This window comes from Chelonoidis abingdonii, chromosome 20, assembly GCF_003597395.2.
Source record: "Chelonoidis abingdonii isolate Lonesome George chromosome 20, CheloAbing_2.0, whole genome shotgun sequence".
Lineage (NCBI taxonomy): Eukaryota > Metazoa > Chordata > Testudines > Testudinidae > Chelonoidis > Chelonoidis abingdonii.
The window spans coordinates 5,115,889-5,326,667 of record NC_133788.1 but is presented as its reverse complement, the minus strand read 5'-3'; the positions used below and the strand labels follow the sequence as shown (position 1 = coordinate 5,326,667).

Genomic DNA, 210,779 nt, shown 5'->3' with positions numbered 1-210,779 from the left:
CTGCTAGAACAGGGCCTCACCCTCCCTGACTGAACTAACCTCGTTATCTCTAGCTTGCTTGCTAGCATATATACACCTGCCCCTGGAAATTTCCACTACCTGCATCTGACGAAGTGGGTATTCACCCACAAAAGCTCATGCTCCAAAACGTCTGTTAGTCTATAACATGTCACAGGATTCTCTGCTGCTTTTACAGATCCAGACTAACACGGCTACCCCTCTGATACTTGAGATCCTGTGTAGTTTTCTCTGTACAACATGTATGCTCAGTGGGAGAAATTCATCTCTAGGTCCTGCACCAGGCCTTACTGAATTTCACCCAGAGTGAGAGGAACTTTTGCCCTACATGGTTCCTTCCACTGAGATACATCAGGAAAGCAAAGATCTAAGTCAAATGCTTAGAAGTGATCAGGGCACAGGGCATGAACAAGGCATTTGAACTTATTTCTCCAAGGAAGTTTGGAAGAAGAGACCCTGGAGGGAGTCTAGCTGGGCAAGAATGGGCAAGGTAAAGGTAACAGAGGTGGTAGCACATGGGAAAACCATTGCCCAGTTAGTCTCATCACACAAGAATTCTGAGATTTTTTTAAAAATGTTCCCGTCCTGGAGCAGGATGAAAAGTCAAAGTCTTGAAAATTTTCTTCTCACCTTTCCTTAGTCTGAAGTCATTTTGCCTCAAAATACTGAAGCTTTCTTTTGCAAAAAAAATCCAACTTTTTTGAATAAGAATTTTGCAGTGAAAGATTTAAACTAACCCTGGTTCATGAACAGTTTTAAAAAAATCAGTATTTTTTGGAAAACAATTCCCTGACCAGCTCTAGTGGCCCCGCAGTGGGAGCCTGGGGTGGAAGCATGAAGGGGAATCTCCAAGCAAGGCTCTGCCTTTGGAATTCAGGGTGGGATTTTGACATTCCTCCCCATAACGCTGAGGGTGTAGATACATTTTGGTAGGACCTAGTGCCCCCAAGTCCCACGCACTGAACAGCATTCCCTGTCTGCAGGTGTTTACAGTCTAAATAAGCAAGACTCAAAGGGACAAACTGAGACAGAGCGAGGGTCTGACTTACCAAAGGCTACACAGCAGGATAGTGGTAGTGGCAGGAACGGAACTCACATCTCTTAACACCTAGTCCAGTCCTTGCTGCGCTAAACCCTGCTGTTTCCCTTGGTCCAAAATGGGTCAGGCTCCTCGCTCATATACATCAGTCTGTGACACGGTGCTAGGTGGATATAATGCATGTCATGAGGTTGTAACTAACCCTTGCATGGCAATGTCCTGAAACAATTCTGTTCTGGATGGGTAACTTATCCCCTGCCTTGTCCCCCTCCCCATGGCACTCAGGGTGAACCCTTTCCCTTACACTGGGGAGCAGACAGTCACCCCCTGAAGTCAATGGGACTAGATGGGTGAATAAGGGCTCCCCAGGGCCAGTGTGGGGTTGACAGCCTGGGCCTGAGACCAGTACATACTCAACTCTCTGCAACCACTTATGTTGGGTAAGGACTGGCTACTCACCAGGGCAGGAGGAAGGGAGCCAGGCGCTGGGGCAGGAGCTGGGTTCTCTGATGCACACAGCCCCCCAAGCTGGAGCATGAAATGAATTCCACGAAAAAGGCAGCACCAGTTCTGGAAGACGAGCACCCCCTCTTAGCCTGCCATGCTGGGGGCTGCAGCGCTTGGGGCCCAGGTCCTGGCATGGGCCATTCTGAGGATGACCAGATGCTACCACTCCCAGTCGTGTGACTTGAGGTCATGTAACTGTGACTCCTGTGAGCTCCGCTGAGCTGAGCCAGGAGTGAGGCCATGCAGAGACTCCTCTGCCATGCTGGAGCATGCTGCTGTTCTTCAGGGGCAACTTGCCATGGAGTCGCCATGCCCAGGTGTCGCTGGAGTTGGCTCATCCCACCGGGAGCAGCTCAGAATGAACAGGGTTCTGCAAATCACCCCGTGGGATCGGCTGCACAGCTGGGGTGCTAACGGATCTTTGAACTGCACTCAAACAGATGCGCCATCCATAACTCTTCAACGGGGCCTGCCTTGCATCCGGGTGTTCTCCTGGCGGCTGCGTTCCCAGAGATTTGCTGATGGCATCAGCACCTCGCAGCTGGCTGCTTTGTTAGCAAACAGCAGAGGCGAACTTTGTTCAGTGGAGGCTCGTTGGGCGTTGTGTAGCTCTGGGAAGTGGGGAATGCCCCCTGGCACCTTCCACGGGCCAATACAGCAGCCAGGGATTCCACGTGGAAGCAGCAGCTCCTCTTCCGTGCCAATGTACAGTAAGAGCTGGTAGGTTTCTCTGGATTGCATCAATCCCACAGATCTAGTGTCCCCCAACACCCACTTTTCTCCCCCACCTCATCGTACCTGCTTAACTGCCCCCACCCTCCCCAATAATTTATACAGTTGTGCTCAAAAAATAAATGAAATGAAATAAAGCACAAGGATCTGTGACAGGCTTGAGCAACAAATAGCAACAATCCACCCCACCCCCCCTTCCTTGTGTCCAGGAGCTTTTTGTTCATAAAAGGCCCCTCTCCTCTCCCCCCCCACCCCGCTTCAGGAGGGTCAGGTCCAAGGTCTCTGTTAAGTATTTTGTTCCCTTGCTCCATGCCCCCTCCCCCACCCTGGCATTTGTTTGTAGAAATGAAAAGACCCCTCCCCCCCCCCAAATTCATGACGCTTTAGAGTCCAGCCTGCCCCTGGTGATGAGTAACAGCAGGGTTGTATTTGCCCAGGCACCGGCGCTGGCTCGGGGTAACGTCAGCCTGGTCCCCTCCTCCACTGTCCGGCCCCCACCTTAATCCAGCACAACAACGGGGGCTGGGCGCTGTCTGCGTCCTGCGCGGTCTCCTTGAGGGCCAGGTGTTAGCAGCTGCCACTGTTAGCCCTGGCCACCCCGCTCAGATGTTTCCGCTCCTGGGCTGCAGGGTCTCAGCTGGCGGCTCCTTCTCCCTCCTCGAGGAGAAGGTGAGGATGTGCTGGAAGGGGCCAGCCGGCTGGTGTGGGAGGGGTGGGCACGGAGTTGGGTGCCGGGTGGGGGAGAGAAGGGGGCATGCCTGCTGCTGGCTCAGAACCCGGCGCTCTCCGAGCTGCTGTGGCTGTTGTAGCTGGGGCTGGGGCTTGGGGTGCGCGAGCGGCTCTGGGGGCTGCGAGTCCGGCTCCGGCTGGTACTGTAGCTGTCGTAGCTCCGGCTGTAGCTCCGGCTGTAGGAGTAGCTGCTCAGGGAGCTGGAAGAGGAAGGGCTGGGTCTGTAGTAGGGGATTGGGCGCTTGCGGGCACTGCAAAGGAAAGGGAAACTGAGTCAGAGCCAGGCAAGACAGCGAGTTGGATTTGGTTCTGGGCTTTGGCTTGAGCACAGAGGGAGAAGCTTGCGGTGGGGGGTGTGCTCTAGTTTAGAGCCAGCTGTGCCCAGGGTTAACCCCACAAACAAGGGGCAAGTTTAGATTTTGATCTGGATCCGAATGGCCGGGCTCAGTCGGCCGGCTCCAAGGCCAGCTCTGGACCAGAACCAGGGCCAGACCTCTGCTCAATGTAGCAGTTTCATGGCGTTTCTCCAGAGCAGCAGGACGGGTGGGCAGTCGGTGCTGCCACTAGGGGACAAGAGGCCCTGGGGGCCATGGCTCACACCTGCGCATTGCAGAGGCATGAGCTGCCTGCTGTGTTAATGTTCTCTGGGGCATCGCCTCCCCAAACCCCACTGCCCGTCCGCCGGCTGCCCCCACAGTGCCCAAGCCGTGACCCTGGGCTGTTAGTCCTGGATTAGGTGGCTATGACAGAGCAGGAAAAAAGTTAATTGTAGCATGTGGTTTATTTCCCCAACACCAAAAAGAGTTAAAGCTGCTGAAAAACAGAAGTTAGGGATTAGTGGGAGGGCTAGGGCAGGCCAGGCCTGGGAGCCTGGTGGGGAGGGCTGAACTTCTGCTAATTTGGGGGGTGGGGGCGTGCAGAACAACCCTGCCCTTGGGTTCTCCCTAGCCCAAAGGGGAAGGTCAGCTGGTAAAGTCTCTCCCAGCTCGGGGGAGAGGGCCAGGGCCAGCACCCCCAAGGCACCATGAGGAGGGAAGAAACAAAGCAGCAGCTAAGAATTGAGGGAAAGGAGAAGTGAGGCAGGAGTGCGGGCTGTGGAGGATTGGATCTCTTGCCCCCACAGCTCCCTAGTACCTTTTGTGGGCCCCATGGTCCCCAAGCCTCCCCCATGGAATCTGTGACCTGCTACCCTTCCCCCATGGAGCCTAAGGCCTCCAAACCCTCCCCCCTGGGCCCCTTGACCGCCAGACACTGCTAGGATGCTGTCTCCTCGACTTCCATTTCCTTCCCCATAGGCCTCCAGGTGCTTTTGCTGGGGGGTCCCCCAAACCTGCTCCAAAGGCCCTGACCCCACCCCACTTCCTCATCCCCATGAGCCTTAAGCCCTTCCTCAGCTGGCCGCCCCACAGCACAGTCCCCATTCAGCACCTCTTCCTCAGCTCAGCCCCATTCACAAACACGCCCTTCCCCCCGCCAGACTCAGAGGGCAACTCCAGCGGGAGGGGCTCAGGGCATTAGCCCCCCACGCCCCCAGCTGCAAGGCTGTGTGCAGCCAGCGAAGGCAAGGAGCCAGGATGCTGGCCCCGGCAGCCCTTCAGTCGGAAGTCACAGTCCATTCACCCCGGACCCCGGCATTCGCAGGCTCAGGCCAGTGGGGCTGAGGCTACCAGCAGGCAGTGAACAAGTGAGGAAGGCGTGAATGTCACCAATCCACCCCAGCAGCTCCTGGCTGCACCCCGGGAACACCGCCCGCCACGGTGAGTGGTGTTAGTGGGAGCGACAGCGCGAGACAGACGGCACAGACGCGGCTTAGCGCTGAAGGCCTCACACTGTGAATTCAGGGAGACACGGGGAGGGGGGTCCTGGGCACCATGGTAGCCAGGCCCGCGGCGACGCTTTCCGAGAGGAACCTTGAGATGGGCTGGAAAAGGAGAGATTGGCATAAATAATGGAGGGGGAGGAACAGGTCAGACAAACATCCAAGGCACAGATGCAAAAAAGGATGTGCCAGGCGCCTGCTGAATCGTCCTGCAGGCTGGGGAGGGCTTGGTGCTCCTTTGCAAGCAAAAGGCCCTGAGGTGGCATCCCGTGTTTCTAGCTTAGGTATGTACATGGCTGCCCCATTCCTGCAGTATGTGGGCACCTCGCCAGCTTTGCAGCACTGCTGTGAGGCAGGGCCTGGCTTTTATTCCTCATTTTTACAGAAGGGAAACTGAGGCACAGATGGACAACATGACTTGCCCCAGGTCCCACAGCAAACCTCAGGCAGAGCGGGAACTGAGCACAAGGCTCCCACATCCTAGGCTCACATGCTAACCCTTGGACCATCCTGCCACTACCTATTTGGGCCAAATGCCCCATTTCTGCCTCTATCCACCTTCCAGCCTAGCCACCCTCAAACAATCAGGACTCAGGTTCCCCCCAAAAATGAGTTTTTTTTAAGCCAATCACCCGAATGTGACTACAGTAAACGTCAGGGGCTGTTTAGCTGCTGTCTGGGTTTTATGCCTTTCGGGGGTGGAGGGTGTCATGGTTTCAGGTTTTTTTCCCCCAGCGCAAGGCCTAGGAGCTCCCTTTTCTTAAAAAATAAAAATAAAAATAAAAAAATAAAAAAAAAAAGCTGAGATTCTCTGTAATCACAGAACTCCAGCAGCTGGGGCTTTAAGAGAACCACCAAGCACTGCGAGACTGATAATAAAATCATGTGGCTTGGCAAGGCTGCACCAGGGCTGGACTGCACTAACACCAGGGGGACCCCACCCAGGTCCTTGTGTGACAAGCCTTTCCAGCCTGTGGGAGGCAGGGAAGGGACACAGCAGGGCCTCTGTCTAGGGTGTTTTGGAGGACCAGGACTGAGCACCAAAATAGGACTATGGGCCCAATTCTGCCCTGTGACAATGCCCATGGCCTCCCTGGGGGATGCAGGAAGTGCAAGCCAGCAGCAAACTTGCCTCATTACTATAAACACGCGTCTAGGTGACTCGTGGGGTGGTATGTTGCAACAAAACCCCCTAAGCCTCCCTCTGACTCTGGAAATGCAGGTCTTGGTGAGGCCGGAAGCTGAGCTGCAGTGGTTTGAAACTGGCCTGGGTCCTACATCGGGGACTCTCTGCCTATCCCATCCAATGGACGTCACTGCAACTGAGAGACGGTGCCTGATGGCCGGGTCCCTGCCTTGCCCTCTGGAGCTGGTGCCATGGTACCATGGCATTGCTCTCTCATTCATGGAAAGGAAAGCTGCCATTGGCATCACCCCACCCATACACCCTCCAGTGGCTGAGGCCAGTACAGCCCAGAGCGCCAGTGCAGACGGGATCACAGGACCCTTGAGCATCCTACAATCCCAGGGAACTGAAAATACAGCACTTTTTTCTGGGGCGTTACATCCATTCTTGTCAATTGGGTCTCACACACTGAGAACTCAACCCACCTGACAAACCTGCAGTAAGTCCCCTTCATGGAGGGAAAAACCATTAGAGCTGAAAGGCAGCTTCAAGAGACAATGGCATAATTACACTTGGGGACAGGCAGACCCCCAGGTGAGCTCTATACAGTACCGGGTCACTAAGCCATGGCAGTAACACGGATTAGACACACACTCATCACAGGCGCAGCAAAGCAAGTTACTGCTCCATTACCAATGGTGTCACCTCGCAGCATGGCTTCTCTTTTGCAGTAACTATTTCCTTGCTTCATCAGCCTGACCCTGCAAACCCCCACCTGCGTAATTTCGAGCAGCCCCGCAACATTACCTGGGTGCGTCGCTCTTGGCACGGCTGGGGCCTGGGTACCCATGATGGCCTGTGCTGCTCTAAAGATATGGGTCCAAGCGTTCTGCTGGTGCAAACGGGTGAAAACTCCTTCAACTTCAGTGATGTTTTGCCTATTTACCTCAGCAGGGAATCTGGCCCATAATAAGGCAGGACTGCACTATTCGAACGTAGCAAAGCCGGGTCAGTAACATCAGCATGTGTTTCGGTGGCTTCATGTACAGAAATCCCCAGAAAGTTTTAGCTGAGGGGTTCTCAAACTTTTGTACAGGTGACTCCTTTCACACTGAGTGTGACACCCCCCCCCCAATACATTACAGACACTTGTTTATATATTTAACACCATTATAAATGCTGGAGGCAAAGCAGGGTTTGGGGTGGAGGCTGACAGCTCGCGACCCCAGCCCCAGGTAATAACCTCTTGACCCCCTGAGGGGTCCCGACCCCCAGTTTGAGAACCCCTGCTCCATCTCATTGCACTGGTACTAATTTTCCTCTCCTCTCTGCCTCTTAAGCCTTGAATCTAATTGTCATGGGCAAGTTAGTGCTACAATTCTCACCACATGGCCTAAGGCCTGTTTTCCATAAATCCAGCTGTTCAAATATTAAGGCCCAGTATCTCACAACTGACAATAGCTAGAAACAAACAGGTCAGAAAAGCCAAATCTCAGTTTGCGGTTTAAGCTTCTAGCTCTGAACAAGGTTCTAGACTTTCAAACTGGGTCCGGTCTCAGACTAAATATTGCCCACGCTGGAATTTAGGGCTGGGATCCATTTAATTTCAAAGAGAGGGAGATTCTGCATTTACAGCTCGAGAGAGAAACAGATCTGGGGCAGGATTTTTTGCTTTACAATATAAATAAAATGTTAAGAGAAAATCTGTATTTATTTACTTATTTTGAAGAAGCGTAGAAGCTTGTAATGTTGGTATCTATCTGTTCCCATACACACTCATCTATTAATCACGGGGCCCACGGTTTGCCACAGAGGCCTTGTCTAGACTAGGATTGGGACAGTGCTAGCTAACACATGTTAACAGCCTAGTGTAGACAAGGCAGCGTACCTTTAACACCTGGGACATTGATTGAATTAACTCCCTCTTTGCTGACCAGCTGCAGCAACCTGGGCTCTGTTTTTTGCAGAGGAGCAAAGGGCGTTTTTGGGACGGACACTGGGGGTTTGAGGCTATCAGTGAATGAGTAAAACCCCTGAGCTGAGCCAGAGCCGGACCCTCCCGGGTTGAGCCCTTGTACCAAGAGAGCTACCTTGTAATTCTTCTGGGCTCCATGAAGCTGGGAGAGTCACGCCTCCTCTTCCTGATAGGGGAATAGCTTCTGGAGCGGCGCCTGGCCCGGGCAGGATCCGTGTCACTGTGCCGTGTTCGAGGCTCGTTGTCTCTCTCTCTGGAGCCAAACCACACGTTAGCTGGGTCTGCGTGTACCGTGGTGTGTGTGCATGGCTGCTACAGGCCTATCCGTATGCCCTGTGTGAACCGTATGCCCTGTGTGAACTGTGAGACCCTAGGTGGGTCACGTGTGGGAATGGAGCCCAGGACCTGTGGAGTTAAAACCACAAGCCTCTACTGGTTGAGCTGAAGGAACAGTGGTACTTTGGAGGCAGTAGCAGACTCATACACCCCTTGCCTTGTCTAGCTACTAGGGTGAGATGAAAAACCACACCATGTTAGCACAGGTTACAGCCGTGACCACACATAGCTTCCCTGGGTAATACAGAAGTTGGTGCTGGAACAGGGTCTATTCGGTCCTATCTAGTGCATCTCACAGGGGCCAGTGCAGGACTCTGCTTTGCTTTAACTGTCCCATGAGATGGGGCTTCCATGGCTTGTCCATCTACCCCTAGACATGTGGGAAGGCTGGCTGCAATGGGGCTAGCCCTGGGCACCACATCGAAGCCTCAGCTAGTGCAGACTGCGGCAGCATCTCTATGGAGCTGGTCACTCCCAGGCTAGCCTGGTTGCCCGCAGATCTCCGGATGCAATTCATCACCCCTTCCTGACCCATTAAGCCCTGTGTGGTTTGGGTGGTGACCCTCTTAGAGATGCTGGTATCTCTCTCCCTGTCACAGAACCACAGACTATCAGGTTGGAAGGGACCTCGGAGGTCATCTAGTCCAATCCCCTGCTCAAAGCAGGACCAATCCCCAGACAGATTTTTGCCCCAGATCCCTAAATGGCCCCCTCAAGGACTGAGCTCACAACTGTGGGTTTAGCAGGCCAACGCTCAAACCACTGAGCTATCCCTCCTTACCCCAGCCACTGAGCTCATCCAGGAGGCTGGAGCTGATTACCTCTTGACGAGCATGTACAGCAAAGGGAAAAGATGTTCCCAGTGAAGGATGTGGTTTCCTTCACCTTGGTCTGACAGAGATTGTTGCCCTTCTGAGACATTTATTTACTCAGGCCTCTCTTGATTGGATGGGTTGGTGTGTAAGGCCTGTCTCCCCATGGGTACAGATCTGTCCCCGTGTGTGCTGCTGTCCCTGTGCATGCATGAACACTGTGCATATCTGTGCCCCAGCATCTGCTGGCATCCTGACCTATGCCTTTGCCAGTGTGTCTCTGTGCCCAGGCATCGCCCCCCCCCCACACCCCGTGATCCTGTCTGTGGGGGTCCTGTGCTGCTAGGGACTTACCTGCTTGCGTTTTTTTTCTGCGATGGAGACTGGCTCCGGCTCCGTGCTGCTCTTTTCTCCCGGGATCGCGACCGGGATTTGGAAGGGGAGCTGCTGGAGCTCCAGGAGCTGCTACGGGACAGGCTCTTCCTTCTCTCGGAGTTGTGCCTGGAGTGCTTGACTGGGGACTGGGAGCAGCTGTTTGGCCTGCCCCGGTGGTGTCTGTCCTTCACCCTGAAAGACCATTGGATCAGACAGCCAGTCACTGTCTCAGTCTCACCCCCTGTCACCCGCTGGCGTCCATCATGTTTCCAAGGAGACAGGAACACCCCACCCCACTTCCAGCTAAATCTCTTAAGAACAATGCGGGGTGGGCATCCAGGAGCAACAACAGTTAGGGCTTGATTTTCAGAAGTGCTGGGCACCCATAATGCCACATGACGTCAATGGGCCCCTTAGGTGCTCTGAAAATCAGGCCATGAACATTCAGTGACCCCACACAACTGTGTCAATTAGGGTGCCCATCAATGACTAATGTAGGGCTAATCATAATTCTACTCTTCAGTAGAATGGCTACTTCTGCTGCCAAGGCACTCCGTATTCTGTACATAATTAACCTGTGGAACTCACTGCCACAAGATAATACTTAGGACAAATTTAGTAGGATGCCAAAAAGTCTGAGACAGTCATATGACTAATAGGGATCTCAACAGTTCCACTAGATGCGACAAATATTTGGGAAAGGGATACAAATCCTCATGCTTCAGGGCATACACCAACCACTTACTTTCACGGGTCAGGAAGAAACTTCCCCAAGGAGCAGATTATTCCACTATTGTCCACTAAGGGGTTTCTAGCACCTTCTTCTGAAGCATCTGGCATGGGCCACTGTGAGGACACAGGACTGATACAGCCTAGTGATACCTGTCTTCCTAGTATTGGGAAACAGAGGCTACAGTGATTTTGGGTTGCCGTGTATAGTGTCTGATCCCGATTCTCAGGGGATTGCCATGCGCTCCACAAGAAGACCAGAAGAGAATCAACTGAAAGCAGCTTTTTACCTCTGGGCGCGTTTCCCTGCAAACCTGGAATGTGCACACCTGAAATCTGCATCTCTAGGCCCTTTTCATTTCCAATCTATCGACAGGGCAGATGAGGGTCCCGCTCACTGGGCCAGTGAATCCTGTGCCATGAAAGCTGCTATCCAGCGTACATTTCCCCTTCCTTAATGCTCCCACCCAGCTGGAGACATCCGTGGTGCGAATGCCCTTTGGAGCTGGGTAGCCTGCGCTCATGTCTCCCCTTTAGCAGCTCCTCTGCCTAGCGAGTGGATCCCTGCAAGCCAGTCCCTCCAGCGTGAGGATCATTTCCAGCACTCTCCCCTGTGCTGCTCCCATCCAGTCAGTCAAACTTTGCCCCATGATCACACACTGCTATCAGAAGGGGCCCTGTTAGCTCCAAGGCTTCTGCTTAATGGGTCTATCTACCCATCCCATGGCATCTCCGCCTCTCGCACACTTTAATGTCTTTACCCAGCTCCTGCATGGCTGGGCAGGGCTACGAGCCCCATTGGACAGGCAGGGAACTGTGGCCCGGAGAGGCAATGAGATACCCAGGGGAGTGCAAGGAGTTTATGGCGGGGCAGGGACTTGAACCCAGCTTTCCGGGGTGAAACACCAGTCAACCTCACTGGTGGAGGATCAAGCCCTGCAGGCAGTGACCGGGCTCTGAGCTCTCCGGGGCCCCTCCCTTCATGGCCCCAACTCTTACTTTTTCAAGTGCACCCCGTGGTTCTTCTCCGCCCCCCGCGCCACCGGGTACAGGTGTGAGCAGGCCGACCCCTCCGAATCACTGCTGTAGTCGGTGTGGCTGAGCGAGTGGGGCGACTCCTTCTGGGCCGAGGCCTGGCCTTTGCTCCTCCCCTTGTGTTTGTGCAGCGATGCGGACCGGGAGTGGCGGCGGTACTTGTCCCCTCCAGAGCATCGACCTCCTTTCTCTGGTGACACCGACCGGGGGCTTCTGGGGCCACGTCTGCCACCCTTGGAACGGGGGGAAGGCGGCTCGATCTTGACGTGCCCCCTGGGAGAAGGGGACGCGGAATCCAGCCTCTGATGGGAAGAAAGAAATGGGTGGGGAGGAAAGAAGAGAGGAAAGAAGAGGAGAGAGGTCTTTAAAGGAAAACCCCAAGGCAGAAATGCAATTCACAACGTCAACGCACATTGCATAAGGCAGGCTACACAGAACTCTACTCTGAATCTGCCCTCCTGCTCAGCCTTTCGACCTCAACAATGCAGCTCATGCAAATCTCCGCATGCAAAACACAAAAGAAATCCAGAAATCAAAAACTGGGAGAAGGGAGGGGGACTTCAAAGGAAAAACCATCTGAAACGGAGTTTAAAAAAACCCAAAAATAAACTGTGTAAACACCCAACAAACTAAAACAATAAAATAAGAGCGAGGTTGGAGGGGGGAAATAAACTGGACGCAATGAGGAAAAACCAAACCGAACCGGGATGTTGAAGGAAGTGGGCCTGAGGGGCAGGGATGGAGTGGAGGGTCTTATAGATGGTGTTTGGGTTGAAACAAACCAAGGGGTGAGGCAGACAGCACAGAAAGATGGCGAGGGGTGGGGCCGGGAGTTCATGGGGGTGGGGGGGGGATGGCGGGGCAGGGAAAACAAAGCATAAAAAACAAAAAGAAGGAAGGAAGAGAAACATTAAAGAAAAAAAGAAAAGAAAACTCCACATCATTACTGAAATAAACGAATGGTTCTGAATTCTTCCTGGGAAACTGCTTTTATCTGTGACTGCAGAGCCCTGCTGAGTTCCCATCAGCGCTCTACCTGGACTCCTGCTTTCTGCTGCCTTTTTTTTTCCTTTTTGTTAAATTCTGATTTTTTTTTTTTTAAGTCCCTCTTGGTTAACATCCACTTACCAAAAAAGTGGCATTTCCTCCTTTAGTAGGTAAGGTATGAAGAGAAGGGAAAAGCGGGGCAATATAAGTGCATCATTAGATTCACAAAAATGCAAGAGAGAACGAGAGAGAGAGAGAAGAGAAGAGAAATAAAACGAAACAACTCACTTCTCCTAGGCCTTGGAAACATCAACCATGTGAGAAACCAACTCTAGCTGGATTTGCATTTCATCAGCCCTGCTTTGTTTGGGTAAGCAAGTTCAGCGTAGGAGCACCTCTTTTTGGTTGGCTGGATGGCTTTGACTTAAAAAAAAATCGAGTTCAAAGCCTTTAGTGTCTGCATATTTCAGCTAGCACTCTGCTACGTAGGCCTCCAGTAGCACCGTGTCGGCCTGCCAGATCAGCAAAGGCCTGGAAGGAATTCGCAAGGACACGGGCAATGAAATCCCATGGTGTGGATGGGAGCGGGGTAGTAGGGAAGTGGTACCAGCAAGGTTTTTTTTTTCCAGTGGTAATATTCCAGAATCTAACCAGTGGCCCAAAAGAGGCCTATGAGAAAGCAGCACAATTGTACATTGACTCTTCACTACGATATGGTATGAGCCTGCATGTTGGCTTGAATCCCATCTTGCATGGAATTACTATGGCTTGATATGAAATAGACACACACGGATTTGCACGTGAAGAACTAACTTCTGGGGCCTCGCAGTGCATCAGCGAAGTGAAGAGGGGGAAACAGGGCGCTTTCTCCCCTGATTTTAAAGGAGTGCAAGCAGGAGAAAGTGCTGCTGACGCTGCCTGGAACCGTGGGTGTGGCAGTTTCATGCCATTCCGACTGGGTGAAGACAACCCCTGGTGACTGACCTGCGCTGCCCAGTGGTGGCTGACAGCTCAGCTAACCTATGACTACAACAGAGAGCGTGATCAGCCTAGTGCACCCCGCTAAATAAAGTGAATCAACAAATGGTGCCTGTTGTTGTGCTGCCAGGCTGTTCATGGCCACCCTGCCCGAGGGGTTCGCTTGCCTAGATAGCTCAAGTGATACTGTATAAACATTAGTCAAGTCATACCCCTTTGGGGGAGCTCAGCATTATTGGCCCCGTTCCACAGATGGGAAAACTGAGGCACAGAGCGGTTATGCTCACTCCCCCAGACCACACTTGAGTGGCTGGCTCTTGGGTTTCTATTTTACCCTGTGCCCATTTGTACAACCTATAGAAGCGTCCAATATGCTGACAATGGAAACCTAGCAATGGTTCCTTCTAATCATTGTCAGTGCACACCGTCCCGGGAATCACACAGATATACACTATTTTACATCACATAAATTTCGTATGTTTCACTAGCATGTGTCTTGACCCCACCCCAAGTACAAGTTATAGAACCAAGGGGTGATACTGCTTCAAGGGGAACGAGCAAACCGTGGGCCGTTAAAGTCAAGAGAAAGGTTCCCACGGACTTCAGTGGGTTTTGGCTCAGGCTGTATGAGGCTGAGTATCTCCAGAACGCCTGCAAGCCATTACAGCCTGGTTCCGATGAGCAGCCAGACGCCATTGAAAACTGGGGCACAAAAAGGGGTCCTAAGTCTACCCGTAACTCTGCCCCACTCTCATGCCTTTCACCTTTACTGGGTTTTCACCTCCCTGTTGCAATAGTGCTCTCTACCGAGTCACACCTGCTAACACAATTGTTTTAATCACACGTTCTCACCAGTGCTGCTTGCCACACGTCCTTACACTTCAGGCTGCTGTTTATCCTTCGCTTCGCTGGAGGCAGGGCTAGAGGGCAGATGAGAATAACAGCTCCATTCCCCTGGCTGGATTCAGACCTGCACTTACCCAAGCTGCCCGTGCGACTTAATTCTGATCTGGAGCACCGCCTGGGACCCCCCACAGCACTGCCCATGCACCTCACGTTGGACTTGGATTAGCTCCCTGCTATTCCAGCCCTGGGACTCCACACAGTCTACCAATGGCCACAGTATCTTGCACTATGGCAATCCTACTCTGGGCTAAGCAAAGATTGCCAGCTGCAGCGAACTGATTTGAGGCAGTTGCTGGCTAGGGATTAAACCGAGAGTGAAAAGTTCATTGCCAGGTGGGGCAGGACCCAGCCCTAGCTCCCCCATGGGGAAGACTGCGGCATCCCCCAACCAACGCTAACGGTGCTTTTCGGCCGCTTCAAACAGAAACTGGGTTGGCCTGAGCGGTACCCGGTAGGCTGCCAGCTCTGGAGACTGACGTACTCTCTTTACCCACAGATCAGACAAAGCCGCACAAGTGTCTCCCACCCCAACTCGGGGCTGCCGCACTGCTAGGGAGACATTGTATCCTACAGGGGGAGGGTTGGTCTGTGCTGGACCGGCCAGCGTGGGGGGCTTAGTGACAGGAGTTTACTGACATGGATTCCAGTGCAGGTGGCACTGACCTGAGACCACTGGAATTCACAGCGGGAAAATGCTCTCTGCCTGTTGGAAACCCGGGGGCCTCAATCTAACTTTAGGCTCCTAAATCCAAGTGGCCTCCTATTCAGAGCTGCCCACAGTCCCTGGGGGCGATGCCCAGTCAGTGAGCTTGGTGGGTGCACAGCACCTTGGAAAACCGGCCTCTAGCTGCCCAGATTCAGGAAATGGTTCCTATGATATGCCAAGGGGGGTCAAGGTGCCCAACCAACGGGCTTGATGCCCAACTCCTGTTGGATTCCAATGAGATTTGGGCAACTGCCTAACTCCCTGGGGTTCCTCTGAAAGACCTAGCCTGGATACTTAAGGTTAGGCTCCTACATTCATAGTTAGGCACATGAATGCTCTGATTTTGAAGACTGCTTGAGCAGCGGCCAGTGCGTTCAATGGGTAGAGGACTGGTCCATACGTGATGAGGTCTCAGTGTGAACGGAGTCCAATGGCTTGCAATGGGGACCTCAGTTTTGCCTCTGAACCCTCCCTCTCCTGGTCTCTCTGGCGGTATCAGGGGCACAGACCTGAGCTTTGAGTTCTGCATCCAGACAGGCCTTTTCTCTCAGTGTCCTTTGCAGCCTTCTGGCCCAGCTCAGATGACACTAGGGATAGGGTGGGATACATCAGCTTGGCTGGCTTTCCCTGGACGACTGACTGGTAGCAATGCACTGAACACTCTAGGGGAAGGAACACCAGGCCGTCAGACGTTTCAAACCCAGAACATCTGCAAACTGGGCCCAATCACCCAGCGACACGCCCTTGACTCACAGCATGAGCATTTCCACTCTCATATCCTGGCCCAAGGACACCCACTTCCCTCCCGGCTCAGATTCTCCTGCCCAGGGGCTTTGTAATAGCCCCACCCCCATGATTTATCCTCCCTCAGTCTCACAGCCCAGGGATGCTTTGTTCCTGCATTCCCACCTTGTGTTTACATCTGAGGATTCCCCCTGTGCTCCACATCACGGGGTCCCTGACCTTCTCTCACATCCTGGGGGGGTCCCTGTACGAGGAGTTTCCCTGGCATCTCAGCACCTTCAGACAAAATGAACAGTATTAACAGCCACAGCAAATCAAAGCTGCAAGCAACGGCCCTGAACTAAGCAACTGACAATGGCACACAAGTGGCTAGCGTCAAGACCTGTAACAATCCCCTCGGCTGCACTGGGGAAGCACACGGCCATTATCATTGCTGTATTGCTTGGCCGGTTCAGCAACCCTGTCGCACACAGATGGAAAAGGCCTGCAATTCTTACAGGCCCGAGCCCCATTTCACACATATTCAGCCTGGAACTAAGGCCTATGTTTTTGGCAGTGACGGTAATTAACCGATGGAACAATTTTCCAAGGGCCCTGGTGGATTCTCCATCGCTGACCATTTTTAAATCCAGACGGGAATGTTTTCTAACAGCTCTGCTCTAGGAATTATTTTGGGGCAGGTGTTAAATCCAGGCTATGTGAACACAATGGTCTTTCTGGCCTTAGCAGCTATGAATCTATACCCCAATCACAACCACCACCAACTCCCACCCGACGGGAGAGGCGCTTAGCTACTGGTGAACATAGCACGTTCAAAGTGAAGAGCTCTGCTCTAGTTACCTAGTTCAGACCAGGAGATCAGTTTTTACGGTTAGGCTCTTGAGTTAGATCACCAGCTTCCACATCTGGGTGGCTAAATCGGCAGATAGGCCAGGATTTCCAAAGGTGTTTAGGAGTCGCTCTGCTCAGCATCCCTGGGCCTAAGTGATTTGGGAGCCTGAGGCCCAGGTTTTTAAGGGATTTGGGTGCCTAATTCTCTCCTAAGCCAGTTAGGTGTTTCACTGCTGAGAGGTGTTTCACTGCCTAAACGCCTAGCAAAAGCTGGAGCCTTTGAAGATCTGGGCCACAGCTCTGTGCTATAGATTTAGCTCTGATCTGAGGACCCGAAGGCTCTATCCTCTCCCCATTTAAGTCAATGACAAAGCTCTTGTTGATTTCAATGAGCTTTGGATCAGACCCCAACTGCCCAGCGGGGTGACTTGATTAAGATGCCCGTGTACCATAACAGGACTGTGCCTCGGTGGGTTGGAATCGGGGCAATTTCTGCATGTGCTGCCTGGCTTTCAGGGACTTACGCAGGGAGGGTTTAGACAGGCCATAGGCAGCAGCAGGGGAGATTGCTAGAATGTACAGCAGCTGCATTGCTTGAGATTTCCAGCTGAATTTTGTCTGGGACATCACGGCTCAGTGTCACGGGTACGCTGATGGTGTCCCCAGCGTCTGGGATGAGAGACGTGACCCAGGCAGGACCAAAAAGCTGCATTTTAACAGGGATGCGCTTAAAGTTCCTTGCAAGCAAATGGGTAATTGGAAGGGATGGGAAGTGGAATCTGGGGAAAGTTCATGAGCGTTGGCGAGACTCTGGGGAAGATATGCAGGTTGGCACTGAAAGTCACCCTAGCTTTAAAATGTACCTGGATGTGGCAGGGCTCCTTTAATAAGGTGCCATGGGGACTAACTCCTCCAGGCTGGGCGGACAGGATCCACTGATTCAGGCTACCATGTACATACATCAAAATTACATCCAGTGCCCAGGAACTGGGCGGGAAGACACCGCCCACGTCATTTCCCTTCCTAGCAGGCTCTCCCATGGTTCTGCAGTGGTGAGACTGAGCGGCTCTCTCAGCCTCTGGCCAGTCACACTCTTGTAACGCTGAAAATGACCACGCGCTAATTTCAGTTCTTTTAACCCTTTACCGACACAGGGAGAGAGAGAAACAGTAGATCTGCTTGTTGCAGTAAAGTTGCCCTCCAGACCTACCCATCTCTATCTAGATCTGTTTCTTCGCTTTCTCTACTAGCACCAGAAGTGAACCATCCTAAAATACTTTGTCAGGAATAAAAGCAAAATTGACCAACATTGTAACATTCAACCAGAGAAACTCAAGGGCAACAGTGAGCAGGCTCCATTTGTGAGGGTGGTTATTATTTTAAATCAACAATGCCTTAGCGGGCTGGGAGGGGCTGGAATACTCCTCCCCAGGCTTGGAACCCAGGCTGGCAGATGCCTATTCCCAGTAGGAGTGGTTTCTAGCAGGCGGTGGGCTACTTACAGTGGTAAGCACGGTGGGTGAAAGTCACCCTTGTGCATCCACGCACCCCAAGGCCTGCACGTGCATTATGCCCCCTTAAGCTCTAATTTTAAGGCCCGGTGCTGGTCCTGTGATTTTCACCCTTGCGCTAAGTTAGCACGGCCAAGCTTTTCCAAAACGAGCCCCTCACCTGGCTCATTCCCACAGCAGCGAACCGGAGTTCTGGGAGGCTGGTCACTTCTGACAGTCAGCCAGGTACCGCAGTACCAGTTTGGGAACCTACCGGTGTGTCTCCACACCACCCCTGCATTTGCATGATCAGGCCCATAATTTACAACATGCTCTCAGGTCTCAGTTCAGCAAAGCACCTATGCACATGTATTAAAGTCAGTGGGACATAAGCAGGTGCTTAAAGTTACGCGCGTGTTTAAGGTTTTTCCATATAGGGACGATTTGCTGAATCAAGACCAAGTCCAACCAAAATTGCTTCTCATCAGCCTGAACCAGACACCACAAGTGGAACAAGAGGCTGATTAGAAGACAGGAAAAAATACAGAGATGTTCTGTCTCCCCCTTAATGACCTAATGGACTAAACTTCCAATAACCCAAGAAATAAGCAGGCTGGAATAATCATCAGAATTTTTTTTTTGTTTGGTCTCTATTTGTCATTAAGTTTGTCTGTCTTTTTACCCAGCCCCTAAAAAAATCACAGAGGAAATCAAATGGACTAGACAGAATTATACCATTTATGGAAACAAACACAAAGTTGGAGGGCTAAATCACACAGAAATGCATTCTAACAATGGAACAAGAAACGGGGCGGGGAAGAAAGGAAAGAAAAAGAAAAAAAATTACACGGACAGAAAAAAAGTGAAAGAAGAGCATGACTTTGTAGCCAACTGGGAAAAATAATACAAGTTAAAAAATTATACAGAGCCACCAAAAAGAGACAAAATGAAGAGAGAAAAAGAGCGAGAGAGAGAGAGAGAGAGAATAACATGAAATCAAGCTACGGTGCTTTTCAACAGGCTCATCTGCAGAAGTGAACGTGCAGAGGCGGACAAAATACCTACCTTCTGCTTTGTCAGTGACAGGAATGCGATAATAAAAAAAGAAAACAATAAACTCCGCATTTGGAGTGCAGAATGGGAAAAAGACAATGACTCTTTAGTAATGTGATTTCGACCCCTTTGTGAGCACGTTAGCTTTGTTCTGAACTGCGTTGGCTTGGTGGCATTGGGCTGGTTTTTACTGATTTTGTTCAGCGGGCAAGCGAGGCAGCTGTACTGGGGGTTCGTTTGGTGGGTTAACCAGCCCTCTAAGTAGCAGCACTTCTGTTCTGTTTTAAAGTCTCTAGGTACCATCACAAAGTCCCAAAGAGCATGCAAGGAAAGCAATGGATGAAGGCAGAACATGTTGAGGTTTACTGGGTTGTCTGGGCATTGGGGTAGGCTAGGAGTGACCCATAGGAAAAAAAAAAAAAAAAAGAGAAAGAGAGAGAGAGAGATACGGGGGCAGGGGGGAGAGGGGAAGGGAAGGGAAGGCACAACAGGAGTGAAAGGATGGGATGAAAATGTGAATGGTCCATTTAAAAGGGAAGTCAACTCCACCTGTTTGCCCACGACAGGCCAATACTCCTCCCAGGCTAATTTTAGGGGTGGGGTTTGGTGAATACCGATCAGGAAACGCACTCAGTCAATACAACCTCCCTATTTCCAAGCTCCCTGACTGTTCTCTGGGGGCTGAAGGACAAACAATGCTGCCTGGTAGATGATGTAGTAGCAGCCTGTGTCAAGCCCCACCCCACCAAAGCACGCTGTGTGGCCAACTCTTATGATGTTACCTCTTATGCTCTTGGGTGGGTGGGGTTAAAGCTTCCAGTCCCGGAGTTGTAAATCCGCAAGACACTCAGCTGTCAGGTTCTAGTCTAGCTTGAAACCATCTTGAAGCCATTTCCAGCATACACAGGGTTTACAGTTTGGTTTGATGGCTCTCAGCACCCCCACTGTACAAATTGTTCCAGCACCAGGGTAGGGACTGTCTTTTTGTTCTGAGTTTGTACAGCCCCTAGCACACTCGGGCTCTGGTCCATGACTGGTGTTCCAAGGTGCTAGCACAATACAAATAAATAAATACATAGCTAGACTAATAATTAGCTCTCGTAACTGACTCCTGTGCCTTGAGAGCAGAACGAAAAGGCCATATAGGGGGTTTTTTGGGAGCGGGTTAGATTTTGAATTTGGAAATGAGCCCAGCGACTTTTCTTATCTACACAGTTATCTTCCCTTTTAAATGCTCAGTTCAAAATATAGAGATGGAAATACAACGTTTAATGGGTGTCAATATTAAGAGAACACAGCTGCTTTTTTTTTTTCCCCTTCTCCACATTAACACGCAGCAAAGCAAAAAAATTCTAAGACGACACAATGACAACAGGAAAAGAAACAGAGAAATAGAGAGTTTGCATTTCTGTACGTCACGAAGGGAAAATAAATCAATGATTTTTTAAAAAAAGGAAAACTAAACAAGGAAAAAGCACGTTCAGTAGCCCTCCCCCCCCCGCAGCCCTGCTTCTGCTGAGCAAGAAATGGAATTGTATATTACCGTTGTCAAATGGGAGGCTAAAGGAAAACACAGATGAGATTAAAAAGAAAACGAACCAAAAAAAGAGAGAGAGAGAGAGAGAGAGAGAGAGAGAGAAAGAAAGAAAGTTGTCGGAGAAAAGCCCCGCCAGGCTTGTTAACAAAAGGAACTCGTGTTTATTCAGCCGTGACTCTGATAGAATGGGGCAGCCACGAAGGGACACAGAGATGGTGTGCTCTTTTTGGTAATCTCCGCATCGTTATCCAAATGACATGCTCAGTGGCTTGCTAAATCCACATGGGACCTTTGATCGGGGGGGGGGGGGGTGTTGGGATTTCAGGAAAGGGTTCACAAAGACCGAGGACAATCGATAAATCACCATGGGTTTGTGAAGGGGGGTGGGGGTGCTTGTGGGATGGGAAGTAGAATCATCATAAAAATAAACCATATTAACCCCCCACCCCCGCCACAATATAGAGGAAATCAAAGAGCAGCTACAGGGATTGGACTAAGTCTCTGGGTTGGGCAATATAATTGGTGGAAATTAGTCTCAAAGGCAGTGAGGATTGGGGAGGAGGGAAGGAAAGGAAGGGGAATATGAAAATGTAAAATTTGATTGCTGAAATATACAGAGCCATAGGATTGCATTTGCTTAAGGCCACGATACACCATTCCCCCCTCCGCCACCCCCATGCAAGAAGATCTCCAAAGCCTCTCATGAAGATGATATCACATCCTGATCATTACAGAATGAACAGGAAATCAACCTCAGCTCTTTGCACTCTGTCCCAAAGCCCAGCCAAGTCCAGGCAGAGACACCCGCTAACTTCGATAGACTTTTGATCAGGCACGTTCTTGATATAGGAGGCAAAACAGGAGGTCTCTGGTGCAAAGCTTGAAAGCACAGTTCAGAGTTCAAAGGCAGAACACTTCTCCCTGGTGCAGGGTGGCTCCCTGGGAGAAGCCCTCTTGGCCAGAAATCCCTGGGGAAACCTGTCCTAAAGCAAAGAGCGGAGTGGGAATGCGGATTTCTATCCCAGGGGGAATTCTGACACCTCAGCAGTTGTTTGTGTCCTAAATTGGGATAAAAAGCTGAAAAATATTGACATTTTCCCTGGACTGAAATGTTCTGAAAAGTGCCAATCTGGAGATGGCGAATGCTTCTGTTTTGGCAGTTTTGATGGAAATGAAACCTTCTGATGTTCCCAAACTGAGATGTTTCTTTTCCGTTTGTTGAAATGACCTAGAATGTTTCGTTGCGAGTCAGTTCAACATTAAACAGTATTTCCGTAGTGTGCCGCCTTGCCCCATGGGAGCTGGAGTTTGGCTGTGACATGCCCATTCTTCTCTATGGGCCAGGTTCAATGGCTGGACTACATTTCCCATGATGCAGCACAACATTCACTAAGAGGAGAAACTATGTTACACCAGTGTGCCTGACCCACAGGAGAGAATGGGCTCTTCAGATACCCTGAACTACAAGTCCCATGAGGCAACGCTGTAGTTTAATGCTGAGCGGATTTAAAATGAAACATTTTGGATCCGTTCAACAAACCAGAATCTTTGGGCGAACTAAACCAAAATGAAATATTTTGTTTCCGTTTTCCTAATGGAAAAATGGAAATTTTCTTTCAGAAAATTTTGATTTTGCGCAAACTACATTTTCCCTCAAAAATCCTTCAAGTGAAAAATTTCCAAGCAGCTCCCTCCATTAGAGCCTTCTGCTGAGAGTGGAGGGGCATTTTTGTGTAAGGCACTGAGGGTGTTCCTCACTCATAGGCAATACTGCCAACTAAAATACTCAAAACCCAAGAGTCAGATCTACCTAAAATCATGAGATTAGCTTAAAAAGTCATGAGCGATTTTTATTTTTTTAAAAAAAAGTGGTGCTCTTTCTGAAGGAAGGTAGTGTTTCCTAGTGCATAGGGCATGAGAGTCCAGTTCAACTCCTGACTCTTCTGCCTGGTGACCATGGCCAAGTCACTTCCCTTACCTGTCCCTCAGTTTCCCCCTCTGTAAAATGGGAATAATGACCCTGATCACCCTTGTGAAGTGCTTTGAGATCTAAAGATGAAAAGTGCTATACAACAGCTAGGGATTTATTATTATTTTGATTTGTTTCTTATCTGAGCCTTTAGGTTTCACATTTTCAAGCATTTTTCCACAACCGGGGGGGGCTAGAAAAAAACCAAAGGCTATGCTCACAATCACATGACTCCAGGAGGTGGGGTTTTAAGAAAAACTCCAGATAGCATGAGACCTGCAGTAAAATTGTGAGAGCTGGCAATTCAGGACAGGCGCATGGAGGGCAGAGCTGGTGGAAGAGCAAAATCCCTCTTCATGGGCAAATACTTTCCAGCTCTGGCTGCTGAAATTTACATCAGCTCATTCATTGCTCGAGTATCCAGATGGCTGCTGTGGGATTCCCAGAATCCTCACAAACAAGCATTTGTCCAAACCTTTGTATCAAGAAGTGCTTTGCTCACTAACTGGCTATTGGTCTGGTTCCTATTTAAAGTCAGGAATCAAACACCATGCCTCGACTCAGGCAGACAAGGACGCTAGAGCAGAGCATGTGCTCGAGGCAGCTGGCTGGTGAACATGCTGTGGGATGGACACTGTCCAGACAGCCTATTTGCTAAGTGCTAATGAAGGATGCACCGGATAGAAACCAGGCAGTGCGAGACCTTCACTGACCAACAAAGGGGGTAGGGGACCAGGCTTGCAAAGGGATCCGTGTGGAGAAATTCCTGCTACCTGAATGGTGCAAGGTCTTGCACTCGCCTCTCCCTTTGCAGAGCTGCCAGGCTTTGTGCAACCTCCTCTGTGACGTGACCCAGTCACTGATTTCCCTCTTGGGACACCCCAGTAGTGAGATGGGTGAGGAGAGGCTGCAGCCCGGCCCTGCATCCCACAGCTGCAGGGTGGATGGGCACAGCCCTGGTCAGCCTGGAGAAGCCAATAGGTGGAAGGAGTTGGGGCTGACTATGGGGGAGGGACACTTCTTTGAGAAGCAGAGAGGCAGGCGAGGTGGGGAGAGGCAGGAGTATTGGGGGGCTGTAGGGGCAGGGGCAGGCTCTCCATTCTGTGCTTCTTACCCCCCCGCCATCCCATTATCTCAGCCTGAGCCCTTCTACTCCTACAGACCCAGCCTGTTCCCTATGTCGCTCTTCTGCCCCGTCCCCACCTCCTGCTCCCCACCCCTCTGCATTCAAGTCAAGTTGCTTCCCCTTTCTCCTCTATGCAGGCTGGGCACAGATGAAACACCGCTGATACCACAGCAGCCCCTGCTGGCCAGGTGTAGCAATTGCTGGGAAAGTCTGGCAAAACCCCCCTGTTGGTTCTCTCATCTGTCTCCTGCCAAGAGGTATCATTTGTTCTGGGCACTGGGAGACCGTCCCCCACCTAGTGCCCAGCCCGGGGGAGCCACGCCTTGATGGCCGATGCCCTCAGCACACAGGAGGAAGCTGCCCCTGGGCTCAGTGAGTGGGGGGAAGGGATGTAACCAGGCAGCCTTTGGCAGGCCCAGTGTGTGCCAGCAAGCGCTAGGGACACATTGCTGGGTGCCTGGTGCAGTGCAGGCATCTCCTGGCTGCGTGCAAGCCACACACTGGCCTGGCTGCGTGCAAGCCACACACTGGCCTGGCTGCGCTAAGGATGTTCTTGTATCATAGTTAAGTTCTGTGTTGGCCTGACTGAGTCAAGACGACCCATTTCCGTGTGAACTGGCCTCTGTGGCTCCTGACCCAGGGCAGCTCAAAGGGCCCCAAGGACTGACCCCCAGAGAACAGGTGATAATGAAGAAGGATCAGTGATAACTATCCTCAACTCCTACACTGCTTTTCATCCCAAGATCTCAAAGCACTTTGCAAACATTAAAGGCTGGATTCTGACTTCAGAGAGATGATGGAAATCTGGAATGACTTCACTAACATCAGGGGACTTCCTCTGGCTTTAAAGCAGGGGGAGTGAAATCTGAGTCTGGCCCTAGATAATGAAGCCTCCAGGCAAGTGTCAGTCATCACCCCCATTTTACAGATGGGGAAACTGAGGCACAGAAAGGTTAAGTATCTTGCCCAAGGCCACTCAGCAAATCAGTAGCAGAGACAGTCAGAACCCAGGAGTTATCACTTCACTAAGCCCACTTTCTAAGACTCCCACCATTTACCCTTCCTTCCAGCAACTCTGGGAGTCTCCATCAAGCATTCCACCCTGTCCCCAGCTCTGGCAGGGATACATCCGGCTCAATCAAGTTCAAGTGCTGTGTACTGCAAGCTGGTCACTGCCAAAATGCCAGAGGGACTCTGCTGAGCCTGCCCCTGGGGTCTACCACTATGGTGAAATGGGGACCAGTCTACCAACTGGGGAGCAGATGTACTGGAGGGTGGCAAAGGAAGGATGGCCTAATAGTTAGGGCAGTAGCTAGGTTCAATTCCCTGCACTGCCACAGGTTCTCTCCATGACCTTGCTCAAGTCACTTAGTCTCAGTTCCCCATCTGTGAAATGAGGATCACAGCAATGCTTCATCATAACTGGCACTATTTATCCCGACCTCACAGGGGACAAATGCCAGAGCTGGCTGGAAATTTTCAACAGAACAGGTCTGTCAGAATCTGCAGTTTTGCTGAAATCCAAGTGTTTTGCAGGAACATCTGGATTTCTGTCAAAAATGTCATTAAAATGTCTAAACAAATAGTTTGGACTTTTCCATTTCCTTTTGAGAAGGTACAAAATGTTTCATTTTGACTCTCATTTTATTTTGTTTAGACATGTATATTATATTAATTTACTATTGCATATACTTAACATTAATTGGAATATATAACATTTTATGTCATTATATCATTAACTAGCTAAAGTTTCCACATTACCAGAACAGAACATTTAAAGGTTTCCAACTTGAAATTTTTCAGATTTTCCTTCCTGTGAGAAATTGACTTTTTGCTCCAATTTGGATCAGAAAAATGTGAAAATCTGGAATCTCCTCTGGGAAGGAAATTCTGTTTTCCAACCCGCTCTGAGAGATGCATTCAAAGTTTGTGAGGTGCCCAGACGCTCTGGAAACAGGAGCCAAAGAAGGGCCTGGGATAAAGAGGCAAACCCTAGTGTGTCTGGTTCTCCTGGAAGCACATTAGGAACGGGCCACTGGCCCGTACAAAGGCACAGTCCAGCATTCTGCACCTATAGCGTCAAGTACCGTAGCGACTTAGGCCATCAACATCATACACTGGCATGGGGCCTCAATAAGAAGTCTGCTCAGGAGGAGTTTTGGGCTCCATCCTGCATGGTGCTGAGCGCTCTGTCTCCGATCCGTCAGAACATGAGCACAGTCCCATGGGAGTCATGGCAGGTTTGAGGTCTGTGGGCAACTTTCGTCGTGAAACCCCCAAACCACATGAAACTCATCTGGTTTGGGGACAGCCCTGAACCCCAGCCAAGGTTCCCCACCTGAAGCCAGGTCCAGTTCTGAGCAAGCAAGGCCTGGCTTAGGCTCCTGGGAGAATCACCATCTCACATGGTATCAGCAGGATACCAGGAGAAGCTCTACCAGGTTTCCCCCCCTTGACTTTTTCAGGCTCCCAGGGGTTGAGCTCTACACGGAGAGAAACCAAGGCTTCCTACCAAGCAACCAGGGCTCTCGGGAAAGGCCCAAAGCTTTGTACGAGGAAGGTGGCTGGAGCCAAAGTGGGCACAAAGCCTCCAGACGCAAGGGGAATAGCCAACATCTCTCCAGCCCCTGCTCATGCAGAAGGACTGAGGTTAGCTAGCCAGACCTACAGGCCATGGTGACACTAAGCTGCAGGCCTTGCTCGCTCCATTGACTTCCATGGAGTAAGGGTGGCAGGGTGTGGCCGTGGGGACAGATCTGAGAGTGGAGTTAGAGAGGAAGGCGGTGGAGGAGGATCCCGGTGGATGTGAGTCGAAGGCTCCCATCACAGTGAGCTCCCTGACTCTACTGACGCTGGGCTCCTTCCTCAGAGGGCTTCCGTCATTCTGGCTAAGCCAGATGCATCGTGGGGAGGGTGGTGACCAACTTTCATCAGAGATGCTGCTACCCTTTGGTTATTGAATCGGGTCCACTGGAAAGCACCATGCAGGGCGGAAGATGGCACTGAATGCTCCTCGCCCCTCCTCGGTGCCCTTGGGAAGAGTCAGTGAGGAGGGGGCAGCTGGAAAAGCCCCCCTATCTGCTCTCCTCGGGGGTGTTTATTGGGAAATCTTGACGTGAACCATGAAATAAACCTCAAAAGCGCTTCCTGCTCCCACCCACACCACACGCCCCTCCGACCACACATGTCCAGTCCCCCAGCAGTGCATCGGGCTGCCCAGGCCTGGGCCCTAGGCACATGTCAATGGTGATGGAGGGGGTCAGTGTATGGCACGGCCTGTCTGGCAGACACAGGCGCCAAGAGCTGGGCTCGCACAGGTGAGTTTGCCAGTTCTGGCTATGCAAGCGCTGAGCGAAGTGAGTGAAGGAAGAGGGTAGATGATGGGGTGGGGAGGAAGAAGGCAGGGCAGGGCAGGGCAGGGAGGGGTGGGGGCGAACAGTGGTAACAGAAGAGCATACGTACATCCTGCTGTTTTTCGCCCGGGGTGCCGTGGCTGTGCCGGCCATTCTGGGTGCTGCCCTTGTGCCCGTTCTGGTGCGGCGTGGCCGAGCGGCTGTGCCAAGTGCGAGAGGAAGACGGGCTACGGCTGGAACGCAGGCTGCTGGGCTTGTGTCCATCCTCTCTGTGCTTGGGGGTTAGTCTGCAGGAAACAGCAGAGGGCAGATGACTGGAGTGGGCTCCTAGGAGAGGCAAGGGGGGTGGGGGCAGCTATGGACTGGGGGAGAGGCAGGTTGGCATAGCATCTCCCTGACCAGCATTATACACAAACACACTGTCACTGGTGGGGCTGCTCCCACAGTGCTCCTTGCTGACCATGCATGGTGCTGCAGGTGTCTCCTGCCTCAGTCTCCCCCTCCAACATGGGCCTTCACACACAGGCTGGAGGTGGTGTCCTCACTGAGCCCTCTGGCCAAGTGACTCACTCAACCTTAACCCTTCCCAGGGTAACAAGAGGTTCTTCCACCCGCTGGGCCTCTCTGCAGCCCACCCTGCAGGCTCAGCTCCAGCCCTCTGGGCTCCCTTCCAGTCCCTCTGCTCTGGGACAGAGCCCTGACTCCCAGCTGCTTCTCTGGAGCCCTTCCAGACCCTGCTTCAGGACCTACCACAGCAGCCCACATGCTCCCTGTAGTTCCTACTCAAACTGAGCCCTCTGCCCTTTTAAAGTCCAGGTGTTTACCAGGCTGTCACATGACCCCATTAGTCCCACCCCCTCCAGCTGAGAGGCAGCTAATTATGGCCCAGGCAGGGCTGATTGAACAGAGCTAGCTGATCCAAAGCCACCTGGCCCTTAAAGGGGCAGGCCACCCTGTTATGCACACACAGATACCTCTACACAGACTGCTCCAAAAGCGTGAGTCACATGAGATTGGTGTAAAAATCAGATTTGTTTTTAAAAAAAACCCAAATATTGGGGGCTCTTTATTTCTTGTCTGGTTTTGGAGCCTTCAGGGGTCACATTTCTAAGCTTTTCTCCAGACCTGCCAGGGCTGGAAATGCCCCCTGACTCCAGGTGCTGGCGCTTTCGAAAAGTCCCAAGGACCGCCAGGCTGGTGGTGCTGCGTGCTGCTGGGAGATCAGAACCAGCCCCCACTCTTCTCGCCCCATAACACAAGGGGAAGGGAGAGGCAGGTCTAAATGGGGGAGTCTGCATTTAAATCGAAGCTCACGCACACCTCTGACAGCCTCCCCTGCACTCTGCTCACCCATCCCTTCCCAGCCCATGACCCCATAGCCACCTTAAGTCTGCCTGCAACAGGTGGAGTCTTCCCCCACCTCCCACCTGCCTGAGGTCCAGGACAGGCCAGCGTTCCTTGGGGGGACAAAGCTTACCTGCCGGGCGATTTGGAGTGGCTGTAATCGGATGAGAGCGAAGCGCTGTGAGAGCTGCAGCTGCTGTGCCTGTGGCATCTGCGGGCTGGGGAGTTGCTGGGGGATCTGCAAGAGAGAGAGAAAAGGGAGAGGAGGCGGGTGAAGGACCTGGCCCCACCTGGAACCTCACCTGGGCTTGCATCTAAAACCTCACCTCTTTCGCTCTTTGGTTTTCTCTTTCCTTTTGTTCTTGGGGCTCCGGGACCTACGAAACAGCAGAGAACTGAAAACACAGAGGCAGTGCGCGGCCCAGCCCCTTGAGAGACATGTGGATGGGGAGGGGTTGTCTTCCAAGCTGCCATCCAACCGGCCAGCCCCATGTGCGGCGCTCAGCGTGGGTGCGCATGGGGGCTTCCACCAGGCGAGGGAGCAACACAACGGAAAAGGGGCTCTCAGGACCTCTCTCATGCCCATCCCCATCACAGCACGTGGGCTGAGACTGACAAGGCTGCACATGCTCCACGCTGGGGCAAATTCTCTGCTGGTGTCAGTGGGAGCGGCTCCAATGGCGTTTCACCCATTTACGTCAGCAGGGAATTGGTCCCATCACCCCTACAAAGATCCCGGCCAGACTCACTCACTTGGCAAGCTGAGACCTCACTGAACTGTTGGGTGCATGTTTACCTTGGCCCATCCCTGGCGATCTCCAGCCTTGGGTGATTTGCATTGGTTTCCAATCCCCCCACCCCCCACTTTGAATTTTGAGTTCAGATGCCCTCCCCCCGCCCTCACTCCAAATTCAAAGCAAATCTCCTTCAGCACAGTGGGAGTTTGGCACCGGTTTCGATGCTAAACCAGTGAGCAGCCCAGGTTTGCCAAACACTGGGCCCCATGTTCTGAGAGCTTCCCGTGACCCTTGGCTCCGTGTCACGGGGATTCTCCATCACCCGCAGTCTTTACATCAAGGCAGGGTGTCTTTCTCAAAGAGATGCTCCTGCTCGAGCAGGAGGCATGGGGCTGGATGCAGAATCAAGGGGGAGCTGCCCTGGGCTGTACAATGCAGATCACGAGTATCCTGGCTGGCCTTCGTATCGATGACTCTAAGTCTGCCACATACCCTAAAGCCGGAGGCCGTTCTCATGGGCCTGACACAAGGCCAGGCCATGGGTGCGACAAGGCAAGGTGCCTAACCTCCCCCCGACCAGGATGTCTCCATTGGAGCTGGAGGTGTCGTTTGCAGCTCAGAAGGAACCCGCACCAGCTCTGATTGAAACAGCAGGCTAAAAATAGCAGTGCGGGCAGCAGGAGGAACTATCCGCCCCGAGCACGGCCCTAGCATCTCGGACCAGATCGTGCCCCGGGGTTAGCCCCTGGCTCCATCGCACTCACACGACTGTTACCAGGTGGGTCACCTTGGACTGGAAATCACACTCCAGCACCAGCCTAGCCCTGCCCCAGGCCTGGACCCATTGAATCCCAATGGAACGGCCAATAGGGGGCCTGGCTTTTCCGCCCCCACTTAAGCCTTGTTTCAAAACACAAGGCAGAGGGCAAAGCCTTGTCCTCCTTGCGGGAGCAGAGAGATGTGTTTGGAGTTAGACCGGCAACCTGAAATAAGGCACAGATTCTCATGCTGCTGGGGGGCAGGGGGAGGGATCTTGGATCAGGAGAGTTGCAGGGGGAAGAATCCTGGATCTGGATCCCCCCGGCTGTGTAAGCTGGAAAGCTCGTCTCTCTCCCCAACAGAAGCTGGACCAATCAAAAATACCCCCTCCCTGACCTTGTCTCTCTAATTAGCATAGGGGTCAGGGAGGCACATCAGAAGCAGGACAGTGGATTTCTTTGCCTTCCTCTGAAGCATTGAGCTGGCTATCTGAAGGGCTAGACAAGCGGCCTGGTGGCTCCCAGGGCCTGTTCTAGTAGAGAGAGTCTGTTACCTCTGCACACTGAGGAGCAGATGTAGCCCATTCGCAGCAGCCCAGCCTTGCCGAATGCACAGGAGGCTGGGATCTGTTGGGAGCTGCCAGGCCGGAAGGCAGCCTCCCTGGGGCCCAGCCAGTACGCATCGTACCAACCTGGAAGCATCTTACCGGTGGCCTCTGATGGAGCAGGGGAGGTCGGTGCTGGCGGTGAAGTGAAGATGGGGCGTTACCATCAAGCAGCTCCACCCCAAGCCCCCTTTGCTCCTGGCTCTCAAGGGAAATTCTGCTGGCGGGATGTGCCTCTGGGGTGCAAATGCACCTGGCCCTGCTCCCGCACCCACTTGGTGTGGACACAGTCAAACAGCCCAGGGGCACACGACCCTGTCCGACCCAGGCCACCCCTGAACAGTCACTGGAAGGGAGCGAATTTCCCTTGAGGCAGGGGTTGGCAGAAGCCAGGAGGGAGGAGAGGGTGCCATGGGGGCACCAGCGAGTGGGGTGGGCCAAGCTAGGGGGTCAGGCTCTTGCACCGTTCGCTCTCACCTGCGTCTTCTCTTCTTCCGGGATCCAGACTCAGACCTGAGGGATGACAGGAACGAGAGAAACAAAGCAGAGGGGTTGAGATGCGCTCTGAGGGGGTCAGCCACGCACCTGTGACACCCTGAGGGAGGGGAAACTGGTAGCCGGGGTGCTCTGGGTAGAGGAACAATGCCTTTATATTTCAGTGGTGCATCTATGTACCCCCCTACAAACCCTCTATCCACTGTCCCCACATGCCTGCCTATCCAACCCTCCAGCCCCAGATATGCCCACCTAGTTATCTACCACAGACAAATGTATTTCCATGTTTTTCAGCGAGCTCTGCAAACCACCTGCAGCTGAATCTGGGTGGGAGGCAGCAGCGGTTTAAACAGCCCATGACACAGCAGCTTGGAACAGAGGAGGCAGAAGAATCCTGTGTCCATTTGAAATGGGGCTGGGGGTGAGAGTTAGTTCAGAATAGAATGACCTGCCCCAGGACTGAGGCAGGACCCCAGGGCGAACACCCCGACTCATGCAAAACATGGGCTCTCCACTAACCACAACTGGCCAGTACCTTGATTTTACATGTGGGCCCAAAGAAGCCACCTTCACCAGTGCAGCGCCCCCAGCACCATGCCAGGCCGTCGGCTCCAGGCTGATTCAGAGTCACCAGCTGTGACTTTCCTGGAGGGTTATATTCCAGGCCTCAGCCAGCCCTGCCCCGGTTACTTTATGAGAGCAGATAGGGTTGCAGCTCAAATCTGTCTACTTGCTACCGTAACTCACGAGTGTAACGTCCCCCAGTAACACCAGCGAACGGCTGCCCATGGCCGAACACTCAAGAATAGCCACGTACTATAGTAATACCAAGTACGGCTGCATATCACAGTAACACCTGCATGCTAAAAGGCGCAAGCCAGCTCCTCTAACAGTGTCTGGCCATCTTCTCTGGTTCTGGTCCAGCTGGGACGAATGAGGTGCTGGCAGGATCTCACCTCCCTGGGGCGTGTTAGCCCAAAAAGCAGGGGGTGGGGGGATCAAAGATTTATTAGTGATCTTTGATTCAAACTTTGGAATCCTTTAACCCAGTAAGATGGCAGTGTGCAAAGGAATCAGTCAGCTGCCTGGCAGGCCGCAGAAGGATTGGCTGAGCCACCCCTGATGTCACCCAGGTTGTGCTTTCCCTCTCGGGATGCTAGTTGCAGAGGGTCACAGGAACCAGAAGGGCGAGTGTGAAATCTAAAGGAAAGCAACCCTGCCCTGTGCGGTCTCTGGGGTGGAGGTGACCCTGAATGACTGATCTGAGGAGGGCAGGGGGCTCTTCAGCTGGACCCTACCAATGCCACTCCTTGGCTGGCCCTTGGGATTAGCACCTGGTGTGCTCTGTCCACCAGGGCTGAGCCCAGGGAGCACCACTCCCTGGTGAAACGAGGTCCAGTGTGAAGCCCAGGTTCAAGGGGAGACACAGGCTCAGCGAGGTTGGGATTTCACTGGTAGAATAGGAGGGACTTGGTGTCACCTGCTCCCTGGCCGTGCAGCCAGCCACTCCTTCTGCCATGGTGGCACCTGGCAGGGAGAGGCCAGACAGTGTGAGTGGAGAGCTAGGGAGACAGTATCCAGCGTGACACAGTCTGGCCAGGCCATGGAGAGATGTTGACGGGCCCGTTATGGCCATGGCTGACAGAGGGGGCTCTTTTAGCTCAGGCAGGAGAGGCTCCTGCTTCAGGATCCAGAGGTCCCAGGGTGGATCCCCACTGCCGAGGACCCGCCGCATTGGTTACAGCCCAGTCCTGCCTCTCCTTCAGGGCACGGGATGCCACCTGCCTCCTGCCAAGAGGCCATTTGCACCTGGACGGCCCCTCGCCCTTCCAAACTCCCCCAGCCCAGGGCCTGCTGCAGGCATGGGTGCTGCCTGGAGCCTCTGCCTGCTGCATCAGATTCCCCAGCGATGTCCTAATTGCTTTGCACGGGTCATTTATAACATCCTGCTGCCCTCCTAGCCTGGGGGCTGGGGAGCGCTGAGTTCAGGTTTAAGGGCCTTAGCCCAGGCGGCTGCTTTGTAAGCAGAATTGGCTGCCTGCCCTGCATTATTTACGACCCCGGAGATCCGCAGTGCAATACCCGCAGCTGCTGGAAGCTGCAGGGCCAGAGCCTGTTTTGAGTCAATCCAATTACACCCAGGGGAGCTTTGGCCTGTCCCCCCAAGCCACGGACGGATTAACCCTTCCTGCTGCGTGGCCCAGCCCAGCCCAGGAGGGAGCGAGCCGGGGAAGGAGGGTGGAGAAGGATGGAGCCAGGAGGGGAAGGATCACGGCTCCCCCGGCCCAGTACCTGTCTCGTCTGTGTTTCTTCCCATTCTTCTTTTTCTTCTCCTTCCGGAAGGGAGAGGAGCTGTCGCAGCTGGAAAGCAAACACGGGAGCCTTTGAGTGGTGGGTGGGGTGGAACTTTCCTGCCCCGGGACGGGGCCTCCTCAGAGCCACAGAGTTCGCTAGGACCAGTGTCTGAGAACATGGCCCCCTCCTGCCGGATACCCGGCATGGGCCCGAACCCTGCCGAACAGCCAGCGTCGCGTCCCCGTGAGCTGGCACACACCCAGCCCGATGCAGGGAGGTTTCAGAGTGAAGGGCTGAGATTAGGGTGACCAGATGTCCTGATTTTATAGGGACAGTCCCGATTTTTGGGCCTTTTTCTTATATAGGCTCCTATTACCCCCTACTCCCTGTCCCAATTTTTCACATTTGCTGTCTGGTCACCCTAGCTGAGATCTCTCCAAGCGGCCAAAGGGATTTGGACACTGAATTATAATAGGGTATTTAATTATAACCGAGCAACACCAAATTATAACAGGGTGTTCAAATCCACTAGGTGGCTCGGAAAATCTCAGCTAGCAAAAATAGTCAAGAGCATTAAAGAGGGTCTGAAAAATGGGGGAAGGATTTTCCTGGGGGGTCTTTTGATTGAAATTTTGTTTAAAAATGTGATTGAAATGTTTTTTTTAAAGGTTTGGCCACCTCTAAAAACACTTCGGTTGCATCTCAGCGCCACCTTGTGGTCCCTGCAGGATCTAACAGGAAACAGGTCACAAAGCCCATGGGCCAAAGATTCCTAATTACTATTATGATTTATGCTAATCATAGGTGCTGGACAAACACAGACTGAACTGAGAGCCCCTGCCCCAAAGAGCTTCCACGCTATAGAACCTCAATACATCCAGCTGGAATCAGATTCACCAAAGCCCTCCGCGCTGGCGCCTCCACTGAAGTCACCGGGAAATCACCCTTCTGCAAATCCTGGCTCCAGAGTTAGCTTGTGGGCGCCAGCTGGTGCCAGTCAGTGTTGCCCTGCAGGTTTCCCCGCAGCCAGCCCCAGCAGAGGATCTGACTCTGAACCCACCATGTTGTTGAGATGACGACTGAATGATAGCACTTCACTGACCCCTGAGGGTATCGCAGCACTGCAGTCACGGGCTGCAAGCGCAGCACATATAGACACTCCTGAACTGGCTTTGATCGCGTGGCCACTCCGCTATGTAGCGGGGGTCCTGGGCGGGCAGGGCTGGCTGCAGATTCACTGCTATTGTTCCTCGGGCAGCTAGATCAAAGCTAGCTCGGGTCTGTCTCCATGTGCTGCAGTCCCACCTGGTGGAGACATGCCCGTAGATACCCACCTAGCTGGTTCAGGGAGGCAGCAACTGATGCGCAGGGCATTGGCTCGGCGTGACGTATCGCCTGTTACGGAGCCAAATGGGCCACAGCCTGGCTTCGGCGGGGGCTCGACACGGACACGGCCCGAGCGGAAGCCGGGGAGGGAGCCGAGCGTTTGGCCCATGGCCTGCAGCTCTGGGAATATCGACTTACCTAGAGTGAGGGAAGAGTCCTGGGCTGGAAAGAATGGCCAGCCTGCTGCCTCCTCCCATCCCTTACATTTCAGGGGCGCCCGCGAGGAGTAGGAGGGGGAGCAGGCTCCCACGTCACTCACCTGCGCTCTGATCCGGGTTTCCTCTTTTTGCTGACATTGGGGGAGGAAACAGATAAATCACATGTTAGTGGCAGCAGCGTCTTTCCAGTGGGCAGCGGGCCAGAGCCCAGCACCCATTCAGTAGCTGGGCCCCTAATGGGGACCAAGCTGTTCCACGTAGCCCTTTCTGTAGGGCTTGGGGCCTGAATCCTGCTCAGTTACCACCCCCCTGATGCCAAGCATCAGTCTTCCCACACTGGGCCGGGCCTGCTCCCAGCATATGCCCTGAAGTTCGTTTGGCTGGGTCATGGCACGTCTCCTAATGACATAATTCCATGTGATGATTATCTCATGCACGCACAGTAATTACCTCGCTAGGACGTGGCAGTGCAGAGAGGGGAAACATTACGGGGCTGGTTGCATTCCAGGACAAAACAAGAAGACATTTAGAAACACACAAACTCCCATCAGAGGAGCCAGGGATCCCAGGGGCAGTGAGAGACAGGCAAGGAGGGGATGGCAGTGGCCACAGCGACAAAGGGTCTTTGAATGTGCTTGGCAATCGGGGCAAAGGGAATTACCCCTCCGCTGTTATCTCCTGTTCTCAGTTTGCATTTGAGCCAGGGTGGCCATATTTACCAAAGTAAAACCGGGTCCCTGCACGGGGCTGGTCTGAGCTGCCTGTCTGACATCACCGCTTGCCTGAGGACATACACAACCCCCTCCCCACTCCGTCTCCCACAGGGCTGTCCCGAGCCACCTGGCATTGCTGTTTGCCCAAGCCCCATGGCACCCAGGACTGGGGCTGACCACCCGTGCCCCACACCGCCCTGGGCTGACTGCCAGAGCCCCGCCACCCAGTGCCTCATGTCGACACTGGCCTCCCAAAACATTCCTCCACGCCCATTCAGCTGGCACTCTTGGCAACTGATCAGAGCAACCTGCAGCTGGCAAGGGCAAAAGGGACAAATGCCCAGTTTTACAGGACGTCCGGGACAGGGCTTAAAAAGGGGACTGTCCCCGCCAAAATGGAATGTATGTTGGTCACCCTCATTTGAGCCTTATTGTAAGGTGCATGTGTGAATGTCCTTCCCTCTGGCGGGTGTGTGCGCGCGCATGCCTGGAGCTGTGCATGTTTCTAGCTGCTATCTTTATCTGTGTGTGTGTGTGTGTGTCTCCATAACAGTGTCTTTCCTTCTCTGCATGTCTCTGGATCTGTGTGTATGTCGGTGTTGTATCTCAGTGTGTGTCTGTGCATAGCGGTCTCAGTGATGTGTGTGTCTGTATCTCTGAGTGTTTTGTGTGCGTGTGTGTGTGTGTGTGCAGGTCTCTGCCACAGCACCTCGCTATCAAAAATCCTGCCTCTCTCTCTGCCTCAGTGAGTGTCTCTGGATCCACAGCAGCTTGTTCACTGCCTGGGATTACAGGCAGCCTCCCCTGGCCCTGTCTGACCCCAGTAATCCAGCACCGGGCACTTGGCCAAGCCTGGCAGGACAAGGAAACACTCTGCCGCCCCGTGGCCACGGGGACCCATGGCCCGCCCCTGAGCTGAACCACACTCCCATCTAACAGGGTCACACACTGACTCCGGGTGGGGGCGGGCGGAATTTAAGGGCAATGTAGCTGGGGGTCCTGTTAATATGCCTGGGAGCTGGGTGACTAATTCCCATTGACCCCAAAGCTCGGTACTGACTTCTGACAGGCTAGGATTATCCTAACTCTGCACATTCAGGGAGTCACCTTGCCTCTTAAAGTGGTGAAGCCATATCCATTTCTGGGCCCTTCCCCCTCAAGTTAAAGCTTGCCAAGTGAGGAAAATGAATGGGTCAGACTCCCTCCGAATCGCCCTGTCACTGGAGGGGTAGGGGAGACTCAAGGGTGGTGTTGGGGTGCAGGGAGTCCCAGGGAACGGGGAGGGGGGAGCCGAACAAACAGAGAGGGTGGGTGGAGAGGAACAACGATAAGGTAGGAGTTGGGGGTTGGCTGGGGCACAGGAAGGGAGCGGGTCCCACAGGGTGGGGGCGAGGGGGGTACACACTCCTGTGAGGAGAGAGTGAATGGCCCTGTGACCAACTCCTCTTTCCTCATTAAGCGTGGCTCTTCCCAGCCTGCCAGGAAGGCAGTCGGTCCCTGATTAATCATCAGCCAGGCCAGGCTCATTAAAGGTGCTGGCTCAGCTCTGCAGACAGAGTCATTAGCGGTGCCAAGACAGGGGGAGGTGGCTGTGCCGGGCAATGAATGTGAGGAACTGCGGGGAGAGGGTATGGGGCAGCACATCCCCCGCTCAGAGACCCCCACCCCCGTGCCGAGGTGCCCCCAGGTAACAGGGCGAGGGACGTGGCATGGCCTGATCAGGACCTTCTAGACACAAGCCTGGGCTCTCTGTTTGGGATTCCAGCAATGGTGGAGTGCTCTCCTATCTGGGCTCAGCATGTGTCCCAGCAGGGCCGGGCCCAAGCAGGGCACTGGGGCTGAGCGAGACAGGTCTGCACACCCCAGCTGGGCGGGGGGGGGGAGGGAGGGGGCGCCCATGGAATGGGCCATGACATCTCTGCACAAGCTATGGGGACAGATGCTTTCTCCTCCCTGACTGCCCCACGCAGGGCTGTGGCAGTGCACCAGGTGGGCTCGACCAGCAGATCCCCCATGCAGGGGTCTGAGCCCCAATCTAACGCTGCTTGAGCCGCCTGGATAGCTGCATGGGGCAAAACAAGAGGGGATGGCACCCGGCGCGGCTAGAGTTTGGAGACACCCCCTCTGCCACACTTCCCCTTCGGTCTAATACGCTCACCCTTTGGGGGCCAGATCCATGGCTACAGCTGTGCAAAAGGGGACCCACACCTACTGAGGAACCCCCCAGCACCTTGGCTTTCCAAACCTGGGCAGCTCAGGGGTGTGACATGGTGGCCAGAGGGAGGCAGGACCGTAGCAGACAGATTCAGCAAGCATAAGCTAGAGCAGCCCGATGGTCCCTCTACTTTGTGCAAGGAGTCAATTTAGCCCTAGGATTGTGGCGGGGGGGATCCATCCCAGAGACTCTAGGGGGACAGACAATATTGCCTCCATCTGCCCTGGGAATACTGGAATTTCTATGAGGGGCTGGGAGCCTGCCAGACATCAGTGTCGTCACCAATTCATATGGGGCTTGTGGTCAGCACACCAGCTTGGGACAGACAGCAAGTGAGTGAGCTTTTTGCACCAACAGCTTCCTGTCTGGGTGGAAAACACTCCAAAGAAACTTGCAATGAAGCCCTAAAACCACCCCGAGTCCATGGACCCAGCCTTGGTCATGTGTCATTTCCAGGGGAGGCGGCACGGATAAATGCTGGGCTGGGGCTCTGGACTCCTGGGTTTTACAGGCACGGACTCACTGTGGTGGGGCTACACTGCAGTGGGAGGTCTGAGCACTGCCCGGGTAGGTTTCCCTGAGCTTGCTTTGTTCTAGCAGTGAAGCCAGAGCAGTAACCCTGGGTAGTTATTCGAGTGGCGGCATTAACTTCACTGCTATTGTTACTGGAGCTGGCTGGATCAATGCTTGCTTGGGTAGGTCACCAGGTGGGGCAGGCACCTCCTACTGCAGAGTAGACACACCCTAACTGACCTTAGACAAGGCATTCCCCCTACCCCCACTTTTGTGCCTCAGTTTCCCCATCTGTAAAGCAGGGATAAGAGAGCTCATTAAATGCCAACCCCAGGGGGTGCATCTCTCCAAGTCGCCCCTCCCCACAGTCTGACTGGTCCGCGTCCTGCTGAGGCTGCAGCATGAGCCGCTCAATGCGCCAGCCAGGGCTGAACTATGGCAGGTCATTGTGGGCCCCTGGCGGGATGGGCCTGAGCCTGCTGCTTGGGCACGAGATGAGGGAAGAGTCAGGGCAGGGAGCTGAGGGGAACGGCAGGAGGCCGAAGAAGGGGCAGGCTGCTGCATCGATGGGGGAAGAGAAGGTGTTCTGGCAGGTGCTGGGGAATATCGGGTCCCAGCGAACAAGCCAAGGTCACACTGCAGGGATAATGCCAGCATGCCAGGGCTGCCCTGCCCCCTGGGAGTCCCAGTGACTCAGAGACCCAGTCCAGGGCACGAGGGATGAGGTCAAAGAAGGGAACCTCAGGCTGGGGCGAGGGGGAGCATTGCGGTAGGCGCTGCAGCCGTATAGGGAAGGCGCAGGAGTCCCTGGCTGTGGCACTGCAGGGGCAGCTGTCAACTGTGGGGAGAGCCCTGTCCCCCTTTGGCCCAGCTCCACAGTGCTAGCTGCCCCACCCTAGCCAGGGGATGGGAGGGGAGGGGAAGGGAAGGAAGTGAGGGGTCCCCAGGGAACCAGCTGGCGAGGAGTTGAGGGGGTCAGGCAGGTATCCCCCTCCCAGTGGCAGGGCGCAGAGGAGCAGGGCGGGGCAGGCAGGTGACTCACCGGCTCCGGCGATGACCCGATTTCTTTTTCTTTTTCTTCTTGGGTGGCGGTGAGGCGGAGCTGCTCATCCTCCTCTTCAGCCTGCAAGGGAGGGGAGAGGCTCAGGGCAGGGAGCAGTAACTGCGAGGCCCCCCCTTTGCAGAGTGGTGGGGGGTGCCTCACCCCCAGTGTATGCGTGTGTGTCTGGGGGGAAGAAGTGTGTATATCTGGCCCTGTCTTTGTTAGGGATAAAGGTGTTTTCAAACCTGTTTTAGGTGACACAGTAACTAGCACATGTTAAAACCCTAGTGTAGACGCAGCTGTTTATATCTCAGCATGTGTGGGAGGATGTCAGCCCTATGGGGCAGCCTAGAATTTATCATAACAGCTAACACCTGTTAAAACTATGGCCTACTGCTGCTCCCCGCTAGGATAACAACCTACTGCCGCTACCCACTAGCAGAGTGTGCCTGTAGCTCAAACAACAGAGGTTAGCACTGTGACGCTGAAGATCTCAGGCCTGAGGCAATGTGGCAGGGGGAGGTGTTTACAGAATCTCAGCATGAGCCTCCAGGTGATCATTGCTTAGGAGAGGAGTAACGGGTGTGCGTACAATGCACCGCACCGTGCTTCCCCCTGGCCGGTATTGGACGCTCATGTTAGCAGACAAGGCCGCAGAAGGAGAGACACCAGGCTTGGTTTCTGAACTCATCTGCAGCCATGACCCAGCGGTGCTGCCTGGGAACGTCCTGCTCCCACTGGTGGATGGAGTAGCTTGTCCGTGTGATGCACTTGCACAGGGCCTGAGCCAAAGCTCTTTGAAACCACTGGGAAGACTCTCGCCACTACCGTGCGCTTTGGATCTGGTCTGGAGTGTTCGGATCAGGCCCCTCAAGTGACTCTGCTGCTGAAGGGGGCCAACTGGGTTCCTTGGGGGCAGGCAGCTTGTTCCTTTGGACCCAGGTTTCTGCGCCTACTGACACCGCTGACGTGTCTATATGTGTCCTTAGAGGGGGCTGCGCGGCGACCCGTTGTGGTGGATGTGTGCATCGGCATGGCAGCACCTGCCCTGGCAGAAAGATTCTGCAGGAAGCCAGAGGTCTGGCTTTGGCACTGGGCTGGCAACATTGAAATGACCATTTATTTTTCATCTCAAAGCTCGGGCTTTCCCGCCCCCCGGCACCTAACCAACAGCAGGAGGGAGCCCACAGAGAGCAGCAGTATGGGAAGCCATAAAAGGACTGGGAGGACTGACTGCCAAGGAAGATTAAAAGCGCGAAAGCTGCGTGGGTTGATTATGCGGGCACACGACTGTCAACAAACATGTGATGGCTGGAAACAGCTGGGAGGGAGCGAAATCTGCTCAGGGTGTGAGCGGGGCTGTGTGCATTGCTAGAGGCGATGGGATCACAGGAAGGAAAGAAAGATTAAGGCTAAACAGTAGAGAAAGCATCCCAGCCTGGGAGGTGTTAAGCTACACTGGAGGGTCCCGAGGGAAGGAGTAGGAGCTCTGTTGCTTGGCCACAAGAAACTAGATGGTCCCCCGTGGGGGTCGGGGTAAGCGAGCCCATGTGCCTCCTTTGGAAAGCTCTTACTGCACACACAAAATGTACGTGCAAATGACTGCATGCCTGATTGGCACGTGCAAGTCCCGTGCTTCACGGCACAGGCTGGGCACTATTCGGCACGCACAGTCACCAGCTGGGCGTGGGCCATTGCTGCAACTGGGCACACATGTCAGGCCCCCATTTGCCTGCACGTGGCCACACAGTCCCAGTCCGACTCTGTTTTCAAACCGGGCCTCCTGTGTCTTTCCCATGTTGAACATCTATCGAATCCATGGCCGAGAGCAGCTCACTGGCCCTGAATCCCAGTTCAGGTGGGACTGGAGGAGTGCTTGGTTCTCAGATGTACCTTGGCTGCCGGCAAACACTTGAAGGCCGCGTGTGTTGGAACATGAATCTGTTCTCCTAAGAGCCCTGGAGCAGAGCTGGTGCCAGTAATGTAAGCATGGACCTGGTACTCCCAAATGGCCCCCTGCCAGCCCCCCAGCCATTCACCTGTGTTCTCTGTGGCTGCAGTGGTCTCGGTAGCAGTCAGCTGGGCAGTCACCCGGCAGCAGGCAGCCCTCTCCGTACGCTGGGTACTCCACAGCGTACTCCTCCATGTGGTGGTTTTCGATCACTCTGCCCAAGGGAGAAGACGCAGTTTGATCAAGCTTTTCACTGACTATAGACCAGGCTGTGCCAATGCCGCCATCGCCCCAGGCCTGTGCCTAGCCTGTCCTGGGTCGGCATCTCTCCAAAGGCCTGGTTTGAGGTGCCTTCTCCTCCAGCCATACGAGTGCCCTAACCACTTGGCCATCTGTCCTGTGGCCCCGTGGGGCTCTAACCCAAAGCAGTTCAGTGGCAACCAGGCCACCGGAGAAATGCATCAGCAGTACATACGCCCCGTGGGTAACCTTCCTTGAGCCCAGGTGCAGGCTCCGTTTCATTAAGACGCGACTGCTAATTAGCCTGGAATTATCTAGTGGCCCCTACATTCCTCTGGCAGCAGCAGCAAACCAAGCCCCAGAGATGGCAGGAGTTCATGCGAGCGAGAGAGAACGACATGGGACTGATAATCCTTCGGGAGACAGAGGGCTGGAGGGCCGGGCCCCTTTTTGGAAAGCAATGACTGGCAGCAGTTCCCCCGACCACTCGTTCCAGCCTGAGATGGGATCTGAGCCCGACCTGGCCCAGGGGAGAGCAGATACCTCCTTTTCTATTGCAGGGGCTTCCGCTCGATCTGATCGGGGCAACACAGCACCCAGAACAGGGGGGTCCTGGGCCTAGATGCTACCATAATACACCTAACAAACAACATGCAGCCCCCAGTTCAGTGGGGTCCTGGTCCATGATGGGGGCGCCTAGGCGCTCCCAGCAGACATAACTAACCATACGATGCCCCAAGAGGCCGTAGACCAGCCAGCCTCACCTGGATGAGCTTCACAAATCTGGCCCTTGTGGCCTTTGGTATAATGGAAGGAACTGTGGTGGATCTAAATCAAAGAGGGAAACTTGATCGAGCACGAGGCCAAGGGACCAGTGAGACCTACCTCAGCCCCACGAGGACTCAGTGGGGGGTCTGGCCTCTGTCTCTGATTTTCGGGGTGATGCTCCGGGGCCCATGTGACTTTCCCACCCGGATGTTCTCCCACGGAGAACCCCACTCCACTCTCTAAAGAAGCAAAATTCTGCCTCTGCCTCCTTCCGTCCAAAAAGTCCAGCAGGCGGCAGGAGCCCTGAGTGAGAACTCGGCCTACTAAAGTCAATGGGCATCTGGTAGCCCCGGGATTCCACCCATCGTGAGGAAACTGAGGCCCGGGGAGCTGAAGGGAGTCACACAGAGAGGCAGAGGAATTCAGGAGTCCTGATGCCCCGCCCCTGGACTGCACTCAGCAACAGGGAACCGATTCAAGGGGCTGGACTCTGGAGTACGCTGTGCCCAGGAAGTGGGGGGTTCACGAGGGTAGCACAGAAGGCGCCGGGATGAAGAACTCTGCCACCCCAGCAGACCATAGGTTACTCCCCAGGGGCTGAATGTGCAGCATATCTCCACGCTGGGATCTACCTAGAGGGCAACCACCAGCCGCAGTGCACCCAAATGCACCGCCTCCAGTGCCTTAAAGTGGGAATCCCCTAGCAGAAGGCAGCGCCCTGCCTCCAGGCCCCCTGCAGTGTCCCTGGCTTTGCCTGCTGAGATCACGCAGCATCTCCACAAGACTGTCCTGCCCTCATGCACTGGGGCTCCTTCTTCCCTCAGCACTGCCTGGCTAGAGCCCCATGCTCTGATGTGGCTCATGTCAGTGGGGGGGCATCTCTGCTCCCAGGGAGAAGCAGCAGCAGGCGGTGTAAGGTGGGCAAAAGTCCCTCTAAGAAAATGCTACAGAACACCCCCACCACCACCCCACCACCACTGTGTCCCGCCATGCTCTGCAAGGGGCGCTGCCTATGTCCCAACCTCAGCAGGCCTGAGGATCTGCACTCACAAATAGGGTGACCAGATGGCAAGGGTGAAAAATCGGCAGATATACAAGACAAAGCCCCAAATATTGGGACTGTCCCTATAAAATTGGGACTTCTGGTCACCCTACTCACTGAGGCACTCGCAGGGACAGCCTCGCCGGGAGTTCAAACCTTGCTTCTTCCCTCTGATCTCAGCTCTTCCTCCTCCCCGGGCATCATGGTATTCACTGTTTCCCTGTTTGTTACCTGGGTCCCCCTGCACACAAACAGCTCCATAGGGGCAGCTCTGCCAGAGACACACAGGGGCCAATGAGGGGGCCTGTCAATTTGCAGCTTAGCGAGTGGCTGAGAGAAGCGAAGGGGGTGCTCCAGGCCAGTGAGAGAGGCTGGAAAAAGTACAGAATTGGAAAAAGTACAGAGAAGGGCAACAAAAAGGATTAAGAGGATGGAACAGCTCCCATACAAGGAGAGATTAAAAACACTGGGACTGTTCAGTTCAGAAAAGAGTCGGCTAAGGGGAGAAATTATTGAGGTCTATAAAATCATGACTGGTGTGGAGAAAGTGACTAGGGAAGTGTTGTTTATCCCTTCGCATAACACAAGAACTAGGGGTCGTGTGATGAAATGAACAGGCAGCAGGTTTAAAACAAATGTCAGGAAGTACCTCTTCACAGCCCACACAGTCAACCTGTGGAACTCACTGCCAGGGGATGTTGGGAAGGCCAAAAGTCTAACTGGGTTCAAAGAAGAATTAGATAAGTTCCTAGAGGGTAAGTCTGTCAGTGGCTATTAGCCAAGATGGTCGGGGATGCAATAGCCTGAGGAAGTTGAGGGCGTTGTCTGAGCTCACTATAGTGGTTGCAATATAAAGGTTCGATGGTGTCACACCCCATTGGCTGGGGTCAATGGAATGGAGATGAGGTTGTGCAGGGCCCAGTAGATATCTGGAGCTGCTGGAGATGTTAGCCTGGATTTTCGCAGTTCCGTGGGGCTTGTGTGGTCCCTCCGTAGATCAGAGAAAGATTATCCAGGATTAGCAGGGGGTGAAGAAGTCAATGAAGATCACTGGGAGAGGGTTATACCAGGTTATCACTGAAGGAGCTCAGCCGGTGTTCTGTTGAAAGCCGGGATGGATTATCCGAGGGGAAAGAAGGCTGAACAGCAATCTGGGGACTCAGCAGGATTATCTGGTCATTGGCAGGAGCTGCCCAAGATGACGTAGGATTTTGAGCTGCTCACCTGTGTCACCAGAGGGACATTTGGAGCTACTGAGGGTCACCTTCAGTCCACCTGGGGTCGGAGGCCACGTAGAAGTTAATTGCCAGGGGATCAGATCTCACCACTGGTGAGTGCCGAGGCTTCACAGCGGCCACACAGGGTTACCTGGGAATGGGAAGGGTCACTTGGAGTGGTAGGACAAGGTTATCTGAAGGTCACTTATGACCACTTGAAGGTGAGACGGTTTCAGTGTCAACTGAGACTAGTCTGTGTGGGACACCCAGGCCAGTCAAGATGTGGCAGGGTCTGGCTTGCCTGTTGCACAGAAGCTGGGAGATGGTTAACGAGAGGAACGGCATGAGGGCAACCCTTGGTGTCTCTCCTCCCACCAAAGGGTTTATCTGCTTAATACCAATGGGTGCAATCATGTTCCCATGGAAACCAAGAGGCTTTGCCATGGGCTACAATGAAGGGCAACAGAGTAGTACTCACTGGGAGAAAGGGTGTCGCAAGCTAGCCCCTGGGAGGGAGGGAGGATGTGGGGGGCAGGGTGTGGCCAAGACACTAGCCAAGCATAGAGGATCTCAGAGTCTGATCCCCAGCTCTCCTACTGCCTCCCTGGCCCCAGCTCTCTAAAATGAATTCAGCCCCCTGCAGCTCTGACTGACACACCTAAGCAAGTGGCTGGTTTTTCAAAAGTGGTCGGCTGCCAATGAGAACAGTGGAAGGTGCAGAGTGCTCCTGAACATCTGGCCCGCAGTGCCACATCTGTAAAATGGGGTTACTAGCACTGCCTTTCCCCCACCAGGTGTGTTTAGACTGTTGCTCTCCGGGGCAGGGATGCTCTCGCCTAACACATCCGGGCACTGCCTAGCTCCAGGGTCCAGAGATGAGCTCATGTAACGCTGCTGCTCAGCACTAACCTAAACTGCTGATCCTGCAACATGATCTGCAGCGGCGCAGGCCAGTGCTGGTGCTGGGCCCCCTGGGCTGCCCTGGGGCTCTGCCTGGCTAGATCAGACTGCAGGATCAGGGCCCAAAGCGCCTGCAGATCATGGCGGCCTAAAAACGGTGAGCTGAGCTGGGCTAAAAATCAGGCCCTGGATCTAAACTCTCCAGTTCTCCAGCATTTCCCTGTGCACACAGCTCCCACATTCCCCACTGGAAGGGGGCGGCAAATAAGGACTGGCCAGAACCAGCTCCTAGAGAAATGAAGGCGGGGATGAGATGGGCTAGGGTGAGACCCTCTAGCTGGGGAGTTTGAAACTGGAACCAGTGGGCAGTGACTCCACATTGTTCCCCTTGGATGGCTCATTGGGGGCCTATAGGACTCAAGTCGAGCTGGTCAGAGCCTAGCGGCCGAGCATCCATCCCATTTGCCCCTTGTCCAAGAGGCCGAGGGCTGAGAGGCCTCAGAGACAGAATTCTCCACCTAATCCGTAAGGTTGGTCTTTCTGGGTGAGCAGGGTTGGCAGGGCAGCTTGGGGGAGCTGCCTGGGCTGTACCACGGCCATGGCCATCAAGCTGACCCAGGCTTCCTGCACTGAATCGGCTCGTAAATCATGTTCAATAATACAGCAGGCACAGGCAGACAGCTCTGCTCAGAGCCTGCGCCCAGTGCTGCGGCGGGATTTGCAGGGCACGTGCTGCACGCAGATCCTCCCCTCCCTTCACTAGTTGCACCCTGCTGCAATTCCATTGACTCCTGACCAGCACCAGGGGACGGACCAGGCCCGAAGCCTTGACGTTACTCCAGTGCTTGGAAGATGGCTCCTTAGCTGCTCATTAAGCATCAGATAACTAGTGTCACACTCCTTCCAACTGGAAACTGCATTTAACAGAGCTGACAGGACCCAGCTCAGGCTTCCCCTGGGACTCCGACAGCAAAGTATTTTTGTGATGTGATTTACATTAAGGCCAATAAATGCTCTTCGAAACTGGTCTCACTTTGCACCTCCTTCCCCTCTGCAGCCATTGAGCAGGGGATGACAAGCGGCAGCATCTCTCCATGCACATGAATCTCTGCCACTTGGGGAGTTTCACCCAATTAAAAGCCAAGTGAACAATCGGTTGTTTTATGAGAGTGAAAACCAGGGTGTTGTGGACTCAAAGTACAAGCCAGATCGCTTCCTTTCTACTGCAAATTAGCCTTCCTCCCAGGAGGCTGCCCAGCTGCCAGCCAGAGAGACAGGGACGGTGACTGGTATTAGAAAGGCTTTTCTCAGGTTAGCTGCCTTCATTTTTCCAATGGTGTGTTTCTTGGTGATTGGGTTGTGTGACATTTCAAGATACTTTTGCCTGGAAGTGCATGCAGGCCAGGCAATGCCTTTGGAGTAAATAAATATGATTCTTGCTGGATTTTGACCACTTGGCCAGGTGATAACGTTCAGCAACATGAATAGCTCCCAGGCTAGGCTGTGCCGGCTGGAGTCCCTTACTAAAATCACCCCATCCGAAGACTTTCTCCCTTTATCTTTGCTTAAAGAGTCAGGACCAGCTTTTGCTGCCAGGCTGATTTTTTTTCTCTTCTCCTGAAATCTGTGTAAGATTTTTTTCAGTAACAGCAAGGAGCCCCATAGGAGATTACCAGGCTGGGAGGGGAGCTGTTTGGTTGGGCTAGAGGAGATTAGAAAAGAAATGCTGGAGTACTAACTCAGAGGCAGTAGGAAAAGTGAGCAGAAGACCTGGGTTCTATTCCTGGCTCTGCACTGGCCTACTGAGTGACTTTGGATAACCCACTTTAATCTCTGTGTGCCTCAGTTTCTCCATCTGTAAAATGGGGAGATCGCTGCTGATGCTGACAGGCGTTCTTGGCACTCAGTGGCTGCAGAGAGCTCTGTGCTATTGGTATATAGCACATACACAAAAACGACATTAGAAGAACCTGAAGGTTGCAAAGCCGAGCACGCAGTAATGAGGAAATGCCAACATTCCAGTTGTCTGGGCAACCTGAATGAGATCCCCTTGTGCACACGCAGCATGAGCCAGCCTTTAATTACATGAGCACACACTCTTTTTGCCCCAGGACCCCTGCCTCATTCAGTGAATGGGCTGCACTGCGGCCCCTCATAGTTTGTTGTCTTCTCATTACTCACTATGTGGCCCCAGGCGTTCGCTACTGCCCGCTATTCAAACCCTGCAGCTGAAGACGAAACTGTTTTCTTCATGGGATTTCTATTGTGTCCGAGTGCGTCACAGCCATTAATATAGCCTCACCACTCCCCTGCGGGATGAGGGAGTGGTATGATTTCAATTTCACACCTGGGAAACTGAAGCACACAGAGGTTCAGGTTCAAAGTCTCCATTCCTTTTAGGTGCCCACTCTGAGACAGCATTATCCAGGGAAGGACCTGCTCTAGGCTGGGGCACGCTCAGTGTGGATGGAATGTTTGAGAATTAGCCTGGGCTCTAGCAAAACTCCCCTGATTATGCGCAAGCAGCAGTTTTTCAGAGGCTTATAGTTTGGCCTAATTTGGGGAGATTTTCACAGGGACAACAAAAGGCACAGCCCCGAGACAAAGGCTTTCCCCTGCCAAATTTCAAATCCCTGCTCCAAAGCCTGGTGGGCGCTAGAGCTTCTGACAAAGGTCACAAGGATTTTTTACCATGGGCAAAACAAGGTATGTTTCCCTAACCTTGTACTCGGAAATGGCTGAACCAAGATTGGGCTCAATGCTTGTAAAGTGCTTTGGAAAGGAAATGTGCCCCTGAAGTACTAAGGATTGTTAGCAAGGCAGAGTAGAAGAACCCTCATCTCAGCTCAGCAATTCCCCTCTATCCCCAGGGGTTATGCAGACACCTCTGCAGGGGAAGACTACTATACTGAACTACTAATATTAGATGAACACCATTTCTTGGGGAAGAGTCAACATGATTTTTGTAAAGGGAAACCATGCCTCACCAATCTACTAGAATTCTTTGAGGGGGGTTAACAAGCATGTGGACAAGGGAGATCCAGTGGACACAGCATACTTAGAGTTTCAGAAAGCCTTTGTCAAAGTGCCTCACCAAAGGTTCCTAAGCAAAGTAAGCTGTCATAGGATAAAATGGAAGGTCATCTCATGGATCAGTAACTGGTTAAAAGATGGGAAACAAAGGGTAAGAATAAAAGATCAGTTTTCAGAATGGAGAGAGGTAAATAGTGGTGTCTCACAGCGTCTGTACCAGTTCCAGTCCTATTCAACATATTCATAAATGATCTGGAAAAAGAAGTAAACAGTGAGGTGGCAAAATTTTCAGATGATACAAAACTACTCAAGAGAGCTAAATCCAAAGCAGACTGTGAAAAATTACAAAGGGATCTCGGTGACTGGACAACAAAACATCAGATGAAATTCAGTGTTGATAAAATGCAAAGGTATGCACATTGGAAAACATAATCCCAACTATACATATAAAATGATGGGGTCTAAATTAACTATTACCCCTCAAGAGAAAGATCTGGGAGTCATTGTGGATAGTTCTCTGAAAACATCCACTCAATGTGCAGTGTCAGTTAAAAAAGCGAACAGAATGTTGGGAATCATTAAGGGATAGATAATAACGACAGAAAATATCATATTCCCTATATATAAATCCACAGTATGCCCACACCTTGAATATTGCATGCAGGGATGGTCGCTCCATACATTAAAAAAAAAAAAGATGTATCGGAATCGGAATTGAAAAAAGGGCAACAAAAATGATTAAGGATATGGATCAGCTTCCACAGGAGGAGAGATTAATAAAACTGGGACTTTTCAGCTTGGAAAAGAAATGACTAAGGGGGAATATGATAGAGGTCTATAAAATCATGACAGGTGTGGAGAAAGTGAATAAGGAAGTGTTATTTACTCCTTCTCATTGCATAAGAACTAGTGGTCATCAAATGAAATTAACAGGCAGCAGGTTTAAACAAACAAAAGAAAGTATTTCTTCACACAACCCAGTGTCAACCTGTGGAACTTCTTGCCAGAGGATGTTGTGAAGGCCAAGACCATAACAGCGTTCAAAAAAAGAACTAGATAAGTTCATGGAGGACAGGTCCATCAATGGCTATTAGCCAGGCTGGGCAGGGATGGTGTCCCTAGCCTCTGTTTGCCAGAAGCTGGGAATGGGCCACAGGGGATGCATCACCTGTTCTGTTCATTCCAACTGATGCCCCTGGCATTGGCCACTATTGGAAGACAGGATACTGGGCTAGATGGACCTTTGGTCTGACCCAGTGTGACTATTATTAGGTTCTTCTTCTTAGCTTGTAAGAATCTTGGAGCAGAGATTCTCCTTTTGTGATGTGTCTGTACCACATGGAGCACAATGGGTCTAGGACCAGGGCCCCTAGGCACTGCCGACGTACAAATCAACAAGAACATTAATAATATCAACCTCACTTACGCCCGGGACCATCTCTGTTCTGTAGTTGTACAGCACCTAGCGCAATGCGGTCCTAGGCCAAGAGTGGGACTCTTTGGCACTGGGGTTTCTTCTATGCGAGTCCACCGCTCCCTCCACCCAGCCTAACCTGAGAGTGACATCTACACTTGAATTCCTTCCCAAGCACATTTTCTAATCCTAAACTAAGTTTCCAGACTCTTGCTACCTTGACAGCAGCTGGAGCGTGATACACAGGATTGTTTTTTTATTACTTAGACGCTAGCCTGCACCTACCCCTGCTCCTGCTCCTGCTTTACGGCCTAAAATGAAGATCCATGTCTGTGCGGGTGAGCTCAGAGAAAGCAGTGCGGTACCTGGCAGGATTTATAGAATGCCATCGAAGTGTCAGACAGCTCCGTTTCCTGTCCAATGTGCCACATGAGTCTCGCAGCCCTTCTCCCCCGTGGGACTCCCCATGACATTGCCAAGTCTGCAAATAGTTCGACTGCAAACCCCGCCGCCTACACACACTGCAGAGGTGTCTGGAGGAGCCCAAAACCTCAGCAGGTGTAACCTGGCATCAACCACAGAGCAATGCCCATTCAAGCCTGCTGGCCCCATCCAGACCCCAGTTCTGCAAATCTGCAGGTGTGCCTGCAAAGCACGACTGCTGCCAAGGTTCCGGTGAGCAAGGGGTTAATCTTAGCTCACACTGGCTGCTTAGAGGGTGGAGATGGAGGCCCAGGGACCACAGGGCTGGGATGATCTCCAGGCCAGTAAGTGTTTTTCTAGTCACTTTCTGCTCCTGGGGTCTTATTTTGCTTCCTCCCTTGGGGAAGAGATCGTGCTGACTGCAGCTGGATTTGCTGTTGAGTCCTTCCACCAGCCCCTAGAGTGAGCAACCAAGCAAGGGAGCAGATCTCAGCAAGGCTTTGTGATGCTCTCCGACACCGAAACCCGGGTATCCTTTGAGCCGTACCCAGCTGTGCTTTTCGGCTGGCGTGTGGTTACGGAAGTTTCTGCCCCCTCATCCCCCTGTGCTGCAGTTCTTTCTCACTGCCCTGATTTCCTGAGCCTAATGAAGCATTAATATTCAGTGAACCTACAGGATCTATTCCTGTCCCGGCATGACCTGCTTTCCAGGCTGATAGATGATGTGTGGCTTGCCAACGGCGCTCGCTGTGCCATTAAGCATTTCACAGATAAATCACCATCAAGCTGGGGCAGAACCAAGTGCTGACAGGGATATTCCTGGAGCTGCGCCAGGGGAGCAGGGAGAGGAGAGGGGGGAAACAAAATCAGAAACTAAGAATCAGGGTCTTTGCAGCACAAGCTGTGCCTCTCACCTGAATGATTTGAGAGTAGAAACCCCTTCATCCCATTCCAGAGAGACACACAAGTACAAAGGATGGGAGTTCTCCGAGGCCAGAGTTTGACTTCAGAGGAATCGCTCCCGACGTGGAGCAGTGTAACTGACATCAGTGTGTTCACATGCCTCAGTGCAGCCAGGGGAGTTACTTTGGATTTACACAAGATGTGAAGTGAAAAATGAGTGGGGGCAACTCTGGATTTATACTGAGCTAACCTTAATTACAGCAAATTCAGCGCAGTCTCTAGCAAAATGGGGCCGAGGCAGGCAGTGTAATCGATTGGCACAACAGTGACTGATATCAGGCTCTGCTGAAGTCCATGGAGTTACTCCAGATTTACCCAGATCTGACCCACTACACTGGCAATTAATTTCAAGGGCTGACAGACAGCTGCACCTCATGGATTCCTCAATGCAGAAAAGAGAGTGACTGACAGGAGAAGAGCAGAGGAGAGGTTTTCTGGAATGGCAAGAAGTGGCCAGAAGCCTGGAACGGCCTAAGCTGGGAAACCCCGGGACTCTTCACAGAGCTGAGACTCAAGGGACTTGGGTTTTCTTCCTGGCTGTGCCACTGGCTGACCTGGGGCAAGTCATTTCCCTCCCTGTGCCTCAGTTTCCCCATCTGTAAAATAGGAGTGATGGCACTGATGCCTTCTGCTGATGAACAGTGCAATATAAAAGCTAGGTGTTCTCCACAGGCATAAGGGCACAGAAGGCCCCGCTTTATATATTTCTTACCTCTGCTGCGGTGAAGGGAGATCACCACCGCCCATCCTCGCTGTGCATCATTGTTTATCTGAGTAACCCGCAGAGGTATCGCATGCAGTGAGACTTCCCAGGAGAGTTGAGAGACTTTGTTCCTGACACCCTTTCTCCCCAGTATCATAAGCATAATTCCTAATTCTGAACCTTAGAGTCCAAAACATGGGTGCCTGCATGAAACCTCCAAGCTTAATTACCAGCTTGGATCTGATAGCGCTGCCACCAGCCAAAAATTTCCAGTGTTTGGCTCACTCTGGTCTCCCCAAAACCTTCCCTGGGGGACCCCAAGACCAGATGTCCGAGTCTTACCAAAAGGGAAATAACCCCCCTCCCTGGTCTTCCTCTTACACTTCCTCGCCAGCTATCCCCTCCGTCGCGCGTTATCCTGAAGATTAACTGTACCTTAAACTCCTTGAATTACAAAACAGAGAGGCAATTACCTTCCCCCTCCTTCTTTCCCCTCCCAGTTACGCTGTAGGAGTCTTTTCCCTGAGAGAGACCGTAATCCTGGCACAGAGATTCAGCCTCACTTAGAAAAAAATCCACCGGTTTTTAAAAGAAAGCTTTATATAAACAAGAAAAAAACGACATAAAAATGTTCTCTGATATCAAAGTTGACCAATATACCAACAGGTCATTTCGTAAAAGAAAATGAATAACCGCCTTATCAAAAGAAATACAATTTAACATCCAGCAACTTACCAGTGTAAAACAGCAAAAAACAAATAAAAGCTATGTTTTTCTACCTTCGTACTCACATAACTTGGAAACGGAAGATAGAGAGCTTGGGAAGATCGGAAGATCCTCTCACACCAAGAGACAGACGGGAGAAACAGTACAAAGGGACACACACACAAAACTCCTCCTGAGCTAAAATCGTTGTTGTCCTGATTGGTCCTCTGATCAGGTGTTTGGTTCCCTTTGTTAACCCTTTACAGGTAAAAGAAACATTAACCCTTAGCTATCTGTTTATGACACCCAGTGAGTGAGCAACTGGCCACTGAAAACCTGCTGTCAATTACTCAATACCATTCCAGATGTTGGGATGTTCTAAACCCATCACCCATATCTGTGTGTGCTTCAATCTAATAAAGTGCAGTGTTGAACATCCTGACTTGCATGAATCTTATCAACCGGAATTGCTGTGTTCCCATTGACATTGCCTGGAGTGAAATCATCCAGTTGCCCCTGCTGGTGGTTCTGAAAACACCAGGTGGTAATCTCAGACCCATTCATTTCCTTCATTATCAGCCTGTGCAATGTGATGGGTGCACGAATTCAGCTCCCCATCATATTTACTGGGTGGGGAGAGAAGGGAAAGAGAACTGCCCTGCGTCAGTGGATCCTGATCCACTCCCAAGACGGGGGGAAATTGGTGTGACAAGAGATCAGGAAGTGAGGCCAGGGGTGAGGTGAGAATTCAACCCTTCTCCATGAACCCCTCCACCCGGGCCCGGCAGAGTAACCCTTCCATACTCACATCTGGCGCCCGTGCTGGTCCTCCCTGGTGAGCACTCCCTCCTTCTCCATCAGCATTTGCCGGAAGGTCCCCACTTTCTGCCGGATCTCCTCTTCCAAATACCTGGGGCGGAGAGAGAGAGCTGGAGAGTCAGGGATGCCGTTGCCCTGAGCTGGCATTCCACTGACGACGTCCCCCCACCCCCTGTGCGCTTCCTCCCCTCCCTCTCCTCTCCGGGCCTTCAGCTCACCGATCCCTGTGTCTGAAGCTCACTCCCTGTGCCGGGGCATCGCCCAGCCCCCCTGGCTGGCGGGCTCAGCCGAGTGGCCAAGGACAGATTGGCCCCTGGGAACCCAACACCCTCCCTATCCCCAGAGGTTAAGGGGCGAGAGCAGGGAGGGGAAAGCACTCACATTGTTACAACACCTGTGGGGCAGCACATGACTGCTGCCAGCATGGGCCAGGAGAGAGCCACCGTTGGGTATTAACTCTGCCAGCTCTCCTTACCCCTTGGGGGCAGGACCTGGCTCTCCTGGGGTGGGAGTGCCTGGCTCTCCTGGGGGGGTGGGTGGGAAGTGCCCGGCTTCCACCCAGACTGGGCTAAGGGACCAGCTCCATACCCCTCCCCACACCCTGCACACTGCAGGCTCCTGGTAAGGGCCAGGCAGGACGCGCCCTCTCTCCGCTGTCCCCCACTCCCAGTGACTTCACGGAGGGCGTGTGGCCTAAATAAGGACCTCAGGGCTTGGGTCTGTGTTAAAGCAAAGGGGCCAGACCCTGAGCACAGATTCCCGACTCAGGGGAGTTCTGGGGTGGGCACAGAGCGTGACAGGGCACAGCCGGAGCAGGCTTGCTCTGGGCACCCTGGGCTGGAGGCGGGGGGGAGAACCCCTGCCGGCTGGGCAGTAACCTGCTCCGTGGCACAAAACTGATGGGAACTGTCAGAATGAAGGAGGAGAGGATGGACAGTTTCCTCCCCAAGGGCTCTGCCTGCTTGGAGAGAAGCAGAGAACAACAGACCCATCTCCTCCCTCCCCTGCACGCACGTGGCAAGCTAAGCGATATCGACCAGCTGGCAAAGGCAGCAGGAAGCTTGCCGGAGACCACAGCCCATGAGCAGCGGCTGGAGAAATGGCCTGTGCCAGCAGAGAGGCCTTAACTCAGGATTAACAACATGTGCGAGCTAGAAGACGAGGGAGAATCACTCCCTAAATGTCGGAGCCGGCAGCCTGGGGTGGCCTTGGCATCGTAGCGAAGGAAAACAAGACCAGGCTTTAATCGCCCAAGCCAAGTGACCGGAATAAACCAGCCCGATCCCTGGGGAGTTTTCACTCCCATCACCCTCATCCCTTTGTCCCTGGTAACCCCTGAGGCCCATATCTTCCTGGAGAGGCCCTGGCATGCCAATGCCAAGCTGTGCTAGGGCTGGCACCTTGCGCTGTTCCTGCCTGGCCTCCGAGTGCCACTGGCTGCCCCAGGCGGCTTTTGCCTCAGCCCCTGGAGGCAGGAGGCAGCCCACTTCTGCCTCCAGAGCACCACGTTGTGGCAGCACAAGGAGAGTGCAGGCCCTAGGAAAGGAAGCTCAACCCAGTAGTTAAGGTGTTTGCCTGGGACTTGTGAGACTCTGCCACAGACTGCCCGTGTGACCTTGGGTAAGTCACTTGGTCTCTCTGAGCCTCAGTTCCCCCTCTGAACAACTGCCCTGCCTCTGAGGGGTGTTATGAAGATAAATATGCTAGCGCCTGCGGTGTTCAGAAACCAGCGTGAGGGGACCATGCGAGCACCATGGATAGAAGGGCCCCAGGCCCCCAATTTGCAACTCACACGGGGAGGGCTATCCCTGCAATATCTGGGTACGGAGCTAGCCCCTGTGAGGGGCGTGCGGCTGCCGAAAGCAATGCTCATCCTTCCTCGTGGACAATGGGGCTTTGAACTGCGGAAACGGGAGGCATTAGGCCTACTAATGGACGAGTCAGATCTCAGCTGTCAGTGCTGTATGGGGGGGTTAAAAACACCACTATACATGTGCGTCCAAAACATCCTGTGTGACAGGGCACCTAGGAGCCATGGGTACAGACAGCTCATCCTGCCGTGCTGGGCCCCCTTGCTGGGGGTGACTGCTGGACACCCCACATGGGAGGAGCAGGCGGTGACATCCCTAGCTTGATGCGAATTGCTAGGGATGCAGACAGCCAAGTGCCTCTGCACCAGAGAGCGAGGCCCGACTCGCTGCCAGATGGTGGGGAGGATGTGTCTCCAGGGAAGAGCCCCTCCCTTGGGCAGAGGCAGCACAAACAGAGCTCGCTATGTCTGGCCTAAAGCCAATGGTGCAGAGAGCAAACTCTTGCCTGGGCCATCTGCCACTGACCTCATACTAAGCTGGCTCGGCTCCATCCACCTCCCAGCTTCACCGTCCCTCCCCCCAGTGGGCTTTACTGCCCAAAACAGACTAGGATTTGGTTTATTATTCACAATGACCAGCATCTATTTGGCACCCATCACCGTGGCATCCAGGCACCCACAGTGCTTCAGTGGAGATGATCCAGATCCCAGCTGGAGACACTAAATGCCCAGACGTGGTAGCTGCACTGAAGAGCTTTGCATCAGGAGCTAAGTAGCCAAGGACGGTGATGTTCATTATTCCCACAGTACAGATGGGAGACGAAGGCAAGGGGAAATTGTGTGACTTGGCCAAGGTCACCGACACTGCTGAGACCGGAACCCACAAGCTCCAAGTCTGGCCTGTGGATGGATTCACCCTGGAGCAGGGCCCTGGGCAAGGAGGTTCTTCATGGTTTGCTCCGTGAGGCAATCCCCTACTGCTTCCAGAAAGTGCCCAGGGACCTCTTGCCTGGAGACCTGCCCAAGACAGGCTGAGAGGTCCTCGGTGACAAATCCCATCCCAAGGATGGTTAATAATTGGATGGAAGGCAGGCAATCCCTTCAGCAAAGCCTCCGGCATCCCATGGTTCATCACCCTCTCCCCTCATGTCTCCGAGCCTCTGTGGCTACTCAGGGGCAACCTTGAAGCCATCTCAGACGTGCCACCCAGTTTGTTGATTTTACAGCCACCTCCTCAATTATTCTCCCCACAAGTGGCAAATGGAAACATGATTTCTCCGTCCCAGGCAGGGACGAGCTTAACGCAAGTCTGTGACTCGGACACAACCAATCGGTCCTGGAGCTGGCACCATCGGGCCACATCACAGGTAGGGAAGCCACAGCCGGAGAGCTGGGCAGGAACCAGATTGACTGTCTTGCAGGAAATTCTGTGACTTGGAAAATGCTTCTGTTCCACATGGAATGAATACGATTCTCCACTCCCCCAAACCCCCAAAATGTCCCCATGAAACGAAATTGTGAACAAAATTTTCGGTTGAATTGTTTCATTTTGATCAAACGGAAACATTCTGTGCTGATTTTGGCTTTTCAAAAGCACATGAACACGAGATTAGAGAAATTTGAAAACAAAGTTGTTTCAAATGCAAAAAACGTCAACGTTTCAACCCATTGAAAACTCCCCCACTCCCCTCATTTCCCTCCACCTGCCAGAAACAAAGTTTCATTAAAATAACACATTTCGGAGAAACAAATCGGCGTATTCCAGGGAGGTCATTTGCCATCTGGTAATTTCTTCCCAGCTGTACTTAACATCCCAGGGTCTGTGTGAGAGCCCTGGTCCCCCACAGTGAAATGCCACTGACTGGCACTGAGGTCATGTGACTTTCCTGCCAGACAGGTGGCATTAGAAGAGTGGAGGACTTTGAGCTGTTTGTGGGCCACCAGCTGGCATGAGCCACAGGTCACGCGCTCCATTCTGGAGCGGGGAACAGCGCCTTCTACCCCCTTTTACAGAACTTTCTCTGCCAGAGGGACTGAAAGGCACCAAACCAACAGCTCTGGGAGCTGGAGCTTTTGCTGCCCATGGAACAAGGCCAGCAGCTGTGAAAGTCTCCCATATACCCCCACGAATGTGCCATATGCCTGAACAGGAGTGACTGATTATGGGACGTTGGTGTCATTGACCTTCCTAATGACGCCACCAAGGGATCAAATCAGTGGCAGACGTGGGGGTGGTTTCAGGGACGTGGTTGTTAAGTGAGAGTTAAACAGTTTAAGGGGCTTAATTCATTCCTCCACACTGGGGTGGATTTCAGCCATTGCATATGAACTCAGATGGAGCAAGGAATCTGGAGCACTTAAGTAGGGGTGCTTGAGGAAGTTATCGCCCAAAGCAAGCAGGGGCTGGAGCGAGATTAGGCAGTGGCCCACTTGTCTGGAATAAGCCGGGAGAGGAAATCCCTCATTGGCTCATTCAGCTACTGAGTTCTGTCACCAATGTTCCTTTTGCCCTGTCGGGCTGTCCGCAGTATCATTCGATTTCACCCACATAGTCTTCATTTTCCTGGGACTGTCTTCTCAGGGTCAAATCCTGAGCTCTGAAGAGCACTTGCCACGAGTTCTGGCAGATCAACGTCCATCCCAGGATTCGGCCCTAAATGTGGAAGTTCTGTTAATTAGGAAATCAATTATTCTGATTAATCTAACTTCAAAAGCAGCACGGATGTGAAAAGCCAACGTGCTGAACCTGGACATCAGTCAGCACGGCTTTGAAGAGGAGGGTGGAGGTTCAGAGACATGGAAGATGTGCCTGCTACAGAGAGAGAGCCACGGACGTCTTAGCACAGAGCAGATGAGTGGCAATTTCTGAATCCAGCCGGATCCAATGGCTCATTTGAGGCCTAATGGTCTAAGCTCAGGACTGGAAAATCGGATGACTGGGCGTAGGTGCCGACTCCGTGGGTGCTCTGGGGCTGTAGCACCCATGGGGAAAAATTAGTGATACGTAAGGGAGCCTCTAGGAGAAGGAAGGAAGGTGGGTTTTTTGATCAGAATGAAAGCGAGGGAGCAGAGGGGCGCAGAGACATGGTGCAGGTCTCCTCAGAATGGGGGAGTGGGATGCTCCAGGATCTCTGAGGCCTCCAAAATTGCAGGTCTGGCCCTCAGCTGGTGCAGCTCTGCGTTGCCTGCACTGAAGTGAGCAGCGTTGTTCCACTGAAGTCAATGCAGCTACACTCATTTAGACCTGCTGAGGATTGGGCCCCGCATTGGTTAGCTCCAGTGGTTGGCTCCTGAAAACCAGGACAGCTGTTGCCTGCAATCCCCCTGTCCCACGTGGCCTTGCTGGCTCACCATTCTAGCTAATGTCACTGCTCGCAGCTACCCTTCCACACAGAGCAGGGAGACTCCAGAGAAGAGAGCTCTGCCGACCCCATCCAGTGTGAGGGATCCTGTTACCTGGCTGGGCCATGCAATGAGTTGGTGTCGTCTCTGTTACCATCTCTTGTCCTATAGTCCTTCTGGGCACCAAGACACAACAAGCGCTGGCTGGGTCAAGACATTGCTCTGATACAGCTACTGCGGAGATGGGCCAGCAGGGGGGCTGGCCCCTCCATGTAGAAAAGAGGAGCCGGTGGACCAGTCTGTGCTTCCCAAGGCAAGGTCCCCGCTGCAGGCTCTGGATCTCACCCCCAACCTCTTGGTCTAAGAGAGAGGTCTACGCTGCTGATCAGAGCACAAAGCCGGGAGCCTTCTGCATCCTAGTCTGGGCTCAGCCATAGGCTCCCTTGGACTGGCTTGCTCCGTGCCTCAGTTTCCCCATCTGCCAGTAGGGTTCCTGCCAGGGGTTGGGAGGATTAATTAGTGACAATGCTGCACAGCGCTATACAAATCCCCAGTGTCGTTATTAGCTCAGTGACCTGCATTCCTGTTGCTCATGGATCCACCATCATGGATCCACCACAAGCCCAGAAATCTCACCTTACTGCATCAGAGCCTTCATTAACTTAATCCTGGGTCCTGGCAATGGCTTCACCTGGGAGCTGCACCCAGTTGGCACAGGTGCGAATGACAAGCAGCGGAGAAGCAGGCCCACAGCTGGCCGAAGCTGCGGAGAGGGGAGTGCAAGGTCCTGTGGCAGCAGATGGTCTATGGAGAAGCGAGGAGGCTACGATGGCAAGGCACCACAACGCACGTGTTCCTGGTAGGTCTGAGTTCTGTGTGTACACATGGTGGGTCGGATACACCGCTGGCATAGCCCCATTGACTGCGCTTGCTTCCATGGAGCTTCCTCGGTTTGCACCAGCGCAGCTGAGCTGCACGCACGAGTGCCCCAGAGCGGCCAGGCTGCAGTTCATGGGAAATCCCAATAGGCAGGCCTCATCGGCACGAAGGAGTATCTCCCTAATCTTGGTGTGCGGCGCCAGCAAAGCAGGGTGGAGGCCGGGGAACACAGCAGACAAGGCCTTAGAAACCTTGGCAAAGAAGGGTTTGAATGGAACCGTAGCTAGGACGTCCCACACAGAGGCAGTAGGGACTAGAACTCCAACAGCCCAGGCTAGGGTTTGCCCCGCCATTAAAGCCCACCCTGAGCAATGTCGGTGAGTCAATCAGGGCTGGGACTCCCACAGGAGCAGGAATCACAGGGACCACGGGTGGGTGTGAATCGGTGGTGTGACCGATCAAGAGCAACAGGTGAGGACGTTGGCCCGTGGATGTCGATCAGTGGTTCGGCACAGGGCTGGGACTAAAAGCGGTGGCTCGGGGTGTAAGCCATGCAGGGGAGCCGAGGGTAGGTCAGGCAGGGCTGCGAGTGGGCCAGGTACCAGTTGTCAAGGCGGTGACTCGACGGGGGTGCAGTGAGTGATTGGGACAGGCCACTTCCACTCCCCGTCCAGCCATTGCTTGCGCTGCGTCTCTCTGCTCTGAAACACCAACGGGCTCTGGAAACTGCCTCTCTCCCTGTTCCCAGAGCCTGCACAACCAGCCCGACTGCACAAGCACAAGCAAGCTGGGTACAGAGCATTCAGTGGTGGAAGTTGATAAGGGTTGATGAATCGGGAGTGTCAGCTGATCAACAATACAGTCTGGGTGTACATTAGCCACGAGTGAAGTGAAGCGAGTGGGAACTGATGCTGTGAGCCACACGGGGGTGTAACCAGGAGTGCAAGCTGCTCAGGGGTGTAACTGGGGCAGAAGGGGGCCAGGTGTCATTTGCACAGGGGGTGTGATGCAGTGCAAAATCCCACCATCACCACCACCATTAGACCTGGTGGAAGTATCAGCCCTACCCTGAATCTTTAGCCACGGCAGGCTCCCTAGGCTGAGCATCAGGACACACGTCCCTCTCTAGCTGCCAGGGCGTCTGGGCTGGGCTGCAGCTGGCTGCCTATCCGAACCCCGATCCCTTATCATTGGCCCAGGACACGTCGGGTTGGCATGATCCCACCTGCCATTTCCACCTGCTGTCCTTCCACTGATGGCGCTGGATCTGCTTTGAAACATCGGGCTCCGGAAGCTGCCTCTACCTATTCCCAGAGCCTGCATAAATGTTCTCAATAAGCCGATTGCACATGCTGTGAATGCCGCTGCGCCGCACAGGCCATCCTGCATCTCAGAACCACTGTTGGACTTCAAAGAGCCGCTATCATCCCGGGGCGCCTGTGCCCAAGGGGGACCCAGAGGGGGGATGAGGCAGGAAAGCAAACAGCACAAAACGAAGGCTCATGCTGAAATTGGAGACAGCAAGGATAATGCAGACTGCAAACATGCTGCTCGACAAACATCCTCCCGGCTTCATGGGGACCGAAGAGGTGCCCAGCGGCTGTGTATGGGGGATCAGGGAGGTGTATGGGAGGGTGCGCTGGCTTGTGGGGCGATGGTGAGTCTGTGTGCAGGATACTGTGTTTGTGCGTATGGTGGGGGCGGGTAGGCTGGAGTGGTAGGTGTGGGTGGGTGCTGGGGATACAGCCTTGTCATCATCCCAAGGACAGCATTCTCTAAGCACAGCCATCTCCTCTTCCAAATCTAGGGGAACTCCGCACTGTGTCGGGTAGCTGCGGGGGCAGGTTCTCACTTGACCCGTGGGCCAGGCCTCAGCCCATGCAAGCTGCAGTGCCGTGGGCTGGGTCCTGGCAGAACCGCCTGCAACCCTTCCCCTTCCCAGATTTTCTGTGGCTATTTAATCTCCTGAAACTGTCTTTGAAAGTGTGAAATTCACAGAGCAACTCGGGAAAGAGGGCAAGGAATTAATATGAACGAGTTCATTTGCACCGAAATGGCCTCATTAGCATGCAAGCTGGTGACAGTTCCTGAAACCTGCTCATCATGTGGACCCCCCACCCCCAGTCCTAAAGACAGAGCCTCTCTATCTCTGCTGGGGAGAACCCCAGCCTCGCAGTGGACAAGTTTTAACAACCACCGGGGCCAGCCCTAGGCTTTGCCGAGGTATATACGAAGTCCCCTGGGTCTCCTGCAGAGGTTCCAACCCCCCTAGCCGGCAGCGCAGTGACATGAAGTGTGGGGATTTCATGGCCGGAAGCTGGGGGTCGTTAGTGGGTTTGCCACTACTGGGGGCAGGGAGCAGAGCAGGTGCCAGCGTGTCAGGGCCTGGCATAAAGGGGGTGGGGGTCAAGTGGGCCTGTCAGGAAGCTGCATCCCTGGACCAGTCTATTGTCCAACCAATCAATCCATTTAATGCGCTATCCTAGATCTCTCTCATCCCCATACACACTCAGCATCCATCCATCTATCCTTCCGTCCATCCATCCCCATACACACCCAGCATCCTTCCATCCCCATACACACCCAGCATCCATCCAGCTATCCTTCCGTCCATCCATCCCCATACACACCCAGCATCCATCCATCTATCCTTCCGTCCATCCATCCCCATACACACCCAGCATCCTTCCATCCCCATACACACCCAGCATCCATCCAGCTATCCTTCCGTCCATCCATCCCCATACACACCCAGCATCCATCCATCTATCCTTCTGTCCATCCATCCCCATACACACCCAGCATCCATCCATCCTTCCATCTCCATACACACCCAGCATCCATCCATCCCCATACACACCCAGCATCCATCCATCCTTCCATCCCCATACACACCCAGCATCCACCCATCCTTCCATCCCCATACACACCCAGCATCCACCCATCCTTCCATCCCCATATACACTCAGCATCCATCAATCTCCATACACACCCAGCATCCATCCATTCTTCCATCCCCATACACAACCATCTATGCATCTATCCTTCCATCCATCCATCCCCATACACACCCAGCATCCATCCATCCTTCCTTCCATCCATCCATCCCCCTACACACCCAGCATCCATCCGTCCATCCCCATACACACCCAGCATCCATCTATCCCCATACACACCCACCATCTACCTGTCCTTCCATCCATCCATCCCCATACACACCCACCATCCATCCATCCCCATACACACCCAGCATCCAGCCATCTATCCTTCCATCCCCATACACACCCAGCATCCAGCCATCTATCCTTCCATCCGTCCATCCCCATACACACCAACCATCCATCCATCCATCCTTCCATCCATCCCCATACACACAAACCACCCATCAATCCCCATACACATCCACCATCTATCCATCCATCCCCATAGATAGATGGTGGTTATGTATCTCTCCATCCCCATACACACCCAGGATCCATCCATCTATCCTTCCATCCATGCATCCCCAAACACACCCACCATCTATCTATCCCCATACACAGCCACCATCTACGTATCCATCCACACATACACCAAGCATCCATCCATCTATCCATCCATCCCAATACACACCCATTAACTATCTATCCATCCATGCCCATATACCCCCCTCTATCTCGCTTTCCATCACCATGGCATCTGGGCCCTTGATTTAAGGTTACTGATAGAAACCCCATGGAACTCAGTAGCTCAGCTTAGTTCTGACCCTAAGCTGGTTGATTTTGCAGGCCTTTTTCTTGGGGTTACTGTCTTCAATCCCAGCCATCCAGGGACGACTCAGGGGCCACAAGCAGAAAGTGACCCAAAGGTCTGCAACGCCTGAGCTCCCCACAACCCCCAACCAATGCCCCCCCAGCTCGGCGTGTGACACAACCCTAAGCAGATTACTCCTCCTGGAGAACCAGTTCCTGTTTGCAGGGCCTGATGTGCAGGGGTGCTGAGTGCCACATGATGCCAGCAGGCGTCAGGGGGAACGGTGGGTGCCCAGCACCTCTGAGAACCAGCCTGCACCAGAGTCAGTCCCAGCTACAGCTCGGGCCAGCTGCATGGGTAAGACTCACAGAGAAAGCAAAGGGGGGAGGTGGTTTGATTCAGAGCTGGAGCAAAGCTTTGGAGTCCAATGCAGGCGCCACGGTCCCCAGCACCCTCCTTCCCCCGTGCACCCAGCAACCTCCGCTCGAAGGTTCCAGATTCCTCACATAAAAACCGTCCCCGTCCCCCCAGGAGGCCACACTATGATTCAGCTGCTCTCTTCATTAGGCCAAGCGCTTCACGCTTCTTCTGCCTGTCGCCCCTAGATTAAAGAGCCCTTTTGTAGCCAGAATTTTCTCCCCCCAAAGTCAAGTCACCTCTGGAGCTCCCTTTTCACAAACCCAGCAGATCGAGCTCTTTAAGTCACTAGCTGTGAGGCCTTTCCTCCAGCCCCCTGAGCTATCTGTGGGGCTCTCCTCTGCACTCTCCCCAGTTTTTCAATGTCCTTAGAAAAATGTGGCACCCACGAGGGCTGGATCAGTTGCCCCATCTCACCTGTGCTGCATACAGAGGTAACGTCCCCTCCCGGCTCACTACTCCCCTCTATGCACTGCTGGGTGGCAGGCTGGCAGCCTGAGGCTGTGGGCCAGGAAAGCTGCAGTCGGTTATCGAGCCCCTAGGGAGATTCAGTGGAAATGAGGCTCAGAGAGGCCTGGGCATGATGAGAAATTGCCAGGATGAGAGTTGCCAGGTGTCCAGTTTTTTTACCAGAATGCCCAGGCAAAAAGGGACCCTGGTGGCTCCAGTCAGCACCACTGACCAGGCCATTAAAAGTCTGGCTGGTGGGGCAGACAGGCTTCCTACCTGGCTCCGCGCGGCTCCCCAGAAGCGACGAAATGTCCTTAGGCTCCTATGGGCTCCTAAGTGGAGGCGCGGCCAGGTGGGCTCCACGTGCTGCCCCCACCCCAAGCACCAGCTCTGCATCTCCCATTGGCCAGGAACCGCAGCCAATGAGAGCTGCAGGGGTGGTGCCTGTGGGTGGAGGCAGTGTGCACTGTGCAGAGCCATATGGCTGTCTCTCTGCCTAGGAGCCAAGGGACATGTTGCTGCTTGCGGGGAGCCCCCTGAGGTAAGCGCCGCCCCACTTCCGCTCCCCCTGAACCCCTAATTTCCAGCCCCACTCTGACCCCCTTGGCTCCACCCCCAGCCCGGAGCCTCATCCCCGGCACCACCCCAGAACCTGCACCCGCAGCTGGAGCCCGCACCCCAGCCCTCCCCCATCCTAGTGAAAATGAGTGAATGAGTGAGGGTGGGGGAAAGCAAGTCACGGGGGGGGATGAAGTGGGGGCAGGGCTTTGGAGAAGGGGTGGGCAGGGGGCAGAGCAAGGGTGTTTGGTTTTGTGCAATTAGAACGTTGGCAACCCTAGTCAGGACTAGGGGGATTTAGCTCGTTAAGGAGAAGAGCTAGAAAGGTCTTGACGCAGGCAGGGAAAATGATTGAGGGCCTCATGCAAGTTGATCAGTACCTCCTCTCTGCATTGCTCTGGAACAGGGGTTCTCAAACTTTTGTACTGCTGACCCCTTTCACAATCAAGTAGGGGCATTGGCAACACCTTCATTTTCCTCTGCAGCATTGGGCACAAGCAGGGCCTGGATTACAAATCAGCTAGACCAACAAGCTGATCCATTGTGTAAACCCCTACCCGGGCCATCACACCCTAATTCCTTCCCCAACACAAGTAAGGCAAACTTCGTCCCGGGTCTAACCCCCACTGAGGTCAATGAAATTAGCCCAGGAGGACTCTGGCCCATGCTAGCTCAAGGGTGGGACAGGAGTGCTGGCCTTTTGTGGACATAATCTGGAGTCATCTCTGTAGGTTGTGCATGGTGCTAGGAAAGGCCGTAGCACAACAAGGAGGAAGAACGACACAATGGTTAGGTCACAGACCTGCGTTCAAATCCCTGCAGACTCCCCATGTGACCTTGGTCAAGTCACTTAACCTCAGTTCCCCATCTCTAAAGTGGAGATAAAGCCCTGCTCTGCCTCACAGGTTAGGGATTTTACAGACTGTGAGGCACTCAGATATTGCTGTACGGGGGCCATGTAAGTACCTGGATAGATCCCTGTTCAGTGCATGGTTGTTTGCTGACTGGTGTCAGAAATAATACGGAGGCAGCAAATGTGGCAACTCCCGAGTTGCTCAGGGTTTTGAAGCAGGCAATGGAGAAGCAGGAACAAACACGTTGTTGGGGGTGGGCTGTCCCCAGAGACACAGTTAATTCAGATCTTCCAGGCTTTGGCTTTTATTGACGGGATGCTGAAGAGTGGGATTGTAGAAGCTGGGTCTCCAGCCCTTTCGATAGAGCCTTCTGGGACTCAGCAGAACCGAGCTCAGGTCCTTCTTCTCTCTCTGACTTCTGGCTCGTTCTTTGCCTCAATCATCCAACTGGAAAGCAGAGGCAATGATCCTTCTTTCCTCTAACCTTCTTGTGTATTTCAGTTCTAAGCCCTGCGGGTCAGGGCCCGTATCTCACTCACAATGGGGCCACGCTCCGAGGCTGGGGGCGTCTAGGGTCCTCATGCAGGACACATAATGAATGATATTCCCTCAATCTGTGGCTAGGTCTTGAGTGAACAGGTCACAACTGCATCCTACACAGCTAAGGATGCCGGCTTCTAAAAGCAAATTGCATCTGGTTGGTGACAGATCTTCTGTGACTAAATTGCTTGGTAACATAAAAAGCGGAGCGGGGACTCAGATGCTCAGTTGCCCCCTTGAATGGGGTTTCCACCTCCTGTTAGTTCCATCTCTGGGCTGCCACTCTTCTATATACTTACAGACTGGCCTGTTGACCATTTAATGGACAGTGACTGAGCTTTTCCTGGAGTATTTTGTGCCTCTCTCAAGTGGATCTTTTCCACTGGGGCTGAAAGTTTCTTGTTTCCCTTTCCAAATTATTAAGCGTGTTAAATGCGAAACGTCGACCAGAGGGAAGGCAGCACGGTTAAAAACAAAGCCAGGAAATGCAGAAAAGAGATGCAGAGGGGAATGTGCAGTGTTTACACACACTTCGATACTATAGGCCAGATTTTCCAAAGGACTCTGGGCCAGATCAAAGGTATTTAGGCACCTAACTTCCACTGATTTGAGGGGTCCGAGCCTCTGGGCCTTGGGTGCATCTGGGTGCTGAGTCCTTTGGAAAATCTGACCTTATGTGTCCCACGGGGACTTGTGGGGTGCTGAGCAGTGTTTAAAATCAGGCCCTTATTTTGGTACCTAAATGGGAGTTATGCTCTGCTACAAATCTGTCCGTGTGGGTGCTGAGATATGTTCATCTCGTCCTGGTTCAGATTGAGGAAAGAATACTATGACAGATGGGTATGCATGAAACACCAGAGAGAGGCAGAGAGAGGTTATGTTTCGTATTCCTTTTTGTGGGTGTGCACGCTAACGTTTTCTGTTCATTCATTATTATTCTAGTCGAGCCCAGTAACAACAATGCCTAGCTCTTACATAGCAGTTTCACCAGTAACTCTCAAACCACTGGGGAAACTGAGGCATGAAGGGTCAGAAGCGATTTGTCTAAGGTGACCCAGCAGAGCTGAGGCTAGAATCCAGGTTGCCTGAGTCCCACTCCAGGGCTCTATCCCACTAAACCACACAGCCTCTAGGAACCCAACACAAGGATCAGGGCCTTCGTAGGTACTGCACAGCAAAGAAACAAACCAACAAAAAAATACACTCCCTGCCTTGGAGATCTTTTGCAGTGCTGAATCTGCTTCATAAAATATACTTCACTCTCATAGAGAAATCTCCACCCATGGATTTCAAAGCACTGAACAGAACAAAGACAGCCTCATTATCCTCATTTTGCAGCTGGGGAAACCAAGACGCAGCTTGGTTAAGTGTCTGGCCTGACAAAATGCAAAAGCCCAGAAAACACCCCTGACTGGGCGCCGATCTAAACAAGAAAACGGATACAGCCAAGCGTTTCTCTAGGGGACAGTCTTGCCCTGGCAGGGAGATGGACTGACTGAACAAGTCCCGCTTCTAAGGTCTGTGATGCTATGCTATATACCAGTAGGACACACCTTGTTAGATCTGAGAGGATATAAAGAGCTGAAAGCTCTTTGCATTTCATCGCAGGAGACAATCTCCCACTTGTCTGTAGCCCCCAAAGTCTGGAGTCCAGGGGAATGTCTTCAATCCACCTCTCAGGACGCTGAGGTTACAGGTAGAGACCTGTGCTGGCAGCTGTATCGCTATGGTCCAAAATCAGCCCCCAGTGGTCAGTGAAGATAATCCCGTCTGTATCTCCGCTTCCCTCCTCCATCCTTTGAAGGTGACCTCTGCAAATCTTCTGACCGGTTTCTCCCAGCTGTAGCTACATGCACTGAACAGCAACATGGCTGGGCATTTCAGCACATTGTCAGCTAAACAGGACCTGCCAAATAACACACCAATGGGCACCCTTGCAAATCCCGCACAGTCAATTGGGCCCCGTGAAGTGATTTGGGCAAGAAGAGGCACACAGGCAGGAGAACCACAGACTTCCCAGCTGTAACCTGAAGCTTCTCGAAATGCAGTTGCTGGCAAAGGCAGAAGTACAGAGCGTGAAACACCTTTCAGAGTCAGAACACGCTTGTCAGTTTCGATTCAGGAAGCCCCTTGCCCAAAGAGAAATGGCAATTGGCTAGTGCTTAGGTGCCAGTCACGCTGCCCTCCCTTTGCCGTTCAAAGCTAAAATTCAGATCATCAAAAAAGCAATTTAGAAAAACTCCAAAGCAAATTTCTCAGCCAGTCTCTGTCGCTCACAAAACCACGAACGCTGGAAGCTATAGGGCTGGTTCTGCTTTTTGCAATACTGCTTGCTTGGTGCTGAGACAATCTATTGATTCAAAGAACAGGCCCCAGGGTCTATTGCAGGGTTTTATTTCGCCGTTCATCCCCATGCCATCCGGGTGCCTGTGTTCCAATAAGGATAAACATACACAGGTCAACTTTTCATTCAAGATCTAACAGGGTCCCTGTAGCGAGTGCCAGTTATGGGAGAGCCACAGAGTACACCTACAGTGCAATCCGCAGCATGACTGGGGTGTGTGGAGATACCCCAAGCTAGCTTTAATCGGGCTAGCTCCAACAGCAGCAGCGAAGCTGTGGCATGAGTGCCGCTGTGAATTCACTGCTCCTGTTAGTGGTGCTAGCTAGACCAAAACTAGTTTGGGTTTGTCTACACATGCTCCATTCACACCTCTGACTGCACTGGAGACAAACCCCCAGACTGATTTAGGGGTAGTTGGTCAGGGTTTTAGGTTGACAGCCTGGTATCCACCCCTAGGTCATCAAAGGTTTTGAACCCATGATATTTACTGGGGAACAAGTGATCCAGGAATAGTTTCGTTTTTTATAAAGGTTGTTAAAAGCTCTCAAACAAACATAAAAATATCTAGAAAACATCTCTCCAGAGCTGAGCTGTTATTAACACTGCTACATTCAAAGGATCAAAGCAAAATCAAACAAATTAGTCTCAGTATTGGATTGCAGCTGAATCATCCAATTAGTACTAAAAATAATCAATCCTTATATAAATTCTAACGAGTCTACGGAGGCAGCTCTCCATGCAGTTCTAGATCCCAAAGCTCAACATCAACCGCCAAATACAACTCCCCCAAAAATAAGGACTGAGAAACCCCTTGGCACAACTTGTTACTCATAGGCCACTTTCCATCAGTAGATTTCAAAGTGCATTACAAAAGGAGATCAATGTCATTATCCCTGTTTTACAGGTGGGGAAACTGAGGCACAGAACTGTGATGTGACTTGCCGAAGGTCACCCAAAGGGCTAGTGGCAGAGCCAGAAATAGAAGCCAGGTCTTCTGAATGGCAGACCACACCCCCTCCTGCAACAAAGCCAGCTGATTAAACGCTCACTGATCAGCGACATGCAAATAAAATCAAATTTATGTCATCAGCGTGACCATCTCCACTTTCTTCTCCACTAATCGAGCCAGAGACATATGTTCTTAGGCTTCCTGGAAGAAAGGTGATTACTGTGATATTTCTATGCTGGACTTGGACTACAGGGCCAAGAGCTTATCTTTCGAAATCTACATCTCGATGGAGATATGCTACTTGAAAGATCATCAAGATGAACCTACTTAAAATAAAAGAAACTGGGACACACATGCCAGGCTAGGTCCAGATGGGCTGTCCCCAAGCCATGCCACAGTGGAAGTGCATTGGATCTCCTGGGCCAGGCTCTGAGCCACGGGGAGAGGCAAGTAACAAGAATCTCTCTAGAGAGACAAGCTGGGATGTAATTCTGACCATGGTGGGTGGATCACTAGGTCCAGGCAGAAGCTGTCACAGTAGAGAAGAGAGGGGACCTAGCTGGAATGAACATCCAGGGAAGTTTCTACTGGGCAGCTGGACACAGACAGACCCTGTGGTTCTCTCTGGCTCTGCTGGCCACAGCCAGTGCTGCCTAGTGACACCACGCTGCATCTTCCCGAGGCTGCTGCTTAGTCACTCCATGCAAGAAATGAGCAAAGAGGGGAAGGGAACAAAACATCTAGGGGGGAAAGAGCAGGGAAGAGGTTTGGACGTGGGTTCGGGTTTTAGACGGAGCTTGAGTTCTGACGTGACCACAGCAAGAATCGCGCCTTGCTGCTGCAGGGACGTTTTGGCTGAAGAGGGCAGAAATTTCACATGATCTACTGACCTGGCAAGATTCCTGCCATCTCCCGCTGCAAAGGCACCCCTCCTTCAGATCTGACCTAGACCCACAAGTATGGGAACCCAGATCCCAGACACCAACCCTGCCCTATTCTCCAACACTCAGGGGACTGGGGAGAGTCGGTTTGAGGTTCCTTTTTGGCCCCATCAGTACAATAGCCGCAATGTATGTACCACACACAGACAGCCCCCTACTTCCAGCCAAGCAGCTGCATCTGGCGCAAGGACCAGAGTTGGTCGTATAGCCAGAGAGACACATTTTTAACTGAACCACTTGAAAAAACTACCAATCCATGAAGTTACATTTCAGAGGGAAAAAAACATCTTTTAAAACGAGGTAGCAGCAGCATTTGAACCATGCACTTGCCATGTGAAAAAAAGCAAGTGTCTCTACCCCTTGAGCTAAAGGTCCATTAGCTTGTAGCAGTAGTAGGCTCTTATAGTTTTACGCTGACCAACCACTAGAGCGCAACAAAGCCCCACCCTGTGCTAGTGGCGGTTACGTGAATTCACACCCCTTTTGTTAACCTAAACGGAATTGGTTCCAAGGCCCCAAAGGCTACTGGGTTCTCCCCAGCCCCAGAACCAGCCTGGGTTCAAGGGATTGCGATGATGAACAAACATGGCTTGATGCATGACAGGAAGGAGCTCAGATGACTAGCATGGTAGAAGTTTCCCTCTCACCTCTGCTGCTATTTCTTGTTACAGCCCTAATGCTGCAGAGGCAGACAACACAAGCCAGGCCAGGGCTGGGGGTGACAAGGGCAGGTGAGCCCAGAGCGGCGAATCACACCCAACGTTTGCCTTGGCTGCTGAGTGTGAAATCCAATCTCGCCCTGTGCTCCGAGCATGTCACGTGCCTGCCACCACCCCCCCCCTGGAGGCCAGGGAATAATTGAAAAACTCAATAATTTATCAGCTACTTTCACCAAGAGCGGCGGTAAACAAAGCAAGCAAAGAAATACCCTCTCCCGTCTCCACCGTAAACCAAGCCATGGAGCATTCAGCTGCCGCTCCGCCGCTTTATTTTCTCTGCAGCCTCTTTCCCAAGCCCTGCGAACTACAGGAGGAGGTCAGGGTTTCAAAGCAGTGTTTGGCTGTGGAGCAGTGCAGGGCCCCCCAGTTATATATCGAAGGCCGGGCACATATCAGGCCCGGCCCAGCATCAGCCACTGTGGTGATGCACTGAGCAGGAGCAGAGCTGACAGGGGCTCTGGGGGACGTCCTCCTGGAGAGATTCAGGGCTTGGGGAGTTGGACACAGTTAGATCACTTAGATTCGAATCTATGCTTAGCTCCCTTCTACGAGATCTCACGTTAAACACCACTGCAGGATCTAACCAAGAATGTGGCCAGATCAGGTTTCAAACAGGGTTTCTAGTGCAAATCCCTACTTAGGTGGTGAAACCAGGCTAGAAACGAGTTTAGCCAGCAGATCGGAATCGCTGCTGTGGTGATTGGAGAGCAGAATGTTGTCCCCTGCTGAAGGCTCAAGGACTTCTCTTGGCAGAGATACACTTTGCAATATAAACCCACACAACGCACCACCCCATTGTGTACCCAGCTCCGGTACTGATGTGCTTGTCCCTTAATATCCACATGCCACAATCTTTGCTGCATTTAGCCTCACAGCACCCAGGAGAAGCAAGGCGAGGCTATTACCCACATGGTACAGACAGGGAAACAGAGCCACAGAGAGACGACATGACTTACCCAGTCTGTGTCTGAGAAGAGAGTTGCACTCAGGTCTAGGTTCTTGCAAGCAAACAACCAAACCACAGAACTATCCTTCCACACATGGAGGATCGGTCCACCAGTGGCTATTAGCCAGGCTGGACAGGGATGCTGTCCCTGGCCTCTGTTTGCCAGAAGCTGGGAATGGGCGACGGGATGGATCACTTGATGATCACCTGTTCTGTTCATTCCCTCTGGGGCACCTGGCATTGGCCACTCTCGGCAGACAGGAGACTGGGCTAGATGGACCCTTGGTCTGACCCAGTCTGGCTGTTCTTATGTTCTGGTCAATGACTCACTCACAGCACAGGTAACCCTCAATCCTTCTTCACTTCAAACCTGTGTCACTCCTGCAGCACTGACTTGCTAACCTGAACCTTGTCAAAGGCACTGTGAGCACTGGGTGTCAACATGGATCAAAGCCCAGTTTTCTGAAGAGATTAGGGCCAAATATCCATGTGCTCAGTGCCCACTCACTCCCACATGCACCTTCTCTTGAAAATTTGGATCCTACGCGCATGAGGTGTTTGGCCTTTGCTCTCGGCAAGACTTTCTGAGAAAGGCGCCTCCTCCTCTCCGCCCAAGAAAAGCGAGAAGAAAATTTTAGCAAACAGAGAAAACATGCATTTCTATACCCCCGACTCTCAAAAATACCTTCAGGCATCCCAGAGGGCCTTTGCACGGACACTGAGGACTCCCATCCATATGGAGAATTTAACCCGGACAGGGAACAATTGGGGCTGAAATATGTATAATTAGACAGTGGAACTCATTGTCACTGGATGCGGCTCAGGCCAAGAACATAGGAAGAATCAAAGAGGGATGGGATATGTATATGGATAACAAGAATATCTGGAGTTATAACGGTTAATGTTAATACATTTTTGGAAGGGATCTTAACCTTCCTGCATCAGGCCTTAAACCAATGCCTAATTAGGATGAGACTTTCATGAGGGGCAGATATCTGCTCTGGTAGGGTTTCCTGCACCTCTCTCTGAGGCATCTGGTGATAGGTGCTGTCTAAGAGAAGATCCTGGACAAGCGGATCATGGGTGTGATCCAGTCTGGAGTTTCCTGTGTCCCTAATTGAAATATGATCACCAAGCTCCTTTCCCAATGCAAACCATATGCTCCAGCTTGCCCAGAGCCCTAACCCTAACTCAGTCTGCTGGGCATTTCCTCTGGATTCATTCCTGTGGCTGAACATTGCCAGGATTCTCCAGGCCCATCTATGCCCTGATCAAAGATACACCCTGCGCCACCGTGCTCCCAGCCAGTGAACCTGGCATGGGGCCGGGCTTGCTACAAAGCTCTCTGGACCAGCCTTTGGCGATGGAAAGATGGAGACAGCCTCTCTCCATGTGTGAATGCCCCAGACTGGCAGCACCAGACAGCTCTGGGTGTTGTCAGTGCAGATGACATTGTGCCTCCCTACCCAGCTGGAGAAATGCCTACGGTGGGAAGCTGTCAGAAAAGGCTGGGAGAAAATGACAGAGATGGAAAAGAAGGATCATGTGTGGAAGAGGCAGATTGTTCCCCTGAGATCAGACAGAGAGAAGGTATTCAGAACCAGGAGGCAGCCACTTAGCCACTTTGTAGCTTTTGAGCAGGACAGAAAAACACAAACACGTTACATTTTGGGCTAACGGTGCATCTCACTGCCCCTCTGCTTATCTGCCTGTCTCTGATCGTACCCTACAGTGCACCCACCTGCCTGGGCTCAGTAACATCTGGCCCCAAAAAACTTTGGGACAGATCCCCTGAGGGCGCAGAGCAGCCTGGCAGTCTGGACGGAGGAAGAAAGAACGGAGAAGAGACCCACGCGCTAGTCATCTCGGTGGCAGCATTCTGGGTGAGATGGGTCTGATTCCTATGTTCCCGAGAGAACATGATGTGCTCTGAGAGGTGCACGAGCAGATCTGGCAGCGCTGGGGTGGACCGTGGATCTGCCAGGACCTCTGGTTTGGTAGCAGCAGCTTAGCCTTGGTGCTTTCCCAGTCTTACACCCCATACAGGAGAGAACCCACCGCAGGAACCACCCTGCACTCCAGCCTCTCCTTTGCTTCCTCTGACTGATCACTGGAGTGTCAGCATGGTCTGCACAAACGGGCACGAGGCTGGGAGATACTGAGTGCGACTCCTGGCTCTCTGTGCTCTTGGGCTGTCACTTTGGCCCAGGTCCTGGGGCTCCTAACTTCCACTGAAATCCACAGGCGTTAGGTATCTAAGCCCTTTGAGGAGCTGTCAGGTAACACAGAGCTGGAGTGAGGCAATGACCAATGTTTCCAACCAGAGGAGCCACAGCTTAGTCTCCAAAATCCATATTTAGCCACAGATTTCAGAAGTGCCTCTGGGAGGTAGGCACACAAGCCCCACTCAGGTCAAAAGGACCTTTACTCCTAACTCACCTCGGCACTTTTGTAAAACCCACCTACATTCAGCCACAGGGGCCTTCCTTGAAGCCCCTGTTTTTGATCCTTTGGGGCCAACGTCTGTCGAGCACTGGGGATGTATAAAGCACTAGACAGCTGCCTCCTGCCCTCAGGCTGTAACATGAGCAGCTCTGGCCTAGACTGCAGCTTGGCGAGTGGTGAAGAAATCCAGCATGGTCTAGTGGATTGAATATGGGGCTGGAGCCAGGGATTCCCAGGCACTGCCCTGCTGTGGGTGAGGACGGTCAATGGCCTACTCCGGGGTGTGATGTACTGGGTTGCAGGTGGCCTGGCTCTGATGGCCTCTTAGGAGAGCAGTGTGCCTAGACCAGAGTGTATGGCGTGGGCTTTGCTAGAGGAGAAATGGTCCCCCTTGCCACACTCAGGAAAGCCTCCTCCTCCAGAAGGACATCACTCACCCTTGTTCCTCCATCATCTCCTGCAGCTCCATGCACTTCAGCTCCACCCGTCGCTTCCGCTCGTGATCCAGGATCTCCCGGTGAGCCTTTTTCACCAGGCTGGGTTCCACCAGCCGTACCTCCTCCTCCGGCTTGTGCCAGGTGCCGGAGGCACCGGGCTGGGGAAAACCATTGGCCGCCTCCTGAGGGGAAGGCATCTTGGCCCCGTTATTATATAGGGCCATCCCAGCGTGCGCCCTCCGACTCCACAGCCCCTGTAAGGGATAGAAACAAATTCATGGTAAGTCATTTCCAGCTTCCCTATCCCCAACCAGGAGGGAGAAAAAAAAAATACAGCTGAGCACTAAGCCACTCTGCTAAATTAATACTGACAGCTTAATGGGGGACGAGCTGTTCTAATCTGCTTCTCAGCACATCGGGGACGCAGGCCGGCAGCCAGGCAGGGCAGTTGCTGTTAAATCAGAGAGAGAAGGAGATTCTAATCCAGGAGGGGTCCTGGAGCCATGGGGATATAAATGAAAGGGCAGTGCACAGTGGGCACAGATCCCATGTCACCCAGCAATAAAAGCATCACGTGAAAGACCCTCCTTCAACACGGGATCCCATCCCTGGACCAACTGCAGCAAGGTCCAGCTTGGTTGGCTTTAGAAAGTGGGACCCTACTCAGCAAAGAGACTGTAGAAATAGCATCTGGGTTCGTCGTGTCAACAGGATTTCCAGCTCAAACCTGATCAGTTTACTAGCAAATGCCTGGGATCTGAAAGTCAAGCTGGGTTTTCTTTCTTGCGCATCACCACCAGTAATAAAGGTTCTGCTGGCCAAACCATGCCGTTGGTGACATCTGTGCAACCCCACTGTCAACCTATTTGCGCTGGATCACAACTCTGCAGCCGCCACCCCCACATCTAAAACCAGCATTCCCTAGAACTTAGCAAACAATTCTGCTGCTGATACACCAGGAGGGCCAACAGGAATGAAATGTAGCCACAATCCATTTGGGTTTCTAAAGCCAGCAGATCCAAGTGACACACACAAGGAAGCAGGGCTGTAGAACTAGGAGGTGTCATTTAATAGAGCCCCTTGTTAGAGGAGAGCTGCATTTCAAATAGCACCACAAGACCATAGTCACCTACCCCTGGGAAATCTAAGGAGACCTGGCCCAGCTGGGATTCAAATCTGTATTCACAGTAAGGCGACCCACGTGCTTCTCGTTGTAGCCAGACTTACAATGCAGCTCTTCTGTCTCCCTGTAGAGGCTGGACCATGCATAGAGCTGTGTGAATCTGTTACTGCCTAAGAGCTACAGAGCTGGTTATTAAGATCACACAGTAACGGCTCACGCTTTTAAAGCCAGACGTCTCAGGTTCAGTGCTCACAGACAGCCAGAGCAGGAGGTTGCTTACACACCAGTCAGTCATCCCCTCTGGTAGTGGTAGCATTCGACCTGCTTCAGAACCTCTTTCCCTCATCTTAATTTGATCCTGGAGTTTGGCCACTGGCTTCAAGGGAAGCCAGATTCAGCCATCTTCGAGAGCTTTTATACAATTCTACCTCCCTCACCCAAGACATGCAACTTGAGAAGAGATCTCTCTGCCCTGCTGCACTGAGCCATTTCTTTTGATTCCCTGGCTGTAGCAAAGCAAGTGGGTCATCTTTTTGAACTGGATTATTTCATTAAACACAAGCTCAAGCCAGGCATTTTGCACAAGTCTAGGAGGTTCTATGATGGCCACATTGAAGCCTCACCGCAGGAAAATCCCAGCTGAGCTCCTCAGCTAATGATAAAGGTTTGAGAGAGCTGGGCGTGCTGGGAGGAAAGCCACAGCTACCTGCTACCTGAGACAATGATTAGGTACCGATTGCGAATTACCAGGCACAGTGCAGCCTCCCATATCCCTAGAGCCTGTAGATGAAATCTGGCTACTGCGTGTCTCTTAGAAAGTAGGTTATGAAATTAAGCACAAAACTTAATTATTCATATCAGGTGCCCATTGCAAAAAGCCTTGGGGGTTCAGTTTGCTTGGCTTAGAATAAAGGCAGGAACATCCCCCCAGTACAGGGAGCAAGTACCCCGTAGCCCCCTGCAGCCTCCCCATCTTTAGAGGACAGAGACCAGGAAATCTGCTGAGCAATCTCAGTGCGTGAGTTCCAGAGCTGGGACAAAGAGGCTCCCCTATGGCCTAGAGTGCGGCAGTCTGGTTTGCCCGTCTGCCTTGTTGCAGCAATGCATTGTGGGACAACCGAGGGCGCTGGCCTGGAACACCTTAGTGTCATGAGACGAATGTCTGGCCCAGTCAGGCAGACGCATCAACGGCTCTTGCTGCTGAGTCCTGAGCACCCGGGAGCAGAGACGAGCCCAGAACAAGCCCAGACTTGTGGCTCACCGCTGAGGGGGTGGCTACAGCTAGTGCCAGTCTGCCAGGGAGGGGCTCTGCCAGGCCACCGCCCCTTTGCCTCATCCGAGGGGGAGTTTCAGCAGCGCCCTGCACCTGTCTAACCCTGCCCCCGCGGACGTCAAGGATAAACCCCCGCAGCACTGAAACCCCCACTGACTTCAATGGCCATGGACTTCTCTCCCCCCAAGGCGAATGGCTCTTCTCCTCCAGAGCCCAACCTCGGCAAGACCTTAGGGGCACACGGCTCTGGCCAGGAGCCCCTGCTCCGCTCCAGTCATTTCCTTCCACCCGCGAGACTGGAGGGAGTGACTTCTCCAGGCTGCCTTGGCCAGCCGCTGCATCCCCGATTTCCTACGGGACAGCACTGCAGGTAACCTGCATCCAGGTGCCCACCCTGGCAGGCTACTTGGGAACGAATGGGACTCCCGGTTCGGGTGCCCTGGGCCAGACTGGGACTGCCCCGCTGCGAGAGCGGGATCAATGATCAACAGAAAGGGCCCAAACCATTCAGCTACCATGCCCTGAGTGCGCTGGGAGCCTGCCTAGGGAGGTCAGGAGGGCTCTGCATCTCAGAGAGGCCACAGCTGGGCAGATCAGGCCCACCTCCCCGAGCCTCTGTGCAGAGGGACTGGCCCAGTGCCCCCTCTGCAGGTGCAGGAGATGCCAGTGCTAACCCCATTTCCAGCTCCCTTGCCCACCCAAAGGACACTCTACTTGGCATGGAAATCGTACCCACAGGCACAATTTAGCCCCATACATGTGCCAGTTAAGAAGAGCTTATGCTAATGGGGATTGATCCCTCTCTCTGTCTCTTCCCCCACAGAGCTCTGAACTCGTCCAGTCATCTCTTTTCATCTGGGTAACAAACTGAGCAGCTTGTCTTTACAGGAGTCATTAAAGTATCGGTCTGGGACGCCGGAGAACTGGGCGCTATTCCCAGCAATGCCACAGAAGCCATTCATGACCCTGGGCAAGTCAGTGCCCTGCTCTGTGCCTCAGTTTCCCCCTTTGTAACAGTGGGGGTCAGTGGCTGGGCGCAGGACTGGTATAGGGGGCTGGTGTGTTTCACAGTGGGGGGAGGTATCCCCTGGGGTTGGTTCTCCCCTTTCAAGGCCCCTGTGCACTGCCCAGGTGTTGTAAACGCCTGGCAGAATGGAGACAGGGGCTGTAATTCACCCAGGAGTGGGTTCTGGGCCATGACCACAGAGTTTGCCCTGAGGAAGGTCCGAGTCAGGCCTCCAGACCCCGGCACGCTGTTCCCAGGCAGCATGGCTCCAGGCCGCGCATGGGGCACAGGGACAAATGGCAGTTACGGGGCTCGTTAACTGCTCCAACTTTTATTTGCAAAGGGTCAACATCCAGAGCTATTTTAATTCACTGATCCAATGTACTGCCAGTTGCCAGGCAACACAGCCCTCTGTTGCCACTGTGCGGAAGCTTGTAAGGACTTTTGTTGGCAGAGGAAGGGGAGGGGGAAGGAAAACAGCTCCGAAAATGCCATCCTCAATGCCCACTGCATCCCCTGCCCACTCCAAAGCGGAACGGGGGGGGCGGGGAACTCCAGGGCCTTGTGCCAGAGATGCTGGCTGCCACGGGCACTATACCATGAGGGGGGAAGGGCAAGGTGTGGTGGGAAGCCCACCTCCAAAGGCTCTTATTGCCCTTGGACAGTGCATGGCTGTGGGAAAGCACAGCATGTAGCCAAGCTGGACACCACCATAATCTAACCAGACAAAGGTCTGGAGGGGAAGTGGAGGCACAGAATTGAAAAGTGACTTGACCAAGGTCATGCAACACATAAGCGGCAGACTCAGAACTAGAGCACAGCTCTCCTGGCTGCCAGCCCTGTGCCCTACCCACTAGCTCATGCTGCCTTGCTGCCTAGGGGCACTGAAGAGGCCTAGAGCTCCACCTCCTAAGGGGAATCAGTGGGGTGCATACCACCTTTTGGGGGAATTTCCTCAATGGCTCCCAGCATGCATAGGGGCCACTGCCCCCGCCGCAGTGGACAAAGCGCCTCTGATCTCAGCTCTGCTGAGGTGCCCCTGTACCATGGCTGTAGCCCTACACATGGAGGCATGAACAGGAGTGGGACAGATCCACAGTTGGTGTAAATCAGCTTAACCACACCACTTAGCACTGGGGGCATATGGAAGGCCACCTTTCCTCTTGTGGTCGGAGCCAAGAAAATCTTACCCTAGTACGTATCCACTTTGTTGTGCGGATGGAGGAAAGCGGAATCCAGCCAAGCTTGTTCTAACTCCGTTGGACAGAACGAAAAGTTTCCTGCTCCTGCATCTCTCTGATGAGTGATTCTTGTCTCAAGAAAAGCTTTTATCTATTTATTTGGTCATCAAATATTAACTTGTGTCTGGGGTGCTCCTAGAGCCTGGAAAATTAAACTGGAGAGGGGAAGCCCCAGAGGAATAGCTGAAAATTCAGAGGTTCCCCTGCAAGACTAGGTAAGAATTAACAGCTGGATTTTCTCCACAGCTCAGCATGTTGGCTGCATGGCTCTGAAAAAAAATCTGCCAATTGAGTCTACAGCAGAGATGGGAATTGAGTCTACAGCTGTGTGACAAAGTGGGAATGTTCTTAATGTTTTCTCTGAATACTGTGAGTGCCTCAGTTTTCCCTATGCATTTCTCAAGTATGGAGGGGCTGGGATAAGGGTGTGTGATTGTTGCAGAGCCTGAGAGGGCCAGTGTGATGCTGTCTGAACAGAGAATGGCCAACACCCTGTCTCCTGGCAACTGATGGCCTGGGCCCCTCCCCTGCAAAAGTGCCAACTGAAGGTGCTGGAGAACAAAGAGATCAGGCGGCCTCCTGGCCCAGGAAAGAGACAAAGGCGAGGGGAAGGGTTGGAGAGTTTCAGTTTGCAGCTGGCTGGGGAAACGACGGAGCCCCAGGGCTGGGGTCTAAGCTCGCTGCCCCCCAAGATGGACCTGACTGAGGGGTCCTGTTTCCTGTACCTACAAGCTCGGTTCTGGACTGTGTTCCTGTCATCTAATAAACCTTCTGTTTTACTGGCTGACTGAGAGTCCTGGTGAATCGCAGGAAGTAGGGGATGCAGGGCCCTGACTCCCCGTCACTCTGTGACAAGCTGCGTGATGGATTAGCTGACCTCCTGAGGTCCTTTCCAGCCCTGTGATTCTACAAGCCACAAGCCCTCTGTTCAGCTCCAAACACTGCGTCTAGCTCATCCCTTCCCTCTCTCTTCACACACACTAATACCCTCCACAGACCCACATTCACTGGCACACCGGTAGGCAACAGCACTTGGCTGGAGGACACAGGCGCCTCTGAAACAGCTGGCTGCCTGTGCATTGACTCATGGCTCACGCTTTGATTCCAGAAAAATGCAGAAAATGACTGTAAATGAACAGACCGGCTGAACACCAGGGCTCAGTTCACATCCTGCTCTCGCCTCTTGCACACAACCATGGCACTTCCGCTCCCTTCCAGGCCCAGTCCTGAGGACATCTCCCCTGGGCCGGGCTGGGAAAAGGGGCAGGAGGCACTCTTGTCCGGGGAAGCAGTGGTAGTCCAGGCCAAGCTGCTCTGATGAAGATGAATTGCCAGTGAAATGGCCCAGCTGTAATGCAGCACCCAATCTGCTTCCAAAATTTTGCCTACCGCTGGAGAAAGCTGTTACGCTAATGAGCTAATCACTCATGGGGGAGCAGCACATCCAACCATGTCAGTTTCAGGAAGTCCTAGAGGAAGCTCATCTGGGCGATAGCAGCCTCTTGCTGGGGCTTGGAGCCAGTCACCTTCTCAGAGCAATTCACTGCAGTTACAAAACGTTTTCACAGGGCTATGGTCGAGGGAGGGGAAGTATCCCCTGCCATCACCCTTAAATCTCAGGGGCTCAGGTGCAATCTGATAGTCCCCAGTCATTTTCTGTCCAAGCAGAAAAACGTATTGGTGTGGCCTGCAGGATAAATGCCCCCAAACAACAGAAATATGACCAGGCTTCATGATCATTCATTCATTAAGCCTCACAATCCACTTTTGAGACATTATCCTCATTTTACAGGTGGGGAAACTGAGGCACAGAAAGGTTAAGTGACTCACCCAAGGTCACAGAGCGAGGCAGTGGCCAAGAGCCACTAGAATGAAGAAGGCTTAACTCTAACCACTAGACATGCTCCATGAAACTTTTGATCTTGAATGGCGCCTGCTCAGAGGTCATTTACCAGGCAACCCTTGGGCTGGTAATGCTCCGATTTACAGACATTTCTGAGGCAGTATTGGGCCCAAGCAAAGCCAGGAGTTCTGTGGGGCATCCCCAAACTCCATGCTGCTACAGTGAATGGGCTTAGTACATATGAGCAGGTTTACCGGGGTCTATAACTGCCTGCTATTGAGTGACAGCTCCAGGAGCTGCCTGGTTTGATCCCCAGGGCCCTCCAGGGTGTTCTCATACACACAGCCACAGCTTCTGGCACACTTTCTGTGGGGCGCGGGGAAGAAACAGCTCCCACCACCAAGCCTTGTACAGCAGGCAGCACCACCAGTAGAGGCCCTGATCCTCCACCACGGCAGTTGGAGGCCATGCAACCCTAGTGAACTTTGCAGGTCATTGGCTGGCCCCATCTCCCATCCCAGTGCTAGCACCAAAAGAGGAATTGTCTTACTTTCTGGCACTGGGGCCCTGATCTTCTTGGCCCTAAATTCCTTAAAGTTTACGGGCTCAGGGATTAAAAGGCCAAGAGATCCCACTGCATCTGATCCTCCAGACCCTCTGGGAATCGCACGGTGCAGCTGGATCATTTGCCCTCAGATTGCAATGCCAAGCGCCTCACAGCCCATTCCTTCTCTGTCAGCTGATCTTAAACCCACAGAGCACCTTCCTTGTATGCTCTGACGTCAACATATCGGCCACGGAAGCACCATGGCGCCGCCCTTTAGTGCTCGGTCCCGTGGGGCCATGCCTGCCAGCTGCTTTGATTTAGACCCTCCCCCAGGTGGAGCTAAAGACCCAGCCGGGGGCGTCCCTCCCTCGGATCCATCCAGTGCTCACTTGGTGCCTCGACAGGGCACTAGGCATCTGTGCTGAGGGAGGGGCTGTCTCTTTGGGGAGTGATCCTGACCTCTTGAAGTCACTGAAGCTCCCATGGCAAGTGAACTGCCAGTGTGTGTGTGGGGGGAGGGCTTGCTAAAAGCCCGGTGGGGTCAGTGTTAGGTGCCCCAAGCAAGGCCCCCATCCCAGATATTCCTCCTCTTCCCAGTGAATCCTCTGAGTCGACCCTCCCGCATCTAGTTAGCGCTGCTCAGGATGGGATGGACGAGAATGGAATGCCTTCTCCCGCACTCCTGTCCCATCAGTCCCAGGACCCCCATCGCACATTTCTGTGTCTCCCAAACAGCAGCTTGGTCAAATCCCAGCCCTGGCAGTTTCTTTCCACTTGTCAACATTCGCCCTGTGGTTTCCATTAAATACACAGCCCTTCATTCCCCTGTCCTACACTGTTGGCTGGGGTTGCCATGTGCTGTTCAACAGCGGCCATGCCCCACCCCAGAAGTGGCCACAGCTCTGCAGTACAGTTGGCTGTTGCTCTTGTATGTACTGCAGCAACACCTAGCTGGGATCAGGGGTGCATGGTGCTGCACGGTGTATACACATGGGCCTCATGCTGCACAGCTTACACTCTGTATGTGCAAGGGAGAGAAACAGGAGCCTTGAGCAGTAACTTGGCCACTTCACACCACGGGGACAGGAAATCACAGTTCCTGAATCCCAGCCCGCTGCACCACAGCCGGCTCAGTCCCCCTGCTAGTTTGTCAAGCGCTTCGAGAGGCGAGGCACTATTCACCGAGCCCAGTATGGACTATTAACGGCTGGACCATGCCAGCGGGTGGAAGAGCCTTTGAATAGCCGATGCTGTGGCAGAGGTAAAAAAGGCAGCGATTCTACGCTGGTCATGCAGCCGGCTATGAGCTAATCCATGAACAATCTTTGAATTGCCGTTTGCCGCTCAGCACTTCTAACCCATAGGGCAATGGTTCCCCAGCCAAAACGGTCACCCAGGGTCTCCCTGCAGCCCCACCCTCCTCCCCAGCATCTGTTTTCCATGGGAAAGGAAGAGCCCATAAGAGAAGAACGACACTTCTCGTTTATCATCCTCTCTCTCCTCCCGCACTTTTCTCTCTTGCTCTTTTGCCTTCACGTGTCCCTGTCTCCTTCCTCCATGATCAAATTTCATTCTCTTTTTCTTTGCTCCAAAAGAGCAAACTTTTTCTGTTGTTACACTGCAGAGCCCTCAGCTGGAATGAGACACCTGGGTCTCAACAAACATTCCCAGAGGCTGGGGAGAAGAGACATAAATACTCTTGGATCCAGGATGCCCCAATTCAATCAGGAAGATGAGAGGCTTGGCCTGGACATCTATGCAGGTTGTGACATTCTGCATCAACCACCACATTAGGCTCAGATCGGACTTTTCCTGGTTTGAAAGTCAGGCCCTTGTCTTCTGGGGAGCAACAGCACACTTGTCTTTCCTACCCACAACTCCAGCAGGAGCCAGGAAGCAGAGCCAAGGGCCTTGCCTTGTCTGTACAACGGGGAGACAGCCTGATCTGTACATGCAGATCTAGGCAGCGCTCTCCAGTGATTAGATCCAGGAGTCCTGTGGCCCGATTTTCAAAAGAGCAGCACGTCCAGCATGTCCTACTGGTGGGTGCTCATGCAGGTGCATAAATAGGGATTTAGGGCTGTGAACTTTGGGCATCTAGTTTCCAGATCCCAGCCCTGAATTCTAGTCTTGGCTCTGCCAGGAGTGATCTTGAGCAAGTCACTGCCCTGCTCTGTGCCCTCAGTTTCCCCATAAAAATTGGGCTAATAATACTTAGCCACCTTTTGTAAAATGCTTTGGGATTCTTGGCTGAAAAGCCCTAGCTGAGTGATTCGTGCTCATTGGATATATTCTTCTTCTTAATAATCAAATCAAATCTGTGAACCAGGAGTCTTTGCTTTGCCTTTGATGTTCAGTGATTCTTTCTGTTGCCAAAGAAGTCTCCAAAAATGGAGAGGTCTGACATCACAAATAATCACCGTGATTCTCAGAGGTCAGGTGCCCCACGATTTCTGCTAATCAAGGCCCCTTTAAGGCAGCACAAACTGCGCAGTGAAAAATGGAGGTACCTCGCCTCTCTTACAAATCTTGGCTGAAACCCTTTGTGCTTCCTTGAGATGGGCACGAGCCCCGTTTGCATAATCCTCCTGGGTCAGCCGTGCAATCCTTAGCGTAGGCCCAGCTTCCTCAAAGGGTAGGTCTACACTGGGTCTGAGCTCAGGTGGCTAGTCTGAGCCTCTGGCCATGCAGAAAGGGCCAGGTTACTAGTGCACTAGTCTGATCCCTTATAGCTCCTGTCTGTCTACCCAGGATGCTCCCAGCTGCAGTGTAGACATCCCCATGGATGTTCCCTTATAATCATTTAGCATAGGCACCTCTCTCCCTCTCTTTCCCCTGCCCATCTATCTATCCATCCATCCATTCCCATATCATCTAATCTACATAACCCAGTGGTTCTCAACAAGGGGTACGTGTACCCCTGTGGGTACACAGAGGTCTTCCAGGGGGTACATCAACTCATTTCGATATTTGCCTAGTTTTACAAAAGCTACACAAAAAGCACTAGTGAAAATCAATACACACTAAAATGTCATTCAGACAATGACTTGTTTATACTGCTCTATACACTATACACTGAAATGTACGTATATTTATATTCCAATTGATTTATTTTATAATTACATGGTAAAAAGGAGAGTCAGCAATTTGTCAGTAATAATGCACTGGGATACTTCTGTACTTTTATGTCCGATTTTGTCAGCAAGTCATTTGAAACTGAGCTAGAACTTGGGGCTATGAAAGACTTAGGAAAGGGGTACAGTACTCTGGAATGGTTGAGACCCACTGATCTAACTTCTGATGTCACCCTCCTCACAGTCAGGTCTAGAGACATGAGGCTGTAAGGTTCTGGGGAATTTTAAAGGAGAACACCAAATATTGGCGACTTCTCACAAGTGCAAAAGTAGCTTCATTGTGGGCTTGTGTCTTGACAGCATCATCCGAAATGCCTCATTCTCTGCTAGAACTTTCCTCCCCTCGCAGCTAGGCTGGGAAGAGCAGAGCTGGCAGTATTTCTGTGTGGTGGGAGCTGTCCGCAGGATTGGGGTGCTGAAAGTATCAGTGAGAGACCTTGGGATAGCTACTTCCATGGAGGAGACAGGCTCCCCAATCTGCTGTGTAAGGCTGCGGCCTTCTGCGGCCTTCCTTCCTGGGAATTACACATGGGTTCTCCTGGGACTGAAAGTCACTGCAGTTCAAATCGTTCTGGGACACACAGTAAAGCTGTGTCAAACAGCCTTGCACAGTGGTTAGAGAAGAGGATTGGGAGTCGGGACATGTGGTGTGACCAGCATCTGTGCTGAAGCTCAGATACACTTAAAATCAGCTCTGGCTGGAGTATGATCTGTTTGCAAGACCATCGATAGGCCACTCAGGGTCTGTGCCCATCCTGTTCAGGGAAGCTGGATAGGAAATTTGGGGTCTCTCTCTGGGTAGCTGAGATCTTGCTGAGTCTTCCCATCACCAAGGCCCCCAGCCATGGTCCCATGGGACACATCGCAAGGCTCAGTCCAGCATGGCCAATACTCCCCCTCCTGGTCTCACTACCTCAGAGCTGTCTTGTGGGGCACAGCGAGATCCAGCAATGGGAAGATCAAATCTCAAACTTTTTCTGTTGTTACACTGCAGAGCCTGGGAACCCACACAAAGCTGTTCTGACAAAAGCCATTCATAAGGCGACTCGGAACAGCACTTGGAAGGGTTCACTCAGGACTCCTGGGTTCTATCTCCTGTACTTACAGGGTCCCCTTTGCCATGGAATCTGAGCACCTCACAATCTGTGATGCATCTGTCCTCACAACACCCCTGGGAGGCAGGGCAAGGGTGTTATCCCCATTGGACAGATGGGCACCAAGGCACAGAGACTAAGTGACTTACCCAAGGCCACGCAGCAACTAAGGAAGTGAACCCAAGTCTTCGGCCAACGCCCTAACAACTGGACTCATTCTTCTTCTGTAGGGCCCACCTCTGCTACTGACTCATTGTGTGACTCAGAGCAAGCCACTTAGCCCCTGATTCTGCCAACACTTAATCACAGGCTCCACCTGAGCACTGCCATTGAAATCAATGGGACTTATTCACACGAGAAAAGTTAAGCTCATGCCTAGGCGTTTGAAGGCCTCTTTGTGTGACAGTTTCTCCACCTGTAAAACAGGGGGAATAATATGGAGCCCTTTCAGTTTGTCAAACTGACCCAAAGTGTTTCATTTTAAGTCAGTTCAACGTGAAACTATTTCCCTATGGTGCTGCGTTGCCTCCTGGGAATTGTAGTTCATGTGCCCTGAAGCCCCCATTCTCCGCTACGGGACTGGTTGTCTGGCTGGACTACATCTCCCAGGAAGCAATAGGGTCTCCCCTCTGACTGAACTGCGTGGTACATCATGGGAGATGAAACTCTTCAGTGGAGAGAGCATCTTTTTATTATAGTTTTTTTTATAACGTCCAACACAATGGGGCCATGATCCCTGCTCTGCAATACAGAAATAAAGAATAAAGATGTACTTCAAGGAAGACAAGTGAAAAAATGATAATACAACTGGCCAGTTACACACTACTAAACGTTGGGGTCATATCTAAAGCCTCGGTCAAATACTAGTTTTTATTTCCTTATTCCATCACGGTGCACCTAAGCAGTCATCTTAACTCTATTGCTCATGCACTGGGGTACGCGATCATGCTAGTGCCAGTCAAGCACTGTCTCTCTCTCTCTGTACATATATATATTTAAAGAGCTAGAGAAAAGAGAGGAGGAAAAAGCGGGCACTTGAAAAAATAATTCATTCCCTAACGGGAGCTCCTCAGCTCTGTTTCCCAGCACAGTCTCTGGGGAAAGCCCCCTGAATCCATCTACACTTCAAACATCCAGTCTATGATTTGGACACGCTAAAGGTAGGTGCAGTTGGATATGAGCTCCTCCTAGAAAATTAGGGGCTGGCAGTCAGAGAATGGGCTAGTAGAGAAGTAATTTCCCTTAGATTGGCAGTAATCACATTTGACCTCCGATTTCAGGATACAGTTATCTCCATATAGGAAATAACCATCATCAGAATACCCGGCTCTTTCAGCTCTATGTCGGCTCCCATGACCATTTCATCAGTAGATCGCAAAGGCAGTCAGGATCATTATCCCCCCATAGAGTCTGATCTACGAACCATTATTATTATAATAGGACTCAGAGGCCGCAGTCAGGATTAGATAAATATACTGACATATGAAGACAAGGGTGTTCTCTTCATGTGTCGGTATATTTATGCCTGCATCTGTCATTTTCACTCCATGCACCTGAAGTGGGTTTTTTACCCACGAAAGCTTATGCCCAAAGAAATCTGTTAGTCCAGTGTCACCTTAAAAACGTCTCATTGTTTTTGGGGATACAGACTAACACGGCTACCCTCTGATACTCGACAAAAATCCATGAAATTTTGCTTCCGCAGAACTTTGTGATAGCGAAATTCTTCTTACAGTGTGTTGCTGAGCAAGCAGCCTGACCAGCAGCACATTAAACCCCAGCGATGAACATAGGATAGATAGATAGATAGATAATGTGAACAGTCTGATTGAAGTCAATGGGTTTTGTCACTGATGATGCAAAGCTTTGTAGAGATGTCAGCTGCTTCTAGGCGTTTTTCTAGGTGGATTCCCCCTCCTCCCCAACCCATACAGATGCCTCCCTGGGAGCCTCTGTCTGATCTCATTGATACTAGCGTAAAACAGAAGTAAACCCACTGAAGCCAATGCAGCTTCACCGGTGGCGTAAAACCAGGATCAGCGAGATCAGCACCCGGCCCCTTTGTGTATTAGTGGGAGCATCTTGTCCCGTTTGCTTCCTTGAATTCAAGGGGATAGTGAAGCCTGAGGTTCGTACATGGAGGAATGGGGGGGGAAGTGCTGAGGCAGGGGCGTTTCCTGGGGTGAGCTGCTGGGAAGTGAGGGGGAACCAGTGTGGTTGTGAGGGAGAACAGGATTTGGGAGAGAGAGGAGGAGCATTAATAGAGACGGAAGGCGAGAAAGTGAGAAAAGAGAAAAAGAGAAAATGAAAGAGGAAAAGAGGCTAGAGGGAGCATGAATGAGCGAAAATAGAAAAGTGAAGGTGAAAGAAAGAGTGACCAAGAGACAAAGAACCCACCCCCACCCCAAACACACATTCCTGAATAAAGTCCACTTTCCGAGGCAATATTTCTATGTACTTAGATTCAGAGACGAGAGGGACGCCCTGTCGCAAAGTGAATACAAATCAGCTGCTCGCAGCCGTGTCCTGCTGCGCGTGTTGCTAATTCCCTGCAGCCACCTGCTTTCCTGCTGTACCAAAGGGATCAGAATGAAACACGGAAAGAGTCTCCACCGGCTCACATTTACCTCCCAGCGACTCTGAAACTTATCAACCTGCCCAAATCACTCTAACTGGGAAACCATCGCTTGGATCCCAACCACCAGGTGTCCTACCTGTCCTCAGACATTTGAATCTGTTGAGGTGACATGGGAATATATCTCCCATGCACAGCAGCAGTGCAGCCATCTGCATTTTGTCATGTTTTACCCAGTGGCCATTGGTATGATCAGCCCTCCTGAAAGGCTGTACAATGTTATTTGTACAAGTATCAGCCCTTGGTGTTACCTTCCAGGACTGATAAACCAACAGGAGAACACAGGGGTTGTAAGGCCAGAAGGGATCATTAGCTCACCCAGTCTGACCTCCCGCATGCCACAGAGCATCAGCTAGTTAGGCCCGTATGGAGCCCAAAATCTGCATCAATGCAACTGGGGCTCCGCCAGGCTCAGTGCGGTTCATGAGGATGGCTCAGGTTCAGACCCAGGGTCGGACCAGTTCTCCCTTTTCATATCCCTTTGGGGCCCAGGCTGGCTCAGAGCTGGACCAGTTTCAGTCTTGGAACAGGGCATGAGGCTGAAATTGGGGCTAGCTCAGTTGGGGAGAGGGCTGGCGACTGGGTGCATCTCATCCGGCTCTGCATCGGGCCTAACAATACTGCCGCCCGCCTTGAGCCCAGATCCCTTTGTTTTTCCACCATCATTTTGCTCCGCTGCTCAGAGACACTTGCTATTTTTCTGAAACAAACACTTCCCCCATGCTCAGGATTTGGCCCATTAAGCTCAGATCATGAGTGAGTGACAGCCACAAATTGTGACTGGTTTAGAGATCCCCCCGACCAGGTTCAGTGCCAGGAGCTAAAGGAGCCCTTGAGAACCACACCCTTAGGCAACATCCAGGACTTTTCTTTTGCAAGGGGTAGGGGGAGACAAACCTGTTACCAGAGCACCCTAGAATTTGCACGGCTGGTGAAACTGGCGAGGGAGACTGATTTATCCTTGCCTCACGTTTATGATGCAGCCAAATGACTTTCGTCCTGCCTCACAAATCTGGTGAATTCTCTCTCTCTCAGACACACACACACACAATTTTTGCCCTGAAGTTTTTGAGTCTGTTCAGTGCATGGAACGGCACGAAACTCAGCAAGGAGGGAATCCACCTGGCCTGGAACTGAAAGAAAACATCACCTGGATCCCTACAGAACCCAGTTTTTGGCTTTGCCCAGCTCAGTAACTGGCCTCCAAACAATGCTGGGAAAAGGGGACAGCTTGGGAAATCTAAGAAATCGAAGGCTTGAACTTTAAACTCCCATCCAGAAGCCCTCATTGAATCAGTGGGAGCAGGATCTGACCTGAAAAGGGAGGGGTGGGGGTGGGCAGTTAGTAGGAGTAGTTCAGAGGCAGGGTAAATCAGAGGAAGCATAAATGGATAATCGCAATCCCTCTGCTCTCCTCAGCGTGGGGCCTGCCTCCTAGCAGTGCCAGCTACCCCAAAGGGAGCAGGCAGGGTGATTGCACGGTCCATCAGACGGCCTAGGGGGGCACAACACCTCCCAGTGCTCTCCCCGGGGTGGTGCAGCTCTGCACAATTTCCAGCACAATTGTGCCCCTAATCCGTCAAGCGGCGCAATAGCTGCAACCTTCCAACAATCCCAATACCCTGACAGCGCTCTTCGTTCACAGAGAAGCTTAGCTCTGGAGCAGCCAGCCAACCCCACTACAGAGCTTTCCTCCTGCACCGCAGAAAGTAGGGCTGTCTCTACCACAGCCCAGCAAGGCCCTGGCGCAGAGACACTGGGAGAGGCCCCATCTTGATAACAGACAACGGGCTGCTCCTCGGCACTCACTTGTGTCCCGATAAGTCTGCCTTCCCAGCCTTGTCTGATTACTTAATTGCAAGGGTTTGTTCTTATTGCACTGTTATCAGCTGGCAGCCTCTGCAGCCGCAGAGACCAGGGAGGGCAGGGCAGGCAGCTGTATTTATTGCCTGTTCGCTATCTGAACGAGCTCCGCTCTCAAAATGAAATGGGAAATGCCCTGAAGATCTGTTACGCCACAAGCCCGCCCACAGGATTTCATACTAACTCATTACAACTCCTCCTTCATTACACACGCTGCATACCACACACACACACACCCTGCCCCACTGCATTTGCTGGGTTTGTTTATGCCGGGCGCAGAGGGGGCTGGATCTAGGCAGCAGTGCTGGCCAAAATTCAGAATTTCCACGTGGGAGAAGGCCAGAAGCGTCCATCAGATCATCTGGTCTGACCTCCTATATATCACATGCCACTACGCCCAGCCCGGTTAGGCCTACATTTCAACCCCATAGCCTATAGTTAGGCTTGGAAGGATTTGATGGTTATCAGTAAATGTCAGTTTCACCCTACACACAAACCCAGGACAAAACATTTCCACCCATAATCATTGCAATTTACAAAGTAAAGAGAAATGGCTTGAGAATGTATCCCGCTTTGATTTAAGGTATTTACTTTGTATATTTTGACAGGTGGATGTTAACAATTTACATTTTAATAGTCATAAAGTGTCAGCTTTCGGAATGTTAATATCTACTGCCATTAACACGCCTCTCCGCCCCCAGTGTCTGATCCCCCATAAGTTCCCTGCAACTGGGAAACTTTGAAGTGATACAAATAAAAAGAAGTGCTTAAAATAAACATTGATATTATCCATCTAAATGAAAAGGTAAATAAAAATCAAATTATTTCAAGTCTCCATACAGTGAACTAATGTATTAGACAAGAGCCCTCCAGAGACTAAACTGTTGTGTGCCACAGGCAGAGAATAGAGGGATGTTTTGACTTTTAAGTACATTATAAAGATCCAGACAGATGCCCAGTGGAGTTTCAAAAGCCCCGTGGCACCTAACTCCCATTAAAATCTTTGGAAAATAGGGTGTAGGCTCCTAAGTCACTTAGGAGTTTTTGAAAATCTTACAATAAGTGACTTGTGTAAAGGAATCTCTGGCCAAGCTCCTAACTGAATCCATATTCCTCACCTTATTGTTCAAAACACTTCAGCGGTTTCCTGTGAAATTTGAGCTTCATGTGTACTCATGCAATTGTCAAATCGGAATTTTCCGTTGCAAAGTTTCTGACCAGGAATGGGGTGGGGTGTTCGTGCATTCTGTGCAGTGGACGGGGATTCGGGAGATATGGATTCAGTTTGGGACTTGGCCAAAGATTCCTCTGTGACCCTGGGCAAATCATTTGGGCGCTCTTGAAAATTTGACCCCAAGTGACTTAGGAGTGTAAGTCCCATTTCCAAAAGATTTCAAGGGGAATTAGGTACCTCAGGGGTTTGAATGCCCCATTAAGAGTCTATCTGCATCTTTAGGCACCTAAATACCTTTAAAAATCTGCCCCCCAGGAGGCTAAATCCCATTGACTTTCAGTGCAACTTCGGCTCATTTTTGAAAATGGCACTTAGGCTCCTCAGTCATTTCAAGACATTTGAAAACGTTCTTACTTATTTTTCCATTACTAAAATGGGGTTAGTAGCACTTCCTTTCTCCTGCCCTGCACCCACCTTGTCTTTTCAGACTGCAGGATTGTTTACGTACAGCACCTAACGCCGTGGGCCCCCAGTCTCAGCTGAGGCCTCTGCTTACTGCTGGAATACAAACAACAACAAGCCAGGGACTAGGATTCAAGAGACATGGAATGTGGTCCTGGCCATGCCCTGACTCACTGTGGCACCTTGGCCTGGTCACTTCTCCTCTCTTAGCCTCTGTTATCTCATCAGTAAAATGGGAACAACTCAGATTCTGAAGCCAGACAGGCCCACTGTGATCATCTAGTCTGGCCTCCTGCAAAACACAGGCCTTTGGACTTCCCTGAATTAATTCCCATGTCAAGCCTAAGGCTACGTACCCACTTGGTAACATGCTTTGAAGTCTGATTATGAAATATTGATGCTATTCCATAGTACCATGTTCTACTTTGCATAGCGCCCCTGCCCAAAGAAATTTAGAATATTATGTTATTATTTACCACAAACAGTGAGAGAACAAGACATGGAGATTCAGAGCAGTAAAATAATTCAGATGATATTTCCATAATATTTTTCATACTAGTTGGCTAGATTGGGACATATGGGGATAATCAGATAGATGGAAGTGGAAACATAGGGATAGCTTGCTAGCTCAAGTCACACGGAGATAGATAGATAGATAGATGCAATTCACTTTCGGAAGTGCTCCCTGATATGAATAAAGGGGCTGTAATCTGAACGGTATAAAACTACCCTATGCCTTCCCTTCCAGTAATGGCTGAGTATGGAGGCTGCATTATCAGAAGGTAGTTTGGGAGAGCCGTGAGCTGAAAGCACTCTGGTGGAGTACTTTGGTAGGTGAGATGAGAACCACTTCAAGAACTGAAGGAATTTCTAATGTGGCCTGGGGGAGGGGACTGGGGCCTATCTGTCAAAGACAGGTTGGGGATTTTTCCAGAGTGGGTTTGAGGAAACGATGGAGAAAACTGCAAGGTTCTGGACAAAGGACATTGTGTGGGCACCAGAGCTGATGGGGCATTTTGGTGTATTTCATCCAGACGTTGACGTTTGTGATCCAGGAGAAGTTCTGCTGAACGGGTGTCCCAGAGCAGTTATGGGGCTAGCACTGTCCGTTGTAAGAGCATAGATACTCAAGCATTGGACTGGCCATGTCAGACAAGATTATGCATATATCTGGTTACGGGGCAGCATTTATCCACTCAGCTGGCAGCCAGAGCCAGCTAGGAAGCCCCTTCCTGCAGGATCAATGTGATAATCATTAGTTGGCAAATCTGTGCCGTTGTTTATTTTAATGCTAGCAGGGTAGCTCTGCGCAAGGGCTCATGTGCATGAACACAGCACTGCTTTGATTGCCCCAGATGCCACAGTGGACAACTCTGGATAACGGAGGTGTTGGATAACTGAGCGAAGGTTCAATGCAATTCACAGGCGTGGGCAGACGTGACCCTGTTTCAGATAAGAGGGAATCGGAGTTAAATTAGGCTCAGATAATTGACGCCGTGCGGGGCTGGTTTAGGTTTATATATAAAGGATCAAGGAGACATCTGTTTTTCTGTGAAACTCTGTTCATTTTGTTACCACATCTTCCCATTCACCTCTTCCCCATTTGTCTGATCATATATTTCATCCTGCATGCAGGGGGTGGGATTAGATGACCTCCTGAGGTCCCTTCCAGCCCAACATTTCTGACTCCTTGCCGGCAAGCTTTCCTGGGCAAGCTTCTGTGCTATTTGTCCGTGCAGCACCCAGCACAGTGGGGCCCCATCCTTGACTGGGGATCACAGGTGTAACCGCCGTCATCACTGCCTGAAATTCTCCAGCTGCTGTTCTGCAGCGGGTAAGAACAGATGATCAGAACAGTCCCTTCCAGACTTGAAATCTCTGGCTCTAGGGAGCAGAGGGGAATCCTGCAGTGTTTGATGGGATGAGGGGCAGCATCAGTTAGAATAGCCAGCGGTTGCTCTGAGTTGCAGTCATCCCCCAAGAGCTGCCTCTGGGAGTCTGGCTATGCCCCTCTCACACTAGCTTGCCCCATGTGCCAAGGTTTACAAATGGCAGCTGGCAACATAGGGGCGCTTCCGGTTAGCATATGCAGTGCCTCCACCCAGGGGGATTCTGCCTGGGGCTTTAGCAGTGGAGGGGAGAATTTCTCCCTAGAGCGGGTCAGGAATTTTCAGACTAAACATTTTTTCGCTGGGGGATGCCGATTGGTTGAAACTGTTCATGGAAAAGGATCAGTTGTGACAAACAGACTCCTAGACTTTAAGGTCAGAAGGGACCATCATGATGATCTAGTCTGACCCTCCTGCACATCACAGAGCACAGATCCCCCCCACCCACCCACCCACTCCTATGATAGACCCAGAACCTCTGGCTGGGTTACTGAATCCTCAAAGCATGGTTTAAACGCTTCAAGTTACAGAGAACTCAGCATTTACACTAGTGCAGCACAGGGTCATGACACATTGGGGGGACGGGTGTCCCGGTGAGGAATGAAGTGTTGACAGGTTATCATCATTCCTCACTTTATAGTACCAATTCAATATCCCTAAACAAGTGCAGCTTCCTGCAGCGCTAGGTTTAAATCAGCAAAGTGACCCAAGCCCCATGCTGCAGAAGGCGGCGAAAAAACTCCAGGGTCTCTGCCAATCTGACCTGGGGGAAAATTCCTTCCCGACCTTAAATACAGTGATCAGTTAGACCCTGAGCACGTGGGCGAGAATTCCCTGCAGTGCTAGGTGCTGTACGTATACATTGAAACACACCCTGCCGCAAAGAATTTATACTCTAAATTAACACAGGGAAGATTACCCCTTTTTACAGATGGGAACTGCGAGACTAAGCGACATGCCTGAGGACACACAAGGAGTTCATGAGCTGCAGTGACCCTACATCTCCAGAGGCCCAGTCTCGCACTTTGACCACAAGCCTAGCTTTCTCCATTCCTGCTACAGGCTGAGTTCTGATCAGTGTTTTACAAAGGACAGGGTGGACAGACCTCTCCAGAGACCTGGGGTGAAATCCGGGCCCCACTGATGTCAGGGGCTAAATTTCACTTGACTTCAGTGCAGCCGAAGAACCACCCTAGTAAGATACAACAATATACCCACCCTACGACCGCCCAGGCCCAGGCTCACCTCTCAGAGGGCACAGTCCATCGGCCGCTGCACGGCTCCAGTCCTAGCCAGCTCAGTTCGGGACCTTCTTGCCCACAGCAAACTTTTCCTATGGAAGCCTGACCAGTCCAGCACTGCTGGCTTCAATGCCTGGGAGAAAGGCGGAGAGGAGAACCCTGTTAATCCCAAAGCAGCTGGAATTCTCTTTTTCCCCCACCCATCGCCCTCCGACTGTCTACCCGTTTTCCATGTCAGCGGCCAGCCTTTTGCCAGTGCAGCCGCCTGCCAATGATTAGAAGGTAGAAGTGAGGCCCGTGTGGCTCTCAGGGATCGCTCCGTGCTGAAGGCTCTTGCCAGAGACCTGTTTTATTCTGCGTCCACTTACAACCAGTTGTGCTTAACAACCACAGCCTCAAGGCATCTTGTCCAGTCTCTCTGGCTGGGAAGCTCAGCCCTTAAAGATCCAGTCCCCCATAACACAGCCTGGAAGCCAACATCCCATTGCAGCTTCTGGAAGGAAAGGCCATGAGATAGTAATATACAGCATCATCCCATTGCTGCCCAGTTACAGGCAATCCTCATCTCCCAGACTGGGGGTCAGACCTTCCCCTCCCCTTCCACCCAGCCCCAGCGGAGAAGAACTTTCTTAGTTGTCAGTTTGACAGTGGGTTAAACATGTTTTGAATCCCAAGCAGCAGCATTAATCACAGCAGGTGATTTCCACCCCAGTTATAACAATGTTGGATGCCTTGTTCATTAGTCCAGCCTTGTCTTCCTGCCAGGTGTCTGTGTTGCAAACAGGGCCTTCCTGAACCAAGATCGGCTGTTTTTCTCCAAATCTACCAACTTTTTTTTTTTTTAATTTATCATCTGAAAATCACACGGATTAATTTTTAGTGTGGGAGGCCAAAGTTCTACCACACAGGGTGTCCGTGTGTCACAGGAAATGGATCCATTGAGAAGTCCGAACAAGCCTCAAGGTCTGCAGGGGCAGCCGTTAAACCACAGGTTCTATTTGCACCTCTGGTCTGTTTATTTTGGGCTAGCTTGGGACCAATTTGGTCACATTGCTGAATACTCACGTAAGCAGTCCCCCTAGAAACACGGGACTGCTGCGCAGCCCAGCACTGCCAACCCCAACTATCCGATAAATCATGAGCCAAGCCCCCCAAAATCATGAAACTGACTTAAAAATCATGAGAATTAAAAAAAAAAAAAAACCCTGACAAATAGGGGGTTTCTTTAGACATTCCTGCATGCCACATCCCATTACACCCTCATTCACAACCATACAAAGTGGGGGCCAAATTCTGCCATCTGATCCAGTAGAGTTTTATATCCACATTGTTCTCACATGGCTCTAGTGTCAACAACCACCTAAAATGGAGAGTTCTGGTTTTGTCCCTGATTCACAGGGTGACTTTGGATATGTGGCTAAACCTGCCTGTGCCTCAGTTTCCTCCTCTGTAAAATGGAGATAACATGTCCTGACCTGATTCACAGGGCTTAGTGGGCAGTTTGGTGGCCTGCAAAGTGCCTAGAGATCTTGCTATGGCAGGTGTTAGTAAGCCAGGCTAGCGTCGGCTTAAGGGAAGGTGCCCGCTTCTTTTCATATTGACATTCCTGTCAGAGAAAAGCCAGTAACAAAAACCCAGTCCGTTGGGGAGCTGCTCAAGGGTTAGCTGGTGAATCCGTTACTCCCACTGGTATGGAGGGTTTTTATCAAGAGACTGGCAATCTTTGCGGCTTTTCTTAAAGCCCTAGGCCCTGGAGTCAGGGGATTACATAAGAATCTTGGGTGTCAGTAATAAAAAGTTTTTTAGCCCTCATGGTTGAAGGGAAAAGCTTGAAACCGTGACCACTTTCAGGTCATGGTTTTTATGTGTCTAAAGCAGGGGTTCTCAAACTGGGGTTTGGGACCCCTCAGGGGGACATGAGGTTATTACATGGGGGGTCGCAAGCTGTCAGCCTCCACCCCAAACCCCACTTTGACTCCTCACCACTAGTCCATCTCTCAAGGAGCTCTGCAAGCATCCCTCTCTCTCCCTCCCCTTTGCAAGTCCTTGCACAGAAAGTCCAAGGGCAACAGAGCCAGCAAAGCTCACAGATGCAGACTGCAGACCTGGCCTAGACCCAATAACTGGGGCACTTGCCTGTGCTTTGGATGGTGTCTCTAATTTCATCCGTCTTGGCTAATCTAGCCCAAGGGAAATGCAGAGCCAAACGACTGTGCTCCTCCCAGCTCAGCAATGCAGCTGGGGCTGGTTTAGCACCAGTCAGATCATGTAACGCAGTGACAGGGCGACTTGCCCAGGCTGTATGCTCCTATGGGACCGGGGTGGCTTTCAACCTTCCAGCGACACCAGACATCCAGACACAGCAGCTGTCGTTGGAGCAACTGGCAGATGTAAGCAAAAGAGATGGTCTAAACGCCTTGGGAACTTGATGGGAGAAGAGATGGCCGGGGCCGGGGACAGGGCCTGCCACTGCTCAGCTCCCAGAGCTGTCCCGGACAGGTGCCACCTTACACACTGCAGCTTGAGCTGGGGGGTGGGGGGGCTGGTGGATCCCTGCCTCGTAGCAGGGAGGATGGAGATTGCTCAGAGCTGTGCTGCTGGGTCATTCCTGCAGTTCAATGGGGTTTTAACCAGGGCCTCACTTTCTCTGATCAACCAGACACCAGGCTTCTAGCTGGGCAGGCCAGGATCCAAATACGGCCCTAGGTGGCCGGAGGGAACAGAAGATTGGTGGCTTGTGCTTCGTTCCCTCTTTGTGTAGAGCATGAGAGCTGGCAGCCTCTGCTCGCATGGAGCTGTGCTAGTGGGGGGATGCAGTGGAGGGTCGAGGGGTGTTGGCAGAACTAGGTGTATGTGCAGAGGCCAGGAAAGAGCTAGCAGGGGCTGTGGGTTGAGCTGGGATTGAGGTGTCATGGCAGAGCACAAGTCTGAAAGAGCAGGGGATGGGGGAGCTGGCAGCCAGGAATGGGTTGATGAGCAGACACTGCACTGGACCAGTTTCCAGCCTGCATTATTTATTACCTCCTCACTCGCATTAGCATGTAGAGTTTTAAGCCCCAGATCCTTCCTATCACTGCCCAGTTTTTAAAATAAAGGCACCACATCTCTGTATGTAAGAGGCCAGTCGTGCATTAAATCACTGGGAAATCGCACCTCCTTACCCAGTCTCCTTAAAAACCCACACCAGGGGGAGCATGGAAAACCAGTTCCAGGAAGTTAAGAGCCTGAATCCCGTTAGCAAATCAGTGTGGCAGCTAATTCCAAACACAGACCTGCCCTCCTTTCAACAGAAAGCCTGCCACAGCTTAGGAGAGCAGCCAAGTGAGCCGAATCGTGCTGATTAACATTTAGCGCAGCCACTCCTAAAGCCAGTTCAGATGTTCATCAACATCTGGCTCGCATGGCGCCTGTACAACGCAACTGTCACTCGGCTGGAAGGCAAGGGAGACGTCGGGAAATGATGTGACATTGCCACAGACACTTATACCTTTAAAACAGGGTTTGATTTGATGCTTGCCAGGGTTTGCCTAGGTCTCTGAGGGTATGTCTACACTGCAATTAAACACCCATGATTGGCCCATATCAGCTGACTTGAGCTCATGGGGTTATGGGGCTCTAATATTGCTGTGTAGACCCTCAGGCTAAGGTTGGAACCTGAGCCTGGGATCTGATGTAGGGTGCCACAGCCTGGACTCCAGCCTGAGCCTGAATGTCTACATTGCAATTAAACAGTCCCATAGCCTGAGTCAGCTGACACGGGCCAGCCTCAGGTTACCGGCAGTGTAAGCACAGGATTGGTAGAAGGTGAGTTAGCAGACTCTGAGTTTGTTAACATAAGGCTTGAACGTCTACGCTCAGTTAGGAATTGTTGAACCCTGGGTCCCACTCTGGGGCTCCAGCGTCTACACTTGCATTATGCGGGCCCAAGTCCAGCCACCCGTCTCCCAGACATCTCAGCACTCTCCCAAAAGGTGGTCACTTTAGCTCTTTGTTCGTGGAGCAGTTTGGGAAAACTTGACTGTCCACCAAAGTTGACTGTGTGGAGGACAAAGGAAGTCAGCCTGTGGGATACTTTGGGAGGACGCCAATAGCCAAGTCCAGGGCGGCTATGTCTACAGCGCAGAGCAATAGAGCTTGAACCCTGAGTCCCAGCTTAATTCAGGTTCATACACTCCACCCCCTGTGGGGTCCTGGGACCCTGGATCTGAGTCCTGGGTTAGTGCAATTTGTGTGTAGATGTAAGGGGGTTAGGCTTGAGCTGGGGTTTGAACCCTAGGCTTATGCTGCAGTGTGGACATACCATAAGGGCTATAACCCTCAGACAGGCCAGATCCTCAGTGGCATAAGTAAATCCACATAGCTCCTATGACTTCAATGGAGATGATTATTTCAGTGGAGCTATGTTGATTCACAGTGCCAGAGGCTCCGGCCCTTTGCGCTCTCTCTTGCTGTCCAGGCGCTAGAGTGACCGGCAGGAGAATGGCTATTCTTAACCAAAGGGAGGTTTTTCCTACCAGCATTGAACCCGGGTGCATTACACTGGTTGGCCCTGAGCAGACACAGCTCATGTTTCCCGCCCCCAGCAGCGAACAAGGCCACCGCATCTCAACCCTGATGTGCAGCCACCTCCCACTGCAGGGGTGACTGGCCTGTGTTATGCAGGAAGACAGCCTAAGTTATCATAATGCTTCCTCCTGGCCTTCACATCTATCAATCTACAAACTGCCCAGTGGGAACGGGACTGAAATAATCAGCTCACACCCCCTGGGCCATCCAATAACCAGGCTGGTAGGTGGGGGCCAAATCCCCCCCAGTGTAAGTTTGGTGACATCCAGGGATCACCCCAGGGATGGACTTGTCTCTTGATGTCAAGCAGCAGCATCGAGAGCCAATGGGGTTCAGTGGATAAACCACTCAACGTGGAGAGCTGGGGTCTGGTCCTGCCTCTGCCACTGAACTGCCGGGCAACCTTGGGGTGAGTCACATCTACAGCTGGTTGAAAATTTCCAGTGAAGCAGCTTTGGGGCAGGGCATGCCCATTCCATGGGAACCCAGTGACACTGTCAACATTTCTGTGGGAAATAATCTAAATGCTGTGGGTTGACTTATAACAAAGGTGGAAATGATAAAATCATAAGAAAATATTTTTGGACTGTTTCATTCCACAAAATATTTCAAGATTTTGACTTTCCTTTCTAATTCAGGATGAAAACAAATTTTGAAATCGCCCTTTTCCTGCAGGACAGAAATTCCAGTTTCTACCATTTCTAGTCACTGCCACTCGGTTTTCTCTCCTAGGGGCGGCTCTATGTATTTTGCCGCCCCAAGCATGGTGGTCAGGTGGCTTTCAGCGACACGCCTGCTAGAGGTCCACCGGTCATGCGGATTTGGCGGCATGCCTGCGAGAGGTCCACCAGTCTCGCGCCTTCAGCGTACCCACCGCCGAATTACCACCGAAGCCGCGGGACAGGCCTACCTCCCGCAGACGTGCCACTGAAGGCAGCCTGACTGCTGCCCTCACGGCAACCGGCGGGCGGTCCCCTTGGCTTGCCGCCCCAGGCACGCGCTTGGTGCGCTGGTGCCTGGCGTCGCCCCTGTTCTCTCCCACCGTTCATTTGCATAGACTGTATGCTCTTCGGGACAAGGGCTGTCTCTTACTGTGTGTTTATTCAGTACCTCACACAGTGGGGGCTCTAATTTCACTTGAGTCTTCCAGAGACTACTGCAATGTCATTTAACAATGGTTTCTTCTGCCGCCAGAGCCCTGCATTTGGGCTGTGGGAGCGGCAGCATCACCGACGCTCATTCTGTGCCGGTATTTCTGTGTTCCTTTCTTCTCTCGTTTGAAAGGCTCTGTTGGATTTTTATAGGCAGTTTAGGACAATAGGGGAAAACGTACCCAGACATGAGTTATAATATTAATAGGTAATAACAGCAACCATTGCACTGAAGGTTTAGGTGCAGACATGAAAACAATGGAACATAAAACCACCATGAATGCAATGCTGCTATAAATAGCCAGGGAGCAGCTACACAGAAAACTGAATGGTCATAACCCCCGCAGCGACAATCAGGGCAGAATGCAGCCATAAACGGCGCTGGCTCAGACTGAGCCCCCTATCCCTAGGGGAATGGCTTACAGAGCGGGCATTGAATCACCAGGCAGCATGCAATACATTTGGCCATGGGTTCAGCTCCCCCAAAATACAGGGCTATGGCTGGTCTCTAAAGATCAAGGGGGATTTTGGGATCAAACATTTTTTATTCAGTTCATCAGAACTGAAACTTTTCACAGCCATGTATCAATTTGCTCTAGGAATTATTTTGGGGGCAGTTCTCTGGTCTGTGCTCTGTAGGGGATCAGACGAGATGATCCCAATGGCCCCTTTTGGCCTTGCAATCTACGAATCTAGGAAACTGTTGCCAGGAAGGTCTGTCAGGACCAGGAATTTATGATCAAAGCCAGAGGACAAGCCCCCTCCCAGAGCTAATCAGTTGGGGCACTCAGCTTGGATGTGAGAGACCTACGTTCAAGCCCCTGCTTCCCCTGAGCTGGAGCAGCATAACTTGAAGCTGGGCCCACAGGTCATGTGGGAGAGCCCCAGCCAAGCAGCAACTGGCTACCACTGGATGGGACTGCCTCCTGCTGGAGCTGTTCCAATAATTAAATATTCTCTGAGCCAGAGCAAGAGCATGGTGGTTGGGGCACTCACCAGGGACATGGGAGAACCAGCTCTGAATCAGGCCTGCCAAGGGAGTTCTGGGCACACTCTCTCTCTCTCATTTTTTGGTGAAAAATGTTGCCGAGTCTTGGTTTTCGCCCTGATGTGGCAAAGAACCAAATGCCAAAACCACCCCATTTTTCACAAATCACCATTCTTGTTTCCTAGAGAGCTGGGAGATACCCAGGCCCAGGATGGGAGAGGTAACATCTCTTCAGGATCAGTTAGGCTTTTTCCAACCCAGAGGAGAGCAGAGAAGTATTACTCAGCTGATCCCCACCACTGCAGTCACTCAAGCAATGCCAGTTCTTACAGCCATGGTCTGGGGGAGAAAGCACATGACCGGGGCTCAGGAGATCTAAGGCACCATAGGATCCGAAAACCTCACAATCTTTAATGTATTTATCTTCACAGCCCTGCTGGGAGGCAGAGCAGGGCTGTTATCTCCATTGTACAGATGGAGGAAAATGAGGCAGGCAGCCATTAAGTGACTTGCCCAAAGGTCACACGGGCAGTCTGTGGCAAAGCCAGGAATTGGAATGCAGCTCTCCAAAGAGCACCTTGACCACCACACCATGCTTCACAGCTCTGCAGTGGGTCATTTTAATGACCATGAGCAAACCACTTACTCTCTCCAGGCCATAGGTCCCCCTTCCTTGTCTTGTGCATTTAGACAATGTCTCTTACGACATGCACATACCACACCCAATACAACTGTTACTGGAAAATAAATCACAAGAGCTGGCTGGCAAGACCATCACAGCATGGCACTTATGATACCAGTTACTGCAAAGATGCCCTTGCCCCATTACAGAGCCTGCAACATGATCCAGGCCGTCAGCAGTTATCACTCATCACGGGAACACAATAAAATTACCAGATGCTTTCAGTGCATCAAGCCTCAACCTCAGGCAGCGCTAGCTGGGTTGACATTGGAATGTTTTCCAGGCCCCGAGGTGTCTGTTAGTTTAGCTCCCGGAAGAGCAGCCATCAATGCATTGGACTTCGCCCCACTACAAGGGAATTGGTATGGAGCTAAAACTTCAGATGTGCGAACGCTCCCTGCAGCCACGGGCAGCAGCGGGAAAGAGTCATCGTTAGAGAGCTGCGTGGGGGAGGGGCCCAGATCCAGATGGGGGTATAAAGGAAATGAACAACCCAAGATAATACTGCCACGTCTCCACCGACACACATCCTGTCTAGTCCATTAGGCTTAAATACCCAGTGAATTCCACATTTAATGGATTGACATTTTGCAGAGTCATTTTAGTTTAATGCAGCATATAGCTTACAACAGACCTTCACTCAGCTCTTGAAAAACACTTTGTACACTCCCGGACGCTTCCTACCCCACCTGTCCTACAAGGAGGAAGCGTCCTTCTCTTTAAGGAACAGAAGCTTAATGTCATGCAATGGAAATCCTTTGCAAGACAGATGCCAGGCTCTGCCACAGCCACCTTGTGTGATCTTGGCCAAGTCACTTAATTGCTCTGTGCCTCAGTTTCCCCATCTGTACTATAAAGACAATACTGCCTTTCTCTCACCTTGTCTCTTTTGTATGTTTAGACCCCAGTTCAGTAAAGGAGGTGCTTAAATACTTTACTGAATCAGGGCTGTAGTTGCTAAGCTCTTTGGGGGCAGGGACTGTCTTTCACTATGGGTCTGGACAGTGCTTAGTGCAATGGGGCCCTGGTTTTCACCCAGGGATGCTAGGCACTACTGCAATACAAAGGAATAAATAATTACTAATTATCATTATGTCTCCAGGATTGTTTATAGATAACGGCACTAAGATACAGGGGGAGCATGGTATAAACTAGCTGCACAGAGTAGCTACTGTCTCGCTATAGTCTAGGTAGGCTATCTAAAGCAGAGAGGGAGAAAAGCGATTCCGTACAGTGCAGCCACGCAGAGGGAGGGGCTAGCTATCATCTCATCACAAGCTGGCCTCTCTGGGCGTACCCTCCATTCCCCAGTACTTGGCCAACAGGATAGGTTCAGATCTTGCACTTTCTGTCCATTCACCCTGTTACGCAGATCCCAGGTGGACTGCATGCATTGGAGGTCTCTTGCTCAGTGGGCTGGGCTTCCTCCATCTATTGGACCTTTCCTTCACAGGGCACAGCCCGTTTTCCCTGCGAATCCCCACAGAGGACAATGCACATGCTTGGCAGAGGGGGTTCCAGACTCATCCTTTCCCCTCCCCATCCATGGATCACCAAGAGGAATGTGATGCTTTTTGTTTGGTGATCAGACAGACAAACAGCACCTGTCACCTTCAATCTCCTCAGTTCCGGCTGCAGCCCAGCATTGCCAGCATCCACCCTTCTCTAGACGCAGCCTCAGCTGAAATCCCAATTCGGGCTCAATTCATCTCCTGCAACTGGTGTTTCCAAGTCCCTTCCCCCATCTGAGCTAGTATCCTGCAGCCAGCGGGCTCCACAGCATAGCTCCAAAGGGGAGGACGACAAATCTGTCTCCATCTGCTATCGGCTTTCCTGGTTTCCTCTCTCTGGAGTCAGTTATAAATGGTGTTCATATATCTCCATGGTGTAGCTCCATCCAGCCCTTCAGATACCACCCACCTTTTCTCCCTGTTTGCTCACGCATTCCATGGTTCCCAGCGACATCGACTCTGCACTCCAGTGGCCAAGGTTTCCAAAAATGACTAGTGATTTTGAGGACCCAACCTGAGATGCTTTGAAAGGGTCTTAATTTCAGAAGGCGCTTGAGCATTCACTCTCTGAAACTCGGGCCGCTTTAGGGCACCTCGGATGGAGCACCCTTGAAATCACTAGTCACTGAGGCCCATGAGTGTTAGGTGCCTAAATCTCTCTGAGCATCCAGGCCCAAAATTCTTGGCCAATCAGCCTTGGGGTGTGTGAGTATATCTGTTAATTAATTAATGTCCTTATTTAAGGTCTTTATAGATTCAGTGGGGCCCTGTGCCTCTGATAAAATCACTTGCCCTTTTCAGTATCACCTAGATGCTTTCCTGTCCTCTCTCTCCTCGGATGACTGTAGGGCTAATTCTCTCGAAATCATCTGGGGACACTAGGGATGACGGATGTCACATTAATATACACGGTGTTGTGTTTTATGAAGCTGTCAGAATATTGCTATCCAGTCCCTGGTTACATTGCACAATCATCTCATAATGTGCAGAAAGAAAGGCAAGTGTGTCCTTTAATTGAGCCCTTCAGCTCCTCTGTTGTTCAGTCTATAAGTCTATGAGACAAGATCTTCTCTGGTAAGCAGCAGGACACAAGCTTCTCCTTCACTGCCATGGATTGGATGGCATCCCAGTGCCAAAATCAGGCTGTCCTGACAGGGCAGGCTACCGACAAGGGGACCTGATCAAAATGCGTCTGCCAGCCCCTGCAGCTGCCTCCGGCACACAGGCCTTGTTACAATGGGGCACCCAAAAGCAGTCCGGTCTGCCCAGTGCTGAGAGCACCAGGCTCGTACTTTGCTTATAAATCCTCCTGGATTTCTTTTGGCTGGGAAGAGAAGAACATCTCAAATGTAGCAGTTCGGGTGATGCTCATCCTTAACAGGCCTGATTCAATTCATGACGGTGGCAGGCAACATTCCACGGAGCTGTGTTAATTCCCCCTTTCGAAAGGTCATGGTAAGAGGCTGCTTCAAGCAGATCAGCTACAAATCCTTCCCATCCAGCCCTCTCCCCGCCAGTATCGAGCCTCCTGGCCTTGCTGGTCTTCCGTGTCTCGGAGATGGAAACCTGGCCAATGGCCTTGGGGCACTTGAGTGGTCACTGCCCAGGGTAGTGCTTCAACTGCCCCTCTCAAACGCCATGGGCATGCACGGCTGGTGAGTTCCCGCGAGGAGGGGGTGGCTAGCAGGCTGCTTTGTCAATCGGCCTTGGCTTATTCTCTCTAGTCCCAAAGCTCTCGCAGGGCCCAATCCTGCACCCTCAGCCCTCACTGAAATTGTCCTTGCAGGCTCAGCCCATGGGAGTCAATGCAAGCGCCTCTTGGTTTCAGTGGGATCCAGATTGAGCCCTAACAGCATGACTCTATTTAGGGGCTGTCTACACTAGTCCATGGAGGCCAGGGACAGTGAGGGGCATCTGTGTTCTAGCAGGTTTTTGTTTGCAGCCTGGACAGGACAAATCCGTGAAACAGATGCATCGGGTCAAGTATCAGGGGTAGCTGTGTTAGTCTGTATCCACAAAGACAACAAGGAGTCCGGTGGCACCTTGAATTATTTGGGCATAAGCTTCGGACAGTAAAAAACCCACTTCTTCAGATGCATGGAGGAAAGTTACAGATGCAGGCATTGTATAATCACACATGAAGAGAAGGGAGTTACCTTACAAGTGGAGAACCAGTGTTGACAGGGTCACTTCGATCAGGGAGGATGGATCCACTCCCAATAATAGATGAGGCGGTGTCAGTTCCAGGAGAGGCAAAGTTGATTTTGTAAGGAGCCAGCCAGGGAATCCTGCTGGGCCGAGATCATGGCAGTTCTACGACCATGTGGCCACCCTCCCAGGCAAACCAGGGTTGAAATGTGGACAGCCCACTTGCGCCGTCGGACATCTACGGTCCTACAGACAGCACTCCTGTGTTCCAGGTGCCTGCTCCTGCACGATTTACATCAATAGGGTCCCGGCCAGAGCAGGTGCAAGTCAGTGCAGTTGCTTTACCTACACTGGAGCTAATTCACACCAGCTGAAGGCCTGGCCCAGTATAGTTTCCTGAGCACTTATAAGGATGGGAGATATCACTTTTGCTGGGCGGGATGAGGGAAGATGCTGGGTTAACCCTTTGCTGGCAGGCAGACACGCTAGGTTATCTAACGAGATGCCACATCTCTGTCTCCTGTGATCCAGAGTCATCACAGCCTGTTGGACTCTTTCGCCTGCACTCAGAAGATCCCCAGCAATGAGAGGCTGCTGGAAAAAACCACACCACTGCTGTCCGATGGCCCCTCCTCTGCCCAGTGGGGCTCACTTTGCTGTGGTTTAGTGGCTTTGATCCCATGCTCTGACAGGTGCTGGAATACAGCCGGGATGGCTGGGTCTTTCATCTCACAAGTTCAAACATTTTTAAAAGGCATTCGCTGAGCAAGTTCCACCGCAACCCAAATACAACCATCCCCATTTTACAGAGAGGGGAAACTGAGGCACAGAGCAGGGATGTGACTGGCCCATAGGCACACACCAAGTGTGTGGCAGAGCGGGGACTAGAGTGTAGGAATCCTGATTGCTAGACCCAGCCTCTAACCACTAAACCATGAGCTGTTTTAAAGCCCTTTGAGAGCCTGCCCTGAAAGCAGCTAGCGCTGGATAGAGTCTCACTATAACCTTCTTCCCTTGTACTTCACACTTTCCCTTGCCAGGGCAGCTAGTCACCAGAGATCCTGGTGTTTGAAAGGAGGGGATCCTCCTCGATTATTAAAGCAGCTGAGATTAGAGTCCCAGAATGCTGGACAGCTCCAGAGCTAGCAGCCTGGGGCTGTAATAGACTCACATCCTTGGTGGATCAGGGCCCAGTGGGTTACAGGTACAGCTGAGGCAAGATGGACAAAGCACGGCAAGGAGAAACAGAGGGGAGGCAACCTGCCCAAGGTCAGTGTCAGAGCGGCAGTTACAACACAGGCTTTCCAGCCCCCAGACCAGTGCCCCAACCCCTAGGCTGCAGCCCCAACTCATGCGTCATCTGCTGCTTGCAGGGAAGCCCCAGGGCCAAATCCAGGCCTGGTGCAAGCAGGCCCCACTTCGCTGACATCAACGGACCTGCACCAGCTTACAGCAGGGCAATCACTAATCACTGGAATTATGGTTAAGCGCACGGGGACTCCGCCTTCCCCCCGGCTTGTGAGTGGCTTGTCAGGGCCCGACAGCCGCAAAAGGGACACAGAAGGGTAGTGAAATGTCCTCTCTTCCCAGCGCCCCTCAGCTGTGAAAGCCCCACTTGAAACTCCCCAAGTGGATCAGCTGAGCGCTGACATTTGGAAGGACGTGTGTTTGCCCAAGAGACGAGAAGAGCCGCAGCTCGGGCGAATGCATAATCAGGCAGGTTTTCCTCCCACGCGAGCAGGTATAGCCCAGCAGAACAGCTCCTAGCCCCTTGTGCCGTTACATAATGAGGAGTCAGACATGTGCCATCTGCAGCCAAAATCGATATGAAATTACATGAGCTCAAGACACCCAGACATCAACGTCCCTATCTCCAGACACTGACAGGGACCGGGGTACCTTGGGCTGGGAACTCGCTGCTTCTTACAAACATATCCCGGTCAGAAAGGCAGAGTCTGGGGGGAGATGGCCGGAAAAGTGAGACGCCTCAAGCCCCAAGGAACTGCAGCTGGAATTTCTGTGCAGGAGAGGGAATTCCTGCCCACTCCGAGAGCGAGCAGTAGGAAAGCGGGGAGATGGAGTAACGGGGGTGGGTGGGTGAGGGAAATGAAGCCAAGGCCCAGGGAAGGGAAGGGAAGGGAAGGAAATGCAGAAGTCAGTGTCAGTAGGATGCACCCAGAAGTACAGAGGGGGGGAAAGAGAGACTAGAAGAGCGAGCATGGAGGAGACAGAGAGAAGGCTGAGGGGGAGGAGAAAGAGAACTGAGCCCTTGTGCTCAGAGAGGCCCACGGCAACACCCTCCGCAATAAACTCTGAGCGATGAGTGCAGTGTGAAGGGGCCAGTGGGGCTGGAACTGCCCTTGGCTGCAGGACAGGGTGGCTCAGAGAGGTGAGGAGCCACCTGGGAAATTAGAGCCGGTGGAATTCTCTCTCCAGGAGAAATATCCAGGAGCCCTATTTTCTGTTCACAGCCTGGGCCTGGTATCTACCACCCCCTGCGCTGGCTCTTCGGACGTCAGGGGAGCCAGGCCCATAGACACCCGCTGAGGTGCTGGCCCAGCGTAAGCTGATCCAACTCCACTGCTTCAAGGACCCTGCATCTGTCTCAGAACCAAGCCCAGCAACATTCAGTGTGGCCTGTCAGTCTATTCTCCTCGGCACGGCTGGTCGCGTCCCACCAACAGGTGCCCCATGAGCCACCCTTGGCACGCCACCACGGCTGAGGGAAGCTCTCAGTTGGGTGGGGCAGGATTATTTGGATGGAGGGCAGCTGCCTCAGCTGCTCCTGGGTCTCCCTACGGATGCCGCATTTGGAGCTGGTTTTAATTCTTCACCTGCTTTGGAAATAGCTGCTCGGAGAATCGGACAAAGACAGATCCAAAGCAAAAGGCCTGCCAGGATCAGGGCTGGCGGAGGTCAAATGCTTCACAATCTAACTGGCCTTTGGGTGCTAAGGGCTGGAAAGGGAGAGGATTAGTAATTAGAGAATTAGGCAGGTGTTAGCGTCTGTTGCTAATGAAGCTGGGGACAGGACATGACCCACATACCTGACAAGCTGCCCAAGAGAAATCAAAAGCCCCAGCAGGTGTCACAAATGATCGCACGACCCTGTCCATCCTAAGCAATGGAGACCAGCTGCTCCAATGGGGTGGGCCAATGACTTCATGGCAAAAGGAACAGAGGGGCCATTCCTGAGGTCCTCACTCAGGCAACACTCCCATTGTCTCCAAAAGAGGCTTGGAGAATTCAGAGCGTGTCCCTTTATGGAGAGCTCCCCAAGCCATACTGGGAAGGGCAGGGAGTTTCCACCCCACCAGGAACCTCTGCCACCATCCCACATCTAGGGCCCTCTGCCCCACTCCAGCGCCTGGCCAAGGTGGCTCTGCTGAAGCCAACGTGCCAAGGCTACCTATGCAGGCCGCTGCCCTGCAAACCCCAATGCTGGGGGCAGGGTTTAGTGGGGACAGACACGGATAAGGAAATGCAGGACTGTGGACTTCCCAGGGGGCTTGGAGCTGGAGACATGCAGACTTAGACGGTCAGCTCTTCAGGGCAGCAACTGTCTTTCTGTCCTGTGTTTGTTCACCCCTGCCCCATGGGGCCTGAGCCGGGACTGGGGCTCACAGGTGCTACTGCCATATAAATAACCCAGAATAATTCCTCCTGCCCTGCAAAGCCAGTAGTAGAAATCCCTTACAGACCAAACCCACCCTCTACCCCCACTATGTGCAGCAGAATAGAACGACGCCCTGTCTGGGCCCAGTCCAGGAGCCTACACCCCCACCTCCTGCACACAGGGCTATCCCAGCTGGGTGGGGCCCATGCCTCTGAAGGACACTGAGTTAGACCCTCCCTGGGTGGGGGCAAATGGCCTTTTAAGACTCTAGGTTTGTCTACCAAACCCCACTCCACGGCTCGGCATAGCACCTGCAGTGTCTCCTTCTGAGCGGGAATGCGTGGGGATGAGGCACCAACGTCTCTGCATGGCCCATGGAGCTGTAAACCCACAGCTGGGAGGGGGGAAGCAGCTAGCACATTCCTGCATCCCTTGTAGCCCTCCAAACTCCCATCCACCCCGGCCCACTCCCTGCATTAGCTCTGACCAAAATGCCTGGCTAGACTCAGCTAAATGGAAAAGCAGGGTCCTCGAGGAACAGCCGATGATTGATACTGGGCCATTTACCTCAATTAGCATCAGAACGCAAGTCAACCACATTCACTCTCTTACTTGAGCTACCAGGTGGTCTGGGAGCCGAGCATTAATATAACCCTAGGAACTGGCTGGCATGGGGCTGAAGAATGCCCTTCACAATGTTATTATCCCCCTCGGCCCCAAACACAGCTGGGACTGTCACAGCTGAGACTGCCCAACTCATCTCACACTCCGCTCTTCTCCGGCCACTTCAAGCCATTAGCTGATCATGCCCCAGCTGGAACCTTGGTGTCCGACCGAGACGCCCAGCTGCTCTTCGGTTTCTCTCCACTGCACCATTCAAGCCTGGGGACTCCTCCTGCACTGTGGCTGGCGGCACTGACCTATCCCCCTGCACCGCGCGTGTGTGATTAACCTCGGCCTGGCCCGATCTTTCAGCTCCCTCCCCTTCCCAAGCCCAGCTGGAACAGGCAACAAGAGGCCAAGCTGGAAGGGGCAGGCCAAGCGAATCCCATTACCTTGCCACAGGAGCCCTGGCCTCCTGATTATCCTCCAATTCTTTCATTCCCACTTGAACCTTAACAGCCCCCTTTTATACAATCGAGGGAATTGGAGCCGGTGATTCGCTCTCGTGGTCTACTCCACACCGAGGCAGCAGACAGCCACCAAAGGCCCCCAATTATCCTACCGAGTTCCGTTCGCAATTGCACGGCCAGGAAGTGACTCCACAGCCTCGCTCAGCCGGTACCTTACAAGCACATAGCACAAAGGACCTGTCACAAACTATACTCCAAGGGATCTCTGCAGCTGCCTCTGGGGCAGAACGTGGCAGCTGATTGCAGTGCACTATCAATCACCTGCCATGCTCCACCCCAGAGGTAGATGCAGGGCTTCTTCTGTGAATATGGTTTGTAAATCACCTTTGTGCTATGCCCATGGGACTGTGTAGCATTGTTGGGCTCCACTTAATAGTTTATGTGCAGCAAAAAGGTCCCCAAAGCACTTTATGAACTAGTCACGATTATTAATACACAGTGATACTGGCAACCAGTTTGGGTCCACTGTGCTAGGAGCTGTACAAACGGCCCTCCCTCCAGGGCGGCTCTAAACATTTCGCTGCCCCAAGCATGGTGGCATGCCGCAGGGTCCACTTGGCGTGCTGGGGCCTGGAGCCTCCCCTGCCTCTCTCTCCCCAGGAGCTTATTGGTTAGAAGATAAGACAGAAGCAGTGGCGGAGACAAAAACAAGTAGGTGAGGCTGGGGTGGGGGAGCCAGGAACATAAATGCTATTTATGAACTATATCCATAGAGAAACGCCTGCAGCCAACTCTGCGATGGAGCATGACACCTCACCAAGGGCGCACAGCAATGCTTGAGACAGAAAGGGGGGGAAATATATATCCAATTGAAACTGCAGGGAGCGTGGCTAGGCCCCAGCACCTGTCCCTTTAGTACAAATCACCAGAGGCTCCTTGGAAGCCTTGAGCTGAGAAATAAACCCCCTCCAGCATGGAGACATTTGTTGGCCAGGATATGAAAAGAACAAGAGAAGTGGGGCTCAGAGGTGCCCTGCTGCCCCAGGAAGGCGCGCGCGCACACACACACACACCTCAGACACATGTAGGGTCCCACGGCTGCTTGTGGGGATTCCCTAAGATGACTGCAAGCTCCTGGAGAGCAGCTCCCCTGAGAACTCCCCTTCTTTTACAGGCTAAGGGTGTGCTGGCTCACCAGCTCCAGAGGGATCCTGGACAGTAAACACTCCCTCGGACCACAGCTTGCACTGGAGAAGTCCAGCGCCACTCCCTTTACTAGGGCACAGCGTGGGGCATCTGAGGACTCAGGGGCCCAAAGGATCTGCAGCCTAAATTCCAGGAGAGGAATTTACTGGCCTATGCAGTGCCAGTGACCCTGGCTGGTATTATGAGGATGAATGGTCCCTTCCCACCCGGATAGGACGACAGCAACCTGAGCTAAGGGTGAACTCCTATCCATCCTGACCATGGGATTTCAGCTCCCAGCATGGCCTCGCCAGCACGATTCCCAAGGAGCGAGTCTGGAGGAGGAGAGCTCGGAACCAGAGTCAGGTGCTTGCTCTTGGCCAGGGGAGGTGAGACGGCCCAGAGCTGCTGGCGAGCCAGCCAGAGAGGCGGGCGGAAGAGCTAGCGCTGTTGCTAAATGCTCCAGCAAGCCAGACCAAGTTTTGAGACTGGGTCTCAGGGCACGTTAAAGGCTGTGGGCCGGGGCAGGTCGTTCTGGGGAGCTGAGCCCCCATGGCCTCTGGGGATCCTGGACATACCCCAGCATGCTAGACTCTCGCTGGTTTCCCTGTGAGTTTGACCTTTGCTCAGATGAACCAGAAACATGAAGGAGTTCTGAGGCGTCTGGGGATGGCCACCACTGGAGACGGAACTAGATGGGCGTGGGCGAGGCCCAGCTGGGGAGGGGCAGCTTTCACGCGGCTGGAGAAATCAAATTCCATCGAAACCATCCCCTCCCCGTCAGGATCAGCATCCAGCCAACACGCTCAGCAGGGCGAGGGACATGCGGATGAAGTGACTGTATCCAGAGAGCTGAGTTAATCTGATTTGCTGATCACGTGGTGGAGCTGCATGCGGATTGGTGCCAAGTTCCCATGGCTTTCCACGGTCGCGGCACACAGTGATTCGCCCTGGGTCAGGGACGTTTCCTACACGGCTGTGGCAGATCCCAGAAAGTGCTACCGTCCACGTTCAGCTCTGACTTACAGAAGCAGCTCAGCCCATTCCTACTGGCTTTGTCACCATGGCTTTGCTCCTGCTGTGGCGCGGGCTTGGCTGTGATCCTGCAGCCAGCCCAAAGCAGGCTCAGTGCCTGGAAAGCTGAGGTCAGTCTCATCAAGGCTCCAGACCAGATCCTCCCCTGCTGAAATCACCATGGATCTGTGGGAGTCAATGGGACAGCTCCCCCCGCAGGTGTAAGACTGCACAGCTCCACTGGAGTCAAGCCAATGGCAAAGTTTAGTAGTGGAGATCAGAATCAAGCCCCTCTTCCTTTTCCTGAGTGTCTGCATTTGGGGATCACGCCCCCAAACCGCTCCAGGCATTTCCCTATCCACTGGAGCTCTGAGATTTGGAGATGCTGAGGCCAGAAGGAACCATTACTGGCTGCCAATTGGCTCTCCTGCAAAACACAGGCCAATCATTTCTGCCGCAAGCCCATAACTTCTCTTTGAGCTAGGGTCCGGCTAGCCAGCAGGGTAAGCTAGAGGGCTGGTCAAAGGGTTTCTGTCCAGCCGCTTGCCTTGACCTTGTCCGCTCCATTCCACCATGGGCCAGCTCAGCACCCTGTCTCCGTCTGCCTTAGACAATGCCACCTTCCACTCCACTGCATCCTCCGATGCAGCATGGGCTGGCCAGGTCAGTCCCCGCTGGCTGCCTGTCTTACGGCACTCCACGCCTGACTCTGGAGCATCACTCCCCTGGCTGGCCCATCTGACAACATCCTGCTGCTCACGCTGATGCAGCATGGCCCAACAGCTAGCACACAGGGATGGCAGGGACTCCTCTGGCACTGGAGTTACCTTCAGCTAACCATCTGCCCGAGCCCCTCGGTATCCTCCCGGCAGCTACTCCAGCAACACGGTCCTCAGTGATGAGAGAGACAGAGACATGAGACAGGAATCACATCCTATTTCAGAATGTTATGCCACAATCCTTCAGGTAAAACCAAGCGGGGACAAATGCCTTCCAACAGGCAGCGCACGCAGATCAGCCGGGCTGATGAACTGCCCCGGCGGCAAGCACAGCGAACCCACATGCACTCGCTCTCCTCCAGACGTCCCTTTGGCTCTGCTGCAGACGCCAGCGCAGGCGACCGAGGGCCAGACCTGCAGCTGGGGTAAAGCAGTGTAGTGCCATTGGAGTCAGTTCAGTGATACTGTTTTACACCAGGTGAGGGTCTGGCCCTGTATCCACACAGCCAAATTACTGCCAGCCTTGTGCCTGCTAATTGCATGGCAAAGGGCTATATTAGCCCACCCCCCACCCCTTATATCTCCCTCTCCCGCTAGCCAGAGACGCCTGCTTTTGTGTCCAACAGGCATGGGGCACAGGGGGAGACTGCAGCTCGAAGGCCTAGATTCCGATCTCAGGGACACCAGGGGAAATCCAAGCGGAGCCCAATGATTTAAGCAGCCTGACTTTGTATTTATGCCGGAGAAGCAGCCGGGCACAGCAGGGTCCCATGGATGGCGCAGGGGCCTGGGAATCAGGCTGGGTCTGATCCCAGCTCTGCTGCTAACCCTCTTGTAACTTCAGGCAAGTCTATGTGCCTCTTTCCGTTTGGACTAAGTTTTCAGGGCCAGGACTGGCTTGTACTGTGTGTGGCTGTGCAGCGCCTTGCGCAGAGGGACCCTAAGCAAGGCCCTACAGGAATACAAAGCAATGAGTGAGAGAAGAAAAGCCACAGGAGAGGCCATGTTCTCCGGCACAGGGTGGCTACTTCGCACTGGGTCATATTCCAGGAGGGGGCCACAGAGCCAGGGGGAGGGGCCATGGGAGGATCAGCCCAGCAGGGGCGTGGAGCTAACGTCGCAGTCCCGTGCCCCGCAGCTGGTGTAAGGGGTGTCACTGGAGACTATCGGGCAAGGCTTTTGTACAACCTCATTATCTCCAATGGTTCTGTCAGCCCCTCAGGGTCACGAGCTACCAGCACAGCCCAGAGCAGCTTTCAGGCTGCTCTAACTGGACTGGCACACTGCAGCCCCAGGATCGGGGGAGGGCAAAGAGGAGCTTTACTTCACTCACCCCCCATGCTCACAGAGTGGGGTGCTGTCCTTTAACTGGAGCCATTACATCACGGGGGTCCAGATCTGATTCTCTACCTGGATAGGGGTGGGCATTCCACAGGCAAAGATCTGACCCCTTATCTTGGTTCTCCCTTCATACCAGATTTGGGAGGCGCCTGCCCAGCTCTGTGAAGGTCACACTGGCTATTCAATAGCTGGCACTTCCATCAGGCCACCTTCCTACCTACAGTACAGGAGCACTTGGGAACCACAACGGAGTTCAGGCTCCCAGCCCCCCCGGGATGGCTCAGTGCCATTCTCATCACATCACTGGAGAAGATGACACCTAGCAAAGGGGAGCTTCCGGCTTGGGGTTGCACAGAGAATCACTGGCAGAACCAGATTCCCTGTGCTAACCACTAGGCCGTCGCTCAGTTCCCCATCCGAACGGGGGTGCCATGGGGGTCAGATCCAGCAATGACTGGGAAGCACTCAGCAGTGAGGAGTAGCTAAGCAATACCACAGACAGAGAGAATCCCTCCTGCCCCGAAAACACTCTCGGTCTTCTGTGCCCTGCAATTGGCTGGGGAGGAAGGCTGCTCTGATGAGTTCAAGTTCAGAGATGGGGCACAGAGTGTAATCCCCTCCCCCCATACCTGGTGCCTTGAAAGCTAGACACTTAAATCCACAGTTAGGCACCCAAGCGAAGTGCCTGTTCACCCTGTAGCCCCCAGTGGAGTCGGCTGCTCAGCACCACGGACCATCAGGCTAAAACGTCAGCCTGTGAGATTTACCTGAGCTCAGTTAGAAGAGACGGGTCTAGAACCTGCCCCCCATCCTCTGCCCTAACCACGCCTCCTGGCCTCTCCAAGCACAGCTTCAGGCTGCATGACAAATACATTTTAAAGCCCCCACAGGCTAAGTCCTGGCAACCTGTTAAAATGGTCCTGGGTTCTCCAGAGCCAGCACAGCCTGGGGGAGAAGGGAAGGGATTTTTCCCTGTGAGCACTCCCCCTCACACTGGGGGGGGGCGGGGGGGGCTGACACATTTTCTATTCTTTTATCCTGACAGCGTGAAGTTGCAAACACGGCAGCAGAGCTGTGATGGAATCATAGAGCTAGGACCATCATTACTTGAAAAACACCCCCGAGACAGTGCTCCGTGAGTGGGAGTAGGAACTTACCAACACCAGCAGCTTTCTCCCTGGATCAGTGCTACAGATCTGAGTAAACAGAATGGCTAAATATTTCATTACAAGCGGTAATTACACACAAATCATCTAACACCAGCAGCAAAAAGTCCAAATTGCCTTTTGCAACTCACTAGGTTTACAGTGAGGAGAGAAAAAGGGAGCAGGTGGGAAGGTATATTTCTTCCTATCACACACAAAAAGTAAAACGACGCTTCTAGCCCGAAGGTCTCACGGCTGACATTAAGGGGCGGGAACACATCAAAGAGGAACAAATCATGTTTCCAGGAGAGAGCATAGTGTGTGCATCTCCTCTTGAACATGCTTCATTAACTCTGCCTTGCCAAATGACTGACACTCTGCTGCAGACTCCTTAGATATTTAAGGTTTAAGGGTTCCTCTCCCGCTAGCCAGAGACCCCTTAGCTGGAGTCTATGGCACTAAGGCACATATTCTGATCTCAGTGACACCAGTGGAAATCCAAGGAACACCAGTGATTCAAACGGTGGGACTGCCAGTAGCTGTGCTGCATGGGGCTGAGTCTAGGGGAGATAAGAACATCCTCCCCCAACCAGGGGGCCAGCTACTGGCCTGCTGCACAGCCCATCCACACCTGCTATTCTCCATCCACAAACCTTCCCCACGCAGTGGCCAGGGCCACTGAATTTGTGTTGCTGCGGATTTAGCAGCCTCTCCACGTCAGCCTGTTCTGGGCCAGCACTAGGCACATTGGAGGTACAGTCAGAGGGGCCCCTAGAGTATCTAGACTGACTTCCCGTAGAGCACCAACCCCAACAGCCGAAGTGAGACCAAGTATCACAGCCCCTGGGAGACTAGACTATTACATGCCAAGGGCAGAGAACAGGAGGGACAGAGGCACAGCAGTGCCTGAGGCTCCTGCAATGTCAGGGACGTGATTAAGTGAGATGTACCCGGATTATCCTGGCAAGTGACCTGCACCCACGCACTGCAGAGGATCGTGGCAACCTCCCCAGGTCACTGCCAATCTGATCTGGCAGACATTCCTTCCCGACCCCGTATATGGTCACCAGTTAGCCATGTGAGCAAGGACCAGCCACCCCAGCACCTGGGAAAGAGAGAATGCTCGATGCCACCTCAGAGCCCTGGCCCACCCTGCCCAGTGGCCCATCTCCAGCCTTGGCCATCCCTGATGCTTCAGAGGTAGAAGATAAAACAAACAAACAAACAAACAAAAAAACACAACACCTTCTCAGAATCAGGGGCGGCTCTAGGTATTTTGCGGCCCCAAGCACGGCAGGCAGGCTGCCTTTGGCGGCTTGCCTGCGGGAGATCCCTGATCCCACGGATTTGGCGGTATGCCTGCGGGGGGTCCGCCAAAGCCGCAGGACCAGCAGACCCTCCGCAGGCATGCCGTCGAAGGCAACCTCCCTGCCGCCCTCGCGGTGACCAGCAGAGCACGCCTCCCCCCCCCGTGGCTTGCCGCCCCAGGTGCGCGCTTGGCGTGCTGGTGCCTGGAGCCACCCCTGCCCAGAATATATTGCAAGAGAGGTGCAAAAAACATCCCTTCCTGACCCCTGCCAGGTGAAACCATGAACCATGAGGCTTAGGAAAAAAGATGACAAACTGGAAGGAAGCCCCAGGGCTGTTGATCCCTGCCCCCTACCATCACAAGCAGCAATGCACTAATTGATATGTCCAGCTCTCTTAAAATTGCACTAATTGATATGTCCAGCTCTCTTAAAGCTAATTAAGTTGTTTGCCCCCACATCTGTTGGGATGCTGTTCCAGGACCTCACCCCTCTGATGATTAGAAACCTACTACAGAATGTGCCCCCCTCTCCCCACCACACATCCTGTACTGCCCTAACAAGTGCTTCACTAGCATGGAGGGCCTCGAGGCACCACCCTTTAAGGTTTGGTGAGCACAGGGCTATTGTAGGGCAGGATTCTGGGCATGGAACCTGAAATCCAAAGAAATCACCAACAATCAGGCTTTTCTCTCAACTGCAGCTGGTCACAAACTTTGTCAAAAGACTGATTTTTGGGGCAAAACCTGGGACCAATTTTTTTGCACAGCACCAACTGCATGTGGAAAATTTCATGTTTTTCCAACCAAAATATTTTGTCTGAAAACTCAAACACGGGTCACAAATTTCAACACAAACAGAATTCTCATTTCCAGTCAACATTTCCACCTGGGGGGCGGGGGGAGGTGGAGAAAGAAAATCTGGACGCGCTCCAATCTCATTATCAGCCTCAAAGGGTCACGTCCTCCTGCTGTGCCCTCGGCAGTGCCCTTTCGAGTCAGGGATTCACCTGCCCACTGTCCCGTCTTCGCTTGCAAAGGGACGAGCACACAGCAGCGACCTGATCCAAGCCCAATCTCCCAGGAGCAGCCGGGCTTCCAACAGAGAATCTTGCAAGGACATTTTCCCTGCATCAAGATGCAACTGAGGTTTGGATCCCGGCTCCACCACTTTGGGCCTGATCCAAAGCCTTTGGACTGCGGTGGGTTTTGGACCACACCCTAGCTCAGGCTGAGCCAACAAAGACCTGATTGATGCCGTTCAGCTGGAGTAGCTGCTTTCCCTTCCAGCCAGCCATTTTCCTGACACCTTCAGACCCAGATCAGGCCTTTATAAAGGTCAAAGGCCAGCAACCTTTCAGCAAACATCGCCTGTGTTTGTACAACCTCCACAACGGAGAAACAACTCCAAGCCACAGCCTTGGGGCAGGTCACCGTGTGGACTCGGAGGAGAGATCACCCGTGCTGAATTGTGCGTCCTGCCTCCACAGATCATTGCTTCTTAGCCCTGTGTACTCGACACCAGCTCAGACGGAAGAGCGGTTCCCCCCTGCATGGCCCATGCATGCGTAGGAGAGGTGCTGTCTTTTGGCCGAGATGTAAAACCAAGGCTCTGAACACTTAACATCACTGGAGACCCCGGGGTGAGGACATGATCACTGGATAGAGCTGGGCTAAAAAGTTTCCTCTGAGGCTGTTTCCCAACAGGAAGTGGCTTTTGACGCAATGGATTTTCTGTTTTTTGTTGGGGCTCTGTCCAAAAAACTGAAGAAAAAAAGTCAGTTTTTCAGTAACCGATTTTAACCCCCCCCCCCCAAAGGGTTGGTTTGTGGTTACTGAAAATCAAGACGATTATTTCAACCACAATGAAAACTCTTTTGTTTTCACTGAAATTGTTGCCCAGAAAGAAAAATCTTTGAAGTTCCTTCAGTGGGCTGCACTCTGTCTCCTAAACGCTTGCCTCAAATTCAACAGGACACGGGATTCTCCTTCACTTTCTGTCCTAAACTGTTGCACACCATTTTAACAGCCACAGCAACAAGGGTGGCATCTGCTCCAGGGGACGCAGCCGTGGTTGCGTATGCTCGTCCCTATTGTAGGCCCAGCAAACACAGCTCAGCCATGTATGTGTTGAAGCCAGCAGGCAAACACTGACTCTAGCGGGAGCACAGCTGGCCCCCAATTGTCCCTACAGGGCCTGGAGATCCTTTGATGCTATGGAAATGATTCTTTCCACCACCGAGCAGATCCCACGGGGGCTGAGGCATTCACACAAAGCACAGAGAGGCAGCAACGGCCCCGATAATTTGGCAGCTGTTGTGCCTTGCTCATGCAGGGCTCCCACTCCGTCAGAACAGGCTATGTAGCCTCGCTGGGCTGCGCAGAGAGGCGATCCCAGCACTGCAGGGGTTAAGGCTGACCTCATTCAGCAGATGGCGACCTGACTGCCCCTCCCCGGGTTGGGGATCCCCTGGGAACTGCTGCCGCCAGTTAAGAAAGGGAAGGCAGCAGTAAAAGCATCCAGCTAAATTATTCATTTTCATCAAGGCAGCTAATCCCTTCCGGGGGAGACGGGCCAGCCCGCCCCAGGCTAGGGGCGGCCGGCGACAGGGCTCACGGGTGCCCTGCTGGGGGGTTACTGCAGGCAAGGAGGGGGCACATGGCCACCGGGAGGCATAGCAGGGTTTGTAGAGGCGCAGCTGTGCATGAGGGACTTGCGGGGGGTGGTGGTGTATGTGTCCAGAAGATAGTATCTGTGGGTGTGCACATCAGGGTGCAGGTACATCCAAGCATACCCATGGGCGAATGGGCACGCGTATGGGAGTGCTATCCCCAGCTGTGGGAACCGCCTCCCCCGTCCCACTCCCCGTCATGTGCCCCCAGCCTGAGGTGATCTCCCCTTCCTGTGAATATATTCCCAGTGGGCCAGCCGTGGCACTGATCCCATCAGCACCGCAGAGCTCATTTGTGTGGTGTGCTCCTGTTGCTTGCCATGTCAGCACAGGCATGGGCTGCTCCTGGGGCCATGCTGCCCCTTGCTGCAAAGCTGGAGACCGCAGCAGTCCAGCACTGGCCCCTGGCATCTAGGCAGAGCTGTGGGTATGTGACACTCCTTCCTACGCACCCTGCTTTCGCTACAACGACCCACGGTGCCGTATTGCCGAGGACACAGATTTGCTACCAAGCAGACAGCTCTGGCCGAGGCAGAGGGGCAAGGACGTTAGCAAGTGTCACATACCCACAGCATGTGTGAGGCCACATTGAAAATGTATCCCAGCAGGACCCCATGCCAAAATGGCTCCTCCTCACCCTAGCAGAGGCAAGCAACTCCCTGGGCTACTTCCCCATGGCCTCCTCCAAACACCTTCTTTCTCCTCACCACAGGACCTTCCTCCTGGTGTCTGATAATGCTTGTACTCCTTAGTCCTCCAGCAGCACATCCTCTCCCTCTCCCTCTCCCTCTCCCTCTCCGCTCCTTGTGCCTCTTGCTCCCAGCTCCTCACACACCACTTCCTCTCCTCTGGCTCCCCACTCCCTGACTGGAGTGAGCTCCTTTTTAAACCCAGGTGCCCTGATTAGCCTGCCTTGATTGGCTGCAGGTGTTCTAATCAGCCTGTCTGCCTTAACTGCTTCTAGCAGGTTCCTGATTACTCTAGTGCAGCCCCTGCTCTGGTCACTCAGGGACCAGAAAACTACTCAGCCAGTGACCAGTATATTTGCCCTCTACCAGACTCCTGTACCACACTGGTTTGGGTCTGTCACAGTGGCCGTGCAGTCTAGTTCAGCGTGCTGGGAATCAGGATGGCTGGGTTGTGTGCCTAGGGTTAGTCACATGTCGCTGTCTTGTGCCTCAGTTTCCCCAGCTATCAAAGGGAGATGTGTGACACCAAGACCCCTCAGCAAAAGTTCTCCTGTTCTTTCCAAACAACTCCTACCTCAGACCTGACAAACTCACTGCACCAAACACGTCTCACAGGAGATTTATCCATAAAGAGTAACAGGCACAGAAAGCTCATAACTTGCCGTGGTTCATAATCCTTGCAAGAGGTACATACAGGTAATATTGACAGAATAATGTCTTAATATGCAAAATTTGCTTTATGGACTTGGAGTAGAAATTAGTCACCGGGAGATAACGTGTCTCTCTGATGGCCCACTCAGGCCGAGGGGGTTTTTCATCCCGCCCTGTTTGGCCAGTGATGCAACGCCAGGCTGAGTTGTTTCACCTTGCACAATACTACAACTTTCAACAAGCAATCGAAACCATTTAAAGGTAAAAAAGAAACTTAAGACGGTGGTTTGCCCTGTCTGTGAACAGAAACAAAAAGCTGTCGGGGGTACAACACAGACGAGAGAGAAGCACTCTGTATTCATTCAATGAGGAAACCCCTTGTGGAGCAGGGTGACTTTCATGAAAGTTTGATCCTGGTTCTTGTAAAACCAGCCAGCCCTGCAACAGACTAAATGGGGAGAGGAGAGAAGCCTACTTTTGTAGGACGGGAAGGTAATTATTGATACATGTAGATCCATGTTAATTATTTTGTTGTGTGTTGTTTCTATCACTTTAAGAAAGTAAGAACAGCCACACTGGGTCAGACCAATGGTCCATCTAGCCCTGTCTCCTGTCTTCCAACAGTGGCCAATGCCAGATGCTTCAGAGGGAATGAACAGAACAGAAATATTTTGAATGATCCCTCCCCTGTCATTCAGTCCCAGCCTCTGGCAGTCAGAGGTTTAAGGACATCCAGAGCATGGGATTACGTCCCAGACCATCTTGGCTAATAGCCATTGATGACCCTGTCCTCCATGAATTATCTAATTCTTTTTTGATCCCAGCTATACTGCTGGTCTTCACAACATCCCCTGGCAACAAGTTCCACAGGTTGATTAATTTCTTTCACTTCCAGTTAAATCTTTATCCTTCCTTAAATAAACCTTCTTTTGTCTTGTGTGTGCTCACAAGTGTTGTGTGGCACCCAGGAACGGTGGTTTAAGGTGAAACTGGGGTACACGGCTCCTTTGTGGGGCAGAGGGCCTGGAATTTCTAGGATTAGCGTGTCAGAAGCTGGATATCACCGGGGACTGAGTCAAAGGGACGGGAATGCACCTATCATTCACTGGAAGGGGAAGCTAGTGTAGAACTGATAAATGAAATTGTTTTTAATTGTTCACTTTATTAATGTAACTTCTGTTCACCATTCGCTACACTTGCCTTCATTGTAACTTCTGTTCACTGTTTGCCATATTGTAATTCAAACCCCATTTTAAAACACTCACTCCACTTTGTAAAAGCTTCCTCAACCTTCATTTTTGCAAACCCTGCTGTATCTTATTAGTTAGTTTAGATGGTGAATGAGGCATGTATGATGATGAATCAACCTCCAGCCCCAGCCGGTCCTGATGAAATAGAGTTCAACTACCAACGGCTGAAGACCTAGACAACAGCCCTAAACAAAGTAAAAGCATCCACCCTAAAAAGAAAGGACAAAAAAACAACAAAAGAAAGATCAAGCAGCGTTCAAGCCTGAAAGTCACGCCTGCAATTGACGGGTGATCAATCCAACCCAGAGGCAGCGTGACACAGCAAGACCTATAGACTTTGAATCCAACTAAAAGCCTTTAAAAAGAAGGGTGAGATGAGAGACTTTGGGTAACGTTCTGCTGCCAACATGGAGCAGCCACTGCTGATTGATTTAACAACAGCAGAATGAAGCAACTCCCATGAACTAACATAGGGAAAAATCCTATAAAGCTGGACTCTGAAACTGAGGCCTTTGATTCTATGGTTCTGCTGCCAGCCTCCAGGAGCATCAGGTGCACCTGACCCGGACTCGGCTCCACTCTTGTGTACAGGGTACCTGGCCAGTATTCTGTCACAAGCAACTTTAGGCTGGTAACTATAATATCTACACAGAACTTGTATGAATGATTGTGTGAATGGATATTATATAAGTAATCATAGGAATAAGTAGCCAAACAACGTTGTTTGCTGTTATCTTTTATTTTATTATGGTATTTACAATAAATGTGACAAATGTCTTGTCCCCTTTAATAAGATCCTGCTAGTTTTTATTGGTATAACACTAGCGCTGGCGTAGCCCGAGGAGAGTATACGAGTGGTTGAAAAGCTGGCGGTCTCAGAGAACTATCCACCCACAGATGCGGTGTCACGCATGGCAGGCTCAATTTCCCATGTACTCAGGTGTCCAGCTCAGGCACTAGGTCAGGCTCGGGGGCTCTCATTGAGGCTGCTATCTTTCTGCCTAGTGATTTATTTTCACCAGGGGCCAAATTGGCAATTCCATTTTTTTTTTGCATCCACACTTGAATGGAGGATGTAAAACCGGGTCCTTGCCCGCCCTCCCTTATTATCTGACTGCACATGCGAACATAAGGGATGGGGACTCAGCCCTTTTGAGACATAGCCCTTATACTGCCTCCACAATAGAGCGGATGGGAGTCAACTATAATTAGCCTTTGTGAAGGGCTTTGAGATCCTTAGACCAGGGGTTCTCAAACTTCATTGCCCCACGACCCCCTTCTGACAACAAAATTACTACACAACCCCGGGTGGGGGGACCAAAGCCTGAGCCCGCCCCAGCCTGGATACTTCGGGAGCAGGAGCCAAAGCCCGAGGGCTTCAGCTCCGAGTGGGGGGCCTGTAACCTGAACTCCACCACCCAGGGCTGAAGCCCTCGGGCTCTGGCCCCAGGAGGTGAGGCTTGGGCTTCAGCTTTGACCCCCAGCAAGTCTAACACCAGCCCTAGTGACCCCATTGAAATGGGGCCCCTACACGTAGTTTGAGAACCCCTGCCATAGACTATTAGTGGCAGTACTTAAGGCTGCAGCCAAGATCAGAGCCCCACCTGCTGGGTGCTGCGCCGGGCAAGAGAGAATCCCTGCCCCAAAGAGCTTACAGTCTAAATAGACAAGAGAGGGTGGGAGGGGAAACTGAGGCCAAGGGAAGGGAAGTGACTTGCCCAAGGTCATCCAGCAAGTCAGTGGCAGAGCTAGGAACAGGCCAGAGCCCTGGATCTACCAGACCATGTGGCCTAAGGGACAGGTTCTATAGCAGGAAAAAAACTCTAGAACAGGCTCCAAGTGGGGTTGTGGAATCCCCGTCACTGGAGGTTTTTAAGGAAGGTCTGGGTTGACTTGGTCCTGGCTCAGCATAGGGAAAGGGGCTGGACTCTGGAAGTCCCTTCCAGCCCTACAATTCTGTGATCCGCTGTGAACACTGACAGCCTTCAAGGTAAGTGACTGCAGAGCTGGCTACACAGCTTGGCAGGCAGGGAATCCAGGCGCTCATGCCCAGCGTTACTCCTCAGGGCTCTGGCTGTTCTATCCATGTTCTTAGCATAAGCCCATCACCCTGGTGTCTGAGCACCCGGGGCTGGGGGGAGGCAGATGCCCTTTCAAGTAATCCTCCCCAGCCAATCAAGCAGCAGCATCTAGGCCCCGCTGGCTGGAAGGACAGCTCAAAGGGGGCAGCCTGTCGTGAATCTCGCCCTCAGGGGCACCTGTCCCTGCTGCATCATGGCATGAGACCCACCCCCTTAGTCTCCCCAACCAGCAGCAGTATCAGCCAGAGCTCTGCAGGGAAATATCCGGCAAATGCCACCAAAGAACAATGAGCCCAGGTATCCTCAGCTGCCCGTCTGCTGCTGATTAAAGCTGTTCCCACCAGGTACTCAGCAGAGCCCTTTAATTAATTCTCCCCACATCCAGATGCACCAGACACAAAAATGTCAGGCTCCAAATGCCTAGAAAGAGGTCACGTCAGCGGCGAGCACAGGAAGCACACCAGGTAGGCTGCCACCATGCAGCCGGTGGCGGCAGCTGGCTGGAGGCGGCAGAGGGAGGGCAGACTGCCACACAGAGCTCACTCTGTGTCTAGCAAAGGTACCGCAATGGCCCACACAGTGTCGTAGTATCTCACACCCCCACCTCCCCTCACCCCGAGGCGCAGAGACTAAGTAACTTGCCTCGGATCATGCAGGAAATCTGTGATAGTGCAGGGAACTGAATGCAGGCCTTCCAAGGCCACCGAATCACTAGCCCATCCTTCCTGTCCCTTTCTGCAGTGCTGACAGCCCAGGGACTGGAAGAACAGTATAGCCAAGAGCATCGTTCATTTCAGACAGGTCTCCTCTGCCCCACCCGCTCGTGGCAGCCTGAATGGGCCCATGCAGACACCTGAGACAGACTCGCTGAGGTGGGCGCAGCAGCAAAAATCCTTCCAGCAGAACATGGGTGGACATGGAGGGTCAGAAGAGCTCTGCCCTGTTCATTGGCTCCCTTCCACAGCTCACCTGAGGACTTTGGGGTGCACTTGGCTGGAACCAGCAGGCGTCCTAACTTGGTCGAGCAGGTGGAGCGGGAGACCACGAATCAGAACCCTGGGGTTCTGTTTCCAACCTTGTCTTTGCTACTGTGTGCGTGCAACTCGGACAATGCATTTCCCCCATCTGGGTTGGCACCAAAAACTTAACGGATTTTGTACTGGGTCCTTCTGTGCCTCAGTTTCCCCAGCTCTAGAACAGGAGTGATGCTTCTTACTTAGGCTGCCCTTTGAGATCTGCAGCTAAGAGGGGCACCGTACCATGTGTGCCAGGTCCGAAAGGTGCAGGAGTGATCACGGGAACGCTGTTCCTGGTTTGAGAAGAGCCGTATTTTTCAAACCAGCAAAAGTTTTTACCTGCTCCCATTATATCATTAGCAACATGAACAAAAACCTGTTCCCGGGAGACTTCCAGGGTCTTTGCAACATGAAAGGCAAGCAGCCATGTTAGAAAAATCAATGGGGCTCTTCAACCTCTGATCTTTTGGGCACTTGTCTGAACAAAATCTGCAGCATTGCACTTAGTAACAGAGACCAGGGGTGACGTGCCGGGCTTCCCTATTGAAGTCAGGGGGAGGTTTGCTAGTGACTTCAGTGGGGCTGGGATTTCAGTCTCGGGACAGCTGGGCACAGGGGAGAATTTATGCCAAATTGAGTCACAGATCATCTGTAGTCTGAGCTCCTGCCAATCACAGGCCATGGCCACCCCTTTGCTCCCCCACCCCCAACCACGCAGCACCTGAATACCGAGCCCAACAGCCAGAATCAGGCCAAAATGTGTTACAGCTCTCAAGAGACTCACCTATTTGGTGCCACAGGCAGAGGGCGGGGGGGACCAGTGCCTAAAGCTTCTGCAATGACAAAGAACTGATTTGGTGAGCGGTACTGGGCTGATCCTAGCCAGTGACTTGCAGCCCACACAGCAAACAGAGGAGACCCCTAGAACTCTGTTTTTGATGTTCAAAGGAAGCTTTTTGGAGTCGGGAGCTTTTCTCCCTTTAATTTGTAACACTTGTGTAATCAGGGGAAATGTGATTAAGGGAAAACAAAACCCAGTCTCTAGCTGGCAGCCTGTGCTAGGCAAAACAGAAAAATTTCCCTCCTTTAAGGGATTCTTGCCCAGTTTCCCGCATGATCCAGGGAGCAAGTCAGCGTGAAACCGCCTCCAGCCTGCAGTTTGCTAGAGCCAAAGGGAAGCAGAACCTCTGACAGGACAAGTCCCGTTCATAAGCTAGAACCCTCATTTTTCAGGCGGGTTCTAAATCTCAACACGGGTTCTCCGATGACCGAAGAGAAATCTGCGTCACAAGGAAAAACCTTCTATCTATAGGGGCAGTTAAGCTCTGGAAGAGGCTCCCAACGGGGGATCTCCATTGTTGGAGGATTCTAAGAACAGGTTGGACAAACACCTGTCAAGGATGGTTTGGTTTACATGGTCCTGCCTCAGTGCGGGGGGCTGGACGTGACTCTCCAGGTCCCTTCAAGCCCTGCATTTCTATCATTCTGTGATGCTATGATTTACTCCCAAACACCATGTGGCCCATAGATGCAGTCCACCTCTTCCTCCCCCCCCCCCCCCCCCCGAGCAGCTATGTCTGGAACCCAGTCCAGATGGCCACAGGAATCCATCTCAGGTTCTCCCTTACCCTTCCTCCAAGTAGACAAGGAGGCCAAGGGAGTCTTTGCTCTGCTTAGTGGAGCAGACTACACTAAGGGATGCCTCTGTGATGTTTCCAAGCCAAAACCTGCCCCGCTGGAGAAGGTCCTGGACATGACCTTGAGAGGACTCTCCCTGCTCCCAGCAGAGTCCCCAATCTGTAGTACCTGGTGCATTTCGCTCTGCTTAGCATGGCAGCGACTCAGAGCTGCATGACCCTGTGCGCATGCAAGGTGCTTGCCTGGACCCCACGAAGTCAGAGAGCCTGATCCTCCGCTGGTGTAAATTAGCATTGCTGTCAACGGCGCTATGACAGTTCACACCAGCTGAGGATCTGGCCTGTCAGGTGTCTAGTCACGTGAGCCAGGGCTGGAGGAGAGGTAGGCTCTGCCCTGGATTCCTGCACACACCTGTGCTCAGCATGAATAATAGGCTATAGCCGTCCTAGGACGCTCCATCGGCCCATTCCCCGTCAGAGAGCATCTCTCAGTCACAGCAGCCCTGGATTAATCCAGTCTGACCTTTCTTCCCTGTGCTAAACGGATTCTGTCTAGTGACTATCACTATCATTGTGCATTTCCTATGTGCTATGCAGCCTGAACCAGCCCTGTTCTAAGCCAGGCACAAGCCACTTTAGCATCTTACTTCCTGGAACATTCCCCCCTTGTTGTTGGAGGAGTAGTGTGGCCTAGTGGATAGGTCTGAGTCCCAGTCCCTATCTAAGGTCCACACTGCAAAATGACTGGGCATGGACCCGAGTCTGTACCAGAACAGCACCCAGCCTTCTCTACCCTGCGTGCTCCCGCCTGGCAAAGCAACGGTGCATTTGGCATTGCTTGACATGGGAGCAGTTGCTCCATGTCACCTTTCCTGCACTGGATTCCAGGCACTGCTGCTCATCTGAAGTGGCTTGCAGTTGGGGAATGCAGGGCTGATGTGTCAGCCCCGAGGGCAGATGTCTGCCATGCAGAGCTAGGACGCTGACCTTTCCGCTTGGATTTTAAAGGTCTTTCTGCTTCCTTTATTTCACTTCAGATTATGCATTGACCTAAGCACGTTTAAATCTGGAAAATGCCTTTGCATCCCCCTCACACAGTGACACACTCGCTTGCAGGGGATTTGGAAGCTTCCCTTACTTTTGCAGGAATTTGCCTCTTGCAGTGCACTATTCACTCCACTAGCATCATGCCATCACATGGGCTCAAGTTTCCCTGTCACTAGCTCTTGCTGCAGGTTCTTACCCCCTTCCTCGTGCCTCCTAGCTGAAGCATTCAAAGCCCTTTCTACCCATCACATTATCCTCCCCATGCGCGTCTGGGAGGGAAAGTTTTAAAAAATATACACATTGCACACATGGGGAAACCGAGGCACACAGGAATCAAGGGATTATACAGCCAGTGGCAGGGTTGAAAATGGTACCTGGGTCTTCAATAGCTCAGACATAGGCTAAGGGTTTGCTACAGGAATGGATGGGTGAGATTCTGTGGCCTGCGTTGTGCAGGAGGTCAGACTAGATGATCATAATGTTCCCTTCTGACCTTAAAGTCTATGAGTCTCTCAATTCAGAGATCCCAGTTCTAACCTCGATTCTAACCAAGATCAGCCAGTTTCTGGATTTTGAAGGTGACCTGTAAAGAATTTTGAAAAACTGGGCTTGTGTTTCTTTTTTAAAAAAAATGCTCAGATGGTGAAAAAACTAGGAAAATTTTAGACCTGCTCAGGATTTCTTTTTACCTTAAAACATCAGGTATGTAAATCTGGTCTTCCCTGGTTTTTTGTCAGACTTCCCATGAGCCCACTGGCCGCAGAGCTCGGCCCAAGCAGAGCCCTGTGGAATAATCCCCCCTTTCAATGCCTATTGAACACCAGCACCGATTGTCTAGGCTGAAGGGTGAACTGACCGTAGAAGTCCCCTCCTGGATAAAGTGATTTGAGACTTGGCAGGGAAGTGTGGTGTATAGGACTGGGCCCTTTGTACAGCCTTCTAGCGGGCCCCCCCCATCTGCTTTTGCAGAAGCCATCAAAACCCTGCCAGGGCAGCAGTACACAGAAGTGGTGAGGCCCTGTACATTTGTACCTGGTTAATGAACACGGTTATTTGCAACCCAGCGGTGTCGTTGTGTCAAGAGCAGGATGAGATCAGCTTTTTCCACTGCTCCTCCCGCCCAACACCCAAAGCTCTCCCAGCAACCCAAGTCAAAGATGCAGGATCCTGTGGCCCTGCACCTGCCCCATGTATCGCCATTTACATTGGGGGGGTGGGGGAAATGCTCCCTAATCACCATGGCGGCCATTGCACAGGAGTCAATGGCTGCACAAGGAGCATGACAGCCGGGACCTGGGCCCAAGATGCTGCGCAAAGAAGCGCGGCTGACTCGTTCTGCTCAGGGCTCTCCTTAGGGCGAATGCAAAGAACAAGGGTCTGTCTCCACCCAGGGGATCACTGGAGAGGCTCAGCAGCCACAGCAGAAAAAGCAGCAATGAAGATCGTTCTGTTAGAACTAACTCAGCTCTCTCCACCCCTGCGTGGCCTCTCCATCTGGGCTTTGCTCAACACTTTGTCAGTTCCCCATAATTCAGGGCTCATCCCACTCCCAGTGTACCAGGTGCAGGGGGCTGGAAGGAAAATGCACAAACGGGCAGCAGGGAGGGGACAATCTGGAGAAAGCGCCACGCGTGGAGAGGAACTGAGGTGCTTTGCTGACTGCAGCTCTTCGGCACCCTATCAGTGCTTCCCACAGCTTGCCTGCAGGGGGTGCTTTAGAGCAACTGTCCTCTCACTACTACACTCAGTCTGGGATTCTCAGGCCCTCCGTTCCCGTGCTTGGCACAGGGGGAGGGGGCTTCAAGCCATCTGTATGCTCCCTGAACTGCTGGGCTTGCCCAGCCCCTGGTTTAAACTAGAGCAGCCCCAGGGCTGCTCTAACTTACACTCGGCTCCCTATGGGCTCTGGGAAATGCCTTCCAGCCATGCCCCCAGCACAGCCAGTGCTAGGAACAGAGCCCACCCGCCAGCTCTACCCATGATGGGGAGACCCTGTAGGCAGGGAGTATTCTCAGGAGGCTGTTTCCATCACCTTACCCTGCTAGAGCAGCACAAAGAGACCTCGGTGTCACAGACTCAGGCCCTGAGCCTTTCCTCTCTGGGCTGGCTGGCTTCCCCTGCTGTAACCTTTACGCATTCCGCACGGCTCACTGCATGGGCACTTTTCACTGCTGAATAAAGCATCAAGTCTTCAGCCCTCTGCCACTCTGCCAAAAGGCATATTGCATTCGGCAGGAAGTCAGCAGGTGCTGCAGAAATGGGCCCTGCAGGACACGGGTCTCTCAAGCAGGGAGCAATATCCATGTCACTCTACTGTCTCCCAATGGGCACACAAAGGGGGTGCATTTCGGCCCCCTCATACAGGGCATAGTGTCTCCTCCAACCCCACCTTGCATCCCCATCATGCAGGGGCCAGGCACAACCGCAGGCTCTTCTGTCTCCTGAGTGCAAGTCAGGGGGGCAGGGAAGAGGGCTGGCCATGCTGCCACTCCTCAAATCAACCATGCCCCCCTTCTGCCAAACAGTGGGACAGCTGTTGCCAGGAGCTCTGGGAGGGATAGTGCCTCACGGAGATACAGGGGCTGCCACAGGTTAATACAATATGGATCCACCACTGTGCCAGGAGGCCACGATCAGCTGAGCCAAGTTATACTATTAGGCCAAGTTTACAGTTGTGGGCCTGGTGCGCTGTAGTGGCCAGCCACAGCTACATAACACGCTGCCGCTTGCAGCTAGCAGAGTGACCTGCAGTGCAGGAGGGAGGGCCCCAGCTCAAGCCCTGCTCATGAAGCATGGTACACGTGTAGCCATGATTCACTGCACAAGTACCTGAGATAGCTCTCATCTTCTCCCCCGCTCCAGTCTCGCTGCTCCTCCCATAGCGAAGGGCCGGCCACAGACATGAACTGCGGGTCCCATGGCCATATGCAGGAGAGGAGAGAGAATTCAGGACCTTCTGCTCCAAAGCGCAGGCCTCTGCCACTTGAGCAAATGGAGACTCTCCATCAGCTGTCAGCAGTACTAAGGCTTTTATCCTCTTAAGTGGGGCCTCCAGCTACCAAGTGATATGATAACCAACAGCACGTCTGGCAGAGTCCAACCAGTACAAAAACACACATGCACCAGCCAGTTCATTGCATCCACACTCCTTTATAAACTGTAGGAGCCTGATTTGCGAAGGTGCTGAGGACCGGCAACCCCAATTAAAGCCAATGGGAGCTCAGCACCTGTGCAAATCAGGCAGCACCACATATGTATGTACAGTCCTCTCTCCCTGCCCCTCCCAGCCTGGTCCATCAGGGAACATCGCTGTGTGGCCAGTGCAATGGGAGGAGACAGCAGAAGAGATCCTGATGGCTGGCTCACATGTTCCCAGTGGATTACAGAGATCAGAGCCCTGTTAGATGCTTCTGCCTGCTTTGGCAGGGGGAGGACACAAAGGACAATCCAAAGGAACGTGGCCATTTACTACAGGCCACCACTGCTTCCTCCACCTCCCCAGGTTTTGTAGCATCGGTTGTTTGCCTGGATCAGTTTTCACAAGCTGGTTGAGGTGAGGGATTTCTCCTGCCAGCTGCGGAGAGAGCTCACGGGCACAGGGGGATGGGCCCTGCACAACAGGGACTTAACCTGTCTCTTACTGTAACCCGAGGTCCACTCACATAGCTCACCCAGGGGGAGGAGCGGGGTGCCCCCCCCCGCAGGACTCGGCACTAACACAGCAGGAGATGCTGAGGATGCAAATTGAGAGGCAGGCGCAGGACCTTTTGGTCCTGGCCTGAACTAACAGGGGTTGATACAGGATGGGAATTGAGGGACACTGTGCATCAAGGGGTGGAACAAACTGAGATCAGGAGCGCTGCACACAAATGGGGCTGTTGAGGGGTTCAGAACCGGACTAAGGGGGTGTAGATGTGGATTACAGTGCATTGGGTGCTCCCGACTGAGACACCAGAGGGGGCTGCAGGGGAGGAGAGAGCTACATTACCAGACCCAGCGAGCTTTCAAACTGTTTGCGTTGGGGACACTTTGCTGTATCAGATGCAAACCGTCAGAACAAAGCCCTCCGCTGCTTCAGGCACTGTGTGAAATTAGCAAAGAGGAGCTGTCCATGCTGCTGGCCGACTAGTGTCCTGTGATCATTTTACCAGCAAAAATTCTCCAACCCAATAGCCTCTCGTCTGCGCTTCCCTTTGTGCCTGCCACGTGCAGCTTCCAGGAGCCATAAAGCACCAGTCAGGGTGCTTGAGAGCCAGGAGACAAGGGGGATTGATTCTGATCGCTTTTATACCACTTACTCCACTAACTTTAATGGAATTGCTCCAGATTTACACCAGTGTAAGTGACAAGGAGGATCAGATCCTTGATCTATATTTTTTTTTAAAAGCTTTGGCTAATGGATTTTGTTTAGGCTCTGCAGGAGGAGGGGTACAGTGGGAATTGTAGCCACTGACTGGCATCTATCCGGGTTGCTAAGAGACTCGGCTCCTTTGGCCAACACTTGCCACTAGGGCTTAGGTACCAACGGGGCGAGGAGGAAGAATATATATACACGTTTTTTAAATAGATCAGTCATCTGGTACAGAAGCTAGAGGGTTGCCAAGCAACAGGGCTCCTTCCTGACTTCGTGGATTGCAAGCAGCGGGGGGAGCGACCCAGCTCTGAAGGGAGAAAACTTTGGAGAAAGGGTTAATTTGGCTTTTCAAAAATGAATCAATATTTAGCCTTGCTCTGCAACTCTGAGCATTGCTCATATGGGGCTCAGATCCAGGTCAGCAGGGAATGCCTCACTCCTGCCCATCACTTCACGCTGCCGCCTCCAGATGAATCAGACAGGAGGAGAACAAACCCTTCCACTTCTACTGCTGAAGGCAAGAGGAAAGCGGGTGCTACCACCACTCAGGCCAAAATGAGACGGGTCTTTTAAAGGAGAGATGAGTCCTCAGTTGCTAGGGCCGATCCCCCACCCCTCAAAGTTTGCAGGTGGCTGGATCTTGGGTTTTGGACTGACTCTTTTCAGGCTCAGGCAGGAGGAGCCCGCATGTCTGCGGATGGATACATTAACGTGGAAGACGTAGTCCACACAACACATGGATTCAGCTTGTGTGGTCCCTAATCATTGAACAACATAGAAGATTAGGGTTGGAAGAGACCTCAGGAGGTATCTAGTCCAACCCCCTGCTCAAAGCAGGACCAACCCCAACTAAATCATCCCAGCCAGGGCTGTGTCAAGCCTGACCTTAAAAACCTCTAAGAACGGAGATTCTACCACCTCCCTAGGGAACCCATTCCAGTGCTTCACCACCCTTCAAGTGAAATAGTGTTTCCTAATATCCAACCTAAACCTCCCCCACTCTGCAACTGAGAACATTGCTCTTGTTCTGTCATCTGCCACCACGAGAACAGCCAAACTTCTCTCTTATTGGACGCCCTTTAGGTAGTTGAAGGCTGCTATCAATCCCCTCACTCTTCTCTTCTGCAGACTAAGTAAGCCCAGTTCCTCAGCCTCTCCTCATAAGTCATGTGCTCCAGCCCCCTAATCAGTTTCGTTGCCCTCTGCTGGGCTCTCTCCAATTGTCCACATCCCTCTGTAGTGGGGGGACCAAAATGAATGCAGTATCCAAGTGTGGCCTCACCTGTGCTGAACAGAGGGAATAATCACTTCCCTCGATCTCCTGCAATGCTCCTACTAATACAGCCCAATATGCTGTTGGCCTTCTTGGCAACGAGGGCACCCTGCTGATCATAATGCAGCTCCATCTAGTCGTAAACCTCCACTTCATACTAGATCCAGAGTAGTGTCTATTACAGCAGTCCCTAAATTTCCCCCTCCAAAACCAAGGCACCATGTGCTAGGTGCTGTACATAGACACACAATCCTGCCCTAATGAACTTCCAGTTTAAATAGACAAACACACACTGAGCGAGAGAAAGGAAGAATAGTAAGGTTTCGTTTACAATGGGCTAATCAATCATTAACAGGTGCTATACCATGTGACAGATGTGAGCAGCATGTAGATCTGCTCTAAAATTATTGTGGGGCAGTTCTCTGGCCTGGGCTCTACACCACGTCAGGCTAGATGATCCCAATGGTCCTTCTGGCCTTGACATCTATGAATGTAATGGATGATGATAAGCTGGGGTGGGCAAACTTCTTGGCCGGAGGGCCAATCTGGGTATAGAAAATTACATGGTGGGCCATGAATGCTCACAAAACTGGGGTTAGGGTGCGGAGAGGGTGAGGCTCTGGCTGGGGGTGCGGGCTCCTGGGTGGGTCCATAAATGAGCAGAAAGCGGGAAGGTACAGGGGCGGGGGGGTGAGAGCTCCAGCTGGGGGTGTGGACTCTGGGGTGGGGCTGGGGATGAAGAGTTTGGAGTGCAGGAGGGTGCTCCAGGCTGGGACTGAGCGGTTCAGAGGGTGGGCGGGAGATCAGGGCTGGGGCAGGGTGTTGGGGCACAGGGGGAGGCTCAAGGGTGCAGGCTCTGGGCAGCACTTACTTCAAGCAGCTCCCGGAAGCAATGGCACATCCCTTCTGCGGTTCCTACAGGAAGGCCAACCAGGCGGCTCTGCTGCATGCTGCCTCCTCTGCAGGCACCGCCCCCGCAGCTCCCATTGGCTGCAGTTCCCGGCCAATGGGAGCTGTAAGGGCAGAGTTTGGGGCAGGGGCTGCATGCAGAGTGGAGCCCCCTGGCTGCCCCTACTTGTAAGAGCCGGAGATGGGCCATGCTCTGCTTCCAGGAGCCGCGTGGAGTGGGCCCCGACCCTGCTCTCCGTCTGGAGCGCTGGAGTGGGGCAAGCCCCAGATCCCACTCCCCAGCGGGAGCTCGAGGGCCAGATTAAAATGGCTGGTGGGCTGAATCTGGCCCACGGGCTGTACTTTGCCCACCCCTGTTAGAAGCCCATCACTAGAAAGTCCAGCAATCGTAAGCAGCCCATGGGGCTCCATACAATCACTCTTAGCAGATGTTAAAGCACCTGTTAATCACTGGACCTTTAAGAAGGCATTTATAAATGGAACCTTAACGTGAAATGTGACCCAAGGATCCTTATCCCGAATTCAGATGGTGAAACTGAGGCACGACACATCAGGGAATGTCGGGAGTTTAAGGGAGGTATTTAGATGGTATGTAGCATCCTTCATTAATGTGTTCTCTAAATCATTTGGAGTCTGACAAGATCTGCAGTGTCCGTGGGCTGTGGATCTCATGGTGGCGTTTAATCAGTGTGTGGTGATAAGTAGTTGGCAACATGGATAAATGCATATTTAAGAGCCCAGGATTTGCCATACCAGTCTGTGGCAGGGTGCGCCCCCTCCCGGCCTAGCACGGCCTTACTCACCCTGCTGCAGGGTCTCGGCTGGGTGGCACCACTTCTCACGGCGGCCGGGGCAGTGCGGTCATTGCCCTCTGGCTAAGACACTGTCCTGTTGCAGCCCTTGCAGTGGGTCAAAGCCTCCAGACAGAGAACTCAAGAGGGGGGTGTCCTGCCAGTTGCTTCCTGTCTTCAAATGACGGGTCAGTCTCTCTGTCCCTGGGGAATCCGCCCAGCAGGCTGACTCTGAGCACCCAGCTGTAGCCAAGCTGACTTGCCCTCTCCTTCCTGAGCAGGTCCCAATGGGCCTGAGCCCCCTGCTACACCTCCCAGAGGCCCTCAACAACCCCCTCCTGGCCAGCGTGGGATTGGCACACCTCATTGTAAAGTGAAATCCTGACCCCATTGCAAATCACGGCAACACTCAGCAGGGCCAGGATTTCAGCCCTAGCTTTTAAGGCCAGCCAGGACCGTTCTGATCGTCTAGCCTGACCTCCTGAATAACACATTATTGGCCTGGCCTATGCCCCATGCATGAGAAGAAGGCAAAAGAGAACAGAATGCAGGTGGCAAATTGCACCATGGGAATAAAGGCCCCCCGGCCCCCACGGGTGAGGAACATATGCCCTCAAGCACAGCTGTGCTTTCCAGCTCCAGAACGGGCAGCAAAACCCTGACCATACACAGTCACTTGGAGACAATTCTCCTGGTTAACCTAACAGCTGATCCATCTGGCTAGCCCCCGCCCCGGCTAATGCATCTGCTCCCAGAGCTAACAGGCCCATCCTAGTCGGGCAGGGCAGACTAAAGACACATGCACAGTCAAACTGGCAACCCTCTTTGGCGCAGCCAGGCACAGGGTAAAGCGATTGCCTATCATGCTCTTCAAACACTGCTCTAGACCCAATAAGAGAGAAGGAGGCGCTGATACACCTGCCACTTTCTATGGGTCACCAGGCTTTGAGCTGCAATGTGACACCACTCGCAAAGGGGCTGAGAACCCAGCCCCTTATGGGCCGGTCGCCTGACAGAGTTTAGGGAGCAGATCTCCTTCAAACACAGGCAAGGCAAGAAGCTATTCCAAAGCTACCCCTAAAGCCCGCTAGTCCTTCGTGCATGGATGGCGCTCACACAAATCAGTGTGAAAAAGAGACGGGATAGCTAGGGGGAGGGTCATTTAAACTGGAGCCTAAGGAAGGTAGAGTCCTTTGTAAATTCCAGCTACGATGAATGAGTGGGAACCATGAGATCAGGGCTGGGGGGTGGGGGTGTGAGCTGGGCTGTAATGTGAGGAGGAAGTGATACAGAAATGGACACATCTCCAGCTCCAAGCTCACCTCACAGGTCAGCCAGCCTGCAGGGAGAGTCTGGAACATCCTGTACCTTTCAAACCCAGTGGTTGGATTCCTTATGCAACCATCACATTTCTAAGCTGAGCAGAAAACCGTTCCTAGCTCAACAAGGAGGCAGCTCTCCGAGTTGACGTGGGGACCTCAGGGAATGGCCAGCCACTTTCAGCTTCCCCTCGGGGAACCAGCTCAGCTCAGCTCACTGGCTATTGCTGAGGGTAGCCTGAGGGGCTGCTTGCTACAATGTGTTCCTGCCTGGAAGCTGGAGCCAATCGCTCACCCACCCGCCCTGCAGACCCGGGGGTAAAGAGACAAATCCTATGCATCTCACTGGGCCTACACAGGCAGCCCAGAAGGGCCAAATTCCCTGCTAGTGTCACTCCACTGGAGGTGGTGAAGCCTCCATAGCAGCAGATGGTTTGGCCCAGAAGTGTAGCAATGAGAAGCCACTTTACATAGCTATCACTCTCCCCTGCCGGCATGTATACAAACACACACAGCATGGCCAAGTGCATGGGTTTTCGACCATGGGGGTCAGACACGGGTCCAGAGAAGGCAACCCCCCGCCCTTTCTTGAGAGCTAGATGGGAGCAGAGGGGCCCTGAAACTTTTTTCCATCATAATGTGGAGTCACAGTATGGGAAAGGTTGAGAACCAGGGTCTAGTGATTAGACCTTTAGAGAGGGATTGGGTTCTATTCCTGAACCTCTGTGGGACTAGGGCAAACGACATCTTTCTGTGCCTCACTTTCCCCATCTGTAAAATAGGGATGGTTCTTAGGGAACCTTTCTCAAGAGCTTGAGGAGCCTGAGATGAAAGGTACCATGGAAGTGCAGAGAGTTAGAAATGTGATATTTTATGACATGATTGTTATTAAATAGCAAAATAAACGTGTGAGAGCAAGATGAACCCTGTTATCTCAGTCTCGTTCCCATTTCTGAGACAGAGAAACAGACACACAATTATTAAAGTGACTTGTCCAAGCTCACACTGTAAAGCCATTGGAAGAGCCAGAAATAAAACAGGAATCCTGGCTCCACATCTCCATGTCCTAACCCATACCCAAAACAAAAGGACGGGATAGCTTTATGCAATGAGAACATCCATTGCCCATGGAGCAGGCAACGAATCAGCAGCAGAGAGAGGGGCAATCTGCAATTATTACCAGTTCTGCAAAGAAGCTGTCTAGAACTCTGGTTTGAGGATGCAATAGCACCGTAGGAATTGCCAATCATTGATCAGTCCACCTAATCCAGTATCCTGTCTCTAACAGTGGCCAGCAGCAGATGCTAGAGAGGAAGGGGCAAGAAATCTCACAGCTACAGAATAACCTGGAAGCATTTCTTCCTGACTACTGTCAGTTAGTAGCTGGTTTATACCCTGAAGCATGAGGGTTTATCTTTGAAATTTATACTGCCAGCCATCACCATAGTATCTAAGTGTCTTCCTCGTGTAGCCCAAGTAAAAAAATATATCCCTTCTAAATCTCATTTCCTCTTTGTCTAATGTAATTATGGATGCTCTCATTTTCCATACAAATGCGTGGTCCTTTTACATATCATTCCAGACACTGGAAACTTTCATAAAATCAAGGGGATGGACAAAATCCCACTCTCAGCACTCCAGGCACTGCAGTTTAAAAGGAGTTTGGTAAATTCCAGGTTTGTCAAATCAGGGATGTGATGTTGCCTAACCACACAACTGGCTGATGAAATCAGCTCCCTGAATATCCTTAGCCTTCCTCCACATGCAGCACAGAGGCTATGTAACGGACAGAGCAGTCTGCTACTTCCCAGGATCTTGCTGCTTTCAATCCAGCAGCAGGCCTCATGCGAACATCTGCCGTCAACGCATATAGCTTGTGGCAGCAAACACACAGGCCCACAGTGAGCCTCCTATGCTTTCAGGGGGGGAACGCTATCCGGCATATCCATATTATATATATATATATATAAAAAATCCCAATTAGCAGCTCCACACTCTAGTCTGCTATCACAGCACCATTTCCCAACTCTTCCGCTGAGCTAACTTCCACAGCAGTGTGGCATGGCTGGGGCTGAGTCATGCAGTGCTACATTCATTCACAGCACAATATCAACAACAACAGCAACAGCGGAGAGAGCAGAGGCATTGGTGTCACAGCGGGACTCTATTCCCAGCTCTGCCACTGACAGCACCACCTCAGCCATGTCACAGTAACTCTGTGCCTCGGTTTCCCCATCTGTAAATGTCGTGCTTTGAGATCCTCGGATGACAAGTGCTATTGAGGGCTTCATCTTCAGGGAAGGAAGGCTAAAAGAATTGGGTTTGTTTAGTTTGGAAAAGAGAAGACTGAGGGGGGACATGATAGCAGTTTTCAGGTATCTAAAAGGGTGTCATCAGGAGGAGGGAGAAAACTTGTTCACCTTAGCCTCTAATGATAGAAAAAGAAGCAATGGGCTTAAACTGCAGCAAGGGAGATTTAGGACATTAGGAAAAGTTCCTAACTGTCAGGGTAGTTAAACACTGGAATAAACTGCCCAGGAGGTTGTGAATCTCATCTCTTGGAGATATTTAAGAGTAGGTTAGATAAAGGTCTATCAGGGATGGTCTAGACAGTATTTGGTCCTGCCATGAGGGCAGGGGACTGGACTGGATGACCTCTCGAGGTCCCTTCCAGTCCTAGAGTCTATGAATCTATGAATCTACAAGGTGACTGCAGGCACAAAGTGCTTGCTGCTGGCTGTTTGAGCAATGCAAAGTCCCCTGTTTTGGGGGGTTTAAGGCCAGAAAGCCCACCGGGGCAATGGGAGAAGGGTCAGCGCATTGTGGGCCAGACGTTAGGGAAGGGTTTTATAACTTAGCCCGGATAAAGAGGGGGGCTTATGTCAGCAGCAGAGATGCTAAGAAGGGATGTATTACAGGGCTGGAAATAGCATGGGGGGATTACGTAAGAGGGTAAAGCTTGGGGCACATGAGCGGCAAACTCAGCTTCATGCTGGGCCTGATCCTGAACGGAAGGCTGAGCAGCTGCAAGGCCCATTGGGTTCCACAGGACCTGCCAGTGCTCAGGATCGAGTCCCATGCAGGTAGAAAAAAGCAGCTCAGAGCAACCAATGCCCCGTGCTGTGACCTGGGCTGCTCCCGGCCCCAAAGCTCTGCGGAGAAGCCAGAAGTTACAGCTGGGCCCCTATCTTCTCCCCTGCGTGGGCGTGCTGTGCTCAGGCTAAGCCAAACCAACTGCCCTGCTCCACGGCGCTCCCATTTGGGCTCCTTGATGCAATTGATCTAACGCCGTCACTGATGAATGGTCCGGCTCTCCGAGTCACAGGGCTTGGAAATGGATGTTTGGACCCACAGGGCTCGGAAATGGCTGTTTGGACCCACAGGGCTCTAGGCCAATGCTGGGGTTCCCCTGGACTTTGCACGCCAGGAGCGTGCCGGGTGGCCGTGTGCCTGCCCCCCGCAGAGCAGTGCAGGAGCAGAGCAAGGTCTCGTGCACCTCCCGACTCATTGCACAGCCCCACAGCACTAGGCACAGTCCGCCTGCCACGCGCTGAAGCCGTCGGTGTCCTCCCTCGAGCACTAAGATGGCAGGGGGCTGGATTACAGAGCTCCGGTAGGGACCTATTGTCTTTCTATGGGTCGCTGCTTAGCAGGTCCATCTTGTTGAGCTAGTGAGCATGCAATGATGCTGCATGGTTAGCGAGGGGTTAACAGAGTCGGTAGCATTGATGGTGGGGGGGCTGGGAGCTCACTTTCCTGTCTCGCCCATCTAGTGTGGTGGTAACACACTGCTCTGACTAGCCCCGGCTCTGCCTAAGACATGGGGCAGTCCTCAGTCCTGCAAGGAGGGCGAGCCCTTTAGCTCCCAAGCTGACCATGCAACTTGCTGTTCAGTGAACCCTGGCCCGTGCTCTGGGTGCACTGGGCTAGCCATCAGGGTAGACCACATGCTCCTGCAATTGGACGGAGAAGCAGGTTGGGGAGACAGGTCACCCCCTCCCCACCAGCAGAAAAAGCAATGAAATATCTGTGCGACAGGCCAGCCTACAACAGGAATCGCTAGGGCACAGCCCCCCCTTTTTGGCAAGAAACTCCCCTTCCCCCACTAAATTCCCCAACAGTGCAGAGCCCCTTCCGTCGCTCCCCAGTTAGTGCCCAGAGCCTCCCTCCCTGCCGTGAAATTGTAAACAATGCTACAAACGACAGTGAGGCTCACATCTGACCCTGGTTACGGCACACATGGGCAAGCTGTGTCCACACGGCACTCCCCTCACCCCCCAATGCAGCCACATGACACCCACGCTTCCGCCTCGCAGCCACGGCGCTGCCTCACCACGGTATGCTGGGAAAATCCGGGCAGCTCTCCCCTGTGCCTCAGCCAGAGCTGGAGTGCTGGGCAGACGTGCACATCGAGCAGCACCCGCAGTGCAGCCAGGGGAGAGCTGGGGAGAACGACTGGGCAGCCCAGGTATCCAGGCAGGGCTAGAGAGCCCCAGAGCCACTGCAAAACACAGTGAGATGAGCTTGCAGGGAATACAGCAAGGGCGTGTGGCCTAGTGGTTACAGGCGCAGCACTGGGGAATCTAGGTGTCTACACCCAGCTCTGTCACTGGCCCCGTGTAACCTGGAGCAAGTCACTGCATTTTGCTGCGCCTCTGTTTTTCCCAGCTGTAGGGAAACCGGTCTGCTGTGCAGGCGGTGTTTGTGTAGCCTCCTCTCAGCCCAGCAGGTGCACGGAGGTATTGTAATTAATGGGCTCTTGTATTTCCTTCTGCACAGCAGGTGGCCTGCCAGTCCCGCCTCATCCTAGGGAGTCTCCACCCCCTCATCTGCCACATCCCCTAGCAGCAGCTGTCTGGGCTGATGAGTGGATGACATGCCCCAAAATGCCAGTGCCGCAAATAAGAACTTCGACTCCCATAGGGGGCAGTGGAGAGAAGCATGAGGGGGGAAGGACGCCAGCCCCCTGGGCGACATCTGCCGCCCCAAATGCCAACTCCCAGCCCCATCATCAGTGGGAACCACGGGACCTGCTCTTTGGTGGGTTTCGATGGGGTGCCGTGAGCACAGGCCTCCGCAGCGTGACGGACAGCATGCACTCCCAGGGGAGCCTCCTGATGCAGCCACATGTTTACTCGGCAAATATCGGCTACCCGGGTTAATAGCACTGAAACAAAACACAACAAACCAACCGACAGCCTCCGGGCAGGTTCTGGGACTGCTAGGGCACCGGACGGTGAGCACCGGGCCGGGGGCAGGAAGGAGGGTCCAGCCTTGTCACTAGCAGGAGCTGGGGTCAATTCCTGGCCATGCCCCAGATTCCCTGTGGGACCCTGGACATGTCACTCGCTCTGGACTCAACTCCCCAGCACATCTGTGAAATGGGGATGATGCACCAGCCTTTGTCTGTGTCCATTGTGAGCTCTGTAGGGCAGGGGCTCTCGCTCGGTATATGTGCAGCACCTAGCACAATGGGCCTGGTAGGGACACTGCAATAATACCAAAAGCCCCCCCCACCGCTAAGCCCTTGGTGGGCCAGCAGTCAGGGATGCCTCCATGCTTCTGAGCGCCTGGGGCGCGAGCCTTTCATACTCCCCGCTGCCCACTTACAACACGGCCCCAGTCTTGGCCAGGCCTTCCAGGTGGGACCGGAAGAGGAAGGGTAACGCTCGATAAGGGAAGCGAGGGTGAAAGGGGCCAGAGGTCTCTGTAGAGCATCCTCTGGGGCAGAGGGGAGCTCTGACCTAACAGGGAACCCTCTGGCCCATCGTTTCACAGGATGGGATCTCGGGGCCCGCACAGAGGACAGAGAACAACAGGCAACGTGGCACAAGAGTTCACTCGTGAAACCTAAAGTAGGGCAGAGGGGGAGAAGTTCCCGCCAGACAGGGCTAATGTGACCCCTCAGGATAGGGGTCATGGGGGGTCCCCTCAGGACAGAACTAACTAGGGTGGGTTGAGGACTCCCTCGGTATATGGGTTAATGGAGGGATTCTCTTGGGACAGGGCTAATGGGGTCAAGTGGGGAGGAGCTCCCTCAGGACAGGGCACCAGGTCTGCAGCCAGGTGAGCTGGGGAGAGCTCCCCTCCCACCCTTGTCCCTTTCCGCTCTCCGAGTGCCGCTAGCACTCACAAGCTGGTGTGCTGCATATGAAAGCCCCGGAGAACAGTCTGCTGGTGCCATGGTAACAGGGCAGCCTCTCAAGCCCAAGCTGTTCCCCAGACTCGCTCCAGCCCTGGCACACACAGCTCCCACTGGCCCGGTGCCCCCAGCCAGGCCCAGCTGTGCCTTGCCTGTACCACCAGCAAGCCGCCGGCCCTCGCACCTGCCCATGCCAGTCCGGGAGGGGAGCGAGGCCCATCACAAACCTGTCCTCGGAGCTGCTGAATTGCCAGGGAGCTGATCCAGAGGACACAGGATGGCAGGAATGCAGGGAACACCTGCTCCCTGCCTCTCCCCTTGGCTGCTCCTCGCCCCTCATGCCAGGCCTGCTCGGCTTCACTCCAGCAGGTGAGAGAGCCAGAGGGGCCCAGAATTTAAGGCCAGATAGGGCCACCAGAGGGATCTAGTTTGACCCCCTGTCCAACACAGTCCACCACCCCCACCAGGACCCACACACTAACCCCAACAACCGCAGAGAGACCACATATCACAGCCCCCAGGAGACTAGAGTATTACGTGCCACAGGGCAAGGGCAGCAGTGCCTGAGGCTCCCACAATGGCAGGGAATTAAGCGAGACAGAACCAGATAATCCCAGCAAGTCACCACCCACCCCACTACAGAGGGAGGCGAACATCCCCCCTCCTCGCCCTCAGTCACTGCCAATCTGACTTGGGGAACCCACATGGTGACCAGTTAGACCCTGAGCATGTGCGCAAGAATCAGCCAGTCAAGCCCTCCTGCCTAATGTCCCCTCTCCAGCCATGGCCGTTCCTGGTGCTTCAGAGAAAGGAGATGAAAAACCCCCCAAACCAGAATACGCCGGGGCAGGGGGATCCCTACCAGGAGCTGGTTGAAAACACATAGCATGCGATTTAGGAACAGAAGACAAACAGGAAGTGAGCCCCAGAGCTGCTGCCTCCTACCTTCACAGGCAAACCCGTTAGACAATCACGCTCAGAAATCTGCCCAGCTCTCTCTCTCTCAACACGAATCAAGTTCTCTCCCCCACAACGCCTACTGAGCAGCTCTTCCAGAATGTCGCCCGCCCCTCCGGTGATTAGAAACTTTCTTCTAAGTTCCAACCTTTGGATCATGCCGGGACACATGGCCCAGCTCCTTGGCAGAGTGTCACAAGGTGCCTTTTGCCAGACTACCGCGCAGGGCTTACACTAGCCATTCACCCACAGAGTTCTGGGGTCCAGTGGCTACATGGGGATCGTGGGCTGGCAGCTCTCAGTCCAGTCACTGTGCTACAAAGCCTGACTCAACGCAACTAGGAATCTCTGCTCCACAGATGCCAGGAAAGGGGCGGGGGTGGGAAGGGACAGGCTAGAGGGGCATGGGCAGAGCTGGGGAAAGGCCAGGGATGGATTTTGTTGGGTTTAGCATGCAGGTGACGGGTGATGTATAGCAGATGACCTGGATGATCAGGCCTTAAATGCTACGGACTCACAGGGGGGCTACAGGACAGACAGGCATGAGCACTGCTGTGTTTGGGGGGCCCAGGACTGCAGCAGCAGGGGTTGCTGAAAGTCCAAACAGGCGCATTATGGCAGAGCTGTGGAGAATGGGGCAGTGTCACAGGCCGGGTATGAACTGCATCGACAGAGCTGGGATGGAGAGACCTGGCATAACACAGAGTGTTTCCCCCAGATTCATTTGCTCACCTCTCTCCCCCCTTTGGCTGCCCGCCTGGGGCAGAGGTGCATGGAGTCCCCTCCTCTCCAGGTGTACTTTGCCTCTCTCCCAGCCAGCTGGAGGATACACCAAGTGCCAAAGAAGGGACAGGAAATGGTAAATGATCCTGTGCAAATAAACCCCCCCTCGGCTTCTTCCTGGGAAGTTGCATTTTCCTTGCTTGGAGGAACTGAGAGGTGACTTTTGAAGCATACTAGGGACAGAGTCTGCAAGGCTCCTTGCACTTGAGGGGAGACATTCAGATTTGTACCAGCTGAGGAGCTCATCCTTGCTCCCCTAACTGCCAGACGCAGCCGGCAATCTCCCCAGCACCGCAATCAAGGACTTCACAGCAAGCGCGGGCATTGGTCAAGTCTCTCCTGAGCACTGAACACCACAAATGGGCACTGTCCTTACTGCAGAATCTTTCCATGGGCTCCCGGCACATCCTCACGTCCTGCAGTGAGGACTCCCTCCAGAGCGCCTGGGACTTCGAACCCTAAAAGCACCCCAGTTGTTACTGGACATGACAAAATGACTGGCCCTTGCACTCAGAGCTGTCAGTACAAACGGCTTGTTCTACCCCTCCCCATAGTGACTGTCTGGAACCAGCCCTGTGTACCCACGTGCCATCACCTCTGTTCTAACTGGGCAAACCTCCCACCCAAAGGCCTCGCTGAGCGTTCTCACCAGCTGAGTTTAAACCCAGGCTTCCGTTCCAATCCACGAGAACCTTCTTCTCTGCCAGCCTGGTTGCGTTACTATGTCTACCTTTAAAACGCCGCGGCACAGACCCCCCACCACAGCAACGGGAGGGCTTCTCCTGCTACTGTACTTAATCATAGAATATCAGGGTCGGAAGGGACCTCAGGAGGTATCTAGTCCAACTGCCTACTCAAAGCAGGACCAAGTCCCAACTAAATCATCCCAGCCAGGGCTTTGTCAAGCCTGACCTTAAAAACCTCTAAGGAAGGAGATTCCACCACCTTCCTAGGGAACCCATTCCAGTGCTTCACCACCCTCCTAGTGAAATAGTTTCCTAATATCCAACCTAGACCTCCCCCACTGCAACTTGAGACCCTTGCTCCTTGTTCTGTCATCTGCCACCACTGAAAACAGCCGAGCTCCATCCTCTTTATCCCTTCAGGTAGTTGAAGGCTGCTATCAAATCCCCTCTCGCTCTTCTCTTCTGCAGACTAAATCCACCTCCCCGAAAGGCAGCAGAATTCTGTCGACCTAGCACTGTCCACACTGGGGTTAGCTCAGAACAGCTATGTCTGTCAGGCTGTGGATTTTTCACACCCCTGAGGGACACAGCTATGCCGAAGTAAGTTCCCAGAGACCAGCCCTGAGCTTTGCAGAATAGCCATGGGGTAATTCCTTTGATGAACACAGCAGCTCCTCAAGTACTGGACTAACACCTCACACCTGTTCCTGGACACAAGAACATGCACATGCATGTGATGGACACACTCTTGGGCATGCCTGCATGTGATGTGCACACACAGACATGAACTTATAGATGCACATGGTCTACATACTTGTGTATGTCACATCCATGCTACACACACGTGCCCACATGCAAGTAACACCCAGCTTGTGCCTCCCCCAGGAGAGGCATGTGAACATTAGCAAAGCACCAGGGAGTGTGGTGTAGAAGTGCTGTGTATTATTGGGCCAGTGGCAGACAGCGCCAGCAACTCCAGCTGGGAGCACGCAGCGCCTCCGAGCTCAGGCCCTTGACTTGTTCCATCATTTGCACTCAGGCCCCAGTGCAAACAAGCCCTGGGAAATGCCTGGCTGGCCAGACATTGCAGGGGCAGCACAGCGTGACATGGAGAACTGTTCCCCCGCTAAGTCAGGGTGAAACCCACTGTACCTGGGCCTCACTTCAGAGCAATGCTGACAACCCGCACAAGCGGCTGCTTCCTGGGGATGCTGATTCCACTGAACTGGGATGCTGGGCCCCAGGGGAGCCAAGTCAAGGGTATGTGAAAGCTGCAAAGGTTGTGGGAGGGAACACAGACCCCTTCACCTCTAGGTCAGTAACTCAAATCCAGGGCAGGTCAGCAATGACCACAAGGCCTCATGGGCGGCTGGCAGCCATTCAGCAGCCTCTGTGAATGAGGTGGGGTGGGGGTGTCTCTGGTGGCAGAATCTGTCTCTGCTATTGGTCCCCTTTCAAGGGGTGACTAGACCACCAAGAACAAGCTGCCTTCTTGCGAGGCATGGTGGTGGAACTGCTGCCTATCTACTTAGAGCATCCCTCACCCCCGTAGCACCTTCCAGCTGTTAGCATCTTTATCCTCGCCACAGGCACGGCTATTAACTCCATTTCACAGATGGGGAACTGAGGTACTCAGCAACTTACTCAGGGTCAGGCATGGAGTTTGGGTCGCAGCAGGAAGCAAACCCAGATCTACCAGAGGGCCAGGCTAGTGCTTGAACCACTGGACATTTCTTCCTTCCCTCTGCACAGCATCACAGCCGTTCCTGCCCCTGCTGGGCCTGCTCTGTGGCCGACCAGCGAGCTCCCGTCCGCCATGCTTCGTTCCCACGTTGTGTTAAAGGAAGATCTCTGCCCTAGGGAGCTGACCCCCTCCCGCCTGAGGGATTTCCGAGCGCGGCAGCAGGAGATCAGGGCACACGGACCCCCAGCCCGGCACTCACATACCGCAGGGGAAGAAGAGAAATTGCTGCAGTAAATTCCACCCGTTGGTGAACAGACCGTGCTGATGAGCTGGGGCCGGAAGGAATAACCTCGCGGGGTCCCTTGCAGCCCAGGATTTCTATGGAGTCTGTAATGACTGCTCTCCCTCCGTCAACTTTCTGGGTTCTCCTCTGACAAGTGACATAACTCCTTGTCATGCTGAGCTCGGTCCGGGGGTCTGCGTCAGAACAGGCTTGGTGCTGACGCCCCCCCCCCCTCAGCAAAACGCTCTCCCCCCCCCACCGCCCGAGAGGCGGCTCCCACCCTCTGCCTGCGCCACCCATTGATTACAGTTACATAACAGCGGCAGCTATTCCTGGGCTGATGCCATTATATAACTTTACATGGCACCTGCCTAGAGAGGGGAGGGATGGGATATGTGAGCAGGGGCAGGGAACCCTGGTTCGTACAATTGGACGTCCTGTAATGATCTCCACGGCTGTAACACGCAGGCTGGCCAGCTGCCAAGCCCCATGTGTGTTCAGAATGGCAGCCGACTCCAGCAAAGTTCTGCCAAGAGCAGGAACACCTGAGCCCCAAAGAAGAGGTGAAGGATGGGCTAGTGGTTAGGGCACCTCACTTCATCATCTGTAAAATGGGGATAACATCACAACCCTACCCTGGGGTGTTGGTAGCAGATACATTAAATGCAGTGAGCTGCTCAGATGCTGTGGTGATGGAGGCCAGATACACACCAGACAGATTATCCTTCCAATTAAACAGGAGAGTGCTCCTAACCCCGCAGCCTTTGATACACATGGGTCATAGTCAGGTTTTTATTTGGCGGTGGGACAGCACCCCGGCCGATTCAGGGAAGCATCCCCCATCAGGGCAGGCTGGGAAGTGCGTAAGGGCTGCCCTGAACTGGGGGCCAAGCCGGGAACTTCAGAGATCCCCCGTGTGCAGTAACACAATGCTGCTGGGGTAGTGAGCATCGGAGCAGGGTTAGAGCAGAGGGCTCAGAGTTAAAAGGCTCTAACTCATTGATTCCAAGGCCAGGCGGGACCACTGTCGTCATCTAGTCTTACCTCCTGTATAACCCAGGCCAGAGAACAGCCCCATGAGAATTCCTGTCATCAAGAGCAGACATTTTAGAAAAACACCTAGATTTAACAGTTGCCAGTGATGGAGAATCCACCCCGACCCTTGGCAAGTTGTTCCATTGGTTAACTGAGATGGTGGCCTTGGGCGGGGGAGTCACATGAAAGAAATGGCATCTTCTTGCCTTTGGTCATAGTGGTGGGTGCTCAGTGCTTCTGAAAATCAGGCTCTCGCTGTCTCAGGTTGGGGACTCAAAAATGGAGACTCCTCATAGAAAATATTGCATTAATGCCCACCGTGCCTCAGTTTCCCCATCAGCACACTCTGGACTGTGACGTTTGCACACCTACCTTGCCGAGAGGCCTAGCTAATGTCTGAGAGGGTTTTGAAAATAAATCCATGTATAAGTGCTATACATTCTCATTCTCATCTTAAATCCAAGACCCACTTGTGCCCGGTAATAACACCCTCTTGCATAGTTTGTGGTTTATGGGGGGTAGTAGGGGCTTGTGGTTAGAGCAGGGGCTGGGTTCTATTCCTGACCCATTGTGGGACATGGGACAAGCCATATGCCAGTAACCTATCAGTCAGTACTACCACCCTTATCAAGCCACCAACCCCTATCTGCCAGTGCTGGTACCCTCAATTGCCGACCTAGGCACTTCTCCTCCAAGTCCCTCCATACTATCCCATGCCACCCTCCTCATGCATGGCAAAGGCTCCTGTCTATACTCAGAAAGCCCCTCAAAACCCACCTCTGCCATATGCCTACACTTCACTCCCATTTGGCCAGAGGTGCGCAAGTGGTGAGCTGGGACTTCTGCTTTCCTGCTAAGCTGGGTTGGATTTATGGGTCTTATCTTCTCAACCCACCCTCAGCCCATTCGTCTGCTTCGTCCACCGGCCAGGCCTTGGCTGACATGAAGGGTGCGAGCCATCGGAGTCTGTCATTTGTCTGGACAGCACCTAGAACAAAGGGGCCCTGGGCCTTGGGTTGGGGGTTCTAGATGCTACTGCAACTACAAATCAGAATAGCAATAACCCCCTGCTAAGCCGCACGTCCATCCAACCACCTAACTTCTTTTAAAACCCATTGCTGCCAAATATCGAACCATCAACCATGGTCCCTACTTCGTGGCAGGCACATAGAATCAAAACTAGTACGCTTCTCTGAAATGAGAACAAATGCTGGGGGGAGGGAGAAGCAGGTGCGAAGTGAGGCCATGTCACTGGGTGAGAGCAAAACCAGGCCTGTTATTCCCCCCTGTGAAAACACAGGCCCAAAGGGGGCGGTGTCAGGAATCAGTATTTGCCCCTTCGAAGAGGACGACAAGAGAACTATGTTACTGCCCAGCTTAAAAGGGGAAGCTACTCTCTTCTTCCCAGAAAAGAAGAAAGAGGAAGCGTTGCCTTCAATGTAAAGGCAGCAAATTCAAAAGCAGTAAGAAGGAAAAAGCACCTTCAGCCTCTGATTAACCTGTGCAGCCCCCAGGGTGCTGCAGGGGAAAAGGGAGCACTGGGTGCTCTCAGCAGCAGGGTCCAGGGGGTGACTGAGCACTGCTCCGCGAGCCAGGGGAGCAGACTACACAGACCACTGCTTTTGGGAAAGGAGAAGAGTAAATTTACAGGTTTCAAGGGACCATTGCGATCATCTCATCTCACCTCCTGCATTGGGCAGGCCAGGATGGGTCTGACTAGAGGGGTCAGGGGTCTGCTCCAATCTGGCACAAGGCAGGACATGGGACTAGATCATGGTTATGGACTGGCAAAAGGCAGGATCCCCAAACAAACAAAGACGTATCATTCATCTGGTCCAGTCCAGCAGAAGGCACATTATGGGACTAGATAGACAGCGTTATGGTCCAGTGGTAGCTCAGATGGTCACTGATCATAGATTTTAACACCAGAAGGAACTACTCTGGTCATGGAGTCTGACCTGCGCAGCCCCAGCCAGAGCTCGTTAGCCACTGAGCCCAGTAACGTGCGGCGTCTCTTTCTGAAAAGCAGCCTGTCTGGAACTCCGCCATTTCTCCTCTGGCACACAGAGGAAACGTACAAAGAGGAAGTGTCCTTTTAAGGACAGGCAGATCGGTGTAAAGTTTGCTTTAAAAAGCCCCACGGTCCCTCCCTCACAGTCACAACCAACGTAAATAAGCCCCACTCGGAAGCCATGGAGGTCATTCCAGCTAGTCACACAGGGACGCGGATTCTGTACATAGATTCCAGCCACCCTCTGGCCAGAGATAAGAGAGTCTGCATGGAAGTCCTGGACTTACAGGAGCACACAGCTTTCTCTAGGGGAACAGAGTTCTCACTTGCACTCTCCTCAATGGAAGAGCCATCTGGGGAGCAGTTGAGCCTGTAGCTCATCTGGGAAGGTGAAGCGTTTTTCCTTAGAAAACCAAAGGGCTTGCATACGACTCTCCCATCTCTGGCTGGGGATGCTCTGAGTCTATGGAAAGAAACAGCTTGCGTTTTATCTCTGCCTCCTTTGCAGCTAGCTCAGCAGATCCCCTGCCACTCCGGGGGAACTTCCTTGGGCTCCCAGCTGCAAGGTAGAGTGGAAGGGTTGTTCAAAGCAGATGTGGGCAGTGAGATCACGGGAGAGTGAGGGAGGGTGTGCATACATGTCAAGGTGTGCACATATGTAAGTTGTCTGCATGTGTGGGACAGGTCATGTGATTATGAAGGGTGGAATCGTGCAGCACAGAACAAGGGGAAACATGCAGATTACAACCCTTAATACCGGGGGTCACTGAGGGGGTTAGGGCCCTTGGCATACACAGCCTGGACTCTGAAGGAGCTGGAGGACACACGCACCCATTTTCAGATGTCAAGGGACTCCTGTTGCAAGAATACATCCAAAAGAAAGGCTGGATGGCACGCAGAGGAGCCCTCCTGCCAGCTCACTCGGTCCCTAGTTACGCATAAGCCAGTCAAACAGCACAGTGCCCACACTTCAGGCTGGCTGGCAAAGGTGTTCTGGTGCATTGCTAGCCTCAGCACTCAATGCAAAGGCCAAGCACAGGACAGGTCTGGATCTCACTATGTCAGACACGCTACCCTGCCAAGGAGCAATCTTCTAAAGCAAAGAGGAAAACCTAGATCTCAGAACATGCGTGTGTGCGTTCACATTATATATCTACATACATACATCTACCACACATGCACACGCAGTTCTAACACTCATTCCCCAAACAGTGGCATACACATACCTGGACTGTATTTCTATGGTATCCACTATTGTTACAGCATGACTATAAGTTGCCATGGTCTGTGTCTCGATATATTTGCAGGATAATCTCTAACTATTCCTCACTTACGTAAACCGTTCTGTGGTAGCTGTCTTAAAGCCCAATTCTGTAAACCCAAAACACTCAGACCACGTTATTTTAAAGAGAAACCGTTCGCCGTGCAAATGAAAAACAAAAACAAAAAACAAAGTCAAACTGTCACCCAAAATTTCCTAGGAAAATGTCAGGTCCCTCCCTGCTCCAGGATGAATTAATAAATGAAAGATCACATGCCAACCTGAAATTTGCTAAACTTCCTCGCAGCCACCCCCACTGCTCCAGTCCTCCCACCAGCTAAACTGGAGAGCAGCACACAAAGGCAATTATAAGAGTCCAGTTCCCCAGCTCCAAGGAGAGAGAAGTGCAAGACTCTGCTAGGAAGACAGTGGGCCTCTCTTACCTGCACCCCCGTGCCCCCCACTACTCCTCACACATCCCTCTGGGTTTTTAGAAGAGCTGCTGGTGTTGCTCTAAACTTTCACTGGGTGAGAGAAGCACATTCCAGGTACAAAAAAAATAATTCCCGAGCAACATGCTCCTCCGAAGCCGCTGGGGTTTAACCACCACCTAGGGTGAGTGGGGACTATTAGGAGTGAACCCAGGGGTACAGTCTTAGCTTAGCAACCTCTCTCTTTCTTAGCAGGGGAATGACCTAGTCCCCTGGTCCCCAGAGCCATTCCTCCTGCCCACGGGCAACCTTGTTTTCTTTGCTCTATCGGTTCAAGGAGAAGAGCTGGATGTCCTTCTCTCCTGGCCACGATGCAAAGGGAAGCTGTAAAACTGCTGTAGTTAGAAATTGGAGTCTCTCTCTCTCCGGAGCGCGTGCCTCTCCCAGCTGACATCTCAGCCTTTTTCCAGCAGCGAAGGTGATCTCTGCCCCTCTGGACCCAGCAAACCTCGGCAGCCTCAACCCAGCTCATTGGTGTAAAGACAGACCCGCAAATCCACGGGCAGGGGAAATATTGTTAATCCAAATGCCTGGCCCCCTTTCCCCAGGACTCCTCGGAGACAGAACAACGGCCTCCTCCCCCAATCCCACCTACACCGACTGCTCCGTGGGAAAGAAAAAAAAAAAGACTCCATGGCCTTAAAAACACACAACAGATGGGACTGCAGCCAAACTACATCCCCCCTCCCCCCCCCACCACCACGGCCATGGCTCTGCTCCAAGCAAGGCTTTTGCAGCATCCAGCCCCATGCACCCCTCTCTCCACCCAGGCCTTACCTTGCCGGAGACTCCTGCGTGGCTGGGCTCGTGCTTTGCAGGCTGGCTGCGTCCCTGCCAGCCTCTGCGGCTGGGTTTGTGCTCTTCTCTCTTCCCTCGTCCCTGGCTGTCCTTCCTCCTGGATCTGGATCCCGCTCCCTCCTCCCCACCCTGCCCCACGGGAGGGCTCTGCCCTGCTTCCCACCCGTGTCCCTGGATCCCTTCTGCAGCCTGTGCTCAATGCAATGCTGAAATGCTGGACAGCTCAGCACCACTGAGCAGGCCTCCCGTCCTCACGCCAGAAAGTCGCCTGCTCAGCTCACCACATCCTCTGCCACAGGGCCACCTGGAGCCCAGGAGGGGCTGATGCAGCAAAACAGGATCTCTCTCTCTCACACACACACACTTTTTGCAAAAGAAGTATTCACCCACGAAAGCTCATGCTCCAAATAAGTCCATTAGCCTATAAGGTGCCGCAGGACTCTTTCCTGCTTTTACAGATCCAGACTAACACGGCGACCCCTCTGATACCTGACTTTTTGCAGAGCGTGTCACTGGCTGCACTTGACTTTGCAGGGAAGGCTGCTAGGAAAACCGCTGCGCGGTGGGAGTTTTAGGGCAGAAAAGCGAGATTGAGGGAAAATAAGACCCTAGGAATGGAAATGAGAGAGAGGGCAGTTGCCAGAGGCGGAGGCTTTTATGTGACAGCGCCACAAATCAGCCCCCGGCTGGCAATCCAAATGAAGAGGTCCCACTAAATGCCCACAGGCTCCAAGAGAGAAATGGGATGCAAAATGTTTTTCAGGGCCAACACAAGATAAAGACATGCAATAATAATGGTGCAGGTGTGATGCAGCAGGGAGTGGGGAGTATTGACCCAGGAACGTTGCGCTTTTCCACAAGTATTCTCTAGTCCCTTCAGATGGTTATGTCCAAAACATCCCTCCCAGTAAATTCACTGGGCCAATCCTCAGCTGGTGGACAGCACTGACTTCAGTTTACATCTGCTGACAATCTGGCCCCTTGGCTAGAAGGGGTCGTAGTATTGTTTGATGGTAGCATCTAGAGGCTCAACCGAGATGTAGGACCACACCGTGCTGTGCGCTGTACATACACACAGCAACAGGCAGTCTCTGCCCTGAAGAGCCATTTTATAGCTAGAGAACTGAGACAGAGAGAGATGCAGGCCAAGGATTTCCAAAGTGGCTGGTAATTTTGGGTGCTCCACATGAGCCATCTGAAGGGGCCTGCCCTCTGGCAGTCTTGCCACTTGACTGTCTCTCAGGGTGGGTGCCCCAAAAAATCAGAGCACTCAAAAATCACTAATCACCTTGGAAAACTTTGGCCTCTTGGGACTTGCCAAAAGTCACATAGGAAGTGAGTGGCAGAGGTGGACAAATGCATTTAATGATTCGGATGTGCACAGGAGATTTTTCTGTTCCGTTTATCAGGATTTGAACCACTAAGACAGATTAACAATTCCAGCAGCACCAAACACCCCCCTTTATATAATACAGAGAGGAAGGCTAGGACTAGCCTGGGACTTGGAAGACCTGGTTACAATTCCCTGCTCTGCCACAGTCCGCCTCTGTGACCCTGGTCAAGTCACTTAGGCTCAGGTCTCCAAAGTTATGTCACTCCCGTTAAGTTTAGCCCTTGAAGATCTGGGCTGTTGCCTCACTCTCACATCTGACGGCTGGGCTGGGCTGAATATGCAGAAGTTTAGGAAGTGTTCAGATTCTGCGGTAGCAGGGATCATGTAACTACCTTCGATAGATACCAACTTGGAGCAGAGATTGGCCCTTACTGTGTTTGTACATACTTGGTACAGTAGGGCCCTGGCACCTAGGCACTGCAGGAACAGAAGTGTTAAAAACACCCATGCAGCCCAGAATGCTTTAATGGAAATTTACGGTACAGGCCCGAAGCCTGGGGCCCTTAGGGCTAGAACGAGCGAAGAAGAGGCTTTTGGGGAGAAGCTCTTGCTGATCAATGGATGGGCCAAAGCTCTTTCTTTAACCTCAGGGACACCGGGGCTGCCCCGCTGCCCTCCTGCCTGTCCGTCACTAAGAGCCAGCTTATGCCTGAAATTCGCCCCTGCCAGGGCTGTGAAAGTAACTGATTACAGCAGCTAATGAGGTGCCACGAGATTCCCGATTTAAAGGCACAGATGACAGTAATGGATCACGTTTTTAAAAACTTAATCTGGGGAGGTAATGCGACTGTTCAGGATGAGAAATCACAGACATTACTTCTTGGTCCTGGCTATTAAGGGAGGCACAGGATTGCAGTTCAAGCACATGACTGGCTGTTAGGAGACCTGGATTCTACCCCTGGCTCTGTCACTGGCCCCACTGTGATGCCAGGAAATCACCACCCCTTTCTGTGCCTCAGTTTCCCCACATGTACAATGAAGTTACTGATACTAAACAAGGCCAGTAGTGAGGCTTGGTTCATGATCATTTCCCTTGAGATCCCTGGCTGGATGGTGCCAGAGGAGGTCAAAGTATTAGGGCTCAATCCTGTGCTGCCCTGATGCCCAGGGCTGCCACAGGCTGGTTTGACACCTGATGTAACTTAGAGCAACCTCAGGGTTACTCTAAATTACATCAAACCACAGCCTCTAAAGAGCCATTCTCCAGCCAGGGATTGTGTAAGTGATGTTCTGGCTACACCATCTTCTCCTGATCATGCCCCCAACACATCTCCCGTGGGAAGGGGCTACAAGGGAGTGGCACAGAGCTAGACACATTGTCCCTGTCCCTGCTGGAGAGTTCCTCGCAACAGGGGACCCCAAGCGAGTGAGATCCATCAGCTTTACATCATCGCAAAGGGTTCACGGCAATACCATGGAGCTGGCCCTTATTATCTGCCTGAGCCTCACCAGTCAGTGCAAAAGCTTTCTCCTCTGCAACCCTGGCCACCTCAGCCCCCCTTTCTGCATAAACCAGCCTCACCAACTTGCCATCTCCCTCGCACTCCTTCCCCAGCTTTATGCAACCCAGGGATTCTCTCAACCGCAGAGCAATGACCAGCCATCACGATAGGGCATATTTGCACTGCTGAGTCAGTGCAAGGGGCTGGAGCTAGATGCCAGGATCCAGCCCAAAGACCCAGTCCTTTATGGCACATTGGCAACAGGCCTCAGAGTTCAGATGAAGGGGGAAGGTCATACCTCTGAGCTATTGTTTCAGGCTCTCTGCAGACTCAGGCAGGCACCAGCTACACATGTCCTGTTTTCAAACTTTTTTTGCGTCCACAAAGAAATAGTGATTTTAAAAAAGGGAGAGCACTGGAGAGTCTGATCTCATCACGTGACTCCAGGAGCTGGAGCTTTGGGTCCAGGTTTATAGTGCTTGTGCCTTAATCTAGCCCAGAGATTGGGCGAGATTTCCCCCCAGCCCCTCAAACACATTAGACTAACTATAGAGATTTCACACATAAAAATCAACTGGTTCTAAAGCCAAAGGGCCAAATTCAGCCCTGCTGTAATTTCACTGAGTTACACCAGCCTTCATTAGGCTCAAAGCAATCCAGGTGAGCGGGACTGGAGAGGAAAGCATCTCCCCAGTTGGTATTCACCAGGCAAAGCTCTTTCCCTCTCCCCACATCCCCTTTTCCAATCAAAACTCCAGGCCAGTGGGTTCAATTTCACCTGTAGCAACGGTAATGACTTTCTGGGATGCAGCCGAGGCTGTGTCAGCACTAAGTGTTATTGATGTTCTTCTTGTACATGTGCAGTGCCCTGGGACGTGCACATGGAGACGGCAAGAGACACACACGTGTCCAAATGGTAGTGCAGTTAGAGCGAGGCCCAGGGGAAGGATGGGCTGAGCTGAGACATAGCCTGGAGGGCCTGCATCTGGGGATACAAACCTCCAGCCTAGGCAAACAATGGACAAACCACAATTCCCCTCCCCTTCCAGGTCAAACATAAGCTGAGCTAACCCGCCGGAGGGTCAGCGTTTTCCCCAGGCAGCGCCCATCTCTCCCAGCGGCTGCAAGCGCCAGCGTCAACGAAACCTTTCACATCGATCCAGTCAATCTGTGCCGAGATGCTCGGCAGGATCTGCTAGCAAAAAGCCAGCCGCGGCGAGGAGAGGTCGGCTGCAGGACTCTGGCATGCCACATGGGCCCGTAGAGACGAAGAGAGGCTACGTGAGATGGCAGGGCCTGCACATCTGGAGCTGATGGAAGCTTGGGTCTCCTTCCCGTTCCTCATTCCTGGGTCAGGCTACTGGAGCTTGGCAATGGCTCAGAATAGCCTCGCCCCTTCTCCCCCCGACACTGGAGCCCAGAGCCCCCGCAAGCATGGTCACCGGCCCCTACCCCAGGCTAGCACCCCCAGCCTCAGAGTGCCGGTAGGGTGGGTGGCCCCAGCCCGAGTCTGACCCATGGCCCAGGGAAACGGGAACTGACAGGAGGGACCTGGGGGTAGAGCATAAGTGGGGCCACAGCTGGCTGTCCAGGGAGGCATAGCCTCCCCCAGCCTAAGATACCTGCAGCCCATGAGTCCAAGGCCCTAGCAATGGAGCTCCCCTTTCGCAGGGGTGTCCAAAGCCCATGGAAATCAATGGAAAGATTCCAGTGGGCTCCTGTGGGCCCTGGATCAGGCCCCGTAACCCTTGGTGTGTGGGGGCAGCTCAGCTGAGATTAACCCTTCGTTGGCTGTGGCCTGGGTATGACCCCCCCAGTCAGCCCATTGCATCCAGCCATTTGCACACTTGTACTAATAGGAAGGGCCTCCAGCCCTCTGGCGCAGCACGATGGAGCTCACTAAACAAGGAGATGGTGGTGGGGGGAGGTTGCTTCTTCACTCATAGCAGGGTTCTTGGAACCAGAGCCCCAGGGGACTGGGCAGCCCAGGACCGAGCAGCCCAGGACTGAACAGGCTGAGATCCCCCTATGTGTCGGGGGAAGGCACAGCCAGCACTTTGATTTCTGCTCCAGGGACAGACCATCTCGTCTTCTTCTCAGAATGGCAGGACACAGAGTGTCATCTTGACTGTACCCCCTGCTACCAGCGCCTCCTGTTGGAGTGAGAGGGCTCTGCAATGGGCTGGAGGCTGCCCTGGGGTCCCCATCTCACAGTGGCCCGCGGAACCCAAGATCCAGGGTGAGTGAGAACATGCCCAGCTACCAAAGCAGCCTGTGCCAGAGCCAGGGCCCACTGATAACACTTACCTGGCAATTCTACAGTCTCTGCCAACGGGGGATCTCAAAGCACTTCCCAGACACCGGGGTGCTGAGCAGCCAGCGCAGGACTTGTGCACCATTTAAATCATCCAACTAGGACTTCAGTGGTGCATAACACTCGTGCTGGCTCTTTGCACGGGGATGATTTCTACCCCTTAACTCATTAAGCCCCAAGCACCCCTGTGAGTTAAGTTAGGCATTTTAACTCCATTATGCAGGTGGGGAAACTGAGGCATGGGAGGGCTGAAGCTACTCCCTCAAGTTCACACAGCAAAGCCAGGAATAAGACCCCCAAACCCTGGCCTGCCAGCCTCATGCGCTAACCTCTAGACTCTGCTGTCTCCCGAGAGATGGATGGGGGAGTCTAGTCTAGCAATGACAAAAGCTGAATTCAGACCAGAAATGAGGTCAACATTTTTAAGCGAGGGTAATTCACCCTTGGAACAGCTGCCTGCGGGACATCTCCATCGCTTGCCGTGTTTAAGTCATACAATATCAGGGTTGGAAGGGACCTCAGGAGATCATCTAGTCCAACCCCCTGCTCAAAGCAGGACAAAGTCAACAGTGGCTGCCTTTTTGAAAGATATGTGATAGCTCAGACTTCAAACGTCAAACTTCAAAAAAAGTTCAAAAAAGAACTAGTTAAGTTCCTGGAGGATCAGTCCATCAATGGCTATTAGCCAGGCTGGCAGGGATGGTGTCCCTAGTCTCTGTTTGCCAGAAGCTGGGAGTGGGTGACGGGTGGATCACTTGATGATAATCTGTTCTGTTCATGCCCTCTGGGGCACCTGGCATTGGCCACTGTTGGAAGACAGGATATTGGGCTAGATGGACCTTTGGTCTGGCCCTGTATGGCCGTTCTTATGTTCAGACATTTCGGGCTTGAGGCAGATAGCACTGGGTAAGAACTGCCGGCCTTTGTTATGCAGGAGGTCAGACTAGATAATCACAGTGGTCCCTTCTGGCCTTACAATCTATGAAAAGACAGAAGGTCCAGGAATTCCAGAGTAGAGTACTGACGCTTCCCGAACTAAGCAGTTATGTGCTGGGTAGAACAACCTATTCGCATTGCAGTAGAGCCCAAGTGAGATCACACACCCAGCCTGCTAGACACTGTCCATACACCTCGTGAAAGACAGTCCCTGCCCCAGAGAATTTATAAAATCGAACTCAACAAGGAAGAGAAAGGGTGGAGAAAAGAAATTATTACCCGTTTTACAGACGGGCAATGAGGCAGAGGTCACACAAGAAGTGTCAAACCAGGGAATTGAACCCACAACCCCAGTCCAGCATCTTAACCAAAAAGCAGCTGCTCTCTCTACGTATAGAGACACACCTGCCTGTGGCTAACAAAGGGTTAATGTTCTAATGAGCTCAGCAATGTTTAGTGTCAGATGTTTGCTCAGCATTATCATACCTGTAGGCTTCTATCAGGGATGTTATGCCCCAGAAGTGATAGATTTGTACTGCAAATATAGCTTTGCAACTATAAAAAGGAAAGACGTGTAATCAAATAGGACTGCTGGAAGCCTGTATATTGCTCGGCGTTATTAATAAACTTTGAAATCACACAGGGGAAGCCAGCATGCACTGCCAGGCAGCATGGTAAATCACAGCCCCAGAAATTAAAATTCCAAAATAAACCAATAAACACAAAACATAAAATCTCCAAATACCTGAATAAATCTGGAAGGAAATGATCGCTATTGGGGTTGGGGGGAACAGAACCTCAGCATTAGAGCGATTGGTTAAGGAAATCACATTGGATTAATCTGCAAGTCAAATCTCTTGAAAGCAGGGCTTAACTGGGAGAGCCAGCCTGTGCAAACTGGGAGGTGAGCCAAAGACTCTGTCTTAGCGCTAGCAACCAAGTTACTGCAGCCAGTCGGCATAGGGGCATTGCAGAGGGGCCTGCATCTGAAAACCCCTGCACTTTGAGGGTGTTCAGAGCCAGGTGCAGACCTAGATCCAAATTGTGCCATTCTAGTGGCCCAATGTTCTCCTTCTATACCCCCCACACTGAGCTCTGGGGGAGCTCAAAACCAGACTCACGCACTGCATAGTTCTAGCAGGCAGGAGCAGAACCCTGGGACTCAATTCTCCCTCCCTTCTCCTCCACATCCACACACGCAAAGCTTTTGATGGCGTTTAGAACCAGATCCAAACAACACAGCTCTAGCAGACTGAGCCACGTGCATAGAGCAAGCTTTCAATCTGAACCCGCTCTGCAGCAAAACATACTTTGCCGTGTCATTCTGAATCCACTGCGGGGGGCTGTGTAGCCAGAAAAAGCGCTACTACAGACACACACATACATGGGGTAAGCCAGAGGTACTTGATTCAAGTGCTTGCCGACATATTAAGATGGCAGGGAAATACCAGGGCAATGGCTACATTATAAAACCCAAGACAAAGAGAGAGAGATCAATGGGGTATCCAGGAGTAGAGCGGTTAATGATCAGTGAGTAGAATTCTTACTTTTCATATAATAATCATCCCTTGCTCTTGTCATCAGTAGATCTCAAAGCTCTTTACAAAGGAGGTCAGTATCATTATTCCCATCTTGCATGTTGGGAAACTGAGGCACAGAGATTTGAGTTGCCCAAGGTCATGGCACAGCAAAGCCAGGAATTGAACCCAGCCCTCCGGAGTTTCAAACCAAGACCGTACAGGCTACACTGCCTCTAGTGAGCTGACTGCCTTCCCTATGCCCCTGAATTGCTGCTCCATGCATAGCTCCAGTAGCATCACACCACAATTTGCCAGGCAGTGACACCCTGCTCCAGTGAAATGGGGGCACAGAACTGGGCTTAAGATTGTCTCAGATCAGGTCCTATCTGTACTCAGCATGAGGGACCTGACCATAGGCCAGGAACAACCTCCCTACTCCAGTGTTACCAGCCTTTCCATACCATGACCCCATGTTTCAAGGCTCCGTCACCCCCAACGTTCTATCTATTAGCTCATCTGGGCAGCTTCCCTCTCCCCACAGATCCTGAAATGTCCATAGTACAGGTCCCATTAGAGGTCACCTTGAATCTGATAGAACCTATGGCTGTGCCTGATCTTCATGGACCAAGAGTGGAGGACGTGTTATGAGGTCCATGAGGAGCCCAACTATCCTGTGTAGCATGGCTCACTGGCTGCCTTTGCCACCCCCCACTCCGCCACTGAACCTGCTGACTGCTATGGCTTGGAAGCAGTTTAGCAGACATCAAGCAACAGCTGTTTGTGGTGTTATAATAATTGTGAAGGACTTTTCTGCCATCTAGTATCTGCCTCTGGCAGGGGCTAATGACAGATACTTCTGAAGAAAACAAACCGTGTTGTCACAGTGCTGATATGCTACATACATGGGGAGAAATTCCTTCCTGACCCCTGAAAATGATCAGTATTAAACCCTGAAGCATGAGACTGAATTGTCCTAGCATTAATAAAAGTATATATGATCAAATTCTGAGTGGTGCTGAGCGCCAGCAACTCCCCATGGGAACATGTACGTGCTCAGCAGCTCTCAGAAATTGGCCTTTGATTAAACTAGCCACAGGATTTGACCCAATAACCTTTGACAGACCTGAGTTCAGCAGGTTGTCTATAATCTGGCAAAGAATGCCAGCTGGGCTCTGCCAGGGCCTTTCCTCTCTCTGAGGCAGCATAGCCTGGAGAAGCCATGTTGGTGCTTTGGTCCCATCTGGGAGAGGAGCCGGTCTGTCTGAACGCTTGGTGTGCCCTGAACCGAATGTGTCAGCCTTTGGCGGGGCTCCAGTCCTTTGGATGCGCTTGCTTAGCCAATCCCATATGCAGGACTGATCTCAGTAGGTGTGCTGGGACCTCATCAAGCCTTTGGAGCCTCTGGCAGGAATTCCTGCCCCTGGCAGATGCCGTTGCTTTGCTGATACTTACCTTCCGAGCTGATACGCAGCCTTCCACCCACTCACTTTGGTCTGCTGCATATCCCTGGTCCGTTCTGGTGCTGGCTCTAGTGAGATGAATGCAGAGTGGACCATTGCATTGGGCTCTGCTCAGGTCTGCGCTAGCCAGGGAACAAAGCCTTGTAGAAGCTCGCTAATTGGCACAACAGCGCCTCTTCAATTCCCAGAGCAGAGAGCTGGGGTTCTTTAAAGTGTGAGTGGCAGCGAAACACTTCCAGACCCTTGCGGGAAAGCAAAGCAGCAAACATCTGCCCACCCACCCCTCGCAAAACCCACCCATCCTCAGTCCTTCAGCTTGTCTGGAGGAAGAAGAGAGAAGGTTGTCCAGGTAGTGGGACAATCTGGAGACATTGCAGGCCATGACAGGAGCAGGACAAGGCTTATTTATAATTGATTGAATTTTCCAAACTCAATCACAATACCAAATGACCAGTTTCATTGGCCTATGCAAATCCGATAAAGAGGGTCAGACTAAAGGGAAGGCAGGGGAAGCAACGTGTCTAGGGCCTACATTAATCAGAGATCCCTAAGAAGTCAGCCTCAATAAGGTTGAATTTTTCAGGCAGACTGCCAGTCATTCACTAGCAGCAAGGTCGTGCATATCGGCTGGGGATCAACGTTTCCATTTCTGCAGGATTCATTTTTTAGTGACCAAAACTGGACATTACCAGGTGACCCAGGTACAAGGAATACCTCCAAGAGTGAAACTGAAGGGGGAGGGCCCCGATGCAGCCGCCAATAGCAAACTGGTCCTTTGACCCATCTCATCCCAGAAATTCCTGCTAGAGGGGCACTCCCAAAACGTATGAGCCAACGTAGCACCAAGGGAACTGCATTTCCAACATCGGTCAGCATTTATGAGGCCCGTTACCCGTAGCCTACGGGGGCACCAGTATATTTAAAAAAAACAAAAGAAACCCCCACAGTCTTTTGGTGAATAAGCCAGAAGCTCAGGTCTATAGCCGTACCCCCTGGCTTGAAGGGGTTTCCATTATATACAGAGTTTACAGTTTGATTCAATGGATCTCAGCACCCCCACTCTACAAATTGTTCCAGCCCCCCTGCTAGAGGTGTCCAAAAGCCCCTTCAGAGACAATGCCCAAAAGACATTATCTAGGCCATCTTTACTGATTCCCTCTTCAGCTAAAAATAGCTGAACTTGTGTATTGACAGCTGACTGCATTGTATATGATTAATTATATAAATACTTCCATGAAGAGCAGCGAGCTTATTTCTGTTAGCCTTCTGCCTAAGTCTATCTGCCAACGGCTTGCCAACTCTCTCACCAGATTCCCAGTAGTTTTGCTTCAAACAGAATAAAGCAAACTCTGCTTTTCGGGACCAAAATTTGCTGATTTTACATCTTAGATTGACGAGGGTTCTGACGTTCTCTGGGGATGGGGCAAAAGCACAGTTTACATTCAAGGCCTTAGTTTCCTTCGCAAGGGTATCGATTCTATATTTCTCTCCACTTCTTTTTGAAGGTAGCATAAGAAGTGATACGGCTTCCAAAGAAGGCAGCTTTAAGACTGCCCAGAGTGTGGCAGCTGACGCAGCGGTGGGGGTATTTGTTGTTTAAAAAGAGTTCTAACTCCCGCTGGAGAGAATTAACAAATGATGTATCGAACAACGGAGAGGTATTTCACCTCCACATTTTAATGGGGCTTGCATACCCTGGGAGGCCTAAAGGACGTATGTATCGGAGTGTGGTCAGATAGCACAATAGTGGGGTGACCATGTGTCCCGTTTTTTGGGACTTTTTGTTATATAGGCACCTATTACCTCCCCCACTCTCGTCCTGTTTTCTCCACAGTTGCTGTCTGGTCACCCTATACAATAGTACCAATGCCGCAATCAGTGACAGAACTGATCAAGTCTTGTGACACTAAGAAATAGTCCAAACCTGGATACCTTGAATAAGCTGCTGAAAGACAATTTATAGCCTCTGGCTGTGTGATTACCCAATCTCCACACATCTTGTGAGCCGAAATCAACCATGCATGTATGGAGGTACCAGTATTCGTGGTTTTATATCATAGAATATCAGGGTTGGAAGGGACCTCAGGAGGTATTTAGTCCAACCCCCTGCTCAAAGCAGGATCAACCCCAACTAAATCATCCCAGCCAGGGCTTTGTCAAGCCGGGCCTTAAAAACCTCCCTAGGGAACCTATTCCAGTGCTTCCCCACCCTCCTGCGAAATAGTGTTTCCTAATATCCAACCTAAACCTCCCCCACTGCAACTTGAGACCATTACTCCTTGTTCTGTCATCTGCCACCACTGAGAACAGCCGAGCTCCATCCTCTTTGGAACCTCCCTTCAGGTAGTTGAAGGCAGCTAGCAAATCCCCCCTCGCTCTTCTCATCTGCAGACTAAACAAGCCCAGTTCCCTCAGTCTCTCCTCATAAGTCATGTGCCCCAGCCCCTGATCATTTCCATTGCCCTCCACTGGACTCTCTCCAATTTGTCCACATCCCTTCTATAGTAGGGGGTCCAAAACTGGACGCAGTACTCCAGGTGTGGCCTCACCAGTGCCGAATAGAGGGGAATAATCACTTCTCTCGATATAGAGATGGAAAAGATTTATCAAGGACCGGTCTAGACTTTCATTAAAGTCTGCAGTTGTAGAAGAATGTTGGCCCATGTCATTTATACTCATCAAAAATTTAGGAAAAACATTTAGGAACATCTTAAGAGGAGGAGAGCAGACGGGTGGGGGAGGGCACAGAGGTTGGCAAAGATGATTACAGAATTTCCATTTTCAGCCATGAGGACAGTAAATCCTCCCTCTCTGACAGATCTTGTGCTCAGAACATTAACATTCAATTTTTTATGCATCATTGTAACAATGCCCTGCACTATACAATTAAAGCAACTAGAAACAGAGAGGCTCACCCAACCTCTGTTCCATTTACAAGCTTCAAGTTCGGTCTGACGTATCTCCTATAACATAGCAATGCCAGCATGCTCTTTTTTAAGCACCGAGTATATTTTTTCTTTAGTAGGGTTATTAAAACCCTTTATGTTCCAGGAGACACATTTAATTATCGGAGCCAGCATTGTTAAAATATACCTGATAGACTATAAAGTCGCTTTGTGAAGAAATGAGAAATTGCAAATTTTCCTGAGCAGCATATAGGCTCCTGCAGATTGAAGCAGCAAGGGTTATATAATCCGGGCATAGGGCGTTCCTTCCCAGTACATATTCTACAGGAGTGGGAAGACAATTCCAAGCTTGGGAGGTACAAGGAGATGGACCAAAAGAGGACTTAAATAAGTGGAAAAACAAAACAGAAAAGATAGTGGAGAGAGAAAAATACACATTAGTACCAAACAATTAACCAGAAGAATCTGTTTAAATGTTCCAAAAATAGCCACAACACAGGAGAAATGTCTACACTGGAATAAAAGACCCGGAGCCAGATCAGGTGAAACTTGCAGATGCTCACAGCCCCCGGGACCCCAAGTATCACTTACTACCAACAGAACCTGGACACACGAGTCCATAAGGAAGCACCATATAATTAAGCAATGACAATATATAACTCATGGGAAAGAAGCATTAATGTAAAATCTATTGTTTGATTAGTAAAGGTAACAGGAAATTAATAGCCCTTTAACCCTTCAGGCCCAATCAGAGAGAAAAAAAGAAAATAACTAACACATTAATATCAACTAGCGCATATCAACTTGTTTAGCACAGCCATAACAGATCTCAGAGAGCAATACATAAATCCCATAATGGCTGATCAGCCCAGAGATGTCTTCTCTTGCGAGAGAAGAGTTTGCAGATTTTTGAGGTATTTTTCCACCTCCTTAGGGGAACTGCATGATACTATCTTCTTGCCATTCTTAATGTGGAGCGTTGCTGGGTTTTTAATAGAATGCTTTTCAAGCCCATGATCCTGGTCAGTATCTGCATCACTATGCCTGTGATGTGGCTGCAGTCCTGAAAAAGCAGTGTTTTAATTGCTGGTTCTCCCAGAACAGCTCCTCCTTATTCTCTGGATTTTTGCTCCTTATTGGTAAACTTCAGGAACTTCATAATCAATGCCATAGGCCAACCTTCTGGAGTGGGATTCAGGGTAAGGATCCTGTGTGCCCACTCTATAGCAAAACAAAAAAAAGTCTACTGGCAGATCCAACCACAGTTTAGGGACAAATTCAGAGGGTTGACTTTTCTCTATTCCCTCAGGGACACTCACAATCTAAGACCCATTAGCTTGTTCTTAAAATTGGTATTATTAAAAGTTCTTCAGAACCTGTCTTCAGAACCAGTTCTTCAGAACCTGTCAGAACCTGTTCTCTTTGAAACCATCTTCCACTTCAGAAACCCTGTGTTCTGCTTCACCCATCTGTCTGGACAGAGCTCGGCATACAGGCCAAATCTCAGCCATAGTGGACCGTAGGGTGGAAATTGTAGATTTCATTTCAATGGTATCTGCAGCCACCAGTTGTAGAACAGTCATTGGCTGTGTTCCCTCAGGTACAGGCACCATGTTGTTTGCAGAAGTGAGGGATGCGGATTGCCTCTGTTTTTTCGGTGCTTTCAGAGCAAGATGCAGAGCTAGAGGTCACCGTGGGGGCATCAGAAGGCAGGTGCAGTATTTCTTGGGGTGGATGGTGGATTTTAGGGGACGATGTTTGAGGATTCCCCGTGGGCCACTTCAGAACTGAAGGAACCTTCATCCACCTCAGTCACAGCACCCTCGGGTCCTGGAGAATCCTTCTTTAGATGGCATCTCGTGCCAAGGGCTCCTATGGGGTGTCTGAGATGTGAGGACAAGGATGGCAGCCTCCTTTCACCATCCCCTGGCCCAGCCTCCAGGCTGCACTAGGGACTCCTGACTTCTCCGCTCAGCTCAGCCAGCGACTCCCCGGGCAGCTCTCTCGCCCTTCTGGGGAACGTGGGAGCGGCCAGTCACAGGGAGGCTAAGCTAGCTAATGCGCGCCAAGTTCTCTGGGATGCCATGAGTTAAAGCAATCTACAAATGGAAAGTACGGCAGCAGTGGGGTCCAGCGCTTGGGGCCCAGGCCCCTGACTGTGGGGTGGGCAAGTCATCCCCCTCCGCTATTTTGTCTACGCAGCCTCTGTGGGGCAGGAACTGTCTGAACATCCATCCCCTGGTGCGCTGGGGTCTGACCTCACACAGGGCTAGCGGCCACTGCTCTGGTACGATGGGAGTGGCACCAGCATTAACGGGACTCGGCCCTTTTCCTTATCAAGTGACAACTCCTCCTGTGGGATCCTCCCCATCGTGGGTTCGAGCGTCGGGGCGTGACGAGGCACCTCACAAGGAAAGCGGGTCTCATAACACTAACAGCACAGTGCTGGGTGATGAAGGCCGAGGCTGCGGCAGGAGGTAGCCCCCAGTCGGTTTGCGCTGCTGCCTCACCATGGCAAATCTAGGGCCTAACTCAGCTCCGTGACCCCCATGTCAACCTAGAGGAAATCCAGGTGCACCCAGGTAACTGGGAAAGGGCGGGTCCCCAAGGGGAATGCAGGGAAACAGTGCCCTGGGTGAACTTGGATATTGGGGCCCCAGCGCCCCTCCACTGCCCCTGGCCTCCGTGGGCTGCCTACCGCGCTAATCCCTGCACCCACACAGGGAACTGACCTGGGTGCATGGAGCTGCTGGCTCCCCGCACTGGGAACGCTGCTTCTCCACACACCCCCAGGGGCTGTAAGAGGGAGGAGTGAGGAGCGATGTCAGGGCTCCCTGCATCCAGATCACTTTCCCCCCCAGACTGCATAAGGGGAGGGCAGAGAGCAGCAGCTCCTGATGCCTCACAGCTCAGCTCAGCCCAGCCCAGGTGGCGATGGTGACCTGGATGCAGAGAAACCTAGCCACCCCCAAACCCCACATGTGGTGCTCCCCTGCCAGCCAGGAGCAATTTCTGACACTACCACACGGTGCCACACAGTGCCTCCCTGACCATGACACCCTGGGCAGTTGCCCAGGTGCCTGCCCCACACCCAAGGCCAGCCCCACCACCCTGCAGGGGTCCCTGGTGTTGAGCGCCCTGCAGCCCCCTGTACAGACGGTCTCCCAGCTGTGGGTTAGCACACTGTCTGCTGTTCCCATGGGGGCCCCCCCCAATCATCCTATCTACTCCTAACAGGCTGCTCCTGGCATGCCTGCCAGCCCCGAGTGCACGCAGCCCCAAGCAGCCGCTTGAAACGATGAAGGTTAATGGGGATGATTAATTAACGACAAACTGTCTGCTTCCAGGAGGGACGCTCCTTGCGCTGGAGAGATCGAGCTGGCTCTGCTGGGAGGGTTGAACCATTGCTCATTCGATTCCCAAAATCTGCAGCCTCTGATCCCCTGAAGAAAGGCCAGAGCTTTCAGCCAGAGGTGCAGCAGGGGAAGGCCCTCCTGCTCCCAGTTGTACCCTGAAACAGTGTCTGAGGAGCAGGGATAGGCCTGGCCTGCTCTGACCTGCACTTCCAGCAGTCGGTGAGAGCTCCCTGCCTTACAGGAGCCTCTGCCTGACCCCTTTAGACCTCTAGCGCCCTATGGCAATGGCTACATGCAGCTGGGTGTGAGCCTCCCAGTCCTGCTAGGCAGCCTGAGCAGCTCAGGTGGAGCCACTTGAGCTCACACCCAGGGGGGCTTGAAAGCCCCAGCTGCTGCCCAAGCTGCAACAGCCACACTCTGCTCATGGCGCACTAGCTCAAGCCCCGCAAGTGTGAGCTGGGCTGGGAAGCTCTGTCCCAGCTGCAGCCTAGACAGACCTGGTGGGGCCCAAAAGCCAGGGAATGGAGTCACTGAAACGGCAATTCATGCTATTCCTGCCAGCAGCTGTTCAAGCTGAGCCATAAAGCAGGACCAGTCTTCGTGGCTATTCCTGTCAGCACCTTACATAGAAACCCAGGTGGGTGCCCCAGCCTAGGGCTTGTAAGACAGCTGCCCTGTTAAGCCTCACTGGGTCCCAGTGCCCCGCAGCGTCTTCACTGGTTTTGCCAAGTTACCCCTTTCTCCAGAAAGGGGACGAGAGGCCTGTTCAGACTGTAGGGACTCCCCCGAGGCAGAGAGCTCTCAGGAGACCCTGGCCCCACCAGCTTCTAAGCAGGTAACCGCAGGGCAAGGCACAGGATGGAGACTGATTTCTGCCCTGCCTTGTGTCAGCCGCCACTCCTGTGCTGAGTGAGTCCAGTGCTACCTGCTCAAAGTGCTTGGGCCTGGTTCTCAGTTACAAAAAGGCCCCTTGGTGCTGCAGGGCAGAATTGGCAGAAGGGCTCTATGGCAGTCTTGGTCTCAAGCCCTGGCATACAGGCCAGATGTAAGGAGGCGATTGTGGCTGGAATATAATACTTCCCAATGCCTAGCGGGAGCAATGAGCTGCAGAGTGTAAATTAGAGCAGCCCCAAGGCTGCTCAAACTCACTCCTGCACCAGACAGACCCTTACGTGGCAGCCAGTATCATGTAGTAGAAACGGGACTTTATTCCCACCTCTACTCCCACCCAAGACACAGGAGTGCTTGAAATCCACTTTGCAGAAGGCAAGAGGCCAGGACAAGTTGTGCCTGTCTAAGGTTTGTTTTTCCACTTCACAGGCTCTTTGCCTCACCATGGAAGCTCTGAAGTTGGTTGCCTCTGCTCCCCAGCACCATCCCAACCTAAGCAGCTTGTCGAAGTGCCATCCACAAATGCTTTGTGGCAAAGACAATGAGCCAGAGCTAACAAGCATGGCGCGCTGTAATTAATTCTCATTTCCTCGAGTGCCACTGCATTTGGCATCCCCTGCAATTTTCCTACCTCTCTGATATTAACCTTTGGGTGGTAACAGTGACAGCTGGTAAATATCAAGAACAGATAAGTGACTCTCTCCCCTCTGGAGGGCAAGACGCGGGCTGATCACCCCCGAGCAGGGCTGCGATTACACGGTGTCATCAAGCCATGACATGGAGAGATGCCGTCAGAAGGCCAGCTGCTTAAGTGGTGGAAATGGGCTAAAGAGACCAGATAAGTCTCAAGCCCCAAAATTAAAAAACAGAGGAAGAAATATGCCTTGAGGTTCCTAGCAAAGCTTTATTCACTGAGGATTGTAACTAGTGGGGCCCACTCATCAGACAGAGCATCAGTTAGTGCTTCCACCAGCAGCAGAATCTCAATCCCTTCCTCCAGGGATTGGCTTGCGCCTGAAAGCCAACACATCGCAACAGAAACCGGGCCCTGCTGCCCGGCTCAACTCCCCCGGCCAGGGAGCAGGAGCAAGAGAACTGAGGGTCTCTCTCACTAAGGACCAGGTGAGCCACAGGCCATCACCAATCCGTGGCCTCAGACCCATCACCTAGGAGGTAGTTAAATAGTCACAGCTGGGGCTAACCCCACCTCTCTTGAGGGGCCATCCTACCCTGGGACAGAGATGGGCATGCCATTCTCCTCTCTCTCTTTATTTATCCCATAGATCTTGGGTCGCCAGAATGTCCATTGGCCCGCACCCCTCCCTAGCCATTCCAGAGAGGCAGACCTGGTGCGGGTGTCTACATATCTGCTTTAATCCAGCTTCTAACAGAAATTCTTTGGCTGGTGAGGGGATGTCGGAGAAGGTCAGCTGGATGGTGCTAGTAGTCCCCTTGTGCATCCCCTTTCTTCATGCAGAAAAACAGGAAGCTCTGCATTGCCCACTGCATGCTCATGACACTCTCAGCTCTGCATTAAGAATCTCATGCTTCAAGGCTTCAGCAAGGTGCCTGCAGGGGTCAGGAGGGATGCACAATCAGCTAGGTGTATTCTAGTATTCCCCCCCGCCCCCAACAATGCCTTCCTCAGGAGCATCAGCCATTGGGCACAGCTGGAAATACAACAGCAGACAGGGTGGGCCAGTGCTCCGAGGTGACACAGAGAATCCTTGTTCTAGGTGCCCAGGTGGTGGGTCTTGCTCACCTGCAGGGTTAAATTAATCACCAGATTTGGGGTCAGGAAATAAATTTTCCTGGAGATCAGAATAGCAGAGACTTTAGGGGGTTTCAACTTCCCCTGCAGTATAGGGCAGAGATCACTGGTAGGATCATGGGGGCATATCCCAGCCATATCCCATTGCAGGGGCCTTGGCAATCAGTGACATTTCGGTCTCTCCTATTCTTTGCCTGTAGCGCCCAACAGCTCAGACTCCCGAGGACTGAAATGCTTTAGCTCACGCTCCAGTTATTGGGTATAATATAGGGGTAACTGAGTGGAAGTGAACAGCCTCTGCCTACAGGAGATCAGCCTAAATGGTCTCAAAGGCTTCCAGGGACCATTACTCTATGGAAGAGCGGCTTTGAGTGGCTGGGGTGAATCTGGTGCACCTGGCAGGGGCTGAAGGCAGAGAGGGCAGTTGTGGAGAGAGGTGAAGACAGCTGAAGAGGCTGCTAGGTGGAGCTCAGGGAGGATCTCTGCTGAACATGTGGTTGTGGTCAAACACGGCTAACATGATGTTAGGATGCGCAAGGAACGGGGTGGAGAATATTCTGATTGCTTTATATAAAACTCAGTCAGTGGTGCTGCCTCATCTGGAACACTCTGCCTCAAAGGGGATATTGCAGAACTTGAGGGGAATTCAGCGTAGTGGGAGGTGAATGATCAAGAGAAGTTCTCAGATGAAGAGAAAGATTGAAAAGATTGGGACTGTTACTTTGGCGAGAAGACAATAAGGAGGAACAAGACAGAAGTATATAAAACAATGACTTGCTAGAGAAGGTAGCTAGGGCAAGTGGAAGTCCCCTGGCTCCTAACACAGGAGCCAGGGAACAGCCAATGAACATGAGCGATGGGCATTTCAAAACAACGATGAAAGGAAAATCTTTTTCACACACTGTGTGGTGGTGGAACTCACTGCCACAGGAAGGTAGAGGCCTAATGGAGGGATTAACTGTGTAGATGGATCACAAGAAAATCCTGAGTTAACATAATTAACGACAACTCCCTTTTGGGAGGGACATTATTAAACCTCTAGTTTCAGGGCTAAAACTAATTAGAGAGTGGCGGGGGAGAAGGGGCGTACGCAGATGATTCCACATCTGGGCAAGGCCTGGCTCAGGAATGTCTGGAATGCCAAGCGTATGTCACGTCAACAAGAGACCCATGGCGCAGCCAAGGCTGGCCCAAGGCATTTCGCTCAGAGGGACACAATCCCCATGCAGTTACTTATACCATGGCTGGATTTGGCCCAGTACAACGAGAGCTGTTTGTTACTGGAGAACAAGTGGGATCAGAATGAATTCACTAGCCAAAGGAATCCTCTCTCCATGAATCCGTGCGGCGTGTGTGGTGGTGTGGAGGAGGTGGGGTTGATTTTGCTGGGGACCAGCTCTCCCACTGGTCTGTGTCTGGCTAACACACACGCCGCAGCCCCGTTAATGCTCCAGGCCTTGGCGGCACTCAGCTTGACAATGCACACGTGAGCCAAATGCTGCCTTGCTAGCGAGGGGAGAACAGACAGCGGAGGATCATGCGAGACGGGCACTGGCCTAGCAGGGGCAGCAAACGGGTTCCCCGCTCCGGCATGAGGAATTTCTTGCTCCAGCCGAATTGCACTCGTCATCTTGTCAGCTGGCAAATGTGGGGTCTCAAGCAAGTCATGGCCCCAAAACAAGGAACACAAGGCAGTTCCCTCGCCAAGGAGTTAGGCGTGCTCTCTGGATTGGGTTGCATTCTCACCCCGTGCATAGTGGTCATGGCACTCAGAGCCCACTGTGACAGGCATTGCATGGACACACAGGGAGAGACAGCCTCTCCCTCCAAGAATGTACAGTCGAAACAAAAAGGGTTTATTCTCCCCAGTTTACAGAACTAAGGCCCGGAGATTAAGTGACTTGAAGGTCAGAAGAGAAGTCAGTGGCAGAGCCAGGCTCTGAACCCCACTATAGAAGCAGGATGGTTGCTCCTAGCTCAGAGTTTCAGGCCTCACTCTGCTAAACGGAGGAAAACAAGACAACCCAATGCCTCCAGAACAGGACATGCACAATAAACTGCAGGCCTCCACTTTAAAATCACATGCAACTCGGTAGCGATGGAATTCCCTGCTCAGAGCACTGGCACCCAAACAATACACGTCTCCTCATCCCCAACGTACTGCAGCTCAGCAATGCAGCTGCTCCGTGGGCACCCAGACGGGGAGAGGAGCTGTCTCAGCATCACCTTTCTCCCACCCACCACTGCAGCCCTGACTAGCTCTGCAGAGAGAGGTGCCACCTCAGAATGGTTCAAGGGGCTCAGAGAGGGGCCTTCCCCCTTCCTCCTGCACCCCCCACTCCATGCCCGGTGTCTCCTGCACCCTTCTCCAGCCTCCACTCTCTGGGGCTCATTCTGATCTAGGGTAACCAGACAGCAAGTGTGAAAAATCAGGGCGAGGGTGGGGGGCAGGTAATAGGACCCTATATAAATAAGAGACCCAAAAAATCAGAACTGCCCCTATAAAATCAGGACAGCTGGTCACTCTAGTATCCCAGTTTTCCCTGCCTCCTTCTGTCTCTGAAGTGGGCTGGGGGGGGCACAAAGATGGGTCTAATCGTTACCTCTGCCACAGACCACGCTTGCAGTTTCCTATGGCCCCTCCTCCACGCTCTCAGCCAGGCTGCCACACGTCAGGAGCCCCCTGCCATTCCTGCAACACGCCAGCCAGAGCCCCCAGCCACCTCCCAGCCAGAGCAGTTATGTTAATGCTGGATTATTTGGCCAGGGATTAGCAGACGCAAGGGCGGGAGGTGCAGCAGAATTATCTAGCTCCTTTGACTGCGTGCTGTCAGCTAGACCTCGAAACAAGCCCTGGGAGCCCAGCAGATGATGCCCCAGAGGGATGGCACCAGATGCTATTGTCAGTGTCGAGCACAAACCAGGCAGTGGGAAAGCAGCTAGAAGAATGCTTTGAGAAGCTCCTAGTGTGAGTTTTTCAAATGCCACCCTTGGGATTTCAGGTGCTAAAATTCCCATCAGTTTCCAACAGGATGTGGGCAGGCAGAGTTTCAGCAGCTTGGAAAACCTCACCCTGGATGTACAGCCCCATGCACCAGATCTTCCCTGGGAGAAGGCTCTCTCAGAATTTTGTAATATTAGACAGGCACGAAGCAATCCACAGAGTCACCATCTTTGGCCCTTTTACAGCACGTCCCATCCCAGGATCTCAAAGCACATCACAAATAAATCACAGTGATGATAATACCTAGTTTTTGTATACAGCTTTTCATCCAGAGAGCTGGAAGTGCTTTGCAAAGGAGGTCAGAATTAGCCCGATTGTACAGATGGGGAAACTGAGGCACAGAGCAGGGCAGTGACTTGCCCAAGAAGCCAGTGGCAAAGCCAGAACAGACCCAGATTGCCTGAGCCCCATGTCAGTGCTTTAGCAACTATGCCACACGGCTTATAAATAGCTTCTATTATGTGGCTGGGGAAAATGAGACCTGGCAAGAGGAAGTGATGTACCAAAGAAAACCACAGTGAGTCAATGGCAGAGCCATGGTCGCCCTGCTGCCCAGTCCCTGGGGTTCCACTGCTGCCCCATCCTAAATCGACCCATCTATTCAGTGATAAGGCGGCTTTCACAGTCACCTCTGAGAGCAAGGAATGAATCTGCAGCTGGACCCAGCAGCAGATTGTAACCAAAAAGGAAACCACTACCAACTGGGCCAGATCCGCAGCTGGCGTAAGTCAGAGGGGCGCACAGTGTCTACACCAGCTTGGGATCTGGACCAGAATTTATCGTAGTGAGTCTATGTTAACATCGTGAAAAAATGCCAGCAGGAGACCTTGGCCAGCCCACATTTTCACTGGAAAGCTAGTAGCCGAAGGCCCAGATTCTGATCTTGGTAGAACTGGCGTAAGTGTGTCTGAGGTCAGTGGATTTACACCAGCATCCCTGACAATAGTATCTGGGCTAAATCTGAGCCGGAATGTTTCATGTGCTTAAAAAAAAAAAAAAAAAGCAGCAGCCAGTGACTGTACAGCAACCCCAAAGATATGGAACCTTCTGGATTCCTTTAAACCAGCAAAGCCCCCTAATCAGTGAAGCAGGGAGGGCTTGATCCGGTTTTGAAATGAGCTGGAGTCTGGTCTCTTACAGTAGCGAGCACGGGAGTCACTTCATTGTCTTCAGAAGAGTTACAGCAGCGAAAAGCCAGCCTGAGAGCCAAGTCAGACCCATTGACTTGGTACCAGTGTGACAACAGAATTAGCCCCAGCGTGTTCCTACAAGAGGTGCCATCCTCAGCTGCAGCTAGTCAGAGCTGGGTGCAGCAGGGGTGGGCCACAATGGAGCCGTTTGCAGTTCCCTGATCCTGGGGCTTGTTCTACACTAGAGGTTCTCAACTGGGGGTCGGGACCCCTCGGGGGTCATGAGGTTATTACATGGAGAGTTGTGAGCTGTCAGCCTCCACCCTAAACCCTGTTTTCCTCCAGCACTTATAACTGTGTTAAATATATAAAAAGGTGTTTTTAATTTATAAGGGGTGGGGGTCGCACGTGAAGGCTTGCTATGTGAAAGGGGTCACCAGTACAAAAGTTTGAAAGCCACTGTTCTACATCACCCCTGTTCCCAGAAACATTTGGAGCACCCTGGAGGCTGCTCTAAATGACACCCTCATCCCAAGATCTACATTCTCCGAGCATGCAAAATGTCCTTCAGATGAGACTTCTTATAGATCCATGTTTTGCTTCTCCAACTTGCTTCACTATTTCCATTAAATGAAGGAGTATGATAAAAGATAATTAAGTGCTGAGAATGTAGCAGTTCATCCAGCAGGGAGAGAATAAAAGAAAGAAGAGGCCAAGCCATTTCCTGATTACCGCTTGCTAGTTTGCGTCTTTTTTGTCTGCCGAGTTGGTTGGGGATGTAGTAATTGCCTGTAGATTCTTCCGAGTTGTCTGTAACTGTCTGCACAGAGCCAATAAAATGTTAATGGGGAAAAAGCAGGAGGGGATGGGGCCTGGATGGCTCAGGCAATATGATATGGCCCTTTGTGCTGAGGTCATGGATTTGACTCCAGCCTAGATCAGCAGGGAGTGAACGCTGTTACCGTCCGATAGCTCTTTGCCCCTACGGAAAAAAGCCCTATAGAATCGGATAGGGCTTCTGTAGAGGCTTAATAGAGACCTCCAGAAGGGATTTTAAAAGCCCATAGAATTGAACATGGAACAGAGGTTTTGGAACTGTCTTAGAGGATCCTATTGCATGGATAGAATTCTCTTCAGTTCGACATGGGCTGGGCCGAAAGCCCTTGGCTCTCCCTGTCTAGTCAGTTCTGTAGCGCCTTCCGCCGTGGCCACTGATCTGACGAGGCTGAGGAGAGCAGTGGTTCCCAAACTGTGGGTTGAACCCCATTTTAATGGGGTCCCCAGGGCTGGCTTAGACTTGCTGGGGTCCTGGGCAGCAGGGCTTAGGTTACAGGCCCCCTGGCCAGGGGGCTTTGAACCACCCGGGGCGGCAGGGCTCAGGTGGGCTCAGGCTTCGGTCCCCTCTCCTGGGGTCTTGTAGTAATTTTTGTTGTCAGAAGGGGATCTCTGTGCACAGCACAACAGGGTCCTGAACTCTGCTGGCCCCTCAAGGTGCTACAGGAATCCACACAGGGGTTCCTGGAGCTCAGAGAGAAGGCACGCTGGTGAGAGGAAGGGGGCAACTGCTGCTATGCTTGGCCCAGGGACACTGCCCGCTGGAGAGGCAAACGCTCAGGCTGCCAGGTTGATATCTTACGCCTAGTAATTTGATTCTGTCACTTAACTCAGCGTGGGTGATTCAATAAGACAGAGGAGGAACAAGGAAGAAAAATTGAAGGTCTTGAGTCAAAAGAAAATAACCAACGCCTAGAGACTGACTGGAAACTGACAAATCCAGGGATAAGCAGAGAACAAGGCCAGCTTGGAGATCCTTAGCAGGACAGCGCCCGGGCACTGCCAGAGCAGAGACCCCTCCAGGTGCTGTTTTCTATCTGGGCCAGAGGTGGCAGGTCACAGTGACAAAAAGGCGGAAGCCAGGTGGCATCTCAGGCAGTCATTCCACAGCCAGTTCTTTGAACTGAATTGCATCTTTCTATCTCAGAGCTCTGCTGCCTGCGAACACTTCCTAAGCCAAGATCCCAGCATCATAAGCCTTACGCATCCCTCCTTGCATTGTGCTAATCCATCAGCAGCTATTCGCTCAGCATCTTCGTTCAGTCACCGAACCTTTCCAAATGCCAGCAGCCCCGGCTTTCTAGCCTGTACCTCTACTGCACTGTTTGGCAGAGGTGGGAAAGGGGTAAAGACCCACCTGCAAATATCCTTCAAGCAGCTCGAAGGGTTTGGTGTAGATCTGTGCCTGAGTAACAAACTGTCGATGCAGACACAGCGCCTGTCTGTCAGCGGGAATCAAACCCTGGGTCTTCAGCTGTTAGGGTGACCAGATGTCCCAATTTTATAGAGACAGTCCTGATTTTTGAGTCTTTTTCTTATATAGATTCCTATTACCCCCCACCCCTGTCCCAATTTTTCACATGTGCTGACTGGTCACTCTATCAGCCATAAAGGCAGAGGCCTCTGGCACTATAGCTGAAGGAGAACTCCGCAAGCAGAGAAAGCAGCAAGATGTAGTTACAGAGACCTGTTACTAGAGGGAGACAGGGTCACTTATACTGGGGCCTGGGTTATCGTTCAGCCAGCAGATCACAAACAGGAGGTGGAGGCCAATCCCCCTTTCTTTGTAGCTGGATGGGGCCTGGGATTTGTTTTCTGAGACCCACTGGTCTGGGTCACTGTATGATATTACACATGGCTTAGGGACCTGATAAGGGGACACAGAGCCTTTCACCCCCTAGCTTGGATGGGAGTGAAAGCAAGTGATCTCAGTATTTGCTGAGCACCCAAGAAAACCAGGAAATGGAGACCCATTACCCTGACGAGCTTACCATACAAGCCAGGCAAAGGAGACAGGCTGTCCTGTTGACTCCACCCTTGAAAGGGCCTTCAGGAAGGATGTGAATCAGAAGTGGGTAATGGCTTCACAAATCAAGCTTGGGAGAGCCTTCCATTCAAGCTATCCAAGCTGATGGTGGTTGAGTGACCTGGAGAGAGGATTCGTGGCCCTGCTCTAGCCCTTAGAGGATCCACAGGCCCTCATGAACCCCACCCCCAACCCCTGGTCGGTGCTGGGTCTGTACACCCCCTCACAAGGTGCAATAAAGTTGATTTTTATGAACTGGAAATGGCTTCCTGCGTCCAGCTCTGAATAGCTACAAAGCATTAAAGAGAAAAAAGTGTTTATAGAGCTACAGTCACGCCAACAGTCCAGGCTAGCCCTGCTCCATCAGGATGCTCTTTGTTTCCAACCACATTAATGTCATGACTTTGGCATCTGTAGAGATTACCACAGAAGTAATCATGGAGTGTGTGGACCCTGTCCACACACGCAAAGACATCCCCTGCCTTACTGTTTATTCCCCAGCACAGAGGTGGGGAACTGCAGCATCCATGGCGTCAGCTAAGCAGGTTCTGCTCCTGCTCCCCATCAGCAGCCCCTCAGTCATTGGCCAGAGGGGTTTGCAAATGAGCAGTGAGACAATTTGATCCCAATCTGTCCCACAGACAATAGCCACTGCTAAAATCCCAAGCAGCCCAGACTCATCTCTGAAGCTTTAACTCTAAGAAAAGGCTTTGGGATTCCAGCCATGTAGAGTTACAAATTAAATCTCTGGGAAGATGATTCAGTCATCAGCTACTTTTCCAGTGGCATCTATCTCCAAGACACTGTACAAGACACTGTACACACTCCATTCTCTAGAGGAACTGGGAGCGGGAACAGAAGGTCAGCGCCGCCTAAGAACACGCTCCTTTGGATGCGTTTTAATCTCGGCGATCGCAGGGAAACAATAAATTGCTTTAAATGGAATTTGTCTTTCGAGCAAGGCTGATAGCAACACACACATGCCAACAATTAGATGCTGCTTATGCAAACAAAAAGCAGGGTGGGGGGAAAAGAGAAGTCACCATGTGGATGAAAGAGCCATAGGTCACAGATCCATTGAAATGATCATGGACAAAACACCTACAGCCCCTTTTATTCTAGGTAGGTTTTTAAACTACATTCTTCACCGTAGTATCTGAGTGCCTTCCAGTCGTGCATTCAGCAACATGCCTACACATCTGACAGATGTTTGTTCTCTCATCCTCTCCCCAGAGGGAGAAGCACACGAAGTGGAGCAACTTGTTTTGTTAGGGTTTTCTTGGGGTTGTTACATAAGTACATCCATTGCTCTGGATCTGTGTTAGAGAAGGCAAGGTCAGAGAAACACCCCTTGTGCTTGGAGCAGAAATTGTGATGGTCCTTAGAATCATAGAATTTCAGGGCTGGAAGGAACCTCAGGAGATATCTAGTCCAACCCCCTGCTCAAAGCAGGACCAACCCCAACTAAATCATCCCAGCCAGGGCTTTGTCAAGCTGGGCCTTAAAAATCTCTAAGGAAGGAGATTCCACTACCTCCCTCGGGAACCCATCCCAGTGCTTCCCCACCCTCATAGTGAAATGGTGTTTCCTAATATCCAGCCTAAACCTCCCCCGCTGCAACTTGAGACCATTGCTCCTTGTTCTGTCATCCCCCACCACTGAGAACAGCCGAGCTCCATCCTTCTTGGAATCCCCCTTCAGGTAGTTGAAGGCTGCTATCAAATCCCCCCTCGCTCTTCTCTTCTGCAGACTAAACAAGCCCAGTTCCCTCAGCCTCTCCTCATAAGTCATGTGCTCCAGCCCCCTAATCATTTTCAGTGCCCTCTGCTGGACTCTCTCCAATTTGTCCACATCCTTCTTGTAGTGCGGGGCCCAAAACTGGACACAGTCTTCCAGATGTGGCCTCACAGAGGGGAATAATCACTTCCTTCGACCTGCTGGCAGTGCTCCTATCAATGTAGCCCAAGATGCTGTTAGCCTTCTTGGCAATAAGGGCAAACTGCTGACTCATATCCTGCTTCTCATCCACTGTAACCCCTAGGTCCTTTTCTGCAGAACTGCAGCTTAGCCCGTCAGTCCCCAGCCTGTAGCAGTGCATGGGATTCTTCCGTCCTAAGTTCAGGGCTCTGCACTTATCATTAACCTCAGATTTCTTTTGGCCCAATTCCTCCAATTTGTCTCGGTCACTCTGGACCCTATCCCAACCCTCCAGCATATCTACTCCTCCTCCCAGTTTAGTGTAATCTGCAAATTTGCCGAGGGTGCAGTCTATGCAAGCCTCCAGATCATTAAAGAAGATCTGGAACAAAACCAGCCCCAGGACCCACCCCTGGGGCACTCCTCTTGGTACCGGCTGCCAACTAGACATCGAGCCGATGATCACTATCCATTGAGCCTGACAATAGCCAGCTGTCTATCCACCTGGTATAGTCCAGGGGTGGGCAATCTTTTTGGCCTGAGGGCTACATTGGGGTTGCAAAACTGTTTGGAGGGCCGGGTAGGGAAAGCTGTGCCTCCCCAAACAGCTCCCTCCCACTTCCCACCCCCTCCTCAGAACCTCCAACCCATCCAGCCCCCCCTGCTCCTTGTCCCCTGACTGCCCCTTCCCAGGACCCCTGCACTCTTTTCAATTCCCAGCAGTGTAGCTGCAGGGGAGGGGCTGGGGGCTAGTCTTCCCAGCCGGGAGCTCAAGGGTTGGACAGGACGGTCCCATGGACCAGATGTGGCCCGCGGGCTGTAGGTTGCCCGCCTCTGTTATAGTCCATACCTCCAATCCATACTTTAACTTGGGAGTACTATGGGACACCGTATCAAAGCTTTGCTAAAGTTAAGATATATCACGCCCACCACTTTCCCCATATCCACAGAGCCTGTTATCTCATCAGAGAGGGCAATCAGGTTGGTCAGGCATGACTTGGTGAATCCATGTTGACTGTTCCTGATCAACTTCCTCTCCTCCAAGAGCTTCAAAATGGATTCCTTGAGGACCTGTTCCATGATTTTGCCAGGGACTGAGGTGAGGCTGTAGTTCCCCAGATTCTCCTTCTTCCCTTTTTAAAAGATGGGCACTACATTAGCCTTTTTCCAGTCACCATGAGTTTTCAAAGATAAGGGCTAACGGCTCTGCAATCACATCAGCCAACTCCCTCACCACCCTCGGCTACATTAGATCCGGCCCCAGGGACTTGTGCACGTCCAGCCTTTCTAAATAGTCCTTAACCTGTTCCTTCATCACTGAGGGCTGCTCTCCTCCTCCCCAGGCTGTGCTGCCCAGTGCAGCAGTTTGGGGGCTGACTTTGTCTGTGAAGGCCAAGGCAAAAAAAAAGCATTGAGTACTTCAGCTTTTTCCACATCTGTCACTAGGTTAGCTCCCCCATTCAGTAAGGGTCCCACATGTTCCCTGATCACCTTCTTGTAACTAACATACCTGTAGAAACCCTTCTTGTTACCTGTAACAGGGTGCTAGCCAAAAGGCACTGACTCAGCCCCTGTTAGCTCAGAGCCTGCTAGCTCAGCTCCCAGTAAGGGGAAGTGATTGGAGCTGACAGACTGGGGCTGATTAAAGCCCTATAAGAAAGACACCTGTGAGCTTGATGGGGGAAGGCCTATAAAGCTAGCAGGAAGGAAGTAGGAGGAGAGGAACAGGAAAGTGAGGCGTGAGGGCCTGTTGCTCCCAGCTAGCTATAAGAGTAAGCTGTTCCCTACCTGACTGAGAGTGAACTGTATATACTTGGTGGTGGGGAAAAAAAAAACAGGGAAATAAGAGGGCACTGGTGTGTGAAAGAGTGATCTCCAGCCAATTTGTACCACGAGCAAGGAAGCACACGTCTACATTACCCTTCGCATCCCTTGCTAGCTGCAACTCCAGCTTTGGCATTCAAGAACCACCCCACCGCACCCCCCGCATGCTTGAGCAATAGTTTTTATACTCCTCCTTAGTCATCTGTCCAAGTTTCCACTTCTTGTAAGCTTCCTTTTTGTGTTTAAGCTCACTGAAGATTTCTCTGTTAAGCCAATCTGATCGCCTGCCATATTTGCTATTCTTTCTGCACAGTGGGATGGTTTGTTCCTGCGCCCTCAGTAAGACTGCTTTAAAAAAAAAAAATACAGCCAGCTCTCCTGGGCTCCTTTCCTCTGCCGATTAGCCTCCCAGGGATCCTGCCCATCAGTTCCCTAAGGGAGTCTAAATCTGCCTTTCTGAATTCCAGGGTCCACATTTTTACTACTCTGTCTTCCTTTTGTCAGGATCCTGAACTTGATCATCTCATGGTCACTGCTACTAGGGTTGCCACCCACTTCTACTTCCCCTGTTTGGAAGCTGCAGGTCAAGGGGAGCATGGCCCCTAGTTGGTTCCTCCAGCACTTGCACCAGGAAGTTGTCCCCAACAGTCTCCAAAAACATCCTGGATTGTCTGGGCACTGCTGTATTGCTCTCCCAACAGATGTCAGGGTGACTCAAGTCCCCCATGAGAACCGGGGCCTGTGATCTGGAAACTTCTGTTAGCTGTCTGAAGAAAACCTTAGTTCCTGGCAGAGTTCACGGCACAGTCCTGGACCTCCCCGAGAAGGTTCGGTCTATTGTGGAGAGTTCCATTGTGCCACAAAAACAAAGCTGTTGCCCATGGTCTTCATCCTGGAGTTTTAGACGATCTTTTTGGTATCCTGGCCCCAGCTGAGTGCTTTGAAGAAGAAGAGGATCGAGACACTGAACTAAGGACAGGCATGATGTACTCACAGTAGCCTGTGTCACTGGGGAGATGCTCTGCAGTGTTGTGCGCTACTTGGAATGTCCTAAAAGCTGCAGGTTAAGGTACATTGCATTGCTGTAGGCTAGGAGAGAGGTGATGCAGGCATGAATAACGGAGGTTGGGTCTTTGTCCACCAGGATGGGATGGAGTCTCCTAGCCAACTGGAGGTTGTAGAAAGCATCATTTGCAGCCACGGGGTGAGAGCTCAGCCTCAGCAAGGAATCCAAAAGTACCTTCGACTCTGGACTGAGCTGACCAATTGTGGTGGTGTACTGTCAACAAGAGGAGGCTGCAAACTCCTCAAAATGTGTTCAGCTGACTGTTCTTCCTCCAAGCACAGGGCCATCTTGGTGCTGTTGGTGTGGTCATATGTGGGGAAAGACAGGCAGAGCTGGGTGACATCTGCCTACTGCTAGCACTTGAGTCCACATCATCTGACCAGTTCCCCCAATGGCTGCCCATGGATACATGCAGACAAACATCCTGGCTGGGTATGAGTCTCACACAGTAGCTTCTGCAACACCAGCCTTCACTACATGCACGTGACTGGAGTTTGTCGGGCCCTTGAGTGTCTACAATGGATGCTGGTGTGATATATTTGTGGACAAATTTGAGGATGGCAAGGAACATTTGAGTTCTGGATGCATAGGAAAAGCGCCCTGCCTTCCTTACTGTGTCTGAGCATCGGGGTTTGGAAACTTTCCCAGTTCAGATCCTGAGTTTGGGTTCCAGTCCATCACCCCTATGGATGTGGAAGGCCCATCTGCACTCCTGGGTAACTCCTTTGATGTCAATGGAGTTCAAAGCAAGGATGAATTTGGCCCATGCTTTAATACTTCGCTACCTAAACCACAAACTCCTATTGGAGCAGATCCTCAGTTGGTGTCAACTGCCATAGCTCCACTGACTTCCACCAACCTACACCAGTTTCAGTCAGCTGAGGATTTGGCCCTCTGACTTCAAACCAGCTGAGGACCTGGCCCATTGGACTAATAAGTACCAGCCACCAATCATCTCTTTGATGGGGCACTGGAACAATAGCAGTGCTCCACCTTGGGAGCTGGTTTCCTGCTGACCAGTGGAGTTACTCCAGATTTACAGCAGGGTAATGGAGATCAGAATCTGGCCCACAGGGTGTCTGTCTGAATGCAGAATGAGTAAGAACGTCAGAATTCCACCCCAAGGATCTGTTGCTCAGACCCAGGGAACAGCCATCACTTTAATTGGATCTCACGGGACCCGCAGGTGCTCAGCGCCTCTGGGGGAAAAAAACAAAAAAAACCCAGGCCCTCTGTGCAGTTCCCACTCGCATCTCTGGAGACAAGGATGGTGCTCTGATGCCAAGTGACACTGATGTCACTCCTGTGCTGGGAGAAGAGGACCAGCAGCCTTGCTGTCATGACATCATCTAGGAGATGCAGGGATATATGTGGCGATGCAATAGCCTTTGCTTGCGCAATGACCCCTGTCTTGAAGACACACCGGAGACCTCTAGAAGCAAAGCTACATCTTGAACAAAAGCTCTCGAACTTGGGCTGTGACTGACTCAGATCGGCTGCGGCCCATGCCCCAGCGGGTTACGCTTGCGTTTTAGAGCACAGCCGACTGGCTGGAGCATCTTATTTTAGCAGAACTATGCAGGGATGCTACTCATTGTAATACTCACACTACTGCCCTCCCATTACCCCAGGAATACACTAATTAAACCAACACAGACCACACCCTGGGGGTGAGCCAAAGCACCCCTGCAGTTACCCAGTGACCCATTCAGCATCATGTCTGATGCAGGCTCAGCCACGAGAAGTTCGAAGCAGCATCTCAGCAGAGGATGCACCAGCCCTTACAGACAAGAATCCAGACAAGCCTTTGAACCATTCATCAAAGCGCGAGCAGCAGTTCCAATTTAAAAGCAGGTGCAAGGATAAATATTGAGCAAAGAGAGATCACCCAGAGCCAGAGCATTTTAATGACAGAACTGGCTGGCTGCTCAGCATCCAACTGGCTTCCTGCTGAGCTGATCCGGACATGCCAGACGCTAAGCTACTGGAGTCAAGGAGGGTTTCAATTCATTTGGAAATCAGTCACATTACAATAGTTCATAGAGATGCCAGTGTGGTCTGGTGGCAAGAAGCCTCGACTGACAGTCAAGAGACTGGATTTGAGTCCCAGCTCCGCCACTGACCTGCTGGGTGCCCACGGACAGGTCACTTCCCCTCCCCGTGCCTCAGTTTCCACCTCTCGAAAATGAAGCCAACGATACTAGTCTCTTTTGCAGAGTGCCTTGGGAGCTGCATCTACCCCATTATAGTACAAAGGCAGCAGAGGACCCTGGTGAAAGAACAGGTTGGGGACCTCTTCCTGAACCCCAAATGTGCCCCTCCCAGCCCCAATCCAGCATCTCTGCCCCCAGCTCCTCTCCAGCCCCATAGCTCCAATCCAGCTCCCCTGCCCACCCTCCAGTTCTGATCCAAATCCTGCAGCTCTTCCTCCACTCTTCAGCTCCCCAGGTCCTTTCAGCACCCCTCCTCACCCCAACTTCCTTGATCCACCCCCAGCCCCATTTCAGACCCCCCCAGCCCTCCTCAAGCACCCTCTCTCAGTCTGCTCCAACCCCCCTATCCCTCCAATTCTGCTCTAGAGCCCCTGAGCTCTGCTCCAATCCCCTTCCCCCACCCTTGGCAGCCCTGATTCAGCCCCCCAGCTCCACCCAGTTCTGCTTCATCCCCCCTTCCCTTCTCCCCTGCCCCTCCTTCATCCCCCCCCATTCCAGACTCTGCCCTGCTCCAACAACAGCCCCTCTGGCTGGGCCCCCACAACTTCCTGGGCCCTGCTCGGGCTGCTCCACTTGCACCACTGACTGGCAGTGGACTTCCTGCAGCTTGCCCCAGCGGGTGTCACCTTAGCAAAGCCCCAGATAGGGAACAGCGGGTGGAGTTCTCAAGCAAGGCCCCTTTCTATTCCTGCCTCTTCCCAGGACAGAACAACCCTTATGGGCTGGGCATTCCCACCCCTCGCCAGCCTGTCGAGCTCCTTCACGAGGCATAGGAGAGGTCTGTCTTCCTACTGCTCCTCAGGATGGATGTGCCAATTCAACCACCACCGGGATTGGAAAGCGACCCCTCAGAGAATGTGGAAAGGCACCGCAACAAACACACAGCACTCACAAACGCTCCCCAGCTCCAGGGGAGCCATCTGAATGGACAGGTGGCAGCGAGGCACAGAAGGGGCGCTTAGCTAGTGCAGGGGTGAACAGCACTGCCGCAGTGGTCCAGCGGTGGAGTTGGACTGGGGTTTCGACAGGCTTGAGGGGACCTGGGAAAAAGCAATTCTGGGGGCCCTTTCCATGAAAAAAGTTGCAATACTATAGAATACTATATTCTTGTGGGGGCCCCTCTGGGGCCCAGGGCCTGGGGCAAATTGCCCCACTTGCTCCCCCCCGGCCGGCCCTGGATTTCAATGCTCACCGCCTGGAGGCCAAGGAATTGGCCAGGCCTAGCAATGCACAGGCTAGTAACGGGTGCCCCCTGGGGATGGAACTGGGGCAGGACTAGTCTACTGACAGCAAACAGTGAAAATGGACAGAGCTCTCAGTCTTTCAAAACTCTGTCTCCTAGGAGAGGCCTTGGAGTTGGCGGTCTGGTAACAGACAGCACTGGACTCGGTACAGCACAACTGTCTTATTGAAAAAACTAGACCGGGGTTCTCGAACATCATTGCCCTGTGACCCCCTTCCGACAACAGAATTACTACACGACCCCAGGTGCGGGGGTCTGAGCCCACCCAAGCCTGGAGGCCTCGGAAGAGGGGGCCAAAGCAGAAGGTGGGGGCCCTGTAACATGGCTTCGGCCCTGGGCCCGAACAAGTCTAATGCCAGCCCTGTTGACTCCTTAAAACAAAGGTTACGACCCACTTTGAGGTCCCTACCCATAGTTTGAGAACCGCTGAACTAGACCAATCTACAACAAAGACGGGCCATGCTAAATGGGTTAAAAGCTGGCTGGCTAACAGGTCTCCAACTGTAACTGTAAAGGGGGCTCGTCATCGAACGGGTGGGTTCCTAGTGGGGCCCCGCAGGGATCGGCTCTTGGAGCTGTGTGACCAACCCTTTTATTAGTGACCTGGAAGAAAACTCCATCAGCACTGGTAAAGTTTGCAACCGACACAAAGATTGGGGGAGTGGAAGAGAATGAAGTGCCTAGGTCCCTGAGGCAGAGCAAGCTGCCTCGCTTGGTAAGCTGGGCACAAGCCAAAATGTATTTTGATTATGGCTGAATGTAAACTGTACGTATCTGGGAACAAACAGGCCATACTTACAGAATGGAGAACTCGATCCTGGGAAGCAGGGACTGAAAAAGATTTGGGGACTGTGGGGGTAATCTGCTGAACGTGACGGGCCAAGAGCACTAATGCCATCTCTCTCGAGTTGGAGTAGAGAGATTTGACCCCTGTCTTTGGCACCGGTGGGACCTCTGCCGGGAATACTGTGGCCAGTTCTGGTGCCCACAGTTCCAAAAGGACATTGGTATAGCCGAGAGGGTCAGGGAAGAGACACACGAATGATGAAAGGATTAGAACGCCTCCCTTACGATTGTTAAGCTAAATAGATGGACTCAAGGAGTTCAAAGAGGTGACTTGATCACAGTACCTACATGGGAAACAAATATTGAATAATGGGCTCTTTAGTCTAGCAGAGAAAGGTCTAACACAAGCCAGTGGCTGAAAGCTGAAGCTAGACAAATTCAGGGTGGAAATAAGGTGTACATTTTTAATGGTGAGAGTTATTAACTATTGCAGCAACTCACCGAGGGCCGTGGTAGATTCTCCAGCCTGAATTTTTAAAAATCAAGATGGTGTGGTGGGGGTGGCAGCACCAGGGATGTTTTTCTAAAAGCTGTGCCCTGAGAATTATCGTGGGGTGGTTGTCTGGCTTGTGTTGTACAGGAGGTAAGATGAGGTGATCCCAGTGGTCCCTTCTGGCCTGGGAATCTATGGATCTAGCAAGTGCTTGGAATGGACTCCCATTCTAATTGGCCTGGCTGATGAGAACAAGAGGACTGTTGAGCTCCCACAGCGGTGTGTCATTTCCAGAAGCACAGGCTCAAATATTGATTATCTTGACTGCCGAGAACAGGAATCAGGGGTCGTATTAGAGATGTTCCGACTGGCCACTTAACCTGCATCGCCACATCCAGAATTAGCATGGCTAGCAACCTGGACTCTGGAAATGCCCAGGCCTGGGATATCAGGTATGCTACAGCTCAGGCTTAGCAGATTGTGGGGTGGACCGGGAATCCCATCCCTAGAATTAGCCTAAAACATTTAAGGGGTTAGGAAGAGACCACATCTGCCTTCTCTGGAAACAGCTGGTGCTGCCCTCTGTTGGAGGCAAGCCCTGGCAATTCCTCTGTCCCTACAGCAGCCTGGGCCGCTGCAGGCACAGTAGCAGAGACAGGGTGGGAGGCTGCTTTGGCAGAGGGCAGCTTGCCCAGAGCTTTAACTCTCTGGACTCGCTGCCCTCAGCCCCTTGGGCATGCGAGGGGTTTGGGAAAGAGGCTAGTTTCTGGAACACCTGCTCTGCTGATAAATCAGTCCTTGCAGCTGCACAGAGAGAGGACACTTTGCTTCTCAATGTGAAAGGTGCGAGATCATAGCCCAGAGGACCCTTAAGGAGCCAGTGCACCTTGTGTTTATAGCACGTAGCCAAGCCACTGCTGGAGAGGTGGGATTGGGGGCAGCTTGGCTGTGGGCTGACTGTGTTGCCGGCTCCATTCCCTACCTATCTCCCTGCCTTTCTGTCTCTCGCTCACGATGCAGCCTCTCTTGAACCCAGTCGAGAGGGTCCAGATCTTGTCCTTCACAAGCAACATGCTCATGTTGCTCTGTGACTGCCTCTTCACTTGGCTAGCCATGGGATGTAGAAATTGCTTCTTGCAACACCACTCCAGGCGGCTCCCTGTGGTAGAGGAGCAGAGCTAAGCTCTGGATCTGGGATCGGGGAGGACACAGAGGTGGGCGCCTGTCATCTCCAGGCTGATAGACGATGTCTCTGTTTACACAGGACCCTCAAGATAATTCAGAGTGAGGAGTGGGCTAGATTTGACAAGACCATTACAAAGCAGCTCAGTAAGAGACTCTGCAAAGGCTACATGGCCCATATTTAATAGACAGTGTTTTGTTAGCCAAGTACATGGAACTTGGGTTACACAGGTGTTTGCAGAACAAGTGCTCTGAGGCTGCTAATTTTTAAAATATTCCACTAGGGTTACTAACGTACACTGACCTACAACAAACCAGTGCGTACAGTCCACTGCTGCCAAGTAACCCTACAACAACAACAAACCAGGCTTTGGAATGGGTCCCATATGAGGAGATTAAAGAGGACTGGACTTTTCAGCTTGGAAGAGAGGAGACTAAGGGGGGATATGATAGAGGTCTATAAAATCATGAGTGATGTGGAGAAAGTGAATAAGGAAAAGTTATTTACCTGTTCCCATAATATAAGAACTAGGGGGCACTAAATGAAATTAATGGGCAGCAGGTTTAAAACAAATGAAAGGCAGTTCGTCTTCACACTGCACACAGTCAACCTGTGGAACTCCTTGCCTGATGAGGATGCGAAGACTAGGACTATAACAGGGTTTAAAAGAGAACTGGATAAATTCATGGAGGTTAAAATCCATTAATGGCTATTAGCCAGGATGAGTAAGGAATGGTGTCCCTAGCCTCTGTTTGTCAGAGGGTGGAGATGGATAACAGGAGAGAGAGAGAGATCACTTGATCATTACCTGTTAGGTTCACTCCCTCTGGGGCACCTGGCATTGGCCACTGTCGGTAGATGGGATACTGGGCTAGACGGACCTTTGGTCTGACCCAGTATGGCCGTTCTTATGTTCACTGCTGCCAAGTAACCCTTGAATAATAAACCAGCGTGTGCCTGAGATGGAAGGGGTCAGTCAGTTCCCCCTGCTGAACCTCAGTTTCTGCAGCTGTAAAATGGGGATTAGAATTCCTACCCAACTTTGTAAAGTGTGGAGAAGTCCAGATGAAAAGGACAATCTGAGAGTGTTATAACTAGGTTAGTTTGAAATGGGAGTTCCAGGACATGTTCCAGAGAGCAACACGCAGCAGAGAAAGGCTTAACACACTAACTCTCGCTATCCTAAGGGGAAGGCCTGCCTAGTGGTTAGGGCATGAGCCTAGCCTCAAGAGATGCCGGTTCAATTCCCTGTCGCGCCACAGACTCAAAGCATGAACTTGAGTAAGCCACTTGGTCTCTGTGCCTCAGTTTCCCCATCTGTATAATGTGGTATTGCCTTGCTCTGCCCCACAGGATGTTGTGAGGGTGCTCAGAGGCTATGGTAATTGGCGCCATACAAGTAGTCCTAGCCCAAGCAACATTCCATTTTAACTCACCTTCCCCTAGTTCCTTGCCTTTCATTTACCTGTATCATAATTTTGTCCTTCCCTTGGACCTGCAGCTGGGCCTAAGGTCAGCCGGCAAACCATGGCTGAAGCTGGAATTGGTCCTGCTTTGAGCAGGGGGTTGGACTAGATGACCTCCTGAGGTCCCTTCCAACCCTGAGATTCCATGATTCAATCAGAGTGCAGAAAAATAGAAACCATGGCGACAGCAACATTAGCCCCATCATTATCCCGGCTTTGAACATTCCCCAGTCACCAGAAAGGCTGCGATTGAAGGTGCTGGGGCCTGCTGTTCGTGAGGAAAGGGTGTATTCGATCTGTTACCTGCCAAATGAGGAGCTAAGCCCAGAGCATTCAAATGGTTTGATTTGAGGCCGTCGTCTCCTCACGGCATTGATGTTATTTATGTTGGGAGATAAAGGAGCAGATTGGTTATCCCCATCATCACACAGGCTGTCCGGCACACTGGGGTAAAACCCCCTGAGCCAGGAGAGGGCTGCCTGTTGATTGCTATGCAAAGGGTGAAGAGGCGTTAAATGCATGGAAAATTCAGCACAGTCAGTTCCAAGTGGTCAGAACTCATGAATCATGAGGTATTATAAAAATGATCTTTTTATATTATTTGCCTTCTTGCTCTTCAGCCTTTAGGAGTCACATGTTCCAGCTTTTCCCCACAACCAGGTGGGCTGGAACTTTTTTTTTTTACTGGAAGTGAAAGTCAAGATTGGCACAGAATGCCCTGACTCCAGGTGCTGAGGCCTTAAGGAAGAAATGACACCAAATCTCACGAGACTCTTGAGTTGGTATTTAACAAACAACAAGAATTTGTCTTGAGTGTCTTGTACCTTCCCGCCAGAGGGATCCTAAAGCATTTGCTAGCCCTGTGTTATCCACAGCAATCATTTCCCTCCCCTACTACTGAATGGCATCCACCTCTGGGGCAAAAGGCAGCAGCTGTTTCGCCTTGAGAACACAAATTGAATACCTACCCTGTATCTCAAGATCATGCAGCTGAAGCCAAGAAAGAGCTGGGACATTAATGGGCTAATGCACAGAATTGGATGTTGGGAACCCCGATCTAGTCCCATTATGCCCCAAACTTTCTGGGTGTTGGGCAAGTCCCTTCGCCTTCTTGGTGCCTCAGTTTTTCCATCCGTAAACTGGAGGCCATGATGCCTACCTCCCAGGTGGGCAACTTAATTCCTTCTCTTCGCAAAGAGCATGGAGATCCTGGGGCTGTAACTCCGCTGCTTGGATGGCAGCTATGAGCAACGGACTCCTGAATCTATCCCCCACTTCACCCTTCTTCCCTTGCACTGGAGTGGCCCAATTTAAGCCCTTCTAGCTCTTGTTGCTCAATTCCAGTTTGGGACTGAGCATGTCTCTCTCTCTCACATTCTCTATCTCCTGCTTTGCAGCTCCTTTGATCTGCCTTGGGACAGACCATTCACAAAGTTCCCTTCATCTCAGCCTCCCTTTGGAGCATTGCCCCGGGTAATTTGCTCACACTCCGTTCATTCCAATATGCCAATCCCTGCGACACATCAAACGGGCTGGAGTTCAAAAGCAGCTGCTCAAAGGAGACCCAGTTTCCTTTTGCAAACTACTTAAATTCCATTTAAAATTATTAGGAAGCAATTTTGCTTGCTTGCCTTCTCACTTTGGCCGTTCACTAGCAGGAAAACGAGTGGGGATGGAGGTTTGTCCTGGGTAGAGACAAGAGACCGGGGGGGGGGTCCAATGGTGCAAGTGTGGCACTGGTATGTAAAGCATGAACATAAATACTGTGGCCCCTTTAGCCCAATCTGTTGGCCAATATTCTGATCCTTTCAGCATTGTTTCTGCTGAGACAGTGAGATAAGCCTGGGGTCTTCCTTGGTGTAGCCAAAGGGACTTTCACAAAATCCAGTTTCCTTGAATACACCAGACACAATCAGCAACAGCAATTTTCCTGCTCAGAAATCCCCAAGTCTGCTACTCCAGAGAGCTCTGTGCCCAGGAAGCCATGTCTCACTGCCTCCTTTCCGGGTCACGCCCACAGCTCCTTCTCCAGGCTTTCTGCTTCTAACACGCACAAGCCGCAGAGCCCATATCCTGTGTTCTCAATCCTCAAATTCACTCCACACAACTCAGCTCTAAGCTACCATGTGCCTTGGACAATCTCTCCCGTGTTTGTAGCTCTCTCTGCGCTACATAATGGAGCTTAATTACTCCTTCAGAGGAGCGTGAAAGCGTGTTTGACCATACCCATTGACTTTAGCTAGGTCTGTGATTGTCTTTGAACTAAATATCAGAGGGGTAGCTGTGTTAGTCTGGATCTGTAAAAGCAACCAAGAGTCCTGTGGCACCTTCATGGAAAGCTCATGCTCCAAAATGTCTATTAGTCTATAAGGTGCCACAGGACTCTTTGTTTCTTTGAACCAAAGACTCACCTGGTGGCAGCCATTAGCACCTTTTCCCAGAACAATACTATGGGACAGATTTTCAGAAGGACTCAGGGCCAAATTTGCAAGGTTTTCAAACGAGCTCAGCATCTAATGTTCTGAACTGCTTTGAAAATCTGGCTCTCGCTGTGTCATTCAGAGCCCACCCACAAATTAGGACCTACATAAAAAACAGAGTCAAGAATTCCTCCATCCCACATTGGATCGGACACTTCCTGTGGCTGTGGGCGGATCACTTGGAGAAGGATACAAGAGAAGAGGAGGAAAGGGAAAAGAAAAACTGAATGAGCATTAGAAGCCTCAATACCTTTGGGGATCTGGGTGGGAGTCCTTTATATCACTTGTTCACCTTGGGAGTGGCTGGGCTCTGAGCACTTTTGAAGGATGGTTTCACTTTTACCTCCTCTTCCCTCCGTTTGTTGTTTTCACCCAGCGGTTTTCTCGACATATGGTACATTGCAAGATCTTTGCAGCAGGGACAGTCAGAATTCCATATGTGTAGAAGTCTTAGCACCGTGGGCCCTGATCCCAGTGCAAACTCCACCCACACAATGAGTCGTCATGTTAGCCTGGCTTAATTCATTGCCCAATGCCACATTGAAACCATGGTGCTTATAACAGCACCACCAAGATCTTTTCATCCAGTAGTTCTCACAGCATCTTGCAAAGGAGGACAACGTCATTAAACCCATTTTACAGATGGGAAAACCAAGGCCCTTGGAGATGAAATTGCCCAAGGTCACTGTGCAGACCAGCAGTAGAGGTGGGACTAGAACCCTGAGCTTCTGAGCCCCAACCCAGCCTCCTCAGCTAGCGTAGACAGAGCATTACACAAGCCGCAGCTCAGAGACCCAACAAGCATCCCCTCATTCCCTGCATCAAGGTCACCACCCTTATTCCAACCCATGGGGATACCGATTTTTCCTTTCTCCCAGCCTTCGCTTGTCTAGTGCATCTGGGCTGCAAGATAAATGGGGGATAGATTGTCTGTATGTCCAGTGCACTGGGGTGTCTTGGCTTCACTGTCAAAACCACAGCAGAGGTCAAAGTAACATGGGCCTTCATCCCAAACCTCCCAGCGAGACCTTTGGGAGCCCTGCTTTTCCTGAGGGCCCCTGCCCCTCTTCTTTGCACTCACAAACGGAGATCTCACCAGCGGGGATCCAGCCTGGTTTTCAAGCCAAAAAGTTCAAGGAGCAAACCCAAGCCAAATGTCTGCACCTTTAGGGGGTTTGTCTGTCCCCACTTTCCAGGTCTCTCCCTCTGATGTGCCATAGGCACAATTTGCGGAACATAATTCCATGGCTGCCAAGGGGTGCCTGTGCTTGGATTTTGGAGTGGTCATTGCTACTATGGGGGGGGGGGAACTGTACACACATAGCGTTGTGACTGCAGTAGGCATGGACAGACCTGAGCTAGTTTTGATTTGACTAGCGCCAACATTAGCAGTGAAGCCGCAGCAGCAGGGACTGTAGAAACCCACCTGCTGTCCTCGTTATATACTTGAGCAATTAGCCCATGCTGCTACAGTTTCACCACTATCATTATTCAAGCTAGCTCAGGCCTGTCTACACCTGCTGCAGTCACACCTCTGACTGCAGTGGAGACAACTGAGCGCCTTCTCCCCCTGCAATGCCAGCTTCCAACAGTTGAGCTAAAGGAGAATTTCCGCTCGCTCGCAGAGGCAGGGCCAGCCGGTCTCTCTGCAGCCCAGCAGATCTCACAATCGGATACACTGAAGCAGGGCTGGCATGCCATCGCCCAGCACTGGGCCACAAGTGAGTGATGGTGGCCCCATCCCTTTGGGAAAGGTGGTACCCAAGCCTCATGTTGCAGGTTATCTTTGCAATCAAGAGGGCTAAAGGCTGAATGGTTTTTAGGATTCTGGAGCACAAGGCAGCAGCCCCGCCCCCCAAAAACACAGATGCCCAATGCCAGCCCAGTACAACACCCTGCTGAAAGCCCAGCCCAGATTCAAGCCGGTGGCCTGTGTTGAAAGCGTCTATAACCCACCGCCAACCCAGCCCATTCCTAAGGGCCCACTGGGAGTTGTTCAGATCGGGTCTCATTTTTCATACTCATGTAGCTTCATTCAGCTTCCATAGCTGCTGGGTTTTAGCGAGCGAGTTTCCCCGTTACTGACCCAAACAACACCAATGGGATGAGCTAGATAGTGGCATTACGCTCTGACCCTGTCCCACTCAGGGCGGGCTAGTCAGCCACGGTCAGGCTCTGTCCAGTGTCCTTGCTTGAGATCTACATTAGTAACCACCCACACTAGCCTCCCCATCATGGCTCCCTTGCTCCTCTAGCGCCTCCCTGCCGACAGACCCTTGAGCACGGAGGTGGCTTCTCTTCCAGGGTCTCAGCCCTCTGTCATCTGAAGTCCACCCCTTCCAGGCTTGCAGTTGTTCCAGATAAGAGTCCAAAAACATCTGGGCTTGTAGGCCTCTGTCCCTGGGCTCCGTAGAAGAACCCAGTCCAGCCTGGGGCAAGCTACACTGTTACATAGCCCCACCCAGGGCCAGCGCTTCCATTTAGGCGGCCTAGGCAATTACCTAGGGTGCCAGGATTATTGGTGGGTGGCATTTTGCCAGAGGGGGCGGCAGGCGGCTGCTCCCGCGGCTCCAGTGGACCTCCCACAGGCACCACTGTGGCAGCTGCACTGGAGCCACGGACCAGCGGACCCTCCGCAGGCACGACTGCAGCAGCTCCACCAGTGCCGCGGGACCAGGGTGTAGGGGGTGCGAAATTGCCGTGCGCCTAGGGCGCTAAAACCCCTAGTGCTGGTCCTGGCCCCATCCCAGCAGTTCAACCTGAGCTGCAGGGTTCTTTAGGGCAGTGGTTCTCAACCAGGGGTCTGGGGTCCACCAAGCAGGGCCAGCATTAGCCTCGCTGGGGCCCAGGGCAGAAACCGGAAGCCCCACTGCATGGGGCTGTCATAAGCATAAATCCCAATTCTGAACCTTAGAGTCCAAAATGTGGGTGCCTGCATGAAACCTCCAAGCTTAAATTACCAGCTTGGATCTGATAGCGCTGCCACCAGCCAAAAATTTCCAGTGTTTGGCTCACTCTGGTGTCCCCAAAACCTTCCCTGTAATCCTGGCACAGGGATTTCTATTCCCCTCCATTCTGATACGAGCCTCACTTAGAAAAGAAATCTAACAGGTTTTAAAAGGAAAAGCTTTATATAAAGAAAGTAAAGACATAATAAATGCCCTGATCAAGTAATAATATACAGGACAATTGCTTAAAAAGAAAAATCGAAATACAACAGCCTTATTCAAAAAGAAATACATTAAAACATCCCAGCCACTACACACATGTAAAATACAAAAAAAAAAAGCCTATATTGTTTTCTACCTCTATCTTACAAATTGGAAACACAAGATTAGAGAAGCCTGGAGATAGAAATCACTCTCATAGCCGAGAGAGCACAGAACAGAGAGTCAGACAAAAGACACCCCCCCCAAAATTCCCTCCCTGAGCTTTGAAAAATCCGGTTTCCTGATTGGTCCTCTGGTCAGGAGTGTGGTTCCCTTTGTTAACCCTTTACAGGTAAAAAAACATTAACCCTTAGCTATCTGTTTATGATAGGGGCTGAAGCCTGGGACCCTGAGCCTCGCCATCCACGGCTGAAGCCAAAGCCAGAGCAATGTAGATTGGGCGGGGGGGTGGGGGCGGGAGGGGAGCTGTGGCATGGGCCTCAGGCAATTGCTCTGCTTGCTACCCCTAGTGTTGGCAGGGTCCACAGGCCCCCTAACGGCAACCATCGGGTCCACAGGCCCCCAAACGCCCAGCTCCGGGTCGTCAGGACCCCTATCACCTACCATCGTGTCCACAGGCACCCTGACGCCCAGCTCCGGGTCCACAGGCCCCCTAACGCCTACCATCGGGTCCACAGGCCCCCTAACGCCAACCATCGGGTCCACAGGCCCCCTAACGCCCAGCCAGGAGACCACAGGCCCCATAACGCGTACCATCGGGTCCACATGCCCCCTAACGCCCAACTACAGGGACCTCAGGCCCCCTAACGCCCAGCTCCGGGGTTCCACAGGCCCCCTAACGCCCAGCTCCGGGGGACCTCAGGCCCCCTAACGCCCAGCTCCGGGGGACCTCAGGCCCCCTAACGCCCAGCCCGGGGACCTCAGGCCACCTAACGCCCAGCTCCGTGTCCTCAGGCCCCCTAACGCCCAGCTCCTCGTCCACAGGACCCCTAATGCCCAGCCCGGGGACCACAGGCCTCCTAACGCCAACCATCGGGTCCACAGGACCCCTAACGCCCAGCCCCGGGTCCACATGCCCCCTAACGCCCAGCTCCAGGGACCTCAGGCCCCCTAACGCCCAGCTCCACGTCCACAGGCCCCCTAACGGACAGCTCCAGGGACGACAGGTCCCCTAACGCCCAGCTCCGGGTCCACAGGCCCCCTAACACCCAGATCGGGGACCACAGGCCCCCTAACACCCAGCTCCTGGTCCACATGCCCCCTAATGGCAACCATCGGGTCCACAGGCCCCCTAACGCCCAGCTCCGGGTCCACAGGCCCTCTAACGCCCAGCTCCGTGTTCTCAGGCCCCCTAACGCCCAGCCCGGAGACCAGAGGCCCCCTAACGCCAAGCTCTGGGTCCACAGGCCCCCTAACGCCCAGCTGGGGGGGACCACAGGCCCCCTAACGCCTACCATAGGGTCCACAGGCCCCCTAACGCTCAGCTCTGGGGCCACAGGACCCCTAACACCCAGCCAGGGGACCACAGGACCCCTAACGCCCTGCTCCGGGGACCGCAGGCCCTCTAACGTCTACCATCGGGTCAACAGGCCCCCTAACACCCAGCTCCGGGTCCACAGGCCCCCTAACGCCCAGCTCCGGGGACCTCAGATCCCCTAACACCCAGCTCCGCGTCCACAGGCCCCCTAACGGCCAGATCCAGGTCCACAGGCCCCCTAACGCCCAGCCCGGGGACCACAGGCCCCCTAACGCCAACCATCGGGTCCACAGGACCCCTAATGCCCAGCCCAGGGACCACAGGCCCTCTAACGCCCAGCTCCGGGTCCACAGGCCCCTAACGCCCAGCCCGGGGCCCTCAGGCCCCCTAACGCCCAGCTTCGGGTCTTCAGGACCCCTAACGCCCAGCTCCGGGTCCACAGGCCCGCTAACGTCTACCATCGAGTCCACAGGCCCCCTAACGCCCAGCTCCGTGTCCACAGGCCCCCTAACGGACAGCTCCGGGGACCACAGGCCCCCTAACGCCCAGCTCCGTGTCCACAGGCCCCCTAACGCCTACCATCGGGTCCACAGGCCCCCTTACGCACAGCTCCGGGTCCACAGGCACCCTAACACCCAGCTCCGGGGGTCCAGAGGCCCCCTAACGTCGAGCTCCGGGTCCACAGGCCCCCTAACGTCCATCCCAGGGACCACAGGCCCCCTAACGCCTACCATAGGGTCCACAGGCCACCAAAGGCCCAGCTCTGGGGACCACAGGACCCCTAACGCCCAGCACCGGATCCATAGGTCCCCTAACGCCTACCATCGGGTCCACAGGCCCCCTAACGCCCAGCTCTGGGTCCACAGGCCCCCTAACGCCTACCATAGGGTCCACAGGCCCCCTAACGCCCAGCTACCGGGTCCTCAGGCAACCTAACGGCCAGCCCGGGGACCACAGGCCCCCTAATGCCCAGCCCGTGGACCACAGGCCCCCTAACGCCTACCATCGGGTCCACAGGCTCCCTAACACCCAGCTCCGGGTCCACAGGCCCTCTACCGCCCAGCTCCGTGTCCTCAGGCCCCTAACGCCCAGCCCAGGGACCACAGACACCCTAACGCCCAGCTCCGGGGACCTCAGGCCCCCTAACGCCCAGCTCCGGGGACCACAGGCCTCCTAATGCCTACCATTGGGTCCACATACCCCCTAACGCCTACCATCGGGTCCAGAGGCCCCCTAACGCCCAGATCCGGGGACCACAGACCCCTAACGCCCATCTCCGGGTCCACAGGCCCCCTAACGCCCTGCTCCAGGGATCTCAGGCCCCCTAAGGTCTACCATAGGGTCCACAGGCCCCCTAACACCCAGCTCCGGGTCCACAGGACCTTTAACACACAGCCCAGAGACCTCAGGCCCCCTAACGCCCAGCTCCGCGTCCTGAAGCCCCCTAACGCTCACCTCCTCCTCCAAAGGCACCCTAATGCCCAGCACCGGGTCCATAGGCCCCCTAATGCCCAGCTATGGGTCCAAAGGCCCCCTAACGCCCAGCCGGGGTACACCAGGCCCCCTAACGCCTACCATAGGGTCCACAGGCCTCCTAACGCCCAGCTCCGGGTCCACAGGCCCCCTAACGCGACCACAGGCCCCCTAACGCCAAGCTCCGGGGTCCACAGGCCCCCCTAACGCCCAGCTCCGGTACCACAGGCCCCTAACGCCAGCTCCGGGTCCACAGGCCCCCTAACGCCCAGCTCCAGGGTCCTCACAGGCCCCTAACGCCCAGCTCCGGTCCACAGGCCCCCTAACGCCTAGCATCCGGGTCTACAGGCCCCCTAACGCCCAGCCCTGGGACCAACAGGCCCAATGCCCAGCTCCGGGACCTACAGGACCCCTAACGCCAAGTTCCATCGGGACCTCAGGCCCCCTAACGCCCAGCTCCGGGGGACCACAGGCCCCCTAACGCCCCATCGGGTCCACAGGCCCCTAACGCCCAGCTCCGGGTCCACAGGCCCCCTAACGCCCAGCTCCGGGTCCTCACAGGCCCCCTAACGCCACCTCCGGGTCCACAGGCCCCCTAACGCCCAGCTCCGGGGACCACAGGCCCCTAACGCCCAGCCATCGGGTCCACAGGCCCCTAACGCCAGCTACCATCGGGTCCACAGGCCCCTAACGCCCAGCTCCGGGACCACAGGCCCTAACGCCCAGCTCCGGGTCCACAGGCCCCTAACGCCTACTAGGGTCCACAGGCCCCCTAACGCCTAGCTCCGGGTCCACAGGCCCCTAACGCCCAGCTCCGGTCCACAGGCCCCCTAACGCCCAGCTACCATCGGGTCCACAGGCCCCTAACGCCAGCTCGGGACCGGGTCCACAGGCCCCCTAACGCCCCCAGCTCCGGGTCCACAGGCCCCCTAACGCCCACCTCGGGTCCACAGGCCCCCTAACGCCAGCTCCGGGTCCACAGGCCCCTAACGCCCAGCTCCGGGGACCACAGGCCCCTAACGCCCAGCCTCCGCGTCCACAGGCCCCCTAACGCCCAGCTCGGGGACCACAGGCCCCCTAACGCCCAGCTCCGGGTCCACAGGCCCCCTAACGCCCAGCTCCGGGGACCACAGGCCCCCTAACGCCCAGCTCCGGGTCCACAGGCCCCCTAACGCCTCAACCAACGCATCGGGTCCACAGGCCCTAACGCCCAGCTCCGGGTCCACAGGCCCAACGCCAACACCGGGTCACAGCCCCCTAAACGCTACATCGGGTCCCCCTAACGCCCAGCTCCGGTCCACAGGCCCCTAACGCCAGCTCCGGGGACCACAGGCCCCCTAACGCCCAGCCATCCGGGACCACAGCCCCCTAACGCCCAGATCCGGGTCCACAGGCCCCTAACGCCCAGCTCCGGGGACCACAGGCCCCTAACGCCCAACCATCGGGTCCACAGGCCCCCCTAACGCCCAGCTCCGGGACCACAGGCCCCCTAACGCCCAGCTCCGGGTCCACAGGCCCCCTAACGCCTAGCATCCGGGTCCACAGGCCCCCTAACGCCCAGCTCCGGGTCCACAGGCCCCCCCTAACGCCTAGCTCCGGGTCCACAGCCCCCTAACGCCTAGCATCCGGGGTCCACAGCCCCCTAACGCCCAGCCCGGGGACCACAGGCCCCTAACGCCCAGCTCCGGGGACCAGGCCCCTAACGCCCAGCTACCATCGGGTCCACAGGCCCCCTAACGCCCAGCTCCGGTCCACAGGCCCCCTAACGCCAAGCTCCGGGGACCACAGGCCCCCTAACGCCAGCTCCCGTCCACAGGCCCCCTAACGCCCAGCTCCGGGTCCACAGGCCCCTAACGCCCAGCTCGGGGTAACGCCACAGGCCCCCCTAACGCCCAGCTCCGGTCCACAGGCCCCCTAACGCCCAGCTCCGGGTCCACAGCCCCCTAAACGCCCAGCTCCGGTCCCACAGGCCCCCTAACGCCACAGCTCCCGGTCCACAGGCCCCCTAACGCCAGCTCCGGGTCCACAGGCCCCTAACGCCCAGCTCCGGGTCCACAGGCCCCTAACGCCCAGCCCGGTCCACAGGCCCCCTAACGCCCAGCTCCGGGGACCACAGGCCCCCTAACGCCTAGCCCGGTCCACAGGCCCCCTAACGCCCAGCTCCGGTCCACAGGCCCCTAACGCCCAGCTCCGGGGTCCACAGGCCCCTAACGCCTCCTAGCCCAGCTCCGGTCCACAGCCCCTAACGCCTACCCATCAGGTCCACAGGCCCCCTAACGCCCAGCTCCGGTTCACAGGCCCCCTAACGCCCAGCTCCGGGGTCCACAGGCCCCCTAACGCCCAGCTCCGGGTCCACAGGTCCCCTAACGCCCAGCTCCGGGTCCACAGGCCCCCTAACGCCCAGCCGGGTCCACAGGCCCCTAACCACAGGCCCCCCCTAACGCCAGCTCCGGGGACCACAGGCCCCTAACGCCTACCATCGGGTCCACAGCCCCTAACGCCCAGCTCCGGGGACCTCAGGCCCCCTAACGCCCAGCTCCGGGTCCACAGGCCCCCTAACGCCCAGCTCCCGGGGACCACAGGCCCCTAACGCCCAGCTCCGGGTCCACAGGCCCCCTAACGCCTAACGCCCAGCCCCTCGCCCAGCTCCACAGGCCCCTAACGCCCAGCCGGGGACCACAGGCCCCCTAACGCCCAGCTCGGGTCACAGGCCCCTAACGCCCAGCTCGGGTCCACAGGCCCCCTAACGCCCAGCTCCATAGGGACCACAGGCCCCCTAACGCCCAGCTCCGGGGTCCACAGGCCCCTAACGCCAGCTCCGGGTCCACAGGCCCCCTAACGCCCAGCTCCGGGGACCCACAGGCCCCCTAACGCCTACCCTCGGGACCACAGGGTCCCCCTACGCCCAGCCCGGGGACCACAGCCCCCTAACGCCAAGCTCCGGGTCCACAGGCCCCCTAACGCCAGCTCGGGTCCACAGGCCCCCTAACGCCCAGCTCCGGGTCCACAGGCCCCTAACGCCCAGCATCGGGTCCACAGGCCCCTAACGCCCAGCTCCGGGACCACAGGCCCCCTAACGCCCAGCTCCGGGTCCAGGGCCCCCTAACGCCCACCATCGGGTCCACAGGCCCCCTAACGCCCAGCTCCGGGGTCCACAGGCCCCTAACGCCCAGCTCCGGGGATCCACAGGCCCCCTAACGCCCAGCTCCGGGGACCACAGGCCCCCTAACGCCCAGCTCGGGTCCACAGGCCCCCCCCCAACGCCTCCGGGTCACAGGCCCCCCCTAACGCCCAGCTCCGGGTCCACAGGCCCCCTAACGCCCAGCTCCGGGACCACAGGCCCCCTAACGCCCACTCCGGTCCACAGGCCCCTAACGCCCAGCTCCGGTCCACAGGCCCCCTACGCCAACCGGTCCACAGGCCCCTAACGCCCAGCTCCGGGTCCACAGGCCCCCTAACGCTACCATCGGTCCACAGGCCCCCTAACGCCCAGCTCCGGGTCCACAGGCCCCCTAACGCCACCAGCTCCGGTCCACAGGCCCCCTAACGCCCAGCTCCGGGTCCACAGGCCCCCTAACGCCCAGCTCCGGGTCCACAGGCCCCCTAACGCCCAGCCATCGGTCCACAGGCCCCCTAACGCCCAGCTCCGGGGACCACAGGCCCCCTAACGCCCAGCTCCGGTCCACAGGCCCCTAAACGCCAGCTCCGGGACCACAGGCCCCCTAACGCCCAGCTCCGGGTCCACAGGCCCCCTAACGCCCAGCCCGGTCCACAGGCCCCCTAACGCCCAGCCCCCACAGGCCCCTAACCCCAGCTCCGGGTCCACAGGCCCCTAACGCCCAGCTCCGGGGTCCACAGGCCCCTAACGCCCAGCTCCGGGGACCACAGGCCCCCTAACGCCTAGCATCGGGTCCACAGGCCCCCTAACGCCCAGCTCCGGGGTCCACAGGCCCCCTAACGCCAGCTCCGGGGTCCACAGGCCCCCCTAACGCCCAGCTCCGGGTCCACAGGCCCCTAAACGCCCAGCCCGGGGACCACAGGCCCCCTAACGCCCAGCTCCGGGTCCACAGCCCCCTAACGCCAGCCGGAGGTCCACAGCCCCCTAACGCCTACCAGCTCCGGGTCCACAGGCCCCCTAACGCCTAGCTCCGGGTCCACAGGCCCCTAACGCCCACCATCGGGTCCACAGGCCCCTAACGCCCAGCTCCGGGTCCACAGGCCCCGCCCCTAACGCCACAGGCCCCCTAACCCCAGTCCGGGTCCACAGGCCCCCTAACGCCCAGCTCCGGGGTCCACAGGCCCCTAACGCCAGCTCCGGGTCCACAGGCCCCTAACGCCCAGCCCGGGTCCACAGGCCCCCCTAACGCCCAGCTCTCGGGACCACAGGCCCCCTAAGTCCACAGGCCCCCTAACGCCTACCATCGTGTCCTCAGACCCCCTAACGCCCAGCTCCGGATCCACAGGCCCCCTAACGCCCAGCTCCGGAGGTCCACAGCCCCCCTAACGCCCAGCTCTGGGTCCACAGGCTCCCTAACGCCCAGCCCGGGGACCACAGGCCCCCTAACGCCTGCCATAGGGTCCATAGGCCCCGTAACGCCCAGCACCGGGTCCACAGGCCCCCTAATGCCCAGCTACCGGGACCACAGGACCCTTAACACCCATCTCCGGGTCCACAGGCCCCCTAACGCCCAGCTCCGGGGACCACAGGCCCCCTAACACCCAGCTCCGGGTGTCCATAGGCCCCCTAACGTCCATCCCGGGGACCAGAGGCCCCCTAACGCCCAGCTCCGGGTCCTCAGGTCCCCTAACGCCCAGCTCCGGGTCCTCAGGCCCCCTAACGCCCAGCCCGGGGACCACATGCCCCCTAATGCCCAGTTCCAGGTCCACATGGCCTCTAACGACTACCATCGGATCCACTGGCCCCCTAACGCCCAGCTTCGGGAACCACAGGCCCCCTAACAGCAACCATCGGGTCCACAGGCCCCCTAACGCCCAACACTGGGTCCACAGGCCCCCTAACGTCCATCCCGGGGACCACAGGCCCCCTAACGCCTACCATAGGGTCCACAGGCCACCAAAGGCCCAGCTGCGGGTCCACAGGCCCCCTAACGCCCAGCTCTGGGGACCACAAGGTCCGTAACGCCCAGCACCGGGTCCATAGGCCCCTTAACGCCTACAATCGGGACCACAGGCCCCCTAACGCCCAGCTCCGTGTCCACAGGACCCTTAACGCCCAGCTCCGGGAGTCCACAGGCCCCCTAACGCCCAGCTCCGGGTCCACAGGCCCCCTAACGCCAAGCTCCGGGGACATCAGGCCCTCTAACACCCAGCTCCGGGTCCACAGGCACCCTAACGCCAAGCTCCGGGGACCTTAGGCCCCCTAATGCCCAGCTCCGTGTCCACAGGCCCCCTAACGCCCAGCCCGGGGACCACAGGCCCCCTAACGCCTACCATAGTGTCCACAGGCCCCCTAACGCCCAGCTCCGGGTCCACAGGCTACCTAACGCCCAGCTACCGGGTCCACAGGCCCCCTAACGCCCAGCTCTGGGTCCACAGGCCCCCTAACGCCCAGCCCGGGGACCACAGTTCCCCTTACGGCCAGCTCCGGGGACCACAGGCCCCCTAACGGCTACCATCGGGTCCACAGGCCCCCTAACACCCAGCTCCATGTCCACAGGACCCTTAACGCCCAGCTCCGGGGGTCCACAGGCCCCCTAACGCCTACCATAGGGTCCACAGGCCCCCTAACGCCCAGCTCCGGGTCCACAGGCTACCTAACGCCCAGCTACCGGGTCCACGGGCCCCCTAACGCCCAGCTCCGGGTCCATAGGCCCCCTAACGCCCAGCCCGTAGTGTGTTCCAGCTGAGAGCAGGGGGCCGACAGGCAGCTGACTCGTTCCCCCTCTCTGCATGGACACCAGGCTGTTGTGAGTGGACCCAATTGCGGGAAACCATGTGCTGCTATCCTCCCCGCTCCTAGGTCCGGCCAGTGACTGATCACTGCACCTAGCTCTGGATCACTCAGGCAGCCTCCCAGGGGTAGCTCCTGTGTCTGACACCCTTCTTGGGCAGCACCAGGTCCCCAAAATCCAGCCACCTCAGACCCCAGAACCTGTGCCTTCCCTGCCCCCTTGCTTCTGCACGCTCTCCCAGTGTTTCCCCTTGCAGTGGTTGCTCTGCGCTTCTCCGCCCCTTCAAGGATGAGGCAGTAGGCAAGCAAGGAACACAGGCTTAGCTAAGGGATTTCTGAACCACAGTCTCTTTATTCTTGAAAGCCCCAGCGAGTCCCAGGCTGTGGGTTGTAACAAACAGCCCCTCTAGTGCAGGCTGATCTCAGCCCTCTTGTCAGTCTGAGGCCTGGCCAGCATCCTTACACCAAGCAGGTCTTATCTTCTTGGCTTGGCCTGCCTGCACGTGGCAGTGGTCAGCCTCCTTCACAGAGAGGCTGTGCTCCCCCTTCAAGCAGTCTCTAACCCCCTTGGCCATGTGCCCCAGCTCCCTCCCCCAGCCAGGCGCCTTTGTCTTGCATTGCTAGACACCTCCAAGGGGCCCCAATCCCTAGCAGGGGCAGTGTCTAGAATACACTGACCTTGCCCAGGTTTGCCAGGCTCTCTGCCCCACCCATTGGACGTCTTCTTCAACATGGAGGCTCCAATACAGAGTGAAGGTGACAATCAGGAGTGTCCATCCAATAAAATGGAGTTCACCATCTGACACAGACTTACCTCCAGTCTGTCACATCAGCGGCATGGAGAAAGGACCCCAAGGTTTTGGAAGACTTCTGGAGACGGGACAGAACCTTGAATCCAACTGTATTTGTAGGCCTGAGTGATCAGGAAAACAGGCCAAGTCTGCTGCCTTGCGTTCGGGTCACGGGCTATCGCCTTCATTATTCCAACCAATGCTTTTTGCTCCTATAGAGCTAGGGCTCGGGGGCAAAGTTCTTAGAGATGGTTTTGTGATTCAGGCACTGGACTGGCCTGAGTTTAATTCCTGTCTCCAGCATGACCTTGGGGAAATCACTCAATGGTGGGTGTGGAGCTCTTTGGAACAGCTGGCCAGTGCGCCCTTATTTAGAAAGAGCCAGATATGCACAACTGCAGCTGAAATCAGTGCTTCCTCAGCATGCTTTGGTCTGGTCCCTTCAGCTTGCAGCTCTTCTGGAGAGAGAGAGCGAAGTCTGTCTCCTCCATGCTGCTCCAAGACTCCCCCAGGAGCAGCAGCAACCTAGCTAATGTGTACACACACCTGTGCCCTTTCCCAGCCACTAATCAGGATGACAATAGCATTTACTGTAGGGAAGGATCTCTGCAGGGCTGTAAATACATGTACAAACAGCACGAGCAGGTGGGAAGCATGGCAAAGAGTCAGCTTCAGGAGAGAGCACAGCTCCCTTGTCCTCAATGCTGCTCAACTGTCCCTTCCTTTGCACAGGAGAATTTGCTCAGGTGACTTGTCTACATGCAAAATGTGTGGTAGGAGTTGGGTTCTCCCCACTCGGTGCCTCTGTGTTGTTCTCAGTTCATGTGTGAATGCAAGATTCTTCCTTTCGGTGCTGTGGCTGCTTTGCAATTTGTGCGCTTGCGAGGTGGCTTGAAGTGCCAAGACCCCATGGCTCAAGGGCAACAAAAATGATTAGGAGGATGGAACAGCTTCCGCATGAGGAGAAATTCGTAAGACTGGGACTATTCAGCTTAGAAAAGAGATGGGTAAGGGGCGACATGATAGAGGTCTATGAAATCAGGAATGGTGGGGAGGAAGTGAATAGGGAAGTATTATTTACCTCTTCCCGTCACACAAGAACCAAGGGTCATTGGTTAACAGGCAGCAGGTTTAAAACAAACCATAAGGGAGTATTTTTTCAGACAAGGCACAGTCAACCTGTGGAACTCATTGCCAGGAGATGTTGTGAGCCCCAAAGGTATAAATGGAACCAAAAGAGAATTAGGCAAGTTCATGGAGGATGAGTCCATCAATGGCTATTAGCCAAGATGCTCAGGGATGCAACCATATGCTCTGGGTGATCCTAACTCCCCAACTGCCAAATGGGATGACAGGCGATGGATCACTCGATGATCACTGTTCTCTTCATTCCTCCTGAAGATCTGGCACCGGCCACTGTCAGAGCCAGGACACTGGGCTAGATGGACCATCGGTCTGAGCCAGTGTGGCCGTTCTTATCTTATTATTAAGTTCTTGAGCAAGTCCACCAGGACTGTGTGGCTCAGATAGTTGCTAATGGCCTACAGTTCCTCTTGGAGCTGGCTTGACCCAGCTACACTGAAGAGGCTCGTTCAAATCCAGCCCGGCTTAGTTACTTTCACCTGATGGCTGTATGCCCACCTGATCCTATAGACAGCACTTCAAACCCCCTCCACCCTTGGGAAAGTTGGCAAAGGAGCCAGCGTGGCTGCATTTCACTTTCATCCCAAGCAGTGGGCAAGGCTGGCATGTGTTTCAAGGGAAAGCCTGCTCTGGAGCTGCCTAACTATGCCTGTTCCATGGATGAAGAGAAGAGGGCTCTGTTCCCTGGGGCCTGTCAGTGTGGAGTTCGCAGTGGGATTGAGTTGCTGGGAGGGCTGGAAAAGTGGGATAACGCCAAAGTTTTTAGAAAGATTTGGGGATGCCCTGGGTTACTTGGCGAGGAGACAGGGAAATTTTGCACAATCCACTCCCCCTCAGCATCAAAGTTTAACCTAAATAAGCACAGTGAATAATTTAGAGAGAATTCAGAGATAAGAGGCCTTTTGGGGGGAGAAATCTCTAAATGGGCTAATTGAAAAGGTCCTCAAGAGACAGCAGTAATTAGGAAGTGGGGTGGCCCTGACAACATATATTCAGAACTGTGAAAGAAAGAGGCACAGAAGCACCTATTGGGACAAAAATTGACTGCCTGTCAGTTACGGCCTATCTCCTGAGCCCCCAGGACGGTTAGCGGACCATTAAGTAGCTTCATTAACAAGGGCTGTGAAATCACAGAGCAGTTCTGGTGCTCTCTCTCCCCCACTTGCAGCTGAGGTTTCAGAGATTGCAGTGATTCAGCCGCCCAAATGGGACTGGCTTTTTAACAGAGAAACGTGACCCAGGCACGTTCCCACTGGGGAATCAGAACTCCTGGGTTCTGTTCCTGCTGCTACTTCCCTGTTGTGTCAGCTGAATGGGGAATGGGTTTCCCGTGAGATTTAACACATTTCCCCAGTCTGCATCAAGATGAAACCAAGACCTTTCACAGTTTTTCACAAGAAAACCAGAGAGCAGCCTATACCCAAAGAGCCAACAGCCCAGCAGTTATGGTAAGTTAGCTTAAGGCCCTGCTTTCCTGCATTCAGAAGAAGCACGAGAATCTGGATGAGGTGACCTAATTAGTGGGCTGTGGAGTCTCTTACTGGCCCAATGAATAGACAATTATTTATACAAAGAGAAACATGTCCAACAGGAGAGACTGAAGGACTTGCACCTCTCACATGGGCACCCTAGACACTTCGCTCTTCTAGCCACCCCCAAGAAACCTTCCAGAGAAAAGTTTTGTCAAATCCAGCCCTCTCCTGCAAAAAGTTGGGGTTTTGACAAATCTGCATTTTTCAGTGCACCATCTTTGCACTGGGAAGTTCTCAATCCACTCCACTGTTGGGACTCTGCAAAGTCTTTCCACGGAGCTGAGCCAAGCCCTCATTCATTCTGGCCAAAAACATCCTTAAAAAGTGAGATGCTTGGGCAGAGCCAGCTGGAAAACTGCACCCGATTCCCCTCGGTCTGGACAATGTACACCAGCAGCTCCCAGCTAATGGCAGGGTCCATGTGCTCTGGGAGATTCCCTGCTAGCACCACCTCTGGGACCAGTTTGACTTGCCCCTTTCGGAACTTGTGGGAGAACCTGGCTAGAAAGGCAGTGACTCCCGCTGAGCAAGCTTTTTTGATATCACCTCCCTCTCAGCGTATCTCCCTACATTCCCCACTGTATCTACTCCCAGCACTGCCACAAACTCCTGGTGTGTCTTTGATCAACTCACAGGGCCTCATCTGTGAAATGCAGCTAATACTTCCCTACCTCTAGGGGACACTAATATCTGTCAAGGGCCATGAGGTGCTAGAGAGGAACAAGCACAGGGAAGCTTGCGCTACTAGTCACCTGCTAACTGCAGTAACCTCTCCGAACAGGCAGTGAAATCTCAGCCCTTGCAGGTGTAGCTGTGTATTAATTGCATGGCATTATGCAGCCATCTGTTATAGCACCCAGGTAAAGAGCTGTCCCTTGGGTGTCCTTTATTGACAGATTTCACTGGAAATGCAAACAGACCCTCCTGTCTCATCGCTGCGCTCCAAATCGGCCTTGAAAGCTGCCAGGAGGGAAGCAGGAGCTCTCCGGAGATGTAGTAAATCATGGAGAGTGAATAGAAGGGAGTGAGTTGAAGCTGCATAGTGCCAGGTGGAGCTGCCTAAGAGAAACTGACAAACAATGCCCCTGCACTACAGAAACTGCAGATGAGGTGGCTTCTCTTCCTCACTATACACGTGAAACTCTGGCCACTTCTACACGACGCCTTAAATTCGAATTAAACGGCGTTAATTCGAATTTATGGTGCACCCGTCCACACGACGCAGCCCTCTAATTCGAATTAAAGGGCTATTTAAATCGATTTTAGTACTCCTTCTAAACCACAGGAGTAACCCTAAAATCGATTTTACTAATTCGAATTTAGTGCAGTGTGGACGGAAATCGAAGTTAATGGCCTCCAGGACAAAGCGGCAGCACCTCATTCTGCGCCGTTTTTCCTGGTGAGGACACGCCCTGCCAGCAGCATGGACCTGCTGGACCATGGACCCTTGCTGGACTGGACCCTGGATGCGCCCAGTGACGTCATCGTGCACGTTGTTTACAGCTCGCGCTTCGTGTCATGCTGTCTATGTGGCTGAGCTGCAAATTCGAGGGAGAGGTGGCGAGGGGAGAGGGGAGGGGGACAGGAGGGTTGGAGTTGGGGAGCAGCTGCTCACCGCAGAGGATGATCTGTATGTCTTGACTGTCTGAGACTGATTTCTTCCCTAACCGCCAGGCCCCGCCTTTTGACTACTGCTGTAATGGGTCGCTTTCTGCTCGCTTCGAACGCCGTTTTGGCTTGCACGGGGACACGCCAACTTGGTGTGACGCATGTTTTCAGGTATGTGGTCGTTCCGTGGTGCCTAACTTTCGCAATGCGTAAGAGTCTTTCTTTTGAACTTTGTTGACTTGCTTTCCCTGCTGTAAACGCCATTACTACTACATGGAGAGCAGCTCTTCCCTGTGGAGATGCGAGCTGGCATAGCCTTCTGGAACTTCCTCCAGCAGGCTACCGGTTCCGTTGCGACTCAATTGCGTTGGGAAAAGTCTACCTGGGGCGCTGCTGTTTGCTAAGTTAGCCAAGCAATTTCGTTAGGCTGGCTCCGATAAGTTTGTGCCTCTGGGAAACCCGTGCAGGTCATTGTGGTGGCTTATGTGCAATGGATCTCCTACCTTGTGGAGGGCC

The 210,779-nt window shown here is 52.9% G+C and overlaps 1 protein-coding gene across 1 annotated transcript; it reads right to left on the bottom strand.

The window, feature by feature from the left end:
* Positions 1-2,685: 2,685 nt before the first annotated feature.
* On the bottom strand, positions 2,686-153,540 carry SRRM3 (serine/arginine repetitive matrix 3). The gene is made up of 16 exons (XM_075073934.1): positions 153,484-153,540; positions 95,244-95,372; positions 74,715-74,968; positions 53,341-53,442; positions 41,213-41,338; positions 39,174-39,254; positions 34,792-34,821; positions 33,144-33,212; positions 30,834-30,869; positions 28,583-28,633; positions 28,390-28,494; positions 27,022-27,199; positions 11,197-11,534; positions 9,448-9,660; positions 8,061-8,198; positions 2,686-3,276 (listed from the first exon to the last, which is right to left on the bottom strand). The coding sequence occupies exons 3-16, from the start codon at positions 74,936-74,938 to the stop codon at positions 3,066-3,068; spliced, it is 1,902 nt and encodes a 633-aa protein (XP_074930035.1). The 5' UTR covers positions 74,939-74,968; positions 95,244-95,372; positions 153,484-153,540; the 3' UTR covers positions 2,686-3,065.
* Positions 153,541-210,779: the final 57,239 nt, after the last annotated feature.

Coding starts and splice junctions, on each gene's coding strand:
- SRRM3 (XM_075073934.1), bottom strand. CDS start 74,938: ATGGCCCTATATAATAACGGGGCCAAGATGCCTTCCCCTCAGGAGGCG. Junction 11,535..27,021: donor CGGGCGAAAAACAGCAGGAT/GTACGTATGCTC, acceptor TCTTCCCATCAG/AGGCTGGATTCCGCGTCCCC. Junction 3,277..8,060: donor GAGCCCAGAAGAATTACAAG/GTAGCTCTCTTG, acceptor TTTCCTTTGCAG/TGCCCGCAAGCGCCCAATCC.